General features: G+C 42.1%; 2 protein-coding genes and 1 long non-coding RNA gene across 7 annotated transcripts; 2 read left to right on the top strand and 1 right to left on the bottom strand.

Moving 5' to 3' along the window:
- Positions 1 to 4,450: 4,450 nt before the first annotated feature.
- On the top strand, positions 4,451 to 62,060 carry stat1a (signal transducer and activator of transcription 1a). 4 transcript variants are annotated; one of them, XR_005944599.1, is made up of 25 exons: positions 4,457 to 4,607; positions 15,800 to 15,928; positions 16,226 to 16,370; positions 17,219 to 17,317; positions 20,734 to 20,823; positions 24,852 to 24,930; positions 25,077 to 25,168; positions 26,019 to 26,170; positions 27,461 to 27,619; positions 28,297 to 28,389; positions 33,098 to 33,157; positions 33,457 to 33,486; positions 33,583 to 33,676; positions 33,802 to 33,843; positions 34,109 to 34,195; positions 36,025 to 36,123; positions 39,524 to 39,659; positions 40,642 to 40,694; positions 40,784 to 40,878; positions 41,024 to 41,163; positions 43,119 to 43,307; positions 45,736 to 45,811; positions 50,617 to 50,719; positions 52,748 to 52,809; positions 59,996 to 62,060. XR_005944599.1 is itself a non-coding variant. In XM_041201227.1 (24 exons), exons 2-24 carry the CDS (start codon positions 15,801 to 15,803, stop codon positions 60,017 to 60,019), a joined length of 2,265 nt encoding a protein of 754 aa, XP_041057161.1. In that variant the 5' UTR covers positions 4,451 to 4,607; position 15,800; the 3' UTR covers positions 60,020 to 62,060. The 4 variants fall into 4 exon arrangements, 3 of the variants coding, with proteins under 3 accessions (XP_041057161.1, XP_041057163.1, XP_041057162.1); XM_041201227.1 differs by lacking the exon at positions 52,748 to 52,809 and having other exon boundaries at positions 4,451 to 4,607; XM_041201229.1 differs by lacking the exon at positions 52,748 to 52,809 and having other exon boundaries at positions 34,112 to 34,195.
- Positions 62,061 to 67,625: 5,565 nt separating this feature from the next.
- Positions 67,626 to 178,657, bottom strand: LOC121284602 (glutaminase kidney isoform, mitochondrial-like). 2 transcript variants are annotated; one of them, XM_041200103.1, is made up of 18 exons: positions 177,990 to 178,657; positions 163,149 to 163,248; positions 157,107 to 157,228; positions 149,372 to 149,501; positions 148,965 to 149,044; positions 131,215 to 131,378; positions 130,171 to 130,229; positions 127,411 to 127,443; positions 127,230 to 127,288; positions 124,436 to 124,502; positions 124,045 to 124,095; positions 120,045 to 120,221; positions 117,062 to 117,193; positions 103,638 to 103,730; positions 74,061 to 74,122; positions 71,303 to 71,379; positions 71,142 to 71,205; positions 67,626 to 70,257 (listed from the first exon to the last, which is right to left on the bottom strand). In XM_041200103.1, exons 1-18 carry the CDS (start codon positions 178,274 to 178,276, stop codon positions 70,104 to 70,106), a joined length of 1,911 nt encoding a protein of 636 aa, XP_041056037.1. In that variant the 5' UTR covers positions 178,277 to 178,657; the 3' UTR covers positions 67,626 to 70,103. The 2 variants fall into 2 exon arrangements, with proteins under 2 accessions (XP_041056037.1, XP_041056038.1); XM_041200104.1 differs by lacking the exons at positions 67,626 to 70,257; positions 71,142 to 71,205; positions 71,303 to 71,379; positions 74,061 to 74,122 and adding an exon at positions 98,635 to 99,947 and having other exon boundaries at positions 177,990 to 178,656.
- On the top strand, positions 178,095 to 217,036 carry LOC121284603. Its single transcript, XR_005944524.1, has 3 exons — positions 178,095 to 178,512; positions 200,991 to 201,038; positions 216,496 to 217,036. It is a non-coding gene; the product is annotated as an uncharacterized LOC121284603 (long non-coding RNA).
- Positions 217,037 to 242,303: the final 25,267 nt, after the last annotated feature.

The following is a 242,303-nucleotide window of genomic DNA, read 5'->3' as shown; positions in this document are numbered from 1 at the left end:
GGAAACCACACAAGAAGAGACCAAAAAGATAGGAGGACAGTGGGTTAAGAAGAAAGTAAGTGGAAGGGATGAGATAATGGAAAAACTGTGAAACAGTAAGGAATGCATAAAAAGTGAAATGAAAAGCAAAAACTTAAATATTGGGGAGAATTTTTGCATGGGTTGATGCGGACGGATGCACCCCCAATCAGCACCCCAGGAGGCTGGGTGCTACTATTTTACGTGGGCAGGCCAATTAAGGCCCGCCAGCATGACGTGCACCCGGAAGCACTGACCGCTCCTTGTGCAGGCAGGGGGTGGGGGTTGTCTGAGTCGGGGAGTGTGCTCTTTCGCGCATGCGCATGTGTGCGAAAGAGCACAGAAATCTCCCTGAGGGAGATTACTTTCACTTATAAAACATTGAATGAAGGTTAAAAAAAATTTAAGGTCATGTCCCCTCATGTGAAACTGTCACATGAGCTGGGACATGTCCATTAATTTTCTTAAAAAATTTTCAAACACTTGAAAAACATTCATGAAACCTCATCCCACCTCTGGATGAGGTTCCATGGAAAATGTGAAGGCCGCTTGGGCTTTTCAACTGCCTGTCAACCTTAAGGTTGGACGGGCAGCTCAGCTAATTGCTTTATTGTCTGCGCGCCCGCCAAACTGAGAATTTAAATGACGTGCGGTGATGTTAGGACCCACACTTGACATCACTGCGCGTCAGTTTACACCTTGGTGAGCATGATTCTATCCATTGTGCTGGAAAAAACTAAATAAAGTTGAAAATTAGGAGGGAACACTTCCTTAAAAATGCATGCAGAAGATAACTAACTAAAGAAAACATATCTGTGGTTCAACTTCTACAATCCCTGCATTCTTGTGGTTATGAAGCAATAAATGAATTGGCAGTAAAGCACTACAATCGGATACAATGTCCTCTGACTAAAAGGAGAACAATAACAAGAGCTCCTGTTCCTTATCATTATCCAATAATTGATGCTGGAAAATGTACATATTTGATTGTCAGGACTGCACTCCACTGTTACGTTTGTTATGCTGTCACCTTCTCAAGGGCAATTCAGAATGGGCCTTGCCAGTGACACTCACATCCCATGAATGATTAGAAGAAAGGTATAACCATATAATAGACACCGATGGGAAGAGTTCTATGCAGTAATGTATATACATGAAACTCCATTTGGCTGGGCACTAAGAATAGTGCAAAACTTACAATATAGCTCAGCAGTGTCAGCTCCACATTAGTCTAAGCAGGTTTCAGTCACAAAACAGAAAACTACTTTTATATTGGGCACCTTTGGATTCAGATCCCTGAAGATTGGCATCCATGAGTGTTTACATTGTAGATTCTGTTTTCATGGAAGGCATTATTGCATGGATACCAGTATCCTTGAACCTAATTAAAACAAGGCGAATATAAAGATAAAGCAGTAAACTACTCCTGATGCTAAAAATCTGAAAGTGAAACAGTAAGGTGCTGCAATCACTCACCTGGTCAGGCAGCCAACATTGTTCATAATGTTTTGTATTTTTGTTCCTAATATTAAAGCCGGTTTTTTATAACTATCGTTAAATATCAAAACTATTGAATAGATGTAAGAAAGTGTAATGACTTAAAACTACAAGCAACTGCATTTGGTTTATTTTAAAGATTGGTCCATTCAGCTCAATGATCATCTGTTGTCTTTGGTTTGGAAAAGTGACATTAAAAGACAAAAGTGCAACAACTGGTTCAATGTTGTATCTTCAGTGGGTCTCACAAAGATTCTGAGTCTTGTATAGTTGAACATTAAGTGTTTATTGGTAACACATAACTATGTACATATCTCCAAGGTACATATATAAGGGGTATAGCCCAAGCTATAAGTCAACTCCATGCTTGCTTCTACACAGATCTCTGTCCAGTCCACAACTGACTCTAGTCTTGGGTCATGTGGTCGCTTTACATCACACTGTGGGTGGTATTGTTTCCCAGTCCAACATTAATCCTTGCTATGCCAGATACCCTTATACTACAGCAGAGAAGAAAAACACCAGCAGAGAGGATGGAGTGTGAGAGGGATTGGGTACTATACAAGTGGGCACTAAAATGATGGGGGGAAAGGAAGAATGAGAGGAAAGTAAGTGGAAAAGAACAAATAGTACAAGAAAGATTAATGGGACAATATTGTTGGGTGAATTAGAAAAAAGTATCCTCAGTTTTGACCTTAAAATTGAGAATTCTCTCTGATTCTTATAGATCCCAAGATGCACATTCATGAGTGATGACAAATGTGGATTACTGCACGTATGTCAAACAATATGTGATGCTCTCACTAACAATACACATGCAAAATACTTTAACTTTTATGATACTTGATTTTTAATATCAATTTCTTGTAGTGTGTAAGTAATGTATGCTCAAGTATTATTTAACACGTGTTAAATAATAGTGTACAAATAGGCTAGGATTTTAAACTAAACCACCATCGCAGGAGTTTGAATGAAGTTAAGTTTTTAATGCCGATGTCAATAAGCTTTTATTTGATAAATAACAGTGTACTAATCGGTACCAAGGGACACAATGGCCAATATTGGTGAGTATTTTTGTCATTAAATGCAGATCAAATGTGATTCGATACTGTCTAACTCACCATAGCAGTGCTCGCAGTTTAGTTAGAAATACACACCATGGTGTATACAGCTGCAGTGTGCTTTGACTGGCCAACTCAGGTACCTGAAACAGTTCTGACTGGGCTGCACCTTAACATCTGGTATTATGCATTTTTATTCTTTATATTCTCTAAGGAGTTTTTGTCAGAAATCTCTCAAGGAACGTAATTTAGTTTTGAGTTCAATATGCGTGGCTTGTAAAACGAACAGCATTATATATGGTTCACAGTTTAGTAAAGTCAAGGCTGAAGCAGGATGCATCTTAAAATTACTAAGTTGCTGGGCACAACTAATTTCTTTTTTTTAATCATCCCTAACAATAAATTCCCAGAGATTTTTCAGTGTTGGTTAACTGTGCAAATAGTTATAGGCCATCATTCAGCTTATCTGTACCTTTATCTTAGCCTTGCACTTATTTTTGCAGTGACATTCAAAATAGATTTTAAATGTTTTTATTCATTTTCTTTTAAATTACTGTGTTGTTTGAGTTCCAATTCTTTTTCAGTTTCAATGTTAGCGTGAAAGCTGTAAAACCCAAATGGGATTTAAATTAGAAGTAAAACTGTTTTTGATAACCTTCATACAAAGGCAATGTTGTATCATTTTTATCATGTCAAAGTGAATATGTAGTATTTTTATGTCTTATATTACATAACTTATTTTGGTTAATTGGAAATTTCAGTCACTGAGAACTGTTTCCAGCAGAAACTTTCTCCCATCAGAGAAAAGAGCCAACCTGAAGGAATAGCTAGTTCAGAATCCATGTGGTTGGATTTGATGATGTATGGCTGATAGAGAGGAAGGAGTCAGTGGTGTTCTGGATGGCACTTTAGTGGACTGGATGTCCTCAGTAGCGTTGACAGGCTGAATGTTCTGGCACCCCGTCCAAACTGTGGACAAAGCCATGCAGGCTCTAAAAACCATGCTCAGCACTGACTCTACCAGATGTATTGAGGATGCTCAAGTGTGTAGACATTTTACATCCTGATCTTTGGTCACCAGATAACGGGAGAAGGGGCGGGGAGTGGCTCTTTTGAATCTGGCAAAGATGAGCATTCACGTGATCAGGATGGGCATAGGAAATAGGGAGAGTCACTCTTGCTGCATGCATGTGAAAGAGCGCAGAAATCTCCCTGAGGCATGGAGCATGCCAAAGAGAAAATTCTGCCCTGTAATTTAGCTTCCATGGTGTTTACATTAGATTTTATATTTGAATTATTACATCAGTTATACATTTGTTTTCCTGTCAATTGTAGGCCAAATAAAAAAGACATTAACAAGCTGCACATACGCAGCTGGTACCAAGGGACAAACTTCACAGCGCCAGCATATACAGCCCAATCCCTTAAAATGTTATTCCATCTATCAGAAAAATGCACAGACAAAAATAATTAATTCGGATAAAAAAATTAAGTATTGGTGCTGATGGACAATTTATCTTCAAGCATTAACTATATGTAGTTGACTCCGCCCCTCGTATATTTTCTGCGTTGTGAGTGGTGCAAATGTTGACATTGGTCATGACTGCCCGCCCCTGCAGCATGTTTCGCTGCTTTACTTTCGATTCTCGCTTTCCTGCCATTTGCACCATGCTTCTTACTTTGTAACTTCTCGGAAACCACGTGCCGCCCTTCCCACATCCTCCCTGCGGCTCCGCTCCGCTTCGCAGCGCTACCCGGACCGAGGGAGGGAGCGTCAGAGCCGGGAAGAGCTGCAGGCCCCGCCCTCCCACCTCCCCGCGCGCCCATTGGCTGCCCTGCAAAGGACGGTCGGCGGTTGGCTGAGCGGAATGTCAATCACGTGGGCTGCCTGGAGGCGGGTTTGGCTTTCGCCTCATCGCTTCTTCCGCATTTATTACAAACGGGCGGATCGAAGCTGGAGTTTTATTATTACAGCTAGAACAGGGTGCACGCCTGTCGTGGAGCATCGGGCTCTGGAGCTTCAGTAGTCAGGTTTGGGCTGGTGTCTTTCTCCTTTGAATACAGGTGTGTGTGTCTAGGTTGGAGTCCGGCAGGGTAGCAATCATGGCCGGTTCGCTAATGAAGTGACATGAAAAAAGAGCAGGGAGTGGGACTTCAGCTCTGAAGAAGAGTTAGACGGACTCGAAATGTTCACTCTGTTTCTCTCTCCACAGATACTGTCAGACCAGCATTTTCTGTTTTTATTAGGGAGTGGGGCCAGCTGGATTGACTTTTGTGCCAACTCTTTTAAAGAGCAATGTGCTGAATAGCCTCCTTCTGCAATGCATTATAATTCTATAATACTAAGGTCGTTCAGCTCAGTAGAACTTGTCATTTAGAAAGTCGCTTGGTCTCCAGGAGCAGATTTTTAGCTCTGAAGAAGTCATACGGAGTTGAAATGTTAACTCTGTCTTTCTCGCCAAGATGCTGTTAGACCTGCTAAGTTTTTCCAGCATTTTCTATTTCTGTTCCAGATTTTCAGAACCAACTTGTGGGGATGCATGGAAATTTTTGTTCTGGTCATTTTTATTTTTGCGGAAAGTGGAGACCACTCACGAATTGTGGGAATTTGAAATCAAAGCAGAAACATTTAAAGATACAAGAATGTATGCCGGCACCTGAGCAAATAAAAAATGGGTTCGGGGGTAGACACTGCTCGAATAGGTTTCTATTTGGCTTAAAAACAAAAAACTGCGGATGCTGGAAATCCAAAACAAAAACAGAATTACCTGGAAAAACTCAGCAGGTCTGGCAGCATCGGCGGAAAAGAAAAGAGTTGACGTTTCGAGTCCTCATGACCCTTCGACAGAACTAAGTAGAAATAGGAAAGGGGTGAAATATAAGTTAGTTTAAGGTGTGTGTGTGTGTGTGGAGGGGGGTGGGGGGAGAGAAGTGGAGGGGGGTGTGGTTGTAGGGACAAGCAAGCAATGATAGAAGCAGATCATCAAAAGATGTCACAGACAACAGAACAAAAGAACACAGGTGTTGAAGTTGGTGATATATATCTAAACGAATGTGCTAATTAAGAATGGATGGTAGGGCACTCAAGGTATAGCTCTAGTGGGGGCGGGGGGAGCATAAAAGATTTAAAAATATTTAAAAATAATGGAAATAGGTGGGAAAAAGAAAAATCTATATAATTTATTGGAAAAAAGCAAAAGGAAGGGGGAAGAAACAGAAAGGGGGTGGGGATGGAGGAGGGAGGTCAAGACCTAATATTGAATTCAACAACTTTAGGTCTTGACCTCACTCCTCCATCCCCACCCCCCTTTCTGTTTCTTCCCCCTTCCCTTTGCTTTTTTCCAATAAATTATATAGATTTTTCTTTTTCCCATCTATTTCCATTATTTTTAAATATTTTTAAATCTTTTATGCTCCCCCGCCCCCACTAGAGCTATACCTTGAGTGCCCTACCATCCATTCTTAATTAGCACATTCGTTTAGATATATATCACCAACTTCAACACCTGTGTTCTTTTGTTCTGTTGTCTGTGACATCTTTTGATGATCTGCTTCTATCACTGCTTGCTTGTCCCTACAACCACACCCCCGTCCACTTCTCTCCCCCCCACCCCCCTCCACACACACACACACCTTAAACCAGCTTATATTTCACCCCTTTCCTATTTCTACTTAGTTCTGTCAAAGGGTCATGAGGACTCGCAATGTCAACTCTTCTTTTCCGCCGATGCTGCCAGACCTGCTGAGTTTTTCCAGGTAATTCTGTTTTTGTTTCTATTTGGCTTACCTGCTTTGGAGTAATGACTGAGTCAGGCAATATGAGGAACAAAATAAAGGTACGCACAAACAAAATTGAATGCTGGGTTGCTCTGATCATCAGCAAGCTTGCATGAGATGGAAAAGAGGGATTCTTGTGATACATAGAATCAAAGAAAATTTACAGGCTGCATGGTCTGCTTCTGTGCAATCAAGCCTGTGCAGGCTTTCTGCAGGACTAGTTTAGTCAGTCCAAGTCCCTGATCTTCCCTGTAGCCCTTCATTTTTTTTTCCCTTTGGGCTGGTGCATTCCAGATCATAACTATTCGTGGCCAGATGTTGTTTTCCCTTGTTTTACTTTTGTTTCTTTTCTTCTGGTGCTCACCCTTCCATAAACAGGAAAAGTTTCCCTATATCTACTCTGTTTAGACCCCTCATTGTTTTGACCACCTCTACCAAGTCCCCTCTCAACCTTCTGTAAGGAGAATAACCCCAGCTTTTCCAGTCTATTCTTGTAACTGAACCCCCCTTATCCCTGGAACTGTTTTTGTAAATCTTTCCTGCAGTTTGTACTGGAGAGAGATGCCTTTGTGGAATATGGCAAATTACTATAGCCTTTGTGTCCTTGTGTCTCGTTCTGTTATCTGTATAAATGAAAATGTACCTCTTTGTCTACCCCTTTCTCTAAATGTACATTATACTTAAGTTTTTAATTTTTTTTTCAAACTTGCATGGTTGGGGTGCCTTTTGCAGTGCAAGTGCTGATTATTCAGAAGTACATACTTATTTGGAACTGTTACAACCTCCAGTGAGATTTTTCAAATCAACTTAAACAAAAAATTCGGACTCGAAACGTTAACTGTATCCCTCTCCGCAGATGCTGTCAGACCTGTTGAGTTTTTCCCGGGTAGTTTTTTTTTCTAGATTTCCAGCATCCGCAATATTTTGCTTTTAAACAAAAAAACTTTTTCTTAAAAGGATCATGCACTCATGGCCTGTTATTGGACATAAATGGATAGTTAAGGCATTCAGATTGTATTTTGGGAAATCCTTGGATCGTTTTCCAATGAAGAATACTGGACCTGTCATGTGTTGTTTAAATTAAAATATGAAGCTTCATCTCAACTTATTTCCCTTTTCCTTTTAATTCTTCCCTACTGTAGCTCAAATGGCAAAGTACGGTGTTTTGAGGATTTGTGTAGAAAGTGGCAAGTCTGTTCAAAACCAAAAGTTAGGGTTTGATCCAAGGACAGAATATATTATGCTTAGCAGAGGGATGTTAAATAAAAGCTGGCATGAATTTTGGAAGTAAATTTTAAGTGAGTTTAAGTGTGATTTTATAAAGATTTATTTGTAAGGTTTGGATATATTAAATAGTTTGAGTTTTACCTTTTTGTCTTGTTTCCACTGGTATTTTATCAACACACTGGTTTATGACATAGTAATTTTAACATTGTGTCGAAAGTTGGCAAAAATAAGGTATTGATTTATTTAATGAAAATACTGCTGGGAAATAAAATACTATGTGACATGATTTATATTCATTTAGTAAGTTGACCTCAATGAGCAACCTATACAGAACTTGGAGAAAAACAGAGAAGTTGTTAAAATTTCACATTGAGGATTTCTGTAGAGTCAGATCATGTGGATCAGCAGGAGTGATAACTCAATTCACTATAGCAGGCAAAGCACTGTTTTTATATGTAAAATCAATAATCTGGCCTTCAAAAAAAAGACCTGTTTTATTATTCTTTGCAATGCTGGGCTGACAGGAAGAATCTTGGCTGTAATGGCCAGTTATACAGTAGCTTGCATCCATGCAAAAGCCACAGCATGACTTAGGAATGCAATTGCTAAATGTTGTGGCAGACTGTGCACAAATAGGTTAAGGTTAGAAGTTTAAAAGCAAATTCTGAGTTCATGAAACTTAATTTTATTGTTAGTTAAGAACCTTAGCAAATATTAATGCAAATCCAGTAGTATGAATAGACGTATAACAGCACTGATTGCATATTTTCACAAATCCAAGTATTTATGTGAGGTTGGTTGCAAGGCAATATTCTGAAACACCTGAGGGTGTTTAGTTTCTTGTGTAATTCAGGTGGCTGCTGCTAGCACTACTACAACACAAACTCCTACCCAAGTCAGAAGATGATCTTTTTAAAAATTAAAAGCATTTTATCAAATTTAGTGTCAGCCGTTGTTCAGTTGGTAGCCTTTCTTGTCTTTGAGTCACAAGGTCCTGGGTTCAAATCCCATGCCATGACTTGAGCACAAAAGTAAAGGCAGCCACTCCAGTGCAGTGCTGAGGGAATGCTGCGCTGTTGGCAGTACAGACATTCAATCTTCTCTCAAGGTGGATGTAAAAGTTCCCATGGCACTATTTTGCAGAAGAGCAGGGAATATCCTGGTCAATATTTATCCCTCAATCTGCATCACAAAATCAGATTATCTTGCTCTTATCACTGTGGCGGCTTGTTGGGCACAAATTGGCTGCTGGCTTTCCTACACTACAACACTGATTACACTTCAAAAGTATTTCATTGGCTGAAGAGCACTTTGAGATGTCCAGTAATCATGAATAGCACTAGATGCAAATCTTTTGGTCACGTTAGCTCTGATATGCGAACCGTCTCCCCCTATGAATTAAGATAATTTTCCCTGTACAAAATCTTAAACCAATGGGTTAAATAGAAAATCCTCATCGCTGAATTTCTGTTGTATAGGTTCCTTTCAATTTCCTGGAGCTCAAAGGGCCGGACAATAAGCAATAAACACTATTGGACTGTGGTGTGACATAAATGAAATATTTTGACTTGGTGGCAATCCTTATTCTACCATAATACGTGGGAACAGAAGTAGGCCATTTGGTCCATCGAGTCTGCTATGCCATTCAATGAGATCGTGGCTGATCTGAATCCTCAACTCCACTTTCCTGCCTTTTCCCCAAAACCCTAGATTCCCTTATTGATTAAAAATCTACATATCTCAGCCTTGAATATACTAAATGATCCAGCTTCTACAGCCCTCTGTGGTAAAGAATTACACAGATTGACTGCCCTCTTAGAGAAGAAATTCTTCCTCACCTGTTTTGAATGGGTGCCCCTTTACTCTGAGATTATGTCCTTTGGTCCTGGACTCTCCTACAAGGGGAAACAACCTCTCAGCATCTACCCTGTCAAGCCCCCTAAGAACGTTATGCTTTGATAAGGTCCCTTCATTCTTCTAAACTCCAGTGAGTACAGGCTCAACCTCTCCTCATAAGAAAATCCCTCCATCCTTGGGATCAACCTGGTGAACCTGCTCTGTACTGCCTCCAATGCCAGTATATCTCTCCTTAGGTAAGGAGATCAAAACTGTTCACAGTACTTTAGGTGTAGTCTAACTAGTGCCTTGTATAGTTTTTAGCAAGGCTTCCCTATTTTTATACTTCATTCCCTTTGAAATAAAGGCCAACATTCCATTTGCCTTCCCTATTACCTGTTGAACTTGTATGTTAGCTTTTTGGGATTCATGCACGAGGACCCCCAAATCCCTCTGTGCTGCAGCTTTCTTCAGTCTTTCTCTATTTAAATAATATTCAGCTCCCCTCTTTTTCCTGTCAAAGTGCATAACCTCACACTTTCTCACAATATATCCCAGCTGCCACATTTTTTTCCCATTCACTTAACCTGTCTATATCCCTCTGTAGACTCTTGGTGTCATCTTCACCACTTGCCTTCCCACTTATTTTTGTGTAATCTGCAAACTTGGCGATAGTACATTCATTTTCATCATCCAAATCATTAATATACATTGTAAATAATTGTGGCCCCAGCACTGATCCCTGTGGCACTCCACTAGTTACATGTTGCCATCCTGAAAATGCCCCCCCTTATCCCAGCTCTCTGTCGTCTATTAGTTAGCCAGTCATCTATCCATGCTAATATACTACCGCCAACACCATGGGCTCTTACGTGTGCTACCTTATCGAATGTCTTTTGGAAATCCAACATATTACATCTTCTGATTCCCCTTTATCTATCCTGTGTTACCTCTTTGAAGAATTCTAACAAATTTGTCAGGCATGATTTCCTCTTCATGAAGCCATGCTGACTCTGATTAGATTATGCATTTCTAAATGCTCTGCTATTACATCCTTTATAATAGACTCCAACATTTTCCCAATGACAGATGTTAAGCTAACTGGCCTATACTTACCTGTTTTTTTGTCTCCCTCCCTTTTTGAATAAGTGTGTTACATTGGCTGTTTTCCAATCCTCTGGGCCTTTTCCAGAATCTAAGGAAAATTACTACCACTATCTATCTCTGCAGCTATTTCCTTTTAATATCCTAGGTTGCAACCCATCAGGCCCAGGTGAGTTATCGACCTTTTAGTCCCATTAGTTTCCCTAGTACTTTTTCTCTAGTGATACTTATTTATTCTGCCCACCCCCCACCCCCCCCAACCCTGTCTTTGCCCCATGACTGTTTAGTATTTTTGGTATGCTATTAGTGTCTTCTACCATGAAGACTAATGCAAAGTATTTATTTAACTCCTCTGCCATTTCTTGGTTCCCCATTGCTGTTTCTCTAAATTCATTCTCTAAGGATCTATTTTGACTTTGGCCTCTCACTTCCTTTTTATGTATTTAAAGAAGCTCTTACTGTCCGTTTTTATATTACTTGCTAGTTTACCCTCAAAATTTATTTTCTTTTATTTTTGGGTCATCTTTTGGTTTTTAAAACTTTCCCAATCCTCTGGATTATACCACTAATTTTTCCACATTGTGTATGTTTTTTCTTTCACTTTGATACTATCCTTAACTTCCTTGTTAACCATGATTGGTTTATCCCCTTCCTACAATCTTCCTTCCTCACTGAGATATATCCTTGTTGTGAGTCGTGAACTATTTTCTTAAATGTCTGCTATTGTTCATCAACTGCCTTTTCTGCAAAACCCCTTTCCCAGTCCACTTCAGCCACTCTTTTTCATTACTCTTATTTAAGTTTAGCACAAATGTTTCTGATCTAAGTTTCTCACTTTCAAGCTGAATGCTAAATTCCACCATGTTATGATCACTGTTTCCTAGGGGATCTTTTATTCTGAAATCATTTATTAAACCTGCCTCATTACACTTTACCAGATCCAAAATAGCCTGATCCTTGGTTGGATCCACAAACATATTGTTCTAGGAAACTGTCCCGTATACACTCTGAAATCTTACTCGTGGCTACCTCAGCCAATTTGATTTTCCCAATCTACATGGAGGTTAAAGTCACCCATGATTAATATACTGCCTTTTTTACTTGCCCTAATTATTTTCTGATTTATTCTCTGTCTGACAGCATAGCTGCTGTTAGGGGGCCTATAGACTACTCCCACTTGTGTCGTCTTTCCCTTGTTTTTGTTACCTCCACTCATATATGGATTTCACATTTTCTGATCCAAGATCAATTCTTTCTATCTTTCTTATTCCATCTCGATAGCATTAAATCTATTCACTGGACATTAAAAGTCCTGAATTACTGTGCAGTGATTTGTTAGGCCACTAAGAGAAGATTTCAGCCCAGTGGTGGTCTGGAGAGGTAAGTACTTGAGATCTCCAGAGAGAACTAATTTAAATACCAATTGGACAAAAGTGGGTGTAGCTAGTTGTGGTTTACGAAAACTCGGACCGATTTATTTATTTATTTTTGTTTGTTTATTTATTTTGCACCTTCGAGCAACAGACTGGGCAACAAGCTCAGGAAGGAACAGTGCTTGGCTTACTTGTTTGAGTTGTCCATAACTCCACTGCATATCTTGTCAATCTTTTCAGCGTGCTTTTGAAAAATTTTGTCTGCAGCAGGAGGAAATGCATCAAGTGGTTAGATAGGACAGCAGAGCATTGCACTAAGCAGAAGAACAACATGGAACTTAACCGACTTCCATGCTCTCCTGGAACAAATTGAAGTCAGTGGGAGCAGACTCCTGGGCATGCATACTAGCAAGCCAGCCAGAAAAATCACACTTGTCTAATTATTATTGTGGCTATATACAAGAACTCAAGTTGAATTGTGGCTCTGATTTTAATAATCCTATAGGAACATATATGTCTATAAACTGCCTGAAATTCCTAATGTGTGAATTGAGAGCATGTTATTTATGCTGTTAAAACTAGATGATGTCTGGAGAATTGACTAACTGAAACAAAACATTCCTGTTGTCAGACATTCTTGTTTGCCAACGTTCTCTGCCCTGAGTAGGTCAGGAACTGCAACCTGTTTTTCCCCCCTTGCCTGTCCTTTCCCCGGTCTGTGCACACACCATGGGGTAGAGTAACAGCAGCCTGCAAAGTGAGACACTCCACTTGCCACATGGCCACTCAGAGTTCGAATTGCCTTTTGGGACTGTTAGGCAGTGCAGTCCCACAAACTTGAGTCAGATGCCTCCACTTTGAAAAGACACATCCACCTTTTGAAAGTGATGACGACCCACTTTTTATTCATTCATGAGCTATGGGTTTTGTTGGCAAGATCAGCCCATTCCCAATTACCCTTGAAGGTGGTTGAGAGCTACCTCCTTGAACTGTAGGTACACCACAATGCCATTATGGAAGGAGTTCCAGGATTTTGGAAGAGCGGTGATGAAGTAAAGTCAGGAATGTGTGAGATTTGCTGGGGAACTTGGAGGAGCTGGAGTTCCCATATGCCTAGTTACCTTGTCCTTCTAGGTGTTAAGAGTTCATGGGTTTGGAAGGTGCCACCAAAGAAGCCATGGTGAGTTGCTGTACTGCATTTTGTGGATGGTACACACTGTTGTCACATTGTATCCATGATGGAAGGAGTGCATGTTGAAGTTGATGGATGGGGTGCTGAATGAGCGGGCTGGATAATGTTGAGCTTGTGTTGTTGAAGCTGTACTTATCGAGGCAAGTGGAGAGTAAGCCATCGCTTCCTTGACTTGTGCCTTGTACATGATGGAAAGGCTTTGAGGAGTCACGAAGTGAATACCACAGAACATTCAGCTTCTGACCTGCTTCTAGAGCCACAATATTTATGTGGCTAATCCAGTTAGGTTTCTGATCAATGATGACAACCAGGAATTAAAACAAAACGCTGGAAAAACTCAGCAGGCCTGGCAGCATCTGTGGAGAGAGAAACAAAAGTTAACTTTTTGACTCTGACTCTTCAGAGCTCTGAAGAAGTCATATGGGCTCGAAATGTTATCTCTGTTTCTCTCTCCACAGATACTGCTATATCTGCTGAGTTTTTCCAGCATTTTTTGTTTTTCTTTTGGATCTCCAGCATCCACAGTATTTTGCTCTTATCTTAGTGACAACCAGGATGTTGGTAGTGGGCATTCGTTGATGGTATTTCAATTGAATGTCAAAAGGAAGTGATTAAGATATATTAAAAACAGCAAGACTCCATGGAATAAGCAGTATGGAAAAGGAAGTCCACAAGCCTATACCACAAAGGCGGAAGTGTAAACTCTACTTCATGACCTTTTTCTTGTGTTGCTCACAGCAGTGCCTGGGAGATTAATCCTCTGTTCAGGCTGGCAAAGCTACTTGAATTTAAAGTGCATGGACCCCTCAAAGCTTGGCTTCTTTTGGTTCATTATTTGGAATTAACTGAAATGAAGCTATGTTTATCTCTTAAAAGAATATTAGAGGTAGAGATTGTACCTTGCTGTGCTCATTTTCCTGGAGGCAACCAAGGGAAGCAAGAAGGGTCAGTTTCACGGAGCTAAATTCTGTACCCTGTGCTTTTAAGGATACCTGAAATACATGCAACTCTTATTTTTTAATCCCGCAAATAGTAAATGAGATGAATGCTCCCTGTACATCTAATCATTGCTGCCACATAGGGAATTTCCTACTCTTCTTTAAATAGAGAAATGGGATTGATTTCTTTTTATTTAATGGCTGGCAGGTGGTGCTGCATTTTAATGCCGAATCTAAAACATGACCGTATCTTTGACCATGCGTTAAAATGTTAGATTAGATTATTTCCCTGAGTTCTGAAGCAAGACTTGAACCCAAAACCTACTAAGCTATAGACGACATCCTGCCAACTGACACTGACGTCTGCTGGCTTTAATGAAAGTACCATCCGTGTCAATTTTTTTACGATTCATACATATGTTGTTTAGATCCAGGCAAAGTTGTCTTTATATATCTGTTGTGTAATTAATTAATTAGTACAAAAATTGTAAGCCCACTCAATGTCTGATTTGCTGTTGAATTGTTTGCTAGCCTAGTAGGTGGCAATTTCCAGATTTTGCTGCAATGCAGCGGTTTATTGCAGAGAAACCTTCGAAGATTAACTATTTTGCGGTAATATTGATGTAATCAGAGTTGGGGACTTCATTCAGGGATTTATAGAGACTTGTTGGCATTTATTGCTAACGTGTATGACTGAAAAATGGAAGTGTTTATATGTATTTCAGGGAGGGGAGTTGGATGGTGACTGTGTGTTCCCATATTGTCCTTTTACCCCGCTTCATTTTCAGCGTAGATGTAAATGAAGGGCTATTCTTTCAGTAAGGTTTCATTCAATGTGAAATGGAGGTGGTCAATCTCAGTCCAGTTCCTAGTAGGTATAGCCCACAGCCCAAATGGTTCCATATTTACTGCTGATTGACAATTCAGTTGACTCAGATGTCACAAAGATACCTTGTCTTGGAAATAGAAGTGTAATATGAAAATGAGGAGGCTTTGAAATGTTTGCTCCAATATAAAGTGGGGTAAAATTGAGCAAGCTTCAATGCTGTTTCTGATCTGGAACAGGAAAATTTTTCACTCACTGTAACAACAACTTGCATTTTTATATAGCACCCTTAGCATTGTAGAACATCCCAAGGCATTTCACAGGAATATCAGCAAACAAAATTTGACACTGATTCACATGAGATTTTAGGACAAATGACTGAAAACTTACTCAAAGAGGTATCTTAAAGGCAGAGCGCTTTAGGAAGAATATTCTAGAGTTTAGGACCAACGCCACAAAGTACAGCTGTCAGTGGTGTAGTGATTAAAATAGGAAATGCTCGAGGCCAGAATTGGAGGAGTGCCGAGAGGCGGTGGTGTAGTGGTATTGTCACAGGACTGGTAATCCCGAGACCCAGGGTAATGCTCTGGGGACCCATGGAATTAAAAGTCTAATGATGCCCAAGAAGCCATTGTCGATTGTGACTCCAGACCCACAGCAATGTGGTTGACTCTGAGCAAGGACAATTAGGGATGGGCAGTAAATACTGGCCTAGCCAGCGGTGCCCACATCCTATGAATAATTTAAAAAAAAAAATCTTAAATCTTAGTGGTAGGGCTGGTAAGGGTTGAGAGGTGGGAAGGGGTGAGACCATGTAGGGATACTTGTAACATTTCTCTCTTTGAAGTGTCGTCATTGTTATTAAATATTCCAGATCTATATTGCACATACATTTTCTTGAATTCAATATAGATGTAGGTGACTCTTTTATATGTGCAATTTCCCTGCAGAATGTCACAGTGGTACCAGCTACAACAGTTAGACTCCAAATTCCTCGAGCAGGTTGATCAGCTCTATGATGACAACTTTCCAATGGAGATCAGGCAGTATCTTGGACAGTGGCTGGAGACTAAAGACTGGTAAGAATTCCTTCAATTCCAATTCAATAAGCTAATTAAAGATTAGCACTAATATTGGGGGGAGTGGTGAAGGGGGAATGAAGTTGGTCTTTGGCAACAGTGCAAAATGGTGATAGCAAATTGCCTGATTCACAACTTGCATATTTCATTTACGTGGGCTCCAGAGTTGCTGACATTACTTTTTATCACTATTGTCTGTTTTTTGCATTATCACTGAAGAATAATTTAAACCACTGATGTTGCACCCCTCACAGGCTGAGCTGTTTGCTTTTTCATTTAATGGTTTGTGTTGTTTAGGGAACATGCTGCCTCCAATGATTCGATGGCCACAGTCTTGTTCCATGAACTGCTGATGCAGTTAGATGACCAGTACAGTCGATTTTCCCTGGAGAATAATTTTCTGCTTCAGCACAACATCAGAAAAATCAAACGTAACCTACAGGTAAGGATGGGAGCTTCCAAACATGGGTGCCTGAGTGATTGAACCAGTTTCCTAACCCAGCTGCTTAAATATGCCTCACAAGAGGGCCGCAGCAAGGACAAATTAATATCCAACATCAAATTGATTGGCTTGATTTCAGTTTCTAGTGTTTGTGAATTAGCCTCTAACTTCAAGTATCGTACTGCTGTTTGTATAGTATAGTAAGGGTGGCCATTATTAAAATACTTCAATGGTTAAATAATGAGAGTAGTGAATAAACATTTCAATTTATATACTAACCTGCACTGTAACATTTACTGAAGAATAAATCAAATGTACGCTGAGCAAATTAAATAATCCAGATGTAATGCAAGTCACTAATTTTGGTTTGTTTATACCACTTAATGGATTAGTTTGATATTTTTTTAAAAAAAAGAAACATTTTGGGTCTATAAGCCAATTTTACTTTGTACAATATACATGAAATTTTGGGGATATTGTAGAGAAACTGACACAATTAAGATTTGTAAGTTGGATAATGGGCAGAAAACCCAAGTCTGTGCATAATATAGGAGAATTTTTTTTAGGAGTAAATGCTTCTTGGGGGCATTTCAGACCTGTCTATTTTAATGTTATAAGTTTTTCTTGAGTAAACATTCTGGCCAAATTGTAGATACAGGTATTTATTGGGTTTCCATAATGGTGGTTTGTTTCCATTTATAACACACAAAGTGATTGATTCACTTGATTAAAGATTGATCTGAGATTTTAGGTAAATTGCTTCCAGTATGTTTGATTAAATTTTACTTTTAGTATATAAGCATCTATCAGTATATTTCTGCATCTTATAGCTATCTTCTATTTTTTAGGTTTTCTTCCAGGAAGAACCTATTCTAATGGCACTGACTATATCTAACTGCCTGAAAGAAGAAAAGAAAATCCTGGAAAATGCACTCAAAGCTGAACAGGTACTTTTTAATTTGACATATTTCAGTTTAGTCTGAAACATTTTTTTCATATTTAATGTTTTACACCAAGTGAATGTTCCTGCTTTTTATGACATAAAGCTAGTAATGAATGCAGTAATTTGCATTGAAAATGCATTTTTCATTTGTTTGCTTATATTGTGCACTTTTATCTGTTCAAAAGAAAAGCAAACAGTTGTGTGTATGAATCAGTCAGGTTAATATTGCGGAAGAAAGCTGGAAACTCAAAATAAAACTAAAATGGTATTAATTTCTACAGGAAATTTATATTTTGAGTTAATAGAAACAATATTGAGGTGAGCCCCTCTCCCAGCTCTGCTGAAAGGACAGAAGAACACTTATTGAGGTCCAACCCGCTGGCTTCATCAAAACAGTCATGAGTTATTGGAAGCCATGCTAAGGAGTTTTTTGACTATGATCAAGTGTGTTTTGGAACTTGCTTCTATACCATCTTCTATGGCATCAGCATTCTGCTGTCTTCTCTGCAGAATCTTACGACAGGAGTTCATGTTGCACACTTCAAAGCTCAAATGGCTGCCGTGGAGGCACTGTGTTCCAGAGTGGAGAGATTAATGAATCGAATAGATAGGAGCTTTTAAAGGAGTCAGTCTTCAATGTACTGCTCTTTTTGCAGATCAGTGCAGATGCTGTGAAGTGAGCAATATGTGATTGTCTCTCTTAGATGTCAGCATATCTGCTCCTTTGACACCCACTCGACCTTAGTGCCAGCTGAGTCAGACAGTCCTGGCAGCGGCCAAAGTCCTGCAACTCAGTCTCATAAGCTCCACCATCCAAAAGCACTGGCTACAATCATCTCATTTTGGTGGTGTTGTGTTATGTTCAAGAATCCCCATGTAAAACAGCAACAGCCTTCCAACGGCTTTGCTGAGACTGCAAGGGGAGCAATTAATAGAAATAGTTGCGTTCAGAAACTTTTTAAAAAAAAAAAATTATCTACTTGGCTGAGAGATGATTGGAAGGCGATAATGTTTGCTATTAAGTTACTCTCCTTTATCACATTTGGTACTTTGGTTTACAGTGTGGTTTAATAGCAGCTGAGTTTACATTGTCAATATGTCATTGACAAAAGTTGTCTGGTTTAAATGTTAAGATCTGTTAAAGGACTGTTCTTCATTAGGTTTAAGGAGTGGTGAAGCATGTAACAAGGACTGTTAAACAAAGGGACTTTAAGTTCTTGGGGTTAAGGTAATGGCAGGTTGGCAAGATATAATGAGTGGCGTGTGACAGGGATCAGTACTGGGACCTCAACTGTTTGCAATTTATGTAAATGACTTGGATGAAGGGATGGTTGCCAAATTTGCTGATGACACAAAGCTAAGTGGAAAAGTAAGTTGTGAAGAGGACATAAGGAGGCTACAAAAAGATGCAGATATGTTAAGTGAGTGGGCAGAGATCGAGCAGATGGAATTTAATGTGGGAAAACGTGAAATGGTTCATTTTGGAAGAAAGAATAAAAAAGAAGCATTAAATCTAAATGGTGTGAGCTGCAGAGGGACCTGGGTGTCCTCGTGCATGAATCACAAAAGGATAGTACAGCAAGTAATTAGGAAAGCTAAAGGAATGTTGTCATTTTTTGCAAGGGAAATTGAATACAAAATTGGGGAGGCTATATTTCAGTTGTACAGGGCACTAGTGAGGCCACATTTGGAGTACTGTATATAGTATTAGTCACTTTTTATTTAAGGAAGGATGTGAATATGCTGGAAGCAGTTCAGAAAAGATTTACCAGATTAATATCTGGAATAGGTGGATTGTCTTATGAGGAAAGGTTGGACAGACTAGGCTTGCATCTGCAGCAGTTTAGAAGAGTAAGAGGTAACTTGATTGAAACATATAAGATGCTGAGGGATCTTGACAGGGTGGGTGTGGAGACCGTGTTTCCTCTTGTGGGAGAATCTAGAACTAGGGGTCACTGTTTAAAAATAAGGGGTCGCCCATTTAAAACAGAGATGAGGTGAAATGTTTTCACTCAGTGGGCCATGAGTCTTTGGAACTCTTCCTGAAAAGGTGGTGGAAGCAGAGCCTTTGAATATTTTTAAAGTAGAGGTGGATAGATTCTTGGTAAGCAAGGACATAAGTTTATTGGGGGTAGGTGGGATGCAGATTTCAGGTTTCTATCAGATCAGCCATGATTTTATTAAATGATGGAGCAGGTTCGAGGGGCTTGAATGGCCTACTCCTCTTTGTTCGTATAAGCAGTTTAGCAGAATTGCTGTTTTGTAAGTTGGCCCTTGACCTCTCTGACTGTGAAGTTTGGAGGTGGTCCTCCTTTTCTCTTTTTTGCTTCTTTTCCTTCACCCGGTCCTCTTTGTTCAATTCGGACTGCAGCTCCCACTCTTCCACGACCTCCTTCAGGTACAAGCCACTTTATAATGCAGGGCATCTGCATACACTGAATGTGCCATACCACAACAATGAGAGACTCTATCTGGGGCAAATTGTGAGAAGTGCCCTGAAAGTCAAGGCACCTGAACCTCTCCTTCAATATTCCTGTGGTGTGTTCTATATTGATGCCTGTTATCCCCTGCTTTGTCAATGTTTGTGCTGCTCAAGTATTATGGGTTTATGCACGGGTGTCATGAGCAATATAAAGCAACTTTTTGTCCTTGGACATTAGCAGCCACCCTGTCCCATTCCTCATGGGGTTGAAATTTCGGGGGAGAGGATGGAGGATGGACTGTCTCGGGATAAATGCATTGAGGCAGCTACCTGGCTACTTTGCACAAATGTTCATGATGGTTTCTTGGGATGACATCTGTCCTGTTTCTAAAAATAAAATCACAAGAGTTCAGGAATGGATTGGTGAATATCTAGCCATGGTTATACCCCCCATGTATACCTTCCTGCTGGTGGATTCCATTATGTTTGTACCTTGTGATTCATTCTGTGCTACAAGATGTGGTGGACTTTCCAATAGGTTAAAAATCCTGCTCACGGGCAGGTATATTGGATTTTTTTGCTTCTGTATATATACACACACACACACACACACACACACACACACACACACACACACACACACACACACACACACCTGTTCTCAGAGACAGGTTGCCTTTTCTAACTTTCTAACTCAGTATAGGGGAGGAGTTGAATCTGGTTTGTGCAGTTCCCTCTGAGGCTGACTATCTCAAGTAAATCATCAGTAGAGCAGTAGCTAATCAATTTTTGAATATTTTCAAAATGACTTCTTGTTAGTAGTCGTTTCTATGACTCCAAAGTTCCAGTGTTACTTTTGCACCATTGGAAGTGCAGCACTGATGCAGGATTGAAAATATAATCTGACCTCTCATCAGAATTGTGGAAGGAGGAAAATCGCTGGAATATTTGAGTTTATCGGAATTATTTTTTTTTGTTGTTGTTGCTTTAATTTTTAGAATCACATTGGTCTTGTCCAGAATGCTGTAATTCAGGATAAGCAGAAACAGCTGGATCAGAAAGTGAAGAACATAAAGAGCACTGTTCAGGTATGTATATGATCACAACAGAACAGCATTCTTACTTTCCTCTTGAGGCAACATTTATGATGTGAATGTAGGTTAAGTAGAAATGTATTTCTCTTCGGAAGTGATTCAAAATTAGATTCTGGAGTTTGAGCTTGGCTAGAGAACAGGAAGATTGACAATATACAGCTTTTGTTTATGTAATTAGCTTGGGGCTCCATGTAAAGCGGGCTTTATTTTAAGTGATTACAGGACTGAACTTATAACAAAATCTGTTTCTACCCTACCTTCCCCACCACCCCAAGAGACCTTCTAGCTGTGGCTGGGACATTATTTTTGAGTGAATTTGGATTGATAGGCTGTTCATATATGGGGATCATCATGTGCATTGTTCCAATGGATAACAAAGTAGGAATTTGGATTATTTTAAATAGTTTTCTGTATGTAATTTTTCATCCAAATTTTATGAACATCAGAAATTCTTGCATTTAAAAATGAACGCTATGTAATTACAAGTAGTAAGCTTTGAATTTTATTATCCCAAGATTGATTTGGACTTGAATAAGTTGAAAACATTTGGTGTCTTTACTGAATTTAACCTAGCCTTAATGCATGCAATGTTCAAAGCAACAGTATTACAAAGAAGCAAACAATATTGCCTATCTTCATATTCACATAGAGAACATAGCCCACTGTCTTTCCAATCTTGTACTCTATAAATTCCAAGCTGTTTAAACTCCCTGCCTTATACTTAGCTAGTTATATAGGCTCCGTTTGTTTTCACAGCTGTTTATAGTCTTAAGTGTGAGAGAAATAAAAGGATTGGGCCTTTTGAAGCAAGGTCTGAAGTTTCAGTCTCTTTCTTAGCTTTCAAGCTGATTCCAGTGTAAGCAATTTGGTGTATCTTTTGTTAGCTAGATGCTTCTGCACTATGGGTAGGATTTAATGGGCCATTCCTGTATTTAGTTGTTTTATATGTTAATGGAAAAACTAATTTTTATTAGTGTGAGCTGATTTACTTGTATAATACCTAATCTACTATAATACACTAAAATACATAATCAAAAATGTACTTCAATCTATTTTGATAAAAATTTGATTGTTAGGGCAAAATTCAGGATTGACCTCTTCTAACAGTACAAAGTACAGAACATCGGTGTGTATGGATGCAGTAGGATTTTAAAATCCCACAGTAAAATCTATTAATCGCAGTATTTGGTAGAAACCAAATATAATCATGCATTCTCATCCATCCAAGCAACAAGATGATTTTTGTTCTGCAGATGACTTGTGAATTTGGTTTCTACCAAATATTGCGATTAATAGATTTTACTGTGGAATTTTAAAATCCTACTGCATCCATACGCACCGATGTTCTGTACTTTGTACTTTTAGGGCAAAATTCAGGATTGAGCTGTTCTAACAATCAAATTTTTATCAAAATAGATTGAAGTACATTTTTGATTATGTAGGTATCTCTCCCCCCATATCAATTTTCTTATGCCCATTCCTGTCAACATTGGTCTCTCTAATGACTGACAAAGCCACCTCCTACCCACTTCTAGCCCCACTAAATGTGCAACCTTGGACAGACCTTGTTTATTTTTTTCTTTTTTTATCTTTCTCTCTCCTGCCCACCCTCCCCACACCCATCGAGCCCAAATGCCATAATGCCTCCTGAAGTTGTTGGGTTTTTTTTTTCTCTCAGTACCCACATTATTGCCTTTTGATGCCTGTGACTCCAGAAAACATTAATTATCTCACCTACCTGTCGTCCTATGTAATGGGTCCCTATCTTCAGACTTCAGTGTGTGCGTGCTTTGTGCTTGAGAGAATCTGCACCACAAGTGTCTTCAAATGCCTGTGACAAAAGCTGGCCTGATGACAAACATTTTTGGACTCCCTTCTTTCCTAAACCCACATTTAACTCCTGATTTCCCAATGCCCTAAATTCTCTTTTTGTTTAAATCCCTCCATGGCATGGACCCTTGCTCTCTCTGCAATTCCCACAATGAATTCCTTGGCCCAGTTCCCTACCTATAATCCCCCAACTTTGATCTTTGTGCATCTTTTCTTTTTATGCCCTGACCGCCATCATTTTTGGCCATTTTTGGTCACTTCAGCTCCATGCCATTGCATTTCTCTCTCTCATCCACTCTCCTTTTTAAAACCCATCTGCTCAACCAAATTTTTGGTCTCATTTTGTTTTCCGTCCTTTGGCTTCTGTCCCATTTAATCATTGTGCTTCTGAAGTGCATTGAGACACTTTTCTACATTTTAAATGCTAGTTTTAGCTGTCATGATAATAGTGCATGGTCTAGTCTTCCATTTTAGTAACTTGTCTAAAAGGTGGACTGTTGTGTTTGTTTTCATCTGAAATTTTTGAGCTGCGGGTTGCCACAGGCTACGGTACCCCAATGTCAGGACCAAATGGGCATCCTGAGCATGGACTTGCTGACAGTGAGACTAGCTCAGCAACCTTCAGGGGGGCAGGTTCCTAATTAGCTGCCGCTGAGTTTTCCACCCTATTAAGAATGGCAATTAAGGAAGCAGAGAACTCACAGCACTGGAGTCTGTGCAGCACCACCTGGAGAAGTGGGTGCTGCTGAGACGAATCGGGGATTGCAAGGGTGCCTCAAAATGGAGGTGCCCTTGTTAGCTTGCACAGCGGTGCAGAAATAAACAACTTCTAGACTGGCAGGTGCAAAGAGATGGAGGAGAACTCCTCGGTTGGATTAGTTTTGATCACATTTGTGACCTTTCATTACTGCGTTCCCATCAATGGGGCATGGAGCCTCTGGCTCCAATGAACCCTCAGCCTGCTGCAGGTAAGTCTCCTTCATTGAGCTGGCAGCCTCTGCACACAGGTTGGGGGAGGGGGCAGGTGCTTCGCTAGAGGTAAAATGCTGGTGAGGCTGCAAAATAGCCCCTATTTGGTGCCTTAACAAACATAATTGGCTGTCTGCTTCTGTGGAGCAGGAAACAGATCTAATTCCCAGCCTATCCTTGGGAAATTTTGCTGATGGTAGGAATGTGTTCAGAACTATCCTGATAGGGCTCCAACCCTATTTTCCCAGCACCTTCGCAACCACCTTGGGTTTGCCTGGAAATTTGACTTGTAGGAAATTAAGTAGACAAAATGAATAGTTAGGGGAGCTACACCAGGAGAAGAATGCTAAGGCTTTTAATAAGTGAAGTTTAACATCATAAACATATTCTGTTTACAAATGCAGAACATTAATGTGAAGAATTTGCTTATTTTTCATCTTTGTAAAATAGCTACAGTAATTATTTCAATTTTGTATTTTTGTTTTTAAAATTAATATGTTACACTTAATAGACCAAGAGCTGTTTTTCTCCAAAGGAGCTTCCTGCATTTATTCAGTTCACTTCTGAATTGTGAAATTTGGAAGGTACATTGTGGACATCATGATTTATTTCTATTTTAAATGAAAACTGAAAGAACTAGAAGATGTGTAATTTCTCAGTATAATCATCCATTTATTAAGAGTAACCTATATTTATTTACAATTAGATGGAAATATGAACTGCAACAGAATTTGATAAATAGTGCATATGCAACATAAAAATTAAAATTTTCAATCACTTCTGTCATCCATACCACATGTTAGATAAGATGAGTCACACTGTAGCCTGAGAGTCAGGTGGTCACTGCTTCAGGCTCCATTCCCGTGACTTGAGAACACAGTCTTAGGCTTGACACATCAATGATGTTCGGGGGAGTACTGCATTATTGGAAATACCATCTTTTGGTTGAGTTATTAAACTGCCCCCTATTTGTCTGTCCCATTTTGTACAAGAACAGGGAATTCTCTTGCATAACATCCCCCAACCAAACCATCAAAGCAAAGCTGGTCATTTTGTCCTGTTTGTGGGATCATACTGTGTGTGAATTAAATACCTCTATCCTACAAAACAGTGAGTGCATTTCAAATAGTAATTAATTTGGCTGTGAAGCATTTTGAGGCATGAGGATGTGAAAAACACTATATGTAAATGTAAGTGTTTTCTTTTTGTTCTTGTGATTATAGGTGATTGAACAGGAAATAAAGTCCCTTGAAGATCTTCAGGATGAATTTGATTTCAGATCTAAAACTTTACAAAGTCGAGGTAAGAAATAAATTTAATGATGCTGGTGAAAGAAATTGCAAGTTATAATTTTTTTATTTTGCAACTCATTTTAAGCATTAATGTTGTGTTACAAAGTAAAATTCTGTGTAGTTTTGTTTTGCTTCATTTTCATTTTACTTTCATAGAACATGAAGTGAATGGTTTGGCTCAAAATGAAATTAAACAAGAAAAAGTCCATCTCCACAATATGATGCTTAAGTTGGATTCGAAAAGAAAGGTAAGCCATGTTTTTGGTATCATGCTATGGTTATTGCCAATGCTTTGTTAATTGTTATCATATTAAGCTTATAAGTAACCACCTGAGTTGCAGCTTTTATTTTTCCAAATTCAAATTTTGAAAAGAAATTGAAATTCACTATAAGTAAATGTGTTTTCAACAAGCATCATCAAGTCAGATTTAGTAGTCATTTAACTTGTTTCTGTTTGTGGGACTTTGCTGTGCAAATTGCAGTAGTTACTTCTAAAACAACAGTGGCTGCATTTCAAAAGTAATTAATTGAATGTTAGACACTTTAAGGAGTACTGCAGACATCAAAGGCACTGTATAAATATAGTGCTTTACTTTTTTTTTGTTTCAAAATTGGAAAAATTTGGTTTCTTAATCAGCAAGAACAATTCCATGTGGAACAAATAAGATTATTATAAATAATAAATTGAGGTATATCTTTAACAACACCCTCTGCCTTCCTCTTAGAGAAGTTTTCTTCAGCTGATAGAATCAGTATGGTACATGATGCATGTTCTTTTTCTCTATATAGAGAAAGAGAAGGCAAAAGTGCTTTTTGCATCAAACCGGAAAGTGGCTGGGCAAATCTCAAACTGCAATTTGTAATATTTCGATTGAACCTTGAAATCAGAAGTGGGGTTATTTAATTTTATTGAAACACACTCAAACTTGATGGCTTTCTAAAACCCTGTTATATGTTTTTAGTTCATTGAAGATTTGTCTTTTAAATGAACATTTACATATTGTAAAGATGAATTTTCCAGGGGGGGCGTGTGTGCGCTTATACACTTTTTTTTAAATGTGGTGTTCACTAACTAACGTGCTATATTGTTCTTTGTAGGATGTAATCAATAAAACTTCTTCTCTGCTGAATGAGACAGAACAAATTGAGGGTATTTTGATCAGTGAAGAATTGGTGGAATGGAAACGGAGACAACAGATTGCATGCATCGGTGGACCACCGAACACCTGTCTTGACCAGCTGCAGCAATGGTGGGCTTTTCAACCAGTTTTACCTACTTGGCTAACTGTGTTCGAATCAATAGTTTGTGCTTTTAACTTTCCAGAGCATACCAGGAAGTTAGAAACAATAACAGAAAATGCTGGAAAAACTCAGCAGGTCTAACAGCATCTGTGGAGGGAGAAACAGAATTAATGTTTCCAGTCCATATGACTCTGAAGAAGAGTCTTATGGACTCAAAACGTTAACTCTGTTTCTCTCTCCACAAATGCTGTTAGACCTGCTGAGTTTTTCTAGCCTTTTCTGTTTATGTTTCAGATTTTCAGCATTCTCAGTATTTTGCTTTTACCAGGAAGCTAGTTGGACGACATGGCTGTTTCGAAGCCTTGTTTATGTAAAACCCTGATATTGATGCCCCAATAAAGGGACGTTAATTAAAGAGCAGCTAACAAATCCTTAACTCCATGTCAAAGAACCATCTGGAAATTCACCTTCTCTTCCCTTCTCCCCTCTCTATTCAATCCCCTTTCCAGGCATTACTGGGTGATTCTAAATGGCTTACTTGAGCCATCTTCCATCCTGCCTGCAATAACACATTTTGTCTCGTGATAACACCTAATCTATTACTTGAAATGCTCACGTGTAACGTCAATTTGAGACACATGCTGAAACTTAAACTGGGAACCAAAACGACTTGCATTGGGTGTCCTTATTTTCAAAATTAATCTTTTTTTATATGTACTATATATGGGAGAAACCAAGTATTCTGGGATTGACTGCATCGCTTAGTGTTCCAAGTCTTTGCCCTCAGCTGGGATCATGCCTAATTTTGCAGCCTGCCAGGAGTGTGTGATTTCAGTTCATTTTCTACTTGTTGGATTTCTTAGTTCATTGCCATCCCAGGATTCTTTTCCATTTGAGCATGGGAAGTTCTTACCTTGAATCTATGTTGCCAGCCTGCACATGATAAGGTGGTTGCTGTAGTTTGAGTACCTAGGAGAGTCCAGCCAAATTTTGTGGAATTAATATCCAACAGACTCCTGACCTGGAACCCCATCCTTCCCATGTGCTGCAGCTTCTACTGTTTAATGTGCTAGAGGATGGGTAGGGGACTATTAGAAGCTTATCAACTCCATGATGTACCAGTGGAATAGGGCTGCCAAACCTGGTTGGAGGCATTCCTGGAGGTTTGATCACATGATGTTCAGTGTCATGACACCTGATTGCGTGATGCTAGGTTGCATGCCTCTGGCTCAGAATGGACTGTTGATATTGTATTTGCTGATTAGTTTAGTTTATTATATTTTGTGTTGTGCTTTCAGGTTCACATTGCTGGCTGAGAGCTTGCAGCAGGTTCGGCAGCAGTTAAAGAAACTGGAAGAGCTTGAACAGAAATATTCATATGATGGGGACCCCATTACTCACAACAAACAATTTTTGGAAGAAAGGAACAATAATTTGTTTCGCAATCTTATTAAAAGGTAACAATTTCAAGGAAGGCTTGAGGAAACCTGACTTCTTCAAACATTTCATCCAAACTCCCTCCGTTTTTAAGCTTGTAAGACTGATTTCTCTTGTCTACACAGTAACACAAAACAGAAAGGAAAATTGGGCCTGTTGTAAAAGAAACTGCTGATTTGCTATGAGCCCATTTTTTACTACTGGCAAAGACCAATTTGTCTCTATCGATCTTTGCCAAGTGGTCATTCTTCAGTTTATCTCCTTAGACAATGGGTTTTGGTAGGTTGTTTAACTGTGACCATACCCAAAAAAAAACTGAACAAAATTAAACATATCCATTGCTGCTTGTCTCCAATAACCATCTTTTCAGCAGTGTAGAGATTTTGCAGAAATAGTCACTTGTATATTATGTACTCCCATAGAATCTCCCAGTATCTGAACTCGATGAGCATCAATGTAAAAGTGGAAATAAATTTATTACATCCTCCAGTTTAAATTCTCCCAACACCTTCCCTGATTAGTGCACATTCTTCCCTTGTGAATAATAGATGCTCTTTTTCGATCATTCACTTGTTGACTTTTATTACCATCTACCCAGAGAGAGTTAAGCATATTACCATTTTTTTTAAAAAAAGAATACTTTATTTGTGAACTGTTTAAGTGAAACTGCATATATTTATGTTCCACTCTACTTTAGTTCCTTCGTGGTGGAGCGTCAGCCTTGCATGCCAACTCACCCACAGAGACCAATGGTCCTAAAAACTGGTGTGCAGTTTACTGTTAAGTTAAGGTTAGTGATTTTTTTAATGTTCCATCATGAGTAACTTTCATTCAGATAAATATTAGGCTTCACAGGTTGGATGTAGTATAAGATCATTGGTTGTTTGCTATATATCTGTATCTCGAGCTAAATTAACCTTGACCCTGGAATTGAACCTCAATTTCTCACCGGAATGATTTGAATGAGCCTTTGGGAAGCTTTCTGATGTGTAAGTATTTTGATGGCTCTGAACAGGCCCCAATATTTGTTATTATGAGCTATAGATCATACAGTCTGTATTGAGGAACTGAAAGTATTAACCAGGCAGAACGAGCTGTAGACTGTAGCTGAAAAGTGTGACACTTTAGAGGAATCATTTTTACCCATAGCCTTTAATGATCACTCTGCAGATGCTTTGATTGTGTTATTGATATGACAAAGTTTTAAAACATTTAAATAGCAAACTGGTGTTAAGGTGCACAAAAAGCAGAGATAAGGCCTGTACTTTAATATATTGTGTCCATTACCTTGTATAACTGAATTTGTAGCATTGCCTTTCTTGGTCATTATGCATTATGTGATGGAAGCCAGACTATCCTCTGAAATCTGTGTTTCTTGGTAGTGTGATCTTAAGTCTATTGTCATTGTGGGTTTTCCTTTTATTTGAAGATTGCCATTTCTTGCATACATAGAAACTGTTATGCATTCTAATATGGCTTTGGAGCCTGATAAAGGGAACATTGATACTACTTGAGATTGCTCCTCCAGTGGTTCGTTCTTGTGCATTTTTATCCCAGTCTGTGGTGGACATACCCATTTCCTGAGGCTCACCTGCAAGGAGTCCTCGAACATTAATCTCCAATGTCTCCAAGTTAAGTTGTAAATATATGACCACGTTAGGAATTTTATCATCAGTCATACAAACTACTTGTCCACTCCACCTGAACTGGGCTCTGAGTGCTTCAGTTCCAGATATTTCTGCTTTTTGAGGTACCTCAGCATTTGGCACTTCATTCTCTCATTTGATAGCATCTCATGAAATCTGTCCAACTGTTCAATATGTTTGGAGTAAGTAGTTTATCTTGTAGGCATTTGCGAGGGTAGATATTACTAGAGCTTTGTTCACAGCAAGTTTTGTTGTAAGTTTTTAATACCTAATTTCCTCCATAGTTTTTGTGTAAATGGACAAATGCTGAGCTTGCCTGGCAATTCTATTTGATACCTCACTATCAATGCAGACATTTCTGGAGATTGTCTTTCCAAGATAGGTGAAGTTATCAACAGCCTTCAGGGTTGTGTCATTGATAGTTAATAGTTGGTAGCCTATAGTCAGAATTTGGTGATGGCTGGTGTTATGACGTGGCAGATGATGTGTGTCAGGCAGACCAAATCCACAAGGGAAACGTGGTCCCTCTATCATAATGGTTTTGCAATTGGTATTTATTATGAGAAGATATGTGCACTGAATTCAGAAGTAATTAATCTACTAAGACCTTTTAAAGATTTTTTTAAAATAATTTAAAGTATTTATTAACAAAATAAAAGATTTTAAGCACATACATAAGACTACAATTACTTAATACTATAACAACTCCTAAAATTTCTAATTAACCTGACTCCCAGTTACACACCCCCTTTAAGGCAACAGTCCAAAATAGATTTTAGATTTAAAAACAAAACCAGCAATTTAACACAGTACCTGCTTGACAGTGGAATTCCAAAAGGCTTTTCCCCAACTTCAGTTACTAGATATAAGACTTATGCACAAATGGCTGAAGGCTTCTTCAAGGTTGTTTTACGCACCCTGGTTAGATCTTAAATGGCCCTCTCCTAACATAGCCTTTCATCCTCCTTTTATATATGTTTCTCTCTTTTTAATATGTAAATTCTATTGTTCCATATGTATTTGGAATGGTACCTTTTTCCCATAATATAAAAACTTTCATGTTGCCAGTATTCTCAGTAACCTTTGGGGAAAAATGAACACACTCCTTTGCCTTACTTATCTAGCTGGTTGTAATCAGACTAATATTCCTTTTGAAATCCAAACAATACCTTCACTTATCTAAATATGCAAATTCCCTTCACACTTTGCATGCCAAGCCAGCATTCATGTTTATTCATTAGCATTTCGAACACATTTCTAGCTTAAATAAAAACAAAATGCTGGAAAACTCAGGTCTGAGAGCATCTGTGGAGAGAGGAACGGAGTTAACATTTTGAGTTTGTATGACCCTTCAGAGCTGACATACAGACTCGAAATGTTAAATCTATTTCTCTCTCCATGGATGCTGTCAGACCTGCTTAGCTTTTGCATTTTCTGATTTTATTTCAGATTTTCAGCATCAGCAGTATTTTGCTTTTATCTACACCTAGCTTCTTAAGCTTCTTTTGATAATTCCAAGTTTGTAGTCTACCTGATTCCAAAGTAATTTAAATCACAAAGATAGGACAATCTATACTCATCCCTATAAACCTACTTTCACAATAAACCAGAAAAATATTATAAGTATGATTAAACTTTCGTAACATTGGTGGAATATCTGTGGTCTTTGTATCACAGGCTTTCTTCAAGTCAACAAAGGCACAGTAGAGTCCCATCTGTTATTTGTGGCATTTCTCAGTATTTACCAAAGGGTAAACATCATGCTGCAAATGTTTCTGCCTTTGCTGAACCCACTTTGATTTTCTAGAAGTACACATTGTGCTTTGTGGCTTCCCAGTCTGAGTAGGACCCTTGCTATAACTTTATCAACTATCAGAAGCAGTGGGATTCTTCTATGGTTGTGTCACACAGATTTTTGTCCTTTTTTGTATAAGTGAACAATTGTGGCATCCTTGAACTTCTGAGGAATGGTTTGTTGATCTCACATTCTTTGATTATAATTGAGTGTTTAACAGCTAGCTAGGCCCCCAAGATTTGTAAATTTCTCTTGGGATCCTGTCTGAGCCTGGAGCTTTCCTTGAGTGTAGGGATCTGATGACTTTGTCAACCTCCAACAGAAGGTTTGCTGTCCACATTTGGGCCAGTCTAGAAGCTTATCTAGAGCGGCTCCATATGGTGGATGGGTGGTGAAGAACAGACCTGAGGTGCTCAGCCCAGTGCTGTTTGATAACTCTCCTGTCCGTTAGGAGAGATTCTCCATCTGTTTTGTGAATGGTTAAGTAGCCGCGTGAGGGAGGGTCATGCAGAGTCTTCAGATTTATAGAAATTCCTCACGTTATGCTGATCAACATTGGCTTTAAGGCTTGTTTGGTCCGTCACGTGTCTTGGATCCTACTTAACTTCTGTTGCAGGTTTCTTTTGCTCTCTTGGATTGATTTCTTAGCATGGCCCTGTGTCTAAATTAAGGCACTTCCTTATGTTAGTGATTATGAATTGTACTGTTTGCCATTTTCACTTTTAAAGTGCCTGGTCTTAAGTCCATACTTCACTAAAGTGATACATGAGGCAGATGTCGGTTTTGCTGTTAAGTCTGACATCGCAAAATGTCTGAATATTCATAAACAATTCATTACTCTACGCCTACCTCTTGTGAACAAGAAGTAAATGACAATCATCTCCGCATATGCTCCAACAATGATTCGTGCTGAGGATATCGAAGGACAAATTATAGACTTAACTATTGCACAGGGGGAAAGCTCATTGTGATGGGGGCCTTCAACATGCAGGGGTAGGAGCTTGGGAATATCCTGGGGAATCAAGATGTGAGGAAATGCAACAACAGTGATGTGCTTGTCTTTGTTTCCCAGATGTGCTGCATTTGCTGCATTTTTCTCCAGCAGTAGTTCCTTAATTTGATCATCTTTTTCATCAAACCAATCTCAGATTTCTTTTCTGTGTTCCAAGGATATAATTGGCAGCTTCCAGAATTGTTGAAGGTTGACCTTACCGCTTCGAACAAAACACATGTGATGATGTTAGATGACAGCTGTTCCTTCTGTCTGAGCCTGATTTGTTCGCAGCGACCTGTTGATGCCAGTTTCTACACAACAGGCTTTCTTGGGGGTCTGGTGCATGTTGGTTGCCTTTTCGATGAGATAGTAAACTTCAGTTTGGAGTGACCTGTAGAGCACGCCACTAATCTCATAACCCTGGCAATAATAACATCTTCTATGTTGCTCCACTGGGTGGTAATAAAGTCAATCTGATGCCAGTGTTTAGATCTTGCGTGCATCCAAGTGTCTTTGTATCTTGTCTTCTGTTTAAAGCTAGTGTTGTTTATCGTATGCCAGTGGATGCAAAGACTGAGGAGAAGCACACCACTGTTGTTGCATTTCCTCACATCTTGATTCCCCAGGATACCATCCCAAGCTCCTACCCTTGCATGCTGAAGTCCCCCATCACACTGAGCTTCTCCTCCTGTGGAGAATTTGCAATAGTTTGTCTATAATTTGATTTTTGATATCCTCAGCACTAGTCGTTGTTGGAGCATATGCACAGATGATTGTCATGTACTTCTTGTTCACAAGAGGTAGGCATAGAGTCATGAGTTGTTTATGAATATCCAGACGTTTTGCGATGTCAGACTTGATAGCAAAGCCGACATCTGCCTCTCATATTTCCCTTTAGTGAAGTACAGACTTAAGACCAGGGACTTTAAAAATGGGAGTGGCAAACAGTAAGATTTGGAATTGCTAACTTAAGGAAATGCCTTTAATTTAGACACGGGGCCGAGGTTCTCTGTTTAATCTGTTATAGGGCACCTCTTACTTTTTTTTTCTGATTTTGTTACAGGCTCTTGGTAAGGCTACCAGAACTAAATTACCAACTGCGTGTAAAAGCATCGTTTGACAAGTACGTAATGTTATTTATTTTCATATGTGTTTTGCTGCAAATTATAGGAGGCATCTTATCAGGGGAAAGTAGTAATTTAAATGTAAACTTAAAGACTAGTCAATATTCTTTGTATGGCACATGACCATGAGTTAACATGAACAGTTGAGATGCATATTGTTTTCAGAACAAGTTGAAGTAATGTCAAACTAGAACGTTTCTCAGTTTTTTTTTAAGATTGTTGGGATGTTGTCATTAATGCAAAAACTTTAAAGTAGTAGATTTTAAGAATACAATGTAACAGTGTAATTTCTGTTCAGGGATGTCACTGAAAAATGTTCTGTAAAGGGGTAAGTACTGGCATCTATTTCCAAGGTTGATTTTCTTTTTTTGAAATTTTGTCTTTTTTCATGCATATGTGTTTACTCTCATTTACTTCCTCATAGATTTAGAAAATTTAATATACTAGGAACTAACACGAAAGTGATGAACATGGAAGAGTCAACGAATGGAAGCCTAGCTGCTGAATTCCGACATCTGGTAGGCAGCTCCATGAATATCAAACATTTGGATAGCTTTGTTCAATAATGATATTTACATCAAAGTGCATATTTTAAAACCTAGAACCCTATTTTTAATGTGTTATGGTCTGTTTCTAATTGTAGCAACTGAAGGAACAGAAAAATGCAGGCAGCCGAACAACAGAAGTAAGTGTTATGTTGTGGTTACTTCCAAGATTAACATCTCCTCACCCACCTCACACGTTTCACCCTGTAAAATATCCAGCTTCTTGAATACACCAACTCCTACCTGCCCATCATTTCAATTCTTGCTGGTCTCCTCTTCTTTGACCCCCAAAGCATTGAAAGCAAAATCCCCATCTTGATATTACTTTATCAAACCACTTGTATTATGCTTTTAAAATCATTTTTAAAATCATTTGGTAAAACTAGTTTTTCAATTCTCCCTAAGCAGGGCCCCCTTATTGTGACTGAGGAGCTTCACTGCATCAGCTTTGAGACTCAGTTCTGTCATCAGAATCTGATAATTGATCTAGAGGTAAGATGTTTTCAGGGTAAAAAAAGAAGCACTTCTATAAGTGAATTTGGGGTTTGGACAGGATTAGGAGATGTTAAGTGGAATATAGGCTTCTTCAATAGGTTTTGCACTGCCTGTGCTTGACAGTTTTAAGAGGGGGCATTTTTATTAAGGGATTTTTAGATAGCTTTTTTTTAAATTTCATGACCATTGCAATCAAAGACTTGCTGGTGTTTTATGGTTCTTTGGTTGTGTACCTAGTACATACTGAAAGTGTGCCTCAAAGGCTCAGCAGATGTCAGGACATTTAAATCAATGTGAAAATCAAATCATAGGATCCCCAATGTACATTTATAGCTAATTCTCCACACTGCAGAATGCAGAAGAGGAACTTATCCACTGGAGAAAGTACTCTAATGCATCTGAACCCCTATAGAATGCTAGTCAATTTAATGCAATATTTTATGGACAGAGCCCTATGATCATTCCCTGCACTGAAACATGGTTAAGTCATCAAACGCATTATGACAGTTGAAGTTGCCAAGAGGTTCCTATCTCCACAGCAGGCTTCCCCGAAGGTTCATGAATTGACTTGCGTGGCATGGTTCACACAGCCTTCAGGAATTCATTCTCCTTGAGGGAAATAGCAATGACAGGAAAAATTGAATTTGGAGCAGGCATTTAAATAGTGAGCCCAATGTCATTTTACATGGGTGTTGGGTCATGACCTAATTTCTCAATCCAGGGAAAATGGTAGAGGGGAAGTATAAAAATGTCCCGCACACGACCTGTCTTGTCTTTCCGATTGGGGCTTGCTTAGTATAGGCAGATGAAAACGTAGCCCTTGCTATCATGCGAGGAATAAAAGAAGAAAGTTACGGGAACGTGAAGTGCCATAACTTCAGGCTCCCCAATGTTGGATTTTGGGGAGGACCCAAAAGATGCACTGGGGAACTCCTCTAGGAACTTCACAAGGTAAGGGTTTGCACAACAGCTGCCCAGAAGAGCAAATTTTCTCTGGGCAACTACCATGCACTGGGAACCATCCGAAAATGCGATTTTAATCTCAAATTTTGGATGGTTCTGACGTGTTTACACCAATAGTTACTCCAGAAAAAAATTAGAATTAAAATCTCTCCTAACTTCTGGGTAACTATTGTAAAGACCCAGAGTGACCACCAACCACCCTGCCACAGTATCCCCAGCACCACCATCCCTGCCCTCCCCAGACCTCCAATTTCCCTCCCCCAAAATCTTATCCACTTACCTTAGTCACCTACCTTCTTCCTGGCCTGTCCAGGGCCTTTAACTTTCAATGGGACCCTTAACTTACCTGGGTTATGGCAGCTAGTGCCATTAAAAAAAAAAGGGGGGGTGTATCCTCCTTCACTTCAACAGAGCTGGACCTCGGCTGGGCCTTAAGGATGAGCTGCGCTGCCTGGATCTCTCCTGACCTGAGTGGGTAGGTCAGATGAGACAGACTCGAAAGAAAAGTCACACAAATAATTGGGCACTGAGTAGCAACCTGATGCTGATTGCTGCTCCAAGGAAGTTCAGCCCAGAATGTCTTGCTGCAATTACTATTGAGTAGGAGACTAAAGCATGATCCAAGTGACTGAATATGACCTTTGCAAATAAAGATTGAGGGAGGATGTGAGACAGTAGAAGGAATGGGATTAAAATAAATGCTTCCAATTTGAAATGCTAGCCTAATGTATAGCTGTTATAGCTCAAATGGCTGGGTATTTCAGTGCTGCAATATCTATGCTTTCTGTTAGAGTATAACTGGCTAACTCCTTTTTTGTTGAATGATGCATTTCATAATAGGACTGTTTTCTCCACTGCTGCAGATTACATCATTGCCATTGGTGGTGATATCCAATGTTAGCCAGCTCCCCAGTGGTTGGGCTTCTATTTTGTGGTACAACATGCTCGTAAGCGAGGCTAAGGTACACTGTGTGTTATGTTTTGGCTGGCGTTGTTAGGTGTCTCTGCAAAGGGTCACCTGCTTTAATAGGTTGAGGCTATGCTGCATTTACATTATTGGGATACCTTGCCGACTTTGTATTGACAAGGGTGCACACCAGAAGTTTAGATGTTGTGTTGTGTACGTCCAGATTTTCAATGTGGGCAATGCTTCTTGCCAGCAGCACTGAATGGAAAATTATTCATTTAAGTTAGTCATAGAGGTCTACAGCACAGAAAAAGGCCCTTCGGCCCATTGAGTCTGTGCCAGTCAAAAAACCCTATTTTTCTAACACTAGGATGGAGATGCTTATTTCCAGTGGATTAATATTAAATCATTTAAATTCTCCCAGCCACCACCTTTAAACATTAACTCCCTTCACCACCCAGTGCAAAGTGGTATCAGTACATACCATCTACAAGATGCACTGCAGCAACTCTCCAAGGCTTGCTCAGTAGCACATTGTAAACCTCAACCTCTACCACATGGAAGAACAAGGGCAATGGACACATTGGAATATACCACCTGACAGTTCTCCAAGTCGCACACCATCCTGACTTGGAAATATCACCATTCCTTCACTGTTGTTGTAGGTGTACCTACAATACATATGGATTGCAATTCAGGAAGGTGGCTCACCATCACCTTCTCGAGGCCAATTAAGGATGGACAATAAATGCTGGCCTTGCCAGTGACACCCACATCCCATGAACAAATTAAAACAAAAAAAAAATCAATCTTAAAATTGCTGAAGTTCAAATGAATTTATTTTTCACGTTGATAAAAACAAAAAACTGCGGTTGCTGGAAATCCAAAACAAAAACAGAATTACCTGGAAAAACTCAGCAGGTCTGGCAGCATCGGCGGAGAAGAAAAGAGTTGACGTTTCGAGTCCTCATGACCCTTCAACAGAACTGAGTGAATCTTGGGAAAGAGGTGAAATATAAGCTGGTTTAAGGTGGTGGGGAGAGAAGTGGTGGGGGGGCGGTGGGGGAGGTGGTGGTGTGGTTGCAGGGACAAGCAAGCAGTGATAGGAGCAGATAATCAAAAGATGTCACAGACAAAAGAACACAGAAGTGTTGAAGCTGGTGATATTATCTAAACGAATGTGCTAATTAAGAATGGATGGTAGGGCACTCAAGGTACAGCTCTAGTGGGGGTGGGGTGGAAAGGTTAGGAGGGCATAAAAGATTTAAAAATAATGGAAATAGGTGGGAAAAGAAAAATCTATATAAATTATTGGAAAAAACAAAAGGAAGGGGGAAGAAACAGAAAGGGGGTGGGGATGGAGGAGGGAGTTCAAGATCTAAAGTTGTTGAATTCAATATGAGGTGCTGTTCCTCCAGTTTGTGTTGGGCTTCACTGGAACAATGAATCAAGCCAAGGACAGACATGTGGGCAAGAGAGCAGGGTGGAGTGTTAAAATGGCAAGTGACAAGGAGGTTTGGGTCATTCTTGCGGACAGACCACAGATGTTCTGCAAAGCGGTCGCCCAGTTTACGTTTGGTCTCTCCAATGTAGAGGAGACCGCATTGGGAGCAACGAATGCAGTAGACTAAGTTGGGGGAAATGCAAGTGAAATGCCGCTTCACTTGAAAGGAGTGTTCAACCTCAACCCCTGCCTATGGCACCTCCCCATGCCCACGCAAAAGATGCAACACCTGCCCTTTCACTTCCTCTCTCCTTACCGTCCAAGGGCCCAAACACTCCTTTCAATTGAAGCAGAATTTCACTTGCATTTCCCCCAACTGAGTCTACATGTCTGTCCTTGGCTTGCTGCATTGTTCCAGTGAAACCCAATGCAAACTGGAGGAACAGCACCTCATCTTCCGATTAGGCACTTGACAGCCTTCTGGACTGAATATTGAATTCAACAACTTCAAATCTTGAACTCCCTCCTCCATCTCCTCCCCCTTTCTGTTTCTTCCCCCTTTCTTTTGTTTTTTGCAATAATTCTTTATAGATTTTTCTTTTCCCACCTATTTCCATTATTTTTAAATCTTTTATGCCCTCCTAGCCTTTCCACCCCACCCCCACTAGAGCTGTACCTTGAGTGCCCTACCATCCATTCTTAATTAGCACATTCATTTAGATAATATCACCACCTTCAACGCCTGTTTTCTTTTGTCTGTGACATCTTTTGATTATCTGCTCCTATCACTGCTTGCTTGTCCCTACAACCACACCACCACCACCACCCCCCACCCCACCTTAAACCAGCTTATATTTCACCCCTTTCCTAAGATTCACTCAGTTCTGTTGAAGGGTCATGAGGACTCGAAACGTCAACTCTTCTCTGCCGATGCTGCCAGACTTACTGAGTTTTTCCAGGTAATTCTGTTTTTGTTTTTATTTTTCATGTTGTTAGAACTAAAGAAAACGTCTAAGGTGGAGCTATTGGATGTTGAATATTGACTATTTGATTTATAGTTTTCAGAATGGTTTTTAAATAAAATATTCAGTGTAAACTTGGATTCTTTACTCCTATTTCACCCACCAACACTCTGACCAAGTTGATCCTCTTGTGCATTAACATACAAACTCTGTACCAGTAAAAACATGGTAACTGAAATAATGGGTTTTCAACTTAATTATAATTGTGAATTTGGAAAAAACATAATTTGGCGCAACATTTGGGACAGAAAAAATTGTGAAATAATTAAGGGCAGGATCTCCTGTTGGGGATGGAATGGGCAGGTTCCTGATTGACGCTCCCGTTTGGGGGCACACTGCCATTTTATGTGGGCGAGCCAGTTAAGCCCCGTCCAGCGTGACGTGTGCCAGGATGCACTGTGCTCCCTGAGCGGGCACGGGGAGAGTTCCCTGAGCCGGGAGTGTACTCTTTTGCACATGTATGCGAAAGAACGCACAGATCTCTGAGGCAAAGTGCTGCCTCATGAAGATCGGCTCAGGTTTCAAACATTGAATAAAGATGGGAAAAAAATTGACATCCCCTCATGTGACACCGTCACATGAGCTGGGGTATGTCAATTTCTTTTATTTAGACATTTCATACAAATTTTACTACCCTAAAGAAACCTCATCCTGCCGGTCGATGAGGTTTTGTGTTTATTCTGAAGGCTGCCTGGGCTCTTCACCTGCCCGCCAACCTTAAGGTTGGACGGGCAAGTCCATTAATCAGTTTAATTACTTTTTTAATAGCCTTAATAGGCCTTTGACAGTCGGCTGTGTGCCTGCCGAACTGAAAATCTAAATGACGCATGGTGATGTCGGGACGCCTGCCCAATGTCACCCTGCGTCATTTTATGCGTTGGCGAGCAGGCCCTGCCCCCCCGCTCGCCAACCAGAAGATGCAGCCCTAAGTGCATATGAGCCATCCTGAAGTATGTTGTCTATTTTAATTTGTTTTCCTTCTTTCTCAGATCTTGGCTTTTTTCTCCAACCCCCCAGCTGCCACATGGAGTCAGCTATCTGAGGTACTGAGTTGGCAGTTCTCCTCTGTCACCAAGCGAGGTCTTAACGCTGAACAACTCGGCATGCTGGGAGAGAAGTTGCTAGGTAAGAAAATCAATAATCAAATCTGAAAAGAAAATGCTTCATTCTACTCTGACTTAGGAAGGACAGCAAATCATACTAAGCTCATGGAGGAACAGAATCATCTGTAACTCCTCTCATTGTATGTTATCATTAGAGTTGTGCTAGGGAGAGGAGGTCCCTGGCTGTCCTTGAAAGCTTCCAAGGTGAAAATATTTAGTTGAAGAGTTTCCCCTCGCATAGTGACCCTATATGTAATGCAGTTTGGTTGAGTCATTTTTCCTTTGGATGAATGAGGCACAACATTATTTGCTGAATAGAAACCCAGACTTTGTGTGGTCCACTTAAAGTGCAAACATTTTAATATACAAATGTTGGGGATTTGCAACCCCTGCCAGTGAATGCATTAAAGAACTTTTTAACAATATTTTGTGTAATATATTAAATATATTGTCATATTCCATTTTCTAGTTGATCCAAAATTTATTATGAAGGTTGGCAATATGTATTTGCCTTAGTTATTTTGAGATGCTTAGCATTTTATTCACTGACTGCATGTCAATACGTAGACATGATAAGCATATGTATTTTTGCATTTAGAATTCTGCAAAGTTAATTGAACATCATTATGTTAAGAGAGAATAAACAATGATCAAAGAGTGTGTATGCAGCTGAGTAAACTGTGTTTACATGTTCTTCCTTCATTATATTAAGTGCTGTTAACTCTTGATGCTGTGGCTGTGTTTTTAAAAGAAGGCATTTCTCCCTGAAAGAATTCTGTTATAATTTAAACTTAAAAGTCAGGTGGTGCAAATAAAATGATTGCTATTTTTTAAAAGCATCACTTCGTGCTGTACAAAAAACAAGACTAACTAGTAGAAAACATGGAATCTTGCAAACACATCACCTTAGAAGAATTCAATTTTTAAACTGTTATTTAAAGGCATAATACTGTAGTAAAATGTGAAATTGTTCAACTTACAAAATTGGTCTGTCTGTATATTAGGTACAAATAATTGCTTCAATGACAGTACTATTCCATGGACACGATTCTGCAAGGTAACTAGTTAACTCTAAATCAAAGTTATTGCTGCTAATTGAATTTTAAAATTGCACATTCCCTTTGATTACTCTCTCTGATATTGCAGGAAAATCTGAATGAAAAGCCTTTCTCATTCTGGCTGTGGATTGAAGGTATCTTAGAGTTGATCAAAAAGCACCTTCTGCCTCTCTGGAATGATGGGTAAGTGGAATAACATTGAGCATAACAAAACTTATATGACAGCCATGTAAGTTAGTGGAGTAGATTTTTATCTGTCACCTGTTTTTTTTTAATATATAAAACATGATGAATGTGAGGAATCTAAACTTGCCTTTGATCATTTCAGGTGGATCATGGGTTTTGTGAGTAAGGAAAAAGAACGTGCTTTGCTGAAGGGCAGACAGCCAGGGACATTTTTACTGAGGTTCAGCGAGAGCAGTAGGGAAGGTGCCATCACTTTCACCTGGGTCGAAATATCACTGAGTGGTGAGTGGATTGAATTCTATAGGTGTACAAGTCTCAAAAATTTAATTTGGTTAGATTTGTTAGTCATCAAGAAGATACTTTTTTTTTTAAAAAAAAGAGGAATGAAGCAAATCGATTGTAGTTTGTGCTTTACTGTTGGACTCCAGATTTTAAAATGGCAAATTATTAACACTGCTTCACTTAACGAGTTGGCATTGGTTTGATTGCATAATTAACTTTTAAAAAAACATCCAGCTAACTAGAACTTAAATTTCCATCAACCATTTTTTTTTTGAAGGGAATTTTTTTTTTTTTTTGGAGCTTGAGGTGATTAACAAACCGGAATATATAAGTTTACATAAAAATATACACATTAATAGCTTGAAGCATTCTTCAGGTACATATAACTTTGAAGCTGTCAGCAACTTCACAGTCAAGGGATCTGGCACTTGGAAATATGAGCTGACTATATTTTGATTTCCCTCCTTGAAATAACATAGTGCTTCAATTGAAAATGCTTCAAGTTTTTTTTGTCAATACAAGAAATGGAACTCTTATAGCGTGAAATAACATGACAGCAGATCTCTTTGCAGGAGTAGTTATGAGCATGAGTGAAGGAGTAAAATAATTTGCAGGTTAAAAAATACAATCTTACAAAATAGTTCATTTAAAAAATGAACTCTACCACAGATCTATAATAATTCATAAGATCACTGGGACTGCATATTGTGACTTTTTCATACCACCATAAATCTGGTGGAAGTGTACCTCAAAGGCTGCATATTGTGTTGGGACCCAGGTACATGAATATCAAGATTTCTACTGGGTCGTCTTGGGATAGAGCCTTCACTCCCTCTTTTGTTAAATCTTTAGTGCAGGAGGGTTTGGGGAATATAGAGACCAGGAATTGCCATGTTCCTGCATTCCAGAGGAACCTGGTGATTCAGGGTGGTCATATTGCTTTTGAAAATAGGTATACCCAGGTGCATATGAACCTCACTAGGATTGTGGCCTGTAACCTAAAAGAATGGGGAAATGTTTTATTATCTAAATGGTGCCATATGACAAAGCTGACAGCTGAAGCAATCTAATTATTTCCAAATATGCAAATGTCTGGATTTCCAATGGATATTTTTAAAAACAAAGTATGGGGTGAATTTTAAGGGTGGCTTTAATTACTTGATAGTGGGATGGCCGTCCCTCAGGACAGGAAGTCCTACCCCAGAGAGCTGCTGGGTAATCAGATTAGCTTGCAGCTCTAGTCCCAGCAGTGCCACTGCTGGGACTACAGGCAGCTCCCAGGCCAGAAGATGTCTCCTGGACTTGGGTAAGTCTGGGCTTTTTGAACAGGTAGGGATTGGAGTCCCCAGAGAGGGAAAGGGTGTTGGATTTTAGAGGCTGGGGGAAGGCACAAAGAGGGAGGCTCTCATCTTTTGGTGGAGGGGCATTGCCACAGGGACCCCCCTCCCTCCCCTCCCCTCCCAAAGAGGGTAACCCTCCTTTCTTCCCACTAGCATCCCGCATTGTCAAACCTGCCAGGTTGCCTGCCTTGCTGCAGCTTTCACCAGCCACATATATTGCAGTGGAGGTGGAATGAGGTCCTTGAGTGAACAATTTAAAGTGGGCTGGCCACCTGCTTTCTGTGCCCACCCCCCACACCATCCCCAACACCTTCAGATACACCAGCGGGGGACGTAAAATGTAAAACTCACTCCAAGTGGGGGTGGGATGGGAAGCTGTAGTAGATTTTACATTAATGTATACTGAATTCAAAAGTTTAAGATTGGACACATGAAAACCGAATCCTGATTTATTTATTTATTTTGCTTATGTGTGCCACAGTCCATAGAGTTGAGAATGTCCCTTAGGTTGCGTATCACTTGCGGGCACCTGCAACAAGTAGGGCACATCTAGATGCAATTTTGTGTACTTTTTTTTTCCCAAAACTTGCAACTGTCTGAATTTATTTTTCCTAGATGAGTCTCAATTTCACTCGGTAGAGCCATACACAAAGCATCAACTGTCAGCGGTAACTTTCCCAGACATCATTCGCAATTATAAAGTTATGGCAGCTGAAAATATTCCTGAAAATCCATTGAAGTATTTGTATCCTGAGGTCCCCAAAGATCAGGCGTTTGGGAAGTATTACTCCAGGCCAAAAGATCGTAAGTATAGATGGACCCAATGTGATGAAGTAGGATTTTTTGAGCGTTTAAATAATAATCGCTGCAATAGCATTGGACATCTTGAAAATAAAATAAGATTTAACTAATACAATATAGTTGAATCAGTTGTGACTGTGCATCCACTTGAATGTTGCTGTTGTAGGTACAAGCAGTGATGGAACTGTACGAACAAGATTAACATTGCAGAACATAACATTGCATCCGCTTTGAAAATCAGATCCTCAGTATTTTCAGTTAAGTGGGCAAACTGATCTCACCAAAAAGGCTAACGGTTAACAGAAATTCTTTGGCACAAAGGAGGTCAATTTCTTTTTGAGTTTGTGGTGTTCAGTTGGTTTTAATGAGGATCTTTTTTGGAGGAGAGGGTGCAGGGTGGATGATAAATTCTGGAATGTGTTGGGGGAAAAAACACCTTCCAAATGTCCCACTTCCTTTTTAGTGCTACGAATGCTTAATTTCACAACAGTGAAACAAAACCCAGGTATGAAAATAGCACATTGCAGTCTGTGTATGATGTGCTTGCAACTGTTTTATAAGCAGCTTCTAGTTTTTCTTCCATTTTTTTTATTTGCTTATTTATAAGTATAGATGAACAAAACTGTTTGGCCCTTCAGAAGAACCCCCGTCTGTGTGAAATTTGGATCTGTAGTGCTGCTGGGGATAGCATTGTAGAGCTGAACACCCGACTGGCACACACTGCCTCCAGTCGTTTCCGGGCATAGTCAAGTGCAGCACTGCATTTTGGAAAGGGTGCTCCTGCAGGCATCTCCTGCATGCACTGGAAATCTGTGAAGTGGTGCTGATGTTTCTACTGGCTGGTGTGATGCCCAATTGTCAAATTTCAACAATGTAGGTCCGTTTGAGGAATTTCTTTGCCATTCAACAAAGAACTAACATACAGTTACTAGAGAAGCCCAGCACCAATGCAAAGTAATTTTGAATAACTTATGCTGTTGCATGTCTCTGGAAGCACACTGGAGTGTTTTTGGGCAAATTGTGGTGATATCCTGGATTTAGCAGCAAGTGTTGCCATATCCTTAAATGGAGGGCAGAGGATTTGATGACCTGTATACACACAGACTGCAGCAGGCCTGGGGTTACAGTTGCAGTGCCTCTGGATCTGACACTGGAGCATTGAGAACGGAGAGGTCAAGCTCTGCTTGATGCCTTTGCCAGCTGGAGCTGAATCCTCCATGTTCCTAAGGAAACTGTCAGGCAGACCAGCCAATATACCAAGCATCTTTGTTTGCGTGTTCATCAGCACTCTCCTGTATCTCATCCCATTGAGGTCCTGAGTCTCCTGCAACAGAACTCATCTTGACCTCTCCCTCCAGTGAGCTGGAACACAAATTATTCTCTTGCCTGCTTGTGGCTGCATCCCACTTGTGCCCACCACATGCAGATCCCATCTCATTACTAGCCTTTCGGGTATGCACCATGCCAGTATCTGACCCTGGTGACTGTGGCTGCCAGATCAAGTTCTTCAATGGTGTGGTGTTACTCTTCCCTCACCCTGGGACTGCTGTGTCTGGACAGGTAGCAGTTCTTGGTTATCTGAAAATCAGATTGGGGTGAGGGTGAAGTGGAAGGCAAGAGGTCCGTGGTCACATCCTCTGTAGCTTGCTCATCATGCCAGATAACAGGATGAGGGTGAGCTGCAGGTTGAGAAGGGGCATTAGGCCTGAGCATACTATCATCTTTACTGTTCTCAGTGATGTTGGATGCCACAGATGAGGTGGATGGGCCATATTACCTAGATCTAGACCAGTTCTGACAGATCACAAATCAGACCCCTGCATCCAAAAGCCAGGGCACACAAATATCTCGCCCCAAATGTTTTTATAGAGTTGAGCAGCAGCAACCTCACTGTCTAAATATTTAAATTATTTCCAGATGGGTTTACCAATTTCTGAGAAGACTCCTGATATTTAATAGTGATCTTGGAGACATCCATTTCCTCCTAAGGAGCAGGAGGAGAGAAGAAATCATTGTTTTCATTTATAAGCTAAAAAAATACCCCTGAATGGGAATGATTTATATGATTCATTTAATCCATTCAGAAAGGATTTCAGCAGATGTGTCCCATGATCAACCTTCAAAGTTATTTGCTATCTTGATGCTTTATTTAGTTGTGTCTCTGACATTCAATACTTATCAGCAGATGTGTCCCTTTGGCAATGTTGTTCCTTACCCAGAGCTGCTGCCCGTTCAGAGAGCTTCATCAGATCTGATGTAGGCTATTTGGAATGGTTCAATTCCTATGACATGCTGTATGTTAAGTGATATAGATTAAGTGATCTTCGGATTTTCTGATTCCTTGCCCATCACTTGGGCTGCCAATGTAAACTCTCACTCTCTCGTCACCAACAAATATAAACTAAAGATTCTTGGTTCTTTTCTCTTTTAGCTGCAGAGCCTATGGATGTAGATGACTCCAAGACCAGTGGTTATATAAAGACTGAACTAATCTCAGTGTCTGAGGTGTAAGTTACCTTTTGTAAATCTTTTCCCTTTCCGTGTTAAATTGTTTTAATGCAGGTAATGAGTATATTTTGTTCATTTATCTTTTATATAGCCAAATCATACTAATTAAGAGTCCTTGGAACAAAACAAAATAAACTAGAAATGATGGACCTGCAAACTTTTTTTTAGAACAATTAGGTGGTGATTGTTCAACTTTTAAGCTTGATCTTTGTGGGTAATTTAGAGTGAAGTAATGAATATCAAAGAAAGTGAAATTTTTAATTGAATAGATGCAAATTATCTTTTCCCAATACATACCAAGATTCTTTAAAACTTGTGCATCTATCTTTGTTGCACTCTACCAAGTATGATGGTACCCTTGCAAAAAAAAATGTATAATTGTCTGAAATAATCAGTAGTTGGAAGTACATTACCACCAGTGAGTGGTGGATATAGTTAAATATATAGCTTTCCAATAGATATTAATACTTTAAAGCACATTAACACATTAAAGGTAGTTTAGTTCTAATGAGTCACTATATGTCAGTGCAGAATGTTTTCAAAGTACACCTACTAAACATAAGCAGTGCATTGTATAATTTTTACTGATCTACCATTTTAAGTCACCTTTTGGTGTTTTGTATTTTTTACACACTTTTGCCAGCATGAGTAAAATCGGTGAAATAAAAGAAAATACTGCAAACACTCAAAGACAAAGTAGTTGTGGAAAGAACAGCAGAATTAATGTTTCAAGTCGGCAACTTTTTATCAGAACTAGAGGAATTGGAGATTAGAAGATTTCAAAACTGTTTAGAGACGGGGAAAGATAGGGTGCTAATAGGGCAAAAAAATGGGTCGTGTGGAGCTGTAAATGGCAATAGCAGAATAATTATCAACAATTTCGATCCAAATAAAATGGAAGTGATAATGCGACCTGAAGTTCTTGAAATCAGTGTTGCATCCAGAAGGCTGTAAAATACCTAACCAATAAGATGTGATGCTGTTCCCCAAGCTTTTAAGCTTGATTAGAACAGTGTAGGAGGATGAAGACAGGAGCTGAGAACTAAGATAGCAAGTACGTGGAAGCTCCAGATCAAGCTTGTGGACTGAATGGGGATGTTTAGCAAAACGATCAGTCATTTATCATTTGGTCGCCTCAATGTAGAGGAGACCACATTGTAAGCAGAAAATACGGTATACTAAATTGAAAAGTACAATTAAATCACTTTCATCTGTTAGGATGTTTGCAGCTCTGTACGGTGGGAAGGCAGGAGGTGAAAGGGCAGGTTTCACATCTTCTATGCTTTCACAGAAGGGAATGAGAGCAGGTGGTGGAAGAATGGACCAGGGTATTGGAGAGGAAATGGACCCTTTTGGAATGATGGGAAGGGAAGGTATGTTTGCTAGTGGCATTGCACTGGAGGACGATTCATTGAACATAGAGGCAGGTGGTGTGGAAAGTGAAGACAAGGGAGCCTTATCATGGTCTGGGAGTGTAAAGGCAGAAGTGGGTGAAATGGAGCGGATGTGGTCAGTCAGTTCATTGAAGATAACAACACCTACAGTTGAAGGATTAGAATGGGTCAAGGTCTAAGTTTTTTGTTAAAAGCAAAAAACTGCAGATGCTGGAAATCCAAAATAAAAATACCTGGAAAAGCTCAGCAGGTCTGACAGCATCTGCAGAGAGGAGCACAGTTAACGTTTCGAGTCCATATGACTCTTCAACAGAACGGGAGTACAATGACTGAAAGAATGCAGGACCTTACAATATGTGGGCCTGTCATTGACAGTGGAGGGGAATCCTTGGTTTAGGGAAGAGGAAGACAGAGCGGAAGTTTATAAATATATGTACTGCAAGATCCTGCATTCTTTCAGTAATCGTACTTCCTATAATTAAAACCTAGTAACAAAACTTAGGCCTTGCCCCACTCTACCCTTCAACTGTAGGTGGTGCTATCCTCAATGAACTGACTGAATATTGTTCTTAACTTTTTACAAAGTTCTATATAGCAGGGGCAGACTAGTTCTGCTACAGCTAAAAGTCAGTTATAACTAAAAATTTTTTTGGTTGAAATAATAAGTTTGCAGCAACAGTGATATTTTCGTATAAAGAGTTGATATTTTTCCTCCATGCATTTGAATTTGATTATTGAGATTGATAATTATTAGGATTTTCAGCTGGTTAAACAACAACTATTTATATAAAATCTTTAACGCGATAGAAATGGCCCAACTTGCTTTACCAGGAGATTATAGAACAAAATGACACTGAGCCACATGAGATATTGGGGCAGATGGGTTTGTTTTAAAGAGTGATTTAAAGTAGAAAGAGCAAGGTAGAAAGATGGACGGGTTTTGAGGGGCAATTCCAGAGCTTAGGACCCAGACAGCTGATGGTGCAGCCATGAATGGTACAACGATTAAAAACACAAATGCTCTAATATCCAGAATTGGAAGAATGCAGGTGTCTCTTGACAGTTGTGGTGCTGGAGGAGATTACAGAGAGAGGGGTAAGTTCATGGAGGGATTGGAAAATGAGGATGAGAATTTTAAAATCAAGACCGTGTTTGACCGGAAGCCAATGTAGGAAGCCACCCATCAACACGGGTGATGGGTGAATGGGATTTAGTGCAAGTTCGGACACAGCAGAATTTTGGGTGGCCTCAAGTTTACAGAGGGTAGAATATGGGAGATCAGCCAGCAGTGCATTGGAGCAGTCCAACATAGAGGTCAGAAGAGTGTGGATGGGGGTTTGAGCTGATGATGACCTGAAGCAGGGGCAGAGTTGGGTGAGGTCAGAGGAAGAAGTGGGTGGTCTTGTAACAGAAGAGTAATTGGGATGGAGACCATGGGATACCTTGAACAGATTTACCAAATTATTTCATTAAAAAGGCAGTTTGGTATTTAAGTAAAACACCTCAACTCTTTTCTAATGCTCCTGTGCTTTAGAAATTTGGAGTTTACTATTGTTTTGGTTTATACCATATTTTGATGTTCCATTTTATTTTAAATTTGATTTTTAAAAAATTTTGAATTAAAAGTCTGTAGCTGGTGATCCTGTGCTCTAGTTGACATTTTGCCACTCGCATTTACTGACTATTTAATCTTGTAGCTCTAAGGCCTGGGATTGAATTGAGAGCAGGCTGGGGGTTGAGGTGGGTGGTGCAGTGGCAAGAATTTCTGCTGTTAGGTAAACATATTGGATTCTGTGCCAGGAGAGAAGCAGGTACTGAGGTAAGAAAGTTGGCAAAAAGATACTGAAGTTGATGCTTGTTTTGAATGACAACAACCAGAAAGGAACAGGAGTAGATGGGATGATGCATTCATACATACAGATACTGTTGTATTTTTTCTAAGTGTTTACTTCATGAAGGTGATTTTCTTTCTTCATTTTGCTGTCAGTCACTGTGGCTTTGATATGCTGACCAATCACTTTTCTCATTGACCCCGTAAATATAAAAAGATTTAGAACAGAGAGCAGGAGAAACTAATTTGACAGAGATGAAGTGGTATGCACTTTCAAAGACCATGATTGAAGCACAATCATCGAAGGTCGCAGGGCAGATTGAAAGTGTTTAGTGAAGCGTACAGGATTCTGGGCTTTATAAATAGGAGCATAGAGTACAAAAGCAAGGAAGTTATGATAAAGCTTTATAAAATGTTGGTTCAGTCTCAGCTGGAGTATTTTGTCCTGTTCTGGGCACGACATTTTAGAAGGATGTGAAGGCATTAGAGACACTGGAGAAAAGATTCACAAGAATGGTTCCAGGGATGAGGAACTTCAACCACATGGATAAGATTGGAGAGGTTGAGCCTGTTCCTGGGTAAGAGGAGATTTGATAGAATTGTTCAAAATCATGAGGGGTCTGGACAGAATAGATAGGGAGGAAGGATCGAGAACCAGTGAACAAAGGTGATTAGCAAAAAGCAACAGTGACATGAGGAATAACTTGGTTACACAGCAAGTGGTTAGGCTCTGAAATGCACAGCTAGCGAGTATGGTAGAGGCACATTCGATCAAGGCCTTCAAGAGAGTTGAATAATTATTTGAAAAGAAAAATCTTGCAGGGCAATGGGGATAAGGTGGGGAAGTGGGACTAGGTGAGTTGCTATTGCAGAAAGTTGGCACAGACATGATGGGCCAAATGGCCACCTCTTCTGTAGGCATTCTATGACTGTTCAACTCCTGCAGTGTAAAGTAATCCACTTTTTCCATTCCCCTAACAAACTAACTATTTGAGTTAAAAATAGACTCAAAGTGTGAAATTTACAGCAGTCATCGGCAAAGCACACCTGAGAATAAAAACTGAACTCAACAACTTCAATGTACCTTTAGCTGGAGCTCCATGGTAGCATTCATGCCTCTAATTCAGTAGGATATAGGTTCATATCCAACTCTAGGAACTTGAGCATATAATCTAGGCTGGCACTGCAGTGAAGTACTGAGAACATACTGTAATGTCAGAAGAGCCATCTTTCGGATTAGATGTGGTGGTAAAAAAATCTCTGGGCACGTTTTGAAAAATAGCAGGAGAGTTTCTGCTGCTCTATTGGTCAATATTAATCCCTCTAAGATCACTAAAACAGATTTTCTAGTCATTTATTTCATTGCTTTTATTGTGACTTTGCTGTATGTAAATTGGCTGCTGTGTTACTCCATGTTGCAACTGTTACTACAGTTCAATTAAGTACTTTTTTGGCCGTAACGTATTTTAGGATGCCTTGAGGTTGTGAAAGGCACAATATAAATGCAATCTATTCCTTCCCTTCATCTCAGATGCACCTTTGAATAACACTGATTATAAATCATTATCTGTGTTTTCAGTCACCCCTCTAGACTGCAGTCAACAGAAAATCTTCTACCTATGTCTGTGGAGGATTTTGGTGAGTTGGAGCGTCACCTAAGTCCATCAGAAATTGACACAGTGGTAAGTTTTAGAATCTGAGTGCTTGAGATTTTTGGTGAAAAGCCAGGATTAAACCCATTGATGCTGCTCCATTATCAAGTTAAATTAAGTTAATTTGAAAGTATAACATTTTAGATCTATCTTGTAGGTTGGAAAATAGGGCAATGGGATGAAGAATCAATAGAAAAACTTAGTGTTTTTTTTTCCCCCAGTGAAATTAAGCAGTTAGTGACTCAAGGATCAAATTAATTCTATTCAGACTAATTAACATTTTTCCCCCTCAGTGTTATACGAATATTGAAGCATTACCTCTCTCCTGCTCTTACTACCACAAAGTTGCCACCTTTTTAGGAGTCTAATTTTAATTAAATGGTGTATATACATGCTAACCTACAAAAGATGCAAAACCTGAGAAATCAAAGTTGCCATGCATCCTCCCACAACGTGCCCCCCCACCCCCCACAAAAAATCAATCTTAAACCATGGCCACTGTTAAATCACTGTCTTTTGTGCGCTTTAAGTTCATATTCTGCAACTTAGTTTTTATTGTGAAAGCTAAATGGGGTGACATCAAAATTAACACTTATGTTCTATTTGGACTTTGTCATGAGACCTTATAGTCTTGTTAGTTAGTCAAACAAGACTCTGCAGATTATTTTGTAGCTTTATAAAATACGAACGCTCTCTTGATTGTGAAGCTGAGTGTGCAATGGGTTGGTGTTGCAGTGTGTTAACAGCACATGGTGTTGAGACAGATGAATAATTCCCCCCCCCATCCTAGCGAATCTCTGACCTGCGGTGCTCATTCTGAGCAGAGACCATGTACTTGCATGAAGGACAGGTATCACCTGAGGCCTTGTCATTCTTTTCCTTTATGGATCTATTAATAACACTGAAGAGGCTTGTAATGAGGAATGCAATGTATAAACAAGTTTTTCTTTTGTCAGACATTACCAATTTTAAAAGTGTTTGATATTCGTCAATAGAAGTGTTGTGATCTCTCAAAGATTTGACATTTATGGTTGAAATATTCAAATAACCCATAGTCTATGCTCTACATCAAGACATTGTTATCTTTGAGGGGTGATTGATAGGCATTTTAAGATTGAAAGGGTTTGATTGGATAAACATAGATGAGATGTTTCCATTAGTAGGAAGACCAAATCTAGGAGCTAAAAATGAGATAATTAGGGAATTCAGGAGAAACTTCTTTACACAGTGGTTGGAACGTGGAACTCTTTATGACGAGGAGGATTAAGGCAAATAGCATGGATACATTTAAGAGGAAGCTAGATAAGCATGAGGAAGAAAGGAATAGACGGATATGCTGTTAGAATAATGAAATGGGGTGGGAAGAGGTTTGTGTCGAGTATAAATGTCAAGCTAGAACAGTTGAGCTAAGTGGCCTGTTTCTATGCTGTAAATACTATGCGGAATTTAATGCCGCCTCGCCCCACCCGCCCCCGGCCTTCCTGATTTACATCTGGAGTCAGCAAGGTCAAGGCTGGCCTTCCTGGCGGAGGTCCATTGAGGTCTTTTAAGTAGTCAATTAAAGGCATCAGCCTGCTACTGATGGTATTCTAATCAGCGGGGAAGTGGGGACAGGCCATGTGCATGGGCTGCCAGGTATACCCTGGCAATCTTCCTGTGGGCAGGCATGGCTCCTGATTAGGCACCTTTATTGTCTGCCCTACTAGCCCTTGTGAGCTTACCTCTGTTCTGAGGCCTCCAGTCCAGTTTTGCCTCCTACAGTACCAGCATTGGCCACCACTGTTGGTGGGGCTTCTGATGCTGAGGGTTGTCAGACTCTGGCCAGCAGTACCTGGTGGCCATGCATCTGCCCTGCAGGACCCAGGAGACCTGATGCTATCCAGGTAGATGCCTCATTATTTTTATTGTGTTGGGTCTCCTGGTCATGATGGGGTTACCACTGGCTCTCCAGCTGGTGCATGGGCTCACTGCCATTATTCCAGTTGCATTTAATTGTATGTAAACTACTTCAATACTGTACTTTTATGTCTTAACATGCCTTCTTCCTCCCCTCTCCAGTTTTGCAATTAGCCAGTTTATCCTCTGCTTGATGCATTTAAAAGTTCACTCTCATTTTCCAGGTTGGACCATTTTTAAATAACCTGTTTTGTCTGCTGCCCTTGTCTGGTGCAGCCATGTCATGTGATAGTCCAGTGTTATTTATGGCAGTTTATAGGACACAAATCCATTAAATTCCCCTGTGGCCGCAACATCTCTGCCAAACCCTGTCGCATAGTAACTTTTTTTTTGAAACATCTTTGCTGGTGCTAGCTGAAAGCTACTTCACATTTGTTTTCTTTAAAATATAGAGAGGAAATGAACATTACAAACAGATTACAAGTTTAAACTATAAAACTGCCAATTTTAACAATTAATTGCCTAGCTATATAATGTTTTAATTTCAAATTTCTAATTTTCTACATCATTTTTAACAAAGATTTAAAATTGTGGATTTGTTTTTGCACTGATAGTGGTAATATCATCTTAACCTGGAATTTAGAGGGGGTTGTTTAATTGTTCATCTTTATACAATAATTGAATGCACTTCAGGCCTGAGGCTCACCAAGGGGTAGGGCTGCATATCTGGATAGGGGGAGGAATCACTTGGACTGTGCCTCCCCTTAAGGAGCACAGCTGAGCTGGCTGTGAACTAATGGCAGGTGCTGACATTGGTGTTAACCCAGTATACTCACTGTAGCAGTGCATTCAGGTTTGTGACTTAAGACCTGTTATATAGATTTCCATGAAGAGTGTTTACAATTCATCATACTTTCTCCATTGTAGAAAAGGCCAACAGTCTCAAGTTGTACTTGATGTGAACCCCACTGATGTTTGATCCATAAGTGATAGGCTCTTTCTATGGGATGGGTAGGGATTTACTCTGCTGGAGGGAGCCATCTTCATGCTGCTAGTAGAGTGAGAGTTGTGCTAATCTCCGTACCTCGGATAGCTTTAAACTTCTGGGACAAGTTTTAGTAGACAGAGCAGATCCTATGTTGCATGATCTGGATCTGTTGCTTTTCTGAATTGAGGGGGGAAAAAAACTGTTGGGTAGAAGTGGATCATTCTGGCTATATCTCTCTGAAAATGATTCAGCTCCACCTTGTTAGATCAATGATGTCTTACTTGAAATGTGGTACATTTAAGTTCTGCTTGAGATTCGTTCCCAGATTTCTATCAATCTTTCTGTGGCTTTTATCTCTCTCCCATACTCATTTTAGACTTTCAGGGGTTCTATAAATGTGAATGTGTGTATAGAAGAGAGATTTATGTGTACCTTGGGAGTTGAGGGCTTTCCTCTTGTTTGCTGATTTATGCATATCCTTGAATACATTCTGCTGCTATGGATAAATTTGTTAAATGGCCTTTCTTCCTGCAATTATGAAAAGGCTAGTAAAGTTTGCCCATGCCCTTCTCGTGATAGACTCTGAATCTATTTGTGGAGTGGGAGTTTGTTGTGCCACATTAGCAAGAGGATTAATTTACTTATCTTGGCCAAGTCTCTTTCTATGGGACATTTTCTTGCCCTCGAGTCTGTGGAAGGCATATAAAGGAATAACTAAATAGAGAGGCAAGTTAGGAGATCTTAGCTGTTGTACAAAATTGTGAATAATGCAGTGAGGATCTATTCCAAACAGTAGAACATCAGATTTGGGTTGCCCAGTAGTGCTTCAAAGGTTTGGCAAACTCTTGACCTTGGGGAATTGGAGGCATACCAGATGCATCCATAGCTACTTATTGGACCAGAGAAATCCTTAGTAAATATTGTTTTGAGCTGTATACAAGATCAAATGCTCTTGTGTTGAGAGCACACACCAAGGTAAAATTCTGACACCATTGAGGAAGGGTCACATGTAGATGAGAAATAAGAGGGGGCCAAGGATAGATCCTTAGGGTCACAAGAGATAATGGTGTGGGAAAAGAGGCCATTGTAGGTGATTATCTGGTTATAACTGAATAGGTAAGAATGGACAACAGTGAATATTGGGCTGTAGGTGGGCGATGTAGTTAGCTATGTCAAAGGTTGCAAACAAGTTGTGAAGGAAAGGATGAGGAGGGATAGTTTACTGTGTGCACAGTCATGCAGCTTGTCATTTGCGATTTTGATAAGTTTCAGTATTGTGGCAAGGATGGAAACCTCTTTGGGATTCAAACATAGAGTTCTGGGAAAGATGGACACAGATTTGGAAGGTGATAGCTCATTCAGGGACTTTGGAGAGGAAAGGAAAATGTGGAGGCAATTTGCAAGTATGTAGGAGTCGAGGGTTTTGTTTTTGAAGAAGGGTGATTATGGAACCTTTTTAAAGAGAAGAACAGCACCTGAGGAGAGATCCTTAGAGGAAGGCTAGAGGGAGGGAAGTGGTAGAGGCAGCTGATTGGATGGTGTCAATGTTAGTAATAAAGTCCATGAGCTCCTTGCATTTGGTGGAGGAGACGGGGAGAGGGATTCAAAAAGATGGTTTGTAATAGAGAAAAGAAGCTGGGGGTTATCTTTGCATTCCAGGATGATCCTGGAATAATGAGCACTTTGGCAGATGAGAGTAGGACCCACTAGTCCTTTGTGGTCCAGTTGTATCTAGTGATAGATGGCTAAACTGGTTGTTTCACCATATCTGTTCGTTTTTTGTGTTCCTTGGATTTAAGGGAGGGAAGATGAGGGTCATATCAGAAGGAATGGCTAGTGTGAGAATAATGGATGCTGGGATGTTAATAGGCTATGTTGAGTTGAGGATAAGGTTGAACAAATGGGTGTCGAACATAGTGAATGTAGGGCCAACGGCGAGACAGTTGGCATTTTAAAAGTGCAGTGGTAAGTGAATTGGGGAGTGCTTTTTCCAGGGATGACACAGAAGGAAGTAGCATTGGGAAGGGTAAGGCAGATGTGGAAGGAGAGCATTACAAGCAAATGAACTGAGATGACCTTCTATGTGATTAACATAGATGGGAATAGCAAGGCTATATGAGATGGCAAAGTCAAGAGGGTGGCAGTAAATATGGGTTGGGGGAGTTTACATGGAGAATGAAATTAAGGCAGTGAACTCAGGAGGAAAACCATGATTGAGTTAAGAGGAAGGTAGAAATCACTAAGGGTGAGAAGTGGCTTGGTGCAGCGGCAGGCGAGGAAAACAGTAAAGCTACCTCAGTGGAAAAAATATTGAACAAGATTGAGAAAGTGTCAATAGTAAAGGGGGGGTGGGGGCAGACTAATGTTTGATTTGGTGATAAGAGCCACACCACCATCTAATACAGTCTGGCAGGGCAAATAGTGAATGTATAGTTAGAAGGCTTTGTTTTGGGAGATGTTATCATCCCTCAGCCAGTCAAGGCCTTAATATTGATATATGCTCATTCATGATAAGCTCATGGATGGCAAGGGCCTCATTCACAAGTGATCAGACATTCTGGAAGGCACTGTGGAGATGGGCAAGATTAGCCCCCAGTGGCAAACTCTGGGTTGGGGTGTGGGTGCAAAAAGTCAGTAGGTTAGGGCACTTGGGGATGCTGCTGCTACGGAGAAAGTGATGAGTGCCTTTAGCCTTTTGGAGGATGTCAAGTCACTGGAGTTGTGGAGGAAAGTTGAAGGCTTAACTAAAAGGGAATCAAGCCTGGGACAATGGCAGGAGAGTAGAAGGTTAAAGACCACTGTAGGGATTTGGGAGAGCAGACTGCCCAAGAGACGGGTGAGAGTGGCCAAAGACAAAAGGTCTGAATTTTTTTTGTGACAAGGGATCATGTAATTATAGCAGTTAGTCCATGTCATACAGAATGAAGTTCATACTAACAACAGAACATGACGTAGCTGGATTACGTACATGCGAAGTGAAGCAAAGGACTATGACAGTGCTTTGCAAATTCTTGTCCAATGTGACCCCATTTTAATTTGCCACCACCTTCAAGTAATCAGGGATGGGCAACAAACCTTGCCAACAATGCTCACTCCCATGAGTGAATAACTTGAGGTTGTAATAAAGCAAAATAGTAACATTTGGTGTTATTATGAACTTAAGACATCATATATAATTGTGGACATTTGTTTTTAAAGAACTTTACATATGATTATGAAACTGTTAATTTAAGTTTCAGCTAAGCTCTCCAGATTCCATGGTGACAGAAGACTCAGTGAAGCCACTCTTTAACTCCCCCACCAGCCCCAAACCACACATTTTAATCAACCCATCTCCCTGCACATGCATCTGTTCCCTATGCCCCCCATCCCCACTCACTCATTCATTCAGCAGCCCCTCTTCCCAAACCCCTTCCTCCTCGCCTACTTATGCCCCAGCCTGCATTTGTTACCCTTGCCCTGACTCAGCTTCTCACCACTGCCTGTCAGTAGGTGGCTGTGGCTCCTCCTCAGCTGGCGGCACTGCTGATGATCTGCACTGCCAGGGACGGGTGAATCACCTCCTTGGTGACTTAATATAATCCCATTCATATTGAACAGGATTGCCAGTCTTTCCACCAAAGTCAGACCCCTTCTATCAGGCTCTCTTTCTAATGTGGCAGTAAAGACCTTATCAGCCTTGCTTTTCTGACAAGTATGGCTGTCTTTTGGATTGCAGCTACTCCCATTACATGGACCAGGGAGTGCAATCTCTTCCATGACTTGGCATGGGGTTTGGAGTAGGCTAAACCAGTGCCATGTCCACTCTCTGATATGGGAGGACCCAGATTTGGGAAGTATTTATGGAGCAGAGTTGACCCTCCCTCCCATCACTAATTGCAACCCTCCAGCCAGGCTGACCCTGTAATGAGCTGTGCTTGCCCCCCCACCCCCACCATGTCACAGCACTTCTCAAGATAAGTCCCAGTTTAATGCAGTAAAGGGGGACCAAATTAGTCCTCTTCAGTTCCCCAGAATTAGCTTGAGCTGTGGATGACAAGAGGCCAGGTCTAGCTTGGCATGAGGCTGAGTGACTGAGGCTATAATCCCTAAACAGATTTCTTGCTAATTCCACTAGCACATCTTAAAGTTCCCCAAGAACCATAAACTAAACCTGAGTGATGACTTCCCCTGGGCCTGCTGCAGCCTTGTTATCTGCAAAACTCCTTCCTCCTCCTTTCATTTATCTGCTTCTTCTCCACAGCCTCCTTGGAGGATGTTGAAAATCAACTGGTGCCTGTGCAGCTGGAGGCCTCCAAAGGACCAGTGAGAATAACTGTCCACTCTTCCAATCACAAGTTCCCTCCCTCCTATGCTCACTGATCCTCCAATCATATATTCTGTCTGAAGAAGCAGCAAAAGTGGGAGGGAGGGAACCTGTGATTGGAGAAGCAGGTCTGTCTATCCTAGTCGGAAGATGACACTTTACAGCCTTCCGGACTGAATATTGAGTTCAACAATTTTAGATCATGAACTCTCTCCTGCGTCCCCACCCCCTTTCTTCCAATAATTTATATAGATTTTTCTTTTCCCACCTATTTCCATTATTTTTAAATGTATATCCATCCATTGTTTTATCTCTACCTTTTAGGCTATTTCTCTGCCTCCTCCAGAGGTCCCTAGCGTCACAGTTGCCAGTCTTTCACTGGCCAATTCGATTCACTGCATGTGATATCAAAAAATGGCTGAAGGCACTGGATACTTAAAAGGCTATGGGCCCTGACTAAAGTCTTGTGCTCCAGAACTTGCCATGTCCTTAGCCAAGCTGTTCCAGTACAGCTACAACACTGGCATCTACCCAGCAAATTGTCCAGGTATGCACTGTTGGAAAAAAAAACAGGACAAATCCAACCCAGTCAATTATCGCCCCATCAATAAAGTGATGGAAGGGGTCATCAACAGTGCTATCAAGCAGCAGTTGCTTAGCTTGGGTTCCACCAGGGTCACTCAGCTTCTGATCTCGTTACAGCCTTGGTTCAAATATGGACAAAAGAGCTGAACTCCAGAGGTGAGGTGAGGCAAGAATGACTGCCCTTAACATCCAGGCAGCGTTCAACCAAGTGTGACATGGCAAGGAGCCCTAGCAAAACTGGACTCAATAAGAATCGGGGGGAAAACTCTCCAATGGTTGGAGTCATACCTAGCACAAAGGAAGATGGTTGTAGTTGTTGGAGGTCAATCATCTCAGTTCCAGGACATCACTGCAAGAGTTCCTCAAGGTTGTGTCCTCAGCCCAACCATCTTCAGTGACCTTCAATGACCTTCTTTCTGTCAAAAGTGGGGATATTTGCTGATGATTGCACTATGTTCAGCACCATTCACGACTCTTCAAATACTGAAGCAGTCCACGTCCAAACGCAGCAAGACCAGGACAATATCCAGGCTTGGAGTGGCAAGTAACATTCACACTACACAAGTGCCAGGCAATGACCATCTCCAAGAGAGAATCTAACCACCTCTTGACAGTCATTGGCATTACCATCGTTGAACACCCCCACCCCCCACCATCACCACCACTGACCAGAAACTGAACTAGATTAGCCAAACAAATACTGTGGCTGCAAAAGCAGGTCAGAGGCTAGAAATCCTGTGGCGAGTAACTCACCTCCTGACTCCTCAAAGTCTGTTTACTATCTACAAGCCACAAGTCAGGAGTGTGATGGAATACTCTCCATTTGCCTGGATGAGTGCAGCTCCAACAACACTAAGTTTGACAGCATGCGGAGCAATGCTGCCCACTTGATTGGCACCCCCATCCACAAACATTCACTCCCTCCACCACCGACATACAGTGGCAGCAATGTGTACCACCTACAAGATGCACTGCAGGAACTCACCAAGGTTCCTTAGACAGCATCTCCCAAACCCATGACCACTACATCTGGAAGGACAAGGGCAGCAGGCACATGGAAACACCACCACTTGCAAGTTCCCCTCCAAGCAACTAACCATCCGGACTTGAAAATAGTTCGCCGTTCCTTCACTGTCACTGGGTCAAAATCTTGGAACTCCCTCCCTAACAGCACTGTGGGTGTACCTACATCACGTGGACTGCAGTGCTTCAAGGAGGCAGCTCACCACCACTTTTTCAAGGGCAATTAGGGATGGGCAATAAATAGTGGCCAAGCCAGTGCAGCACATCCTGAAAGTGAATGTAAAAAAAATTATTTCTTCAGACAGTTGGTACATGAATTTCTAATAGATGCGCTAGTTCTAGTCTGGATCTACTATTGAAGGGCCTATAGAGAATCTTTGTAAATACTTTTAAAAGGGATTTGTTTTGTGGAATAATGTTTCAAAAAATCATCTTTTTTGATTTTTTTGCTATGTGAGCCATTTTAATCTCCACTAATCATCCTTTTGTGTTTTTCTTTTAAAACAAGATGTGCTCAGCCTATCCAACTTAACCAAGAGTGCCCTTCACACCTATGATCTACGAACTGTAACATCTGCAATTTTAGGACAACATTTGGAGTTTGGAAATTGCTCTAAGTCCAAAACTGATCATGTTGCATTGTAAATAGTGACATTTTTGGCATAAATGTTTCAAGAATAATGTAGTTACTGTCTGTAATGTTTTAGTTACATTTGGAGAATTTTTGTATGATTTGCTTGAATTGTGAAATACTAACCATTAAATTTGGCTGTTCGATTAATGGGAATGTTTTCCAAAGTAAACAAATCAAATTACACTTGTTTTCAAGACTTTCAGATGGCTCTCGGGTTAGCAGCTCCTTATAAACTCCTGCACTCCATAGCTTTATCCTGGGTTGCCCATTGTCATCCTTTGCCCTCTCTCTTCCTGGTCATCAGTTTCATTGCTGAACATCCCCTGCTCTAACAGTAGGTGTGTTTTAACCCATTACACATCCAAACTGCAAGTTTAAAAGTTCCCTATGCCAACTACCAATCCATTGTCCTGGCACCCATGCTAGTTGAGAATGCTAACCTTTCCACTTCCTCAACTACCATCTCCCTCCCTTTCAAATCAACCATCAACTTGTCCTCAAAACACCTTGATCCCTATATCCTTACAAACAATGGCCCCAACCTCTTTCCTCTCAAATAGTTGAACTTGTCACCTCTAAAATTAATGCCCATCTTTTCTTCACTCTCTCCAGAGAACATCCTGCAAAAGTTTTTCTCACTCCACACTATTACATGTAAAGTCCCTCAAGCATATTTCTCAGCAAGTCATTGCAACTTCATCATCTAAAGTGAAATCAGGTTCCATGTGTAAACTGATGCCACCTTTTACTGCTCATTGGATATGCTAAATTTCCTCCAATCATACATTAGGAAGACTAAGTTCATTGTCTTTGGCTCCTGCTACAAATTCCATTCCTTCACCGATTCCATTTCTCACACTTGCCACTGTTGGAGTGAATGAGTCTGTTTAAAAACCCCAGCATCCTAATTTGACCCTGAGCTGAGCTTCTGATCCCATATTGTCTCTATCATCAAGACCGACGAATAGCACTTCTCTGCAATATCACACATTGACATCCTGCCTCAGTTTGTCTGCTACTGAAAATCTCATTCTTATTTTGTGACCTCCAGACTTAATTATTCCAGTGCTCTCCTGCCTAGCTTCCTAGCTCCCATCCTCCATAAACTCAAGCTCATACAAAACTCTACTATTCATATTGTAACCCACACCAAGTCACACATCCATCATCCTTGTGTTTGCTGATTTAGATTAGTTCCTGGTCCTCCAACACAACTTAAAAATTCTTAGTCTTGTGTTCTGATCCTTCATGCCCTTTTGCCTCTTTATAGCCACCTTCAACGCTCTTCGCTTCCTCCAAATTGGAAATCTTGTGCATTCCCTATTTCAACTGCTGGATTTGTGCCCTTAACCTTCTAGGTCCTTAGCTCTAAATTTCCCACCTACTCCTGCCCTTTTCCTTTAAAGCCCTCAACACATTTTTACCCAAGTTTTGCGTCACCTGTCTGAATATCTCCTTTGGCTCAGTGTCAAATTTGGACTGATTATGCTCCTGTGAAGTGGAATGACAAGAAAATTCCTCTTCATTCCATATTTTTCTTCAGAGATTTGAAGCAGCACCAAAATACTTGTACGGAAAAGGCTCAAACTCTACTGCAAATTGATGACTTGCATTAGCTGCCTACTGCACTTTGCCAAGAATTGGTAATGTAAATTTATGTTTGTAAAGTGATAATAAAGCATAGCATATGATACTGGGGAGTACTTTGAGGTTCCATGGCACCAGGAGACAAATTCAAAAAGCTCTGATTGGCTGTCAATTATCTAGGTGATAATGGATACAAAATCCTATGCCACAAGCAAAGAGGTGAGAATAGTTTAAAATAAACTGTCACTATTATTGGTTTGAAAGTGAAAGGGCATTTTTTCCTCTTCCACAAGAGCCATTTTGTTTACTGCCATTCATTATCCATATACTCAATAAATCAATCAATAAAGCATACAGAGTGTCTAAGGGATTCATTTTCAATCCAATCCAACATTATAACCAAGTGATTTCAAATAATCTTTTTGGTTCAGCACTGACACTAAACTACTAGACAAAGCACACTGATTAAATCAAACCCCAGACTGCCTGGGTAAATTAACAGATTTTATGCTTTTCAAATTTAGGCAACTCTAGTAGGGCCTGCAATCATTCAAGAAAGCAATGAATCTTTAGCTGGGAAAGAATGAGCTGGAACAGCTCCTGCCCTTCAGAGGGCATAGGATTAAAAGAGGAGATACAGTCTAAAGCTGTGACATTTTCATACTTGATACACTATTTTCCTAAGAAATATGCAAATTAGGGTTTACTTGAGCCAAATATGTGGGGTGGGGGGAGGAGGGGGGAATGTGAAATGAAGAACTATTACAATTCCAAACAGTTGTTTGGTATTAGATGGAAAATCAGCCACTAAGGTTTCAGCAATCCGGATATATGCAGCCTGACACGATGGTAGATGGAACAGCAGAGAGCGCGGATCATATTACCATGTTACTGCCAGCACCTGGGGTTGTAATGTTAGTACTTAGAACATTATGCCGGATGATCAGCTTTGTAATGCATAGAGTTCTATCAAGGTGTAATATCATCCATCTTGTCCAGCCACAGCATGAAGGGATAAAAAAAGATATTGTTGATGCATGTGGACAATGTCTTTATCTTCGAGGTAGCTGAATGCTTCAATTTTACCATAGTCCTGCGAAAACAGGCTACTCAGTGACGATCTTGTTTGCCTAAGTGAAAGATGATCATTGGTGAAATCGACTGAGCAGTTTTTAAAAACTATTTCACATGGTCCCATTGACACCCACAGCTACCTTTACTATACTTTCTCATACTCTACTTTCTGTAAGGATTCCATGCCATTCTCCCAGTTCCTCAGTTTCCATCACATCTGTTCTGATGATGCAACCTTCCACAACAGTACTTTCAAGATGTCTTGTCAACTGAGGATTGACAGGGACCTCGACTGTGTTCGCATTTCCCACACTTTTGCTCTCACCCCTTCCCCTCCTTCCGAGAACCAAGATAAGGGTTCCCCCTAATCTCTACCTTCACCCCACCAGCCTCCATCATTTTCCACCAATTTCAGTGATGCCATCATCAAACACATCTTCCCCTCTCCTTTCATCATTCCGAAGGGACCCTTCCCTCCATGATAGCCTGGTTCACTTCAGTTACCCCCAATACCCATTTCCTTCCCCCAGCATCTTTCCATGCAAATGCAGAAAATGTAACACACCTGTCCTTTAAGCTCCTCACCATCCAAGGCCCCAAACACTCCTTTCCAGGTGAAGTAGTAACTTACATGTATTTCTTTCAACCTAATGTAATGTAATTGCTGCTCAAAATATGGTTGTCTCCACACTGGGCAGAACAGACAGAGATTGGGGGACCGCTTTGCAGAACACCTCTGTTGAGTCCACAAGCACGATCACGCTTCCAGTGACCTGGCATTTTAATTCTCCACCTTGCTCTCACACTGACAACTCTGTCCTCAGCCTGCTGCAGTGTTCCAATGAAGCTTAACACAGGCTTGAGGATCAGCACCTCATCTTTTGATTAGGCACTTCACAGCCTTCTGGACTCAACATCGAGTTCAAAACTTTCAGACCGTAATCTCTGCTCCATTTTGTTTCCTGTTCTTTGCTTGTTTCATCTTTCTTTCATTCAACAGCACACCCGCTATAGGTACATCTTCTGTTTTTTTGCTTATTTTCTTGCCCCATTGTCATTCTCTTTGGCCCAGGTAGACTAACTGTTCTGTCATTCAATGTCTCCTGACTTTTGTGTTATCAGCAGCTTTGTTTTTGTCCTTGCCCCAGCCACTCCTTGCTCAAAATCTGTTACACCTCTAACTTTTCCCAGTTCTGATGAAAGGTCATAGATTTGAAACATTAACTATGCTCCCTCCATAGATGCTGCCACAACCTGCTGAGTATTTCCAGCATTTTGTTTTTTTTTTGTTTTTGTCTGTCTCATGCAGGATTGAGTGTAAAAGTTGGTGTTGAGGGAAAAACACTACTGTGCATAATTTTACAGCAGGGAGCTTACAAATTCCTATCGTTTCAATATTTAAAAGCAATATAGCAACATTCTAGCATTTTAAAACAAATACAACACAGAGCAGGAAAAAGATAGCAAGTCGGGTACCCTTATTATTGTGAAGGAATAGCAAAGTCAGGCAATTTTACAGTCACAAAATTAATTGAATAGGTATTCCTATGACTTTCGTCACATCTCATTTGATAGCCTGTGTTATATGGAGTAAAAGAAAGGTTTTTTTTAAGGTCTAACCCATGTTCAGGATAGTTCATTTCTACCCTGGAAAGCTGACTAAGGTCTGCACCTTCTCAAATGTTACAATCCAGAGTGGAAAAAGATCAGGACAAGTTTTTGCACAGTGATATCATGTCTGGAAATGAGAAAAATCAAAGGCTGATTAGCTTGGTGTGTTAATGCACCTTGGTGTGGTACTAATGCATACAGGTCATGAAAGCCTCAGACTCAATTTTACTCCAGTGAATTTGTTGGAATCAGCCAGCTGTAGAAACATAGAAAATAGCAGGAGCAGGTCATTCGGCCCTTCGAGCCTGCTCTGCCATTCAATATGATCATGACTGATCCTCTATCTCAACACTATACCCGCTCTCTCTCCATGCCCCTTAATGCCTTTAGAGTCTAGAAATCCAACTCTGTATTAAATATATTCAGTGACTTGGCCTCCACAACCCTCTGTAGTAGAGAATTCCATAGGTTCACCACCTTCTTGAGTGAAGAAGTTTCTCCTGATCTCAGTCCTAAATGATCTACCTCGTACCCTGAGATTGTGATCTCTTGTTCTAGAGCCCCCAGCCAGAGGAAACCTCATCCCTGCAACCAGTCTGTCCAGCCCTGTCAGAATTTTATACGTTTCAATGAGATTCCCTCTCATTCTTCTAAACTCCAGTGAACACAGGCCTAGTCAGCCCAATCCCTCCTCAATGACAATCCTGCCATCCTAGGAATTAGGTCTGGTGAAACTTCGCTTAACTCCCACTATGGCAAATATATCCTTTCTTAGGTAAGGCGACCAAAACTGCACACGATACTCTGGTGTGGTCTCACCAAGGCCTTGTATAGCCACAGTAAGATATCCTTGCTTTTGTACTCAAATCCTCTTGCAATGAAAGTCAACATACCATTTGCCTTCTTAACTGCTTGCTGCACCTGCATGCTTGCTTTCAGTGACTGATGTACAAGGGCATCCAGATTCCTTTGTACATCAACATTTCCCAATCTATCACCATTTAAATAATACTCTGCCATTCTGTTTTTCCTACCAAAGTGGATAACTTCATACTTATCCAAGTTATACTGCATCTGCCATGTATTTGCCCTCTCATTCAACTTGTCTAAATTGCCTTGAAGCCTGACATCCTCATCACCACTCACATTCCCATCTAGTTTTGTATCGTCAGCAAACTTGGAAATATTACATTTGATTCCCTTATCCAAATCATTGAAATATACTGTGAATAGCTGGGGTCCAAGCACAGATCCCTGCGGTACACCACTTGTCACCACTTGCCATTCCAAAAAAGACCCATTTATTCCTTCTGTTTCCTGTCTGCTAATCAATTCTCAATCCATGCCAATATATTACCCCAATCCTATGTGCTTTAATTTTGCACACTAACCTCTTATGTGGGACTTTATCAAAAACTTTCTGAAAATCCAAATACTATGATTCTGTGATTCACCTCATCTACTGGTTTTCCCTTATCAATTCTGCTAGTTACGTCCTCAAAAAACTCCAGTAGGTTTGTCAAACATGATTATAGGAAGGTAATTTCAATTCATCTTGGTGGCCAGCAGAAGGAGGGGGAAAAGAAAGGGAAAATTATCTAGGGAAAATTAGAGTATAAAGGATGTAATAGCAGAGCATCTAAAAATACATAATCTAATCAAGCAGACTCAGCATGGCTTCATGAAGGGGAAATCATGCCTAACAAATTTGTTAGAATTCTTTGAGGTAACAAGCAGGATAGATAAGGGGAACCAATAAATGTATTATATTTTGATTTCCAAAAGGTGTTCGATAAAGTACCGCACATAAGGTTACTTAAAAAGATAAAAGCCCATGGTGTTGGGGTAGTATATTAGCATGGTTAGAGGACTAGCTAACTAATAGAAAACAGAGAGCTGGGATATGGGGGGGGTGCATTTTCAGGATGGCAACCTGTAACTAGTACCGCAGGGATCAGTGCTGGGGCCACAATTATTTACAATATATATTAATGACTTGGACGAGGGAAAAATGAATGTACTATTACCAAGTTTGCAGATGACACAAAAATAGGTAGGAAGGCAAGTAATGAGGATGACAGAGGGATATAGACAGATTAGGTGAGTGGGCAAAAACTTGGCAGATGGAATGTAATGTAGGAAAATGTGAGGTTGTGCACTTTGGCAGGGAGAATAGAGGAGCTGAATATTACTTAAATGGAGAAAGACTGAAGAAAGCTGCAGCACAGAGGGATTTGGGAGTCCTCGTGCATGAATCCCAAAAAGCTAGGTTCAGCAGGTAATAAGAAAGGCAAATGAAATGTTAGCCTTTATTTCAAAGGGAATAGAGTATAAAAAAGGGAAGTCTTGCTAAAACTATACAAGGCACTAGTTAGACCAGACCTAGAATACTGTGAACAGTTTTGGTCCCCTTAGCTAAGGAAAGATGTACTGACATTGGAAACAGTTCAGAAAAGGTTCACTAGATCGATCTTGGGTATGGAGGGATTTTCTTATGAGGAGAGATTGACTAGGTTGGGCCTGCACTCATTGGAATTGAGAAGAATGGGAGACAATCTTATTGAAACATAAGATTTTTAGGGGGCTTGACAGGGTAGATTCTGACAGGTTGTTTCCCCTTGTGGGAGAGTCTAGGACCAGAGGGTATAATCTCTGAGTGCGGGGTCTCTCATTTAAGACTGAGATGAAGAGGAATTTCTTCTCTCAGAGGGTTGTTAATCTGTGGAATTCTTTACCACAGAGGGCTGTAAAGGCTGGTCATTAAGTATATTCAAAACTAAGATAGAGAGATTTTTAATCAGTAAGGGAATCAAGGGTTATGGGGAAAAGGCAGGAAGGTGGAATTGAGGATCATCAGATCAGCCATGATCTCACTGAATGGCAGAGCAGACTCGATGGGCCAAATGGCCTACTTCTGCTCCTACGTTTTATGGTCTCTAGTTGAAATTACTATTCACGGCAGAATAATCTGCTGACATCGCCTAGGTTCACACATGTAAAAACGCATGACTTTTGCACAATGATATTGGAGGCACCAGTGGAAGCATCTCCCAGAGATATTTTGAAGAAATGGTAAGGATGTGGGCTCTGTTTTTTAAACAAATTTCCATTACAGGTTTTACTACAGCAGGCACTCCAGATTGTAACTGGCAACACTACCCAGTAAGGTCATTAACAATAACTGATAAAGTAATGATTATGGAAAACGATTTCCTTTTGGAACAACATCAGCTTGGCAGTTTCAATTTATTTTGTAAATGACTACTACATTTTATGTACATTAAAAATAGGAATACAAGCCTTTCCAAATTTTATTTATTGTGTATTTAACACACCTGATTTGCCTCTATCTTTTAGATAAATACCATTGCTTTGCCAGCAACACTTCAAAAATAACATTTCAGATTGAAATATGGAGTAACACACTGAAAAATAGATTGCTGTTAGCAAGTACATTAAACATCATCAATTTGCCATGCCTGGACAGGCAGTCATGTTACAATGTTGAGAAACACAATTACAGTCACAATCTGGACATTGGTTTAACTATAAGTAGGGAGCAGTCCTACCCCACACTGAGCAAGACTGAAGCATGAGCAGGCTGGTTTGGCTGCTATACCAATGACATCTACAATTATTGGAAATATACTTATTGCAGTGCAGCAATGCCTACATTGCAATTACAGCAATAGATAGAAATTTATACCTTAAAACAAATTCAAACCATCAAAAATATGCTGAAATGCTACAATCTAAGATCCTAAGCATGCACATACACAGACAAGTGCACCAAGCAAGCTTAGGCAGTTTCAGCACAAACACTATGCATCAAATGCTAGTACTAAACTGGCATCCTACACAAATACAGATGATTCATACAAAACACGCTTTCTTGAACCCTGCAAATGGGTTAGTAATTCAGAAATATTTCAGAATATGTGGAAGCCAAATGCATTTTCACTTTTGGAAATTTCAAGGTCCAAATATACAGTTCCACAGCACAAGCAGCATCCTGCATCACTAGCCGTACACTTTATCAAGTTTCCTCAATAGAAAAAAAAATCAGGCCAAATTTCCTAATAGAAGTAAGGATGGGAAACATCCTAGTTTTGCTCTATTATCTTTGGAGATCAAGGTGTTGCTTCAGAAATTAATTGGGTTGGACAGATCATTGCACATGGTCTGTGAAAACAGCAGGCTTAGATGGTTAAAAATGCCTTTTTTCTGTTTGTTTTATATTTTAAACTATTGTATAATAAAGACTTTCGCAAAAAACAGTCAACTGCATTTCCAGAAAATCCTTATGATGTGAACTGACCAATTAGCTTACGCCTTTATCACATGTAGCAGTCCGATACAACATTGTGCTTTCAGGTAGTGCAGAGATCGTTAACATGACCCAATGAATTAAATTGCAGAAAATATTCAAATCCCAATAACAACCTAATTTGATGGGCTAGCCTGTGTATATGGAGTATGGACCAATTCCAACACAAGAAAAAGTCAAAATCTTGTGTTGTTAATGAATTTAAAAAAGAACTAAATGTCAGCAGCATAAATAATCTCTTAAATTGAAGTGGGTTCAAACAAAACTAAGAATAAAAAAAGATTTTGATTATAAACCTAATAGATACTCATAATAGTTATTTATGTATCTGTCAGTGGTTTTTCAAGAATATTTATTCCAATCTTCCCAATAATTCAGGATAAACCTGGAACGTATTCATATTTTTGAGAAAGTATTGTTTGAACTTGATAGATGGCAATGTTTTTGTCACAATCATTTGCATTCCTTTACTTACACACATTTACAGTAATGAAACATGAAGTATCTTTACTTTAGCGGACCTTAATAAGAGGCAGGGAAAAGAATATGTCAATACTGAATGAAACAATATTTTTAAAAAGTTAAAATTATGAAAACATAATAAATAGGAAAATGTCAAAGCAATAATCAATCTACCTCAGGGAACACTTATAATACTAGTGGAAGTGTTAATAGGGCTAATACTTATGTAACCCTTACCAGAATCTGGACATATATATTTCTTGGCCATGATACTAATATTGGACTTGTTTTAACAAATACTAGTGAACAAATATGAACCAGTACTTGTTGATACACTGCACCCCTTTTACACAATTGAAACAGTAGACTGTTCAAAGGGGCAAGTAAAGAAGACTCTATTCATAAAACATTTGGACAAAATTCAAAAACTGACCACATTAATATTCACATTTTACAGGGATGCTTCCAAGTTACTTACAGAGCACAACAACTATAATTTCCTTACAGGTTTTCTAAAGCTGAATATTTTCCAGTGTTTATGGCCAGGTGTATGACTGTTTTAAGTCGATTACCATTATTCATATCATCCAGGACTCCATGGCAATTTTATATCGATTAGAAGGCCATACAGAACCTTAAAATTCACAAGTTGTGCTGAGATTATCCTGCCTTTTTTTAAATAGGCATTTAACTCAGTGCATATCATCAAGATCCAGAGTCAGACCTTAGGCCCTAAACTGAACACTGGCAAACCTTTTTATTTTGCCTAGGCCTATTATTTTCTAAGACTACATTAAGAAGTTCCAAGTCTAAAACACCAGAATAATTACTTGCCAAAAATACAACACTTTTACAAATGTCACTCAAACTTCAGTTTAGTTTTGGTAGTTCAGAACAAAATTATAGTTTGACATAGGAGAACTATACCATGCTGTCTAGGTTCTCTTTGCTGGGTTTTTCTTTTCCATTGTTTGAATCCTCTGTGGGCATATATTTGCTTTGGTATTCCTGAAGGATTGTTACAATATCATGGTGACCAAAGTGAATTGCCTCATCCACTGGTGTGTTGCCCCACCTAAAGTCATTAAAGAAAAACAAATAACAGAACCAGTTAAATAATAAGAATCTAAGAACATAAAAATAAGAGGAGTACGCCATTCAGCCCGTTGAGGCCACTCCGCCATTCAATGAGATCATGGCTGATCATCTACTTCAACATCATTTTCCTGCACTATCCCCATATCCCTTGATGTTTTTAATATGTAGAAACCCATCAATCTCAGTCCCGAACATACTCAACGAATGAACCTCCTCAGCCTTTTGGGGCGGAGAATTCCAAAGATTTACCACCCTCTGAGTGAAGAAATTCCTCATCTTAGTCCTAAATGACTTGCCAATTTTCTGAGACTGTGTCCCTGGTTCTAGAAACGACAGCCAGGGGAAACATTCTTCCTGTATCTATCCTGTCGAGCCCCGTAATACACGCCTGAAAGAATAAATTACTCATACGCAGAATCATCTATCATTATGACAATTTCCTTTTCTTTAGGATTTACGTCCCAGATTTAAGTCATCCTCAAAAGTCCACTTTTGAAAATTAAAAGGTTTATCATCTGTCTTCACATTTTACAACATTTAGTGTTGAGCTGTATTTCTCAATGATTGTTCTAAAAATCCCTATAAGGATGTTTGCTGCATGTTGCCTTTAGAAGCACTTAGAAAGCAAACAAAAGAATAAAAACAATTACATGCTTTGAAGAAAATACATGTTTTAATTACAGGAAATACATTAATGTAGCTCTAGAATTAATGCAGACATTATTGCTAGAAGTGTTTCATCATGAACATTATCAAATAAGTGATAAGTGATAATCTACAGGCCAGTCTTTGCACAATTTTTGTGCAACTTTTTAGGCAAGCTGTTCGAAATTAAATACTGTTATAGTACAGTCAACTCACCTGTCTTTAGGGAATGGATTTACTTTACATGCTTCTAACAAAAAATGAACCACTTCCACGTGCCCTACAAATCAAAATACAGCGGTTACTTCTGAACCATATAACAAATGCTTTCCTTACTGTAATAAAGAACCAGGCTATCGCTACAAGTTAAATCTTACCTTCTGCAGCTGCTACATGCAGTGCTGTTCGTGAGTCATAGTCCCTTTGCTCCATGTCCATGGCAGACAAAGCAAATCTGGAACAAAAGTTAGGTAACTGTTTTTGACAATTCCTTATGAGGACCAAGATAGTTACATTAAAAACGGTCTTATTTTCCCACGTATACACAACTAAAATCACCATTTTTTAAATTTTAAGCCTTTTTTTATATATATAGACTTTATGTGCAATTAGATGCAAAAATACAAGGGGCAGAATTTTCTGCCCGTCGGGATGGTGGGCCCCACCCAATCTCTGGCGGGCAGGGAGCCGATCAATTAAGGCCCGCCCAGCATGACATCCAGCGGGACTGCGCTTCCTGTGCGGGCGAGGGGGGAAAATTCCCCAAAAGCAAGAGTGCACTCCTTCACGCAAGCGCACATCTCCCTGAGGCTAAGTGCAGCCTCAGGGGGATCGCTTCCACATTGAAAAATATATTCCCTAACATGTCCCCCTTATGTGACAATGTCACATGAGGGGGTCACGTTCATAATTTACATAATAACTATTAAAACTTTTGAAACCCTGCATGAAACCTCATCCCACCGGATCAGGTTTCATGTTTTATCTATTTGCCGCCAGGGCTCCTGGCCTGCCCGCCAACCTTAAGGTTGAGCAGGCAGGTCCTTTAATTGTTTAAACGATCCTGTCAATGGCCTCAATTGGCCATTGACAGGTCGGCGGACCCACAGATGATTTTGCTACAGGCCTGCCTGCCTGAAAATTCAAATGGGGCGGATGATGTCAGAGATTCCGCCTGATATCATCTCGCTCCATTTTACACGTCGGTGAGTGGGCCCCGCCCCCTGCTGGCCAACAGCAAAATTCAGCCCAAGGTGTTAAAATCTGTGGAACCTAAATCCCTACTTGTTTTCCATGTTAGTCACTTTTGCACGTGACCATTCATTAATATAATTGTTTACACTGGTCAGTGTGGAAGAGCTAATAAGACCAAGTTAAAGTCTGTGTCCTTGTGAGATTGGGATGGCCACTTTTTTTTTTGGTCGTCTTTAACAGCCTAATCTTCAAAAAAAAAAAGCAACACCACGTACAAAATTAAAAATTATTTTTTTTTTTTACATATTCTTTTTTATAAAAATACTCCACCTAGAATGGTCAGTCTATTAATTCAAGCCCACAGACATGGAGTGGCAAATGTGCTTTGGTCACAAGTTGCCCCTTAGGCTTATATTGACCACCACTGGTCAGAGAGACATTCTGCACCAAAGTATTGCATGTACCCTCCATACTTGGCATATTAAAGTACAAGGAAAGTTCAAGCTGCACAACTACATTAGCGTGTCTAAACATTTTTGGAAATACAATTGAATCAAAGAACTGCAGCAAAGTAGGCCTGTTTTCAAAATACTATTAAAAGTTTCAGGAGAAGCAAAGCTTATTTTAAAGTTGCACACATGATCCACTTCCTCCTATGAACTTATGCGGCAGTGTTTGAGACAAGACTGCTTGTTTAACCACAGGAAATAGGACACAGCCCACATCAGCAGTGTAAACAGCAAAAGGATCTCACTAGTCTCATGCATTAGAAGTAAATTTAAATGGGGCCAGTTGCAGTCTGTATTTGTTCAGTTCCTTTAATTTTAAGAAAGTTTGGTCTGGTGACATTGGATTATATTCCTCCCTGATGTATTTCAAGTGCCCTGCCATTTGCTTTCTTGATGCCTAAGTTTGAAGTCTCAAAAATCTCAAATAATTTAAGAATTACTGGACTACTACACAAACATTGAGTTTAAATGAAGCCTAAAAGCAACTAAAATATCAATATACAAAATATACACCAAACCCAAAAGAGCTGCAGTCCCTTTATATTACTGTTAGATGTCAGCATCTTTTGTAAATACAGCACAATATAATCCAACATTAAGAGATAAAAATGACACTGCAGTATGCTAGGAGCTGAAAAGTTGGTATGTGACCTACAATGAACATTTTCTTTTATCAGTTATGAGCCATTTAAAAAACAAATGGATACACAAATAAATCAAAGATTTCAACTAATGGCATTTAACTTGGAAAGAAAACATTGGAGACAACAGGGTTTACAATGCTTTTGGTACATTAATGGTTCATTAGACTCATAGTGTCACAAACACTAGCAAATACCACAATTATCTAAAATGGCATCCAAATTCACAGCTTAAGTTTTCACTCATAATTCATGACCTCAATAGGCAGATAGTACTGCAGTCATTTACAAATAGCATTTATTGTTATAGCAAATGAAACTCAATGTCTGCTCTAAATTCTTTTAATCTACTCAAATCAGTGGACTTAATGCAGTTCTGGTTCTGCCGCTTAGCAGTATCATTTAATGATCCAAAGATTATCATAAAAGATTGGGTTTTATAATAGCTCTTGGGTAATGATAATAATAACTGTCAGCAATTTCTTAAAACCCTTTTCTGCTCTCAACAAATTCCCAGCCGAGAATAGCTATGCACACAGGGAAGGCTGGGCAGGAGTAGAATCCACTAGTTACAGACGGAACATGTGGGCTTTTCATTGTCTGCAGTTTCCTGTCTACCATTGGTAGTGAAAACATCTAGGATCTGGGCCTGTATCAAACAGACAAAAGCATACCAATACCCAGATTATTCTATGAAAATATTTGCATACACAAAAGATCCATGTACCATTTCTACTTGGCTAAACACATGTAGACTCCCTTGTGACAACAAATTCCTTAGAAAATCTTACCTTCTGAGTGCAGACACATCTCCAGTATATGCAGCAAAAAGAAGATTGATTACCGACTTCACCTAAAAACACACAAGAAAAGGCAGATCCTGTTTTTATTCATACGTATAACCAGTTGTGGAAGTAAATATGACAATTAAAAGTTTTGAAGGTTGTGGGGAAAAAGAGTAAGCAAAAATGCCTCACATCAGTTACTGCCACGTATTTTTGAGAGAGTAAGGATAAACGGAACATTTTCAAGTTGGCAGGCTATAACTAGTGGAGTGCCGCAAGGATCACTGCTAGGGCCACAGCTATTTACATTAGCACCTGATCATGCTCAAGTTATAGCCATCTCAGTAATAGCTATTACATCATACCCTTTAAGCTGCATTTGTCCATCTATTTCACTTCTTTTATTTCTTATGCTACTTTGAGGATCTAGATACATGGAAACAGGAATAGAACATTCAGCCCCTCAAGACTGTTCTACCATTCAATGGTATCACCTTCACCTGCAACTTCATTTACTGCTATCAATTCATTTCTCATCCTTTCAAAGTTTATCTTACTTAAGTTTAAAACATTGATTTGTGAATCTCCCCCTCAAATCTAATATCAAACTCAATCATATTATGATCACTATTTGCAAGATGCTTCCTTATCGCCAGATCGTTAAATAATTGTGCTTTGTTACCCAACACTAAACCAATATGCCCTATTCCTATATTGGTTTTAAAACATGCTATAAAAGTTTATCATCTTTACTACTTCAGCTTCTCCCAAACTCTGAAAAATAAAATTTCCCATAATAACTACATTGTTTTTTGGATCTCTATATTTATACATCCCCATTAGACCATTTCTATCAGAGGATCTGTAGGAAATTCTGACAGAATTGCCTTGTATCCAATGCTGATCCTTAATTCTACCCATACTGTTTCTGTTGCCTGCTCAGTCTTGCTAAAATCCCTTCTTTCAACTGTGGTAATTGTGCTTTTATCAATATTGCTACATCCTCTTCTTTCTCAACTTCCTTGTCCTTTTTACAGATCCTACAGCACGGAATATTTAGCATGCATTCATGGTCAAATTGTAGCCATCGGTCAGTAATAGCTATTGCATCATACCCTTTAAGCTGAATTTGCCCATCTAATTCACTTGTTTTCATTTCTTAAGCTACATGGATTTATGTACAGAAATCTCTTATCTGTAACTGTCCCCATACTGCCCACATATTATCTTGGTCTTTTTCCTCATATTTTCTGACTTGGGTGTGGATTTACCCTCCCAAACTCTAAGTTATGACTTATCAGCCATTCTTTTGTCAAATACCATTGTATTATAACAAAATTAATAAACATAAGAAACTAAAACAAATGGGCAGCTTTAATAAAGTCAACCAGTTCAATCAGAACTGAGCTCCAGGATGGAAGCTAAAAGCCTGCTGTGAAACTTGATTTGACAGAGAAGTGGATTAACGTGAAGCAATAAATATGTGGAATACTATCACAATAGTATTGATAGGCATCAAAAGATCATGGATGCTCTGTGACAGCAACAGCTGCAGCTTTGGGTTTAATGAGAAACAATGCTTGCAAAATTAACAGTCGATTTGTGATTATAGCTTTGTGCAGATCAAGCTGATACATAAAAACATAAGAAATAGTAGGATTAGACAAAAGAGCCCCTCAAGCCTGCTCCATCATTCAAAATGATCAATCCTAATCTTCTGCCTCATCTCCACTTTCCTTCTGCTCTCCATATTCCTCCATTCCGAGACACCAAAAATCTTTCTTTTGAATATACTCAACGATGGAGCACTATTAGAGTGAAAGACATTCCTCTTCAACTCAGTCCCAAATGATTGACCCCTTATCCTGAGACTATGTCCCCTAGTTCTAGATTCCCAGTGGAAACAACTTCTACCCTGTCAAGCCCCTTCAGAATTTTGTCTGTATCAGTGAGATTGTTGTCATTGTTTAAACTCCAGAGAGTTTAGGCCCAATTTACTCAGCCTCTCATCATAGGCTAAACCTCTTATCCCAAGATCGTGAACATTCGCTGTACCACTTACGATGTAAATATGTCCTTCCTTAGATCTGGAGACCAAAACTGTGCACAGTACTCCAGTCGTGATCTCACCAAAGCCCTGTGGGAAGATTTATTTGTTCTTGTGCTCCAATCCCCTTGCAATAAAGGTCATCATGCCATTCTTGTCATGTGCTCCACCCTTACATTATGTACATCAAGTATGCTAACCATTGGTTAACCAGTTAAGTTAAAAAAAGTTAAAACAATTCATGAAGAATTAAAAGCAAAAACAGAATTACCTGGAAAAACTCAGCAGGTCTGGCAGCATCAGTGGAGAAGAAAAGAGTTGACGTTTCGAGTCCTCATGACCCTTCAGAAGAACTGGTTGAATCCAAGGAGAGGGGTGAAGTATAAGCTGGTTTAAGGTGGGGGGGGTAGGGTTGGGTGGGGGGAGAGAAGTGGAGGTGGGTGGTGTGGTTGTAGGGACAAGCAAGCAGTGATAGGAGCAGATAATCAAAAGATGTCACAGACAAAAGAACACAGAGGTGTTGAAGGTGGTGATATTATCTAAACAAACATGCTAATTAAGAATGGATGGTAGGACACTCAAGGTATAGCTCTAGTGGGGGTGGGGGGCATAAAAGATTTAACAATAATGGAAATAGGTGGGATAAGAAAAATCTGTATAAATTATTGGAAAAAACAAAAGGAAGGGGGAAGAAACAGAAAGGGGGTGGGGATGGAGGAGGAAGGTCAAGATCTAAAGTTGTTGAATTCAATATTCAGTCCGGAAGGCTGTAAAGCGCCTGGTCGGAAGATGAGGTGCTGTTCCTCCAGTTTGCGTTGGGCTTCACTGGAACAATGCAGCAAGCCAAGGACAGACATGTGGGCAGGGTGGAGTGTTAAAATGGCAAGCGACAGGGAGGTTTGGGTCATTCTTGCGGACAGACCACAGACATTCTGCAAAGCGGTCGCCCAGTTTACGTTTGGTCTCTCCAATGTAGAGGAGACCGCATTGGGAGCAACGAATACAGTAGACTCAGTTGGGGGAAATGCAAGTGAAATGCTGCTTCAATTGAAAGGAGTGTTTGGGCCCTTGGACGTTAAGGAGAGTGGAAGTGAAGGGGCAGGTGTTGCATCTTTTGCATGGGGAGGTGCCATAGGTGGGGGTTGAGGTTGAACACTCCTTTCAAGTGAAGCAGCATTTCACTTGCATTTCCAACTTAGTCTACTGCATTCATTGCTCCCAATGTGGTCTCCTCTACATTGGAGAGACCAAACGTAAACTGGGCAACCGCTTTGCAGAACACCTTCGGTCTGTCCGCAAGAATGACCCAAACCTCCCTGTCGCTTGCCATTTTAACACTCCACCCTGCTCTCTTGCCCACATGTCTGTCCTTGGCTTGCTGCATTGTTCCAGTGAAGCCCAATGCAAACTGGAGGAACAGCACCTCATCTTCCGACCATGCACTTTACAGCCTTCCGGACTGAATATTGAATTCAACAACTTTAGATCTTGACCTCCCTCCTCCATCCTCACCCCCTTTCTGTTTCTTCCCCCTTCCTTTTGTTTTTTCCAATAATTTATATAGATTTTTCTTTTCCCACCTATTTCCATTATTTTTAAATCTTTTATGCCCCCCACCCCCACTAGAGCTATACCGTGAGTGCCCTACCATCCATTCTTAATTAGCACATTCGTTTAGATAATATCACCAACTTCAACGCCTCTGTGTTCTTTTGTCTGTGACATCTTTTGATTATCTGCTCCTATCACTGCTTGCTTGTCCCTGCAACCACCCCCCTCCACTTCTCTCCCCCCACCTTAAACCAGCTTATATTTCACCCCTCTCCTTGGATTCAACCAGTTCTGCTGAAGGGTCATGAGGACTCGAAACATCAACTCTTTTCTTCTCCGCCGATGCTGCCAGACCTGCTGGTAATTTCCAGGTAATTCTGTTTTTGTTTTGGATTTCCAGCATCCGCAGTTTTTTGTTTTTATCTTTTTGATTTTATCATGAAGAATTAGTTTGTCAGACCAGTCAACACCATACAAGCCCACCCTTCAGCTTAAGGGGTTTTATTTTCCTTAACTGGGCATTTTCACAGCAGGAAATTTTAATGTTTTGATGTTTCAATCCTTCAGACCTGGATAGAGAAAACAAAAACTGTATAAAGAAGAAAAAGTCATTTATGTAAAGAAGCTGAACCACTGCAGGATCAGAATGTGGTGGTGTTTCCACCAATTTTATGGTATTGTGTGCATTAACACTAACGACTTAACTCATGAGTATCAAAAAGAAAGTTAGGTAACCTAATATACCTGCAATTGCAAAACAACCATCACATGGAATCCTGTGAAACAATAAGTGAATGCCGCAATGGTATTCTCTGTCTTGGATTCATGACTGATGGTTTGTTCCCTTCCCTACTTTACAATCTGTTGTAAGAGACAGAGTAGTATCCTTTCACTCCTGCTCTAAAGCTCTCTCCATTTTTCTCATATCCAATGACTAACCTTCAAGCTCTGGATGACTCCTGCTATCATTAAGTTTTCTGCCATGCACTGGGCTGCTAAAACAAACCTTAGTATTAAATGAACAAAGAAGCTAATTAGCCTATCAAGTAGATTTATGATGATTAACACTCACTACTAAGATTTAAATATTTTACTCTTCCCATTGCTCTCAATTATCTTTCCTGTATAATTTTAACTACTTTGATTATATTATGAATTCACCTTATTCTATTTATTTTATATATATGGTATACAAATTCTCATGTTTTTCTGAGCTCCTGGCCACTCACTTTGGATGTCAAACCACATTATTTACAATTACGCCCCAGTAAAACCAGCTCCGAAAGCCATTCTGTACGTGCAGACTCAGGAATGAAAACCTTCTGGAAGTACCAAATTGAGACTTGCCACTCGACAGAGTGCAGCTACTACATTTGAGCTATTGTTAAAGCAATAGCACAAACATTAACCAGGCAATCAAACAGCATCAGAAGCCATACATTTACATTTTTATTTGTTCATGGGATGTGGGCATCGCTGGCTAGGCCAGCATTAATTGCTCATCCCTTAAGAGTCAACCACATTGCTGTGGGTCTGGAGTCCAGACCAGGTAGGAACAGCAGATTTTCTTCCCTAAAGAACATTAGTAAAACTAATGGGTTTTTATGACAATTGACAATGATTTCATGGTCATCATCAGACTTTTAATTCCAGATTTTTATTGAATTCAAATTTCACCATCTGCCGTGGTGGGATTTGAACCCAGGTCCCCAGAGCATTACCCTGGGTCTCTAGAATGCTAGTTCAGTGACAATACCACTATTGGGGAGAATGGTTAGGGGGGGCCGGAGGGGGACGTACAATCTTCGGTGGGGGGGGGGGGGGGTGTGCCAAGTGCCCATTTCTTTTAAACTTAAAGAACACAAAAGAACCACACTTACTTAATCACTCCTCCAACAGTTCTCATCTATCCCCCATTGTGATAGATTTCTGCACCACACAAAATTTCTCAGGGGCAGGCCCCGAGCGCCAATGCGTAAAATGATGCACAGTGACATCGGGCAAGCGTCCCGACATCACGGCACACCATCACGATATTTTGGTGCGCGTCCGCCATTAATTAATGGGCCACTTAAGGCACCAATTGATACTGATTTTTTGGGGCCTGTGCGATCCTCAGGTCGACACATGGGCGCAATGGGCAGGCGGGTAGGACACATTTGTATAAACCTCATCCACAGGCAGGATAAGAGGGGTCAGTGGGGTCACGAATGTGCTCAGTCAGATATTTAATTTGGAAAGTTACTGACACTTGCCTGTGAGAGCAGAAATACTTCAAAACTCATACCAGCTTCTGGGACAGGACTCTCAACCTTCAGGTCAGCACTCTACAGTGAAGATCCTTTTTGGGGTCTGCAGGTTTCTGGAGGCCTTCCCTCAGCCTGGGAATGGGAGTTGTGTTCTTCACTGGAGGCACCTCCTCTGAGGAAGGGAGGGCCAGAAGGGGGAGGAGGCCAGGAGTCCACATTCAGCCTCCAAGGGAACCACCTTTGGGAGGAGAGACGCAGACACAAGGGGTGCAGGGCCAACAGGAAGTCCAAGGCAGAAGGGGCCGCAGAAGATGCCACAATCCTGCTGACAGAGTATATAGACATATAGACGGCAAAACAGCTACCTCAATATGTCTGAGGTGCAGTGCCAAAGGAGACTCCGTCTCTCACGGGAGACGGTCAACTCCACCTGTCAGATGATAGGGCCTGAGATTGTCACTGTGTGGGTGGACACCCCATGCCAGTGGATCTGAAGGTCACAGCTGCCCTCAACTTCTCTGCCTCTGGCTCTTCCCAGGGCTCGGTGGGTGATCTTTGTGGTGTCTCCCAATCAGCTGTACACACTTGTGTCAAACAGCTGACAGGCGCTCTATTCAGACGTGCATTGACATTCACCCACTACTGTTGGGATCAGACCAGCCAGCCAGAGGGAACCAGAGACTTCGCAGCGAATGCTGGGTTCCCCCACTTCCAGGGTGCAATAGACTGCACATATGTGGCCATCAAGGTGCCAGCAGGTGAGCCCGGTGCCTACGTCAACAGGAAGGGCTTCCACTCCATGAACGTGCAGATAGTGTGTGATCACAGGATGCTGATTCCAAAAGTTAGTGCAAGGTACCCAGGCAGCTCCCAAGACGCCTACATCCTCAGACATTCCCAGGGCTCTTCAGTGCTCCCAGCCGACTGGATGGATGGCTGCTGGGTGACAAGGGCTATCCACTCAGAAGATGGCTCGTGATGCCTCTACGCCAATCAAGAACAGAAGCTGAGCAGCTCCACAATAGAAGACACGCCTCCACAAGGACTGTAGTGGAGAGAACCATTGGTCTTCTCAAGATGCACTTCCAATGCCTGGACCACTCAGGGGGTGCACTCCAGCACCCCCCCAGATCATCTGTCGGTGATAGTGGTTACATGCTATGCTCTCCACAATCTTGAGCTGGAAAGGGGTGACGCTGTGAATGAAAATGACGTAGACGGAGTGGCTGCGGCTGCACATGATGAGTCCAGCAGCGAGTCCGGGGATGAGCACGCATATTGAAATGCTGAGGGGGTAGATGCTGACCCAGGAATACTCCAGGGAGGCAGGGACACCAGGGAGGCTTTAATCCAATGCACCTTCAGCTAGAGCACCACAGATGGTGCTGCAACAAAGGCCTTTACTGCAGGCTCCATACTCGATACCGAAGTGCTAAATCTGCCTGGGTAGGAACATTAACTAAGGGCCTTGTCAATAAGCTCAATGAGACACAACTCACTCATAACATCATGGGTAACCATTCACCTACAGAGGAAAAGTGGCACTCTCAGCCATGGTCAGTCATATGTCTAAATTTGATGTTATAACAAAATGATCTTAAGGAAACAAAATGACAAAGATGTTAAACACCAGACCAACTAATCATGTCCTCATTGCAGGGCAACACAAAAGCACCAGTGAGAAACCCATGGTGTGCCTAAGGTGCCTTAAATTTACGCTTTTGGGTGCTATGTCTAGGTGCTGTCCCCTCACTGGCACTGGCATCTGAGACAGCCTGCTCACTGTGCTGTCCTGTTGGCCTCAATGATCTTGGTGGCTGTCCTCTGGCCCATGGAACCTGTGCTGGCCCCACCTGAGGGAGCGGTCCCCTGCAGTCCTTCAACTGCTGGTGCCATGGGCACTCTGTCTCTGCCAGCTCCTCCAGTGTTTGCGAAGTGCCCACATACCTGTGTCCCAGGACTGAGGTGCTAGTATGTGCGCTGGTGCCTGCCTGGCAGAGATGGTTTGATGCTGGTGGGTCAGAGACTTCTGGGCCCTCAGGTGTGAGAGGGGGCCCCTGTGCCTCCTCACCCCGCAGCTGCCACACACTCAAAGATGCCCCCCACCACCTTGGCCAAATGCAGCCTACATCACATTTGGCACCATACGTCCAACCTTGCAAAGCAAGGAGGCGCAAACGCATGGAACACAAAGGGCAGCAAGTGGATCAGTGCCCTGCCACCTGGAAGCTCCTCTCCCAGCATGTCAGCACCCTGACTTTGACATGTTTTGCCGTTCCAGCACTGCGCCTAGGTGCAGATCCTCCAGGTTGCCCCCAAAACAGTAATGTGGGTGTCACTTTACCACATGCTGCGGGTGCAGAACCCATCTCATCATCACCCTCTCAGGGTAACCTCGGCACAGGCAATATTTGCTGGCCCACCCAGCGAAGGACACATGCCATTCATTGCGGTAACTGCAGAGTTGGGGGGGGGCGGGGGGTGGCCAAGGGGGAAAGCCTACCTGCTGAGTTAAATGACCAATGCCAACATGGTACTAACCCTTCCAGAGCGCAAATCATTGCGCTCTAGCAGCACTGGGAGGAGGTGTGTCACAGGAGCTCACTTTCTCCGCCACCTCCTCCCAGGCACATTTGGTCATGTAGGGAGGCCGCCTCCTCCCGTCCCCGGGAATGAGGACCTCCCGCTGTGCTACCCCTCCTCGAGGAGGACAGCAAGGCAATCATCTGAGAAGCGAGGGGCACAGTGGCCCCCTGCCCTACCCTCCTGCCTGGCCTGCTTACCAGCAGTGCTCTGGGGAGCCCTTCTGCTGGCCATGTTTGACAGCCTTTGCAAGGCTGCAGGAGCACTTTTAAACAGGCCAGGTTGCCATTGGACCCGGTGTTCATAGCAGTCCCAACGCCGCCTGCCCACTCCCGCCGTCCTTGGGAGCAGTGTTTCACACTGGGCAGGCCTTAATTGGCTCACCCCCACAAAATGGGGACATGGACCCGATCGCGCCTGCCCGACAGGCAGAAAATTCTGCCCCTGACATTTGGCAAATAACATCCCTCAAGTTGGCAATGCTGCTCGAGTTAGTTTGACCTGAACCATATGGAGCATGGAAATAATTCACCCATCCCTTCCTACTTGTTTCAAGTACTATTCTTCGATGTCTGTTACCCCTTTGTGAACTATGTCCACAAACCAATACTTGTCCTTCACAGTAGCAAGCCACTGCATTCCCCAAGACAACTGCTATTGCTTTAATGCTCAGCTTGCAACATGTCTCAATCTATACCAGTCACAATTACCTTTGATTAATATAACACTTTTCCACTTTATTGTAATAATAAGGTTGTTCATGCTACAGAGTTGACATCAGTCACATAGACTCTTAAAATTACAGTACAAAGCTAGCAAATGGATATATATTTAATGAGAATGTTCAAGAAAAAGGTGAATATTTACTCACATTCAAACGGAAAAACTGCTGGTTTATAGCAATAGTTTAAACTTAGGATGCTGCTTTACAGAACAATTCTGAGACAATAATGTCAAGAATCCATTAGATGTATTTGAGGGTTTAAGTGTTTTAAACAAACGTGTATAGGTAGTAATAGTTTCTAAAATTTATCTATGCTCACAGAATCACCTGTTATTGCTGCACAATGGACCCCATAATCATAAGCAGCTCAATGGGCTAGTTTTTGTCTCACTTAACGCAAAACTGTCATTAACGGTTAGTTAATGAGTTCACTTCTTAGACACTTAAACATATTGATGCAAATATGTCAAACATTTCGTGTTTGCTTAACAAAAATGCCTGGATGAAAAACAACTTGCTTCCAACTGACAGGTCCCCATTACAAAGCAGATGCCTGACTCAACACATGCATCTTTTTTTCCCAATTACAAGCGTGAAGAAAAACCTAAACTGAGCTATAACAAGAATGCTCCATTAAAAGAAGTTATTTTATATTTAAATTTGACTAGCCAACAGGAGCCTGAATATTGCACAGATGAATGCTCAGTTAGCGTATATTAGACTCAAGAACATAAGCAAGTCTCTTGAACGATGGAGTTCCATTACCAGATTGCTTCAGCAGGCAGGGCCTAAGAGCAGCAATAAATTTATTACAAAACATGCACTGAAATACATAATGTCATTCTCAGTACCAGCATGGTACTGGACAAGGAGTGGGGGTGAGGGTGAGCCAACTGGACAAAAAGGTTGGAAAAATTGGCCACCCAAGATCACCTGACTTCTTTTTTGGATTAGAACCACTCCCATCTCAAGGGGGAACCAGAGAACATTTCAGACTGATGTGATAAAAGTTGATGCCCTTCCCTGAAACCAAAGGGATATTATCTGATTTGAATGGGTCATTCTAAAACAAAAACACTGACTGTCTCAAACCATTAACCCACAACCCAGGATATGGAATCAACACAAACACTACATCTTATTTGGAAAAGGCCTTGAACTTGTGATAAACTACATGGAGACAGCCATGTTTTCTTTGTCTGTTTAAAACACCAGCTGGAAGCTGTGTGCAAGCAGTTCTACCAAAGCCATCAGGAGCATCAGTTCAGATAGTCTGTGAACCAGACTCAAACAAGCTGAGTCAACAGGCAGCCAGAATACGTAACCTGTTTCAGTTTAATGTTCACTTGAGAACCAACCTCCTAGCTATTCAACTGCAAGAAACCTCACAACCTGCTGTGAATCCTTTGCTTTACAAAACTCTCACTTTAAATCATCGAATCCATTCAAAAGACTGCAGACCTGCTATGTGGGGAAACCAGAGGTCGTGAATCAGAGACTGAGATAACTATGATCTGAAAAAGTGCATGGCCTTTATACATGTCCAATCCTTTTGTGTGCGCGTGTGTGGGGGTGTGGGGGGGTGAGTAAGGCATTTCATTTAATTTGGGGTAAGCATGCGAGAATAAATAAGCATTATTTTTAATTATTTTTAAACTCTCAAAACCTGGCTGTTGGAATGTATGATCCAATTAAATAATTCAAGGTAAGAAAATGCACACACCTTTCTGTACAAAACATACTCAGTACGGCAGGAAGAGAATACAAAATCCGTCCACGATAATAACAACAGCTTGGCTCAGTTGGTGGAAAGTCTGCCTTGGTTTAAGCCCATTCCTGGTCATAAATATATAAGCAAGGCTGACATTTCATTGGTGGAGATGCCATATTTCAATGCCATGCTAAATCAAAGCCATGCCTGCCTGTTAAAGTGGACATGAAAGGATCCTTTGGAACTATTCAAAAATGCCTCAGTGCCCTGACCAATAACACCCCCACCACCCCCCCCCATCAACATCAAAATTAGATTAATTGGTCGTTCATCTGGTTTATGGAATTTGAGCTATACACAGTTAAGCACAATCAATAGTCAGTTGGAAAGGTGTTATTCTCCCTAATCGCTCAATGGGCAAAAAGCCATAGAAGCATAGAAAAGTTACGGTGCAGAAAGAAGCAATTCAGTCCATTGCGCCTACCAAAAAGAGAAAAAAGAAACCAGCTGCTCATTTTAATCCCACTTTCCAGCACCTGGTCCGTGGCCTTGCAGGTTACAGCAATTTAGATGCAGATCCAGATATCTTTTAAATGAGTTAAGCATTTCAGCCTCAACCACCAACCTAGGCAGTGAATTCCAGATGCCCACCACCCTCTGGGTGAAAAGGCTTTTCCTCATGTCCCCTCTAATCCTTCTACCAGTCACCTTAAATCTATGCCCCCTGTTAATTGACCCTTCAGCTAAGGGAAACAAGCATTTCCTGTCTACCCCATTAAGGCCCTTCCAAGCCTGGCACTGAGCCATACATAGAGAGGGAGTCCTTGATTTTTGTCCCTGTACCATGCCAAGTTAGCTACAGACAACGTTTAGGTACTACAATTCAGCCCAGCATTACTGAGATTTGCATTGACAAGGTGGAGGAAAATAGAGAAAGGGAAACAAGATTCTCACTCATGCTGGAAGTGGAAAGCGAGACAAATTCTGGCTCAGTGAAGAATGAATTGCTGAGTCATACAAATTGAAAAAGGCCTGGGTAAAGTAGTGTAAGTGCGGCAGCGTTTGTGCAGCCCAAGTATCAAAAGCACATCTTCACAGAATCTTTTGCAGTGCAAGAGGTGGCCATTTAGCCCATCAGGTCTGTACCGGCTCTCTGAAAGAGCATTCTACCTAGTCACACTCCCCCACCTTATGCCTGTAACCTTGCACATTCTCTCCTTTCAGACAGCAATCCAATTCCCTTTCGAATAGCTTGATCGAACCTGCCTCCATCACCCTCTCAGGAAGTTCATTCCAGGCTCCAACCACCCCCTGGGTGAAAATTTTTTCCTCACATCCTTTTGCCAATTACTTGGAATCTGTGCCCTCTAATTCTTGTTGCTTTTGAATGGGAGCAGTTTCTCACCATTTACCCTGTCCTCTCAGGATCTTGAATACCTCTATCAAGTCTCCTCTCAGCCTTCTTTTTTCTCCCAAGGAAAACAGTCCCAAACTTTCCAATTTATCCTCACAACTACAGTTTTTATATCTGGAATCATTCTTTGAATCTCCTCTGCAGTCTCTCCAATGCCCTCATATCCCTCAAGTATGGCACCCAGAACTGGATGCAGTACTCCAGGTGATGCCAATGATTGTCTTATACAAGTTCAACATGACCTCTGTACTCTTGTACTCAATGAGTACTTGTACTGAATAAAGCTACTCACCTGGAAATAGAGATCTAAAACACCAATCATATCACTTCCTTCTGGAAAACACATTGACAGACCAGGGGAACACTTGGAAGACCTGCCAATCTCCAACTGCAATTTCAGCAGGAACCACAGAGAAATGGCCCAAATTAAAAAGGAGAAACTCTGAAGAAATTGTACCCTATTATGTTTAACGGGTTTATACTTTATCAACCACAGTATTTAGTTTTTCAAAATTGTTTCCACAACCGGGGCATTAAACACAGTGCAAAAATTGGGAACTTAAAGCCAAATGAAGTACAATTATATTTTAGGTATCAATTACTGACTCAATACTTGGATGTTTGTAGAATAATTGAAGTTTGCAGCGTGGAAGGAAGCTATTTGGACCAGTGTCCACACCTGCCAACAAGTAGCCACCCAGCCTAAATCCACTTTCCAACTCTTGGCCCGTAGCCTTAGAGATTATAGTGCTTAAAGAATGTTGAGTTTCAGCCTCCACCATTCTTTCAGACACTGACCTCTAGATCCCCACCATGCAGTGAAAAACTTTCCCCTCAAATCCCCTCTAAATCTCCAACCTCTTACCCTAAAGCTATTCCCCTAGTATAAGGCCTTCAACTAGAGCATTCTTAACCATTCTATCTCATTTTTATACATTTAAGTTTAGGTCACTCCTCAATGCCCTGTTCCAAAGAAAACAAGTCCAGCCTATACAATCTTTCCCCATAACTAAAATCCTCCAGTCCAGACAACAACTTCTTGAATCTTCTCTCTACACTTTCTAGTGCACATTCGTTTCTCTCTCAAATTACTTTTTTGGAATGTCTAAATATTTTTTATTGCGTATTATGAATACTCAACAGCCATCTGTGCCTAGGGAGCAGCAAGGTATGCCACCAAGCTGGATGTGAAACATGTACAGTATCACTCATTCAGGACCTCCAAGCACTCCCCTCATCAGGAAATGAAGTCAGGATGAACAACAGTTGTGCCACCTGGGAGGAGGTAACATTGGCACCAATTCCCTCATCCTCAGGACTAGAGAACAATGTCTCACAGGAACAAGTTTCACATACTAAGTAGGGCGGGTATAGTGACACGACTGCACTTCTCCCCCTTTTCTTCCTTGAGCACTGGAATGGCATCACCTGGAAGTTCCCCTCAAAACCACTCACCATCCTGGCTTAAAAATATATCACTGTTCCTTCATTGTCATTGGGTCAAAATCCTGGAGATCCCTCCTTAACTGCATTGTGGGTGTACCTACACCACAGCTGTTCAAGAAGGCAGCTATGATACAGCTGATGGTAAATGCTGAGCTGTTCAAATCCCAGAAGGAAACTTGAAACAAGTCACAACCAATTTTCAATTTGTATAAATTTCGAGACACGTGCTTCAAATTCAGTAGTAATAGGACCAAGTCTTATAGGTTTTTATAAAATTTGATTAAACATTAAGATAAATGATTTTAAATACATACATAGATTTACAAACTACTCCTATGATAGCTTCTAAATCCCCATCTCAATCTAACTCCCAGTTATTCTTTCGTTAAGGCAACAGCAAGACACATAGGTTTTATAAGGCCCAAGCAAAGAAACATGATACCTTGAACAAGTGGCTTTCCAAGTGAGTTTTCTTAACTTCAGTCCTTTGAATACAGCAGCTTGAGGTATAGATGTTGAAGGCTTTTTCACACACTTGTAAGATCTTCAAAATGCCTTCCCTTACAAAACAATCTGCTCTTCTTCATACATATCTTGCTTTTAAAGTGCAAATACCCATTGTTTCACTATGTCTTTGGACTTTATCTCCCTGATAATAAAACCCTCTCATAGCACTAAGTTTTACCAGTTCCAGTTTTGGGAAAATAAAGAGTTTTGAAACTTCACCTGGCTAGGTGACACATTTCACCCCTCCTTTGAAAACAATCTAGTCTAGTTTATTTCAAAATGCACATGTTCCCTTGACACCTTTGTTTCTAAACTTCTCCATGTTTATCTAGTTAACATTTCAAACCTAACCTCTCTTCTTAGATCAAAGCACCCAGACGACCTGCCTCTAATTTAATTAAATCTCCCACACACCTCACTATTACTCTATTTTACAATAAATACCAATAACATTATGAGAATTATTATATCTCCTTGACACAGCTCACCATCACCCTCTCAAGAGCAATTAGGAACGGGCAATAAATATTGGCCTAGCCAGCGAAGCCCACATCCCTTGAATGAATAAAAAAAAATGTTGTCCAATAGGATTTTGACTGTCAAACCTGTGGCAATCAGATCACCATATTCGCCAATGATACAAAACATTTGCAATATTAATAAAACAAATGCATCATGGTTAAAAAAGTAGCCTCGAGGTTTTAAACTGTCAGCAATCAAGACCAATGTGCTCTCTGCCAAAGTCAGGTGAACCGCTAAGAGGGTTTTACAATCCAACTATTCCACAAAGCAAACCTGCTGTATGCACACTCAAAAGATGATGACATTTTGACAACTAAAAGTGTTCAATTTCTGACAGTGTGCTCCAGTTTATTTCAAAAACACAAATCTCTTAAAGATTTAACTTTCAGAATTGAGATGTTTGAGACTCGGTGATGGAAAAGAATTAACAAATCTCTTTGCATTGGCTTCTGCACTCTGACTCCTGCTTCAATTACACTCTATAGCCTGCCCTCTCTGAACATTTGGCTCATTGTCTTTCCTCTTACACCAAAAACAACCTATTTCATTCAATCCTCATTTCAACATATCTATTAGCATGAAGGCTGAATATATTTGGATGTTGTTGCACCACCCCAGCTTGCCAAAATTGCATATTTTCACCCCTCATTGGCAGCTATGCAGTACTGACCATTACTCAACTGTTAAGCAAAAATTGCCATTTACCAGCTAAACAAAATCAAGTTCTTCAGTTAGCATCCCATGTTACCGGATTCAATTTTGAGAGCAATCAAACCACTGTCCTTCGAAAGTTTGGCCCCATTTTCACAGCACAAAGCAGTCCTGCAGATCTAAATGTATCATTTATCAGCATCCAAAGAAAAAAGGGGCAGATATGGTAACAAACAGTGGACTATTTTTCTTGTTTCATTAAGCAAGAAGCCTTTCAGCGTTGAGGTTGCTAGAAATCTGACAACTGAACTCTATTTTGGAAAAAAAGTGGCAGGCTGACCAACATGTGACTCTGTCTAACAGCAATATGTACTAGTATACTCTTCATCCACTTAAAGTAACTCTTTCAAAACTAATACTTCACAACATTCACTAATTAAGGGCACCTAAAACTTCCCATCCTGCACTACAGCCACACAAATTCCAAACACACAGCTACCTTGCACAACCCCAAAATCCATTCCTCCACTTTAATGCCTTCATTTCACTCCTATATTTGTTACTTCTCCCCTTGCCATTTACCATACGCTAACTGCCAGTCTTACTCGTAATTACCTGTATCCTTGTAACTGAAACTGGCATGCATAACTGGCCAAAGGCAGGCCATCAGAATAGGCTTCCATACAATTAAACCACTCACCCACTTCAAGAACAAAGTTAGAGAATCATGAGACCTTCAGTTCTAGTCATGGGCGATGTAGAGGATGGTAGCATCTTGCCAGCTCCAGGTCAGTGACCGAGCACCTGTACTATTACACTGTAAAGCACCAGGCAGGCTTCCTTCTTAAGGGAAATGTTGTGATGCTCATCCATTTTTGCCTTATATTTCCCTCTCCGCTCCTGTGGATATGCCAGAAGAATGTGTGGTTGTGTGTGTGTGTGTGTGTGTGTGGGGGTGGGGGGGGGGGAAGGTGGCGGCAGCACAGGGAAATGTAGCAGGCAATGCAACCTGCAGACAGCAATGGGTTCCATGTCAAGAGCCAGCTGCCCTAGGACAAGGTCCATCTCAGTCCCATGAATATACCGTGCAGCTTGAGGAGCCAACTACTTCTTGAAATCCTGTAGCTTAGGTGGCACCAAGACTATAGGTGCCCATTGGAAATGCAATACCTCCTCCTGACATTGGCTGGGCAGCAAGAGACTCGTGGGAGGGTTCCAAAAATATTTCATTGGCCCAGCCTTCTCAGTCAGAAGGAAGCACAGGTCTGTTGGTAGAAAGGAAGTAAAATCGAACAATGTTTCTTACCTTCAGAAGGTTTCAATTAAAAGGAATCTAGAACTCCTCACTTCTGGATTCTGACACCTCATTTTAAAAGGTATAATTTACCTTAGAGGCATCAGTTCAGGAAAGGCCCACCCACAGTGGCACTAGCTCTTTGAGGGGCATATATGAGGGGTCAGGTCACTAGCAGGCAAATAGTATATTTGTTCCAGAATCAAGGAAACTCAGGTATACCTTAAAAAGGCACAAATACCAAACCAGCTTCCCTGCAATTACCCTCCCTGGAAAATTGCCAGTGTCATTTAAGTACTGAAAACTGTGGAAATTTGCTCAATTTCCCATTTAGTAATGTAAATATTAGTAATATTTACTTCTCCAGTTATATGGTCTGTATATAATTATAGGTAAATGTGTATGATCCAAGCTGGCTCAACGTGAATACACTAGCTGCAAATTTCAGAAATATACAAGATAATCTTTAGTTCTTACTTGGGTCAGAAGGTTGAGTTCAAATCCCACTTCAGACTTAAAGGATACATTGCTATGACAGCAGATCACAGCCCAAATTACTTACGGACATATTAACCTTTTAAAAGACGAAGTGTTTTTTTAAAGACATACAAGCAAAAGCTGATGAAAATTTAAAGTAACCACTTGCTGTAAAATTCCTATGCGGATTACAGTTGACTGACTAATCCAGAGACAGCGGTATGTCACACCTAAAAAGATGTCAAGGCCTACTTAACAGAGGTACTCAAAAGGGAGAGAAGCAATGCAAAAGGCTGAACTCTAACATCCTGTAGTTGCTGAGACAATGGAAACCAATAACCAATTCAACAGAAACCATCTCCTGTCGAGGTACATCTCAGAATGTGGAAACGATCAGAGTTGAAAGAAAGCAGATTCTGGGCGAAAGGACATGTTTTTCCCTTCCAGGAGTACACAAGAAAAGGGGTTAAAAAGCCAGCTGCGAACTTGATCTACGTGTGCTAGTTCTGGTGTGATGTGAAGGTCACAGCTGAAGAACATCAACTAGGCGTCCCTGCAGCTTGCTGGTTAAAAAAAAGTCTCTTTCTGTTGCTGGAGGCAAAGTCGCAAGTCAGCAAAGCCACAGTCAAAAAGGAAACAGGACAACTCCTTCAGCTAACTTGCAGAACCAAGTGTCTCCAAACCAACTGCTCAACTGCCAAAGTCAGCACTTGCAGAATTACCCAACTTCACGGGCACAACGTTTCACCATCTACTCCTGATGGACAAGCCAAAGATCGATTCATGCTTTTTAAAAACTTTTATTTTTGGACTCAACTTCTCATTTCTAATCGGTGTGTGTGTGTTGCATTTTTATTACTTTTCTCAGGTTTTTAGCAACTAATAAACTTACTCTTTCTTTGACTTAAACAAGTTTGGTTAAATCGGTTCCTTCTAACACATAAATACATTTGGACCAGGAAAAGGTATCCATGAGGGATGGGATCAATTTTAAAATTAACTTTTTTGCAACCAAGGGGTTTGAATAAAGAAGGTGAGCCAGTTCATCCCTCCTCACCTGGGATCATAACAATTTGGGGGACCTTGCCCGGGGACCAGTCATAACAACATGTAGGCCCGTACTTCCATACGGTACTGAAGGAGTGCTGCATTATCAAAAGTGCTCTCTAAGATACATTAAACCAAATTAAATCATTTGCCTGTTATAAAGTTATAACACTTCTTTCAAAGGGCACAAAGTTCTCTTGGTGTTCTAAGCAACATTCATCCATCAACCAACACTACCAAAACAAACATGCGATAATCTATTTCATTGGTGGTCCTTGGGACTCTGCTGTGTGCAAATTATCTGCCAAGTTTGTCTAGTTAACCATGAATAAACTTCAGAAGTAATTAATTGGCTCAAGTGCTTTGAAGTGTTCTGATTATACAGAGGAGCTATATAAATGCAAGTTTTTAGAAAAATAGCTTCCGTACTTTACCATAATCCCAGGGAATTTCTTAATCAGAATTTAAAAAATTAAAAGGGCAAAATTTCTGCACTGAAGACAATGATAGTCAGTTCTTCAAGTTTTTACACCTGTGTCACACAGTATCAGTACTCCAAAGTTTAGCATTGTATGAATACAGATTAGAGGCATGTTATCCTGCACAATTGCCCACAATTTTACAAGAGTATTGTTCCCTTCCTCACAGCAGTTTGGATTCTTCCAGTTCTCACATCCACCATAGTGACTTATCTTTCAAAGCAAATAGCAATTTTCAAGTAATGGCCAGTTTGCACTGGGTTGAGAATAATTAAAAACACTGCCTCAATTAAATTTCACTCAAATGTAAGAATTTTGCACTGCGAGGTTGGCAATATTAAATTGCTCAGACAGCTGAGTCCCATATTTACCAGCCCTTTATTTTAAATAAAACAGGTACTATTCTGAAGTGTGACCATACCTAGTTGTGACAAATGGTGTGGAGCAAACATAGGATCAGGCACTTCTCTGTAAGGTACTCCTCCCTAATGAAACCAATAGGACTTTATCATCCTCAATTACAATCATCTTGCCGCATAATCAAGCATCCGTACATGTTGAAATTCCACTAATGGTTGTATCTACTTTTATTTATTAATGCCACATGCTAATGTCAGGGTGCTATTCAGCAATTTTGACTCTAGGTAGGGGCTGTATTTTCATGTCCTCCAGGAGTCAAGAATTACCAAAACTTTTTTTCCCTCAACGCAAATTTAAATTTCTCATAAAAATGGGCCTATGCAATCTTCCCATAGTCGGGAAGAGGTTCAGGTTACAACCTTGCACGCATATCCTCTGACGTCGGTATCACCATCAACAGCCCTAGGAGAAATGTGTTATTTGAGAGTCCCAGGATGGGCAGGTTTTGAAGTTTTCTGAAAACCCACCTTGTTTGAGCACTCAGGAACCTTGGGGGAAGCCTGAAGGTTCAGAAACATTTTGACAGCTGAGTGTGAAATATGTTGACAACTTCAGATGACATTATTAAATGCCGGATTACAAGTTAGATGTGTTTTTGCTGCAGTGATTGATCATAGGGCTTTGTTCTGAAAAGGTAAATTGACCACAATGATCAACATTAATGCATCTGAACACTTGCAAAGAGTGCTTTTTGGGAAAAGAACTATTATGCATTTGAAACTGACAGTGCTTGGGAACTCCAGTGCCATGACAACTTGAAGTGATTTAACATCCACAATAGCTTAAATTTGAAAAGAATTGGTCTGCAGCTTTGACTTCGAGAATAAAAAAACACCTCCTGCGCCTGGACTTGATTGATTGGATATCTAATGTAGCTAAGGAAAAATGATCACTTGAGGGCGTTTAACTTTTTTTTTCCATTGAGTCTGAAATTTTTCCCCCCCAGGATGAATGGATGTGTTTTTGGGTGACAGCTCTTTTAGATTGTTAGAGGTGCATCTTTCTCATGTCCATTTCAAAGACCATTGCTATTACATGGCTTCAGAGGATTGTACATAGTGGATACTGGGTAAGTGGCTATGGAGATGGGCATGGAGAACAGGAGGAGGTAGGGGTGGAAACAGGTGAGAGCATGAGGGATGGTGCATGGGAGTTGGTGAGGTGTGAGGGTAGAGAGCACAAGAACGATGTTGGAGAGCTGGGCTGATGCCCCATCGAACCAAAGCTGATCTTCTAACCAATCCACCTCAGCACCTGCACTCTTCTGACCCCAACGTGTCAGGAAATCCATACCCTGCCCGTTCACATCTCCAACAGATGAAAACATGGGGGGTACAGGCAGAGGTGACAGGCTCGGGTTTCCAAAGTTAGGAAATGACCTGACTCATATTTTCTCGAACCCAACACGAAAATCCAGCTCTAGGAACCCTTTACTGCCCCATTTCTTTCATTCTACCCAGTGGCAGAGCCCTTGGCCGTCACAGTTCCACACTAGTATTGTCCTTGTCCTTGCTACTTTCCCATCTCTCCTCCTACAAAAGCTTCCATATATCAATATCACTGACCATATTATTTGTCAACTCCATCCCAACTCATCTATCAAGCAATGTCTATTTTCATCTCAGATGTGCCTGGAGGTGTTTTGCTATATTAAAAAGAATATAAATGCAAGCGATTCCAGTGATACCTCTTTTATCTAGAATTCACAACTTCAGTTATTTTGATAGCAAAAATATATACACCATAACATGTGGGATGTAACAGTTTTATTAAATACAAAAGATGCAAAATAGTTACAGAAATAAACAAATGTAAACTAAATGTTGGTCACTGCTGAGAAATATAAAATACATGCAATAAAACAGAAAAAATGCAAACAAGGTACTGGAAACGCAACTTATAAAAAACAAGAACATTAAAACCCAAACACTATTTACAAATTTAGCATTTAAAATTTTACATCCTACAGTAAATTCATCTATTCTGCAACTACACTTTTTTCCCTTGGATATAACAAGATGATCCACTGATCAAGAAATGTATTAAATAAATCTTTAAAGCAGCCTGTTTATATTGGCTAATCAGGTATTAGAATGATAATAAATATCACCCCGTCAGCTCTTCAGCGCAATGGCAGCAGCTCAAGTTGATGTTACAAATGTATTAGGAAATACTTGGGTTGTTCTGGAATTTTAAAAGTGCACACTTCCAGGTAACAAGAAAGACTAATGGAACAAACATCGAACGTTATACTGCAAGTTTACACCATCAACATTGATATCAAAATTGATCATGACCCCAATGTTTTGAAGGGACTTGAATAGGGTTTAAGTTGGAATGAAATGGTAATTAACTTGTAGCGTAATTGGGGCTTTAGCCCTTTATTACAGAAAAGGCATAATTGTGTACATATGGATTTATTGTATTACACAAATCTCATATTGAAAAAAATTGACCAATTACCTACTTAAATCAGGTTCATCTAATACCTTTAAGGAACGTAGCCTTCTAGTGGCATAGTATTTGCTAGGGAACACAAGTGCATTCTGATTTTGGTGGGCTATGTAATACGCTAATTTCCTCCTTTTTCTCCCAATGGATTGAGATAATACTGATTTTCTATGCCAACCAATGAGCTTTGGTTTCCAAATGTGTACCCAGATACATGCTGAAAAGTGAGGGTTTTAATTTATAAGCATTTGGTCAGAACATGAAAGGTGGTTATACAGGCTTTGGTATACTAAAATTGTCAACATTAAATATTGCTATTTATGCCAATCGCTTTAACTCTGGTTGTAACCTGAACTGTAACCATCTGGTAGCAAATATTTTAAATCTCCCTAATCCAGTTTCTTGTTAAAAAACAAATCAAGCAATTGTTAATTTTCTACCCTGGCTATAATGGAGCACAATGCTCAGTGATTACATTCATAAGTCTTTTTATTTGGTTTTCATTAACAGAGAATGAAAAAACATACAATTTTTGATTTTGAAATTAAAGGCAGTACGGCTAATTGAGGCATAATCCATAAAGTGACAATGTTGCCCATTAACACTGCTTTGTCAAAACTACCTCACTCTTGATCCAAGTACTGACCAAAATGCACAGTATTAATGAATTTTTCATCTGGTAAATGACCCAAAATTGACTTAGCTCTACACTGAACAAATACCAAATTTTACTTAAAAATTTTGTAGAAGACAACTTTCCATTTGAGACTGGGTGAATCTACTAAAATATAATTCAAATCAGCCAAAGAGAAACAGAAACTAGGAGCATTGGAGCAGGAGGAAACCATTCAATCACTCAAGCCTGTTTCACCATTTTAATGGAGCATAGTTGATCTATGCTTCAGCTCCATCCACTTCAACCCAGTTTAAAGCATTAGTAGCAGCTCATTGAAGACAGGCAGCTTGGCTGGAATGCTGGCAATGAAAATCTTCTATTTATAAAACAGCTCACATCATGCTAATGTTTAGAAGCTTAACATCAGAATCAACAAAATGTGTGACTTCAGGGAACAAGTATATCATTCTGGGCTTATTCTACACTCAGTGCTGTTATGTGAATACAGTCACTGAAATATTAACTATCACAGCCATCAACTATAAGTTTTTCTGGAAATATATCAATTTCCTGCTTTCTTTGAATGCATACATTGGCTGAGTATATTAAAGCTGTCCACACATCTGGTAATATATATCCAATGCAAACAACAATGTCTGCAAAATAAAATACATCTAATTTACTTTGTGTTATAAGCCAGCCGCAGAAGTTAAAACTTAAGTTAAAACTTAAAGCAAGACAAGCTACCTTGGGACAGGCATTAGTATAAATTCTTTTTACAGTAAATGCTCCTCGATAGGTCTAATATCGTACAAAGTAACAAAATACATTGTTTGCATCAAACACTATTCATTATTTCAACTGTCAATTCTTACTTTCATCTTAGTGATTTGTCATTTATAGCTTATAAATGAACTCCAGGCTTCAATATTAAGCTAGGCCTATTTTTAATATTATCACATTCCTTCATGTCCAACATATCTCCCACACAGTACAATAGTACAGCTTACCATAGAATAGGTTTACCAATGTAAGCTTTTTCATTGTATGTACTAGAATTCAGTCTTATCTGTGTAGCAGCAGGAACTCGAAGCAACTATGATAGAATGCCCTGTCCGAGTCAATGCAATTTGCCTTCTCTTGAACTCCACCCAGCCCCTTTATCCTATTTGCTCAGTCAGAGAATGCTGCTCATTCCAGGATTCAAACTTATTTCAGTCTTTTCATTTGATTCCCGAAGATTAGGACTGCCACAAATCCTAAGTGATACCCTCTTTTCCACTGCTTGACAGCACCAGCCACTGGCAACATCCACCATTTAGATAGGTGAGGAAAGGAGGGGCAACTGAAGGAAACAACTCCACCTAAAAACTCCAAAAGCAAAGAGACTCTTCAGGAAGGAAAGACAATTGTGTATGCTCCCCTTAGGTATCTTTGCATTTCCTTTTCAACACCACACATCATCTCTGTCAGATTGCAGGCCCATGTTCCAACAGGTCAATGGTTAACATCAACACCTTTCATGAACCCAGCATCTTTCACATAGGAAAACATCCCAAGGTGCAGCACAATCAGACAAGAGATGGGCACCTGAATCCTTGGTCGAAGATGTAGGTTTTAAGGAGGGTCTCAAAAGGATAGCAAGAGCAACAGTGAAGAATCTGCAATATGGTTTCAAGTCAGGATTCTGTGTGGTAGGGAGGGGAACTTACAGGTGGTAGTGTTCTCATGCATCTTCTAGGTGGTAGAGCTTATGGGCTTAGAAGGTGCTGTTGAAGGAGCTTTGGTGAGTTGCTGCAGTGCACCTTGGAGATGGTACACAGCTGCCACTGTGCACCGGTAGTGAGGGAGTGAATTTTTGAAGTGGTGGATAGGGGTCAATCAAGCAGGGTGCTTTATCCTGGATGGTATCAAGCTTTTTGATGGTTTCATACAGGCAGGTAGAGAAATCAGGCAAGTGGAGAGTGTTCCTAAGACCCCTAACTTGTGTCTTGTAGATGGTGGACAGGGTGTGGGGAGCCAGGAGGTGAGCTACTCACCACAGAAATCTCAACCTTGAATCTGCTCTTGTAGCCACAGTATTTATGTGGCTGGTTTAGTTCAGTGTCTGGTCAATTGTAGCTCACAGGATACTGGTGGGGGATTGAGTGATTATAAAATTGTTGAACATCAAGTGGTGATGGTGAGATTCTTTCTTGCTGGAGATGGCCATTATCTGGCACTTGTTTGGCGTGAATGTTACCCGTCACTTATCAGCCCAAGCCTGAATGTTGCTCAGGTCTTTCCGCATGCAGGCATGGACTGCTTCAGCATCTGAGGTTGCTAATGGTGCTGAACACTGCAATCATCAGCAAATATCCCCACTTCTAACCTTATGATGGAGGAAAGATCACTGATGTAGCAGCTAAAGATGGTTGGGCTGAGAACACTACCCTGAGGGACTCCTGCAGCAATCTCCAGGGGCTGAGATGATTGGCCTCCAGCAACCACAAACATCTTTCTTTGTGCTAGGTAGGACTCCAATGGTGAGTTTTCCTCTAATTCAAATCAACTTCAGTTTTGATAGGGCTCCTTGATGCCACACTTGATCAAACACTGCCTTGACATTAAGGGCAGTTACAATCATATAACTTCTTGAGTTCAGCTCTTATTGTGCGCCCCCCCGCCATAGTAGGACCAAGAATAGAGTTTGGAGCCAAACAGCCCTGGAGGAATCCACCTGAGCACTGGTGAGCAGGTTATTGTAGAGTAAATGCCGCTTGATAGTGTTGTCGATGACGCCTTCCATCACTCTGCTGATGAGCGAGAGTAGACTGATAACAGTAATTAACCAAATTGAATTTGTCCTGCTTTTTGTGGACAGGATACACCTGGGTAATTTTCCACAATATTAGGTAGATGCCAGTATTGTAACTGGACTGGAACAGCGTAACAAGGGGCAGGGCCACTTTTGGGGCACAAGTCTTCAGTACTACACCCAGGATGTTGTCAAAGCCCATAGCCTTTTCTGCATTGTGTGTTCAGCCACTTCTCGAATTGGCTGAATACTGATATCTGTGTTGTTGGGGATCTTCAAAACAAGCTAGTGGAAGGGTGATGGTGTGAAAGACCCAGGTTGCTGTAAGCACATGTACAACCAGATGTCATGCCTTCAGATGATGTCATCGAATGGCACAGGTAAATGAGAAATAGATGGTGACCTAAAATGGATCCTTGTGGAGCTCCAGAGGTAATGTTGCAGAGGTGCAACAGGAAGACATTATAGGAGCTTCTCTGGCCGCAACTGAATGGTTAGAGTAGTCGTACTCACTGAGAATGGTGTGTTACAGCATTAAAGAAAGAACCTTCACACAAGATACTGCTAGGGATTGATGCATTAACAATGATCATGGTTGTTGGAGCAACTATTACATTATATTAAGCAAGCAAAAGAGGCAAATTAAAGACAGTTCAAAGTGCTAACATGAAAAAAGTTTGTGTACAAACAAACATTTCAAAGTAGTTTCAGAACTAATGATGAAGATCAGCGAGATCATGAATCAAGTCCAACTGCTTTTGTTTCTTATACCAAAACTTTACATTCTATACACTATGGTAGTGGAAGAGTCTTCCTCATTTGGTTCAGGTGGTACTTTTTTCCACAGAGTCCCATTAAGTGCAAGCTCTTTCTGTAGATTTTCATAATCCATTGATCCGTAGGAAGGCTGGTATTTTAAGCAACATGAATAATTAGATTCTTGATTTTAAGACTTTTGGTGATTGTCATAAACAACTAATTATTCCACTAATACTTGATAAATCTCTCCACCCCCTCATGTAAATGCTACAGGACTTTGACCCAAATACAATAACTTTTCTCGTCAATAACATGCTCAGGTTCCCAAAATCAAAAACTTCACAATTCATTTGAACTAACAATCTGCCATTCTATGCAACCTTACAGCAATAAGGTGCTGCAAAAACATCTTCCCTCAAATGCCCTGAAAAATACTAAGCAGATTTAACACAATAAGTATTGTAACAATGCTTAGCAACCAGTCAGGAGTAATTATACAGACTAATGAAACAAGTTATTTCTGATCCATTTTGTTTATCCTGTTTATATAACTAATTTGTCTTTGAAGGAGAATCTGAATACTAATTTATTTTAACAGCATTAGCAAGCAGTAGACATGGCAGATCATGCAGTAAAATGAGAGGTGACCTGACACTATAAGATCAAGCTTACAATGTCTCCTTTTTGCCTTCTAAATGCAGAGAATCAAACACCAGCGCAATATACAGGGTTTTAAATGAAACCTTAAAGAGAGAACAAAAGGTTGAATAGTCAAAATCCTTCCAATTTTCACTTTTGAGAGACACTCCAGCAGTAATTGATCTTACCATTATAAAATATCTTACATTCCTTCTGCCCAGTATCACATACACGCAATGCAAGCCACTTGTGATGACAACATTCTCAACTCTTATCCCTTCCTCCTTTTATTTTCAGTTCCAATGAAGAGTCTACACAAAACATTATCGAATCCTCAAAAGATCCACATACTTCCTTTTATTCTTAGCCTTTATTTAAGTACTACTGTTACATTCAGATATTGCTTGCTAGCTTGTTCTATCTTAATTTAACTGTACAGGGCTCCATCTAAATCTGATAAGAGTGGAAACTAATCCTGCCTTGAAAGTTTTAGAGCAAAATCACGGATTTATTTACTAGCAATCTAGAATCAACACAAAATGATGAATGGACAATGGCAGGTTAGATGAAATGGAAGACTCTGTGGAAAGCCATTAACAACCAAAAGGGATCAGAGCACTGCACGGAAGCATGTTTAAAAAAAACTCCTATCCACAGTAAGGATGATTGCAGCTTATTACAGATTCAGAGCAATGAGCATAAAACAGACATTGTTAAGATTTGTAAATCAACAGATCATGATACTGCAAGCAGAAGTACAGTGGCTCAGTTTTAATTCAGCCATATCAAGGATAAAGACAGGGTTAATTAATAAAGCTATTTTGAGTGAAGTGGACCAGATAATTTTTTTTGGTGCAACACATGTCAAGGTCTGAACATTTATAGAAATCATGAAGGAGTTAAATAAATGAAAAATTAAGAGCATGGTGTATAGGCAGCTACATGCGAAAAGCTGTGTGTCAATCCACAACAGCAACAGACCAATGATTAGCAAAGATGGCTTGAATCACACCTTAAATAGGCAGAAACCCTTGACATTATATATATTTTTATATTGTATACATTTGTGTGTGGAGAGTTGTTTCAACATTTCTGATCAGATACGCAGAAACATCGCAAATAAATGAATGGAACATAGCTGGGCAGTGCTCAGGAAGTGCTTTAAAGCAAGAGTGAAGACTGAACTACACATTAGTCAATACACAGGTTTGGCGGCATGTGTGTGGAGAGAAACAGTTAACATTTCAAACTGATGACCTTCCATCAAAATCTGATCATCAGAAAAAAAGTCATTGACCTGAAACGTTAACCCCGTTTCTCCCTAGATTGATGCTGCCAGCCCTAGTATGCATTTCCAGAATTTTGTTTTTAGTTTAGATTTCTAGCATCTGTGATATTTTGCTCTTGTACATATTAGTGAATACTGAACTGTGATCGGAATAGCTACCAAATAGGTGGGGGTTACTGCGAGTTCTAATGAAGCAAGAGAACTTTTCTTGATCAAGAGATGCAACTGCTGGGAATGGAGCAACTTTCCATTAGTAGCGTACAGTAATTAATATTTAATAAGCATACTTGGGAACTGCTTGATGCTGAATGCCACTAACCAATGTTAATTATGTGGTTTAATGTCAACTTCAGAAGAGCCACTCTTTTTCATATTGGTGCAATAATTGATTAGAAATGTAAATTCAAATCAGCCATTCACACAACATGGCCAAGAGCAGATAATCATAGAACCATATTGCATAGAATTAAGCATTTCGAACCAGAACACTTGTGTCAACTTATTTGTAAGAGCTAGTCTCAACGCTGCTCTTTCCCCATAGTTCTGTAGATTTCTTTCCAAGTATACTCCAATTCACTTCTGATAGCTACTACTGACTTTGCTTCCATGACTCTTTCAGGCAATGCATTCACAATCATAACTCACTGCATATAAAAATTTCTCCTCTGCTCACTGGCTCTTTTGCCAGGTACTTTAAACTGTGTCCTCTGGTTATCAACCCTCCTGCCAGTGAAACCAGTTTCTCCTTATTTACTCTATCAAAATCATTTACAATTTTTGACATCTTGATTACATCTTCCCTTAAACTCTGCTTTGAGAACAATCCCAGTTTTTCTAGGCTCTCCACAAACCTGAAGTCCCTCACCCCTGCTACGATTCTAATAAATCCCCTCTTCAACCTCCCCAAGGCTTTTACATCCTTCCTTGAGCGTGGTGCCTAGAATTAAATACAATAATTCTAACAAGTGATTTACAAAAGTTTAGCTTTACTTCCTTGTTTTTGTACTCTATGCTTCTATTTAGAAGAGCAAAGATCCAGTCTGCTTTTCAAAGCCTTATCATTTTGTTCTGATAGCTTCAAAGATTCTTTTGTACATATATCCTAGCTCTTTGTTTCTGCACCCTCATTAAAATTGTTTAATTTGTAATGCACACAAATTATTGGTGTATAGGTTATCACAAAGCTAAATTTTGAAGTATGGATGGCAACTAGAAGAGAACCACTTGCTGAAAGAAATGGAATGCATCTAAAAAGCAACAAAGTAATCTCTGTGTAAACTACAAAATGGTGCATGACGCTGTTTGCTGAAGTCTCTTCCCAGCAGCACAGACAATAAAGAGATCCATAACTGTTAACAGATGCAATGATGTGCTGAGCAAATTTCATGACCTGAAGAGGCAGCTACAAAACATAACTTGATTCCAACACCAGAAATATTATACAACAAAAACAGAATTACCTGGAAAAACTCAGCAGGTCTGGCAGCATCGGCAGAGAAGAAAAGAGTTGATGTTTCGAGTCCTCATGACCCTTCAACAGAACAAGGGTCATGAGGACTCGAAACGTCAACTCTTTTCTTCTCCGCCGATTCTGCCAGACCTGCTGAGTTTTTCCAGATAATTCTGTTTTTGTTTTGGATTTCCAGCATCCGCAGTTTTTTTGTTTTTTACCAGAAATATTACCATCTGTGAAACACAGCATTTGCCAGATTATTTTAATTAAACCTGCTCTCTCCTGTTTTCAGAGAAAAACCCTAGGCAATTGCTGTTTCATGACAACATAGTTGCAATATATTTGGCCTTTTTTGGATTTCATGCAAAGCACACATATTTTGGTAGTTAACAATTATGTAATTTTTCCAAGAATGCTAATAAATTCCTTTTTAATGTTGTTTAAAAAGTTAAACTTACCCGTACTTCACCACCCTCTCTTCGAGGATCATGTTTCTTTGCAAAGTGTCTCAGGTTGTCATAATTATGAAAGTTAAACAGCGAAACAAGATCCTAAAAATAAATTTAGGAAAAGCATCAATTGATAAGCCCAAACATTACAAACATTTTTAAACCAATTAAATCAGAACGCAAGAATGTTCATGCAAATTGTCCTTTGGTAGTATTTTCAAGATAAACATTCGCAGGGCAGAGAGACTTTAACAGTTTATAATAGGGACAATTGTAAGTTTAAACAATTTGCATTTAAATCAAGCAATACAAAATCCGGAAACTGTACTCAATGTCCAGAGGTCCATGCTCAATTAACTTTAATTTAAAATTTTTCACTAAACTTTTGAGCCTGCAGAGCACTATAATCACAACAGTACCTTCAGACACTGGCCCCAGGTGCCCAAAGCCTTTATTTACAGAAAATAGGCACAAACGAACATAAGAAATAAAAGCACCGGTAGGCCATGTGACCTCTTAAACCTGCACTACCATTCAATAAGATCATGGCTGATCTGATTGTGGCCTCAATTCCACTTTCTTGTCTGCCTCCCATAACCCTCGATTCATTTGTAGATCAAAAATCTGTAACTTAACCTTGAATATATTCAATGGCCCCAGCCTCCATTGCTCTTGGGGTTGAGAATTCCAAAGATTAACAACCCTCAGAAGAAATTCCTGCTCATCTCAGGAGACCACATATTTTGAAAATCTTCCCCCTAGTTCTGGATATCCACATGAGGGGAAACATCCTCTCAGCATCTACCCTGTCAAGTCCCCTTAGAATCTTACATGTTTCAATAAGATCACCAATCATTCTTCTAAATTCCAGTGAGTATTCCCAATCTGTTTAGTCTTTCCTCATAAATCAACCCCTTCATCCCAGGAAGCAACTTAGTGAATTTTCTCTGACTCCCCTCCAATGCAAGTATATACCTCCTTAAACAAGGATACCAAAACTGTATGCAGCACTCTAGGTAGGGTCTCACCAATGCCATGGACAATTGTAGCAATATTTACCTACTTTTACACTCCATTCCTCTTGCAATAAAGGAAGATATTCCATTTGCTTTCCAATTAATTGCTAGATCTACATCACAACCCTTTGTGATTCACATTCAAGGATTCCCAGATCCCTCTGTACAACAGCATTCTTCAGTCTATCTCAATTTAAATAACATTCTGCTATTCTGGGACACCAGTTGGGTGGTTGGGGGGAGGAAGAAATAACAGCCTGGTTAGCATGTTGGGCCAACTACCTGCAAGTCTAACTGGAAACATTGGTAACTGCAAAATCTGGAACTTTTCAAAGAAGAATGATTTTGTAATGACAGCTAATTATTGCTGTTGTGAAACTGGAACAACTTGTATTTATACAGCACCTTTAGTGTAACAAGGTATCCAAGGCTTTTCACAGGAGCATTATAAAACAAAATGATGATGTGATGACATGAGGTGATAATAGGACAGATAGCCAAAAGTTGGGTCAAAGAGGTAAGTTTTAAGGCATATTTTATAGGAGAAAAGTAAGGGAGAGAAGCAAAGTTTGGAAAACAAATTCCAGACCTTAGGGTCTAGGCAGTTGTAAGCACAGCTGCCAATAGTAAACTAATTAAAATCATGGATGATCAAGAGGTCAGAATTGGTGAAGTGTAGATATCTCAGAGGATTGTGGGATTGGAGAAGATAACTGAAATGGGCAAGGTCATAGAGGGCTTTGACAGCAAGAATAAGAATTTTTAAAAATCAAGGCACTGCTTGAGCACAGGGGTCACTGAACACAGAGGTGATGGTGCAGTATAGCTATGGGCCGAGTTTTGGGTGACCTCAAGTTTACAGAGGGCACAACATGAGGGTCTGGCAAAAATTGTATTGGGATAGTAAAGTCCAGAGGTAATAAAGGCATGGATGAGGTTTCAGAAGATGAACCAAGGCAGGTGGAATCAGCTGACGTTACAGAGGCTAAAGTAGGCGACCTTAATGATGAAATGGTCAGAAGCTCATCTTGGGGTCAAACGTTATGCCAAGGTTGCAAATAGTCTGGTTTAGACACCCCCCACCTCCCCACACACCTTAAACCAGCTTATATTCTAACTCGTTCTTGGACTCGAACTCAAGTTCTGTTGAAGGGTCATGAGGACTCGAAACGTCAACTCTTTTCTTCTCTGCCGATGCTGCCAGACCTGCTGAGTTTTTCCAGGTAATTCTGTTTTTATTTTGGTTTAGACCCAGGCAGTTAACAGGGAAAGCAATGGTGTCAGTAGAAAAGGAACATAATTTATAATGGGGACCAAAGGCAATGGTTTCAGTCTTCCTAATATTTATTGAGGAAATTTCTGCTGACCCAGAACTGAGCAACTGACAAGCATTCTGACTGTAAAGGACTCGAGAGAGGGGGTCGTAAGTTGGTGGTGTATCATCAGAACACGTGACAACTGATGCTGTATTTTCAGATGATGTCGACAAGTAGCAGAAAAAGATGAAATCCAGGAGGCGGCTATGGATAGATCCTTAGAAGACACCAAATGTAACAATGCATGAGCAGGAAGCCACTGTGGGTGATACTCTGGCTCTGATTAGTTAGATAAGAATGGAACCTAGCAAGTACAGTCCTGCTGGACAACTGTGGGGATGCACTGGAGGAGGGTGGTGTGGTTAACTGTGTCAATGTCTGCAGACAAGTCGAGAAGGGGGTAGTTTACCTGTCAGTCACATAGAATATCATTTGTGACTTTGATAGGAGTCATTCCACATTGTGGCAGGGATGTAAACCTGATCAGAGGTATTCAAACCTGGAATTCCAGGAAAGATGAGCACAGATTTGAGTTTAGGGGCAACACAGTCAAAAACAGGTATGAATGTTCTCATTCCTCAATCCTGAGACAAACAAAGTCTCAGAATAAGAAATATAGGAATTGAATAGGAATCCCAGTAAACATAAGATACCAGAGATCAGTTCAAGGTTACTGGCCAATCTCAGAAAGAGTGATCATGATTAAGAGCGAAGGAAAGCTTTTTGATCAGCTTGGTCATACAAGTTTATGCCTGACAGAAGATTACAGTGAGCAGGAAATAGAGGCATTTTATAATAACATTTGAAGTGTTATGATTAAGATAAGTCAACTGGTGTAATTGTTAAAGGGCAACTTAAATGGCTAATATCGGTGAAGGAACATCAGGGCCACATTGGTCAATGTGGCCTTGGATCGAGAAATGAAAAAGAGAGACTGATGTAATTTTGTTAAGTAAATGATCTGATGGTGACTAATGCCTTCTTTAAGCAACCAAAAGGATGACAGTACACTTGGAGAAGGCCAGGCAATATGCATAGAAATCAAATAGATTGTGAGATGGTGAAACGATGTTTCAGAAATACCACAAAAAAAACATTCATACGTTTCCCCAGTGCAGATGTAAATTTAGATCATTGTCTCCTTGTGGAAAAATTAAGTTGAAGCTGAAAATACTAAAAAAGGAATAAGATGTGCGACCATTTAGACCATGACATGTTGAAGGATAAGAACAGAGAAGAATTCACTCAAAGGAACAAATCAAATATGAATGTCTCAGGATTGAGGAATCAGGACAAAAGTCTCAGAACAAGAAATAGAAAGCAAATGGAAAAATAAGAGGGTATACAACATGCAGCAAAGGAAATGTTTTCAAAACAGAGAAGAAAAAAAGGAGACAGGGAGTGGATGACAGATGAGAAAAAGGAAAGAAAAGAAACACACCTGAGTATGATGAATTTGAAGAGAAATGAAAGAATGCATGTAGGCAGGCCAAACAGGAATGGAATAAAGGTGTGAGATGAGTAAAATCACAAAATGAGTTATACAGCAGGTGAAATCTTTGACAGATAGAAAGAAAAAAGGATAACAACAGATAGTGGGTGCATAAAAGGCAAAATATTGTTTCAAAAGGCTGTAGCAGCAAAAAGATGGACAGGACACATAAATGAATAAGAATTTATGCAAGGCCAATCTTTGATAAATATCTAGAAGTAAACCAGAACATTTACATATGCTTCATAGGTCATGAAAAGCAACTGATTGTGTTTATCACCAAAAGTTAATAAGACGTATTGCTGAAATGTGACATTGACAGTGAAGGTGTGCGATTTATCCAAAGCCTATATTGGCACCAAATAGCAAACATCAGGCTAGAAGAGGGACAATCAGATATGTTTTGAGAGTACAACAAGGCTGTGTACTGTCGCCAAAATTATTGAATCACAGGACAAAGATTTGGAGAATTAGATGTACTTCCAGGGGTAAAAATTGGAGGCAAGAACATAAACTTGCAGTACACTGACAACAGCACCACTTGACGAATCAGAAGAAGCCCTAAAATCTTAGAAGTTTAGCATATGGATTTAGTATGAACACCAAAAAGACAAAAACAATGGTAGAATACATTATAAAAAAACTAGAGTGAAAACTGAAGTGGATGGTGTCATACTGGAACAAGTAGATTGTTTGGGCGGGATTTTACGGTCCCACGCACTGCAGGAATCATCGTGGGTGTGACAGAAAATCCAACAGACCAGCAAAAGGTCTGTTGACTTCGGGCAGGAATTTCCGGTCCCATAGTGGGCAGAACTGGAAAATCCACCCTTTACTTTTTTAGGGCAAATGATAATTGAAGATGGCAGATGTGATGCAGAAGTTAGGAGGAGGATAGGGTTAGCCATAAGTAATTTTGCAAAAGCAAAGGATGTATCAACAAGAAAACTCAAGCTTGTAACAAAGAATAACTTAAGATGCTACATTCTATCCACTTTCCTGTATGCCTCAGAAGTCTGGACAATAAATAAAGATTGAAGAAAAGAGGTGCCTTTGAAATATGGATGCTAAGATGCATGCTAAAAATTCCATATACAAACCATAGAAATCAGGAGGCACTTGAAATTGCAAGAGCAAAAAGAACTCTGAGAAATGATATCCAGAAAAGAAAAATGTCAGTATTTCAGTCATTTGAACAGAGTTGAAAAGTTGCAGAGATCTCTTCTAGAGAGCAAAATGGGGGACAGCAAAAAGAGTCAACCTAGGCGTAGTCGGATAATGGGTGTCACAAAGTGATTGCAGACGTGCCACAGTGGATTTGTGAGGACAGTGCAAGATAGATGGGCATGGCATACCATGAAAACAGATTTTCTGGCAGGAGTAGCTACAAGAAGCAGCAGCAGCACCCATGAAGAGCAACATAATAATGTAGTAATAACAAATCTGCTTTTGTGATGTTAATTGAGGGATAAATATAGACACCTGGGGTAATATCTGCTCTTCTTCAAAATAGTGCCATGGTATCTTTCACATCCACCTGAGGGGGCAGATGAGGTCTTGGGTTATCATCTCATCCAAAATTGGCACTTCCAAAAATGCAGCACTCCCTCAGTGCTGCACTGGGTATCAGCCTTAATTTTTGCGCTTAAGTCCTATAGTGGGATGTGAACCTGGAACCTTGTAACTCAAGGGAAAAGAGTGCTACCAACCGAGCTACAGCCGACACTAATGGACTGGAGCATATACAAGCTCAATCTCTTTTCCTGACTTACATGAAAAGCGCATGTGCAAGATCTGTGCCTACTACTCATTCCGTAACAGGCACAGCCCAAACAGGGAAGAAACTCAACCTGAGTCTTTCTCCAATAATTGCTGTTGCCAGTCTCAAGTACATGGAAATTCAGGGCCAATGTCACTCATCACTTTATGGTTTTACAACATAGTTTACCTGTTATTAAACAATATATTTGCCCCAACTATTCTAGCTCTAGAAGTTAGATATAAAGTAAGTTACTTCACTACACACCTTCACCAGAGAAGTCCTGAAATAAAAATACAAATCCAGAAAAAGCAGCATCTTAATCTAGGCCAACACACTCCCACGCTGAGGTGTACAGCATTGTCAGCAGTCTTTCAGAGGAAATGTTAGGCTCAGGGTTCATCTATCTGTTCACTTGAACATAAAAGGACCCCATGGCACTTCGGAAAGGCAACCTGGGAGCTCTCAGTTAGTTTTCAATCAGTAGCTGCAGAAATAATTTCTAATTCTTCTAAAAGCATACAACTCCACAAAGATGAGTGGCAGGACAGTTGATTGGACAGAATATAAAGAATGGCAGAGAATGACTAAAAAGTTAATCAAGAGAAAGAAATTAGAGTATGAGAGGAAGCTAGCTAGAAATGTTAAAACAGATAGCAAGAGGTTCTACAGGTGCTTAGAAAGGAAAAAAGTAAAGTTAGTGTTGGTACTCTAGAGTGACAGTGAGCAGTTAATAGTAGATAATAAGGAAATGGCGGAAGAAATGAACAAGTATTTTGCTTCTGTGTTCACTATAGAGGATACAAAAAAAATTCCAGTGATAGCTGCAAATCAGGAAGTGAACTATTCAAGACAATGGGGAGGCAGAAAACAACAAACTATAGGCCAAAACAAAAACAGAATTACCTGGAAAAACTCAGCAGGTCTGGCAGCATCGGCGGAGAAGAAAAGAGTTGACGTTTCGAGTCCTCATGACCCTTCGACAGAAGTTCTGTCGAAGGGTCATGAGGACTCGAAACGTCAACTCTTTTCTTCTCCGCCGATGCTGCCAGACCTGCTGAGTTTTTCCAGGTAATTCTGTTTTTGTTTTGGATTTCCAGCATCCGCAGTTTTTTTGTTTTTAAACTATAGGCCAGTTAGCTTAATGCCTGTCGTGGGGAAGTTATTAGAATCGATCATTAAGGAGGTTATAGCTGGGCACTTAGAAGAGCTCATGGCAACAGGGAAGAGTCAGCATGGTTTTGTGAAAGGAAAATCATGTTTAACAAATGCATTGGAGTTTTTCTTTGAAGGAGTAACATGCACAGAGGATAAAGGGGAGCCTGTAGACATACTGTAATTTGATTTCCAGAAGGCATATGATAACGGTGCCGCATCAAAGGTTATTATGGGCAATAAAAGCACATGGTGTAGCAGGTAACATATTAGTATGGATAGAAGATTGGCGGGTTGGCAGAAAGCAGAGAGTTTGCATAAATGGGTCTTTTTCTGATTGGCAGGACGTGACGAGTATAGTACCACAGGGGTCTATACTGGAGCTTCAACTTTTTACACTTTACATCAATGACTTAGATGAGGGGAGTGAAGGCATGGAAGCTAAATTTGCATATGACACAAAGATAGGTAGGAAAGTACATTGTGAAGAGGACATGAGGAGGTTGCAGATGGATATAGATAAGTTGAGTGAGTGGGCAAAGATCTGGCAAATGGAGTTTAATCTGGGAAAATGTGAAGTTGTTCACTTTGACAGGAAAAACAAAAAAAGGTATTACTTAAATGGAGAATGGCTGCAAAGCGACCGAAGTATTCTAGTATGAGTCCCAAAAAGTTAGTATGCAGGTACAGCAAATAATTAAGGCAGCTAATAGAATGTTATCCTTTATTACGAGAAGGATTCAACATAAAATTAAGAATGTAATACTTCAGTTATACAGGGCATTGGTGAGACCACACCTTGAATACTGTGTGCAGTTTTGGTCTCCTTATTTAAGGAAGGATGTAAATGCATTGGAGGCTGTTCAAAGGAGATTTACTAGATTGATACCTGGAATAAGTGGATTGTCTTATGAAGAAAGGTTGGACAGACTGGGCCTGTTTCCACTGGAGTTTAGAAGAGTGAGGGATGATTTGATTGAAGTATACAAGACCCTGAACGGCCTTGACAAGATGGATGATGAAAGGATGTTTCCTCTTGTGGTTGCCCTTTTAGGACAGAGATGAAGAGAAATTTTTTCTGAGGGTTGTAGAACTTTGGAATTCTCTGCCTCAAAGTGGTGGAGGCAGGGTCAAGTATAACATCCTTACTTTGATGTTGAACCCCTCTTGTAATAAAGGATAGCATTCCATTAGCCACCTTAATTACTTGTTGTACCTGCATACTAACTTTGTGACTCATACTAGAATACCTAGATTTTTCTGCACCTCAGAATTCTGCAGCCATTCTCCATTTAAGTAACACTCTTTTTGTTCTTCCTGCTATTGAATATTTTTAAGGTAGAGGTAGATAGATTCTTGTTAAGCAAGGGAATCAAAGGTTATCGGAGTTAGATGGGAACGTGGAAATTGAAACACATCAGCCATGATCTTATTGAACGGCGGAGCAGGCTCGAGGGGCCAAATGGTCTACTTCCGTTCCTATTTCTTATGTTGTGTTCTTATTTCTTTTTGTGTAAGCTGGCTGTGTGCATATTGATTGTATTTATCTATAAAACAAGAGTGACTTTACTTCAAAAGTTCCTCACTGGCTGCAAAGTGCCGTGGGACATTCTGAAGGTTAAAAAGGCACAATATTAATGCAAGTTTGCTTGTCTGTTAAAGTAAAAGCATTAAATAGATACTTGCAGATAAGGCCTTAAAATGGCCTTATTCTAATGTATCTAAATGATAGCTGATTCTAATTTACTACAAAATTGATTCTCATATTTTCTAGCGTTCCACATCAAGTTTGCTGAAATGACAAGTAGCTTCTATTTATATAGTACCTTTGGAATAGCGAAACATCCCAAGGCACTTCTGCAGGACTGCTGGTGAGCACAATTTGACACCAAGCCAGAGAGATTTTGGAGGAAATGTTGGTCAAAGAGAGGTCAAAATCAGATAGGTTGAGGTCTGTCATTTTAATATTACATCTTGACCTCACGCTGACATCTCTGTCCTTGACCTACAAACTCTAGGAACTTCACCTCATCTTTCAATTAGACACTTTACTCGACATCGAGTTCACAATTTCAAGCTGTAATCTCTACACTGATTTTATTCCCTTTCTTTGCAGGTTTCAGTCTTAACGCTTGTTTTTGCACACATGGCAGTTGTTCATTATTCTACCATTCACACCTCCCCTAAACACATCTTTTACATCTTTACTTGTCCCATTACTGTTTCCCTTTGGCCCTGCACCAATGTTTTTTTAAAAATCCCCCAGGATGTTGATATCGCGGGATTCAGTAATGATAATGCCATTGAATGTCAAGGGGCAATGGTTAGTTTCTTTCATGTTGGAGATGGTCCTTGCCTGGCACTTGGGTGGCGTGAATGTTACTTGCCACTTGTCAGCCCAAGCTTGGATATTGTCCAGGTCTTGCTGCATTTGGACGTGGACGGCTTCAGTACCCGAGGAGTCACAAATGGTGAACATTGTGCAATCGTCAACAAACATCCCCACTTCTCACCTTATGATGGAAGGAATGTCATTAATGAAGCAGCTGAAGATGGTTGGACCTAGGACACTACCATGAGGAATTCCTACAGTGATGTCCTGGAACTGAGATGATTGAACTCCAACAACCACAACCATCTTCCTTTGTGCTAGGTACAACTCCAACCAGCTAAGAGTTTTCCCCCCACCAATTCCCATTGACTCCAGTTTTGCAAGGGCTCTTTGATGCCACACATGGTCAAATGTTGCCTCGATGACCTAATTTTTAGGTATGCCAGTTGCTGCCCTGGCATTCCCTCTTGCATTCTTAATTTGAACAGGGTTGATCCCTCGGCTTGATGGTAATGGTATAATGGGGGATATGCTGGGCCATGAGGTTACAGATTGTGGTTATATACAATTCCACTGTTGCTAATGGCCCACAGCGCCTCATAGATGCCCAGTTTTGAGCTGCTAGATTGGATCAAAATTTATCCCAGTCAGCACGGTGGTAGTGTCACACAACACGATGGAGGGTATCCTCAATGTGAAGGCGGAATTTTGTCTCCACAAGGACTGTGTGGTGGTCACTCCTACGAATAATGCCATGATGCATCTGGAACAGGTAGGCTGGTTAGGACGAGGCTAAGTAGGTTTTTCCCCTTTTATTGGTTCCCTCGCCATCTGCTGCAGACTCTATCTAGCAGTTATGTCCTTTAGGACTCAGCCAGCTCGGTCAGTTGTGGTGCTAGTGAGCCACTCTTGGTGATGGACATTGAGGTCCTCCACCCCAGAGTGCATTCTGTGCCCTTGCCACCCTCAGTGCTTCCTCCAAGTGGTGTTTGACCTGGAGGAGTACTGATTCATCAGCAGAGGAAGGACAGTAGGTGGTAACCAGCTGGAGGTTTCCTTGCCCATGTTTGACCTGAGGAGGATATTAGAGTACTAGATGGGTTTTTTTGACAATCAACAGTTTCTTGGTCACTATTACTAAGACTAGCTATTTTTAAATTCCAGATCCATTAACTGAATTTAAATTTCACCAGCTGCCATGGTGGGATTCGAACCCTTGACTCTAGAGGATTAGCACTGTACCAGTGTTTCTCCCTAACTCTGTCATTTATTCTCTTGCCTTCCAACCAATGACAGACCTTCCTTTTTGTTCTTTTTTCCTTGCTCTTTCATTTTACCTGCTTAAAACCCATTACATTTCTAATTTTTCCTGTTCTGCTCATAGGTTATATGACTGAAACATTAACCTTTTTTCTCTTCACGGATGCGGCCTGCTAGCCTTCTCATATTTCCAGCAGGTTCGGTTTTTCATTTTAGGTTTTAAAGAGTGTCTTAAAGGAAGGGAGGAGTTGATAGCATAGAACTTGAGTATCACTGAAAAAAAAAGAGACACACTATCAAAGCTTTTCGTCTTACACTCATCAGGACATTTCGTAAGAAATTACCAACAGTGAAAGAGGAACAATAATTTATACCGCATAAGAGAGTGCCAATTGGTTGGCAAGAGGCCTCAGGTTGGTGGGGGTGTTGCCATGAAGAATGCTGCATGGAACAGTTAATTGCCTACCTTTGTTCATGTATAGGCTGTCCAAGACACAAAAAGTGATGTCCCTTTACGCCCCATCTTATCCATGAATGGTTCTGCACAACATGAATTGGCCAAATGGTTGGGCGAGTTGCTACAACCAGTTCTGAGCAAGTTTTCCCACATACATGAAGGATTCCTTCACCTTTGCGAAGACTATACAGGACTTGCATACTGTTGGAATGCCATGCCCATGTACTTGTTCAACATTGCAAGCCTATTCACTAATGTACTGATCAAGGAAGTCATAAGCATTTGCACCGCATCACTATACCATGGAGATCTAGATGCACCGCCAATGTCTGAATCTGTATTCAGTGAAGTAATGAATTCAACAACTCGTACATGGAGTTCAGTTTTAACAACACCATGTATGCCCAATTAAATGGTATTGTTATGGGGTCCCCTCTAGGCCCAAATCGGTTTCCACAAGAAACGCATCTCCGATGGAATGACACCTAACCTCCTACCCCTTGCGTATTTCCGTTACATAGATAAGTTTGCTATATATGAATCCACAGCTACATGTAAGAAAGGACTTCACCCTGCGCTCGAATTCAACTTTGAAATGGAGCAGTCAAACACGCTCCATTTCATCGACTTGCTGGTTGAAAAAACTGCCAATGGGTTCCCTACTACAAGCCTTTCTTCATTGGTCAATATATGCGTTGGGATTCCTACCATTCCATGTGCTGTAAGAGTGGCCCAAGCCATTTGTTCAGTGTGCAAACTTGATGCTGAAAAAGGGCACAACAAGCCATCGTGCAGGATAATGGCTACTCTGATCAGATCATCACTTGCTGTATATCGCACAAACTCATGAATAGTCCTAAGGTCACCACTTTTGGCCTTAACAAGTACCCAGTTTACCTCAGGTTACCCAGGAAGGGTAAGGCATCTCAAATATTTGGGAAACAGGTGAAGCTAGCTGTTCACGCTGTTACTATGCAGTAGCAACACAAGTGGCACTCTCCACTAACAGAGGGCTGTCATCAAGCCAAAAAGATGCTCTGCCTATCACATAAATTAATAATGTGGCATTTGAATTTCAGTGCCGATGTGATGCCAGGTATATAGGCCATATATCACAATGACTGGCAGGTCGTGTCAAAGAGCATGTCCTTTCAGCTGTTTGGAACAGACAAAGTACTGACCGTACCCAGCTAGCAAAACTCAAAAGTGCCCAGCATTACGTGATTCCGCGATTGGACAACACTCGCTGAATGATCCTGGTTAAGCTAAGAATTACACTTAAGAACCAATTTAACATTGCTAGTCGGGTTTACAGTGAGGCTCACTTATGTATGCTAGAAACCACATATTTACAAACAGGGCCTGTCCTTTGAAGACAGGAAGAACATGTCCACACATTGCCCCCTTTTCAGCTAAACAATAGCTTGGGGAACAATCATTTCCTAGTTTATCCCTCAGGGCAATGCCTTGAGCATTCAGAGTCAACCTGCCTGGTTTGAATTTAGGAGTGTAAAATGAAAAGCTTCGATAGTATGACTTTTCCATCAATAAAGAAATTGAGAGATTTAAAGGGGGTGAATTCCACAGATGAGGGCCTTGGCAGTTGAAGGCACAGCTGCCATAGTGGAGTGATTAAAATCAGGATGTTCAAGCGGCCAGAATTAGAGAAGCACATACACCTTTGAAGGGTTGTAAGCCTGGACGAAATCTCAGAAATGGGCCATGGGTGGATTTAAAAATAAGGATGAGAATTTTAAGAGATGTTGCTAAGTGTTTTTTCCTTTTTTCATAGGATTGGTGTAATGCCAGCGATTTCCAGTGGGGAGTCAGTGTAGATCAGTGGACAAAGGGGTGATGAGTGACGGAGGACAGACATAGGAGGATGGCCAGGAATCTGTTGAAATACTCAAATCTAAAGGTAACAAAGCCATGAATGAAAGTTTCAGCAGCTGATAAACTGGGGCAGAGGCAGAAAGAGGAGGCTTTAATGATGAAATTGGAAGCTCATCTTGCGACCAAATATTAAAATCAAACAAAAGCTGCAAATAGTCTGGTTTAAGCACAGATAGTTGCCAGGAAAAGGTTTGGAGCTGGTGGCTAGGGAATGGAGCCTGCTGTGGGAATTGAAGACAATGGCTGCAGTCTTTGCAACATTTAATTGTGGAGAATTCTGCTCATTCAGTACTAGATTTTGGTCAAACGGTTTGACAAATTAGAAAAAGTGGAGGAGGTTGACAGCTCTACCTACCACCACCACCTCCGAGTATTATCATGCTTGACGTGGAAACGGATACTGTGCTTTCGGATGATGTCACCAAGGGGCAGCACATACATGAGAAAGAGAGAGGGCCAAGATCTTTCAAGGACACTAGAGGCAATGGTGCAAGAGTGGGAAGAGAAGCCATTGCAGGTGATTCTCTGGCTATGGCTGGATAGATTAGAATGGGACCAGAAGAGTGAGCAGTCCCTGCTGCTGGGGGCTGATGGTGCTGTCAACACTACCAAAGGTTACAGACAGGTTTAGAAGGGATTGATTGCATTTATCACAGTCACATAGGATGCCGTTTATGACAGTTTGCAGTAGAGAAAAGAAGCTAGGGGTTTCTTTCACATCACACAACAAAATAAAAATGTCATTGCACTTACCTGGCAGAAGTGAATACCCCTTAGACTATTACCAAGTTTGTCCAAAGGTGGAGACCAACACATAATACCCATCACATTTGGCACTACCAGCAAAATACCACCAGAAACTCCAGATTTTGCTGGAAGGCCCACCTATTAAAAAAAAACAATGTGCACGTATAAAAACACACTTCATGGGCACCAACAAATAAAGTTTTTGATAGTTAACATTTTTATTTGTTTTAATGAAACAGAAGCCCTAAAGGTTCAACAAGGCAAATGCAATATGTGGCACTGAGCCAAGCAGTGCCAACTAGAGAAGTCCAGTATTTGATTCAGTTTGTATGCCAACCATGTAATTAGCATTGGCAACCTAATATGATACAGTAGTAGTAGGGTTCCTGTCCAGTCATTGAGTGGCACCTGCTACAAGAATATGGTTCCAGCTCAGCAGTGAGGCTCCCAAATAATCTGTCATCCCTCTCTATCTAAACACATGATTTCTTAGCTGAAAGACTCAGAAGACCCCTACTAACACAGGAACCAGCATGATTGTTGGGGAAACAATCTGTTATCTCTCAATGCTAGTATCTGCATATATTTTAAACACAACACTGAAAAAAGTTATGTGCCTAACCTAAACACTTTGCAGCCAAGAAAATTGCTCTAATACATTTGTAGAGAATACAAATGAAAATGCAAACATTTTACCTCATTATCCATTGCTTTGCTTCTGAGAAATAGTAATTGTTCAGGAAAGAGCAGAGAAGCAAAGGAAATCAGAGAACTTCAATGTCTAAACTGCAAATCCGACCATTGGCATTTTGAATTTACCTAAATAGTACATGAAGATTTGTCCCATTTCCCATTCAAAACAGAGGGTTGCTTCTGTTAGGTGCCAGTATTTAATGACAAGAGCACCCAACACCTATAAGTTACAAGGTGGTCTTACTCAATACTGAAATTTCATGACACTTAATATTTTGTAACAAACTGGCTAGATCATTAATTTTAGCACTAATTATCTAGTATTACTTCTATGTGTATTGTTGCCATGCATAAAAAAATTATCCTTTTCCTGTAACTTTTTGTTTTATTTGTTCATGGGATGTGGGTGCCGCTGGCTAGCATTTATTACCCATTCATAGTTCAGAGGGCATTTAAGAGTCAACTACATTGCTGTGAGAGCCCATGTACAGAAATCACAAAAAAAATAGTTGATGAGGTTCACGGAATATCGGCCTTTATCAACACAGAGGTGCAGGTTATGTTACGGGTGCAAAAAGCTTTGGTTGTTGAACTACATCTGAAGTACAGCATTGAGTTCTGAGTACTGCACATCAGAAGGATATATTGGCCTTGGAGAGATACAGCACAGATTCACCAGAATGGTACCAGGGCCAAAAGAGCTAAATTATAAGGACATATTTCACAGAATAGGTCTGAACTCCTTCACGTATTAAAGGCTAAGGGATGATCTACATGACGTGTTTAAGATGACTAAAAGGAGTTAATAGTTTTGCTCACTACCCAATTTCCTCCGATTGAGGAGTCCAGGAAAAAAAGGGGGACAATCTTAAAGTTAGAGCTCAGCTGTTCGGGGTGATGTCAGGAAACATTTCTTCACACACGGGATAATGGAAATCTGAAACTCTCCTTCAAAAAGCTGCTAAGGCTAGATCATAAAATCTCAAAACTGAGACCAATGGATTTTTATTAGGCTAGGGTATTTAGGGATAAGGAACCAAGGTGTGTAAATGGAGTTGAGTTACAGATACAAGTAGGCCTGGGCAGTAGATTTTAGTTTAACTTGACCAAACTTAGGAAGATTTCACGTTATGTTTGCTGTAGTATGCTAACAAGGTCAGGACGTCTCTTTGTACTAACAGTGGGCTAAAGGAGCCATTTTATATTCTGTACTTTATAATCAATCATTCACATGTAATTAATCAATAATTACTGTATAATCAGTATCAGTGACTGGCCAGAAAGAGATGATTAAATAATGAGCCTCAATGTATAATTGAAGAATAAGTAATTAATCAAGTAGTTACTAAGGCTGGATAATATACTAATGTCTGAAATTTAATATATTAATTTGCTGCTGTAAGCACTAACCGTAGGAAAAGAGAGCATCTAGATACCGCAGGGAACAAGGGCCTCATCGTCCTTGGCCACCTGGGGCAGGTGCAGAAGAACGAATGGAGACTTGTCCAAATACAGATAAAGAACGATCATTAACAGTCTCATTGCTCCATGGAGCAGAACAATGTACGTGACTGGTTAAATACAATAAAATTAATTCAGTAACAACAAATGGCTGATTGGTTAATTACAACAAGCCTGATTCAAGATGAGGTGATACTAATTCCAGGGTTAAAAGTGGATTTTGGGAAACATCTTGTTGCTTGCAAGTTCGACCATTGTTGTGAAGATACTGAGTGCTCCTTGTGGCAGAACTTCAGGGAAATCACTGTCGGTTTGGGAACGCGAGGAAGGTTCACACTTCTACCTGGCTTAATTGACCAACTGAAGTTGTGAAAATTGGTCATGTATTTTATAAGTATACTTTTATCTTTTTAAAAATAAATTTTCTTAAAATTTACAATGCAGAGTTCTGTTTTTGCCTTAGTTGGTTCAAGTCTTGTTAGAGCCAAAGTGAATCTATTGAGTCAGATAACATAAATCTCTGTAAAAGTTAACACAGATCAGCCATGATAACTGGAGTGGCTGAATGGCTGATTCCTGTTCCTATAATGAACATTAAATTTACTTTAGTTTTGCTATTCTCCAAGTTTAACAGAAGTATTTAAGATTGCATATTTGCGTATAGTCTTAACCAAGTGTCATCATCAAAGTTAAATATCCTGGATTGTCTTTTTCAGGGCAGCCCTCCTCAAATAGTCTGGGATTTTCTCTGCCAAAATTACAATCTGACAAATACTCCAAATAGATTGATTCTGTCCTAATTCTAGTGGAAATGGTAATTATTAATTATACTTACATGAAAGGCAAACTGCCCCGAGAAGTCATACATGCCACAGGAGTGCATCAAACTTAACGTGTTTCTAACAGCCTCAGGGCTCAGAACTCTCTCGCCTGTGATTGGACAGATGCCACCATTGGCCAGTGTTGCTGCCATTACACTGGCTGATTCACATGTTACTTCAATGGAACACAGCTTTATGGAATAAGAAAAGAAATCATTTAAATGTATCTTTAACATGAAACCAGAACATAAGCATGCACATGTGGAGATGAGTATAGATATATTTTTAACATAGAGAATTCCTAATATATAGATTTTGAAAAAAATGAAGTCTTTTACAAAACATTTTTCATCCTTTTCTGCTTCCATGGAGGGTTGTTAATTAAATTCCACCCGCCAAAGGGCAAACTCCGAATCCACTTGTAGCCATCAGCTGTTCTGATGATACATGCTATTACAAATGCCCCAGACTAATCTAGACATTGCCATTCGGCTACAAAAACAAAATACTGCAGATGCTGGAAATCTGAAATTCAAACAGAAAATGCTGCAAATGCGCAGCAGGTCAGGCAGCATCTGTGGACAGAAAAACAGAGTTGATGTTGTCTTGCTACAGTTGTACAAGGTTTTGGTGAGATCACATCTAGAGTACTGTGTGTAGCTTTGGTCTTCACATTTAAGAAAGGATATACTTGCATTGGAGGCAGTACAGTGAAGGTTCACTAAATTGGTCCCTGGGATGAAGGGGCTGTCCTATGATAAGCAGCTGACTAAACTGGGCTTACATTCTCTGGAGTTTAGAAGAATGAGAGGCGATCTCATTGAAACCTATAAAATTCTGAAGGGGTCAATAGGGTCAAAGGGGTCGACGTGGAGATATTGTTTCCACTGGTCGGGGAATCTAAAACATGGAACAGTCTCAGGATAAAAGGCCGATCATTTAAGACTGAGATGAGGAGAAATTAGTTCACTCAAAGGGTTGTGAATCTTTGGAATTTTCTGCCCCAGAGGGTTGTGGATGCTCCAATGTTGAACACATTTAAGGCAGGGAGAGAGAGATTTTTGGTGTCTCAGGGAATTAAGGAATATGGGGACTGGGTAGGAAAATTCAGTTGAAGCCCAAGATCAGCCATGATCACATTAAATGGCAGAGCAGGCTCAATGGGCCATGTGATCTACTCCTATTTCTTGTCTGTTCCCGTATTTCAAGTTGATGATAGATCGTCCCTTTTGTTCTTTATCCACCCTCCCCCTCTTTGTTTACTCTAACTTGTCCCATTTTTGACAAAAGGTCATCATCCTGAATTGCCAACTGTGTTTTTTCCCCTTTATTCTTTCATGGGATGCAGGCGTTGCTAGCAAAGCCTGCATTTGTTGTCCATCCCTAATTGCCCTTTGAACTGGGCCATTTCAGACAGCAGTTAAGTGTCAACCACATTGCTGCAGGTCTGGAGTCACACATAGGTAAGGATGGCAGATTTCCCTCCCTAAAGGATATTAGTGAACCAGGTGGGTTTTTACGATAATTGATAATAGCTGTCTGTCTTTGTCACCATAACCAAGACCAGCTTTATATTCCAGAATTATTCCTAACACAAAGGAAGATGGTTGTGGTTGTTGAGGTCAATTATCTCAGTTCCAAGGCATCGCTGCAGGAGTTCCTCAGGGTAGTGTTGTAGCCCAACCACCTTCAGCTGCTTCATCAACGACATTCCTTTCATCATAAGGTCGGAAGTGGGGATATTCACTGATGATTGCACAAGGTTCAGTGCCATTTGGGACACTTCAAGTATTGAAGAAATCCATGTCCAAATGCAGCAAGACCTGGACAATATCTAGAATTCGGCTGACAAGTGGCAGGTAACATTCACAACACAGGACTGCCAGGCAAGGACCATCTCCAACAAGGGGAAATCTAACCATCGCCCCTAGACATTCAATGGCATTACCATCTCTGAATCCCCCACTATCAATATCCTGGGGGTTATCATTGACCAGAAACGGAACTGAACAAGCCATATAAATACTGTGGCTACTAGAGCAGGTCAAAGACTAGGAATCCTGCAGCGAGTAACTCACTTCCTGGCTCCCCAAAGCCTGTCCACTATCTATAAGGCACAAGTCAGGAGTGTGATGAATAGTCTCCTCTTGCCTGGATGAGTGCAGCTCCAATAACACAAGAAGCTTGACACCATCCAGGACAAAGCAGCCTGCTTCATTGGCACAAATGTTCACTCTTTCCACACAGTGGCAGCAGTGTGGATCATCTACAAGATGCATCTACACCACAGACTGCAGCTGTTCAAGAAGGATGCTCACCATCACCTTTTTAAGGGCAATTAGGAATGGGCAATAAATATTGGCCTAGCCAGTGACACCCACATCCCATCAATGAATTTTTAAAAATTAATTGAATTTAAATTCCAACAGCTGCTGCAGCAGGATTTGAACCCACGTCACTACAGCATTAGCCTGGACCTCTAGATTACTCGTCCAGTGACATTACTGCTACCCACCGTCTTCGCTTTTCTCTCCACAGAGCACCTGTTTTCAGCATTTAGTGCTTCATCATCACTTGGCTATCTAGCTGCTGATCTAGAGGTACTCAAACTGGAAAAGTTAGAACCAACTATTTATTGCTATGCACCTGAATTCTACTTGCCTCTTCTAGTTTAAATACTGCTTGATCAGAAACCATATTATTCAACAATGTGTGTTCAATCCAGAAAGACAATCACACTTTAAGAATACTTCAAAGCTCCAACAATGATTCCCTAGTTTAAGAAATGACTGAAAATAGTAAGATTCAGAGGGAGGGAAAATCTTAATGGACTTTGTAAAATCTCATGGCTCTCTTTTCCCACACCCTACCACCTCTCACACTCAATATTTTCTCCTTTCTGTTACAATATCTAATGTCCCCAAAGGGAAGAGAAACAACCTGCTTCTAGATGTCCATCAATGATCTTTGGCCAGGATATGTGCAATAGCTACTCAAATGACATCCCATTTCATTTTCTTCCATCTGCAGAGAAATGCCATTGCATCTGCTTACTATTATCCATATCAGAAAAGAGAAAATCAAAAACTAAAAAAAAAATTTAATCTGCACCCCATCACTACTTTGGGTTGTACTTTAATATGCATTGTTAGAAAATACTTTTTGAAATTAGAGCAGGTAATGAATCCATTCGCCCCATGCTTTTCTCCCCTTAAACGGTGTAAAATATACACCAAAATGTATTTGATGCCAGATCCTAGTTTTCCAATTTGGTGCCATGGACATTAGCTATCATGACCAAATTGCCACGTGCAAATCTAGAAACTGTCAACAGTCTAATTCACAGGCTACTGTTTTTACGTTGCTATTGCACATGTTCTAACAATTGACCAAACAACATCAATGGAGAAGAGAATCAAGTCCAATCCCACCCTCATGGAATATGCAAACATGCACACTTTCCAATGGGATCATAGGGCTGAAAAAAAGAGATAAGAAACCAAGGTGTATTTCCTCCTTCCCCTGCCAGAGACACAATGTAGCATTCTCACAGCTGTCCTAATTACAATACACATTTCAAACTCCATTCAAACATAGCTTAAAGTGGATGAGGAATATAATGGTACCATGTCCAAAATCTATTCCTCAAGCAATATTACTAAAATAAAAACGTTATCACATTGCTGCTTGAGGTCTTTGCTGTGTGCAAATTGACTGCTATGTTTCCTACATTTTGACAGTGACTATATTTCACTTATAAAGTGTTTTGGCCTGAGGTCATGAGGGCTGTATATAAATGCAAGTTTTTTTCTTCAGAATAATTGATCACATTCTGAAGTCAATGCTGCTTATAGAATAACATAGACCTGTACTTCGTATGAATATTTTTAATCAAATTACACAGAACAGGACGCTGTATTCCAGATAAGGCCAACCAGTGTCTTATACAAGTTCAACATGACCTGCTTATTCTTGCACTCAATGAGTACTTAAGTACTTGATAAAGCTACTCACCTGGAAATAGAAATCTAGAACGCCAGTCATATCACTTCCTTCTGGAAAACACTAGAAAATTTATAGAACAATTAGTTTTTTGCCTTTAAAAGAGGTTCCTCCCTTTGAGGGGCACTAATCCAAACATTTTTCTGCAGCAAGATAGTAGGGTTCACTTGTTTGTGGGCAACTCTCAATCAATGCTGCTCTCCAAAATTAGACAAAACTCAAGTACAACAATGCTGAGTTGCAGTAATGTAATACTACCTTAGTAACTATAAACTTAGAAAAAATGAACTGAAGCTGAAATGACAAGCAAATGCAGCCTAAAAATAGGCATGGCACCATTCAAGAGAAATAACAGCGCATATAGTTAAATAAGTGTTTAAAATACACAAGAGATCCAACAAACCTTCTTCTCCTTTAGGTAGTATCCTATAGCAAAATTTCTGTCTCCTGATTCTCTTTCAGACTGAAACCTAAAAACAGTAACATTTATTAAGATGTGGTGAATTAAAAGCTTAAAAACGTAACATTATTAGTCCAGAATATACGTATCCCTTTAGCGCACTTCATCATACAAGCTGATAACCGAATCATTAAAAAAACATTGGCTTATATTTTCAGAGAAGCAAAATTGTGCAATTTCAGTTAATGTTAATCAGATAGTGTGGCCATTGCTAAATGTAACTGGATCAAATACATATTTTAACAATTCATAAAATTTTCTGGATGAGTACTTATCTCTAAACAAGCTTCATGTAGTTTCATTTTCAGAAATTAGTTACTTGTGGGAAAGTCTAATAACTATGCTTTTGCAACAAAAAACCACTATGATAAGACTCCAGAAAGAAAATAGTTACCTGTCATCAGTACCATTTAAAAAGATAAATTCCTCAATATGATGGACCCAATAAACAGCAGAATGCAGAATACAAATTTTACAATCTTGCAGCTGCTTCATCAATTGGGCTGAAGTGGATGTGATGGCCTGCACGAGTCTATTTCAACTTCAGCATTGAGAGAGGCACTCCACCATGCAAATTAATGATTTGTGGAGCTGGGAACACAACAGAAGGAAATGGCAGAGATTCAAAGGCTATGCCTCGTTTTAATGGTGCCATGAGAGGAATGATGGTGAAAGGGGAAATGGAACAGGCCACTCCAGTCAGTTCCCTACACAATGCCTTGTGTCACAATGGCCGAGTTTGCCCCTACACAGGTGCAGGTGGAGGATTCCATTCCAGGGCCCTCAAGAGGCTCCAAAACCCAAAGGACTCAGCAGTCAGAGTTGGGATCTGAGCAGCTGGCCTCTACACCTGCTGAAACCAGAGGTTGCATCATGTAGAAATGCTAGGAACAGAAAAAGTAATCTAGTATAATTGCACTTGGGTGTGTTACACAATGCTAGATTGATGAGTCATATAAATGTTATTTCTTTCCAGCATTTTTGGTTGCTGGCTGGAAAGCAGCCTATTCACTAACGACGGATGCTAAGACATGAGTTGATGCCAAGCAATGGGGGCTGTGAAAGGGATACCTGGTCGACTGCAGAGCTGTTTTGAGGTGGGTAAAGGCAGGGAAACCCTGGGTATCTCCTGATCTGTCTAGGCACCTGGAGTGAATTTTCACCAAGCTGATGGCTTACTCAATGACATATCTAGTTATCATATGGTTTTCATTGTACTGTCCTGGGGCTTCATTGGTCAGGTTCCTCAGGGTGCTTCAGCCATGTTTTAAGTAGCCCTAATATCTGAGCAGCCAATAATTAAGTCTGCTTCAAGGTTAAAAAGAGATCAGGGAGGGTGGGCTGCTGCAGGGCAAAAGCATCGTGGCAGCACATGTTGCATTAAGATCTTATTGCGGTTGCATCCAGCTGCACACTGATGAACCTTGTGGTTGATGAACACCAGATGGATGATCTAGGGGTGTTTTAATTGCCTTAATGTGTGCAATCAAGGAGTGGTGGCTTGGGTTTGTGGTTGAAACTGAAGCCAGTTTGAACAACAAACCCAAACCACCACTCCTTCTGACTGGGGGTATTGCAGACAAAGTTGACACCATTGTCTGCCCTAGCATCAAGCCATCAGTCATTCTTCTTATGCATTGGTGGACTGCCAGAAATCCTTCAAATGTCTCTGGGAGAGCCCTGGGATGCAGCCAAGGGTGAAGACATTGGTAAAGCATGGCCACAAGGGCCACTTGGCACCAAGTCTTGTTCCAGAAAGCTGAAAATGTCTGCCACCACCTGATGCAAGACCCTGAGCCTCCTGAGACCCAGTTTCTCATTTGTCAAGAAAGCTTATCCTTTGCCTGGAGATCCTGTTTGTTGTGTACCCTCTCCTGTAACCTGTACTTCTCTGCCGATTCCCCCTCTCCTATGGAGCTGCAGGTCTGTAAGAAGGTGATTGCTGCTCATCTTGATCCTCATCTGAGAACCAAAAGTAACAGAATAAACTGTATCCATGATGATCTGATAGATCAAAGCTCCAAAGTGCATATCAGACATACAAACTTCCAAAGTTGTCAAAGTAACCTCCCGTACAATTGCTGTGAACAAACCCTTTCACACCAGCAAGCAAGAAAGCAGCTGAGGGTTCAGCACTATTTGACATATTTATATGTCTTCACCCTCCTCAATTGTCTGTGTTCTCTTGCTTTCATTGGCAAGTTCCAGGCAGCCTGGGAAAGCCATGGATCCACAGTTAAGTTGCAATAACCATGTTAATATCACTGTGATTGACCAATTAACATAGAAATTGATAACATGTCTCTGCTGAGGGGGGCTGCTTAAACATAGCTTAATGGGCTACAGTTAAACGTGGAAGTCGGCTAGTTAGAGCTGGGTTCCCAAAGTGCCATCAATTTCTCAGGTTTTAAAGCCAACTCTCTCTCAAGCCCAAGTACTCCTGCAATTAAAATTCAGCCCAGAGCCAGTAGTTTCAATACAGGTTTTATCCAATCTGCTGAATGACAGGAAAGTGGCTCGAGTTGCTAATATCATTCCCCTTCACAGGATATGAATTGAAACACCTGTATTTTTTTTATAAATTTATGGTATTTGAGTACTTTTAGTTTTTTTTTTAAATAAATGCATGCTACCTTGGGGAGGGCAACCAACCACTATTGTATTTGAAGAGTTGAGTGGATCAGAAGAGAGAGTGAAGAGGAGAAACAAAACAAAAAGATGAATAAAAGTTACTCACGTAGCATTATTAAAGCCAACATATTCATTTCCAGCCATCCGATTCAAGAACTGTGTGACCTGTGAAATAGCACTACTTTTCAGAAAGCATTCTATTTTAGAAAATGCAGACATAATTTTGTCTTTTCAGGGTAACCCTTTCCCCTCATGCAAAAAAAAAACTAAACTGGGAATTTACTTACATAATCAAATTTCTCAGCATTGCTTACTCCTTGCTACAAGGAAAGGAAAATATATTAAATAATCTTTTGAGATAATTACATAAATATGTGCTATATTTCTATAGCTTCATACAATTAGTTGAATGCACTTCAGACAAAAATTCAAGTTTCTCTGAATCAAGCTGGCAATAAATGCAATTAATTACTATTTAATATTATTCAGCATATAAATGACTTATTAAAATCTACCACATAAATTTATAAAAGGGATCCGTGGATACATTGTCAATATGGTTATATCTGCAGAATCTGAATTATTTATGCTCAATATTGTAAGACAATTAACGTTAGATCAAATGAGCTGTTTATTTTAGATCATTGCTAAAAAAAAGCTAAGCATAATCTAAGTAACACTTCAGAGCACAAGTTTGTAATGAAATCAGAATTTCAATTGAGAACGCAATTTGTAACAATTCAAATTATGTTCTACCCAGAAAAGAGATACTATCAGCCATAATACAGTACAGTGGCTGATTTCACAAACAGAAAAAAAGGATTTCCCTTCATGGCTTCACCTTGCCCTATCACAGCCTTTGGTTCTCTAATTTTGGCCATTTTTTGCATCCTCCATCACCCTCCACATGCTTTTAAGGGTAGCTTTCTGTTGCCTCTGCCCTGCTCTCTGGCTTTTGGAGAAGCTACATAGATTCTTCACTTTTCCATCTCAAACCCTCAAAACTTCTCAGTTCAAAAAGCTTCAGTCGTCTTTCATGACCCTTACACCATCCATTTTACTTTTTTCCTCCATATAAATTTTTTGGGATGTTTCTTTGACATTACATGCACTATTTAAATGCAGGTTGTTGGTGATTTTCTAGTATTTTGTTTTGTAAAGACATTTAACACGAATTGTAAAAATGAGAATAGCTGAGGATATCTTAAATAGAATTAAGAGCCTCAAACAGATAGGGGTGTTTGGCCAGGTGACATCCACCCAAAGGTGCTCAAAAAGAATGGAACATGTGCCTTGCCCTATCTTTATTGTTCCCGTTGGACTGGAACAATGTCATGTGGTTCTGATTTTCAATATGATCCCCTCCAAGCCACACATCATCCTGCCTTGGAACTATATCACTGCTCCTTTGCTGGGTCAAGATCCTGGAACTCCCTTCCTAATAGCACTGTGGCTGTACTGTGGGTGGACTGCAGCAATTCAAGGTGGTGGCTCACCACCACCTTCTCAAGGGCAATTAAGGATGGACAATAAATGCTGGCCTAGCCAGCAACACCCACATCCCACGAGTGAATAAAAAAAAATAAGGTGATAAGACAAAACTAGGGCGCTACTGGCCCATTAGTCTGACTTCAATCATGATCCCTTTCAGCATCTTGCCTATAAGTGATGTTGTCTATGATCACCTGGATCAAGAAGGGAGTTATCAGACACAAAGCATGGCTTTTGGTGAAAAAAAAAGGTTGCAACTCACTAATTAGACCATTTTGAAGAATTAACTAGATTGGTGGTTGATCTAACCCAGTAGACACCATCTACTTGAATTTTCAGAAAGCCTTTGATAAAGTTCCTCACAATTTATTAATCTATGGTATAGAATCTTGTGTAATTGGAAAGTTTGTTACAATGAAATAATGCATTCCTTCAAGCAGAAAAAGGTTATTAATTGTTGTGGATCTGCATGGAGGCAAGTGATATCCAACAGGGATCAGTGTTAGAAATAGTAACGGTCCTATGGATGTAGGTGTTGGTGAAATGGTCTGCAAGTTTGTAAATGATATAAGATGAGAGAGCGTGGTAGGACTATGAATGAAACTAAACTATGAGAATTCGATGGGGGAACAAACTGAGGTTTAGCAAATGGTATCGATCTTACGGTAAATTAATCATTAGGCACATGAGCTAACACCAAGTATGCTAAAATCATGAAGTGTACAAAATGGCAGGATGTTGAAAAATATAGAGCTATGTTGTAGTATGCAATTCTTATTAAAATTCATGACCAATGCCATGAAAAATAAGGCATTAGCTTCCATTGATGGGATGACAGCATGTAAAACAAAATACACCAATTTTGTTCTTGTACAAGGACACAGTTAAATATTATTTAAAAGTGCATTCGCTATTTGGAATGAGGCATAAACAAAGTCTTGTACAAGAACAAAATGGCTTGTAGCAAAGATATGCAGTTAGCACTTCAATTCCACAACATATCCAAATACTTGTCCTGATTCCAAATTTCTATTAAATGGAAAATTAAGGTGAGGTTTAAGTTCACGAGATTTCTACTACAGAACGTTACAGTCTGTGAACATAATTCCTTCTTAGTTCATCTCCGGTAGCGGTGCACAGGGAACAAAGACAGCTGGAACAGTTCCTGGCGAAGGCAGTTATCACATAATTCTCAAATGAGTGAAATACCAAGTATCATGAAGCCATGGCTTCTGTGATCTCCTGGACTAGGTCTGAGAAATTCTATCCCTAAATTAGCACTCGTTTTAAAATCTGTTTTTTTGGCCTCTTCTAGGAGATTACATGGCTGCTGGTGGGAGTGGGGTATTGGGAAGCATGATGTTCAAGGCAACACAACAGTGATGAGCAAGACCAGTGGTCCAGATGCTCTTTTCCTGTCCATCATTTTGTACATTCGTAAAGGAGCAAGTAGTTCCATCGGAGTGACAAGTTTCTAGTAACATGTACCTGCAAGTATATTTTGCATATTTGCCTTCTAATAATTCGTTCAAAAGGAGTGATGACAAACTCCCTACCTTGATAAGGGATGTTACCACAATAGCCCCAGCATTTACCATCGGATTATGAGGTTTATCTGAAACAGAAAAGGATATCACAAGGAAAATGCAGAACTCATCCTGTGACAGGTAAAATTATTTCTGTTACATTAGTTGCAACATATCAGAACTAATCAATTTCTAAAATATATTAGTTTGGCTTTTACTACTGAATTTAAACATCATTTAATAACATATTCTAGATTGTGCACCTTTGTGATGTTGTACTGGGGGCAGGGGGACAGAGAAGGCAGAGAAGAATGAAATGCTGCAAAATTTTAGTACCGCTACAGCAGAATACCAAAACTGTAGATTCTAATTTGCATTATTTGAAAAATACAAGCTTAACTAGAAATCAGCAATCAAAAGCAGCAGAGGTCAAAATAATTTCTTTACATATATAGGATTATTTATACCTGCAGTGTACAAAAGAGAACTAGTTATCAAATTTTCATGAGAATTACCATGACAACAACTTTTGAAAGCCTACAGAACTTTCATACGTCACTGCATACAAAACTTCCAAAGGGAATATTTGAGCTTTTGATAGAAATGTTAATTACTAAAGGTAGAAAGTGCTTCACAAATTGCTGTTTACTCAAAAATAATGAAGCTGGAATTATCTTTTCCTAACAAAATGCTTAGATTCAAAATAGGGGCTATAATTCAAATTCAACCACTTGACAACTAAAAATGCAATATATGCCATTGCATCAGACTATAGTTATAAATAGCTAGAAATGTCAATGACATTAACAATCTAAATATAATAAATTCTACACTTGAATCATGCTAGAAATTAAGTGGTGAAAACCTGAAATACATGAAAAAGTCTATCACAGTAGCATATGCTCATTGAACACAGCTGAGACTTACAAGTAATATGTTCATTTTAATTCCAAAATTGGCTAGACTTAAAATTGGCTAGAATGTCTGCTAGAGCTACAAATGTCAGAGTCAAATTAAGCTACTTTAAAATTATATCAAGGAACTTAAGTTTTGCAATTAGAACTCAAATTCTACCTTCTTCATTTAGGAACAGTTTGTTGAACCGTAATCCACTGGGTTCTTTACCAACATAATTGTGAACATAATCTGTCCCAAGGTCATGAACAGAAATTGCATATTTTAAAGGTTTCACACAGGACTGAAGGCAAAAGGGAACTTTGGTATCTCCAACTGAGTGCCTAGAATAAGAAAGTTTTATAAAATTACAACACAGTTCAACATTACAAAACAGTAGAAATACAAGCATTGTCAAGGCATATTTCCAATTACTAAAATACTGAATACTTTTAAATGTTTGCTACTTTCAAATAAATTACTGTAGACCAGCTTTCCATCTATAAAGGTATTGAGTCAACCCAACATTAAAACAGCAAGGTCAAAACATTTAAAGCTCTTCAAATCTGTATATGAATTACAATTTTCACAGTATTTTGGACATATTGTATTATATGCAATCTCTTTAGAATTAAAATGACTGTTAGTCACAATCTATGATTCCTTTCAATTAGGGCCACAATGCTGTCATATGTACCAATGACATCCAATCTTGCTTTGCTATCACCCTGGACCTAACAACTGTCGTTGTCTATCAACTACCAGTGCCATTTTGGATATATCAATATTTTCTCCAGTTCAATATTGGCAAGATTCAAGGCATTCTATTAAGTAAAAACAAATGCCACAGCCATTTCATTTTCCTTCCTGGACACTAACTTGAACTAAGCCTAACATTGTGCAACTTTGGTGTCCTGGTTGACTCAGGGCCTGAAACCTTCCATTCAATACAGCCTAATTTATTTTTTCAGCATCACAACACATCTCCTTTTCTGTTGCCAACCTTCACCCATGCCTTTGTCACCCTGTCGGCTTGATTTAATCAATAATTTTCTAGTCATTCTCCAGAGCTCTACACAAACTTCAGCTAGCCCATTCTTATACTATCACGCATCCATTAGCACTCCACCCTCCAGCATATCTTCAAAAACCTGGTTATTTTCAAATCCCTCTATGCTCTTGCTCCTCCCAATCCAACTCCCTTCAGCCACATCCTAACATACCTGCTGCTTCTTGAAATCTGGTCTTTGGGTAACTTCCACTCTTAGCAACAGCTTCAGCCACCATGCCTCTGCATTCAAATTCTGCTCCTAAATTCACCCTACATTACCACTCTCACTCTCCTGCAAAAGCCTCAAAACCCTGCTCAATCATGCTTTCTTCTTTACCTGTTCAGGGCCACTTAACACTTAAAAGATGTTTAAAAAATACGTTATTGCTGAATAAGTCATGTTTTTATTTCATAGAATTGAGACTTTTATTGACTTTGAGACCAAATACCCAAATTCCACCCAGTTAGGTAAAACTATGGCAAAAATAATTAAAAGCCCTTGCTATACTGTACTTTGTACTGAAAACACTAAATCAACGTAAGGGAACAAGTGGCATTTTTACACGTCAAAGTAAGAAATGCTTTTGTCCAATTAATTTGGTAACCAAACATTTAAAAATGCACAAAGCAACTGTGCAGATTTGAAAAACTAAGTGGATTATATGGAAGGACAGCTTTGAATATTATTTTGTTAAGATATGGCAGGCTAAATAGAATAGTCCCCAAAAACAGGTGCAGGAATACAAAGCATGATTAACCCAGATCTGTTGACTTAAATACAGGCAACACACCACTTTCCCATTGCCTGCCCACTAGAATGATCGATGTGCACAGCCAGTGTTTAACCTCACAGTTTATTGACTGAGCTAGGGGCACAAAATTATTAACTTCTTAGCACTCCTTAAAGCCAGGGTACAGAGCTCTATACAGAAAGTACACTGACAGCAGGTGCTGGCAATTGTGCCAGTAGCAAATCTATCCTGGGAAGCAGCAAAGAATGGCAACTGAAAGAAAATGAACTCCTTTAAAGGTTTTCAAATGCTACACTGGAGACCTTGGTGAAAAGTCTCAGATATCCTGAATCTTCGGGGGGCTAGGTGGCCCTCCAGACCCGTGCGCAAAAGCCAGTGAGAACAGGCAGCCCTGGAGGTCAGTGCCAAGAGTCTAACCCTGAGGACCCAGATGTGGTGCCACAAGTTTAATGACTTCACATGAGTGAAGGTGGTTAAAGGCGGCATCTTCAATGCCATACCCTACAATCCACTAGCTTCAGCTACTGCTCAATTTGCTACACACCCACTCACCCAGCGGCAATCTTTTTTCAAAGATTCATGCTAAACATTTAAATGCTCTACCATGCCCTTACATACTTAATACTGCTGGAAGCCTCACCCTAACACCTCATAGCTTGCACACAGCCACATCACCTGAACAGACTGCAACTCACTGACATACTTCTCTCTCTTATAGGACAAAGCAGTGCATAACCAGAGGCAGAAGACAATTAGAGGGGGGCAAGCATCCCTGCATGTCCTAATGCCCATGGAGGAGACAGTGCAAGCCATTATTAGAAAAAGAATTGAGCCCCATGGTTAGCAAAAGGACTGAGTCAACTGAAGATGACAGTACCCTCACACCAAATCCTCCTCCTCACATCCACAATCTTTTCAGATTTACAAGCTGCAGGTATTCACCCCCCTCCACCCGCCACCACCCTCTCCCTTCATCACATACACTTGTGCCTTTCATATACCCAAAAAATGGAAACTCGCCAAGCAGAAGAACAACTTCCAAGATGATAGTGATGACAAAAACACTTGCCACTCAAATCACACACACTGCCATGAGCTCAGATGTTGTGTGCATAATTTAGACAACCACACGGAGAGACACAAAACACGAGTGACCTACAGACAGGCCAAAGGGAAGGATAGTGCCAGCCAGAAGGCTAGGCCACACACAAATTTTGCTACAGTTAACTTAGATGAGAATTTGGTAGGGCAGGCTACAGAAGGCGACTGATGTGTATGCACAGTGAATGGCTTGGTGCATCAGGAAGTCTGGCAGAAAGCCTGTGTGCAATGTCAAGGAGCATGGAGGAGATCAACACCAACTTTGCATAAAGATTTGTGTAGAGTTTGGAGCCATCCTTTCCAGCATTGAAATAGCACTCCATTAGCATACTTGTGGACCCAACCATGACGTAACATTTGATTGGATGCTGAGACATCAGCATTGTAGCACAAGCAGAAACCACCTAACATTTGGGAACTGCAGTGGAAGCTTAGATTGCTCTCATCATAGCTACAAATACACATTCAAAGGTACTTCCAGAGTGTCATCTAGTCCTGCAAACTGCCCTCCAACTGATTACTAGGATAGCTGAGGCACCTCTAAGGGAGACAGTGGTCCCATGGAACATGGACCTGCTGTCTGCTCGAAGAATGACAACATTCATTCTCCTATCCCTGCCAGCCACAGTGCTAGCATCCTTCCCATTTCCCATCAGCCAACCAGTCCAAAAGCAAAATACTGCAGATGTTGGAAATCTGAAGTAAAAACAAAAATTGCTGAAAATTCTCAGGTCAGGCAGTATGTGGAGAGAAACAGAGTTAATGTCTCAGATTGACTTTTCATCAGAACTCAACCAGTCCACACTGCTGTTCCACTCCCCACAAACACCACAATGACAAGATGGTGAGGTCTGAAGCCAGGCCTGCTAGGCCCAGAGCTGCTAGTTCACCCTTCAAGCCATCTAGTCTTCTCAATGAAATTCAACAACCTTCCACCAGCCATGCTACAACCATTAGGCTAACACTGCATAGGAGAACAAGACCGGGCAAAGGCAAACAGAAGACAGTTACTAAGGGAATGGCATAGTTTCACTTTAAATTTGGTTTGGAATTTGTGTTTTGTTGTGGCTTTTATCTTTGCAACATGGCCAGGATGACATTATGATGGCCAGTAACAGAGGGTAAGTAAGGTTTCAGGCTGTTGGTGAATGGGAAATTGGAAGTGCAATTACTGCTATCTCACTAGAATTAGCTTTTCCATCAACAGCTTGGCCAGAAAAGGCTGTTTAGTTTCTATGACCTTTCCTCTTCCTTCTAGCAGCTTGATCTGCTCTGCATGGTCTCTACTCGTTCTCCCGGTCATAGTCTATTCAAAACAGGAAAGCCTACTAGTGTACATATATCTGGGAACAATTAGTTTGTGCAGAAGCCTTGAAGTCAGTAAAAGCTCCTTCAGCACTTGCCACATCTCTCCATTTGGACTTCTACAACCAGAAATCACAATGCAAAGCACCAAACAATAGTAGGATCCTACCAACAGGCAGAAGAAATCAGCCAGCAACTAACCTGCAAATAGTTGATGGTCCCTTTAAATATCATTGGTAGGGGAGTTCTTCCTGATGTTTAACCCATGTTCAGCCATACGAGGTTAAGAGAGGGTGTCAGCTAGAGCGTAGGGCTCCAAAATGGAAGTGTTGGCATCAAATCAAGGTTGTACACCTTATGCCACAATTTGCGGTAGTGTGCACACACACACGTTGGATCGGACACCGCTCTACTCTCAACCAGTAGCCATAGGGCCCAATCAGGTGCTACGGAGCTCAATTTTGCCACCAACACTCTCATCAATGAAATCTATTCAACTACATTCTGGCAATACCATTCATATTATTAACAAAATTCTCGATGACAAAGGTGACAATACACATTTCATACATTGGAACAGGATGCATTTCAAAGAAGAAACTAACAGAACCACTCCATTTCAATTTTCTGGTGCAATTTCAATCTCGCTTGACTGGCATCAGAATGTATGTTGTTCAAAGCTTGCGTTGCGTTTTAACAGTCTAATGTGCTATCAGTGCTTTAAGTTTATTATGGGCATGCAGATTTTGCAATTTTTATGAAGACCTGCTTCTGACTATCTACAGCTTACTCATGTAAAAGGTGTGTCAATTTTAATGTAATGCAATATATAAGCACACTAGATGGCATGGTCTGGTGTCTTGGTAAGTGAGGTGTATGGATCGGTAGATACATAAAATTAAAAGTGAACATTTAAGAGACATCGACAACCCAGAAGCTTGAACATCAATGGGGTATTTACTTCTTATTTTATGTTAAAACATATGTAATCACCAGAGTAAAGTAGAAAGCAAAATCAGGTAGAAGGATTGTATGCTAGTCATGGAGCCTGTGCAATTTGCTGTCCATTCATTCAAATGGACAAGAAATTGCATATGTTCCATTAGGGCCATGTCATACTCCCAACCCAACTTTTCGCTCTATGATTTACCACCAAGCACAAAAAAAAATACCCTATTAAGTTTAGCAAAAAATGGTGGCTCTATACATAGTATGCTTGTTTTTAAATATCATGGTTCACAGTAGATTTTATAATTTAAAAAACAAATTAGTCACATTATAATGATTCAGTTAAAACTAAAAAAAGTTTGCAGTGCAAATATCATAATTTTTTATGAAAATAAAACTAATTAAAATATGGTTTCCCTTAAGTGGTTTAAATATTATGCATCATAAAAGTTGCACCAGATCTTGCAAGCAACAGTGGAAAATTAATGAGACTAGTGTTGCACCTCTGCAGTAACAGTTTGAGGTTCTGTTGCACCACCCCAAATCAGGCTCAAAGTTTTGTAAGGGCCCTGTCACACTGCAGCAGGTCCAATAGACAGCTGTATATCCCAACAGTGAAGAGCACCTCAGGCACCTATTATACCACACCAATTAGTGTAGTGGCTGCTGCATTTAACAGCAAGGTGAGCTAAAAGTCATAGCTATTGTGTTGGCTTGGAGAAAGGCAGCACTCTGTATATACATATTCATACACGTACAGAGCATCCTGCCATTAGCCTCAGAAGCCCAGTGACCATTTAGTGAATGAAAAGAGCTCACAGGATATTTGTCTTGTAACCAATGCACAGCAACTTGTGTTACAGGACAGCCAGATAATCTTAAGCAATGCCAAACCACACAATGAAGAAAGACAGCCCAAGTTATACACCTAGCACCACAATGGCGCAAACGATGGCTCCACACTGACTCAAGGTTTTAAGTGTGACTGGGGCAGTCAACAGTGAAAGTGGAGATGAACAATGAATGAAATTCAGCCATACACCTGAGCAGACTGATAAGTGGAAATTCCAGATCACTTCAGTTGCTGAGAAGCACAGGAGATATCTAAGTTTAAACAGCTCATGCTCACTGCACACGTGCAGTAACCAGTTTGTGCAAGGTAAATTCCTTCACACTGGTGTGTAAATGGAAGCAAGTTTCAAATTTCTATTGACAGACCAACATTTTTGCTGCAGACCAGTGACTTCCCAGCAACTGATCCTGCACCCTTAATTTTAAGTCATGTCAAAGGAGCTGTGTTGAATCTCAGGTGGTCTCTGCTAAGATATCCCATGAAGGCAAAAACAAACATTGGGAATTGGTCTGTGTATACACACACCTCCTTTATGGCCATTTACAGAAGACTGGCACACTGAAGTTGTGAAGGAGTATGCAGTTCCACCCACTTGCTCTCCTGGCTGAAGTTCATTTCCACCGAGGTGAAAGACTATAAAAAATAAAGACGACTTAAAAACAGGTAAAAGAACCGAAGTCTCAAAAAAGAGTAAGAACAACCTTTTTCCTCATCAATTTTCCACGATTCTCTCCAAAAGCTTTTTGGAGTAAAGTTCCACAGGCAAAAGTCACCCTCCGGTACCTCACCAAGTGGTCATTAGTTATATGCAAGACTTGACAGTAAGGCAGGCAAGCTATTCAATCTCAAGGAGTCACAAATGAGCCAGATTTTGCCCTCACTTGAGATCTCCACTCACATACCTTCAACATGAACCACTGGATTGCAATTAAGAGTGTGAACACTGGCTGATTTTTCCTTCCCCCCCCCACCCCAACCAAAAAACCCTGGTGTATTAAAGTCAACTGTAGTGTTCCTACTCTCTTCTGGCCACATTCAACAATTCATTTGAACCCAGGGTCTGCCAAGCTATACAGTTCAGCTATTCAACAGAAAAAAACTCTCAGCCATTGGGTAAAGCAACTTGTCAAATGCAGGTCTGTATGTGGTTAGGGCCAAGTACTTGTTCTTTAGTCACCAATACTAAAGGAAAATCAGGCCACCATACTAGTCAAAACAACATCAAAGAAGAAATATAACTATAAGATTGTTCTTTTTTAGTTATCCACAGCAACAGTTCACAATCTTGAACATTAAAAAAAATTAGTTCACCTTCTTGAGAAGGGCGCATATCAATAGCAGAAAAGTTGTTAACAGTATGCACACATTTCTTCAACTAAAATTGTTGACATTAACATACAGCTAAATTAAAGTGGAACCTTACTGTCTGAGATAGTGTACTTGGAGAGAGTGCAGAAAAGGCTTAAGAGAATAGTTCCAGGGATGAGGTACTTCATTTGTGAGGAAAGATTGGAGAAGTTGGGACTGTTTTTCTTGGAGAGGAGAAGGCTAAGAAGAGACTTAATAGAAGTTTTCAAAATCATGAAGGGTCTGGACAGATTAGATAGGGAGAAACTGTTCCTGCTCGTAAACTTATCGAAAACCAGAGGGCACAGTTTTAAAGTGTTCTGCAAATGCGAGGTGAGAAAAAAAAACCTTTCACACAGCAGGTAGTTAGGGTTTGGAATGCACTGCCTGGAAGTGTGGTGGAGGCAGGTTCAATTGAGGCATTGAAGAAGGCAATGGATGATTATTTAAATAGAAACAATGTGTAGGGTTACAGGGAAAAGACAGGAGATTGGCACTAAGTTAAAACGCTCAAGAGAGCCGGTGCAGACACAATGGGCCGAATGGCCTACTTCTACACTGTAGCAATTCTGTGATACTTGGAACTAAGTTAACTATTTTCTTAGTCACTAGAACATTCTAGGTTTTTCACAGAGTATGATTTTATTTCCTGCTTTAGCCACACCATAGCTTAACTAAATTCAAATGCAAAACTAGCATCTTAAGTTTTTTGTTAGGAAGTCAAGAGTATAAACATGTATTAAAATGAAAAATAAGTTTTAGACATTCATTTCATTGTTATACAACTCTCTCCTTCAGGTAGGCACATTTAAAATAACCACTTATGCTGGCAGGGTGAAAACGAAGGGGTTAATGTCTGTGATATCTTAATTTCACAATCCCAACCAACCCCTGAAAAAAAATTGTGGCTAGACTTTAAATATCTTGAACCTTAACAAAAAGATTTAGCTATGAAAATTTGAACACAATCAGTATTAACTGGAGGACTTTATTGTATATGTATATTTAGGATATAAACCATTCAGGAAAAATGTCACTTAAATTGTCAATTCTATTCAGACGCTTCAATAATGAAAGCATGAATAATGGCATAAAGACCACATTTTCCAACCTGCAGCCTCTTGTTTGTTCCCAAATAGAGACTTTGTTCTAAAATTCTTTCCAAAAAGGAAATAGCTTGATAAAACAAAATCAACTTTAGGAAGCATGAGTTATTAATGAGCAACATTTCCTAATTTTTAACAAATTTATTTCTCAAGGTTTACTTCATCAGAAAAATATTTCCATTGCAGGATTTGTGCATGAATTTTAATTTTAAATCTAATGGAGTGGCATCCTGTATCAAACAAACACATTCTTCAAATTCCTAATGTATGATCAATACAGCTTTCTGCCCCATTTAAGAAGCAAGAAGCCTTTCTTTGAACATTAATTGTAGACAATTCTATTCAATTACAAGTTATTTTGCCCCACTCATTAAGCACTTCCACTATTGAAGCAATTAACTCATTTGAAAAAATTATATTTAAAACATGCTTGGCTGAGGTCCAAGACCAACAGAATTCCAAATCAAATTTAGGTTATATTTTTAAAAAGGCAATTACGCTAATCTGAAGCCAAAATGATTGTTATTCAAAGGCAAATTCCAGGATAATTTTATTCCAAATTAATACATTACAAAGGATAGCATCATTTTGGTCCCAGGAGTGGTCAGAAGGATACTTTCAAACTAATATTTCCATTTAATATCAAATAGCAGCAGAATGTAGGCTTGCCATTTCAGTCAGCTGAGCAAGAAAGATATGCTCAAGTTAAACACAGAAGGATTTATCTAACATTAGAAGCAAGCAGGGCTTGCATCCTACTACAATCAACAACCCCAAATTAAGAGTCAACACCTGGGTTCAAATTCAAACTGTTTTCATATTTTAAACTAACACGAAGAACAAGCAAGGGCTTCAATCGAGCTCCCAATTAATCCCAAAGGCAGACAATAGATCCAAATAGCTCAACAAAATGGATCTTTCCCGGATCAGAGACCTAGGATGGAATGCCTCCACACAGTTCCTAAATAGGCTAAAAATAAGATTCAAAAATATAAAAGATAATTTATATTTTCCTTTGGCAAAGAAAATATCTTAAATTATTTCTTTTTATTCCTTAAGCAGGCAAAGATACTTTCAGTAGGAAGTATCTTCCCCCACCCTCCCACATACCTGAATGCATATTTGTAACTTTAGCACGAGCATTTAAAATTAATTTAAATCTATGCTTATTTGCTGGACCTGGCTAAATTTCTACAGTTCAATCCACAAATATATGAAAATAGGAGCCTCAGCAATGTAATGCTACTTTAGATTGGATATGGTCCAGTGACACAACAATCAAGAAATTTGATTGAAAATGCTCAAAGTGGTAAATCACTCTAGCCAATATGGAGACTCTGTAGAAATGTTCACAGCATTTTGAGAGTAAAAAGTTTCTATAAGTGAAGTCATAAAAAGCAAAACATCATAAGACAATTCAATCAAAAAAGAAAATTAACTAGTAAATGCTTTAGTAAAGGCACATTACCTCAGCTATGTATGAAGGGATGACAACCATTGTGTTGCTCACTGGTTTCCAAGTTAAGTAACTGTTTCATTTTAAGATAACCTTTGGTTCTACTCTGTTATTCATGCAAGTGTAAAGGCAAAGAAAAAAAAAGAGAATACTAAGCACCATCTGATTGTCATTTAGATTATGAAGAGATCCACAAGCATACTGCAGCTTCCGGGTATGTGCATTTTTACACTTATTATAGAGATATTGTTCAGGATGGATGGATTCCTATTTTGGGTGCAGTAAAACATGTTGATGACACCCTTAGATGTGCAGCAAGTACACAAATGTCTGCAGTCTCTTAAAAGTTGGTCTCTTTCAATCCTTCCCAACTAGATTTACTAATTATTCCATTATGGAAGTCACATCATTTTTGAATTCAATAATCTTCAAGTTACCCTTTTAAAAGAAATGGATATTAGCCATTATTAAGAAGCATTGTAACTCATGAAACTTATAGCTCATAAATTACCTGTTTACCCAACCAAATCCATAGCATATTCCTATCCAAATGTTTAAAATTGAACTCCGTAAGATTAGTGGGTAAATGCAACACCTAATGCAGTAGTGAGCCATGAAGGTTCCAGGATCAATCCCCATTCTAGAAAAGGGTGGCATTAGAAACACAAAAAGACTTTTAGTTCCATTGGGCAGTGGGAGAAATAGGGAGAATCAATTTGTTGGAAAGTCCACTGCAAATACCTAGTATGAACAAAAGATGAGGTTACAATGCCCCCATTCAACCCAGTGTTGAAATATTCACTGCATGGGTTTACATATGATAAATGTTAACTTGAATATTGCGTCTGAGAGCTGATGGCAGCCCTAGAACTACATTATAGTGAAAACCCAGTTCTGACAAAGGGGTTACCATTTGTAAGGCAAGATTATCTGCTATTCACAGATGCTGCCTGACTTGCTCAGTTCTTTCAGCACTGCTGTTCTTAGTTTCATTTCCAGCACTGCAGATTTTTTGTATTCTATCTGTAAGGGTTTGTGCCGTCATAAGTGCATTATCAATATACTTAATACAGCAGAAATTTACTGATCACTGGCCATCTTGAGAAGCACTTAAGTGTTTTGATAAGAGCTTTATGAATCCTATAATAAATAGATGCAGGACTATGAAACTGAAAAATCTGGAAAATATTTGGGGAGGAATCTTATTGGCATTCCTTTTGATGGAGCACTGAGGACTATTTTTGGGTTCAAAACACAAACACAAGAACACTGGGCCTTCCAAGTTGTTCTTTCTGGAAGACCAATTAAGAGCCCACCTCAGTGCTCCCCAACTAACTAGGAAGGGCAAGCTATTTTTTCAGAGAAATGAGTTCTGCTTAAAGCTCACCAGCAGCTTTTTATTTAAGACTACAACAGCCACATGAATGGACACCTGGGAAGACTCCCACACTTAACTGAAGGTCCACCTGAGGGGCTGCAGCAAGGATGGAAAGAGGACAGGCAGGAATGGATGGAAGTGGTCAATGAAGAGAGAAGCAACAATGTGCCCTCTCCAAGCTGGAGACCATGTACCAAGATGACTTAAGACATCAGGAGGGTATAATAGGTGAGTGGAAAGCACCATGAGGTGCCAAGTCCCATTCTGACTCACATAGCAAGCCTCAAGTCAACACACCTCATTACTCCACTCATTCCTCTCTCTGCAGTCACCTCACATCCCTATCTGAGGAGCCAAAACTCCCACTCATCCTCAACCTACTGCCTTCTTGGACCAATGCCTCAGTCATGCCCCACAAATGGTTGCCTTCACTCCTCTGTACACAAACCATTATGACCACTCATCCACACACTACTGCATTCTCTCCTTGCAGAAGAGATCACACAACTTGGTGAGAGGCAGAGGTGTGTAGGTGCATGGTTGGGGGAAATTGGGGGTGCTGGGGTAGTGGTTTGGCCTCCAGTGGACAGGCACCTTGTTGGCCACTGGAAAAGAGTGCACGCATGGTCCACTGGGAAGGTGGTCTACCACCAAGAGGATGTTAGCTGTCACTTGCCATGAGAGCCCGAGCCTCCTGAGGCACTGGTACATAGGAAGGTAGCTGGTTTTCTGCCTATATAAACTGTTAGGGGTTTCACCTCTTTACAGTTGCATCTTAGTGGTCATCCCCTCTTCTTCGTGGAACGGTGTATGGCTGAGAAGGTAGCTGGCACTTCTGTTGGTGTTACTGCTACTGCTGCTGGAGCATGTAGAAGTGCTTAGTCCCTTGGCCAGAGACCCTGAGCAGAGGTGGATGCTGGAGCTGCATAAGCTGCTCCTGTGCTTCTCTGAAGGCTGGCAGCAGGCAAGTGTGTTTGAAATTGGATGAAGTGCCTTCCAAGGAGCTGGCAAACTTTGACAGGAAGAGTACTTTGCAAAGCAGCCTCTCACCTGGCCATGTCTGGAGCTCTTCAGTGGTAACTGATGACACCTCCAAAGCTCGTCAGTTACATGAGGAAATCCCTCTCACTATGCTCTCACTTTCTCTAACCTATCAGGTTGGAGACAGTGTAGGACTGATCCCCTGTTGATTAAGGGGGAATTCATGCATAAAATCCCTCTACTTAACAACTTAGTTGCCTTCTTGCCTCAGGCACGGCAGTTCCTGTCTTTGTTCCCTACCACCCCCCTCGGGTAAGAAAGAAGGAGACAAGAGAATATCAGGATGCCGAAGGTACTTTTTTTTCAATTATGCCAGCTGCCCTGCCTTCAAACCCACTTCCGCTGTGCTGGGGAAACTCTCCTCAGAATCAATGAGCCTCACATTATGCAAACACACTAGATGGTTAACTGTTCTGCATTGAAAGGTAGTGATGCAAAGCAAGGTCTGGAAGTAGGTAGGTACGTAGAAGTCAGAGTATAACTGCAATGATTGTCTGCATTTTAGCAAGATTGTATTAATTTCACATGTTCAAATTTCCCAAGTGTGTTAAGAGTTCTGTAATTTTTTTTAAATACAAAGCAAATTTTAAAAATTCAGACATGCAGAACCAACAGAAATCCAAAAGACTGATAGTATATTTCCAACTCCGAGTGACCACTTTGCAAATATCCTGCAGCTGTAATTATCTGAAGTTCATCCAGATAGCAGGAACATCATTGAATGCCCTCCAGTGTTGTAAATGGGATCAAATAACTCAGTTCAAGTAATTCTTGGACCAGTTGTTTGGTTACATCTATGCAGTCAAAATGGGACTTTTTTTTGGATTGGTGAAAGAAATTCTGATACTATTTTGGGTAAAAGAGCAATCCATTTATTGCATCAACATGAAGCACCTGGTATGACATTGCAATGTCACAGAGATCAAGAAAGTAGGGCTGTTTTTCAAGAAAGCTGATTTATGATGATTGTGAGCTCAAGCACAGACCTGCCTGTGAAACTCCAGATGTAAGTCTCAGGAACAAAGTTTCATGTCTCAGATATTCATGAAACAGAACATTCATGAAACAGTACTAGAAAGGTGGAAAATAAAAATAACTTTATCCCTGCATGGAACTGATTTTAAGCACCTGTGCACGTGAAATGCAGTAGTTTAAGAAAGCAGCTCACCACTACCTTCTCAAGGGCAATTAGGGACAGACAATAAATACTGAGCTTGCCAGTGATGACCAATGCCCATGTCCTATGAACCAAAGGCCTCATTTTCAAAGTGGAGTGGGGGGAGAAAGAAGGGAAAAGGAGAAGGGAAAAGTTGAAAAAGAAAAGGAGAAAATATAAATGCCATTGAATCTCAAGCCCTTAGACAAAAGCAGTTTGAGCTGTGCATTCTCATTTAAATCATGTTAACAAATTAATTCAGAGGATGGATGGTGTGGTGGTGGTCGGGGTGGGAGGAGCAGAGAATAGCCTTAGCATTTGAAATCACTGTTCACAAAACTTGAGGATAAGAATTTTCAAATTTAATGGCTATAAAATCAATCTTTCCTTGCTTAAATTAATTGTTGGAAAGCTTAACCCTCCGGATCAAAGATTTTCTAAGTGCTGGATGCAAATACATTCTTTATAAACATATCAACAATTTCACTTTACCTACCACGTAAAGAAAAGCTTTTTCAAGAAGTTTCTTCTTCAGTCTGTAAGGGTCTATGTGAAGAGAGTTTGGACAGTTCCAATCCATCTCCTGGGAAGGAAGGGTCTAAAACATAAAACTGACCCTAATTTGAGAGCAGATGGCAAACTTTTACAAGTGACCAAGATGGCTGAAGGTGCAGCAGATGATGCTCACGCTGGGAGTTGAGCACATTATTAAGGCAGAGTAGAAGGATTTACATTTAACACCTGGCCAAAGCTGGCCTAGAAATGTTTGATGCTGAAATGTTCAACTTCCCAAATCTCTAATCCTCAGATTTTTGCCACGAAGAGCCTCCCTATCATGATGAAAATCCCCCAGAAATGGCCAAAATCCCAAGTCCCACCCTGAACCTGGCATTTCCCATCTCAGCGGGGATGGGACTGGAGTTGGGCCAGGGTTTGTGCATGCGTGATTCACAGAGGCAACTGACCATTTAAGTCACCAGCTGCCTCCAACAAATTGGAAGTACAGGAGTGTGGAATTGGACTATGCAGATTAGAACAGGTAAGAGGTGGTCTGAACTTCATGGGTTCTTATGGACAGCCAGGCTACCCCTTTGGAGAGGTAAGGTACTCCTTTGGATAGGGTTCCAGGACACCTTCTGGAGAGCTAAGGCAGCCTTCGGGATTGTTAAAAGTGAACATTATTACACACCTTTTACACACAAACTCATTGGAACTGTCGAGCTGTAAAAGAGATGTCCAGGAGCTGACCAGGAACTATCCTGCTCTCAAGGAAGTGTTAAGGAGCTGCCCAGCTGTCAAACCTATCCAGGAAGTGTCAAAGCTGTCAAGGAACTGTCCATGGAAACTAGGTGAGTTGGCATGAGGTTTGGGGGGGTGGGGGGGTAAAGAGCAATTGGTGGGGAAGGGACATCGGTTGTCATGAGTTGACACAGGTTGTATGGGCCATAGGGGTGGATGGAGGAAAATTAAGTTGGCAAAGAGGTGTGAGGGATCATGGGGTGTGGAGAGAGGGGCACTAAGTTGGCATACAGGAATGAGGGTAACTAAGTCAACATAAGGACCTTGGGGACGGAGGGGGCATGGGTTGGCATGGATGGTGCAATGAGTGTGCGTGTGTGGAGAGGTGAGGGCTGGAGGGATGTTTGTTTTATTATTTTTAATTTATTTAAACAGAGTATCAGGGCACAGAGGCAGACCTTGTACCCAGCCCAGTGTAGCCTGGCTTGACTCCTGTTTCAGCCCACCACCCCCCACCTCAGGGGGTCATTTCTTAAAAGGTCAGGTTCGCCAAGCTGGAAAATCTCCCGACTCAGTGAGCCCGACCCAGGGACAAAAGTCTGGGCCTAAGTCTTGAGAACAAATAGGGAGGGGAAAGCAACTGCTTCAGCAAGGAGACTATTTAATGGCCTAGAGTTTTCTTCTCTAATTGAACATTTAAACAGGGTAGAGCATGCCTAAATGAAATACACTGAAGCAGAACAAGTTGCAGTGCAAATTAAATAATTGCCAACACATGTGGAGGCAAATTTATGGGTTGCAGCATTCCATTTCTAAAAAGACAGTCTATCCTTCGTACATGAAATAAGACCAGAAGGATGAAGTAAGATCAGAAGGATGAAATGAATGGCTAGAGAAAAATAAAGTGAATGTACCTCATCACATAAAAGATGACGACTACTTTTCAGTTGGAACCCAAGGGAAATGCAGGGGAAAATTGTGTCACCAAAGAAAAAATAAATGGCTCACTTAAGTTCCGTGGCTTACCGATACTTTGATAGAGCATATGAACACAAAGATTAAGAACTTGAAACTCAAGCTTTGGGAGATAGAGTAGTTAAACTTGCAGTTGAAACAAAGTAGCCGTCTTTGCATCGAAGCAAAGGAAAGTGCCTGCACCACATATAAGGCCACTAATGTCAGAAAAAAACTATTTATCTCTGATTTAGGGTGTAAGATCCATCAACTGCAAATATTACAAGATTACTGGGGTACCAAACATGTATGGATATTTTTCATCTTTGGTGGTCATTTTGATGGTTGAGTGAAGCAGAACAATGCAATTATAGTGCTCTGGAAATGAGGAAAAGGGCATTTGCAAATAAAGTATGACTATATAAATCATTCAATAGGTGCAGTATGACTTAAAATAGGGGCTGTCAATTTAGAAATTCCCAAGACTAAAGATAAATCAAGGAGGGAGCTTACTAGATTTAACACAAGTCTTTTTAAACAAACATGTGGAAGACTGAAGGTTAAAAAAAATTCAGGACTAAATGGATTCCATCTCAGTATGTTAAAAGGAGTAGTAGTCATTATCTTAGAAAACTTTCTTGATTCAGGAATCTTCCCCTTAGATTGGAAAATGACCGATATCACTCCATTATTTAAGAAGGGCGGGAGAGAACCCAGGAAGCTTCTAGCGTCTGTTGTGGGGATGTTACTAGAATCTGTTATTAAAGGCAGAGTGACTGAGTTCATGGTCAAATATGAACTGATCAGAGAGAGCAGCATGTCTGTCTAACCTAGTTGAAATCTTGAGATCACTAACATGATTAATAAAGGAGTCCCTGTACGGATGTTCCTTATATGGACTTCTACAAGAGATTGGGATAAAGTTCCACATTGGAGATTGTAGGCAAAGATGAAAGCACATAGAATGAAAGGCAGATTATTGACAGCGGTAGTAAATTGGCAAGAAGGTAGAGATGGAAAATGGATATGCACTTCAATTGGCACAATGTGAGTAGTGGTTGTCCCCAGGAATCTGTACTACGGTCTTGGCCTTTCAATATGTTCATTAATAACTTAAATAAAGGAATAGAATGTTGTATATCCAAGTTTGCTGACAACACTAAGTTAGGTAACATCGCAAATAGTGCGGATGGGAAACAAGGTTGCAAAGAAACATGATAAGTTAATTGAATGGGCAAACCTGTGGCAGTTATACAGTTCATTTTAGTGTATGAAGTCATTCATTCATGACCGAAGAAAGATTGTTTTCTAAATGGTTAGCAAGGAATTGCATGGCAGCAGAGAGGTTTAGGGCCTCATGTAAGAAATCATTAACTACAAGTGGACAAGTACAAAAAAAATTAAAAGGCTAATGGAATGTTGGCCTTTAACTCGGAGGCTGAAATACAAAGGAATTGAAGTTATTTTAGTTATAGAAAGCTCTAGTTACAACCTATTTAGAATTATTCACTCAATTCTGGACACTGCACCTCAGGAAGCTATCCTGGCCTAGGAGGGCTGCATTGCAGGTTCACCAGAATGATACTAGACTAAAAAAGGGTGAAATTATGAGGACAGGTTGCATACTAGACTGGTTTTCATCAAGAAGATAAAGAGGTGATCTAATTGAAGTGTTTAAGTTGGTTGAAGGATATGAAAGGTAGATCGGGAGAAACAAAAATTTTAAAACTGAGGCTGGCAGCTATGTTGTTGGTTAAGAGTATTAAGAAGGCATGGAACCAAAGTGGGTAAATGGAATTAAGAAACAGGTTAGCCAAGATCTAACTGAATGGTGGAACAGGCTCAAAGGGCTGTTATGCCTACGTCTCTAATAGTAAGCAGATATTTTCTCATTTAGAACTCAAACCAAGTTAATAAGGAGAGTCTGTTCAAAAAAAAAGTTAGTAAAAACAAATTAGTTTTGAAAAATTCCTCAATTATTTGAGTCATGATTTGTGGATAACTGAATATTTTCAAGTAGGAACAATTCACTACAAAAATGGACTTAAAATTCAACTTATTTTTAAAACCACAACTAATTTGTACACAGGTAAATCTTGGTGATTCAGTGCCATTTCTGATGGCATTAATGTAGAAATAAACCATGAACAAGATATACCCAGCAGTCACCATGATTTATAACATGCACTTACTAGGTTCTGCTAAAAGTTATTTTTAACATAAAGTTATTATCTGTTTCTTACCTTTGCCCATCTACTGTGCACAAAGATACACCCCACAAATCTGGGCTAAATTTAGCCAGTTGTGGAATATAATCAGCAACCTTTTGAGAAAGGAAAAAAAGATGTATGAGGGAAGTGTATTTGCACAACAGGTTTGCTTACAACTTTTCCCCATGGTGTCTAGTTTTATAACTTACAGCACTTCAAGGCTACAACAACATTGCATTGTACCAAGAAAAAAGCATTACTTTCATGGCCTCCCATAATGTACACTGGATGGCAATATAAAATGTTTTCATAATTTAACTGTATATAAAATCAGTGATTAGGAAAGCAAATTTATTAACAGCAAAATGAAATTACTGAGTTCTTGTGGGTAAATACATTCAATTTTTCACATTTTTAAAAAATTCAATTTCAAATTATACCTTTCCTCCTGACATTTTTTTGGCACTCTCATAAAGACCATCTATATGGGATGCAAATATTTCAAAATCTGGAATGACAAACTTCCTCCTAAATGCTTGAGTGAGAAGCACAATATTGCTTCCAACGCATCTGAAACAAAACAAACACATGATAGGCCCAGAAATACTGAAAATTAATGCTAGAAATTACGCTTCCATATATATTTTTCTGCGTCACAGAATGAGTTCATGCCAATCATACAAATATTTGTCTTAAAATACAAAAGGTTTATTACCCTAAATTATAGTTAGATACCACACCAAGCTTTTTTTAAAAAAATATTTGTTGATGGGGTGTGAACGTTGCTGGCTAGGCCAACATTTATTGCCCATTCCTAATTACCCTTGAGAACCTCACCAGTCCTTGCGGTGCAGATATACCCACAGTGCTGTGAGGGAGGGGATTCCAGGATTTTGACTGACTGAAATAACAGTGGTAGTGTTCCCATGCACCCACTATCCTTGTTCTTCTAGGTGGTAGAAATAGCGGTTTTGGAAGGTGCTGGCAAAGGAGCCTTGGCAAGTTGCTGCAGCACATCCTGTTGATGATGCACAAATCTACTGCTGAGTGCCAGTGATAGAGGGAGTGAATGTTAAGGTGGTGGATGGGGTGGCGATCAAGTGGGCTGCTTTTTCCTGGATGGTGTCGAGCTTTGAGTATTCATGGAGTTGCACTCATCCAGATAAGTGGATAAGCACTCCTGACTTGCGCCCTGTAGGTAGTGTACAGGCACTGGGGAACAAGGAGGTGAGTTACTCACCATTTGAATTGAACCAGGATTGTTCACCTGGTTCGATGGTAATGTTAGAGTGAAGAATACATTGGGCCATGGAGCTTACAGATTGTAGTTGAATACAATTCTGCTACCACAGATGGTCCACAGCACCTTGAGGATATCCAGTTTTGAGCAGGTAGATCAGTTTGGAATCTATCCCATTTAGCATGATGGCAGCGTGTCCTCAAAATGAAGACAGGACTATGTCTCCACAAGACTGCGGCTGTTACTCCAATCAATATTGACATGGATAAATGCATCTGTGACAGGCAGGCTGGTGAGCACAAGATCAAGGAGATTTTTCCCCACTGTTTGGTTCCCTTACCGCCTGATGCAGGCCCAAATCTGACATATGTCTTTCAGGATTTGGCCAGCGGTAGTGCTACTGAGCCACTCTTGGTCCAAAAACAAAATACTACAGAAGGTGGAAATCTGAAATAAAAAAATCAAAATGCTGGAAATACTCAGTAAGTCAAGCAGCATCTGTGGAATTATAGAGAGATAACATTTCAGGTTGTGACTTTTCATCAGAACTGAGAAAAGCTAGAAATATAACAGCTTTTAAGGAGGTGAAATGGAGGAGGGTAGAAAAAGAACAAAAAGGGAAGATCTGTGACAGGACAGGAGACATGAAATGATTTAAGAGTTGGTGGGGCAGAGCCAAAGGGAGTGGCAATGGGACAAGTAAAGAAACCAAGGAAGGGTTCAGAGGTGGGAATGGCAAAATAACAAGCAGCTGCCAACCGAAGGCAAAAAAGGAGAAAACCAAGATCAAGACCAAATCATGCAAAGGTAACAAAAATAAAGGGAGGGGCAAAGATTACTTTGAGTTGAAATTGTTCAATTCAAATGTTGAGTTCAGAAGGCTAAAAAGTGTCTAATCAAAAGATGATGTGCTGTTGCTCAAGCTTGTGTTGAGCTTTACTGGAATATTGCAGTAGGCCAAGAGCAGAGATGTTAGCACAAAAAGCAGAGAATTAAAAGGCAGGCCACCGGAAGCTCAGCATCATATTTGCAGACTGAACAGAGGTACACCACAAAGCAGGACCCAATCTGTGTTTGGCCTCCCCATGTAGGGGAAACTGCTTTGTGAGCTGTGAATACAGTATACTAAATTGAAGGAAGTACACGTAATTCACTACTTCGCTTGGAAGGTGCCAAGGAGCGAGGGGATGGTGTGTTCTGTGTGTGTGTGTGTGTGTGTGTGTGTGTGTGTGTGTGTGTGTGTGTGTGTGGGGTGGGGGGGGCGGGGGATTGAGAACCCAGGTGTTGTGGAGGGAACAGTTTCTTCGGAATGCTGAAGGGGTGGGGGGAAACAGATGGGTTTGGCAGTGGCATCAGGGTGGAGGTGTTGCAAATGGCAAAGGATGATCCATTGAATATGGAGGCTGGTGTGGTGGAAGGTGAGGACAAGGCAACCCCCATTGTGGTTCTTAGAGGGAGGAGAAGAAATGAGAACAGAAGTGTGGGAAATGAGTCGGACACAATCAAGAGCCTGATCAACTACGCGTGCGGGGGGGGGAGGCAATATGCTCGGTTGAGGAAAAGCGAAGATGCATCACAGGTGCCGGTATGGAAGGTTGTATCATAAGAACAGGTGTGGCCGTATCAGAGAAATTGGGAGAATGGAATAGAGTCTTGCAGGGTACAGGGTGTGAGGAAGGTGAAGTCAAGATGGCAATGGAAGTCAATAAGCCTATAACAAATATTTGTTTTTAAGCCATTCTTGGTGATGGACATTGATGTCTCCTACCCAGTGTATATTCTGTGCCTTTCCTATCCTCAAGTGCATCTTCAACATGAAGGAGCATTATTTAATCAGCTAGGGGGATAAAGTCAAAAGGTTTCCTTTCCCAAGTTTGACCTGTTGCCATGACACTTCATGGGATCCAATGTCAATGTTGAGGCCTCCCAGAGTCATTCTTTCCCAACTATCTACCAAAGCTGCCACCTCTAGTGGTTCTGCCTTGCTCTTGAGACAGGACATAATTAGGAATGACAACAGAGGAGACCAGGACAGCGGTTGTAAGATATGAGTATGACTATGTCAGGCTGTTGCTCAACTAATGTGCAGCACAGCTCTCCCAATTTTTGCGAAGTCTGCAAGTTACCAAGGAGGATTTTGTTCATTTGTCATTTCCGGTGCTTAGGACAATGCCTGGTGACCCATCGTCATCATCTAAGTGCAAAGTCTTCCAAACTTTACAATCATAGCAACAGTGGATAATCTCATTGTTCAAGTTCTCGTTGAGCCAGTCTTATATTGCCTACCTTTCTTCACTGTCGGCCTTTTGCTCCTATTCCATTAATCCTTCCAATTGCAATTAAACACTCTGACCCTTCTGCACAGATAAAATGTCCAAAGAAATCCATTTGTCTTCTTTTGCTATTATTTAAGAGTTCTCATGTTCTACTGGCAGCATACAGTATTTGTTAGTTTTTTGCTCCATCCAGCTTATCCTTAGAGTTCTTAAGCACCACATTTCAAAGCTGTTGATTTTCTTTTCTTCTTTTTTCCCCAGTGCTTCTGGCTTCACATCAATAATTTATTGCTGACCGGTCACTGCAAGTGGACGGCAGTAATACCAGTGACTGCAGTCAGTGTGTGACCAGACATAACATTTTATACATGGATTCTTGTTTCAAGACACAAGCTGATATTTCTTAGAATGTTGTCTAGTTCTGTAAAAACACTTTTGGCTTGTGCAATCCTTTTTCGGATGTTACTGTGCTTCCTAGATAGTTGAATCCATTTACTACTATGTTGCGTACTGGAATGTCCTTTTTGTCATTACTGTAAGGAATATATCTTTTTATTTTCTGTTGGAATGTGGACTTTAAAATTACAATGGTTGCAGGTTGAATGACAGGTCGACTGGAACAGGATGAGATAAATGCACAATGTTGCAGTCCTGGAACAGAGTGTGCCATGAAAGATAGGATGGTGCTGAAAAGGAGTCCTGGACCAAGGGAGTTGCCTGATAAAAGCATTTTAATTGGCTCCTGACCAGGTGATCAGCTTTTGTGAGAGAGCAGAGCACAACAGCTCCTAGCTAGAAAGGAACAAGACCGGAAACCTTTTTCTCCTGTATGTGGAAGATTCCAGTAATTCCACAATAATAGCTAGCTGGTTTTTTCTCCTCATATCTCTATAACCTGCTCTCTCTGAAAACCTCTGTCAAGAGCCAAAAGGTGAAAATCACTGTTAGAGACATTGAAAATCAAGTTCTTAACCAGTAAACTAAAGACTGAAAGTGCCAGAAGACCACCTTGTGTAATCAACTGAAAGGAATTTGAAAGGCATCAATCAAAATCAACCCATGGAATCTTGAATTCTGGATTGGTGCTATTGACCTGTTTTATCCCATCCTTAAAATCCATACCGTGTGTGTCCTGTGTGCATGCAGGGATTTAAGAAGGGGTGGAGTTTAAGTTATAGTGTTAGTAGTTAGCAGTTCATATTTCTTTCTTTTGCCACTAGTTAAAGACCATTTGTTCAATAAACAGTTATTTACTTATTAAGTTTACAAACCTGGTGCTTGTATTCCATTAACCCAAATTAAACAGTTAGCTAGAATTGGAACAATCTGATGGTTTGGTCAAACTTTTCACATTTGTCACAGCTCGGGGAAATAGTGGGACCTGATATTACAGTGCACTATCCCCAGTGAATTGTGACATTACCGTAGTGTATATTTTTCCGCAGTTGTGTGCAGGTTTTCTTGCAGTTGAATGTAAGCCCATTTGTACCACTTTAATTTATGACTGTATTGATTAACTTTTAACAAGTCTTCATCATTCGTGACTATAAGTACAATATCGTCGACATAGCAAATGTTGGTGATAACTCTCCCTCCTACCTTTATACCATCCACCCCTTCAATTCCTCTGAGAATGTATTCATTGTATTGTGAGAAACAGACCAGTGAGAACTCAGCCTCATCTAACCCCTCTTTTGATTGGTTTCCAATCACTGAGTTCGTTCGCATAGCTGATAGTCACTATCCGATTCCAGCAAATGAATCAAAGAATTTTACCAATGTTGGCGTCTTCCAGCATTTTCATGAAATGATTGTGTTGGACTTTATCAAACGCTTTAGTATAAATCAATAGAGGATAGGTAGAGGCTGTTTTGCATTTCAATGGCTCTTTCTGCCAAGGTTTTTAAAAGATAGATTGCATTTCATATTCCTTTATCTTCTACAAAGCCACACAAAGCACAGAATTTTTCCATCGGCAATTTGGGGGTGGGGCCCGCTCGCCAACAGGAAAATGACGCAAGATGACGTCAGGAGGAACCCCCGATATCATCCCAGTCCATTTAAATATTGATATAGATAGTGAAATCAGCTGTCTGCCTGCTGACCTGTCAATGGCTAATTAAGGCCATTGACAGGATAATTAAGCTTGTTAAATGCCCTGCCCGTCCAACCTTAAGGCTGGCGGGCAGGCCAGGAGCCCCAGCAGGCTTCTGATAATACATGAAACCTCATCCACTGGTGGGATGAGGTTTCATGTCCGTTTTTAAAAACTTCAATAAAGTTTATGTGCTTATTAAGATGTCCCATCTCGTGTGACATTGTCACATGAGGGGAACATGTTAATAATTTTAATATTTTTCTATTTTTAAAGATTTTTATACTGGCAGTAATCTCCCTGAGACAGCACTTAGTCTCAGGGAGGTGTGCATTCTTTCGTGCGCATGTGCGAAAAAGCGCACTTTGATATATGGGGAATCTCTCCCCCCACCACAGGAAGCGCATAGCGCCTCCTGTCGGGCAGGCCACTGGGCGGGCCTTAATTGGCCTGCCCACTCAAAATGGCAGTGGGCCCCGTTTCGGCGGCAGAGTTCGGCTGACCACCCACCGCTGATCCAGTGAACCCATCAAGGTAAAAATTCTGGCCAAAGTGTCTGAAATCTCTGACTTAATTTTCTCTCTACTCTAGCTATTAGGATTTGGGGGATGATATTTACTGCACCACACCTTAGGCCGATCGCTCGCTGTGTCTCACATTCCATTGCACCAAATTTCTTTGGCAAAGTGAGTAAAACAGACTTAGATCTTCAGGAATAATGCCAGTGTTGTAGATCTTGTTGGCAATAAGAGTCAATTTTTCAGTTCCTAGCTCTCCTGTTGCTTCAATAATCTCTTCTGTTATTTCTTCTGGTCCTGGTGCTCTCTCATTCTTCAACTTCTCAAGTTCCACTTCACAAAACTGTTTCACTTTTGTTGAACCCTTAACTTTCGCACTTTCTGCTAAGACCTCCTTGAACATGTTAAACTCTTATGTTCATTGTTTGTTATACCTGCAGCACTGCATAGCAGTTCTTTACCTCTACTCAGAATGCTTCTGTAATGACTAATAACAGAGTCTTTCAGTTAGTCAAGATTCAGTCTCCTTGGCTTTCCTTTTACCTTATTAGGAGTTTCGGCTTGACATTCATTGCACTAACCACTGGTATATGATCGATGTCACAGTGTGCTACAGGATATGATTTGGAGTGTTTAATGGAGTCTCTGAAACATTTGTCATAAATTTGATGTGACATCTTGTTTGGTTGCCTGACTTTTCCATGTCTAGCTTTACCTAAACTTAAACCATGTGTTTGTAATTACTTGATTGTTTTGATATCTCGAATCCACTCATCTGTTACCTCTATTGTTACTTTCTCCAAGACCATATGGGTCAACAATATCTCGTTCATGAAAACTTCCTACCTTTGCATTGAGATCTCCCATGACAATGATGAAATCTGAGAACTGCATCATTTTCTCCACTGATCTAGTTGTTCATTGAAAACTTCAAGGTCCTCGTCTGAGAAACTTTGGGTTGGGACATATACTTACATAATTTCAACTTGTTTAAGTTGAAAGGTATACCAGCTACTCTGACAAAAATTCTCTTGAAAACAGCCCAATATCTCAAAAGAGGCTCGCAATGTTTTTGATCAAGAGCTACTGCAACTCTGTTTTTATGTTCTCTTCATCAGAGTAGATAATGATTCCATCATGTTGGTACTTCCCAACTCCATCATGTTGGTACTTCCCAACTCCATCATGTTGGTACTTCCCAACTCCATCATGTTGGTACTTCCCAACTCCATCATGTTGGTACTTCCCAACTCCATCATGTTGGTACTTCCCAACTCCATCATGTTGGTACTTCCCAACTCCATCATGTTGGTACTTCCCAACTCCATCATGTTGGTACTTCCCAACTCCATCATGTTGGTACTTCCCAACTCCATCATGTTGGTACTTCCCAACTCCATCATGTTGGTACTTCCCAACTCCATCATGTTGGTACTTCCCAACTCCATCATGTTGGTACTTCCCAACTCCATCATGTTGGTACTTCCCAACTCCATCATGTTGGTACTTCCCAACTCCATCATGTTGGTACTTCCCAACTCCATCATGTTGGTACTTCCCAACTCCATCATGTTGGTACTTCCCAACTCCATCATGTTGGTACTTCCCAACTCCATCATGTTGGTACTTCCCAACTCCATCATGTTGGTACTTCCCAACTCCATCATGTTGGTACTTCCCAACTCCATCATGTTGGTACTTCCCAACTCCATCATGTTGGTACTTCCCAACTCCATCATGTTGGTACTTCCCAACTCCATCATGTTGGTACTTCCCAACTCCCATCCACCATCAAAATTATTTCATTCAACAATTCTTCTTTCCTCCAAAACAGCACCTTTCCTTTCAAAAATGCTCTGCTAAATTTGGAACAACAATCAATACTCTCACTCATTCCCTCCCTTTTCACACCATTTCCCTTGGAACAAAATATTTAAGTCTACTAAATTAAAAATAAAGTTTGGCCCGAAGAAAACAAAATATAGCAAAAATGAAGTGCCTCCTGGCTTTTTGGATTGGGAAAATAGAGGCTTTACAAACACTTACTTTTTAAAAAGTTCTTTGTCCAGAAGAACACCGTCAGACGCTGCTTGCACATTTGTTCTAAGCATATCCATGCATTCCTTCAGTCGAGGATCAGATGTGCGTAGTCCTGTGGATTTCAGAACCTGTTTGAAAACAAAAAGGTTAATTGAAATACATTTTAGAAAAACTTGTGTACAGAATAAAAATGAGATGAGATATGGGAAGCTTAGATGGCACATCACGTTACCAAGCTGTCTTATTTGATAATTAGGGTTCAAAACCTGTCTGGACTAGCAAGAAATCTACTTCTCTCTGCCCTACATGAAATCCATACGGACAGTTGCAATTCTGTTTCCAGTGGGCATGATTTACAACATAAAACAAAGCATATATTAGCACATTGACAATATTACTCTCAGGCTAATATATCAAAAGGTAAGACAGTAGAGAAGTAGTGACAGACCTTTAGGAAATATTTCATAACTCTCGGATATATTCAATTAGTTGTTTGGCAGTACAGAACTCAAGTATTGCTGAGAAAAAGACATGCTTTTTGTCTTGCTTTGACAGCATGTCTCTTTGTACAGCAATACATTCAATTGGGAAAGAAGAAAGACTCTGAGAAGGGTTCAGCATTTGTGGTTGACTAAGGAAGTTAAAGATGGCATCAAATTGAAAGAAAAGGCATACAATGCTGTAAAAATTAGTGGTGGGCAAGAAGATTGGGAAAATTTCAGAAACCAGCATGACCAAGGATGACTGAAAAAATAAAGAGGGCGAAATCAGAATATGACAGAAAACTAGCAAAAAGTATAAAAACAGACAGTAAAAGCTTCTACAAGTATATAAAAAGGAAAGAGGAGTTAAAGTAAGCTTTGGTCCCTTACAGGATACGGAATTAATAATGGGAAACAAAAAAAAATGGCAGAGACTTTGAACAAGTACAGTGTATCTGTCTTCACACTAGAAGACACAAAAGCATCCCAAGAATAGGAGAAAATCAAGGGGCAAAAGGGAAGGAGGAACTCAAAACAATGATCACTAGAGAAAAAGTAATAGGAATACTAATGGCCGACAAGCCTCCTGGACCTGAAGGCCTAAATCAGACGTTCTTAAAAGCAGTGGTTGCAGGGAAAGTGGATGCATTGGTTGTAGTCTTCCAAAATTCCCTAGATTCTGGAAAGGACCCAGTGGATTGAAAAACCATAAATATAATGCCTCTATTCAAGAAAGGGAGATAGAAAACAAGAAACTACAGACCAGTTTGTCTAATATCTGTCAATGGGAAAATGTTGGAATCTATTATTAAGGAGGCAGTAGGAGGACATTTAGAAAATCGTAATACAGTCATGTAGAGTTAGCATGGTTTTGGGAAAGGAAAAATCACATTTGACAAATTTATTCGAGTTCTTTGAGGATGTAACAAGTAGTGAATAAAGCGGAATCAATAAATGTAGTGCATTTGGATTTCCAAAAAGTATTCGATAAAATGCCACATAAAAACTAACTGCACAAGAGCTCATGGTATGGGGGACGGGGGTTATACATTAGCACAGATAGAGGATTGGCCAACTAATAGGAAATGGAGTCGGGATAAATGGGTCATTTATAACTTGGCAAACTGTAACTAGCGGAGTGCCACAGTTATCAGGCTGGAGCCTCAACTATTTACAATCTACATTAATGACTTGGATGAAGGGACTGATCATACTGTAGTCAAATTTGCTGACGATATGAAGATGAGTAGGAAATCAGGTTGTGAGGAGGATAGGAGTCTGTAAAGGAATAAAGGTTAGTTATGTGTGGGCAAAAATTTGGAAGATGAAGTATAATGTGGGAAAATGAGGTTATCCACTTCGGCAAGAAGAATGAAAAGTAGAATGCTATTTAAATGGAGAAAGAATGTGGAATTCTGCAGTACAGGCGGATCTGGGTGTCCCTGCACATGAATCTCAAAAAGTTAGCATGCAGGTACAGCAAGAAATTAGGAAGGCAAATGCCATGTTGGCCTTTATTGCAAGGGGGCTGGAGTATAAAAGTGGGGAAGTCTTGCTACAACTGTACAAGGCATTGGTCAGTCCACTCCTAGAATACTATATACAGTTTTGGTCCCCTTATTTAAAAGAAATATATACTTAAATGGAAGCAGTTCAGAAAAGATTCACTAGGCTGATTAATGGGATGAAGGGTTTTTTTTAAACGAGGAAAGGTTTAGCAGGTTGGGTCTATACTCATTGGTGTTTAGAAGAATGATAAGTGATCTTATTGAAACATAGATTCTTGAGGAGCTTGACAGGCTAGATGCTGAGAGGATGTTTCCCTTGTGGGGTATCTACAACTAGGGGGCATGGTTTCAAAATTAGGGGTCTCCCATTTAAGACAGATGGAATTTCTTCTCTCAGAGGGTCGTTAGGCTTTGGAATTTTCTTCCCCAGAGAGAAGTGGAGGCTTGGTCACTGAATTTATTCAAGGCTGAATTAGACAGATTTTTGATTTACGAGGAAGTCAAAAGTTATAGGGGGCAGACAAAGTGGAGTTAAGGCTACAATCAGATCAGCTACGATCTTATGGAATGGCAGAGTAGGCTTGAGGGACCGAATGACCTGCTATTTTTTATGATCTTAGTCAATTTGAGAATGAAGGGATCAGGCAAGGTGAAGAAAAATGAAATTAAACTTGTGTAGCAAGGGGCACTCTTAAAGGTGCCAACTATGGCTCAGGGGTAGCACTCTTACCCCCAAGCCAGGAGATGTGGGTTCAAGTTCAATTCCAGAGACTGAGCACGAAATCTAGTCTGATACTGAATACATGGGCTGTAAATATTTTAAATCCTCCTTAATTCTGTTTTTCCCCTTAAAGGCAAGCATCTCCTCCAATTGACAGAGTAGGTAGCTAGGCCATATAGTCCAGGAAGTTTCTTTCAGCATGTACTGAGTTAGCAAAGATTGGTGGTGGAAATGATACTGTTATAAGCACAGCAAGCTTTTCGAAGGTCCGGTGATGGGGGTGAAGTCAGGAAGATGACCTGTGGGAAACCAAAATCCCTACTCCTGAATACTATTCATCACACCATGGTGAAAGGATACATGTGAATACTGTTGACAAGAGGCAGATGGCAAGGCAGTGGCTAGGGCTGGGAATTCCAGAGTGTGGGAACAGTATAGCATTGATGCTGAGTTGAAGGGGGCAGGGAAGAGTCCACACTCAGAAATGGAGAGTCTGGACACGGTGGAAGGGTTTGTAAGACTTGAGCTGGTTAAAGGGATATCCAGGGACAAAAGCCATGAAGAAATTTAAACACAGAGGGGAATTTTAAATTTGAGCCAATGTGGGTCAACTAGGAAAAGAGTAATGGGTAACTGGAACTTAATGTAAAATGGGATACAGCAAAGCTTTGTGAAGTTTACACAATGGAGGATCAGAGGAGAGGTTATCAGGAGAGCATTGTCAATTTCAAACTTCAATTTCAAAGGAATAAATGAAGATTTCAACAGTGAAGGGCTGATGTAGGAATGAAGGGTGTCATGTTAGAGATGGAAATTCAAAATCACAGTGCAGAAGAGGCCCTTTGGCCCATCAAGTCTGCACCGACATGTGAGAAACACCTGACCTACCTACCTAATCCCACTTACCAGCACTTGGCCCTTAGCCCCGAATATTATGACGTGCCAAGTGTTCATCCAGACACTTTTTAAAGTATGAGAGACAACCCACCTTCACTACCCTCCCAGGCAGCGCATTCCAGACCGTCACCACCCTCTGGGTAAAAAAAGTTTTTCCTCAAATCTCCCCCAGACCTCCTGCCCCTCACCTTGAACTTGTGTTCCCTCGTGACTGACCCTTCAACTAAGGGGTATAGCTGCTCCCTTTCAACGCTGTCTATGCCCCTTAATCTTGTACACCTTGAACAAGTCACCCCTCAGTCTGCTCTGCTCCAATGAAAATAACCCAAGTCGATCCAACCTCTCTTCGTAACTTAAATGTTTCATCCCAGGCAACATCCTGATGAATCTCCTCTGCACCCCCTCCAGTGCAATCACATCCTTCCTATAATGTGGCAACCAGAACTGCACACAGTACTCTAACTGTAGCCTCACCATGGTTCTATGCAACTCCAACATGACCTCCCTACTTTTGTAATGTATGCCTCGATTAATAAAGGCATGTGTCCCATACGCCTTTTTCACCACTCCACCAGCATGCCCCTCTGCCTTCAGAGATCTGACACACGCGCCAAGATCCCTTTGTTCCTCAGAACTTCCTAGTGTCATGCCATTCATTAAATACTTCCTTGCCAAATTACTCCTTCCTCACACTTTTCAGGGTTAAATTCCATCTGCCACATATCTTCTTGTAGTCCAAGACACTCAACCTCACTGTTAACTACCCGACCAATCTTTGTGTCATCCGCAAACTTACTAATCCTACCCTCAACATAGTCATCTATGTTGTTTATATAAATGACGAATAATAGGGGACCCAGCACAGATCCCTGTGGTAATCCACTGCATGTGGGCATCCAGTCACTAAAGCAGCCTTCTGTCATCACCCTCTGTCTCCTACAACTAAGCCAATTTTGAATCCACCTTATCAAATTACCCTGTATCCAATCTGCATTTGCCTTCTTTATAAGTCTCCCATGTAGAACCTTATCAAAGGCTTTGCTGAAATCCATAGAAACTACATCAACTGCACTACCCTCATCTACATACCTGGCCACCTCCTCAAAAAATTCAATCAAATTTGTTAGGCATGACCTCCCTCTGACAAAGCCATGCTGACTATCCCTGATCAAATCTTGCCTCTCCAAGTGGAGATAGACTCTCTCCTTCAGAACTTTCTCCAATAGTTTCCCTACCACAGACGTGAGACTCACGGGTCTGTAGTTCCCTGGCTTACCTCTACAACCCTTCTTAAATAGCTGAACCACATTAGCTGTTCTCCAGCCCTCTGGCACCTCCCCCATAGCCAGAGAGTCTCTGCGATCTCCTCCCTTGCCTCCCTGAGCAGTCTGGGACACAAATCATCCAGGCCTGGAGATTTGTCCACTTTTAAGCCTGCCAACACTTCCAATACCTTGTCACTCCCTATATCAATTTGCTCAAGATCCTCACAGTCTCTCTACCCGAGTTCCATAGCTTCATCCTCATTCTCTTGTGTGAAGACTGATTTGAAGTATTTGTTCAAAACTTTACCGATGTCCTCTGGCTCCACCCATAGATTGCCCCCTTGGTCCCTACTCTTTCCCTGGTTATCCTCTTCCCATTGATATACTTATAGAATATCTTGGGATTCTCCCTACTTTTACCACAGGGCTTTCTCATATTCACTCTTTGCTCTCCGAATTGCTTTCTTAAGGTCCACCCTGCACTTTCTGTACTCCACTAATGCCTCCGCTGATTTGCTCCCCTTGTACCTGCTAAAAGCCTCTCTTTTCCTTCTCATCGTATCCTGAATATCTCTGGTCATCCAAGGTTCTCTGGGTTTGTTACTCCTTCCAACACCCTACAAGGAACAAGTTGAGCCTGTACCCACCCCATTTCCTTTTCCAACACCCCTCACTGCTCTTCTGTAGATATCCCCACAAGTAGCTGTTCCCAGTCTACCTTGGCCAGATCCCGCCTTATTTTACGAAAAATCACTCTCCCCCAATCCAAAACATGGAGGTAGGGGATTTCAGTAATGAAACAGAAACAGGATCTGGAACTCAGCTTGAGCTTGAATAAAGTGCTAAAAGAAGCTAGGCAATAGCCAGGATCTTAATTCGTTGTCTCAGCAGGTCTCCTGGAGTCTTGAAATTCCAATGGGCAGGACTGCAACAGGTTGAACTTTCACTGAAAACAGAACATCTTAGATTCCCCATTTAGAGAGTGGAGGGGAAAAAAAAGTTCTATTTCTCACATCCCCAAACACTGCTTTTAGAAGGTGGCATGTGATTGCTTAATAAGCTTCACTTTTAATTAGCTTGTCACAGCAAGAGCACAATTTTACACCGATGATTTTATATCACATATTTAACCATCTGATGGGCCAAACGTTATTTCAATCACCAGCACAACTTACAGTGATGAACTTATGTATTGGAATCCTCTCCTGCCCTTCAGCAATTGTATAAAAAAGTAGATCTTCCAGACTGGGCAGAAGACCTGCTTTTTGTCTTTTCCTAGAGAAAACAAAAAGTGTACAATACTTTGAGACACTGCAAAAAAAGTTTAGGTAAAAAATTAAACCGTTAACAATTATCCACTTTTAAGAATGACCTATCAACTTAGCTTTGATGCTTGGTTGCAAAGTTGGAATGTCACAACCCAAATGCAACGCCCTGACCAGCACATTTCCCAGCATGATGAGCTTTACTTTAGCAGAAACCTAAACATTTCAGCCATGAAACTACAACATATGAATGGTCTGGATTTTGCACTCAGCAGTAAAATGACGGTGCTCACCACTGACTGCAAAGGAAGCTGTCCACAAAAATCTAGCAATCTCTGGTGTGTGGATTTGACCCTTCATGACGTTGATTTCATTCTGATGTCAGCTATAGGGGACCTCCACTATCTAGCAGCGATGTCATCAAGCCAACTAAGCAGATAGTCATGTTGAAGATTTCTCTCAGACAACAAACCAGTAAACAAAAAGCACTGAATATCCTTCACTATTTAATCATATTAGGCAGCAAAATAGAGATTGGGATATACAAATTGGTTAAGAGGCGGAAGCTGGAATATCAAAAACTTAATAATCATAATGGAGCAACTGGCATTCCACAATTATAAAATTGATTTTTCAGGCTCGGAAAAGTTATTCAGCTGTAATGAAGTACTAAGCAATAAAACCAGTTGCAACCATTCACAAGGTTGAACTTTTTCAAGGGTTTATACAGTAAGACTAATGAAGAGAAAATTCACATCAAATCAAGTGATTACTAAGATTTCCAGCTGCTAGGACTTAAACAGTGCATCATGTGGAGGAGCAGGAAATCACTGACCACAACTTCTGAATTTCCAATTTAACCATGCACGTGCAAAGTTGGTGTCAGTTTCAGAGTAACAGTGCTGAACACTAACAGGTTCATTACCATTACCAGTGCAAAATCTATGCCAACATTGCACTCTTCCAACATATGTTGAAGTACAGAAATGCTTTACTTTGTAAGCTATACATCTTTAGATTTACCAGGAATATATCAGGAACAAACGTTATGACAAGACATGATATTTTCATACGAGTAGAAAGATTTTAAGGTTTTTAAAGTTAGGAAGAAATTTGATAGGATAAATTGGGAAAGGCCATCATGCCTGGAGAAACAGTTGTGAAGGGTCACCAATAGAGTGAGAAGAGTAGGACAAAGCTCACCAAGACAGCTGTTAATAAAAAAATTTGCTGCAAGCAGAGATCATTGAAGGATAGGAACATAGGCAGGTAATGAAAAAACAATGGGGCAATGAGGTTTAGTTTTGGATTGCTCAAGCAAATAGCTAGATTAAACACGAGTTGCAAAATGGCTTCACTTATGCAGTAAATTCTACAATTTATATATATTTAAAATTATCGGTAATTTGACAAATCTTAGCAGATATAAAACAGTGTCAATTGTACCTAATAAATTTTTATTCCCACGGTCATACAGAAATTACTCATATAAACTTGGGCAGTCTGGAATTACAATATTTGACCAGTAATGGCAACTTGCATCTCCCTGCACTGTACAGAAATTCTCAAGCTCCAACCAACTCAAATTCTCTGCTTCCCAAATTGCACAAGCCATGCTATTTCATTCAAAAGCAATTATGGTCCGGATTTTCAGTATTGAATTATGGAGTAAATTCAACATGAACTTCTGGTGTTCACAGATGTATAGTTAGATGCTTTAAGCCAGATACCACTGTCAGAGATACTCTGCTGCTCCATACGGTGCACTGTTGCAGTCCTAGTCAATAGAGCTAGCAATGAATTGGGTCACGAGGACTCGAAACGTCAACTCTTTTCTTCTCCGCCGATGCTGCCAGACCTGCTGAGTTTTTCCAGGTAATTCTGTTTTTATTTTGGATTTCCAGCATCCGCAGGTTTTTGTTTTTATATTAGCAATGAATTAACTGAACAATGTGAACCTGTTGAATCTACCTATGAGTTCTGCACCAAAAACACTTGAGAAAGGTTTGGTTGGTGCATTCAGGAGCAAGTGGACTTTCAATCTATGTTATTAGCAATATTAATTGTTAAAAATCACTTCAGTTCCAAAATTTCTTTTAAAGACAAAAATGGAGTCTCATTCGCTAAGAATATTTTTTCTTCTCCCTTAATTCCATCTCTATTTCCCAATCTGCATTTCACTTTCTACACAAAATTTACATTTCCTGCCTTATATTTTGTGTTCAATCAGGATTTTTTAATCTGATTAGTTAAAAAACCTTGCTGTTTCTTTTTCTGCTCATGGGCATCCAATTTTGCATAATAACCAGAAAGTTTCTGTTCTGATACTGGTCAAGTCATAGTGGGCAGCTGTCAACAAGGCAACCAGCATGCACCCTTTCTTCATAGCTGATCACAAAAAACGAGGTCATTATAAAAATAAGGACAAAATATGTGCCAGATGGAGTAAAATGTCGGAAAATACAAACTTCTCCACTTTGCCAGAAAAGTTTTTAAAAAAGCAGCATATGATTTAAATGGGGAGAGATGGCAGAACTCAAGGTACAGACATATCTGGGTGCCCTGGTACATGAAACACTGGAAGTTAGTATCCAGGTACAGCAATGATTAGGAAGGCAAATGGAATGGTGCTGTTTATTGCAAGGGGAATGGAATATAAAAGTAAGAATGTTTTCTTACAGTTGTATAAGGTATTGGTGAGACCACATCTAGTGTATGATGTGCAATTTTGGTCTCTTTATTTAAGAAAGGACTTGAATGCGTCAGAAGCAGCTCAGAGAAGGTTCACTCGACTGATTCCTAGTATGAGTGAGTGATCCCATGAGGAAATGTTAGGCAAGTTGGGCCTGTATCCACTGTATACAGTAAGAGGCGCGCAGTCAGTGAGTGGAGACTTTGGCCTATTTTTTCAGGCAGTGTCGGGCAGTCGCAGAACCAACTGCCACCCGCAATCGGCTCCATACTGCCATTTTACCCGGCAAGCCAATTAAGGCCCACCCAGCATAAGACGCAAGCTCTACCTGTGCAGGCGGGGAGAGGAGAAAGAGTCAGGGCCAGCGCTCTTTTGCACATGCACACGAAAGAGTGCTTCAATTTCCGAGGCAGCTCCGTGCATCAGGGAGATTGAAGGGCTTTTGAAATTATTAAATAAATGGATTTAAAATTTAATTAAACATGTCCCCTCATGTGACACAGTCACATGAGATGTGACATGTTTTATATTTAGGGAAAATTTTTTCTTTAACTAATAACAGCTTAAAAAACATGAAGGCTGCTTGGCCTTTTTGCCTGCCCACCAACCTTAAGGTTGTACGGGCAGCATTAACAATTACATTAATCACTTCCTTAATAGGCTGTTTAAATATCGACAGGCGTGCATCTGACTCCAGCGCACACCCACGAATAAAACATCACGAGGCAGTGTGATGACATCGGTATACATGCCCGACGTTACCACGTGTCATTTTACATGTCGGCGTGTCGGGCTGGCCCTGCACGCCGACTGAAAAATCCTGCCCTTCGGCCCGAGTGAGACAGAAACCGAGTGAGTATATTTGGGAATTTAGTTCAAGTGGGAATTTATGGGGAAATAGGTGCTTTAGTAAGGTTTACTGCAAGAAGTGCAACTTAGAATAGAGTGCTGGGAATTGGGTAATTAACAGAGTTAAGGAAGGAAGGGAAAGAGGTGCGCTCTTGCTTTCTAACCTTCTCAGGCTTCAGGAAGTGGTCACAAACTGCTACAGGAAAAGAAGCTAGTTATTTGGTGAGTAACTGGTAAGTGACTAAGGTTTATTCTATTCCTAAGGTTCAAAATAGTCTGGGGGGGGGGGGGGGGGGGGGGGGGGGTTTTACCTAGATTCTTTGTACCAGGAGGCAATCACACCTCTTAGGGTAGGTTCTTCTGATTTAGTTAGTGGTTAGGGACAGGAGACTGTGACTGTGAGTGAAGCAGGTAAGTGGACTCAGAGGGCAGGAGTGTGAGCCTCAGCCTTTACAATTGTCCAACAGGTTTGAGGAACTTTCAGCTTGTTTGGATGAGAGTGGGGGCTGCAGGGCGGATGAGCTAACAGGCCATGGCACCACGGTACCGGAAGCCATTCAAGAGGGGACAGCAAAAAGGAATATAGTGGTAGTAATGGGTAGTATAGTCAGATGGATTGACACTGTTCTCTGCAGCAAAGAGCGTGAGTCCAGACAGCTGTGTTGCCTGACAGGTGCCAGTGCTCGGGGCTGGAGGGGTACTTGCAGTGGAAGGGGGAGGACCCAATCATCGTAGTCCATGTCAGTACCAATGACATAGGCAACACAAAAGGAGGTGGTTCTGCATAGCTAGCATGAGGACCTAGGCACCAAATTAAGCTGAGCCTCAAAGGTCATAATCTCTGGATTATTACGTGAGCCACGGGCAAATTGGCACAGGACAAATCAGATTAGGGACATAAATGTGTGGCTCAAAGACTGGTGTGGGAGAAGTGGGTTCCAGTTCATAGGACACTGACACCAGTACTGGGGAAAGTGGGATCTGTACCCTTGGGACTATCTACACCAAATCATGCTGGGACTGGTGGTTTTGTGAGCCACATAACTAGGGAAGTAGAGAAGGTTTTAAACTAAATAGTGGGGGCAAGGGATCAAATTTGGGAAGATGTGGTAAAACAGAGTAGAGACAAGGAAAAAGAGAAAGGCGTTATTACAAGAAATGGGAAACAGGCTGTGACAGTAAGGGACAGAGGGTACAAATCTAACAGTAAGTCAACAGCTGAAACTAGAGGTTATAAAAATAAAACTAAAGCTTTGTATCTGCACGCATGTAGAATTTGAAACAAAACAGATGAACTGAAACCGCACATAGAAATAAATAATTACGATTTGATAGCCATTACGGAAACATGGCAGCAGAAGGACATGGTTGGGACCTGAATATTGAAGGATACAGGATATTTATTAGGAAGGACAGGAAGCAAGAAAAAGGTGGAGGGGTGGCTCTGTTAGTTAATGATGGTATTAGCACAATAGAGAGCGATGACCTAAGTTCCGGAAACCAGGATGTAGAAACGATTTGGGTAGAGATGAGAAATGATAAAGGCAAGAAGTCATTTGTAACAGTAACCACATGGTAGGGCTGAGCATAAAGGAAGAAATAATTGGAGCTTGTCAAAAAGGCACAGCGATAATCATGGGAGATTTTAATTTACATATAGGCTGGAAAAGTCAGGTGGGCAAAGGTAGCCTTGATGAGGAGTACATTGAATGTTTTCGGGATAGTTCCTTGGAACAGCACATTCTAGGGCCAACCAGACAGCAGACTATACTAGACCTGGTATTATGCAATGAGATTGAAGTAATAAGTGATGTCATAGTAAAGGTGCCCCGAGGTAGCAGCAATCATATATGATTGAATTTTATATTCAGTTTGAAGGAGAGAGGAGTGGGTCTGAGACTAAGTTTTTAACCTTAAATAAGGACAATTATGAGGGCATGAAAGCTGAGCTGGCGAAAGTGGATTGGCAAATTAGGTTAAGGCATAAGTCAACAGAAAAGCAGTGGCTAATATTTAAGGGGATATTTCAGAACGCACAGAATAGATATATTCCAACAAGTAAGAAAAAGTCCAAGTGACAGACACACCATTCATGGTTAACTAGAAAGGTTAAAGATAGTATCAAACTTAAAGAAAAAGCACATAATTATGCAAAGACAGGTGGAAGGCCAGAAGATTTGGAACAGCAAAGAATGACTAAAAGACTAACAAGGAGAAAAATTAGAGCATGAGAGAAAGTTAGCTAGGAATATAAAAACAGATAGTAAAAGTTTTTATAAATATTTCAAAAAGAAAAGAGTTAACAAAATGAGCGAGCCTGGAAACCAAGGAGATGGCGAATGAATTGGAACAGGTATTTTGCATTAGTTTTCACTATAATGGATACAAGTAACATCCCAGAAGCAGCTATAAACCAGGAAATGGGAGTGGAGGAGGAAGTCTGGAAAATTACATTCACCAGAGAAGTGGAGTGAATAAATTGTTGGAGCTGTGGGCTGACAAGAGCCCGGGTCCTGATGGATTTCATCCCTGGGTCTTAAAAGAAGTGCCTCGTGAGATGGTTGATGAATTGGGTTTTAATTTTCCAAAATCCCCTAGATTCGGGCAAGGCCTCAATAAATTAAGCGGGAAACCACAGGTCAGTTAGCTTAACACCTGTCTTAGGGAAAATGTTAGAAGATATTATTAAAGAAGTTATAGCACAGCACTTGAATAAGCTCAGGGCCTTCAGGCAGTCAACATGGTTCTGTGAAAGGGAAATCGAGTTTAACGAATTTACTGGAGTTCCTTGAGGAAGAAACAAGTGCCTTGGATAAAGGGAAACCAGTGGATGTACTGTACTTAGATTTCCAGAAGGCATCTGATAAAGTGCTACATCAAAGCTTATAGTGGAAAATAAAAGAAGTTCATGGGTATAGTGGATAACATACTGGCATGGATAGAAGCTTGGCTAGCTAACAGGGAGCAGGCAGTCGTCATAAATGGGTCTTTTTCAGGTTGGCAGGATGTAACAAGTGGTATGCCACTCAGTGATCAGTGCTGGGACCTCAACTGTTTACAATTGATATAAATGACTTGGATGAAGGGGCTGAAGGAATGGTTGCCAAATTTGCTGATGACATTAAAAATTGGTAGGAAAGTAATTCATGACAAGAACATAAGGAGGTTACAAACAGATATAAATAGATTAATTGAGTGGCCAAAGATCTGGCAGATGGAGTATAATGTGGGAAAATGTGAAATTGTCCATTTTGGCAGGAAGAATAAAAGAGAAGCATATTATCTAAATGGTGAGAGATTGCAGAGCTCCGAGGTGCAGAGGGATCCGGGTATCCTAGTACATGAATCACAAAAGGCTAGTATGCAAGTGCAGCAAGTAATTAGGAAAGCTAATAGAATGCTATCATTTATTGCAAGGGGAATTGAATACAAAAGAAGAGAGGTTATGCTTCAGTTGTACAGAGCATTGGTGAGACCACATTTGGGGTACTGTGCACAGTATTGATCTCCTTATTTAAAGGAAGGATGTTAGTGTGTTGGAAGCAGTTCAGTCAAGGTTTACAAGACTAATACTTGGAATGGGTGGCTTGTCTTATGAGGAAAGGTTGGACAGACTAGGCTTGCATCTGCTGGAATTTAGAAGAGTAAGAGATGCCTTGATTGAAACATATAAGATCCTGAGGGGTCTTGACAGGGTGGATGCAGAGAGGATGTTTCCTCTTGTGGGAGAATCTAGAACTAGGGGTCACTTTAAAAATAAGGGGTAGCCCATTTAAAACAGAGATAAGGTGAAATTTTTTCACTCAGTGAGTCATGAGTCTTTGGAACTCTCTTCCTGAAAAGGTGGTGGAAGCAGAGTCTGAATATTTTTGAGGCAGAGGTTGATAGCTTCTTGGTAAGCAAGGGGGGTGATAGGTTATCAGTGGTAAGTGGGATATAGACTTCAGCTTACTATCAGATCAGCCATGATCTTATTAAATGGCAGAGCAGACTCGAGGGGCTGAATAGCCTACTCCTGCTCCTTATTCGTATGGATTTTAGCAGAATGAGGGGCCATCTTATTGAAACATAAGATCCTGAGGGGAATTGACAGGGTGGATACTGAAAGGATGTTTCCCTTTTGTAGATAAGACTAGAACTAGGGGCCACAATTTAAAAATAAGGGGTCTCCAATTTCAGGCGGAGACAAGGTGAATTATTTTCTGAGGGTCGTGAGTCTGCGGAGCTCTCTTTCCTAGAGAATGGTGGAAGCAGGGGCAATGAATATTTTTAAGGCTGAGTTAGATAGATTCTTCATTGACAAGGGAGTCAAAGGGTACAGGGAGTAGGAAGGAAAGTACAGTTGAGGCCACAATCAGATCAGCCATAATTTTATTGAATGGCAAAGCAGGCTCAAGGAGCCAAACAATCGAATCCTGCTCCTAATTCTGAGACTAAAATGGAAATTGAATTAAGCTTGCCCATTGTTTGCCAATTGTCCCCCACTGTCTCCCCTACTATACTTGGTTTTGAACTCATCTGAACAATGCCAACTAGATCAATGCAAAGTTACAGCTCAGGTCAAGAGAATTTAAATTACTGGAGTTTCATTATGGGAATCTTCCCTTGTGATCTGGAAGCACAAAAATACTTCACCAGGCTAGTGTCAATTTAAAGGATACAGTCAGAAATGCTCTGAGCTATAAATGTGTTCAGACCCCGAAGCAGTGACATCTTGCACTTGTACATCTGGTATGATGTAACTCTTTGCATCTGTTTATGTTATTTTAGAGTGGCTCAAGTAGCAATGCATTCAAGTCTTCACAACTTTAGCTGCCAAAACAATCCTTACATAGTAACCAAGTAATGCTCACTGGGTACTCAAGATTCACTCCAGAGACAGGAAGACAGGAACATGAGTTAGCCATTATGCTCCACCAACCAGTTGTTATTCAGTTATATCATGACTGTTATGTACCTTAATTCCACTTACCCACCTTGGCTCTATATTCATTGATACCCTGACCCAACAAAAATATATTTCAATCAGCCTTGAAAATTTAGCATCCACAGCCTTTTGGAGGACTGAGTTCCAGATTTCTACTGCCTTACTTGTGAACATATGCTTCCTCATTTCACATCTAAATGTTCTGACTCTCACTTTAAGATTATGCCCTTTTATTCTGGATTCCACCCCTCCCCTCACAGTGGAAATTGTTTCTCTGTATATAACCAAACAAATTCCTTCCTCAGTTTAAAGACACAAATTAGATCACCCCTTAATCCTCTAAAGTCAAGGGAATATAAACCAAGTTTATGCAATTTATGCTTAAAATGTAACTCTTCAGAGCCCTATTTAAGCTGCTGAATCTGTGCTGTACTACCCCTCCTCTTCCATATGTATTACCAATACATTCAGAATGTCCACTTATCAACTTTAACTCATGCATATTTGTCCACTTGACAAAGTTCAATATCAATGCATAAATCCTGCTCATCTCTGCTCCAACACATACTATAAATAAGTCATAATTTGTTTGAATCAGCTTTTGTACAAATGGCTTTGCTCTCTTGAAAGTTCTTCGTTTCAACCCTATAGCTGTAAGAGAGAAACAAAATCTTACTTCAGAAGTCCCTTTTCCCAAATGTTGTTACTTTAATAATGAAGATCATTGCAACAATAAAAACACAAGCCTGTATTCACAAAATGTTAAGTCCTATTTTACAAAGTCAATAAAGTATGAATCATGCACACATCTGCACCACTTTTTTCAAACCATTTTACCCTCCCATGTACACCATGCTCACATCCAACTCAACACCAAATAGTCCTGTCCCCACTGTCCAGCATATCAAGTAACTTATAAATATTTCATGCATTTGAGTAAATGATAAATTACAATTCCTAGTAATGTGTAAGAAATTGTCTAATTGTCTTGTCTAATTTGCACTTTTACGCAAAATTGAAATGGAAACCATTTACATAATATTTCAATATTCAGTTAAACTTTCTACAAGGTGGCTCATCTCCTTCTAACGCAGCTTGACAACCACTGTAGAACTGGCCACCTCCCTCTGCTCCACCCTACCAACCGTTGAAGATAACTGGAAAAAAATACAGATCCCAAAAATGTTCACTCAGAGCATAATTATTTTGAAGATAAATATCTAAACCAGAGTCAGGATTGCAAAGATATCTCAAAGCTTATTAATCAGAGGAATCACAACCAATTTATTCTGGTACATAGCACTACAATGTCATAATACTGAAATGAAGCAAGGAGTGCATTCAGTCTGCAACATGAAACGGCACCAATAATTCAACCGCTTACTACACCCATGAATAATGAAGCTAGAATCCTCCCCTTTTAAGATCACACCATGAGCACCCATCATGCTTCATTCTTGGGAGGGGATTTTTCCACTAACGTAAATGCCCTCAAGTAAAAACGCTGTACTTTTGTGCTGCCACTGGTGCAGTCATCTGAGATTATCCTTTATAATTACATTACTCATGTGTGATCAACCAGACTTTGGTTATGGTTTAGTGTGGTGAAAACAATATATTTCCATTTCATCAAATATATTTGTACTGGTGTGCTGCACCAGCAGGATTCAAATGAAAGAAGCCAGTCCACTGGAAAAAGCATTCACTCAGTAGTCTGAGTCATACCCTCATACAACAAAAAGAGAATATCAGGTCTTTTAATTGTGGGTTTGAGCTGGATTTGAATAACCATCCTAAAAAAGGAAGGTTTTCATTCAACTAGAGCTGTAAAAAAAAATTAGACAATGCTCGACCTGGATATCAGAGAGAGAGAGAACGTATTTGGCAGTGCAGAGAACATTCTTTTACACATATGTCACATTTGATATATCATCTCTACATGTAACACAGGAGTACCTGATTATATTTGCTAATCTGTGCAGTGCGTGGCTTTATTTATTAAATAAATAAATAAATTTGTTCCTTTAATATCTCTGTAATTGTGCTTCATTGTGTATTACAACAGAGCTCCAATAGAAAACATTTAAATTGAAGACTTTTATTCAGAACCTCCTGCAAGTTTAAATGAACAATCTTTTGAGTACTTGGTATAAATATTTTTTAAAAATCAATTTTAAAACACCTTTTATTAGAGTTTGTGCTTGATCTTTTTTTGTTTTTATACAGGATAAAAGTCACAACTTTCATTGACCTAGAGACTTCCTGAGAGATTTTATTCTTAGTAATTTACTACTCATGCACCATAGGTTTAGAATGGTGCAGCATGAAAATAGGCCACTCACTCAACTTAGCACCAACATTTTTCTGCACACAACTATCTGCTTCTAATCACATTCCCCAGCTCCTCATATCCTTCAATAATTGTTCAAGAAACTTCCCAATTTTCTTTAAGAATTAATGATCTAACAAGTTGTGGTAGAGGATTCCACATTCTAACCATTCTCTATGAAAATAACATTTTTCGTACATCTCCTTTAAATGATTGTCTTAAACACAAAATATGCTATTGTGCTACCATTCACTATTTGTATTATAACCCATCACAATCTAGAAGACCTCAATCAGGTCATCCATTAATCATGTTACTTGCCACTTGTCAGCCCAAGCCTGGATACTGTCCAGGTCTTGCTGCATTTGGACATGGACTGCTTCAGTATCTGAGGAGTCATGAATGGTACAATCATCAGCGAACATCCCCACTTCTGACCTGATGATGGAAGGAAGGTCATTGATGAAGCAGCTGAAGATGGTTGGGCCTGGGACAATACCCTGAGGAACTCCTGCAGTGATGCCGTGGAATTGAGACAATTGACCTCCAACAATCACAACTATTTTCCTTTGTGCTAGGTATGACTCCAACCAGTGGAGAGTTTTCCCCAATTCCAATTGGTTCCAGTTTTGCTAGGGCTCCTTGATGCCACACTAGGTCAAATGCTGCCTGATGTCAAAAGCTGTCACCCTCACCTCACCTCAGGAGTTCAGCTCTTTTGCCCATGTTTGAATCAAGGTCAGGAACTGAGTGGGCCTAGCAGAACCCAAACTGAGCGTCAGTGAGCAGGTTATTGCTAAGCAAGTGCCGCTTAATAGCACTGCTGATTGCCCCTTCCATCACTTTACTGATGAACAAGAGTAGACTGATGGGGCGGTAATTGTCTGGGTTGGATTTGCCCTGTTTTGGGTATACAGGGCATACCTGGGAAATTTTCCACATTGCCGGGTAGGTGCCAGTGTTGTAACTGTACTGGCATAGCTTGGCTAGGGGTGCGGCAAGATCTGGAACACAAGTCTTCAGTACTATTGCCGGAATATTGTCAGGGCCCATAGCCTTTGCAGTATGCAATGCCTTCAACCGTTTCTGGATATCACATGGGGTGAATCGAATTGGCCGAAGACTGACATCAGTGATGCTGGGAACCTCAGCAGGAGGCCAAAATGGCACTTCTGGCTGAAGATTGTAGCAAATGCTTCAGCCTTACCTTTTGCACTGATGTACTGGGCTCCCCCATCATTGGAGGATGGGGATATTTGTGAAGCCTTCTCCTCCAATCAGTTGTCCAATTGTCCACCACCATTCACGACTGATGTGGCAGGATTGCAGAGCTTAGATCTGATCTGTGTAGTGTTCTTTATCATAATGACTGAGGCTATCCGATCAGCAGTCTGTCATTTCCCTCCCTTACCCGAGACCACTGGGCCAGACCTCCTCTAAGGCTCCCCCTGCCCTAGCCCTGAATTTGTTTTCTTCTCCAGTTTTTCTCCCATCATTCCTTATGGCCTCTTCAAGCTTGTGTTGTCAATAAGACCTGCACAATTGCCCCTATACCCACAAAACTGCTCATCACTCAATCTCCATTCTTGCCTCCCATGTCAACTGACATTATTAACAGTTCTCTCCAACAGGTGCTGTCCCTCTCTCTTTCAAATATACCATCACCCCTTTCCTCAATCCTTGACCCCTCTGTCCCTGCAAACCACCAGCCCATCTCCAATCTTCCTTTCCTCTTCAAGTCCATGAGCGTTGTCCTCTCCCAAGTTCACGCCTGTCTTTCCTTTCCCTCCAATCAGTTTCTGCCTCTGTACTGAAACAGCTCTTATCAAAATCAAAAATAACATCCGAGGTGATTGTGAGAAGGGAAAACTGTTCCTCTTTGTTCTTCGCAACCTATCTGCAGCCTTTGACACAGTTGACCATGCCACCCTGTTCCAATGCCTCGCCAACATCATCGAGCTGGGTGGGACTGTGTTCGCCAGATTCCATTATTATTCATCCAAATGTAGTGAAGAGAGTCGCCAATGATTTAATTTCCAATCCCCACATCGGTACCTTCAGCCCCCTAAGGATCTACCCTGGGTCGCTTCCTTTTCTCACTAACATGTTTCTATATCGACATCATCCAAAAACACTTTTCCCCCATGTACAATGACCTCACTAACACCACTCTCGATCTCTCCACTGTCTCTAAACTGCCAGTTTACTTATCTGATATTCAGTACCGGATGAACAGAAATTTCCACTAAATACTGGGAAGACTGAAGCCATTGCCTTTGGTCCTCACCACAAACACTGCTCCTTCGCCACTTATTTCATCTCTCTCCCTAGCAACTGTTTGAGGTTAAAGGTAGTTTGCAACCTCAGTCATATTTTACTCCAGAATGAGCTTTCAACAACACCCCCCTACATCACTAAGACCGTCTATTTCCACTTCCATAACATTGCTGCTTTCCAGCTCATCTGCTGCTGAAACCCTCATCCATGTTTTTGTTACCTCCAGGCTTGACTAGTTTAACACACTTCCAGCCAGCCTCCTACTTTCTACCCACCCCAATAAACTGGAGGTCATCTAAAATACTCTGATCCCCATGCCCAAATACCTTCCACCTCTGTGCTCACCCACCAATACGGACTCCAGCTAAACAATGCCTCAATTTTAAAATTCTCCTCATTGTTTTTAAATCCCATCATGGCTTGACCCCACCCTATTCCTGCAATCTCCTTCACCCCCATAACCCTCAGATGTCTGTACCCCTCTAGTTGCAGCCTCTTAAGCATCCCCAATCTTATCACTATAATTAGTGGCTATATCTTCAGCTTCAACCTCTGGAATTCCCTCCCTGAACCACTCCACCTCACTTTCCGCATTTAAGACATTCCTAAAAAACTACCTCTTTGACCAAGCTTTTGGTTGTCTGCCCAATACTTCCTTATCTGCCTCAGTGGCATATTTTGTTTTATAATGCGTCTGAAGCACCTTGGAACATTTTTTTAAAACATCAAAGGCACTACATAAATACAAGTTGCTGTTGTGATAGAAAGAGTTCTGAGGCATTCAATAATAGAATGATACAGCACTGGAGACCATTTATCCATTGCATTTCTGCCAACTGGTTGAAAGAATGATTAATTAGTGCCACTCTCCTGATCTTGTCCCAAAGCCCTGTCATTTTTTTTCCTTTCAGGTATATATGCAATTCCCTTTTGAAAGTTACTACTGGATCTGATTCCACCACCCATTCAGGCAGCGCATTCCAGATCACAACTCACCGCATAAAAGAATGGCCTCCAATCACCTCTGACTCTTGTTTATCTTAGATCTGCATCCTTTGTCACTGGAAATAATTTCTCCTTAGTTACTTTATCAAAATTGTTCATGAATTTAAACAACTCAATCAAACCCCTTATTATTTATTAAAATTCTCTGCTCTAACAATTCCAATTTCTCTAGTCTCTGCGCGAAACTGAAGTTCCTCCAGCTGACCGTTAGGCAAGGGTGAGGAAAGATGAGAGCATATAAACTGTAAGTCAGAGGCTCCCAAAAATATACTGAAGGGAGCAGGATTATCAATAAAAATGCAACATTCAGAGATAAAACATGAGTAACGATGTTGAAGCTTTATGAAAATGTACTTATGCTAATATTGTAGAAAAAGTCTACGCACAAGGTAATTAGCTGTGCGCAATATTATAAAGTACACATCAGCCATGCCTGTTTGCTACATTTAAATTAACATTTCATGATACATGCAAAAATGAGGCAGCTTTATAAGCACTTTATATGTAATCACTGGATTAAATATATCAGGATTACAGGAATTTAAACCACAAGAGATTACTGAAGTGTACGACTGCTCTACTTTTATACTGCAATAAATCCATTTTTTTTCCACCGCCCCCGATATTCCTCATTTCCCATTTACGTTTCTTACTTATTTCCGTTATACTTACTTGTCCGGAGCCAAGTTATTAGTGGAGGCTGGCGGTTTGGCTGCATTTCCCTCAGCCAGCGTTCCCTCGGATTTGCTACTACTGCAGTAGGTGGCTCGAAGCTGCTGCCGGTGACCTTGGTGCTGGCGGCGGTGGAGCAGCAGCTGCTGGAAAAAGGGTAGCCGTGGTTCCCACCTCCCGGTAATGCCGTTAGTAAAGGAGTTGCGGTGGAGCCTGCCCGGGGGTCTCAGGCTGGTCTCCAGCAGCTCCCGTAGGATGAGAGCAGGAGTCACCGCCCTTAACATCATGGCAGCTTTAACGCAGGTTAAAAGAAACGGCGAGCAAGTGAGAGAGAGATGCCGATCGGTGACCGCGATGGGAACTGACGCTGGCTGGTCGGTGGTCGCGAGAGAGGGGGAAACTGACGCCGGCTGGTCGGTCGTCGCGAGAGTGGGGGGATATGACGCTGGCTGTTCGGTTGCCGCGAGGGGAGAACTGACGCGGCCTGGTCGGTGGTTACGGGGAGGGGGACTGACGTTGGCAGGTCAGTGGTCGCGCTAGGTGGTGGGGGAAGTGATGCCGGTTGGTCAGTTGGGGGTGGGGGGAGGGGACTGACGCAGCTGGTCGATGGGCGCGCGGACACAGCCTATCGTTCCTCGCACGCGGTCGCTGCGAAATGCGCGCGGCGGGACTAAGACCCTTGGATCTTCAACTCAAAAGCGGAAGTTCTGCAATCCCTCCAATCGCTGCGTGATTGACATGGCGCTGTAACCAATCAAATATCCCCTGCCTGCTGTGCCAGCTGGTGAGTCATTGCTGGATTCCTGTTTGCTGAAGAGAAAGAAAATGTTGCATAGCGGGTTTTGTGTTGTGGGAATAGGTCTCTAGTTTGAAATTAGTTTTAATTTCAAAAAGGATGTGCGTGTATATACTATGTATATAGGTATGTTATATCTTGGTACAATTTCAGCCGTAAATGTTGAGCTATCCGTTACCTATTGCCACGTGGACACATTGGCACAAGGGGACATGTAGGAGGATTGGTCCTTTGCCCAAAACACATTCTGGGCATCAGTTAGAAACAGCAAGGGGGAGAAAAGGCAATCTGAACATTCATAGCAAACTGAAAACCCTCTCAAAGCTACATGGGCAATAGTTCTCATATACCACCATGTCCAAGCTGCTGGTTTGCACTTAAATAAACCACCTGTAGTGATACTTAAACTGAAAAAAAATCATTGAATTGTTATAGCACAGAAGGAGGCCATTCGGCCCATTGTGTCTGCACCTCTTTCCTAATGAGCAATTCACTTAGTGCCATTCTCCTGCCTTCTCCCCATAATCCTGCACGTTCTTCCTTTCAGATAACAGTCTAAATCCCTTCTGAATGCTTCAAATGAACCCACCTCAACCACACTCTCAGACAGTGCATTCCAGATCTTACCCACCGGCTGTATGAAAAGTTTTTCTCATATCGTTTTTGCTTCTTTTGCAAGTTACTTTAAGGCCATGTTTGCTGCCAGTGCCATGCATACACAGTTGTATACCGATGATAGGCCCAGGTTAGCAGCTGCCATCTTTAAAGGGGTTAATGTGCCACATGGCACAAGTGCTGCTGCCATCGTTTTGGAGGCAATGGGCAGCAGGGCTCATTCTCGGCAATCACTGTCCCTGGCAGCAAAAGGGACAATGTTGTGAATTCCTATTCTGGACTGACAGTGATGGATTTTGGAAACTCATTTTACAGGGGGTTATAAGGATTTGCAGATGGGAAAGTAAAATCTTTTCCTTGTGGGATATTTTACTGCAGTCATGTTGGCCTGTGTTTCCAAACTCTGTCTGACTATCCCAGTAATGTAAATGGATTGCTGGGTGCTGTGAGTGTGAGCCTATTATTATTGTTATTGCCCCAGCTGGGGAGCCCCACTTCACCTGTTAGCCTTTTAGTTTCATGATTATAGTGTAGCCTTACAATGGGGTGTGAGATTCCAAAAGGATGAAGCGTGGAACACTTTTGTTCTTATAATCTCTGTTGGAAGCTTCCAGAACAGATGGCCAATCTTGAGTCATGTGACCTGTAGCCGCCATCTTTTGGTTCAGCAAATATCCATTTTAAAATAGCAAAAAAAAATAAAGTTTTGATGTACACAGTTTTGATTTCTTTTCATATCTTATTGACATGACACCTGGCCTGTTGCCAGGCAGTCTCCAATACAACTTCACACTGCACCTCTTTTCCAGGACATTCTGTTTCACTTTAAATTAAAGGGGACAGTCGAAATCATCTTATAAAACCTCACCTTTGGAATTAGATTTTAAAGTAATGTGGTCATTACATATAAATTCAATTGGATTATCAATTTGATGAGACTGAAGCAAGGTTACTAATGAAAGGCAATCCACCCTGCAAGAGAAATTGGGAAGAGTTAAGAGGTGATGACTGAGACTGCTTTGAGGATGTTTTTGAAAGTGGATATAGCTAGGTGTTTAGTGATTGAATTCCTGTGTCATACCAAAATGATTGAATACTGTGCTACTGAAGGTGGAGTGAAGGGAGGTACAGTAAAAATAAATGAATAGTTAAAAACTGCAAACTGGAACATAGGACTGCAAGAGTTTACAAAGGTAGGGCAGAGCAAAGTCACCAAGGATTTATAATGGCAGAGAAGGTTTTAGGTGTCATTATGGTTGGGGGGGGGTGGTGATAGGTATATTGGTTATAAATAATTATAATTTAATTTACAATAGAATGTGACCTTGCAAAATGAATGAGCTTATATGGAGGAAGCTTAAGGAACCAGCAAAGAGAACTGGGAAGTTCTAGTCTGGAATTGACAAGGATGTGGTTGAGGGTTTGAATGGCACTGGAGATGGAGGTGGGCAGTATGGTAAATAGTTTACAAAAGGCTGCAAATATCATTGTATCTTTATGATGATCAGATCCCTAGGGCTGGATTTTCACTCCCGAGGTGGGTGCACAGGGAAGTGAAATCTCCCACCTTCCCACACCCGCCTCGGGAAAGCTGCAACTGAATGGCTCGATTTTCGCCCCAGGCAGGCGGGTGCAGTTGGGCCCACCAACCCCGGAAGCAGTAGAGATGAAGCGGCTGCCCCGGGGTGGGGAACTTCCAGACACAGCATAAAAGGCCAATTTGTAGAGAGTTCCTGCTGTGATCCAGGAAGTTGACGGAAGAGCTGCTGGTCCTTGGAGGAGATGTCTATTAGGAGTCAGGCGAGCACTAACTGTAATAGTTGTCCAAATAGTTGCTAACACTGGAAGAGATAGCCCAATATGGGCCTTCCATAGAAAAATGTAGAGACTGCTGCCGCCTATTCACCTTGCAATGAAGGAGCACAGTCTAGAAAGCTAAGGCAGACACAGTTTCACAAGCCACAGCTATGGAGCTGGCAGCATCTTAGCACATCAGCTGCTCACGACACTCTGCGTCAACTCAGATTAGCATAATGCCTTAGGGGATGACTGCTAGGCCCACATGCAGAACCTTTGCCGTTCCATCTACCCTCTTTCTGCCCATCTTAGGATCTGGTCACACAATTGAGCCTTTTCCAGGACCCTTACAGTTGCATAATGTCATGGTAAAGCAGTGTGATTCAGAGGGAGCAGGACAGTAGGGTCGTTTGTGTTTGAGAGCATAACATATCCACCTGTGCATGACAGGAACAGATGCCAGGCCACCCAGCATTCATGTAGTCCCTGTCCCCCTTCTCACCCCAAATCAGGCATTGCTGATGAAGCAGGAAGCCTTACGTGCCAATGTTTTTTTTAACTGTCATGCCAGGATGTCATAGAGGAGGCCAGTTGGTGAAGTAGCAGGAGGGGCAGTGCCCAACTTCAATGATCAGGACCTCTAGATCCTGGCTGAGGAGGTCAAAGCTGCTAGCAAATAATTAACCTAAGTGTCTGGCAGCACACACCCACAGTGACCAAGCCGGCATGGCAGGAGATAGCTTCCAGAATGCAGCAGGGGACAATGCCAGATCTTGGGTACAGTGCTGGAAGATGTTCCATGACTTAATGTGCTCCGGCAAGGTGAGTTGTTCAGTAGAAGCACGCAGTGATCCCTGTGATGATGGACAGCTGAATGCTGTACCTATGGTGGGAGATTTGGCACACACCTCTCCTGAAGCATGGACACTTGTATGTCCAAGCTTCGCCTGTAGGTGCATGCAGCTAGGGGTTGAAATGTGAATGTCCACTATGATGACATGGTGGAAGAGGAGGAGGGCAACAGTGAGAGGCCACCAGAGGAGCAAGCCCATATACTGATGGCCTTTTCCTCACAGGAGGGAGTAATTGAAGAAACCCCTTATTACAGAGCAGACTCTTCCAGGCTTGCAATGTGATATGTAACCAAGTCCATCAGCCAGTCTTCGGTGACAGCTTCCACATAATTAACCTTTAACATGGAAACCACACACCTTCAGTGAAATGCCCATTCCCAAAAAGAAAAAACAACAAGAAATAGTGAAAGTTAGTGCCATCAGTGTGGCTAGAACCATGACCATCATAACCCTTGGCTTCAACTTAGTCCACAGATACACCTTGAGAAGTCCTTCACAACCTGGACCATGCATGTTTATGTTAGAGGCTGTCAAAGACTTGGCGAAAGAGTCACCTTGTTGCCTATTCAAACTATGCCCAATATGCCAAGAGTACCAGTAGGAAGTATGATTTAAGATGCATGACCTGCAGATATGATTGTATGGGCTAGTAGTACTGCAGCGACTACACATTGTGCAGGGTGATGCCACACATGTGTTTACCACATTTTCAACTACCTTCCACATTATCCATTTGCCACCAGCATCCTATGTAAGCAGTGTGTGACATCTGCAACATGCTGTGCTGTCAAACACCTGGACTGCCTGTGAACCCACGACCTATACCACCTAGAAGGCAAAGACTTCCGTTGTAGGGGAGATATCACACAAGCATGCTCCCCTGGAGCATACATGGGATCTTAAAATGTGGTGCATCCATTTTAATCATTATGTAACAATCATGTGCAGATAACTGTCTTCAATTGTTATCTTGACAAAGTGTTATTAAATAAAACCACGATGAACTCATCAAGTCACAGTGGTGCCATGTGCTTTAAATGCTCCTTTGTCATGCCACCCGGCACCACCAAACTCCCCCACCATGTTGCCTTGAAGGAGGTGGAGGCTGGCCTCATCATGCATGAACCTGTTGTGTCCTACCTCAGACTGTGGCCTCTGCATTTCTGCAGGCTCAGCTGGTGTCACTGGGAAATGTACTGTCGACGTGGGCTCTGGCAGAGGGGCTGGGGAATTAGAAGGAGATGGAAGTGCTGAGATGCACTCAGAATATTCATCCTGTCAGGAAGATAATTTCCATAATGTTATTGGAATTAATTATAAAATTGTGTGTGTGTGTGTGTGTGTGTGTGTGTGTTAAAGGCAGCTGAGTCTGAGGGCTTTGATGTAACAGAAGAGAAGTTAGGTTTGAAATGCTAAATAGGTAAACATGAGTGGAGGGTTAGAATGTAAGGTGTAAAGGGATATTTGCATTTGTAAATAAACTAGACTAGCTTGAATTCAAAAGCAGGAGTGAAATATTACAGCTAACCAATAAAAGTTATGAAACAGTGTGTTTATTTTACCCAAAGATATTGGTAAAATTGGTACTATGATAATTTTTTATGATTAGAGATGTAAAGCCCAAAGACATAATGAAACAATGGGAATTTGCATTCAAAGGAGAAAACCTGTATAAAGGAGAGAAGGCTGTGTTTAATGGAAAGCAATCTAAGATTCAACAAGTGTGAAATGCCTTCAGCCTGTATGTACCAAACTTCTACCTCCAGGAACTGAAGTTAAGAGAACTCACTTTGAATTTGACTGTTCAGGGTATTGTTTACTTTCCTTGGGTCTTTTAAAATCTGTGTGTTTTACTGTTGCCTTAACGGAGGTGTAGCTGGGAATCAGATGATCTAGGGTATCTAAGAGTTATTGTAGCAGTAATTTGTAGACATATGTATGTGCTTAAATATTTTCTTTTATTAATAAATGTTTAGTTTGATAAAACATCTTAAGACTCTGCAGTCTTATTATAACTGAACTCAAAGTCTGCATCTCAAAACATTGAAAATTAGTTGTGACAGTGGTTTCAACTTTCCCTCTGGGATTTGAATGGCTCAGCATTTACCAGCTGCTGTGTCATAACACAATTTGGGGGCTCTTTGCAGGATATATTTGGCATTCCTTGATTGGTTTGGAGTTGGTGAATCTTAAGGTTACAAGTACGAGAAGTAGCTTGAATTCAGGATTGGTGTGAGGTTTTTTTGTAGTGGTGACACTGCAAAATGACTTTGGCAATTGCTAAGTCTTGTCTGAGAGTTGGTTATGACTTTGGTTGGTTTACAAAAGGTAAATAAAGCTAAGTTATTGGAATTGGCAAATAAGTTACAATTAAGATTACCTGCAAATGCCAGGAAATCAGACATAAGTGAAGATATAGCACAGCATTTGAAATTGGAAGGAGTACCTGAGAGACCAAGTTCTACAAAGGGTGTGTCATTGGAATGGGCTCAAATCCAGTTGTAAATGAAAAAAAATTGAGCTGGAGGCAGCAGAAAAGAAAAGAGAGAGAGGGCATTTCAAAGAGAACAGGCAGAAGGGCAGGAAAGGGGAAAAAGAGAATTCCAGTTTAGTTATTTAATTCAAGGCTATTAAACACATGAATTACAGAAAACTTTACTTACAGGATATGGAACAAAACTGGGTAAATAGAGTTAAGATGCAGATCAACCTTAATTTAACTGAATGGCAGAACAAGCTCAATGGGGTTGAATGGCCTACCCTTGATCCTATGTTCCTATCTAGATGTCAGTGAATGGGGCTTGGCATATGTGTGCAAGTATTCATGCATCAAGTTCTTTCTTTAGTCAATTTAACTAGCACAGATCTCAAAGAACTATTAGTCAGCCAAATTAATGGCTTACATAGTACCTCTCCAATTTTCTACATTGTTCGAGGTTAAATATCATCAGGTCCATTAACCTGATCAATCCTCAGTGCCTCAGACCAAGCTAAGGCCATGTATGCATTTACATTTAAGGAGTCGACATCTAAAGCATTTGTACCTCCCACTGTATCATCTTCAACAGTGAAAATGAATGCAAAATATATATTTAGCATTTCAGCCATATCCTATTCCTCAATCTTTAGCACTGTGCTAAATCTTTCAAAGGACCTATGTGGCTTTTCCGGCCTCGAACAGAACTTATAAAGCTTTACTATGGAAATGCCACCTGATCAATTGTTTTCTCCCAAGGCATTTTGGCATTCAATTGCGGCTTTAGTTAACTTCAGCGGTATCTGATGTCCATTCGTGCAATGTTGCCATTGTTTTATACTTTGTGAAATTTTGTTTTCTGAGTCTACTTTCCCAATGTACCTTCATTGATACATTTAGATTTCAACCTAGCGTATACGCCTATATTAATGAAAAGGACATAAGATTTTCTGACTATATATTTAACTAACTTTATTTTTCTTCCCCCTTTTTGAAACTTCTCTTTATACCTGAAAATTGAATCCATTCTTACAGCAGTACCAAGTTATCTCAGGCAGTAATTTTCACAACCAAATGAAATCTGCTGATACGATGACTATTGATATGAATTGAGGGGTTGCTAGGACATGGAATGTTCCCACCGGAAACAATGGCAGGAATAGAATCTATCATGCATTTCATGTCTGAAATAAAAAAATAGAGGAGTATGGGGAATAGGACAACGTGGACAGTTCTTTCTGAGAGCTGTGCAGTTACTATGATGACTTCCTTCTGTGCTGTGAAATTCTACGGTCCCACATAAATCAGATATCATCTCAGGAGTACTGCTACTGATTAAATCCATAACTCCCCAAGATGTTGAGTAAGGAAGAAATTCTTGCCAGCACCCACAACTACTTTTTCTTTGCCATCTTATCTATTGAATAAGGTAACACACTTAATTTCTGACCAATTATCATTGTTTCGTAAAACAGCCTTTTCGTTTTCGATATTGTGGTTGTGCTTCAAATAATAGGATCAATGTATTCCTAGAGAATTTGGCTTTACATGACCCAAGTCTTGATCCTTATAAAATATTTATCAGGTTGGGATGCTTAAAGAGTTTGCAGCCCTGGTGCTGAGATTTTATTATAGAAGCCATTGCCTGATTCACTCTTTATTCTTTCATGGGATATGGATGTCATTGGCAAAGCCAACATTTGTTGCCCATCCCTAATTGCCCTTGAACTGAGTGGCTTGCAGTTAAGAGTCAACCACATTGCTGTGGGTGCAGAGTCACATGTAGGCCAGACCGGGTAAGGATTTTAGGGATTCCTTCCCTAAAGGATATTAGTGAACCAGTTGGGTTTTTACAACAATCAATGATAGTTTCATGGTCACCATTACTGAGACTAGCTTTTGTATTCCAGATTCATTAATGGGATTTATATTCCACTAGCTGCTATGGTGGGATTTGAACCCATGTTCCCAAAACATGAGCCTGGGGCCTCTGGATTACTAGTCCATTACCACTACACCAGCACCTCCCCCTGCTTATAGCACAAAGAAGAAAGGATGTCAATCAAAAAGCAAAATACATTGTTCTTTCTGAGGAATGCGTACTTGAAGTGGACTGACTTGGCTTCGCCTCAGTGCTAGAGTGAGGGACTTACCTGCAGAATGTGTTTCTCTTGCCCGGTGAGCTGCAGTGCGCCGCACCCTACTGCCCCTTGAACACTTCCTGTAGCCAATTGCTTTGCAATGCAAGGTGGCTCCTCCCCAGTTGGAGGCCACTGTCAGAATCGGCTCACTCCTGAAGGAGCAGTCTCATTTCCTGAATACAAACAGGTCTCTCTCTCACACACACAAACTCACTCTCACACACACACATACATACACATACACACACTGTCACTCACACTCACACACACACACCCTCTGTCATTCCCACACACCCACACTCACTCTGTCACCCCTACACACAGACACACATTCACTCTCTCGCACACACACTCACTCCCACACACATACACTCACTCTCTCACTCCCACACATTCTTTCATTTTCTCACCCCCACACACACACGCAATCTCTCCCACACACATACATTCAGTCTCAGTCCCACACTCCCTCACTCTCACACACACTCACTCATTCTCTCACCCCCATACACACACACACTCTCTCACTCCCATATACTCAGTCTCTCACTCCCACACACACACACATACTTACTCTCACTCCCACCGACAAAAACTCACTCCCATGCACACTCACTCTCCCACTTCCACGCACACTCACTCCCACACACACTCACTCACCCTCTCATTCCTACACACACTCACTCACTCGCACACACACACACACATGGCAGTCAGTCTTTTCCTCCCACACCCCTCCTCCCAACTTAGGGCTCTGCTCCATAGCATCTCACTCCTGGGCCTCGCAGCCAGCCTTTTTCCCTAGGATCCTACACCTCGTAGCAGAGTGGGGGAAATGGACTGCATGAATGCAGGGTGGCTTGGTATCTGTTCCTGTCACATGCAGTTGGCATGTTGAGATCCTGAACACAAGCTATCCAGCTCCCTCTGAGTCACACTTGTCTGCCATGACAGTGTACTGCTGTGAGGGTCCAGTCTCAATTGCATGGTTACACTCTGAGAGATGGATGAAATTAGGGTAGTTGAAAAGGCAAAGGTTCTGCACGTAGTTGGAGTAGTCTTCCTCTGAGTCATTATGCTAATCTGAGCCAATGCAATGTTATGAGCAGCTGAGGATGCCAAATTGCTGCCATCTCCATGGCTGTACGTGTCTTGTGAAGTTTTGCCAGTCTTAGTTTTCTAGACTGTGCTCCTTCATTGCAAGGTGAACAGGCAGCAGTAGTCTCTACATTTTCCTATGGAAGGCCCATGTTATGCCATCTCTTTCAGTGTCAGCAATCAGTTGGACAACCATTACAGTTAGTGCTCACCTGACTCCGGATATACATCTCCCAGGACCGGCAGCTGCTGCATCAAGTTCCTGGAGCACTGTAGGAACTCTCTATTTGTTGGCCTTTTATACTGTTCCTGAGAAGTGTTCCCCACCCAGGGCCCACCTCCACATTTCTATACTTCCGGGGTTGCAGCCCCGACTCCATCCCACCTCCACACCCCACCAGAGTGAAAATTGAGCCGTTTCAGCAGTTTTTCCCAAAGTGGGTGTGGCAAACTGGGAAATTTAACATCACTGCATATCTGCCTAGGAAGCAAAAATACAGGCTAAGATATTTCACTGTTGATCTATTAACAAACATCTTAAAACTAAATCTTAACTTTTTCAAGTAACATAATTTACTTGAACATATTTAACATAGCACATTTCACACCTAGAATAGATGTGACTTAACTGGAATAGGTTTTCTGAGGTATATACATTCTATAATCCTTGAATCGTTTCATATACTTAACTATTGCTTCTACTGCTATCTTGGTATCATCTCTGCTAACTGAAATAATAATATTATTCAGTTCAACGTAAAAAAGCTGCCTCGAAATCTGTACAATATGGGTAAACTGACATTGTTAAAAATAATTTTGATAATCAAAAGAAATGAAAATGACTTTATTTGTTAATTCAGTAAACAAATGAGATGGGTTTCGAGCTGAGTATCAGAGGCTATCAGTAGCCATCATTTATTTTCATTAATTAGCACAAAATTTGAAATAAAAATTTGTGAATCTCTCTTGCAAGTAATGGAGCCTTTTATTTCACAAATAATATTGAAGAAATGTACTCGAGGAACATGAATCCATAGGACAATCCTGCACTTGGCAAAATATTCTTTTCTACCTCATATGTGGGTCATCATTGAATAAAAGGACCAGAATGTCATCAGCTAACTGAGTGTTCTCAGCACCCAAAAGGAAAATAAATGTGTATTAATACACTAGATCAAATTAATTCATATTTTCAAAGCAGGTGATTGCTACAATTGATCAGCAAAGGAGAAATTCAGTCGTAGTTTAAGAAATAGACACCCAGTAATAACTATCTTACTTTGCACGTTCAACACGAATTTACTGTTTTCTTATAGAAAATCTTCAGTGTGTCCTACATGCCATTGAGCTCTTTGAGTTTACTTTAATGTACCACAGAGTAGAGGGCCAGGATATTTTGTACAATGAAGTGTTGTGTAACATTGGCTCTGTGCATTTACTCCATGGAAATTTAAGGCCATTTATTTGATTTTATTTACCATACTGCCACTTGGTGGCCAATGAGACTTATATGACTGTATTTTTATCAGTATGGGAAAAGACACTAGATTACTATTACTAATTTTAGAATATAACATTGGAAAGTTTATCTAAGGATCATAGATTTACCATTTGCTTGCAGTCTTTAACATATCCCAAAACTTGCTATGCTATTTTGTATATTCCACCTGTCTTAAAGAAAAGTTATTTGTTATTTATCACAGTTCCTCTTAACATTCATGGAATGTGGGTGCCCCTGGTAAGACCAGCATCTATTACTCATGCCCAATTGCCTTTGAGGAGGTGATGGTGAGACACCCTCTTTAACTGCTGCAGTCTTGCAGTGAAGATACACCCAGTGCTGTTAGGGAGGGTGTTCCAGAACTTCTCCTCAGTGACCAGGACAGAAAAACAATGTAGTTCCATGTCACTATGGTGTATAATTTAGAGGGGAACTTTCAGGTGCTGGTATTCCCATGTGCCTGCTGCCCTTCTTCTAGCTGATAGACGTCACATGCTTGGGAGGCGCTGTGAAAGAAACAGTGGTGAGCTGCTGCAGTGCATCTTGTAGGTGGTGAACCCTGGTGAGTTGGCGGGGGAGGGAGTGAATGTTTAAGGTGGTGAATAGGGTGCCAATTAAGTGAGCCGCTTGGTTCTTGATGGTGTTAAACATTTTGAGTATTGTTGGAGCTGCATTCATCCAGGCAAGTGGAGAGTATTCATTCACACTCCTTACTTGTGCCTTTCAGATGGGGGAAAGGCTGGTAGAGCAAGGAGGTAAACTATTCGCTGCATATTACTTAACCTCTATGGAGGGGGTGAACAATACCCACTCGTAAAATTTAGCCCATGTCTCTGTAATGGTGATTAGTAAATTATAAGGGTCAGGCACATAAAGGATTTATGTGAGACTGAGTACAGTACCGCCCACACTGTAATGTAAGAGAGCACATAACCCACACCCAGGATCAGTTGAGTATTGGACAGAGCTGTGTGTACCAGCAAGCATGGAGACAGCTCCTAGTTTGTACCCTTTACTGTATATTTGTAAATATTTCTAAGAGTCAGTAAAGATGTACAGTTATGACTATGAAGATTTCTTCATACTGACCAAACTGTAACCAACACCCTACAACATGGTGGCAGCTTGTGGAAAAAAACAAAACCCCTCTAAAATGCAGCGACAAACCGAAAGGATGGTAGACTGAAGAAAAATTCAAAAAAGCATTCTGACCTGAAAAGAAGCTCCAAAAGCATAGGCACAGAGGAAAAATCACCAGGAAAAGGATCCAAAGAAAGGCTTAGAAGCTGAAGACAGAAATTTAAAACTCTTTACTGCGGCAGAAGACTCCATTGAATCTCCTTTGGAAATTTGGTTCAGAGTGCAGAATCAGCAGAACTTGCAAGGGCAATCAAAATCTTTTAAAATTCCAGGCTGCAACAAGTCCTGAGAAATCTTTCAAGTAATTCAGAGTCAGAAGTGCAGTTTGAGAGAAACCCCTCACTAAAACCTGATCCCCAAATCAACGCCTGAACTAATGCAGCAGAATTTTCTATTGGGTGGTGGGGGGGGGGGGGTGCACAGAGCGGGAGTGGGCACGCATCGAATCGCTGCCCGCGATCGGGTTTGTGGCACCATTTTACATGTGCCAATTAAGGCCCGCCCAGTGTATTTCCAAACTCCTGAGGATAGCGAGAGTGTGTGGGAGGTGGCAGACGTGCACAGAACGCCAGGTCCAATAGCAACCTGGCAGTCTCTTTAAAAGAAGGACTGGCAGCTTTTTGTAGGCTGCTCACAATGGCCAGTGCCAGGCTGCAGCAGAGGGGTTCAGGCGAGCAGGCCAGGCTGGAGGGTATGCGTCCCTCATTTTTCTGATGACTGCCTTGCTGCCCTCCTCGAGGAGGTGGCAGCACGGCGGGAGGTGTTGGTCCCTCAGGATGGGAAGAGGAGGCCCCCCCACATGACAAAACATGCCTGGGAGGAGGTAGTGGAGGTGGTGAGCTCCCGCAACATGGTGTGGCGCACCTGGATCCAGTGTCGCAAGTGCTTCAATGATTTGTTGGCAGGGTGAGTACCTTTTTAGCATTGGGCATTTAACCCAGCAGGTAGCCTCCCCCCACCCTCCCCGCCCCCGCCAAGTCTTTGTGTCATGACTGCATTGAATCATTGACGGCATTTTTCCTTTGCTGGGTGGGTAAGCAGATAGTGCCCATGCTGAGGTCAGCCTGAGTGGGTCATGAGGAGATGAGTTTTCCCCCGCAGCATGTGTTGATCTGAGTCCCATATGACTGGTTTAGGGGCAACCTGGAGGAGCTGCACCTAAGTGCAGACTCAGAACTCCAGGACATATCCTAGTCAGGGTGATGACATGCTGGGAGGGGAACTTCAAGGTTGCATGGCAATGAACCATTTGCTGCCCTCTAAGCTCCTCCTTGCGCCTCCTTGCTATGGGAAGAAATACCGTGTGGTTCCTAATGTGATGTAGGCAACATGTGCCTAAGGGGGCGGTGGGGGGGAGGGGGGCTGGTGGGGAGCAGGCCTAGCATTTTTGTCTGAATGATCGGCTGCAGCAGGGTAAGGAGGCACCAGAGGCCTGATATGTCCCAGTCTGGTTGGGGTGGGCCGTGCGCGAACAGAGTCCATGTGCAATTTTCCCTAATCAATGCTCTTCTCTTTTTCAGGAGAGGAATGCGCAGAATGCGGCCGAGCGTGTGAGGACTGGAGGCGGCCAAACACAGCTCTCCATACTAAGCCACTTCGAACAGGAGGCCCTTGATCTGGAGAGGTGCCATGCACCCAGGTCTACTGGTGTCGGCCAGGCATTTATGCCCAACAGCGAGGTCAGCATTATTCTCCCAACAGCCATAGCAGTGCTGAATGTCAATTGATTTAATTTTGCAACATGGCTTGACCATTGCTTATGGAAGGATGAGCGCATAATTATCCGGGGGACAGGGATGCATTTTGTCATTGTCTCCACGTTAACTGATCCACTGTCTTTGTTCTTCCTTTCAGCATCATCTGAGCAGGGCCGGGAGGAGGAGCAGCAGAGGCCCCCCTCTCACACCTGAGGGGTCTGAAGTCTCACCAGTGTCACACCATTTCGGCGAGGCAGGCACCAGCGCAGATACTAGCACCTCGGTGGGAATTAGAACAACAGCTAGTGTCCCGGGACACAGTGGTGATGGAACTTCACAGTTGCTGGAGGAGCTGACAGAGTCAGAGAGTGCCCATGGCGCCAGCAGTCAGAGGACTGCAGGGGACGAGGCACATGCTCAGTCAGTACCTGATGATGTGCCTCTGGAGTCGTCCGTGATGCAGCAGGAGCATCTGGGGATGATACATGAGGCTATGCTTGGCTTGCTCTCTGTGGTGGAGGAGTCAGCATGGATGCTCGCCGAGAAATGGTGTGACACTGCTCCTCCTCCCAGCCCTGCTCTGATGATACTGAAAGGAAGAACAAGGACAGTGCATCAGTTAATGTGGAGACAATGTCAATGGGCATCCCTGTCCCCAGGATCATTATGCGCTCATCCTTCCATTAGCAATGGCCAAGCCATATTGCAAAATTAAATTAATTAACATTCAGCACTGCTATGGCTGTTGGCGCCGACCCAAAGATTGCACAGGCGCCAAAAATTCGGTGTCGATTGAACACTAAAGGGCCTTAAGTGGCCCATTAATTAATGGCGGGCGCGTGATGGATTTCATCGCGTGCTCGCCCAACGAAAGATCGCGATGGCGCGCGGTGACATCAGGACGCTCGCACGTCATTTTACACGCGGACATGCGGGGCCCGCTGCCCACACATCAAATGGAAAATTCTGTCCATGGTGTCTGAGCTCGTCAGAAACGAAAGAAAAGAAAAAGAGTTAATATTTTGGGAATATCACAACTGTTCAACTCTGTAAAAGACAAGCAGAAGGTAGAAATTGACAGATTCGCAAATTAAAAAAGTCAAACGTTGAACAAAAGAAGCCTGCAGGCAGCCAATCCAGGCATCCATTGTTAAAAATTTTTTTTCAAGTTGAATGTTATCGCTATTGCTGCGGAGCCCACCAAAATCGGCAAGCACAGTAAATCCCTTTGTCTCCAAGTGAACGGCAACGCCATCTTGAAATTCAAAAAGCTCTTAAAGCAGAACATACACAGGTCACAGGAATTCCTAGTTACAGGAATGCTTATCCTCTGCTACAGAGAACATCTCCATGACCCGCACGATGACGGAAGAAGCAGAAAAAGCAACAAGGAGATGAGCACAATGTTCATCTACCCCACAAGAAACGAGTTAGGGTAGCAACCACCGACCAGCGCAACAGCCGAACTGACCAAGTGTGGTTCAACACAAAAGAATGGAAGAAAATTTGTTACCACTATTCTTTGTATAAATCCTTTTTCACAGATGCACTATTACCATTAAGCTCTCTGTCCCTTCCCATCAATCTGCTTGTCTTTATCCAAATCACTACAGTGCTCTATTGCCTTGACTTTCTGTTTAGATTTCTAAATTTCTCTTCACCTGACCTCTACAACTCTTTTAGCTTAAAGCTTTATTTACAACCTGGTTATACAATGTTAATGCCATTGAATATCAATGGGAGTTGGTTATACTCTTTCCAGAGATGGTCATTGCCTGGCATTTGTGTGGTGCAGATGTTACCTGCTACTTATCAGCCCAAGTCTTGCTGCATGTGGTCACAGACTGCTTCGTTATCTGAGAAATTGCAAATGAAACTGACACTGTGCAATCATCAGTGAACACCCCCACTTCTAACCTTATGATGGAGGAAAGGTAATTGAAAAGTAACTGAAATTAGTTGAGCCTAGGATTTGTATGATAGCATTGTGGTTATATTAGTCAACTAATAATCTGGAGACCTGAGTTCAATTCTCACCACAGCTGGAGAATTTATATTCGGTTAATTAATTAAATCTGGATTCAAAACTTAGGCCTGAATTTTCAGGCCTCTCCTGCTGGCGGGATCTTCCAGCCTCACCGAAGTCAGTGGACTTTTTAATAGCTCACCGAATCTGCCACGCCGGGGCTGAAAAATACCAGCCCTACTTATCAGTAGTGATGACCATGTAACTATTCAATTGTTGTGAGAACTCATCTGAGTCACTAATGTCCTTTAGGAAATCTGCTGTCCTTACCTGGTCTGGTCTATGTGAGATTTCAGACCCAAAGCAGTTTCATTGACTCTTAGCTACCTTCTAAAAGTGCCAAGCAAAAAAGCTTGGTTGTATCAAACTTTTGTGAAAAGTATTTGCTTTTGCTAATAACCAGGCATAGTTTGATGGCTGATTGGACTGTCTGATTCATCCGGTAATATGTGAAAAATATGACATCGTCAGAAATCTATTTTATTTTTATTAAGAATATTGAGTGATCAATAAAGGATCAAAAGTGAAGAAATAAGCACCTTGAAAAAATGCTGTGAACTTATTTGTTTTCAGAAAAAAACCTAAACATTCCTTTTCGAGTGATGTTGAGATATTTTTAATATTTTCATCTAACAAAGAGAAAGATGAAAATTATATAATGCCAATTGTCTGTTTGTGTTGACAATGATCATTTGTGTTTAAGACAGTAGCAACTGTTATTCAAATGATGGTTATATTTCACATTTAATAATATCAGGGCATAACTTACAAAGTTTTATGAATGTAAATTAGCATAGTAGTGCCATCAGTGGATTGTTTTATGGTACTACAATTCAGATCATTTTGAGATGAATTGAAAATGTGAAAATACTTCACTAGAAACATTTAGAATTCTGCTGTGATTGTGCCTTTCCACCGTGAAGGCACAAGTCAGGAGTGTGTTGGTGCCATCAACAAGGTGCACTGCAGCAACTCACCAAGACTTCTTCGACAGGACTGCTTTGTCCTGGATGGTGTTGAGCTTCTTCCATGTTGTTTGAGCTGCACTCATCCAGGAAAGTGGAGAGTATTCCATCACACTCCTGACTTGTGCCTTCACGGTGGAAAGGCTTTAGGGAGCCAAGAGGTGAGACAATCACAGCAGAATTCTCAACCTCTGATCTGTTCTTATAGTCACAGTATTAAAGTAGGTGATCCAGTTACGTTTCTGGTCAATGGTGATCCCAACATGTTGATGGTGGGCGATTTGCATCGGTAATACCATTGAATGTCAATGGGAAGTGGTAAGACTCTCTCAGAAGATGGTCATTGCCTGGCATTTGTGTGGTACAAGTGCTGATTACTACTTATCAGCCCAAACTTGAATGTTATCCAACAAGAGAAAATCCAACGATCTCTTGACATTCAATGGCTTTACCAATGCTGATCCCCCACCATCAACATCCTTGGGGGTTACCAGTGCCTAGAAACATAACAGGGCCAATTACCTAAACACTGTGATGACAAGACTATATCAGAGTCTGGGAATTCTGCATTAAGTAACTCACCTTCTGACTACCCAAAGCCACTCCACCATCTGAAAGGCACAAGTCAGGAGTGTGAAGGAATACTCTCCACTTGCCTAGATGAATGCAACTCCAACTACACTCAAGAAGCTTAATACCATCCAAGACAAAGTAGCCTCCTTGATTGGCACCCTATTCACCACCTTAAACATTCACTCCCTCCACTGCCAGCACATGATAATAGCAATGTGTACCACCTGAAAGATGCACTGCAATACTTGTCAAGGCTCCTTCCAAATCCTTGACCTCTACCTCTACCAGAGGACAAGGGCAGCAGGTATTGGGACCACTGCTTGCAAATTCCCCTCCAACTCATACACCATCCTGATCTTGAAATCCATTGCTATTCCTTCATTTTCACTGGATCAAAATCCTATAATTTCCTCTCTAAAAGCACTGTTAGTGTACCCATACAATAGGGATTCTAGTGGTTAAAGAAGGTAGCTCACTACCACATTCTCAAAGGCAATTAGAGATCAGTAATAAATGCTGGTCTTTTCAGCAATGCCAACATCCTTTGAACGAAAAAGAAGAAAAAAATTAGAACTAGGAATCACTGACCAGCCTGCAACATTGGGAGCAATAGTGCAAAAGGTGTATGAAGCCCCAGAGGTTTAGCATGAAAGGTCACCGTTCATTTAGGCTAAGTATCACTCAGTGCCTGAATAGAACTCTATTCAGTACATCAGTCTGGTACTAAGGATGCAAACTGACTTAAGAGATCAGACAAAGCATGCCAAGGAAAAGTACATTAGATGATTTATAGGCTAAACCAGGCTTTAGTGTAGATACAGGCTTGGGGTATTGAAACAGTGCTGACTGGGGATAAGTGGCAAACATCAGAAATTGTAAATTGCTTTGGGAGAAGAATTGATTAGTCTATGATGGAATAAAGAAGGAGAAAGAGAAAAATTTGAGTCCCTTTTCCACTGTTACAGGTTACAGGATTTCTTTTCAGCGTGCTGACTCTTTAAAAGCCTGTGTGAGTGCCCTTCACTGGCTCCAACCCGTTTCCAGCTTGTTGAATGTTCTTCCTTTTATAAGTCTTAGCTGAGTTAACATTAAGAAAGTTAGATTTAAGATATTGTGGATTTATCTCATTTGTTTTGTCCTCATTTATTTATTGTTAAATAAATTACAATTGTTACATCAGCTTCAATGTAGTGGATTAAGTTTATTAATGTCTTTGGAATGTCAATGATTTATTATGGTACAAAAGGACTTGAGTCCAAGAACGTTTTGGTGGATCTTCTGCCAACTCTATGAAAACAATTTGAGGACAAGTACCAACAAGCAAACAATTAATAATGTAAGGAATACTGAACACCTCTCAACTACAAACCAAGGATTTAACAAAAGTTGGGGTTTAATCTGAAATGTTTTTAGATATATATCCATGTGAGCACATGACATGGGCAGGGGAAAAATACCTTTACCAGGATTTTTAGGATGGCGGGGTTTCCCTTTCTGCCAACTGGAGCGTGTTCCCTGCCAACACTGTCCGCCCCGCAGCGATTTCTCACTCCAACTAGCATTAATTGGCTGCAGGCGGGACTTGCGCCCCTCACTCAGGAGGAAGTACCATCTTAGAGAGCTCCAGCCAGCCTGATTGTCTGGCAGCTCTCTAGTTCCTGTAGCACCAGAAGCTGCAGTGGACAGGACTGGGACTGCAGAGCCAAAGTCCCTGGATTCCAAGAAGTGGTAAGTTTTGAGGGTCTCAGGGAGGGGTGGGTCAGGGAGGCTTGGGGTGGAGGATTGGGGTGTTGGAGAGATGCCAGTGTGGAGTGTTGTGGCACAGCACATGGTAAATGCTGAGCTGCTCAAATCCCAGACAGAAGCTTGTAACAACTGCCACACTATTCTGCAATTTGTATTTTTATTTCGAGATGCATGCCTTGAATTCAGTAGTAATGAGTCAACCGAGAATTAGAGGGTTTTATAAAACTAAATTAAATATTTATTAATGAAAGAAAAAGCTTTAAGCACAGACATAGATCTACAAATTACTGCTCCTAGCTCCCCTAATTAATCTAATTCCCAGTTATACCTCCATTAAGGCAACAGTAAAAGCAAAATAGATTTTAACAGACCCAGGCAAAGCACACAATACCCTGGATAGGGATGTTCTTGTGAGTTCTCTTAGCTTCGGTTCCTACAGACAGCAGCTTGGTACATAGAGTTTGGAGGCTTTTCACACTTGTTAGATCTTAGAATGCCTTCTTTCCTTACACATAACTCCATCTCCATTATACATGTTTCTCCCTTTTTAATGTAGATCCCATTTTTTCAATATGTCTTTGGGCTTTATCTTTCTAATAATAAAAATCTTTCATAGTGCCAGTTTTATCAGTAAGCTTTGGGAAAAATAAACACACTGTTTGGTGTCACCTGGCTAAGTGTAACATTTCACCCTCTCTTTGAAATTCATGACTACTCTGGTTTATCTCAAAATGCAAATTTTCCTTTTTACACCTCACATTCTAAAACTTCAGCCATGTTTATTTATTTAGCATTTCAAACCTAGCTTCTCTTCTGATACATCAAAGCCTTCAGACCAGCTGTCTTTAATTCAGTTAAGTTCCCCCCCACCCACAAACACTCACACACACACACACACACACAGACAAACACTATCCAAACCCCACTATTCCTACATTGCAATAAATCCCAATAACCTTATAAAAAATAGTATATTTTAATGACAGGAGGGAGGTCCTGCAGTTACTGAATCTTAAGTGGGAGGGAGGGCTTCCAAAGCTAAAAAAGGCTGCTGATGGAGGTGCCCACCCCGTCCCGTCTGAGGCCTGAACCCAACTATTTCTGGGCTTCCCCCATACCTGGAAACTCCTTCCGTTAGCCTAAAATTGAGGCTGGGCCGGAAACGGCCTTTAAGTGGTCAATAATCGGCCATGTAAGGGCCTCAACTGGGACAACGGTGGCCGTGCTGTCTGAGGCGTCACTCACCCCAGTGTAAAATTGCAGAGAGGTCAGGGTGGGCAGGAACCCAGCGGGAGATCCGTCTGAAGAAATTTATGCTCACCCTCCACCTACAAACCTGCTAGCAGGGCAGCATGAAATTCAGGCCCTTATTTTTAAATGAGATGCATTCCACATTGTGCTTTCCACATCAGAATTATGTTTCACTGACATATGAAAATTAATAGTGATGTTATACCATTGTTAATCAGAGTTTTAAAAACATTTTTAGAAGTGAATCTGTGTTACAGTTGACTCCCAAGTAGTAATTAACCTCTTACTTCTGTTTACTAAGTTGCAATGCTAGGTGAAGACATCATGCTGCCTTGGAGTCTTTTTTTAGAGTCAGCATTAAATTTGAATGAATATTTACGAATTGCAATCCCTATGGTGACAGAAAGAAATCAGAAATTTGACTAACATATGCTATACAGATTAACCACTTCTAGGCTCTCAAGCCACAGTGGATTTCTGTTTCTTATTTTAAATGATCATTTTTTTGGACTGTATGAATGGTGAAACGTAGGATTATCCAAAATTCTATATTGAGCAGTATGCACATTACTGAAGACTGAAGCTATTCCTACTTTTCACTGTATTGCTTTAGCAACTGTGGAAAAACTTCTTGAAAAGATCTTTCGAGGAGGTGTGCCATTGGTAATAAACAATGAAAACAGTGCAGCAATTGTATGTCAGGTAATGTAAAAAATTTCACAATTTGGAGTAAACCAAAAATTTCTTATTCCATATCACCCTCAGGCATCAGGCCAGGTAGAAAGATTAATTTATACCATCAAAAAGATATTGAAAAAATGGTTGAAGAATCAGGAAAAGATGGGGATTAAATTCTATTTGTGGAAATGTCCCTTCAATTACAGAAATACCACACTTTGAGGCAATGACTGACCATTAAATGAGGCTACCAGAACACATTTCCTGTAAATCCATGACAGATTTGTAAGAAGATTCAGTAGCCACAGAACAGTGGGCATAACAGTTGGCTGAACACATGGAGGAAATATATAAACAGATAGAGGCACCAAGCGGAGAAGAAAAGAGTTGACGTTTCGAATCCTCATGACCCTTCGACAGAACTTGAGTTTGAGTCCAACAAAGAGTTGAAATATAAGCTGATATTTCAACTCTTTCTTGGACTCGAACTCAAGTTCTGTCGAAGGGTCATGAGGACTTGAAACGTCAACTCTTTTCTTCTCCGCCGATGCTGCCAGATCTGCTGAGTTTTTCCAGGTAATTCTGTTTTTGTTTTGGATTTCCAGCATCCGCAGTTTTTTTGTTTTTATATAGAGGCACCAAGCGTTCACAATCAGAAATAAATTCAATTGTGCTTTATCAGAGTTGGAATACTTCTTGAGTATCATGTGGAGATCAAGTGATAGTGCAAAAGGTTTTTTGAAAATAAACCTTCTCCAGATTGCACATGGGAAGGACCCTGTTTTGTTGTACAGAAGGAATTTTTAAAAAATCTACATGGCTGAATTTTATGCTGGGGCCAATGATTCCACCTCTGGGCACAAAAATTGGGGGCATGAGCCCACCTCCAATTGGCTAGCTTGCTCCTCAACCATTCAACAGTCATCTGACCTTTAATTGACTTGAGGTGGGCCCTGCCCCCATTGGAGAGGAACCTGCCTCCGTGAGCTGCCAGCTAATTAACTGGCAGGCAGCTCCCTTGTCCCAGCAGTGTCACCAGAAGTGATGGCCAGAGCTGGGACTACAGGCAATCCCCTGAAGAAGAGGAATCACAGAGCCTAGACAAAAGTAATTCTGAGGTTTCACCAAGGACAGGCTGCCAGGCCATGACGAAGTGGGTGGAGGCTGGGGGAATACCGAGGTTGTGGAGAGCCTCCGATAGACATAGGGGGCCCAAAAAAGAGGCACCCCAATCTAATCTGGCCACTATATCATTTTCACCTGGCAACCTGAGCACTTGCTGCTGGCCTCCCCTGCTGCAGGTAAAATCCCAGCAGTGGCAGGAGGAGGCCCAAAGTGGCCATTAATTAGCCACTTAAAGAGCATCATTTTGCACATGGGCAAACAGGTAGCCCAACACCTCCCCCACTGCTATAAAATTGCAGTGGGTAAGGTCAGGTAGGCAGGAAGCAGTCATCACATGATGGCGCCCAACTTTACAGATGCTTCCCCTGCCATCCCTGGGAGGCCATAAAATTCTGGTTAGTGTTATTAAACAGTGGCAAATCAGGCACAATAAACAGTTGAAAGCAAGTAAAGGCAACTTAAACTAAATTCATCAAAGACTCCTGGAACTGCCAATTGTTTTCTTTCATTTTGTCTTTGCAGATATCCGTGGAAATGCTGTTCAGCCTGTTGGCATCTATAAGCCATGAGGTGAGATGAGGTGTGGGGGGGGGGGGCAACCAACACTCAGATTCAGAGGCCAGAGATGGAGAATAGGGTACAATGTGACAAATGGTAGCATAGTTATCTCTGAATGTAACATTGCCAGGCATAATATGGAGATAGACTTGGAATTGTACTTCATGTAGGGGTTCCCCTTTTTCCTCAGAGACCCTCCCCACACGCAAGTTTGTGACACCAGATTCACAAGTGGCTTGAACAAAGTGACTAATGAGGCAAGTTTCTTCTGATAATTCACAATTGCTTTATTGAATCGCCCACAACCCCACAGTACAAAACCCAAAATTTAGAACAACCTATTCCCAGTACCCGACACAAAGTCACCACGACTTACAAAAACACAGGCAAAACACCACATCCTGTCCTGAAACCTGATGCAAACAAAACCCTCAGACCAATATCACCAAGATATGACTGAAACAAGTTACAAGGTACAGGATTTTCGCCCCAAACCTTCACAAAACCCTCAGACCAATATCACTACAAATTGGCTGAAACTTACAATCCCCAATGCGGCTGTTCTGTCCTGTGTTGATTGTAGGCCTAAGCCAAGGTGACCAAACTCGACCCTTCTTCCAACTGCAGCCCAAAACCTCAGATCTGCTCTTCTTTTATAACAATTCAACTCAGACATATCAAAACACATTTCCCATTGTTCCAATGTTCATTTAGTTGATTCCACACAAAGTCCAAACAAATGTCATCAACTCCTGCTGGTTGAAACAATGTGGGGTTTTCCAGACGAATAGTCTCAGTTCTCATTGTATGAACAATTCTCCTGCGGTTTGAGGTGGCACAGTAACAGCACCTGGCTCTAAAGTTAATGAGGGTTTGAAAGACCCTATTCTAGTACTATTGTCTGTGGTGGTTGACTAATTCCTTGAGTGTATTGTATTGATGATATGTCCTTTGTGCCATTGATTTGGGTAACCTGACTTCTTGATTGTATTAGCCAATGTCCAACCTCTTTTGATGAGTCACTGTGTTTTCACTAAATGTCCAAATTAACCCCTTGCTGCCCAGCCCTTTACTGCTGACTGCAGCTTATCTTTTTGAAATTTATAATTCCAATCATGAGATCAAAACATGTCCATGGGGTTGAAATTATATTCCATAAATTTCCCAGTTGGAGGGGATTTGAATCCTACACCTTCCAGAGGAGACTAAAGAGTAAGTCAACACAGAGTTCTGGTTGGCAGAACATTGGCAAGGCAGAGATATTGAACAAGTGTATGCTGATGTATAACAGGTAAGAAACAATGGTGTGTAGAAACTTTGGGCTTTTCATTTTTCTGGGAAGGACATGAGGGCCAAATGAATGTTTGCTGATAAGCTTGCCTGATTGCAGATGGTGTGGACTTGAAATAAAAATTGAGACAATTGTTACTAATGCTTCAGGCTGGGACACAGATAAAATAAAGTATGCTCTATGCTCCTATCTTCTACAGGGACCTATAAATGGCCATGTAGTTACATGCAGGGGTACATTAAACAGGGATTACATTTCGAACTGTTAAACTTTCCTCTGTATCTTTGCCACCTGCAATATATAATGAAACATATTGATTTTATCTTGCAATGTTGAGACAAATGGTACAGGATTTTACTAAGCAAAGTTGAGGTAGAGGTATAATTTAACCATGAGCTGAATTTTACGTGGGTGGGGGTGTATCGCTTTCCATCCCCCCTCCCCACCCCTGAAAGGGAAGTCGGTGCCGATGGTCAACAAGCCTGCCTCACAGCAATAACATGCTGCCTGCGGCCTTAAGCAGGTGAGGGTCGGACTTCCACCCCTCAGTGGGAGGAAGTCCTGCCCTCGAGAGCAGCTGGCCAATCAGCTCTAGCAGTTCCAACAGTGCCAGAGCTTAGTAACGTGTGCTGCTGGGACTGCAAGCAGGCCCACAAGGAAGAGCGATGGCATCCAGAATAAGGTAGGTCCTAGGCTTTTGGGGCGAGAAAGAATCAGGCAACTTAGTGATTGGGATGAGGATGATGTGGGGGAGGGGGAGTGTTGTTGGAGGCCAGGTGGGAAGGAACAAAGGGGGAGTAACCTGTTGGGAGGGTGCCCCCAATGTCCACAAGGCATCCAGGGTGGCCAACTCTTGGGGAAAAGACAAGGGACAGTTTAACACTTCGGCATGGGAGTGGGGTGGAGACTGCTGGTAAGAACAAGACTGTAGGTGCATATTGCGCATGCACAAAAATCAAAGATCCCAGGGAAGCAAAGGTCCCATGATGCAGGACATATGCATATGCATATTAAAGGATGGTCCTGTAAAATCTGAGATGGTTGGTCACCCTGAGGGCACCCCCCAAAGGATGTAGCCCCTCTTCTTCCTTCCCACCTTTTAACCAGAAAGGTTAAACAAACAGCCCATCCACTCCCACCAGCCTGACCACACCAACCATTTTATGGCATGGGCAGCGTAATATATGGATCAATTGGCTTGTGAACAAGCTCAATTGCGCATTAATTATCTCTGTAAAAATGGTAGGAAGACTGACGATTTTGGCGCCCGCCCACTGACCATGTTAGGATAGCTTCGGGGTGGGCGGGAAGGTAGTGGGCTACCCACCCATCATATCTTATGTGCCTCCCCATGGAAAATATACTGGACACGGGGCCGTAAAATCCAGCCTTGTGTCAATGAGGTGAAATCTATCATCACTATATTTAAAAAAACATTAATTCATAAAAATCATTTACTACATTTACATTCCTTCAACTAAATAAAACCTTGTAACAACAAACTTTTAATTCAAGCGCTCAATCCCTTATAACATTCTTCATTGCAAGGCCCACGAGCCAGTGGCTGTTCCCATTGACGTTAAGTGCAGCTTCCCGACTGATGGTGTAGTGCTGCCGGAGCAGAGCTCTGGCACATCCAACCAGGGCCTGGAGAGCAGAGCGCGGCAGAGCAGAGTGCTGGGGTCCAGGGGAGGAGAGGCAGGCTGCAAGTTCCAGAGCCTCGGGAAGGAGAGACTGACTGCAAGTTCCAGGGCCTCAGAAATGAGAGGCTGGCTGTGAGGTCCGGGGCCCTGGGAAGGAGAGGCTGACTGCGAGGTCCAGCAGTGAGCTGCTGTGGAGCTCCAGGTCATAGGGGTGGGAACTGACCACCGAGTGTGTGTATGGGAGTGTTATGGCACAGCGGATGGTAAATGCTCAGCTGTTCAAATCCCTGAAGGAAACTTGAAACAACTGCCACAACTGTTTTGCAAATTGTATTTTGATTTCAAGATGCATGCCTTGAATTCATTAGTAATAAGTCCACTGAGTCTTAGAGGTTTTTTCCAAAACTAATTTAAAATTTATTAATAAAAGAAATAATTTTAAGCGTATACGTAGGTCTACAAATTACTACTATGATAACTCCTAGCTCCCCTAATTAATCCAACTCCCAGTTACACCCCCATTAAGGCAACAGTAAAAACAAAATAGATTTTAACAGACCCAGGCAAAGCACACGATACCCTGGATTGGGATATTCACAGTGAATTCTCTTAGCTCAGGTTCCTATAGGCAGCAGCTTGGTACATGGAGGCTGGAGGCTTTTCATACTTATTGGATCTTAGAATGCCTTCTCCTTACACATAACCTCATCTCCTTTATACATGTTTCTCCCTTTTTAATGTAAATCCCATTGTTCCAATATGTCTTTGGGCTTTACCTTCCTAATAATAAAATTCTTTCATAGTACCAAGTTCATCAGTAAAATTAATAAATAAATACACTGTTTGGCTTCTTTCAGCTAAGTGTAACATTTCATCTCTTTTGAAATTCAAACTACTCTGGTTTTTCTAAAAATGCAAATTTTCATTTTATACCTCACATTCTAAAACTTCAGCTAAGTTTACTTATTTAGCATTTCACACCTAGCTTATCTTCTGATACATCAATGCCTTCAGACCAGCTGTCTTTAATTCAGTTAAGTCCCCACCACCCACAAACACACACACACACGGGGCATAATTTTGCCCTTGGCAAGGGGTGCTTGGTGGAGGCAGTTAGGAAGCTGACTGCCACCTGCCATTGGCAGTGCACTGCGATTTTATGCGAGGTGGCCAACTAAGGCCTGCCCAGCGTGAGATGTGGCCTTTGAATGAGTGTGAAGGGGTAGGCGGCGGCAGGGGCTTAATGTCCACTGGGTCCAATGGTGACCCGGTGGCCGATTCAACTGCGGCCTTGGCAGCCCCTAGAAGGCTGCCATCAAAGGACGTGGAAGTCCTGTGCGTGGATACCATAGCGGGTGGATACAGCAGACGGGAGGACAGGTCGGCAGGAAAGTCGGCCCTTCATTTCTCAGGTGAGTACCTCACCGCCCTCCTGGAGGAAGGGGCAGCCAGGGGAGAAACACTTGTTCCCAGGGACGGGAGGAGGAGACTCCCCCACCTCACCAAAAAGACCTGGGAGAAGGTGACATCCAGGGTCAGCAGTCACGGCGTGGTGAGGCGCACATGGGTCAAGTGCCGGAAGCGCTTTAACGATCTCCTGCGATTGGAAAGGGTGAGTGCTGAGTTGGCATGGGTCACTTTGCAGAACAGGTAAGAGCTGCCCATTCCCCCGTGGACCTCAAAGGTGTTTCAGTGTGAGCGGCAAATGTCAATGAGGCAGGATCTGGCAAACAGCGTGAGCCCTGGCTGCTTGAACTGAGTGCCATGTGGCTCCAGGGTCACGAATGGGCTGAGCCCTGCAAGGTGTCCCTTAAGTGGGATTGGCCAGGCTGCAATGGTGCTGCAGCTAGAGGGTACACTAATCGATGCTCCTCTATCCTTCCAGGAGAAAATATCCCATAACACTGCTGAGAGGTTGCGGACTGGCAGGGGACCCCCACACCTCCTCATCCGCAGTAGATATGAGCTGGAGGCCCTGGAGCTGCAGAGGTGCCATACACCTCGGTCAAGTGGCCACAGTGAGGTTGGGGTGCCAGAAGGAGGTAAGAGCGCAGTGCACTGAGGTGAGAATGTGACTTTTTGGAACCATTCCAGTGTAGTCTATATATTGATGTGAGCCTCGAATCTAGAGTCCCCATTGATAATGGAAAGCCGAGGGCACCATGATGCACATCTCTGTCTCATCAGGGTGCCAGGCATGCACAATGACAGTCTAATGACTTAAATTAATGACATGTCCTTCTTCTCCCTTCTATGATCACCAGCAGCCGTTTGTTGTGAGGAGCCTGAAGACCCACTCCTGAGCCCTGAGGACCAGCATGCTGAGCACACACCAGTGTCACACCCTCTCTGTCAAGCAGGCATCAGCACAGATACCAGGACCTTGGTGGGCATAAGATCAACGTCTAGTATCTCAGTGCACGTTGGTGAGGGCACTTCACACTCGCCTGAGGTGCAGGCAGAGGCAGAGAGTGCCCAGGGTTCTAGCAGTTGGAGGACTGCCAGGGACCAGGACAATGCTCAATTGATGGCTGATGATGGGCCTCTGGAGTCGCCCAAGAGGCAGTAGCTGCTGGATGTCCAGCAGGGTGTGCAGGAGGACCTGATGGAGATACATGTGGGAATGCGCGCCATGGTGTCCGATGTGGAGGAGTCCATGTGGAGCATAAGCACTTCGTTGACCTTCATGGCCGACACAATGTCTCCTCCATGGAGAGAATGGTGACTTTCATGGAGAGGTTCCTTCAGGGACTCAATCAGGGGTCCCTGGGGATGCACTCAGGCCTGCAAGCCCTCACACTGGCAATTACCTCAGCTGGTCAGTGTCAGTGTGGGAGATAGATTGGGCACCCAGTATCCCAGCTAGGCAGCCGTCCATCAGTGGTGAGCAGGGAGGACCAGAGTGACCTGACATTGGCGCATGAACTGCCTGCCACCACTGTGGGCTCTGTTCAGTACACTCTGGATGACGGCAGCATCTCCTCCACCCCTCTGTCAGTGACCACGGCACCTGATGAGGCTGCAGCAATTAGAGAGATGCCAGCCTCCCAGACAGGGCCAGCACAGGCTCCACGAGCCAGAGGACGCCCGCCAAGGTCATCAACGCCAACAAGACAGCAGAGTGAGCAGGCTGTCTCCAATGCCAGTGCCAGCAAAGGGGGAGCACCTAGGTGTAGCACTCACAAGCGAAAACTTAAAGCACCTTAAACATAATACGGCCTGATCACAGGTAATATTTTTTCCCTCATTTTTCTGCTGTTTTTTTAATGGTGTGATGTAAAACACCACTCAATGTTAATTTCTGCAATGTTTGTCACTCAGCAGTAAATGAGATGTATTTTTTGCAATTGGCCTCTGGATGCTTCAAATGCCATGATGTTATGATGGACGTGTGACTCCTTACACTATGTGCCAGTGCAATAAAGTTTATGTTGTTGACCAAGGAGCTGGTCCTGTCAGGGATCAAGTATGGAGCCTACATCCCTGCCATGTGGTGGTGGTTCTTATTTCGTAGACTAGCTGAAGGAGCATTAAATCAAAACTTCCCAGCTGTCCCTGCCTCCCTGGAGGTTACCCAGGTCTGCATCAATGCCCTCAGCCTCCTGAGCGTGCTTCTCCTTGGACTCACTAGTGGACTCATTACCTGTTGCCTGCGCAGCTGCATCAAGATCTTCATCCTCCACTGTGTCCCCCCTTTCCAGTGCCAGATTGTGGACAGCACAGCATGCAACCACTATCAGTGAGACAGGATCTGGGGGGTATTGGAGTGCAGCCCATGAACGGTCCAGGCATGGAAGTGCATCTTGAGAAGACCAATGGTTCTCTCTATCACAGCCCTTGTGGATGTGTTGCTCCTTTTGTACCGCTGCTCAGCCTCTGTTCTTGGGTGGCGGAGAGGCGTCATAAGCCACCTTTTGAGCAGATCGCCCTCGTCACCCAACAGCCATCCATACAGCTGGGCTAGAGCACTGAAGAGCCTCAGCACCTGAGAATGTCTCAGGATCTAAGTGTCATGGGAGCTGCCAGGGTACCTTGCACAGATTTGCAGAATCTGCATCCTGTGGTCACACACTATCTGCACATTCATGGAGTGGAATCCCTTCCTGTTGACGGAGTCTCCCGGCTCACCGGCTGGCGCCTTGATGACCACATGTTTGCAGGCAATGAGTCCACTAGTGAGTTCAAGGAGTCCTCAGGAGGCTGAGGGCATTGATGCAGACCTGGGTAACCTCCAAGGAGGCAGGGACAGCTGGGAAGTTTTAATTTAATGCTCCTTCAGCTAGCCTACCTGGATACGGGGGAACCTCGCAATTGCTGCGAAGCCTCTGGCTCGCTCTGCCTGGCTGGCCTCGTCCATACAGTAATGAATGAAAGTCAATGCATGTCTGAACAGAGCGTCTGTCACCAGCTTGACACAACTGTGGACAGCTGATTGGGGGACTCCACAAAGATTACCCACTGACCCCAGAAAGAGCCGGAGGCATAGAAGTTGAGGGTCACTGTGACCTTAAGAGCCACTGGCATAGGGTGTCCACCCACACAGCCAGAGCTGATCTCAGCGCCGATCCTCTGACAGATGGAGGTCACTGTCTTCCTGGAGAGACGGAGCCTCCTTCGGCATTGCACCTCAGGCATACTGAGGTAGCTGCATCACTGCCTGTAAACACAGACAGCAGGATAGTGGCATCTTCTGCAGCCCCTTCCGCCTTGGCCTTCCTGCTAGCCCTACGCCCCTTGTGCCTGTGCCGCTCCTCCCCTGGAAGCTGAATAGGGGCACCAGACCTCCTCCCCCTTCTGGCCCTCTCTTCCTCCTCAGAGGAGGTACTTCCAGCAGAGACCACAATCTCCATTACCAAGGTAAGGGAAGGCTATCTGATACCTGGAAGGCCCCACACGGTGTGAATCCTCCTGGCAGACAACACTGAGTCCTGAACTGAAGCCTCTAAATGCAGCACTGAAATGTAATGAAGCTGTCCTGTTCACAGAACAGTGTGTATGTGATATCCAAAACAACTCACTATTCGCTTTGTCAAGCCCACTGACCCCTCTTATCCCACCCGTGGATGAGGTTTTGCAAATTGTGGCCTGCCCACCTGCCCGTTTTGACCATGCGACAGCCTGAAAATCGCACAGTCTACGTAAACTCAGAGATAATTGGTCTCACAAGGGCCTTAACTGGCCACTTAATGAATGGCGGGCGTGCTGCCGTCTTCATTGCGCGCGTGCCTAGTGAGTGTGTGTTGATGTTGGGATGCTCATCCAACGTCAACACGCTTTATTTCATGCATGGGTGTGTCGGGCGCATGCCTGCACGCCAAGGGTAAAATTCTGCCCAGAGACATACAGACTATCCAGAACCCCCTATTCCTACTTTACAATAAATCTCAATAACATTATGAAAGTTATTATATTTTCATGACAGAAGTGAGAGAGAGAGTGTGTGTATGGGACTGAGAGAGTGTGTGTGCATGGGAGTGTGTGTGTGGGAGTGAGAATGAGTGTGTGGGAGTGAGAGAGCATGTGTGCGTGGGAGTGCATGAGTGCGTGGGAGTGAGTGAGTGTGTGTAGGAGTGAGAGTGAGTGCATGTGTGTGGGAGAATGAGAGTGTGTGTGTGGGAGTGAGAGTGAGTGTGTGGGAGTGAGAGAGTGTGGGTGTGGGAGTGAGAGAATGAGTGCGTGTTTGTGTGGGAGTGAGGAGATTGAGTGAGTATTTGTGGGTGTGTGTGTGTAGGAGATCCATTTCTATCCAAGAAATGGGCCCGCTCCTTCAGGAGTAAGCCAATCCTGACAGCGTTCTCCACCTGGAGAGGTGCTACCTGGCATTTTGATGCAGTTGGCTACTGGAAGTGTTCAAGGGGCAGTCACCATTGTAGTAGAATGTGGCGTACAGGAGTGCACCATCAGCTCATCGGAGACAGAAGCACACTCTGCAGGTAAATCCCTTACCCTAGCACTGAGACACGGCCAAGTCAGCCCACTTCAAGCCTGCATTCCCCCAGAAAGAGTAATGTATTCTGCTTTTTGATTAATGTCCTTTCTTCCTTTGTATTATCAGAAGAAGGAGTGAATCAGGCAATAGCCTCCATTATAGTAGTTGATGTGGCTCTCATATTGCAGCTTTTTGCTAAAGTGACCCTTGCTTGAAAAATAGTGAAGATCACTGCCTTATAGCAAAAAGCATTGGAATTCATAGTTCCACTTCAAACTTAACCACTTGTAGCTGTCATTCAAACTGTGAACTGACAGGCACCCTACTGTGATAATGATGGTTGTGAAATCAGTCGTACAGCACTAATCCAGCCATGGAAACTCTCAGGCCCATGTCAAAAGAGTGAAATAGCAAGCAATGCTTTTCTTTTAACATACCAGACATTTTTTTTCAAAGATTGAAAGGGCATGACTTTTAAATGCCTTGACAGCTTGACAGTTCCTTTTGACAGTTGCTTTTGACAGGTCCTCTTGACAGCTCCTCTTGACAGGTCCTTTTGACATGTTTGATAGGACCTCTTGTCAAAAGGACCTGTCAAGAGGACCTGTCACTTTTGACAAGTCACTTTGACAGATGCTTCTGTCAGTTTTGATAGTTGATTTTGACAGTTCCAATAAGCTTAACAATAATGAGTTTCTGCACTTTTTACTCACATTTATGCCTACTTCTAACAATTCCAAAGGGCACCTTATTTCTCCCAAAGGACACCTGACCGCCACCAAAGGGCACCTTACCTCTCCCAAAATGGTCCCAGTATCAGACCCAAAGGGGTTGAATTTTAACATGGTCTATGGAGATGCTCTATTTGCAGCTGGTATATTTAGTGACCGCCTTGGTCCCCTCAGAGATGGCGTGTTTGGCCAGTTCCCCTGGCAGCAGGAGATGGACATGGTCTAGATTTCCCTGGAGGAGATGGTCTGTCATTTGCTATAGCGGATCAGGCGGGAAGCCTCGCAGGCGATGTGCTCAAAGATGTTGTTGGTGAACGAGCTGATGACACTCATGGCAGAAGAGGAGATGCCAGTGTCCAGGTGGACCTGCTTCGGCACCTTGTAGATGTAGATGCTGTAGCACTTCTTTCTACTTATCTTGTGCTTCTTCTCACCTTTGACACATTTCTTGGTGGCTGCTTTCTTTGGCCTCTTTTTTGTGAGCCATGCCTTTGGTTGCCACTTCAGGCATTGCAGACGAATGTAAGGGGTATCTTGCCTCTTCTGGCTATCCAAATGGGTTCACAAAGTTCAGACTTGCTCTTACCATGTCTAATCTACACACTTAGGATTTCACACCCCAAGGCTACCAAAATCCCACGTGAGTGGAAGCAGCTGATGATTTAAATGACAAGTTGCCTCCATAAAATGCACATACATGAAACGCCCCCATTCCCACCACAGAAATCAGAATTGCCATCTTCAGAGTCGGGGCTTATAATTTTCAGCCAGTTCTGCTCTGTCATGGTGCAAATCTGGGCCAGACAGTTAGTATGGTGCCAATTGATCCTCCGCGAGAAGATGTTTTTGTTAAGAGTTTACTTTCGGAAACCCAGTAGGCCCAAGGATTTACTAAACGACCTAGATGCTAACCTAATAACACTTTATAATACAACATTATCACCCTCCATCACATTAAGTGGGGATTTTAATGCCCCTGATCTTCTTTGGAATCAAGATGTTCCCCAATGTGCAACAAATGCACCCAATGAATTTAATTAATTTAGAGTAATAAATATAGTAAATGCTCATTTGTTAACATTGATGGTCAACTTTGCTACTAGGAGGCACACCAGTGGAACTGAGAATACATTGGATCTTCTTCCTGTTACACATCCTGCTTTGATAAGATCTGTCAGGCTCCATTCCAGGATAAGTTAGCCCCAAGGAAAGTGGCAGGATATCAAAATTGATGACTTTAAGAGCCAAGCTGCAGAGATCACAAAACACTTTCCAACAACTCTCCTCAGACCAACTCAGTTGACAAGAATTGGAAGGTGTTTGCCAAATGTGTAAATCATCTTAAAAATCTTCATGTTCCTCACAAAATCTACTCTGGGAAGAAGAGTACTCCATGGTTTACAGGCTATCTCAAAAAGATGGAGAAACTATATAACCATGCTAAAGATTCTTGGCGGATGACAATCCTTTGAAGAAAGAGGAAGCCTGGATTAAGTTTGAACAGTACCAAACTGTGGTCAATGGGGAGATTCGACATGCCAAGTGTAAATACAAAACGGAATTGGTCAGCTCAGAAAACCCCAGGAAATTTTGGAGGTGTATTGACTTTAAAAAAAAAACCACTGGATACCAATTCTGCATGAAGGGGATAAGTTACTGCTGGATTACTAGGAAAAAGCTCAAGTTCTAAGCTTGCAGTTCCAGAGCATCTTCAAGGAAGGCATCAGAGCACCTGAATACGAATCTGTAGTACGAGGGCAGCCTTATAAAAATATGCCTGTTATAATTAAAACAAAAGATGTTGAGAAACTCCTCCATAACACTTGATCCATCTAAAGCTTGTGGTCCTGATGATATCCCAAACCATGCACTTAAAACTGCAGCAAGTGAGTTTGCACCAATGTTACAGTACATTTTTCAACAAAACAAACATAAGAGAACATACCTGTCAGACTGGCTACAAGCCAACATCTCTCCAATTTACAGGAAGGGACCCCTTAGCAAATCACCAACCCATTTTGCTTAATACTATTTGCTGTAAATTACTAGAACATTTCATTTATGATTAGCTAATGAGACATCCTAAAAGGCAGAATATCCTTAGTGACAAACAATATACCTTTTGTAAAGCCAGATCAACAGAATCACAACTTATTCTTATCATCTATAACCTTCACAATCGCATCACCACAGATTTTAGATTTTTCCAAGGCTTTCAACTGTGTATCACATGCAAAGCTACTGAACAAACTAGATGATTACTGAGTCCAAGGAAATACTAAGCAAAGGATAAGAACATTTCTTACCAAACAGCAATAAAGAATCATAGTGAATGGGGAAGCCTCAAGCTAGAAACCAGCCTTCTGCAGCTTGCTCTAAGGTGCCATCCTGGGTCCACATTTGTTTCTTCTCTTTGTAAATGACATCCAGGATAGAATATCAAGCCAGATCAGACTCCTAGCGGATGATTGCCTACTCTACAGAAACATTACTGATTCAGCAAATGAGGTTAGCCCCCAGGAAGATCTAAATAACCCTGCCGAATGGACCAATATATGGGGAATGAAATTCAACATGGAGAAATGCAACATCATGCAAATCAGCAATACTCAACTACACAATGTACAATTCGCCCCCTTGAAGTTCGTAAAGAATGCTGTTACTTAAGAATCCACACCCAAAGTAATTTAAAGTGAAATGTAAAAAGTCAACAAGCGTCGTCCAAGGTATCTAAGGTGCTTGATTTCATGAAACAGAACTTCTATCACTCTATAATTACAGTGAAGGGAATGCTGTACCAAACACTAATCAGACTACACCTTGAGTATGGGGTAGCCTCTCGGGGCCCAGATACTGCTGAAAATGTTACCCTCCTTGAGAAAGCTCAATGCTAGCAGTTCACTTTGTTACAAACAATTACTCACAAGATGACAATGTATCCCAGTTGGTCACATGGCTAGGCTGGCACAGTCTCTAGAACTGAAGAAAGGTTCACAGATTGACATGCCTCTATAAAACTTTGAATGGACAATTAAGTATTTCTGTGCAGTACATCAAGTCCAAAAGTGACCGAGCAAGAAGAGTTCACAACCAACAGCTCCAACTGTGCACACCTCAATGCACTTCCTTTGTTAACTCCTTTTTACCAAAAACAATTAAGGACTGGAACAACCTCCCACAAACCTTAATCTCCATGCTCTCTAAGGACACATTTAAGGAAAATCTGTTGAACTTCTTTTTATTAATGTAACTATCAACTGTACTTATTGTTACCTCTGGTGAAAATTCCCTCGTAGAAGACTACGGATGATTGTCAAGTACCAAGAAGAAGAATGTCAGGAACGGTGGGATAATGGAAGCCATGGGTAGTGTGGCAACTGCAGCCTGAATTCCACCTCCAGACTGAGCTGGAAAATCTAAGTATGTTGGTACTGAAGATGGAAGAAAAGGGATCCACCCTTCTCAGTGGGAGGGATGAACTGAAGATGAAACTAAAAAGTGAAAAACAAAAGTCAAATGATCTGAACTTTATAATTGGTTCGTTGTATAAGAGACTGACAGTGGCACACTGAAAAACAGAGCACAGAAAGAACCTAATAGACTTTCGAAAGTCACCCAGCTGGACAATGATAAAATTAGAGATAATGCTGGAAATAGTAATTGACGACGACACAATGAAGACTGAAGATGCGAACAATCAGCTAGAGAAGAAAAGTAAGACCAATTACTCAGTTCTTCAGTAAAGATTCTGAAAAGAAGAAAACAAGATTCTAACAGGAAGAACGAGCAATCTTAGGAAGCTCTTGGAATGATCATAATGTTGGACAGATATCCACCATCTACAAACGAATTACATAAGAGGAGATTAAGTATCACCTAGCTGAAGAAGTAGGAAAATGGGCAACATAATGGTCTAGAAACAATTTCCCACACTAACTATAGTCTTGGCCTTCCTGGGGAGGTGGTACTGTCACAGAAACAAGGAAAGAAGTGCGTAGTCAAGTAACTCCTGACAACAGGAATGCAGATGCCCTCTCACAAGCATACTATTCAAAGGAAGGGTAGGATTGATTAGTGACCAAAAGGAGATCTTCTTGAGGAAGAGGGGATGACAGAGGCACAAAATGAGAAATTCACATCTGTCTCCTCTAAAGAAGATGTTACCAAAGTCAAAGTAAAGGAGGAGGTATTAGAAAAATTGGATAGGATAAAACAAGGAGGTACTTAAATCATTGGCAGCATTCAAAGTAGAAAAATCACCCAATCTGGATGGAATGCATCCCAAGTTGCTAAGGGAAATAAGGGTGGAGATAGCAGAGACATTGGGCATATTCTTCCAATCCTCTTTGGATATAGGAGAGGTACCAGAGGAATGGAGGATTGCACACCCCTGTTCAAAAAAAGGAAAGGGATAAACCCAGCAATCGGAGCCCAGCCAGCCTAACATCAGTGGTGAGAAAACTTTGAGGCAAAAATCAGAGTCAAAATTAGTGGTCATTTGGAAAAGTATGGGTTAATAAATTAGTCACTTTAGATTTGTTGAAAGCACATGATGTTTGACTAACCACACCTCCAAATTCTTAATTTTCTGATTTTCTTGATATTTTAAGATACATTTCCAGATTTTAAAAAGCACCTATTCATCTGAATAATAATTTGCAGTTAGGATTTATATTTTAGCTGTAAAATTAGAAAATCTCCATTTGCTTTCTATTTTGTTTTGTTCTTCTGTGTATAATCCACAAATATTCATCTGTCATACAAAGCCATTTGTATTCAAGTGACTATTAAAGCCACTAATAAGACAAGAAAGTTAATTTTCTCCAATAATAGCTGCAAGTTTTTGCCTTGCCTATTTGAGTGTATTCATTTATCTTTCGAATGTGCCACTAGATGGTGCACAACGTAAATATAAGCCATTTCACCAACTATGCAATTATCATACCTCCATGAAATTAGAGATTTCATATATAATCCAGGTCTCCAGATCAAGAACAGCTTATATTTATATAGCACACTTAATGCTGTAAAACATTTCAAGGTGCTTAACAAGAGCCTTATCAAACAAAATTTGACATTGAGCCCCACTGGTACAGATGATCAAAAGCTTGATCAAACAGGGATATTTGTTAAGGAATTACCTAAAGGACAAAGAGCAGATGCTCATTTATCCTTTTGAATATGTTCCGCTATTCAAATAGATCATATTAATCTACCTGCCTTGAGTTTGTAACCCTCATAACCTTGTCTAACAAAAATCTATTGATCTCAATTTTGGCATTTTCAATTGGCCTAGTTTCAACAGCTTTTAGGAGAGTGAGTGTTAAATTTCCACTACACTTTGAAGAAAGCAGTGCTCTCTGACTTCAGTTCTGAAAGGTCTAGCTCATTTTAAGGTTCTGTTCCTTGTTCTGGACTGCCCCATGGGAAGGGTTTCTTTCTATCCACCCTATCAAGTCCTTTTAATATCCCAAACACCTCATTTAGATCACTTCTTAATCTTCTATATTCAAGGTAATACAAGCCTAGATCACACAACCTACCTTCCTAATTTAACCTTTAGTGCAACTGCCTGGAAGTGCAGAGAGCATTGGACTCAATTGTAATATTCCTATATTCAGCCTGTTGACAGCCATTCTAAATGTTTGCACAAATAATTGACATTTAGATAACGTATAGAAAATGGCTATTGTAGAAGAATATGCTAGCTAGTGGAGCAATTTTTCTCAGACAAGGAGAACAAGGACAAAAATTTGAGTTGGGTGATAAAGGAAACTAAAGAATAAATGCGAGAAAAGCCGGATGAGTACCAAAACAATAGAAGAGTTTCTTAGACAGAATTTAATGCTCAACTTTTTCCTTTTCTTTCCTTCAGGTATTTTCACAGTGAGAAGATGTACAGGGCACCTGTCAACATGGCTGTTAATTCAGCTAAATTATCAATCATTAAGTGGCCCAGGTTGCTTTATTTTGTGATTTTCTCACCCTTTCTCTGAAGTAGCTCCAAACACTCTGTGCAGCACTCTTAATAAGGAGGCTGGAATCATAAACTTGCTACCTTTCCATGGCACAGCACAGGATATCACCACTGGGTTCTTTGTCATGGAAGCCGAGTATTCATTCCTTGCATTTAACCCAGAAAAATGTGGTACATCCAATTCCATGAGGAAGAAACTGTGATCTTGCGATTTGTATAATTAGGCATAATGACAGCCAAAGAAATTACTACCCAAACCTTCTGCCATCCTGGGTATAGAAGAACCTGTGGTAATGAACAGTTTGCAAAATAAAATGAAAATAAACAAAGTATCAGATAAAATTTTATGTGCAGAACAAAACATCTAAGTATATCCCTCTAGTGTGCTATAAATTTAAGTGATTCTGCATTATCAATAAAATATGAACACATGACCATATTGGCCACACTGTCCAGGCAGCTCTGTTCAGCTCAGAACATGTAACTGAATCTGCACACAACAAGGAGTTACATCCCACACGCCCACTCTGAAGCAGATCTTCATAGCAGTGGTTATTTGACCTATCTATCACACTTGAAAATAGGCTTCTCATAAAGGCTCTGGTTTAGGTTTTTATGTAGGCGTACATATAGTGCTTTTCTATCTGTTAAACAAAAATCGTAAACTGCAAAAAATTTACTGGTGTATGGATGAGTCATTCCTCAGTTTCAGTTTGTGTAAGTGTGATTCAAATCTTAATGTGATCCATTAACAGCTTCCTTGCCCATGTCAGCAAGCAGTCATAGCTGAGAATGATGGTCTGAACAATTAATCTTGGTTAAATAACAACAATTTTGCTTTTATTAAATTGCAAAAACCCTGACAGCTAGCCTAGATTCTTTCTTCGAGCCCAGAATCTTACACACTTATTTAAACATTATGAACCTTTTGGTATTTACACAGAAACTTAGGTTAACTTTTTGCCTTATTAGAAAATTTTAATGTAAGTCAAAAAGCATTAATGTCCAGGAATCTTTTCTTTCGAGTGAGCACACACACAAAAAAAGGTTTTTTTAACCATAAAGACATCAGTCTTGATTACTATCAAATAAATCAATCAAATAAGGATTACTTACAAGACCACAATTTCCTGACTCTACTAAAAATCATGAGACTTTCCTATTGTATACCAACTGACAGGTTCTTGATCTCAGCGACATCTGATAGGAGAAGGAAGATCCATGAATATCCTCACCCTGAGTTCTGGTGGAACATAGCATAACTGCAAGAGATGAGGCTGAAGTGTTGCAAGCATCTACAACCAAAAGTGGTAATGCAACTTTGCCCCCTTTCGTGTTACAGCAACATTAATACCAATGCCCAACCAATCTGGTTCAATCCATGTAATATTAAAAGATGTCTGACTCCATAAGATAGCCATCCTGGTTGTAGTGCTTGAAGACCAGTGCTAGCTCTCTGCTACTGCTATTCCAGTGGAGTTATCACAATGGTATGTGAGAAATTACCCAGATATGTCCTACTCACAAATAGTAAGAGAAATTGCTGTCTTCCTAACCTCCATCCAGTCATTAGTTAAAAAAAACACGAGTACGGTAATCAGTAATGCCATCAAGCAACAATACCCTTCCTGATAATACTTAGACCTGAATCTTCCATTCTGGAGTCTAAGTTTAGTGGCGGGTGCAGAAGTGGGAATAATTCCTGTTGTGGTTTAAGACAGCTGATCACGTGTGATCTTGCACTGTTCAGCTCATTACATATGCATCTACAAGGAGCTCACTGAATCTCACCGCAGGGATAGGCAAGAAGTCACTGTCCCTGCCATTAACTCGTGGGGTCAAAAGTTCGGGCACCATATTTAAAGGGCACCTGGACAGCCTGCACTATCCTTTCCACCTTTGCCCTGACTCTGCTCAACCTTCCCCGCTAGCACTTCCTCCCATCCTTAGTCATCCTCCACACAACTTGCAGTCCCACCACCCGGTCTCAAGCATAGGCTGGCATTTACAGACACTCCTCAAAGAGGACAACGCAGCAGCAACTTAATGCCAACCATGGAAGAAGTCTATCTTGCCAGGTGCACACCACTTTTGTGCAGTCGCAAATGTGAGCATTTTAATTTCTCGCTGGTGGGAAACTTAATTTGGAGGGTAGCTTAATTCCGGTGAGCTGGCCTTTTAATGAGCATGCATGAGATGCTAAATGCAGGCAAAAGGGCTTCAACACATTATTCATTGGGAAGCTCAACCTGACTTTAACCCGCCTTTAAAGTCCTGAGAACTTCATTGCTAAAGTTCATACCGTCATTGGGAAACTAATTTTTGGCCTCTCGCCTGTCAAGCTTCCTGCTGCTGGTGGGACTGGAAGGTTCCGTCCTTAGTTTGGGTTCTGCCAGAACTATTCAGCTCCAGCCCACATCACAATTTCAATACAGGTATGGGTACAGAAATCTGAGAAGAAGTGAGTGTAACTTCCCTTGATGTCAAGGTAGCTTTTGCCCAAGTATAACAACAAGGAGCCTTGGAATATTAAATATTTTTAAGGCAGAGGTAAATAGATTCTTGACTAACAAGGGCGTCAAAGGTTACTGGGCTAGGGGCGGGAGTGTGGATCTTACTGAATGATGGAGCAGGCTCGCGAGATCAAATGGCCTACTCCTGCTCCTAATTCATATGTTCATATGTACGTCATATGGCAAAAATGAGGTTAATGAAAATCAAGGGGAATATCCCACAGTGAGTGGTTTCATGCATGATGCAAAGGAAGAGAGCTGTGAGTGTTGGAACCCAGTAACCATAACCTTAGGACATTCCTGCAGGAGTTCCTCTGGCCAACATCTTCAGTCATAGTGATTAACTAATGACCATCCTTCCATCATAAGTTGGAGCTGTGCACAGACAATTCTACTGAATTCTGCATATGACAGTGTTGATCTTCATTTACAGTGTTGATCTTCATTTTCAACTCCTCCAATGATAAAGTGGCCCATGCCAGTTGCTATCAGGACCTGGACAATCTCCAATCTTGAGCTGAGAAGTGGCAGGTAATATTCATATCATATAATTTTCAGACAATGACCATCTCCAGTGTGAAAAAAGACAGAATGGGCTGGAAGAACTCAGCAGGTCTGGCAGCATCTGTGGAAAGAGAAATAGAGTTTATGTTTCGAGTCCAATGTGACCTTTCTTCAGAACTGAAGGGAGGTAGATATCTGATGGGTTTTATGCTGTCAAAAGGGGAAGAAGGGAAGAACAAAAGGAGTGGACCAAGGTGTCATGGAAGGAATGGTCTCTTCGGAATGCTGACAGAAGAGTGGAGGGGAAGATGTGCTTGGTGGGAACATGAAAAAAGCTCTACCGCTTCCCCAGCTGTCAATTACAACACTATCATGGAGTCCCCCACTGACAATATCCTGGAAGGTTACTATTGACTAGAAACTTAACTGAATCAGGTATATCAGCAATATGGCTACAAGAGTAAGGTGGAGATCTGATATTCTGTGATGAGAGGTTCACCTCCTGATTCCTCAAATCCACTTCACCATCTGAAAGGCTTGTCAGGTTGACATTATCTGGAAAATAATCCATTTGATCAGCGCGCTTGGTACTCAACTCAATATTTATCCTTTCTCTCACTGACATATAGTGGCTGCAGTATGTGTTATCTATAGGGTGCACTGAAGCATCTTATCAAACTTATCTCTAAGGCACCTTCCAGGCTCCATCCTCTACCACCAAGAAGAACAGAGCAGCAAGATCAATGAGATCACCATCAACTTAGTTTCCATACAAGCTACATCCTGGGACATGTACTGGCATTCCTTCAAAGTTGCTAGGTCAAAATCCTAAAAATTCCACCTCACAACATTGTGGGAGCATCACCAGCATAAAGATTGCAGCAGATCAAGGTGAAGACTCATCACACCTTAGGCAAGTAGCGATAGGAACTAACGTAACTTTACAAGAACAAAGTTATAACTTCAGGTAGTTTCCCCCATGAAGGGACAAAAATAGTCAGATGGCAAATGACTTCAGATTGTTGCTATGTACTTTCTGAAAACTGGTTACCCATTCATTGTTCTGGATGTATGGCCTGGGGAAACTTGAGGTGATGGTTCAAATTTAAATGAGTTTAAAAAACTAAGATACAAAATTCAATAAATTTTGCATATTTCCATTTGCCAGATTCTGTAATGTATCCTAAATGACAATTTATACCTAACTAACTTTTATGCCCTGGGTAGAATTTCAAGACAAGTAGGTGTTGCCGGAATGAAATAGGGTAGAAAAGCTGCCAACTATCAATCATTTAAGCACATGAAAACATAAGACATAGGAGAAAGAGTAGGCCGTTGAGCCTGTTCCACCATTTATAAAGACCATGGCTGATTCGCAACCTCAACTCCACTTGACCTCTGCCTGATCCCCACATCCCTTGATTCACTTGTGGCCCAAAAATCTATCAACCTCAGCCTTGAGAATGCTCAAAGACTGAGCATCCACAGGCCCCTGCGGGACAGAATTCCAAAGATTTACAATTGTCTTGAGTGAAGAAATTTCTCCTCATCTCAATTCAAAACGGCCATTTCCTTATTTTGAGACATTTGGGGCTCATCTTTTTTTTTGATGTTTAAAGTGTAATTGTTTTATTTACTTGTTTACATTATTGTAAAAACGCTTCTTCTTCCCCATTGTACAAAAGCTGCACTTGTGAACAATGCCACAGGAAATCTATCAGTCTTAAAGATAAATGCAGTTTTGTTTCTTTACATGGTTTTGCAAACTATTTCACTCTGGTAGATCACAGTTGTAACTCTTAATATTTCGTAAATACTGACAGCTTAGCTGTTGAATCATAAAAGCTGAAGTTCCTAGAATATAACAATAAATTGTGGTGGAATCCTCCCCCCCGATCGCCTTCAGCAGGATTCATGGCAGATGGGGGCGAAAGATATGGCCGGAGTGAAAAATTGAGAAACCAGATTGAGATCGTCCCCTCCTGCTGTTCCTGGCGGGTAGATGGCGGGTCGGATCTCCCACTGAAGTTCGGTGGGAACCCGCTTTGCATCTCGTGTGTGCTTATTAAAAGCACAACGGACCGGAATTGTGCGCCCCCGTCAAAACGCCCACCCTGTCAGCGGGAATTCACGCCTTTCTGTAACCTGACTGGACATTCGTGGTGTGCATCGCGAGGGAGAATTCTAAAACACTTCCCTGGAGTCGAAGCTGGCTGCATCGCTGGAGTTGGCCACAGGTTTGGTGCTCGTGGAAAACATGAAGGGGGGATGCTGGTGGGTGCAAGGCACAAAGGTGGGGGTCCCAAGGAAAAGGGGAGGTATGGCGAAGAGGAAAGTCTGGAGAAAACGGTGGGGGTGGAGCTGGGGGGGTGGCGGGGGATGCGGTTTTGATCTACCAGAGTGAAATAGTTTGCAAAACCATGTAAAGAAACAAAACAGCATTTATCTTTAAGACTAGTAGATAGGTGGAGGGACAGGTAGTATTGAGGACGTGGGGAGGCTGCAGAAGGATTTGGACAGGTTAGGAGAATGGGCAAAGAAGTGGCAGATGGAATACAACGTAGGGAAGTGTGAGGTCATGCACTTTGGTAGGAAGAATAGAGGCATAGACTATTTTCTAAATGGAGAGAGAATTCAGAAATCTGGAGTGCAAAGGGACTTGGGAGTCCTAGTCCAGGATTCTCTTAAGGTTAACTTGCAGGTTGAGTCAGTAGTTAGGAAGGCAAATGCAATGTTGGCATTTATTTTGAGAGGACTAGAATATAAAAGCAGGGATGTGCTGCTGAGGCTTTATAAGGCTCTGGTCAGACCACATTTAGAATATTGTGAGCAATTTTGGGCCCCATATCTCAGGAAGGATGTGCTGGCCCTGGAGAGGGTCCAGAGGAGGTTCACGAGAATGATCCCAGGAATGAAAGACTTAACATATGAGGAACGTTTGAGGATTCTGGGTCTATACTTGATGGAGTTTAGAAGGATGAGGGGGGATCTAATCGAAACTTACAGAATACTGAAAGGCCTGGATAGAGTGGACATGGGGAAAATGTTTCCATTAGTAGGAGAGACTAGGACCCGAGGGCACAGCCTCAGAGTAAAGGGAAGACCTTTTAGAACAGAGATGAGGCGTAACCTCTTTAGCCAGAGAGTGGTGAATCTATGGAATTCATTGCCACAGAAGGCTATGGAGGCCAGATCATTGAGTGTATGTAAGACCGAGATAGAAAGGTTCTTGATTGGTAAGGGTATCAAAGGTTATGGGGAGAAAGCGGGAGAATGGGGTTGAGAAACTTATCAGCCATGATTGAATGGCAGAGCAGACTTGATGGGCCGACTGGCCTAATTTCTGCTCCTATGTCTTATGGTCATTATTTTTATTCATTCATGGGATGTGGGTGTCACTGGCAAGGCCTGTATTTATTGCCCATCCCTAATTGCCCTTGAAAAGGTGGTGGTAAGGGTGGAAGGTGGTGGTTGAGAACACGTGGGCGGAATCTGGATGGAGTGAGGGGGGGAAGGAAGGCATGAAGGGGAAGGGGGAGGGAAGGGAGATAGGATGGGGCCAGAGTGCTTCAGAGGGACGGGTTAGTCAAGTCAATGTTGGGACCCTGAGGGGAGAGCTGGGGGTGATGGTGACTGTGAGAGGGGAAAGTGGCATGTGGTAGGGTGAGAGGGTCAGGGTCTGCTCAGGTGGGTGGAGCTGAAGGTCAGCACAACTGGACAACTAAAGGGAACCCCAAATAAACATATGGAGAATGTATGGGAACTTTCTCATTTGCTATTCCTCACTATTTGGTGAAGGCCACATGGCAGCAGGCCTGGCTCACTGTATTCTCACATCAACGAGATCCCAGCAAGGTATAGGGGTGCCATTCACTCTGAGCCCTTGGCCATCGGCTCCAGGAAGAGTTAGGGAAGAAGGGAGGGAGGGAGAGAGGGGGGTTCCTACAAGGGGCATGCAGGTGAATAGTAGCCAAGTCACAACTGCAAACCTCTATCCTCCTGGGGAGTGGAGCAGCCTGACAAGGGCTCCTGTGGTTAGTCTTTCCATTGTGACAAGGTCACTCCATAAAGTCTTGAAGGCAGTGAAGGCAAGTGTAATTGTGTGGGTGGGAGGCCTCTCGCACATGGCAATCATCACCCTTGTCAAAGAGTGATGTCTCCATGTGTAACCATGTATTAGGGAGTCAAAGACCCATCCTTGGTCCACCCTTGGAAGGGTTGGAGTGCACTGGACCATTAAAACAAATAGGAGCAAAAATGAATCAAGGAGACTTCCAAACAGTGCAACATAACATACATTTGGGAGTGCAAAAACTATTTACAATCATTGAACACCCGTGCCACCAGTGTCCATCTAATACCTTTTAATTTTCCTTACTCTACCGTTACGTCTAGGTGCTTCCCCGACATCCACAGCAGAGGTGGAGACATCCTGCTGACTACCATGCCCTGTTGTCTGTGATGACTTCGGCAGGGCATCCTTTGCAGGACCAAGATTTGGAGGGCTCCTAACTGCTTTAGGTCTCATGCTCAGGGGCAGGTGCACCATCCTTAGTCTGAGCAGCTGAGGCTGAAGGGGTGACAGGCAGAGGGGATTGGGAATGCCTGGACACCCTTGGAGATTCCTGGGTGGATGTCCCCGGGCTGTCCGCTTGACCCTCCTCCTTTCTTTAGCTGACCAAGAGTCCGTCCTTGACTCATTGAGGAGAAGGGATACCTAGAGGAAGGTCAAGGTGCCTTGTCCCCCTGTTGCGTAGTCATTGCAAAAGCTCACCCATGGCTATAGCAATGGAGTGCAGTCCTGAGCGCATTTCTGGCAGAAACTGGGCATTGGGTTGGATAAGGCTCTCCATAGCATTTGCCATCCTCCCCGTGGAGACATTGGTGTGCTTACATGTCGGAGCCATGACATCAGAGAGCATGCGGACGGACTTGTCTGCTTTGCATGCCACTCTGTTGAAGGCCTCTGACACGTCTGCCTGAAGTTCCCCTGCGTTTCGCTGATACTCCAGCATCTTCTCCATGACCACTCCCCGAGGCTATCTGGCTCAAGCTTAGCAGAGGCCTCTTCTCCAGTAGTCCTCCAAGTGCCAGAGACCTTGGCTACCACTGCCTCTTCCTCCTGTGGACATGTGCCTGTGCGGTGACCACGAGAGTGTGAGCCTGAGACTAAACTTGATCTATGGCCAACTGGGGTGTGTGTCTGTGGGCTGGTGGAGAGTGCAGGTGAAGGCTCTGATGGCTGTACAGGTGTGAAGTCATCCTCATCATCTTCCAAGGTCTCCTGCTCACTGGGGCTGACTTCAGATGTGGGGGCTGGCCTCACCCACTTCCTTTTGACACCTAGAATGGAGAGAGGAGAGAATAAGTGACTGCATAGGCTGGCTCAAACTTGGCACTTATCAATCACCTTGATTTTCTGAGGTTGTCTGCATTGTGCACACTTCCCTCCTAGATGGTTGGGGGACCCTGACCTCGCCTTAGTTGAACCTCCAAGAGATGGTCCAAAGATGTGTCACTGAAGTAGAGACCCACGGCTTGCTGCCTTCTCCTACTCATCCTTTCCTTCTTCCCATTGGTGAAGGGCTGTCCGGGTGCCTTTTAAATATGATGGGCCGTCCAACTTACTGCCTCCCCTCCCCACCACAAATCTCAATATGGAACATGTGCATGCATAATTAATGAGTTGGGGAGTGCGTGATTTTGCATAAAAGCCTGCCTGGCTCTGCCGTGGGAATCACTCTGAATTTTTCATCCCGCCATGGAACTTAAGGTGGGAGGGGAAGATTACACCCCTGGGTTATTTTTGACTATATTCTAGCACTCAGTAAACTGCTTGTAATATAATTCTACATTCCATGAACAATGTCTCATACTGTTAATTACTCACTTGAAGATGCCAGAAACATGTTCAAGCATTAACAGAGTTTTAAATGCTGGCCTGACTTCAGAGCACTTCATCACACTGAGCACACATCATTTCCTTAGGTGTGTCAATTACACCCTGAATGTAAAATGGTTTTCGCTCCAGAACTTAATGTGGGCTTTTTACCAAGGATGATATGGATAGAAATAAGCCAAAATCTGCATAAATAAATCCTAATTTAAGCAAAGTTCTCAAAATATCCTGACACTGTTAATTACCATTCCAGTTTTGCTCCTTACAGATACTCCTTTACAATTTCTTACTCCCTTCCGTTCTGTTGCATATAACAAGATTCTATTGTATTGATTTTAATAAACTTCTGTGTTTTGTCTCATAGTTAAATTTGTGTGGAGTTGTGATCTTCCCTCATACAATAGGGGAAAATTGGAACACAGAAAAGTCAAAAAACAAATGCTTCTGAATCACCACTAATATCAGTCCAATTCTCACTTAAATTATTCCACATTGTCTCTCACTGCCTCCTAGGGAACACTGGTGCCTGAAAGGGAAAGAAGGAAGAGCAATTCTGCCATGAGTGAGACAACTTAACAGTTTTAATTATATTTACAGGTAGTGGCTATATGGGACCTCGAGAGTGCCCCTGTGCATACAGCTGCCTGTAAACACCGCCTCCCCCATCCTTTCCCAAGAAAACTTGAGACAATTCCGTATTCCTCGGGCTCTTTGCCAATTGCCAATTACATTGCTGACAACTTTGTTTCTATAGTGTTATGTGGAACTAATTGTAAGGCTCCAAATTCAAGGGGCTGAATGGCCTACTCATATTCCTGTACTCTCTGAAGGATCATAGAAACTTCCAGCACAGAAGGACACCATTTGGCCTGTCATGCCTGAGCCCGCTTTTTGAAAGAGCTATCCAACTGAGTCCCACACACCAATTTTTTCTTCAAAATCCTACAAGTTACTCCTCTTAAATTACAAGTCCAATTGTCAATGGAATCCGCTTCCATCACCATTTCAGGTAATGCATCCAGATCTTAACAATCTTCTGTGTGAAAAATTTCTCTTAATTAATTTTCCCTCCACTTCTTTTGCCAATAATTTTAAATCTAAGACCTTTGGTCACTGGCCTACTTATCAGAGGAAACAGTTTCTCTCTACTTACTCAAAGCCTCATAATTTTGGATACATCTACGAGGTCTCCTATTAAACTTCTCTGCTGTAAGGAGAGTCTTAATCATCCTAATAAACCTATTATATACTTTCCCCAAGGCTTCCAAACCCAACCTGAAATGTGGTACTCAGAATTATACACAATACACTGACCGAGGTCTGACCAGTGAATAGTAGAGGCTTGTCTTGACTTCTTTGTTCTTGTACTCAATTTACAATGCTATTTACAAAGCCCAGTATCCTACATGCTTCCTTAACTGCCTCCTTCAAAGATTTGTGAAAGTGTATCCACAGGTCCCTTTACTCTTGTATCCCCCTCAAAATAGTCCAATTTAGATGATAGACAGAAAATGCCAGGAAAAATCAGCATGTCCAGCAGCATGTACGGAGAAAGAAATAAAGTTAATGATTCAAGTTGATGATCATTCAGCAAAACTAGTAAAGGTTAGAGATGTAGCAGGTTTTAAACAAGGACAGAGGCAAGGAAAGAGGGGAAGTGGTGGGGTGAAGAACAAAAAGGAAGGTCTATGATAGAGTGGAAGGCATGGCAGATTAAATGACAAAATGGATGATGGTGCAAGCTGAAAGAGTATGGTAATGGGACAAGTAAGGGCACAAAAGATGGGCTGGAGGAGATGTAAATGGCATTGGCAGAATATTACCTGTTATATTATCAATAGCTGCCATCCAAAAAAGTGGGAGCAGTGGTTATGATCTGAAGTTGTTCAACTCAAATGTTGGGTCTCGAAAGCTATAAGGTGCTTAGTCAAATGATGAGTTGCTGTTCCTTGAGCTTCTGTTGAGCTTCATTAGGACAGTATAGGAGGCCAGGGATAGAACGGAAGTGGGAGGAAGAATTAAAATGGCTGGCGACCGGAAGCACTGGGCCATGCTTGTAGAGTAAATGGAGGCATTCCAGAAAGCCATAACCTAATCTGCACTTGGTCTCCCAAAAGTAGAAGGGACCACATTGTGAGCATTTAGATTTTATTGTCACTTGTTGTTGTTCCCCAAAAGTGCAAAATTTCACACTTATCCATATTAAATTGCATCTTCCATGTGCCTACCCATTTCATCAGTTTGTCTATGCCCTCCTGAGGTCTACTTTTACTCTCCTCACTATTTACTACACTGTCAAGTTTTATACCATTCACAAACTTCAAAATTGTACTCTCCATATCCAAGTATAGGTCATTTATATGTAACATGAAAAGCAATGATTCAAAAACCAATCCCTGGGGAACCATACTATCTACTTCCCTCCAGTCAGAGAAAAACATCCATTCACCACCACTCTCTACCTCCCATCCCTTGGAAAATTACATACCAAAGTTATCACCACCCCTTTAATCCTACGTGCTTCTATTTTCCAAATAAGTCTGTTATGTTGTACTTTAACAAATGCTTTTTGAAAGTCTATGGGCGGAATTTTACAGCCCCTCCTGCCAGCGGGGTTTCCAGTCCTGCTGAAGTCAATGTACTATTGGATGGTTCACTGCATTTTACAACCTCGTCCCCACCATGACGAAGCTGTAAAATTCTTCCCCATTTATACAACATCTATCATACTGCCTTCATTGTCATTCCCCTTTGGCAGTCTTCCATCTTATGAGATGATGTTTACACCTTGGTGGTCAACTCTGTGATAAACAGATGTATCCAAAGACCTCCTGTATGGTGAACAGGCCTCTGGGTCATGGCCTACTCGATGTCCATACTTCCACTACAAGGACACTTGCATGCGACATATGAAGATGGTGGGCATCAACACAGACAACTGGGAGACACTTACCAACAGTCGTGACCTGTGGATGTTGACTGTTTGGAGGAGAATTGAAAGAGGTGAGAAGAAATGGAAAGCTTAGCTGGCCAAGAGGAAGGCCCAGAAAAAACAGAGCCAGCTTGCGATCGTCCGCCCAGCCGTCAATGGCGGGCCGCGTTTCCTGCCATCAGACATCAGGAACCTCATTATAATACATCTACATATCATTATAAGGCCAGCCTGCCGGATCTTCCCTGCCGCCCGCTGAATCATCCTTCTATGTTGGCGTGATTGCACGCTGACTTGTTTCACAACAGCATATATAAGACGTGCAGGTGGCAGGCTGCACTTTGAGGGGAACTCGGAGGTGAGTGCGCAGTAACGTTACACAGTGCTCGCCAGGGTCTCCTGTTGGACTTCAAGATTAAGTTGAGGTAAGGGTGGGGTGGGGGGCAGGTGCAAGGCTGCCCTGTGGTTGAAGGTAGTGCACAAGCACATTCGGTTGCAGGGGAGGGAAGCGGCCATGCATTACGGAAACCTTGTATAAAGTGACCTTCCTCTGCTGCTGAGACAGTTCAGAGGCAGCCACGTTGACATGCATGGAGTCGGGCCTCTAGCTTATCTGTCCATTCAAGCAATGCAGAGGCATGAAAGTGCCACCAAACCCTCCAGAGCTCTTCACCCCTTAGGCACAGACTGCTAACTAATGAGCATTTTAGTGGACGGCAGAACAGTTGGACGACTGCACACATTGTACAATATCCTTGCTAAAGCTGGCCATGGAGCAGTCACTGGTGGAGGCGCGCATAGCCCCTTGCAATGTCAGCATCCTGGTTTGGACCAGTCTCCCCCATGGTTCAAGCTAACAGTGCAGCCTTGCAGTGTGGGTTAGGAGAATGTCTGTTCCTGAGCTGAGTGCACAACATGCAATCGAAAGGGCAAAGCTGCCGGCAATCGGTCAGATGGAGTGGGGCAGAGGTGGGTGAGGTTTCAGGCAGCTATCCAGCGCACTAAACACTGACCATCCAAGTGGATTAAGCGGCCTTCAGTCTTAAGCAAGAGAGGTTCTTAGATCACCAAAGCCAGCCCACACATCTCTCTTTTTCATCCTGCAGGATCATGGAGCTTGGTGACCTAGCTCAGTGCCTCGTGGCATACAGAGAGCAAAGATGACGGAGAAGAGAATGACTGAGGTGCCTGGATGCGCAGAGGGAGGATCAGCACCCTCAGGAAGAAGGGCGGCTGGGGCTCCCGCACAAGCTGCTGAAAAGCCACAGTGAGCTGTCACTGGTCAGCACCTAGCTAGACCCAGGGAACTATAAACACCGCCTGTTATTCCTGCAGATAACTGAGAACCAGTGTCGCCGAAGACTGCATATATCTAGGGAACTGGTCGGTCACATCCGCCAGCTACTGCAGGATTTGGCGCCACAGGGACATGGAGGGCATCCACTGCCAGTGGCTGTGAAAGTGACCACGGCGCTCAATTTCTCCACCAGTGGCTCTTTTCAGGGCTCCACAGGTGACCTCTGTGGGATCTCTCAAGCCTCCACCCGCAAATGCATCCATGAGGTCACAGATGCCATCTTTGCGAGGGCACACAACTTTGTGCATTTCACCTGGGACCAGAAGAGCCAGGATGCAAAAGCAATTGGATTTGCCCAGATCTCAGATTTCCCACAGGTGCAGGGTGTCATTGACTGCACTCACGTGGCGCTCAGGTCTCCGTTGCAACCTGTGGTCAACTATGTCAACCACAACGGCTTCCACTCACTGAATGTGCAGCTGGTGTGCAACCACCACAAACATATCCTGCAGGTGTGTGCATAGTTCCCAGGAAGTGTCTACGACTCCTACATTCTCAGTTAGCCACAGATCCCTGATGTCTTCCCAAGTCCATAGAGGCTACAGGGGTGGCTCCTTGGGGACAAGGGCTACCTGCAGAGGCTGTGGCTGATGACACCCATGCAGCATGGCCTCAGGCTGCAGCAGAGTTATAATGAAAGTTGCTGCAACTTGGTAGAGCAGACCATTGGGATGCTGAAAATCAGGTTCCAGTGCCTGGACCAGTCTGGTGGAGCCCTGTAAAACAGTCCACAGAGGGTATCACACATCGTCCTCACCTGCTGCGTCACCTTTACAACCCGGCGTTGCAACAGGGAGAAGAACTGGTTGAGGAGGAGCTGGAGGTCTCCTCCGATGAGGAGGACATCAATGGGGATGAGGGTGAGGAGGTCCTCGAAGGTGATGATGACAGCGATGAGGCCCTCACACTGGCCAGAAGGTAGGCGCACTTAGGAGTCCCTCATAGCTGCTAGATTTCTGGAAGATGATGACAACATTCAGTGAAGAGACACCATAGATCCTCACATTGCATCTGTAAACGTGTGACTCTGGTTTGGCTTTTGGTAGCATGCAAAACCTCTGTGATAATGCTCCTGTCATGGAGCCACAATGGAGGCCCTAACAGTCACTCAATTCCAGATGAATGATGATGACATGCAAGGAGGACACTCCATAGATCTTCACAGAGCCTCTGAGAACTTCTGACTCTTGTCTGGCAAGGGCAGGTCACTTGCACTGTGTGAGCAGGGTTATATCATAGAGACGCAGCCATGAAACTTCAAATGCACCTGACCCTTTGTCAGCCTTCAGCACGAGAGCCGTTCAGTAGCACAGTATCAGTGGTCACAGATGTGGAACAGATGGGGCCCAGCCCCACATTAAAGGTGCTGAGAGCACACAGAGAGAATGACGGAACTCTGTGATGCCAGCCCACAATATTCTGGCAGCAATAACAAGCGCCATCGAGGTGCAGGCATCAGTAATGTGTCCAGGGAGTTTGAAGCAATCACTTTGGTCTGAAGTCTGCACAGAGCACAGGGAAGGGGCCCTGGACTGAGTCACCTGCCTTTATCTTGTGCAGAAATGTTTCACATCTGAGTGACACTATCACTGCTGATCAGAACAAGGAGCCATAGGCAGGGAGACATTTTTGGGAGTTTATTTACAATAGTGAACCTTATGTACAAGTGATTAACACCTGTGCCCAGACTGTGCAACTACATCTTCTTAACACCCCAAGATCAAGAGTTCAAGTCTCATGGCTTGGCCTAAATAGCCAAGTGGTTATGGTACTGGGTTTGTAACCCCAAAATCAAGAGTTCAAATCTCACAATGGCAAACTATGAAACAATGTAACTTCATCTGAAACAGATGGAAATGGGTTTGTACTCGAAAGAGTTACATCTTCTTAACACCCCAAGATCAAGAGTTCAAATCTCATGGCTTGGCCTAAATAGCCAAGTGGTTATGGTACTGGGTTTGTAACCCCAAGATCAAGAATTCAAATCTCACAATGGCAAACTATGAAACAATGTAACTTCATCTAAAACAGATGGAAATGTGCTTGTACTTGAAAGAGGTATTCCCAGCTCCTATATTTTAACTGAAGAAGTTGGGCGTGTCCCTTCCCCTGATGAAGAGGTGGTGGCGTCTCCACCCAGTAAAACCTCGCCCTGCCCTCTGGGGGAACCCGAAACTCCTACCCCTACCACTGTTCCCCCTACCAGTCTGCTGCAGTCCCCTGAACAGGACCCCTCGGGGGTCACTGAGGGCACCTCCCTTGAGGTGGTGTCCATCTCCAGTGCACTTAACACCCCTGAGGTACCTTCTGGCTCGTCGGGGGACAGCAACTTTGAAAATTTAAAAAATATAAATGCGTCATTGGGTGGCGGCGAAAAGGAGGGCCTTCCCGCTCCCTCCCAAACCTTGACACCGGGCGTCCTATGTTTAGGTCAGGAGCTTGTCCTGAGCTCCCCGGACGACCCGGTGCCGGGAGGAGAGCGGGCATCAGAACTGCCGCTGCCCTCTGGCCCAAAAAGTTTAGAGGAGACCAGAGAGGACTCCTCTGGCCTTGATCCTGGGGGTGGGATCGAGGCACAGATAGAGCCAGCTGGCAGCTCCGACTCAGCCCCTGTACTCAATGTGGGGGAGGGGTCGGAAGCTGGAGGCGACGACCCGGAGGAGGACGAGGTGTCGGTGGTGAGCGTTGGGGATTACGCGGAGTCGCTCTCAAGCGAGGCGGTGGATCCCCTGGTGCCCTCCACTGACACCCCCCTCATCCCCCCAAGGGAACTCCGGGACTTTTTGTCGGGGCACCGCGGTCGCCGAGACAGGGTTCAGTTGGCCTTGGACCGGTGGCATTCGTTTCCGCTGGTGTTTTGGTCCACTCGCGAGGCTCTCAAATCTCCCGAGTTGGATAGGAACGCGCGGCGGAGGGTCCAAACGTTTCTCGCTGGGCTCCTGAAGGAGAGGAAGGACTAAAAAGTCCTCTTCTTCTTTTTAATGACTTAAGGTGAAGGTTTGATGTACCTTTGACAATGAAGACCACTATAGCCAGCCTCAACATCCGCGGCAGCAGGGCCGCACAGCGCAGGTTCCAGAACTTCTCGGTCCTCAGGGACGGGAAGTATGCGTTGTGCTTCCTGCAAGAAACCCATACCGTTCCGGGAGACGAAGCCACGTGGCTCCTGGAGTGGCGAGGGGGGGTCTACATGAGTCACCTAGCCTCCAATTCTGGCGGGGTGGCTATCTTGTTGGCCCCGCATTTTCAGCCGGAGATCTTGGGGGTCAAGGAGCCGGTGCCAGGCCGGTTGCTGCACCTGACTGTGCGTCTGGGGGGGGCGGTGCTTCACTTTGTGAATGTGTACGCTCCCCTGGGCACGCAGCAGCAAGCGAGCTTCTTTGAAGAAGTGTCCACTCATCTTGGCTCCATCGACGCTGGCGAGTGCATCGTCCTCGGGGGGGATTTCAATTGCACCCTCGGGGTCCGGGACCGTCACGGTACCCCGCACTGCACGCGAGGTATGAGTAAGTTGCGGGACCTGGTCAGGTCCTTCGACTTAGTGGACGTCTGGCGAAATCTCCATCCTGACTCCAGCGTGTTCACCTTTGTGTCACCTGGAGTCGGAGCGTCCAGACTCGACCGCCTTTACGTTTCGAAGGCGTACGTGTCCTGCGTTCCGGCTGCTTCTATACAGCAGGTTCCGTGCACGGACCACCGTCTGGTGTGGGCGGAGCTCACTTCGTTCTGCGCTCGGACGGGGTCCGCGTACTGGCATTTTAATAACCTGTTGTTGGAAGACCAGCGGTTCCTGGACTCGTTCCGTCGCTTCTGGGCCGGCTGGAGAAGGAAGCGGGGAGGCTTCCCCTCCTTGAGGCTATGGTGGGACGTGGGCAAGACTCACGTCCGAGTTTTCTGTCAAGAGTACGCGAAGGGGTCGACAAAGAGACGCAAATCCAGGGTCGAGGAGTTGGAGAAGGAGGTGCTCGACCTGGAGGCACGTCTCCGTCAGCCCGACGCGGACCCGGCCCTGCGGTCGGTGTACGATGAGAGGAAGGGCGCGCTGCGGGACCTGCAACTGGTCGGGTCTCGGGGCGCGTTCGTGAGGTCGCGGATCTGTTTCCTTAAGGAGATGGACCGTGGCTCTCCCTTCTTCTACTCACTGGAAAAAAGGCACGGGGTCCGTAAGCAGCTCTTTACGCTGCTGGCCGACGACGGATCCCTTGTCTCGGATCCGGAGGGCATCAGGGCCATTGCCCGAGATTACTACACTGCCCTGTTCTCTCCGGATCCGTCCAGTGAGGAAGCTTGCAGAGTTTTGTGGGAGGACCTGCCGCAGGTCGGCCCGGAGTGCGCCGGAAAGCTCGACTCCCCTATAAGTCTGGGGGAGCTGACCGGCGCACTCGACGGTCTTTCTAGGGGCAAAACCCCGGGACTAGACGGGCTGACCGTGGAGTTCTTCAGGGCGTTCTGGGACGTCTTGGGGAGCGACTTCGCGGGGGTCCTGGGGGAGAGCATTGCTACCGGGGAGATGCCCCTTTCGTGGCGCAGGGCCGTGATTGCCCTGCTGCCGAAGAAGGGGGATCTCCGCCTTCTTAAAAACTGGCGCCCGGTCTCCCTCCTCAGCACGGACTACAAAATCTTCGCCCGAGCCATGTCTTCTCGGCTGGGCACCGTGCTGGACCACATGATCCACCCTGACCAGTCCTACACCGTCCCGGACCGAACCATTTATGATAACATCCATCTGGTCCGGGACATCATTCACCATTCCCAGAGGGCTGGTCTGTCGAGCGCCTTCCTGTCTCTCGATCAGGAGAAGGCGTTCGACAGGGTGGATCACGAATACTTACTCGGAACTCTGCGAGCTTTCGGGTTCGGGACGCATTTTGTCGCCCGGATCCGACTTCTGTACACCGCCGCGGAGTGTCTAGTGAAGGTTAACGGGTCCCTGACGGCGCCCCTTCGCTTTGGGAGAGGGGTACGTCAGGGCTGCCCCCTGTCTGGCCAGTTGTATTCTATCTGCGTGGAGCCTTTCCTGCGCCTCTTGCGGAGGAGGTTGTCGGGATTGGTTCTGCGCGGGCCGGGCATCGGGGTGGTCCTTTCGGCTTACGCCGATGACGTGCTCCTTATGTTTAGTGACCCGGCTGACCTGCGGAGGATGCGCGAGTGCCAGGAGGTCTACTCTGCCGCTTCTTTTGCCAGGATCAACTGGGGTAAATGTTCTGGACTCCTGGTCGGTCAGTGGCAGATGGATCCCCTACCCGAGGAGCTCAGGCCTTTCACCTGGAGCAGGACCAGCCTCCTCTACCTGGGGGTCCATCTCTGCCCCGCTGAGGAATCCTGGCCGGCAAACTGGCAGGAACTGGAGACGAAAGTCACCGCTCGCCTGCGGCGCTGGACAGGACTGCTCCGAGTGCTATCTTACCGAGGTCGAGTTCTGGTCATAAACCAGCTGATCGCCGCCATGTTGTGGTATCGGCTGGTCACTTTGACCCCTCCCCCGGACTTTGTCACAAGAATCCAGAGATTGTTAGTCGACTTCTTCTGGGACAAAAGATTGCACTGGGTCGCTGCCGAGGTTCTGAGTCTCCCGCTTAGGGAGGGTGGTCAGGCGCTAGTGTGCCTACGCACACAGGTGGCGACTTTCCGCCTTCAGACCCTGCAGCGATACCTCTACGTCGAGCCTCCTCCTAGATGGTGTGCCCTGATGACGTATTTCCTCCGTCAGGTGCACGGCCTGAATTATGACGTGCAGCTCCTGTTTATAGAACAGCTGGGCCTCGGTGGCTCCTTGCAGGCGTTGCCCGTCTTTTACCAGGACCTGATCAAAGTCTGGAAAGTGGTCGCCTCGCGACGCAGCTCTCCCCCGTCAGGAGTAGCGGCTATCGTCAGAGAGCCGCTGCTCAGGAATCCGCCCCTCCGTCCTTTTCAGTGGTTGGCGGAGAGGAGGGCTGTGGCCGCAGGGGTGACCAGGATCGGGGACGTGCTGGGTGGCGGAGGACTGGGCTGGATGCTCCCGCAGGAGTTGGCGCGACGCGCGTCTGTGAGTGTCCAGGTCGCAGCCGATGCCATCCAAGACCTGAGAACGGTCGTGCTCGGACCCGACGTTATTTTGGGTCTTGAGGTGGCCCAGGTGCGCGGTGGTCTTCCGTCTGAGCGTTCCCCTGTTCGGACGGAATTCCACATTGGCCCCAAGCCCCGAACCCTCCCTCGGGTGCTGGTGCCCCGCAATATGAGCCGCCTCGGGGACATGCCCTCTGTGCCTTTTGGCACGGCAAAGAGGGGCTTTTTGTATGGACTGCTGCTGCACACCTTCCATTTTCTCGCCCTTGTCCGTCGACTGGACACGCCCTGGTGTGCCTTTTTGCCGTCCGGCAGCGGAGGCCCTCGATGGGAGGCCCTCTACGGAGGTGTCCTCCCCCTTTCTATCGGGGACCTGGGTTGGAGGGTGTTGCATGCAGCAGTCCCTTATAATAAGAGGATGCATAGGTTCACGGACTCTCAGGACACATGCCCTTTTTGCGGTCTTGTGGAGTCCGTGGACCATGTATACATAGGGTGTTGTAGGCTGCACTCCCTTTTTAGTTATTTGAAAAACCTTTTATTGATGTTTTGTTTGCACTTCAGCCCCACGCTCCTGATCTATGGGCACCCGGTGCGGAAGGGGGTCGGGAAGGAGGAGGACCTCCTCGTGAACCTGCTCCTGGGCCTGGCCAAGTTGGCCATTAACAGGTCCAGGCAGCGGGCGATCGACGGGGGAGTCCCGCCCGATTGTTTGTCCCTCTTCCGCGGCTACGTTCGCTGCCGGATGTCCCTGGAGAAGGAGCACGCGGTGTCTGCTGGCACTCTCGAGGCCTTCCGTGCTCGGTGGGCACCGCGGGGACTGGGGTGTTTTGTTGACCCCTTTAATCACATTTTGATTTAAAGTTTGTAAGTTTCCTTTAAACTTTGTCCTTGGTTTTACAGCTGACCTGAATTAGGGGCTGTGCCTGATTTATCCTAATTTTGTTGATTTGGTTTTCATTTAAAAGATTATCAAGAGTTCAAATCTCACAATGGCAAACTATGAAACAATGTAACTTCATCTGAATAGGAACAGATGGAAACATGTTTGTACTCGAAAGAGTTATCAAGAGTTCATTTTCTTAACGATCTCGTGGAGGCAATTGTGGATTCAGTTGGTTCCCTGATACTGAGGAGAAAAGGTGTGTGGTGTTGGTGTTGCTGCTCCTCAGTGTTTCAACTGTTTCTGCTGCTGCCTTTGGGGTTGTTGCTTCTGCTGTGTGCTGCTGCTGCTTCTGCTGCTGCTCCTCCAGTGCTGCCAAAGGAGAGAGAGGGAGAGAAGAGAACAGTTGCTGCTGTTGATACAGGACAGGAAGGCCAGGAGGCCAGGACTGAGTTAAAAAACAACATCCTAGGTGGGTGTCTGAACTGTGTATTTTTGTTTAAGGTGGGGGCAATTAAGGACTGTGTTTTTGTAGGGGGAGGCAAGAAGACTGCCAGAGGAGTTGGGGAAGGAAGAGAGGGAGGGTGTGTTTGTGTACTGAAACCATCTTTCTGCCACCCCTCCCCCCAACCCAGCCCTTTTCCCAGTAAGGCCAGCAATAGCTGGTGAAGACATCGCCTCCCCCTGCCTGAAGAACATCAGGCCCCCACCCACCGTCCATCCACCATCGAGGACACCCACCTGGACATTTACCTCTTTCCCTCCTGTGCCTCCCTGTCTTTTACTCCTCTCCCTCCTCTCCTCTCCTGCCTAAAAGAGGGGAGGTTGTTTCTACCTCTCTCCCCCACCCCCTTTCCTCCCTATATATATAAAAAAAAATATAAAAAGAAAAAAACAAAATGGCCAATCCTTCCCGGGGTGGGCGTGGCTCTGGCCCTAAGGCCAATTCACCATCGTCTGTGGCCGGGCCCTCGAGGGCTAATGTGGAGGCGGTTTTGTCACCGGTGGCAGGGCCTCAAAAAAAGAAAACTTATGCGGGGGTGGTTGCTTCTGCGGCTCCAGCTGCTCCTGTTGCCCTGTCACCTTTCCGCCTCCTGACCAGGGCCCTTGGGGTAAAGAGCTATGCTCACCCTGAAATGACAATAGAGGCCTGCGTAAAGGCTATGGCTGGGGTCGTCGGCCCCTCAGCCATTGTCGCGGCCTCTAAAATGTATGGGAAGGCCATATTCTTCTTGAGGTCCGAGCGGGCGGTGCACCTCGCCCTGCAAAAAGGACTCACTGTGGGCGGGACTTTTCTGGCGGTGGACCCCCTTGAGGCCACCGCCCAGAGAATTATTATTTCGAACGTCCCGCCTTTTCTATCCAGTGAGCTCCTCCTCCCCCACCTTAATAAATTGGGGGAGGTCAGGTCGGGGGTTGCACCAATCCCGCTCGGCCTCAAAGACTCGGCCCTCCGCCATGTGTACTCCTTCCGGCGCCAGGTATTTGTCCGCTTGGCCCAGGAGGAGTGCCTGGAGGGGGCCTTCGTTATCAATTTTGAGGGGACCGCCTATCGGGTCTTCTGGACCTTGGAGGGCGTGCGGTGCCATGCTTGTAAGGAGGCGGGGCACGTGAGGAAGAACTGCCCCACCTCCAAGGCCACGAGCCCCACCCAAGCGGCCATGGCTGGCACCGCCCCTCCTCCCCCCGCCACCACTCCATCTCCCTCCCTGCAAGGGGAAGCGACGCCGGCGGCCACTGCCATCTCGGCTGCCGGTGAGGCGGGGGGAGAGCCCCCGCGCCGTAAGAAGGCGCAGAGGAAGTCCCGCAACCTGGAGGCGGCCCCTGAAACGCCCCAAAACCCCCAAACACCTGCAAGCACCGGCTCAGGGGAAAAGACATCATCCGGCCCCGGCGTCGTGTCCACGTGTGCTCCCGGGCCCGTGGGTGCTAAGGCGCCGAGTGCTGGGCCCGGCGTCGTTTCTGCGCGTGCTCCCGGGGCCGGCGGGGAAAAGACGCGGGACCCTGAGCCAGGGTATCTAACACCCAAAACCCAGAGGGTGGAGTGTCCGGGAGGGCTGGACAAGGAGGAGGGGGCCTCGGAAATGGAGGTCTCCCTAGCCCACAGCCTGACCCGGAAGAGACGTCACGCTTCGGAGGAGGAGGTGGGTGATGCCCAAACTGAAGAAGTTGGGTGTGTCCCTTCCCCCGATGAAGAGGTGGTGGCGTCTCCGCCAAGTAAAATCTCACCCTGTCCTCTGGGGGAACTCAAAACCCCTGCACTGACTCCCACCACTGTTACCCCTGTCAACCTGCTGCAGTCCCCTGAACAGGGCCCCTCGGGGGTCACTGAAGGCACCTCCCTTGAGGTGGTGCCCGACTCAGAGACCCTCGATACCCCCGAAGTACCTTCTAGCTCGTCGGGGGACTGTAGCTTTCAAAATTTAAAAAATGTCAACGGGTCATTGGGTGGCGGCGAAAAGGAAGGCCTTCCCACTCCCTCCCAAACCTTCGCACCGGGCGTCCTAGTTTTGGGTCAGGAGCTTGTCCTGAGCTCCCCGGACGACCCGGTGCCGGGAGGAGAGCGGGCATCAGAACTGCCGCTGCCCTCTGACCCAAAACGTTTAGAGGAGACCAGAGAGGACCCCTCTGGCCTTGATACTGGGGGTGGGATCGAGGTACAGGTGGGGCCAGCTGGCAGCTCCGAATCAGCCCCCGTACTCAATGCGGGGGAGGGGTCGGAAGCTGGAGGCGACGACCTGGAGGAGGACGGGGTGTCCGTGGTGAGCGCTGGAGATTACGCTGAGTCGCTCTCAAGCGAGGCGGTGGATCCCCTGGTGCCCTCCACTGACTCCCCCCTCATCCCCCCAAGGGAACTCCGGGACTTTTTGGCGAGTCATCGCGGTCGCCGAGACAGGGTTCAGTTGGCCTTGGACCGGTGGCATTCTTTTCCGCTGGTGTTCTGGTCCACTCGCGAGGCTCTCAAGTCTCCTGAGTTGGATAGGAACGCGCGGCGGAGGGTCCAAACGTTTCTCGCTGGGCTCCTGAAGGAGAGGAAGGACTAAAAAGTCCTCTTCTTCTTTTTAATGACTTAAGGTGAAGGTTTGATGTACCTTTGACAATGAAGACCACTATAGCCAGCCTCAACATCCGCGGCAGCAGGGCCGCACAGCGCAGGTTCCAGAACTTCTCGGTCCTCAGGGACGGGAAGTATGCGTTGTGCTTCCTGCAAGAAACCCATACCGTTCCGGGAGACGAAGCCACGTGGCTCCTGGAGTGGCGAGGGGGGGTCTACATGAGTCACCTAGCCTCCAATTCTGGCGGGGTGGCTATCTTGTTGGCCCCGCATTTTCAGCCGGAGATCTTGGGGGTCAAGGAGCCGGAGCCAGGCCAGTTGCTGCACCTGACTGTGCGTCTGGAGGGGGCGGTGCTTCACTTTGTGAATGTGTACGCTCCCCTGGGCATGCAGCAGCAAGCGAGCTTCTTTGAAGAAGTGTCCACTCATCTCGGCTCCATCGACGCTGGCGAGTGCATCGTCCTCGGGGGGGATTTCAATTGCACCCTCGGGGTCCGGGGCCGTCACGGTACCCCGCACTGCACGCGAGGTGTGAGTAAGTTGCGGGACCTGGTCAGGTCCTTCGACTTAGTGGACGTCTGGCGAAATCTCCATCCTGACTCCAGCGTGTTCACCTTTGTGTCACCTGGAGTCGGAGCGTCCAGACTCGACCGCCTTTACGTTTCGAAGGCGTACGTGTCCTGCGTTCCGGCTGCTTCTATACAGCAGGTTCCGTGCACGGACCACCGTCTGGTGTGGGCGGAGCTCACTTCGTTCTGCGCTCGGACGGGGTCCGCGTACTGGCATTTTAATAACCTGTTGTTGGAAGACCAGCGGTTCCTGGACTCGTTCCGTCGCTTCTGGGCCGGCTGGAGAAGGAAGCGGGGAGGCTTCCCCTCCTTGAGGCTATGGTGGGACGTGGGCAAGACTCACGTCCGAGTTTTCTGTCAAGAGTACGCGAAGGGGTCGACAAAGAGACGCAAATCCAGGGTCGAGGAGTTGGAGAAGGAGGTGCTCGACCTGGAGGCACGTCTCCGTCAGCCCGACGCGGACCCGGACCTGCGGTCGGTGTACGATGAGAAGAAGGGCGCGCTGCGGGACCTGCAACTGGTCGGGTCTCGGGGCGCGTTCGTGAGGTCGCGGATCTGTTTCCTTAAGGAGATGGACCGTGGCTCTCCCTTCTTCTACTCACTGGAAAAAAGGCACGGGGTCCGTAAGCAGCTCTTTACGCTGCTGGTCGACGACGGATCCCTTGTCTCGGATCCGGAGGGCATCAGGGCCATTGCCCGAGATTACTACACTGCCCTGTTCTCTCCGGATCCGTCCAGTGAGGAAGCTTGCAGAGTTTTGTGGGAGGACCTGCCGCAGGTCGGCCCGGAGTGCGCCGGAAAGCTCGACTCCCCTATAAGTCTGGGGGAGCTGACCGGCGCACTCGACGGTCTTTCTAGGGGCAAAACCCCGGGACTAGACGGGCTGACCGTGGAGTTCTTCAGGGCATTCTGGGACGTCTTGGGGAGCGACTTCGCGGGGGTCCTGGGGGAGAGCATTGCTACCGGGGAGATGCCCCTTTCGTGGCGCAGGGCCGTGATTGCCCTGCTGCCGAAGAAGGGGGATCTCCGCCTTCTTAAAAACTGGCGCCCGGTCTCCCTCCTCAGCACGGACTACAAAATCTTCGCCCGAGCCATGTCTTCTCGGCTGGGCACCGTGCTGGACCACATGATCCACCCTGACCAGTCCTACACCGTCCCGGACCGAACCATTTATGATAACATCCATCTGGTCCGGGACATCATCCACCATTCCCAGAGGGCTGGTCTGTCGAGCGCCTTCCTGTCTCTCGATCAGGAGAAGGCATTCGACAGGGTGGATCACGAATACTTACTTGGAACTCTGCGAGCTTTCGGGTTCGGGACGCATTTTGTCGCCCGGATCCGACTTCTGTACACCGCCGCGGAGTGTCTAGTGAAGGTTAACGGGTCCCTGACGGCGCCCCTTCGCTTTGGGAGAGGGGTACGTCAGGGCTGCCCCCTGTCTGGCCAGTTGTATTCTATTTGCGTGGAGCCTTTCCTGCGCCTCTTGCGGAGGAGGTTGTCGGGATTGGTTCTGCGCGGGCTGGGCATCGGGGTGGTCCTTTCGGCTTACGCCGATGACGTGCTCCTTATGTTTAGTGACCCGGCTGACCTGCGGAGGATGCGCGAGTGCCAGGAGGTCTACTCTGCCGCTTCTTCTGCCAGGATCAACTGGGGTAAATGTTCTGGACTCCTGGTCGGTCAGTGGCAGATGGATCCCCTACCCGAGGAGCTCAGGCCTTTCACCTGGAGCAGGACCAGCCTCCTCTACCTGGGGGTCCATCTCTGCCCCGCTGAGGAATCCTGGCCGGCAAACTGGCAGGAACTGGAGACGAAAGTCACCGCTCGCCTGCGGCGCTGGACAGGACTGCTCCGAGTGCTATCTTACCGAGGTCGAGTTCTGGTCATAAACCAGCTGATCGCCGCCATGTTGTGGTATCGGCTGGTCACTTTGACCCCTCCCCCGGACT

This window comes from Carcharodon carcharias, chromosome 12 (genome assembly GCF_017639515.1).
Source record: "Carcharodon carcharias isolate sCarCar2 chromosome 12, sCarCar2.pri, whole genome shotgun sequence".
NCBI classification, from domain to species: domain Eukaryota; kingdom Metazoa; phylum Chordata; class Chondrichthyes; order Lamniformes; family Lamnidae; genus Carcharodon; species Carcharodon carcharias.
This window is presented reverse-complemented; position numbering and strand designations above follow the sequence as displayed.

Bases quoted from the DNA above. Each gene is read 5' to 3' on its own strand.
- stat1a (XM_041201227.1), top strand. From the start codon at position 15,801: ATGTCACAGTGGTACCAGCTACAACAGTTAGACTCCAAATTCCTCGAG. The intron at 36,124-39,523 runs GTACACTGTGTG...CTTCTTTCTCAG, and splicing joins TGCTCGTAAGCGAGGCTAAG to ATCTTGGCTTTTTTCTCCAA. The intron at 43,308-45,735 runs GTAAGTATAGAT...TTTCTCTTTTAG, and splicing joins TTACTCCAGGCCAAAAGATC to CTGCAGAGCCTATGGATGTA.
- LOC121284602 (XM_041200103.1), bottom strand. From the start codon at position 178,276: ATGATGTTAAGGGCGGTGACTCCTGCTCTCATCCTACGGGAGCTGCTG. The intron at 131,379-148,964 runs GTAAGAAACAGA...TTCTTATTCTAG, and splicing joins TGCACAGTAGATGGGCAAAG to GCACTCAGTTGGAGATACCA. The intron at 117,194-120,044 runs GTAAGTATAATT...TTTTTTTAATAG, and splicing joins CGGGGCAGTTTGCCTTTCAT to GTGGGCCTTCCAGCAAAATC.